Here is a 288,358-nt window from a genome sequence, read left to right as displayed (position 1 = left end):
ACATTAACAGACATTCAGTGGAAGAGGATATACACTTGGCCTTGATGGTATCTGCCACGGGCTTGGGAGGAGGGAGTGGTAGCCACGCCCCAGATGCTTGCCACCCAGGCCCTAGGGGGCAAAGGAGACTTGCAGTGCTTAATTCTATGGTGGGCAACACATTGTGTTTAGCGTGCCAGTAAAGCAGGGTTTCTAAAAACAGGACAACTGGGGGAAAAGCATTTGATTTTGGTTTTTGATTTTTTTATAAAGCATCAACATAGTCATCATAGAAGAAAACCAAACCATTGTATGCTTACTTATACCTTTTAAAATGAGTTAGTGGGTTTTTTTGTTTTGGGGGTTTTTTTGGTTTGTTTTCAGAATGAAAATATGGGGGTGATGTGGGAAGGTCATAACAATATTTTTAGTGTTTTGGACTTCTAACAATCTGAACATTGACTTACGGCTGATATAGAAAGGGGAGAGGTTCTGAGTGTAGCATGGTCCCTTCATGCTTCCTGGCCTAGTTCCTTTAAATTCTTGTCCTTCAGAGGATTAGAATGTGCACACTGGCCTGTGATGAGAGACTAGAAGATAAAATTTAAACTAAAACCAACCCAAACCAGTAAAGTTACCCCCTGCTCAGCAGATCCAGACCAACAACCTGAATCCTGAATGACTGTTTATGGTATGAGGAGTTATCTAGGCAAAGGAGAAAGTGGGTGGGGACACAGTGGATGGACAATTCAACAATAATAGAAGCTTCAAAACCCACTTTCAGCAAGGGAGTGAACAAATAGCTGGAAGATCAAAAGCAAACAGAAGACTCCAACACACTATAAGCCAACCAGACAAACAAACGTCTATAGAACTTTCCATCAAACAACCGCAGAATATACATTTTTCTCAAATTGTTCTATAAGTGACCCCTGTATATTGGCCCTCACATTGTTTACTTTTTCACAAGAAGTTGGCACCATCAACCCAAAGCCAAACTCAAACTCTTACATATCCAATTGCTTTAAAATATATCCAAAGTAAACATATTTTTAGCATTTAGAGCCTGCCTGCTTTGTATACCCTGCAAAACTGCACCCAATATCTGCAAGCCATAGAGAAGACAAACCCTGTAGGCGTAAAGGACCCGGAACCACTGCTGCCCCTCAGAGCACTCTGACTCAGAAACCCCCCTACCTTGCTGCTGAGTGACATCACCTTGACACACAAGCTCCCTCTCCATTTCCCTCTTCTCTGGGAGTTCACTTACCCTCTTCTCCCTTTGGATGGTGGTCCCTGTCTCTGGAAGATCTTCTGCTGTGAGGCTCTTCCCCTCTCATGCAACCCTGTCCAAATACTGCCCAATAAGCTCACTGTGCACCACAACCATCTCATGCTCCAGTCTTTCCTTGATCAGCCCCAAAATCCTCAAACTCAACACACAAGTGAATGCACACGGGACATTCTCCAGGATGGACCATATGTTAGGCCATATAAGAAGCCTCAATATATTTAAAAGTGCCAAAACCATGTCAAGAATGTTCTCCAATCACAAAAGAATGAAATTAGAAATAAATAACAGAAGGAAATTTGGGAAATTCACAAATATGTGAAAATTAAACACCACATTTCTAAATGTGTTTGAAATTTAGTTGAATGAAAATGAAAACTCAATATACCAAAACATGTAAGATGCAGTTAAAGCAACACTGAGAGAGAAATAGATGTAAAAGCCTATATTAAAAAAGAAGAAAGATTTCAAACCAACAACCTAATCTTCCACCTTAAAAAACAAAAAGAGCAAACTAAGCCCAAAGTGAGCAGAAGAAAGTAAGTTACACAGATTAGAGAAAAAATTGATAAAATTGAGAATAGAAAAACAATAGAAAAAAAAATGAAAATAAAGTTGATTGTTTAAAGAACTCTACAAAACTGACAAAGTTTTAGCTAGACTGACCAAAATAAAAAGAGATAAGACCCACATTACTAAAATCAGGAATGAAAGAGGGACATTACCGCCAACCTCACAGAAGTTATGAGGGAATACTATGAACAATTTTAACCCAATAAATTAGATAATGTTAACACACATTAAAGAAGAACTAACATCAGTCATTCACAAATTCATCCCAAAAAATAGAAAAGGAAGGAACACTTCTCAACTCATACTATGAGGCCAATATTACCCTGATACCACAATGAAACAAAGAAATCCCAAGAAAATAGACTTCCAGCCAATATTCCTTATGAATATAGATGCAAAAAGCCTCAACAATCTAGCAACATATTGAAAGGATTATGCACCATGACCAAGTGGGGCTCATCCCAGGAATGCTAGCTTGGTTTAACGTACAAAGATCAATCAATGTAATACACTATATTAATATAATGAAGGACAAAAACCACATGATCATATCAATAGATGCAGAAAAACACTTGACAAAATTCAGCACCCTTCTGGATAAAAACACTTAACTAGGAATAAAAGGGAACTTCTTCAACCTGATAAAGCCATCTACATAGCCACAATTAACATTATACTTAATAGTGAAAAAAATAAATGCTTTCTCTTTAGGATCGGGGGAAAAAAGAGTAATATCCACCCTAAGCACTCTTACTCAACATATTACTGAAAATTCTAGCCAGCATGATAAGGAAAAAAGGAAAAAAAAAAGAAGAAGAGAGGAAGGAGGACAGAAAGAAGGAAGGTGAAAGGTGGAAGGGAGGGAAGGGAAAAAAAGAGTGAAAGAGCACAAAAATCTAGATCAGAAAGGAAGAAGTAAAACAACTACCTCTATTAGCAGATAACAAGACCCTGTATACAGAAAATCCTAAGAAATCCACTAAAAAACTATCAGAACTAACAAGTGAGTGCAACAAGGCTATAAAATACAAGATCGACATCCAAAAATCTATTGTAATTCTATACTCTAGCATTGAACAATCCAAAAATGAAATTAAGACAACAATTCCATTTACCATAGAATTAAAAAAGAAGAAAATATTTAGGAATAAATTTAACAAATGAAGTGCAAGATTTCTATAGTGAATATGATAAAACATCATTGAAACAAATGAAAGAACTAAATACATGAAAAGACATCCATGTTCATGAATTGGAAGACTTAATATTGCTAATATGGCAATACTCCCCCAAATGGGTCTACAGATTCAATACAATCCTTACCAATATTCCAGTTACTTTTTTGCAGAAATTGACAAGCTGATTCTAAAATTCTCATGAAAATGCAAGAGACCAAAAATAGCTAAGGCAATCTTGGAAAAAAAGAAGAAAGTTTGAGGCCTCACACTTCCCAATTTAAAAACCTAATACAAAACTACAGTAAGCAAGAGAGTGTGGTACTGGCATAAGGACAGAAGAATAGAACTGTAGGTCAAAAGAATAGAACTGAGAGTCCAGAAATAAACCATTATATTTATGATCAATTTATTTTTGACAAGGGTGCCAAGACAATGATTCAATGGGGAAAGAATAGTCTCCAACAAATGGTACCCGGAACACTGCACATCTGCATGCAAAAAAATAATGTTGGACCACTGCCTCACACTATGCACAAAAATTAACTTTAAATGAATCAAAGACTTAAATATAAGAACTAAAATTATGAAACTCTTAGAAGAAAACACAGGAGTAAACTTTTACAATCTGAGATTAGGCAATGATTTCTTAGATATGATACCAAAAACATGGTACAAAAGAAAAAATGGTAAATTTTAAAACTTTTGTACTTCACAGCATACCATCAAAATAATTAAAAGGCAACTCACAGAATGGGAGAAAATATTTGTAAACCATATGTCTACTAAAGGACTGATATCCAGAATATATAAAGAACTCTTAAAACTCAACAATAAAAAGACTAATGACCCAATTTTAAAATGGGCAAAGAAAGATATTTCTCCAAAGAAGATATACAAATGGCCAATGATCACATGAAAATATATTTGACATTATTAGTCATTAGGGAAATACAAATCAAAATCACAGTGAGATACCACTTCACACCCACCAGAATGGCTAGAAACAAAAAGTCAGTGGATGTAGAGAAATCAGAACCCTCATGCTTTGCTGGTGGGATTGTAAAATGGTACTGCTAACTTGAAAAGCAGTTTGCCGGTTTCTTAAAATCTTAAACATAGAGTTACCATATGACAGAGCAATTGTACTACTAGATGTTATAATCAAGAGAATTGAGAACATATATCCACAAAAACACTTGTATCTGAATTTTTATAGCAGCATCAGTCATAAGAGCCAAAAAGTGGAAACAACCCAAAAGTCCATCAGTTGCTGAGTGGATAGCAAAATGTGGTATAACTGTATAATGGAATATTATTTGGCCATGAAAAGAAATGAAGTACTGTTACATGTTACAACCTGAAACATTATGCTAAATGAAAACATTATACACAAAAGGCCACATATTGTATGATTTCATTTATATGAAACGTCCAGAACAGGCTAAGCTGTATGGACAGAAAGTAGATTAGTGGCTGCTAGTGGGTGAAAGAAGGGGGAAATGGGCAGTGACATCTAATGAATATGGGTTTTCTTTTGGGGGTGATGAAAATATACTGAAATTATATAGTGGTGATAGTGGCACTGCTGAATCATATACTTTAAAAGGGTGAATTGTATAGTATGTGAATTATATCTCAAGTCTATTATTAAAAAAAAATGTCAGGTATCCCAAGGCTTAAAGTGACACAGTGTGTATGTTATAAGTGACAATTGAAGCTTGTTTGATTCTGAAACTCATTGTCTTAACTATCAACTGTAGTCCTGGGCTGCCTTCTTTTTTCACATTACAGACTTTCAAGACAATGCCATTCATTCTATAGAGTGAATTTGGCCAACACTAGATCTCTATCTCTATCCCTTATTTTTCTCCTGAGTGGACTTGTCTCTCACTGTGGACTACTCTGCCTGCGTGGCCTAGAGAGGCCTCAAAATCAACATGTGTTAAATTAACTAAAGTCTGTATGAAGGGCAGACACTCAATCCATAAGACCTTAAATAAAGTGCCTAAAATATATCCTCAATTTATGCATCTGTAAAATTAGAACAAGCATTTCTTAATCCATTTCACAGAATTGCTACTATAAATATGCAAAGATACAAATGACTATAAATAATTAATTATCTGAAATTCCTAACTCAATGTATAACATATCAATGCAATCAGTGACTGTTGATTTTTATTATTGTTATCATTATCATTTTATTCAATGTATGTCTTATCATGATCTGCCTTCAACATCTTTTTCCAGTTATTTCAACCTATGTATTCAGATGTCAATAAAATGATACTGAACATACTTGAAAAAAAAAAATCAACATGTGTTAAACCAAATTTAACTTCACCTTCCGCAACCTTATCTTCCTTTTATGAATAGCTCTCACTGGGAGTTATTCCTAGTTGGCTGCTGTCCTTTCCATTCCTCAGGCTATTTGGAAAGCAAAGATAATTAACTTCCCCCAAGTCCAGTAAATGATCAAGTTTTTCAGGCTCATGTTACCAGCTCTGACCATTCTCTTTGCTGACTCTTCACCCAGACGACATATTCCCAAGAGATTTTTCATCCTTATTTCACATTAATAATGCCTTAGGATATGAACACAATAGCAACTAAGGGGAAATGATAAAGACCCTGTCTCCAAAAACTTCTAGGGAGCCAGCAGTGGAAGTAGGACCTGGACTCAAGTCTTGCTGTGCACTGGGATCACACACGTTTGTTTCCACATGAAACTTCCTTTGAGTTGTTCTCTTAAAGTCATCCCCAAGACTACGGTCATTCTGGTGGATATCTTCAGGAAAATCTTAAACTGGTAAAGTCGAACTATTCCCTAAGTTATACACTAACTATTGTATCTAGGATAGCTTCTAAAATTTTCCTTCTTTTGAGACCTAGCAAAATATGTTTGCTATAAAAATTAAACATACATAAGTAATTTTATGCCAAGATACTAAAATTTAAAAATAGCCATAATTAGACAACATGCCCAGCCCCAAAGTTTTGTTTATAACCATTTAGTTACTTGGAATAATTGAAATCCTTCATCCTCCCCCGCAAAAAAAGGTGAAATCAACAACAACCAACCAAAGACACTAATATTCCATTTCTCTCATACTCTAAAATAATATAAATATGTGTTTTATTTCCATCCATGCACTATTCCAACTATTATATGGTGTGCTAGGATTACTGCATTTATGGAATAAATTAGAAAAGCAACTATATCATCAACACTCATGTGCCACATATTTTCAGCAGTTATGTGGCTAAACACCAAAACTTACGTTCCTTTGACACAAGGATAAAATAACAAGAAGAATGGAACAGACTCAAGCCTTAACCAGGCATGGCTTCCTTCTCCCAATCCCATGTCAGCATCTCTAAGTGATGGCAAAAGTATGTCCCTGCCCTGGTGAACAATGCCACATCATAAAGCAAGTAGTATACGCACATTCTGAACTGGATGGATTTATGTTCAGGGCACAGTTTAGGCCTCTTATTTTAAGTCCGTATCGCTGTACAGAATTCTCGATGGTCCTGTAATGGGTAGATGGCGAAAGTCTGTGGCCACAGTGACAGCAGCTCCGTCCCCTTCCTGAAGGAAGTTCTGCAGGCGATGGACTAAGGGAAAACATCCATCCTATATATACACTATCAAATGTAAAATAGATAGCTAGTGGGAAGCAGCCACATAGCACAGGGAGATCAGCTCCGTGCTTTGTGACCACCTAGAGCGGTGGGATAGGGAGGGTGGGAGGGAGGGAGATGCAAGAGGGAGGAGATATGGGGATATATGTATATGTATAGTTGATTCACTTTGTTATAAAGCAGAAACTAACACACCATTTTAAAGCAATTATACTCCAATAAAGATGTTTAAAAAAAAAAGAAAAAATGAAAACATCCGTCCTGGGAATGTGACCACACCACCAATTCCATTTGGCTCCAGGCCAGGCATCGTGCCAGATGCAGAGGTGGAATAAAGATGAGAATGGGTCTCTGCTCTCCAAGCCTTTGCAGTTGGTGACTGACAGAGACATATGTGCCAGCACCTTGAACACAAAGCAGTCTGGAATAGAGAGGCAAATGCAAAAAGCTGTGGGAGCACAGGGTTGAGAGAGATGTGTTCCCACCTGGGATCTGGGAAAGCCTGGTGAGAGAACAAAGTTGTCCAGGCCCTTGGCTGAGGGATGGGACTTGGGCAGATCCAAATGAGGAAAGGAAAGGGCATTATAAGCAGAGGGGATGGCCCAGAAGCCCTTATTTGTCCTTAATTGTAAGTAACGGTAAGAATAGTACACCTACCCCATAGGGTGGTTTTGAGGATTAAGTATATGTAAAGTACCTGGCACTGGTACGCACTAGAAAAAGTCTTAGCTATTATGGCAGGTAGGGAGCAAAGTAAGTAAGGCCAGCAAGGCACACTGGACGGCTTTTTACTCCAGAAAATAATAACTGTGTCCTCTTGACGTTGCTTCTATAACTGATCTTGTTCCAAGCCCCCAAGTAGGACAAATATCTAAAGTCAAGAGAAAATAGGAATGTTAGTACTTCTCTTTCACGAGAATGTGACTTTTGTGGAACAAAGGTGCAACGTGATCTTGGCAATTAACCTGAGGTAGAGGAATTATGACGGCAAGTCCTCGGTCTTAACTAGAAATGACAAATACAACTTCCACACCAGGACGGGGTTTCCTGGGGGCACCCCCATGAAGCAGGGGACCTCCCACCCCACCCAGGCATTAGGGCACTAGTGGGGCAGTGTCGCAGCTCAGCATTCTTAGATGAAACAATTACCCTCTTCTAACACATATGGCTTCATCTGCAAAACGGAGATGCTGATGCCTGTCACTCGGGGTCATTTTGAGGATTAAATGATATTAGACACGTAGCCTGCTTAGCCCAGAGCATGGCATGCTGTAGGTGTTTGATAAATATTAACTCTTTTGATAGGACAGGGGAGAGGCTGGCTTGCCTGGGACAGGATGTCTGGCTTCTAACTTAGTAAAGATGAGACTTCTTAGAGGAGGCACCGGGAAAGGAAAACAAGGAGAGGGGAGAGGGAAGAACCCCCATCAAGGATTTTAATGTGGTTTTTCCTCCTGCTGAGAGGGCCCCTGCACTCAATAAACCGAAATGACCCAGGTTGAACTTTCAGGCTTCAAAGTATAGTTGGTTTTTAAAAGGAGGTCTTCTTTTTCAAGATCAGTTATTCAGCAGAACTGGAAAGCTTGCCCTCAGAAGAGGCTTAGTCCTAAAACCTGCAGGGAAAACCATGAAGAGTGAGGATGTGCGATCTCTCTATAGGGAGCGGGAGTCCCATACATGCTATTGTTTGATCACTGCGACTCTGCTGCCACCTCGATTTTAAATTAACCAGAAACCTGAGAACCTGAAAGCTGAGCTCCAGCTAACATTATTTAAATGAACCAGCTGTTACATGGACTTTAAACCACATGTCATTTGGTAGTGGGGCTGCCCTGGGCCAAGAGACATCAGTACAGAGAGTTCCCAGCTCACAAGTGGATTGTGTTCCAAATGTGCATTTGGAAGGCTGTGGTTTGAAAGGCAGAATACACTCTCCCAAAGCAGCGATGTTATAAATGGTGATTAGGGCCACACGCCAGCTCACAAAACTCCACGTAACCATAATATAGCTAAATACTATACATTTTAGCCAAAAAAGTAGAAGTCAATAATGTTACAATACTAATAATTAAAGAATGAGATAATAAAGTTGAGCATCTTTCATTTGTCTTGAGTACTAGTGATTAAGCAAAAGCAGATTTAATTAAAGGAAAACGTAAAGGTCTACCCCGTGAGGCTGAGGGGCCTGGGAACACTGCTACTGTAGTCAGGAGCCCAGGCAGTCGGCAATCAGACGAGCTTGCGTGATTTCTGCCAGTGTCTACACCTGAAGACTAACCTATCATCCAGAGGGGGAAGAGGGGATGGGGGTTGAAGTGCCGGGATGGAAAGTCAGACTAATTATCTCTATGCAGCCACTCCATCTTCCAAGGTAGAACCTGGCTTTGGGGTCACTTTCCTTTAAGGGATGATTGCCCCCATCAATGACCCAGGCTGCCCCTGGCCCCAAGAATCACTGAAGTGCAGAACTTTTGGCGCCTCTTTTAATACTGATTTTTGAGACCAGGCAAGCTGTTGATTACTCACATTGCCTGGATGGTTTTGAACTTAACCCCCCTGCCCCATTTAGACTGAATCTGCCATTGCCAGCCCTTCACAGAGGAGAGGCCCCACCAGGCTCTTAGACTCCCTCCCTCCAGCTCCCTACTCCACGTGACTGGCACTGCACCTGGCTGAAGACATCCTGAATCACCCATTTTAGCTGTAATGATGAGGATGAAATACAAATTTTATCTATCAGTATGAAAAGGGTTTGAGAAAGAGGAAAGGAGCACAGGGAAAAAGAAAGTTACTTGAAAAAGATCATTTATAAAGCAATATAGTGGTCTTTTGCAAGATCAGACCATTAGGGGGCACCATCAGCCATTAGCAGTTTGGTTGTTCTCAGCAGAGAAAGGGGAAATTAATAGGTGGTCAGAATGGGTGGGAAGGTGGAAGGGACCTACTTTGCATTCAGTAATTTAACATATACAAGGCATTTCTGTGAAGCATGCACTTTAGATTAACTCTTATATACATAAATGCAGTAATTAGTTCTCTTTAAATTGCAAAAACAGTACTATTTCTTCCAATTTGTTTACATCCCTTGACCATTTCCTAATGATTTAGATTTTTTTAAAAAAATTATTTCTAACAGTTCTGTTTATTCTGAGCACTGATCCTTTGACAGCTAGATAAATGCAAATATATTCTCTTGGTCCAAGGCTTGCTTCTTTTTATTTTTATTTTTTTATTTGTGTGTGTGTGTGTGTGTGTGTGTATACCACATATTTTTTTTGAATTTTTGAATTTTATTTTTATGTAGAGCAGGTTCTTATTAGTCATCAATTTTATACACATCAGTGTATACATGTCAATCCCAATCGTCCAATTCAGCACACAACCACCCGCAACCCCCACAGCTTTTCCCGCTTGGTGTCCATACATTTATTCTCTATACCTGTGGCTCAATTTCTGCCCTGCAAACCAGTTCATCTGTACCATTTTTCTAGGTTCCACATATATGTGTTAACACACAATATTTGTTTTTCTCTTTCTAACTTACTTCACTCTGTATGACAGTCTCTAGATCCATCCACGTCTCAACAAATGACTCAATTTCGTTCCTTTTTATGGCTGAGTAATATTCCATTGTATATATTTACCATACCTTCTTTATCCATTCATCTGTCGATGGGCATTTAGGTTGCTTCCATGACCTGGCTATTGTAAATAGTGCTGCAAGGAATATTGGGGTGCATGTGTCTTTTTGAATTATGGCTTTCTCTGGGTATATGCCCAGTAGTGGGACTGCTGGGTCATATGGTAATTCTATTTCTAGTTTTTTAAGGAACCTCCATACTGTTCTCCATAGTGGCTGTATCAATTTACATTCCCACCAACAGCGCAAGAGGGTTCCCTTTTCTCCACACCCTCTCCAGCATTTGTTGTTTGTAGATTTTCTGATGATGCCCATTCTAACTGCTGTGAGGTGATACCTCATTGTAGTTTTGATTTGCATTTCTCTAATAATTAGTGATGTTGAACAGCTTTTCATGTGCTTCTTGGCCATCTGTTTGTCTCCTTTGGAGAAGTGTCTATTTAGGCCTTCTGCCCATTTTTGGATTGGGTTGTTTGTTTCTTTAATATTGAGCTGCATGAGCTGTTTATATATTTTAGAGATTAATCCTTTGTCCATTGATTCATTTGCAAATATTTTCTCCCATTCTGAGGGTTGTCTTTTCGTCTTGTTTATGGTTTCCTTTGCTGTGCAAAAGCTTTGAAGTTTCATTAGGTCCCATTTGTTTATTTTTGTTTTTATTTCCACTACTCTAGGAGGTGGATCAAAAAAGATCTTGCTGTGATTTATGTCAAAGAGTGTTCTTCCTATGTTTTCCTCTAAGAGTTTTATAGTGTCCAGTCTTACATTTAGGTCTCGGATCCATTTTGAGTTTATTTTTGTGTATGGTGTTAGGGAGTGTTCTAATTTCATTCTTTTACATGTAGCTGTCCAGTTTTCCCAGCACCACTTATTGAAAAGACTATCTTTTCTCCATTGTATATCTTTGCCTCCTTTGTCATAGATTAGTTGACCATAGGTGCGTGGGTTTATCTCTAGGCTTTCTATCTTGTTCCACTGATCTATGTTTCTGTTTTTCTGCAGTACCATATTGTCTTGATTACTGTAGCTTTGTAGTGTAGTCTGAAGTCAGGGAGTCTGATACCTCCAGCTCCTCTTGTTTCCCTCAAGACTGCTTTGGCTATTCGGGGTCTTTTGTGTCTCCATACAAATTTTAAGACGATTTGTTCTAGTTCCATAAAAAATGCCATTGGTAACTTGATAGGGATTGCATTGATTCTGTAGATTGCTTTGGGTAGTATAGTCATTTTCACAATATTGATTCTTCCAATCCAAGAACATGGTATATCTCTCCATCTGTTGGTATCATCTTTAATTTCTTTCATCAGTGCCTTATAGTTTTCTGCATACAGGTCTTTTGTCTACCTAGGTAGGTTTATTCCTAGGTATTTATTCTTTTTGTTGCAATGGTAAATGGGAGTGTTTCCATAATTTCTCTTTCAGATTTTTCATCATTAGTGTATAGGAATGCAAGAGATTTCTGTGCATTAGTTTTGTATCCTGCAACTTTACCAAATTCATTGATTAGCTCTAGTGGTTTTCTGGTGGCATCTTTAGGATTCTCTATGTACACTATCATGTCATCTGCAACCAGTGACACTTTTACTTCTTCTTTTCCAATTTGTATTCCTTTTATTTCTTTTTCTTCTCTGATTGCTGTGGCTAGGGCTTCCAAAACTATGTTGAATAATAGTGGTGAGAGTGGACATCCTTGTCTTGCTCCTGATCCTAGAGGAAATGCTTTCAGTTTTTCACCATTGAGAATGATGTTTGCTGTGGGTTTGTCATATATGTCATTTATTATGTTGAGGTAGGTTCCCTCTATGGCCACTTTCTGGAGAGTTTTTATGATAAATGGGTGTTGAATTTTGTCAAAAGTTTTTTCCTGCATCTACTGAAATGATCATATGGTTTTTATTCTTCAGTTTATTAATATGGTGTATCACAATAATTGATTTGCATATATTGAAGAATCCTTGCATCCCTGGGATAAATCCCACTTGATCATGGTGTATGATCCTTTTAATGTGTTGTTGGATTCTGTTTGCTAGTATTTTGTTGAGGATTTTTGCATCTATATTCATCAGTGATATTGATCTGTAATTTTTTTTTTTTTTGTAGTGTCTTTGTCTGGTTTTGGTATCAGGGTGATGGTGGCTTCATAGAATGAGTTTGGGAGTGTTCCTTCTTCTGCAATTTTTTGGAAGAGTTTGAGAAGGATGGGTGTTAGCTCTTCTCTAAATGTTTGATAGAATTCACCTGTGAAGCCATCTGGTCCTGGGCTTTTGTTTGTTGGAAGATTTTTATTCACAGTTTCAATTTCATTACTTGTGATTGATCTGTTCATATTTTCTGTTTCTTCCTGGTTCAGTCTTGGAAGGTTATACCTTTCTAAGAATTTGTCCATTTCTTCCAGGTTGTCCATTTTATTGGCATACAGTTGCTTGTAGTAGTCTCTTAGGATGCTTTGTATTTCTACGGTGTTTGTTGTAACTTCTCCTTTTTCATTTCTAATTTTATTGATTTGTCATCTCCCTCTTTTTCTTGATGAGTCTGCCTAATGGTTCATCAATTTTGTTTATCGTCTCAAAGAACCAGCTTTTAGTTTTATTGATCTTTGCTATTGTTTTCTTTGTTTCTATTTCATTTATTTCTGATCTGATCTTTATGATTTCTTTCCTTCTGCTAACTTTGGGTTTTGTTTGTTCTTCTTTCTCTAGTTCCCTCAGGTGTAAGGTTAGATTGTTTATTTGAGATTTTTCTTGTTTTTTGAGGTAGGTTTGTGTAGCTATAAACTTCCCTCTTAGAACTTCTTTTGCTGCCTCGCATAGGTTTTGGATCGTCGTGTTTTCATTGTCATTTGTCTCTAGGTATTTTTTGATTTCCTCTTTGATTTCTTCAGTGATCTCTTGGTTATTTAGTAACATATTGTTTAGCCTCCATGTGTTTGTGTTTTTCACGTTTTTTTCCCTGTAATTCATTTCTAATCTCATAGAATTGTGGTCAGAAAATGTGCTTGATATGATTTCAATTTTCTTAAATTTACTGAGGCTTGATTTGTGACCCAAGAGGTGATCTATCCTGGAGAATGTTCTGTGTGCACTTAAGAAGAAAGTGTCATCTGCTGTTTTGGGATGGAATGTCCTATAAATATCAATTAAATCTATCTGGTCTACTGTGTCATTTAAAGCTTCTGTTTCCTTATTTATTTTCATTTTGGATGATCTCTCCATTGGTGTAAGTGAGGTGTTAAAGTCCCCCACTATTATTGTGTTACTGTTGATTTCCTCTTTTATAGCTGTTAGCAATTGCCTTATGTATTGAGGTGCTCCTATGTTGGGTGCGTATATATTTGTAATTGTTATATCTTCTTCTTGGATTGATCCCCTGATCATTATGTAGTGTCCTTCCTTGTCTCTTGTAACTTTCTTTATTTCCAAGTCTATTTTATCTGATATGAGTATTGCTACTCCAGCTTTCTTTTGATTTCCATTTGCATGGAATATCTTTTTCCATCTCCTCACTTTCAGTCTGAATGTGTCCCTAGGTCTGAAGTGGGTCTCTTGTAGACAACATATATATGAGTCTTGTTTTTGTATCCATTCAGTGAGCCTGTGTCTTTTGGTTGGAGCATTTAATCCATTCACGTTTAAGGTCATTATCGATATGTATGTTTCTATTACCATTTTCTTAATTGTTTTGGGGGTTTTTTGTAGATCCTTTTCTTCTCTTGTGTTTCCCACTTAGAGAAGTTCCTTTAGAATTTGTTGTAGAGCTGGTTTGGTGGTGCTGAATTCTCTTAGCTTTTGCTTGTCTCTAAAGCTTTTGATTTCTCCATCGAATCTGAATGAGATCTTTGCCGGGTAGAGTAATCTTGGTTGTAGGTTCTTCCCTTTCATCACTTTAAATATATCGTGCCACTCCCTTCTGGCTTGTAGAGTTTCTGCTGAGAAATCAGCTGTTAACCTTATGGGAGTTCCCTTGTATGTTATTTGTTGTTTTTCCCTTGTTGCTTTCAATAATTTTTCTTTGTCTTTCATTTTTGTCAATTTGATTACTATGTGTCTTGGCATGTTTCTCCTTGGGTTTATCCTGCCTGGGACTCTCTGTGCTTCCTGGACTTGGGTGGCTATTTCCTTCCCCATGTTAGGGAAATTTTCAACTATAATCTCTTCAAATATTTTCTCTGGTCCTTTCTCTCTCTCTTCTCCTCTGGGACCCCTATAATGTGAATGTTGTTGCATTTAATGTTGTCCCAGAGGTCTCTTAGGCTGTCTTCATTTCTTTTCATTCTTTTTTCTTTATTCTGTTCTGCAGCAGTGAATTCCACCATTCTGTCTTCCAGGTCACTTATCCGTTCTTCTGCCTCAGTCATTCTTCTTTTGATTCCTCCTAGTGTAGTTTTCATTTCAGTTATTGTATTGTTCATCTCTGTTTGTTTGTTCTTTAATTCTTCTAGATCTTTGTTAAACATTTCTTGCATCTTCTCGATCTTTGCCTCCATTCTTTTTCCGAGGTCCTGGATCATCTTCCCTATCACTCTTCTGAATTCTTTCTCTGGAAGGTTGCCTATCTCCACTTCATTTAGTTGTTTTTCTGGGGTTTTATCTTGTTCCTTCATCTGGTACATAGCCTTCTGCCTTTTCATCTTGTCTATCTTTCTGTGAATGTGGTTTTTGTTCCACAGGCTGCAGGATTGTAGTTCTTCTTGCTTCCGCTGTCTGCTCTCTCGGCTTGCTTCTTTTTAATGGCAACTTTCCATTGTACAGAAATTTTACATTTTAACATAGACTAACTTATGAATCTTTTCCTCCATGGTTTGTTCTTCTTGACTCTTGTTTAATATATCTTTACTCTATTGAGATGACAAAGATATTCTTTTAAATTGTCTTCTTAAAGTTTTGCTTTTTAAACCATCTGTTTGTCTTGTTATGCTGTAACTTTTTTCACATGGATAAGCTAATTACTACCCAGTCAATCCTTTCCCTGCTGATTTGCCATTCTTCTCATAAAACTAGTTCCTGTCAATGCATGTGTCCATTTGGAGTCTTTCTGCTGTGTCCCATGGGTCTATTTCTCTCTTCCTGTACAATATACCATATTTGTCTATCTAGTCTTGACTCCACCTTGTTTTTCAGGCACCTTTATGACATTATCTCATTTCTCCTCTTACATCATTACAATCACCTCGGGGGTCTAGACCAGGAGAGGATGGGGGCAGCAGACTGGGGCTAACATGCTGAAGAAATTACAGCTAAACAACAGGAATAAAGTTCATCTTTTCCACACTGATGATGGAGTCAGCTGCCAACCATTCTATCTGGGAAACAAAGTTGCAAATTACATGGGCTGGACCCAGAAGACAAGGGTTCAGGTGATCTCCCAGGGGAAGGCCCAGGTCCTGGAGGAGCACAGGGGTGAAGGGGCTCTGCATTCTCCCACAGTGGAGTTTCCCTCCTTTGTCATCTGTGGAGGGGCCGATGGGACTCTACCAGGGAGCTCTCCCACCTGACTGAGGCTGCAGATAACTGAGGAGGAAGCGGCAGGGGGCTGGGCAGGCAGCAGAGGGTCAGTCTCTGGGCATGTGGACCATCACCTGAACTCTTGTCTTCTGATAAACACTTCTGAGGGAGAGAACTGAGGAGAAAACGACCTCGCTCGTCCTTGCTCCTCTCTCATCTCCACTGCTCACTCTTAGACTCCCTACATCTTATCCTTCCTGTAGCCTGGTAACAGAGCCGCTGGGTCCAGCCCAGAGCACGGGAAGCGGGGTGGGGGTGGGGTGCGCAGGATGTTTCACTAGCGATGGCGGCTGACGGAACGGCTACACCACAGAGGGCCCCAAGACCCAGAGGGTCTCTTCAGCGGTGATGGTGACCATCATGAGCGTCCCTGCTCTGCAGGAGGCTCCCCGTGCTGGTACCGGGACTGCACTGCCCGGGGCTGGGCGTCCGGGCAGCCCCCACCTGCGTACTCAGAGAGCCTCAGCAGCGGCTGTGCACGTCGAAGGTAAGGCCACGGGGGTGACGCCCGGACTGGAGGCGCCCCCCCAGCATGAGCAAGTACCGGTTGCGGGGCACGGGTGTGGGGGGACACCGGGCTGGGGTCCCGAGACCCGCACAGGGGCTGGGAGGCCGCACAGATAGGTCTCCAGGGTCCACCACCAGCACCCGGTGTGAACTGGCTGGGGATGGAGGGAGGGATGACCTTCTGGAAAATGTTATCTCTTCGCCCCGCCCCACCCCACCCCAGGAGGCCGAGCTCCTCTCCATTTCCCTCTCTGCCTCTTTCCTTTTCTTCTCCCCTTCCTTCTCCCCTTCCCCTCTCTTCCTCCCCACTCCTTCCGTCCATGGCTCCCCACCCACTCTGTCTCTTCCAGCATGAGCCTTCTGCTCAGCCTTCTCTGCTGGCTGCCCTCCGTGCTGGCTGCACCCCTCTCTCCTCCTTGCTCCCTGGCGGAACCGGGTGAAGGCCGAAGCACTGGAGGAGGACAGCTGAGGAATGATGGATGTACATCAGGCTCAACTCTATGGTTCTCACTCTGGAGCAAGCGTCAGAGCCACTTGGAGGGCTGGTTAAAAAGTAGATGTAGGTCGATTGCTGGGCTCTGCCCCCAGGGTTTCCAAGCGTCACCTCTGGGGTAGGGCCTGACCATTTGCAATCTAACCAGTTCCCAGGGGGTGCTACTGCTTGAGCTTTGAGAATCACTGGGCTAGCACGTTCTTCCTCCTGCTGGTGGTGATCTCAAACCCAATCGTTCATTTATTTTTCATTCATAGGACAATTCTTAGGTCATGACCAAGTACTGGGAACTGGGGTAGGGAGAGGGGGAAGAATACAATTAGAGGTGGACCTTTCCTCTGGGAGCTCACATCCTGGAAGGAAAGTAAAACTAGGACACAAATAACTCATCGAGGGGAGGAAGAAATTACTGAACCAAAAACAGGTTCAAGTGAAGCTTTGTAGGATTTCTAAGAAGCAAGGGATCGCTCCTGGTAGGGGGGATGGGCAAGGCTGGTGGGGGGCATGGCATTTGAGCTGGGCCTTGGAGGATGGGTGAGATATGACCTTGTGGCCATGAGGGGAATGGAAATTCTAAACGGAGGGAACAGCAGTACCAAATTGCTTGGAGGTGAAGAACATTGTTGGGGGATGGAGACCCTGGGGAAAGGGAGAGGGAGCAGTACTTATTGTGACCCTGGTAGAAATCCAGGGTTCATGAGGCTTGTAGTGAAAGATAAGGGAGAGAGCTAGGCTGCTGCAGGCCTCATGTCCCGCACTATGCATTTGGGAGTTCGTCTCCAAAATGGAGAAGCTCTAAGGAAGCTCCATGGCTTCCTTGCTGGTTTCAAACCCGGATCATCCAGAGAGAGTTATGGATGAAGACCTCTGCACACCAGGAGGGGCAGAAGACTGGCAAGGGTCACTTTTGCTGCTGCTGTTTGCTCTCCCTTAAGACTGACATCACTGTCTTGCCATCACCCTCAGGAGGCATGGTCCCTCTGTTAACTGGGAGGGACTCACAGCTTTCCCCTTAGCCCCAAAAGCAGAGCTGTGTGGTCCAGGGCCAGAAGCCAAGGTGTCACCTGAGAGTTATTTAGAAGTGAGAGTCTGAGTCCCCACCCCAGACATACTGAATTAAAATCTGCATTTTAACCAGACCCCTGGGTGACTGCACATCAAAGTTTGAGAAGTGCTGGTTTAAACCAGACTTTACAAGAGCCGGGGATAACAAAAGAAAAATAGATAGGGTTACTGAGCACCCAGTAAAAATTTACTAATCCCCTTATATATTATATCACCCTCTCACTCTAAACCTCACCCTGTTTTATTTTCTTTCATCTCCATTGCCACCTGAAGTAGTCTATTTGTGTATTTGTTCCTCTAAGAGCCTCCATCACCTCCCAAGATCCAAGAGAGCAGGCACTTCATCTGCTTTACTAGCTACTATGTTTCCAGCACTGAAAATAGTCTGGCAAATGGCAGGATGTCAAGAAATATTCACTGAAAGAATGAATGAGTGGACGAATGAGCAGACAACCCCATGACCTGGGACACAGTCTGCGCAGCTCCCAGCGAACCTCTCTGTGGCAGAGGTCCGCCCCATTCCCCACCATCCTCCTCCCACCAGCTCAGCGGCACCCCTGGGGTCTGCTGAGCCAGCTAGCCTCGTGTGCTTTTGATATGTCTCAAAGTTGGAGTGCAAGAGAGCAGAGAGTGTGGATTCATGTGTTCCCTCCTCTGCTTCACTGAGGTCTGCTTTGCAGGCTCTATCATCCCCCGAGAAGACCCACCTCTGCCCCAAAACTGCTCTCTGCCTCACAGCCCTCCCCTCCCCTCTATGCATGGGAATTTTGTCCTCTTCTTGTAACATGAATTCCTTATCGCTGGACACAGCACTCCAAACCTAACACCCTTTCCTCCCGCTCACGTGTGCCCTAGGGACACCAGTAGTTTTGCCACTCGTTTTAGCAAGATTCTTCTATCAGATGGATTGTCATGAGGGAAGAGTTGAAAGGGAAAGGTAGCAGCTGGGGTGAGAAAGGATGAGAACTGGCACCAGTGGGGGTTCAGTGGTGGGGGGTGGCCCAGCCCTGCCCTCCTGCAGATTCAGACACGGAAATAGTCAACAGTGACGGTGCAGTGTGGCAACAGTGTTCACGGGCCAAACCTGAAGGGCTTCCTGGAGAAAGTGGGTCCAGGGCAACCCACAGGGAGGCTGGGGGTGCAGAAAAAGCATTCAGGAGACAGAAGGTTCTGCTTAGTTGGAGCAGAGGGTGTGCAGGGACAGTGGACGGAGGTGAGGCCAGAAAGAGACACGAGGCCTCATGAGGGACATTAACAAGGGTGGCCAGGGGGATGCTAATGTGATCAGTTGGCTTTTGATAAGATCACCTCACTGTTTGAAGAGGGGAAAGGTGAAGGCAAGGGCCCTGGGAGCAGGGGCGCGCCCTGGTGCCTGGCTCCATCTCCATGTCTCCTGGCTCAGAGCGCCTTCCCCGCCCACCATCTAGAGTCAGGACCCCTCCCCCGCCGCCAGTTATGCTTTATCACACATTGTGTTCATTTTCTTCTAGGATTTACTCCATTAGGTAATTGTTTTGTTTATTTGTTTATTGTCCACGCTTTCTGTCGCACACAAGGCTCCATTCATGAGAACAGAACGTCTGTCTTATTCTCCACTGTATGCCAGCCCCACCCCCCAGTGCCTGGCACACAGGAGGTGGTCAATAAATATTTGTTGAATGAATGAAAACATGGATGGTATAGAGGCCATAGAGGTGGAAAGAAGTGGTTTGCGAGGTCTTTAGAGGTAGTGTCAACGGGAGGGTGACAGGCTGGAGGCGGAGGGTTAGATCAACAATGGTGCCCCAGGTTTCTGCTTTGAGCGATTGGGTAGATGGGATGTGGGGCTATTGGGGGAGGTGGGGGGCGCTGAAATGGGAGCATTTTGGGTGAAATTAATGTACTCAGTTTGGGGCAGGTTGAGTTCGTGTGCCTGAGGGACATCCAGGTGGATTTGTGTAGGAGGCACTTCAGTAGAAGAATCCGGAGCTCAAAAGTGAGATTTGGCTTAAAAGGAGAGGAGAGGTCGACTGGAATGGTGATGCAAGGATAGGAAGAAAAGGGCTTGGCAACTGACAGACAAGGAGAAGGGGCAAGGAGAGGGCCAAGTAAACACGACTGCTTGATTTCTTTTAAGTGACGTATTCATGTAGAATATATTCAATATAGACGAATATAAAAAAAGAAGTAAATATCCCAAGATCCAGCACCACCCATGGGTCATGGTTACATTTTGGTAACTGTTCTGGATCTCTCTCTCTTCTGGATGTCTCTGTTCTTCATTCTATGTAACTGCACGTTTACACTGTTAGGCTCATATTATACACAACTGTTTTTGGAGCATGCATTTTTTCTTAACCATACGTCATGGAAATATTTCTGCGTTGATAGATATGGTTCTGCACCATCATTTTAAAGAGCTACATGGATTTCCTTTGTAGAGAGATACCATAACTCATTAACTGATCCCCCGCAGACTGACACATAGATTGTTGCCAGTTTCTCAATATTATAAATAAAATTACGTGAACACCTGTGTCATCCTTCCTTGTCTCTTCATTTCCTGAGACAATATTCCTAGAACATTCTACACTAGAATAGACAAACACTTACAATTTTGATATGCATTGCCAAATTTCTCTCCAGAGAAACTGTCTTAATGTACACCCACACGTGACAGGCGCGAGAGGGCTGTTTTCCCCCTTGTCACTCTTTTCGGTGAAAATTATACCTTGTTATGGGAATTTTTTCTTTTTATTGTTAATTTTTATTAAAGTTTTGTACATCCCAAATTTAAAGACTCATACATAATTCTGTAAGACTTAAAACAAACAAAAAAAGCATCCCCACTTTCACTCACCTTTCCCCATTCCTGATTTCCACTCCCCAGAGGCAACAATTTTCAACGCTTTCACCCATTTTTTCTGGTATGTGTTCCATATTTTCAATAACACGATCATGCAGCATTTCTTGATTTTTAGTCACTGGTGTTATCTGATTGATCCCCTACTGTGGATGATGAGAACTACACTCTCTCCCACCAGCCTGTCCACCCCACCCCCACTGCTTTCCTTCTTCCATCCTCTCAATTTAGTTACATCACACATTTTGGCTAAGTCTTCACTCACTGCCTACGTTAGCGACTCAAGTGAGTACTAGTCACTCCCAGACGGGTCGCTACACATCCACTCTGTACTAGTCTGCTTTCCCTTGAGTTTCATGTTCTGGTTTCCTTAGTTTTCGGTGTACCAGTCACCCATTCATCCCCAAACCCACTGCCGGAATTGTATGGATCTTCTCAACATGCCAGAACACACTGGCTGATCTCTCAGCTTCATCTTTTTCTTGGAGATGCACTTGGTGAAACCCCCCATGCCTGGTCCAGTCTAGGCTGGCCACATCCCCAGTCTGAGGCCCAGACACCAGTCCTGGATGTCCCTCCACCGACCTCCTGGAGCGTCCCTTCACCTGGAGGGGACTCTCCTGGTTGCACCCCTCTTTCCTGGAAATCCAGTTTTTCTCTTTCTCAGTTTACTCTGTTGTTTTAGTCAAGCCTCCTGAGACAGGACACATGGGAGATGAATGTTTTTGAAATGTTGCATGTCCATAAATATCTTCATTCTGCTTCCAGACTTGATTGGTAGTTTGTCTATAGAAGTAATTTTCCCTTGGAAGTTTGAACACTTTGTTCTGCTCTCTTTGTAACTTGTGGAGATGGTGTTCAGGAGTCTGTGCCATCCTGAGTTTTGATCCTTTACATTTGACCTGTATTTTCTCTCTGGATAGGCTCTTCCCTCTGAACCACAATTTTCAAATTTCCAACTGGTGTGATTTGACGTGGCTCTTTTTTCATTTATTGTGCTGGGCACCTGGTGAGTCCTTTCATTTGAAAACAGGTGTCTTTCAATCCTTGGGAATTTTCTTGTAGAATTTCTTTTAAATTTCTTACTCTCAGCTATCTTGTTCTCTTATTCTGGAACTACTCTATTTTGGATTTGAGATTTCCTGGCCAGATTCTCTCATTTTCATATATTTTCTTTCTTCTTTTCCATCTCCTTTGGGGGTTTTTGGTTATTCTTTCTGAGGGAGTTTCAAAATTTATCTTCAACTTTTCCATTAGATTTTTAATTTCTGTTCTCAAATTTTTCATTTCTAAGAGCTTTTGTTTGTTTCCATTTTTAAAGCCTGGGATCCTTGTCATCATTGCAGAACCCTTTCCTGACTCAAGGACTTGGTGATCTTTGGCCATCTGTTTATATTTAAGGGGAGACACTAAAACACTGTTCAGAAGCTCCCGTAAGCAGAGGGAGCTTGTTGACAGGCAGGTTGTGCTGGAAGGGGACCTACCTGGGCCTTTTCACGGGAAGAATGATGACGGTCCATATCTGTAAGTCTTTTCTCTTGTCTTGGATGGTTTTACAAAAAGTCCTCTGGTCCTCCATGTGCTGCCTGGCAGCCAGCATCCCCAGCCAAGTGGCAGACCCGCATCTGATAGGCCCAGGGCAAGAGTACAAATAAAGTCCCACATGCCACACGTCTAAAGATTATAAGCCAAGCTGCTCTGCCAGGCCTGCCTGCAAGGTCCACCGGGACCTGTGCAGCCTGCTTGACCCAGAGCTTACAGGGGTCACGCCCTCCCCACCTGCCCCGCTGCTTGCAAACCGGAGTGTATAACGACCTGCTGGGGCTGGACACGCGTGTATCCGTTTCCCGGAGCTGCCATACCAATAGGAATTTACTGGAGGGATAAATTGGGAGATTGGGATGACATACAGACACTACTATATATAAAATAGATAACTGATAAGGACCTAGTGTATAGCACAGGGAACTCTACTCAGTACTCTGTAATGGCCTATATGGGAAAAGAATAGATACATGTATACGTATGACTGAATCACCGTGCTGTACACCTGAAACTAACACAACATTGTAAATCAACTGTACTCTGATAAAAATTATTTTAAAAATACAGAAAGTAAAAGAAATATTGATAGAAAGGGGGGGAAAAAAACATTAGAAATTTACTCTTTCACAGTTCTGGAGGCCAGAAGTCCAAAACCTGAGTATAGGCAGGGCCATGATCCCTCCAAAGGCTCTAGGGTGAATCCTTCTTTGCCTCTTCCAGCCTCAGGGGACTCCAGGTGTCTTTGGCTTATAGCTGCTTATCTCCAGTCTCTGCCTCTGTCTTCACGTGGCCTCCTCCTGCATGTTTCTCCTCTGTGCTTATGTGTCTCTGCTTATGTGCAAATCTCCCTCTGACTTTCTCTTGTAAGGACACCAGCCGTTGGCTTTAGGGCCCACTGTAAATCCTGGATGATCCCATCCCAAGATCCTTAACTTGATCACATCTGCAAAGACTCTATTTCCAAATAAGATCACAGTCATGGGTACCAGAGGTTAGGAATTGGCCATATCTTTGGGGGTAGGGGGGGACGTGGAGGGACATAGTTCAACCCACTGCAGCACGGAAACCAGGGAGGAGGACTGGTCCCATCAGACGCACCAAGGACCCGGGGTAGGAAGGGCCCCCCTGCACACCTTACCTCCTCACTTCTCAGACTCAGGATTTCCAGGCTGTTCCTAGCTCCTTCCAAACTACCCCACCGCAGTGGAGGGAGAGAGGCAGTGCGGTTACAAGGGGGACCCCATCTGCTTAGACACCAGCTTCAAATGGCCTGGGGGGCGTGGGCAAATTAAAAACTCTATCTCTGATTTTCTAGGGCTGGGGCTGTTCTTTATTTCCGCCCTTCTCCCTCAACCCACCTGAGGGCCTACACCCTACACCAGCCCTCTTCTGTCAATTTCTACTCAACCAGCGACAAAACTTTCAAAATATTTTCTTAAGAGTTAGAAAAGACAAAAAAAAAAGTTTTTGTGTTTCCAGGTTTGAGATGCACAGGGGCTTGTAGAGCAGGGCAATGCCCGTGGGGCCTGATAGAGGACGGGGCTGGGATCCCTCCTCCAGACACGGGCTTTCAATGCCTCCGCCCTCCCTCCCAGCTCCTGGGCCTCTGAGCCCTGTCCAATCACCCTAGGGGTGGGGTGCAGGGGAGAACGACACAAAGCCTCCCACCACTCTTAACTGAACCTTCTGTTTTCACCCAGCTGCACCCACACTTCCAGAAGTGCTAGGACCCCTCCACCCCTCATCCCTCCCAAGGGTCTTCAGCACAATCAGTCTTCTTTCACAAAGGCTTTTCCAAAGTTTTTACTAGTGCGTTGATACATCTTTTCATAAATGAGCCATTTATATTTCCTCTTTTATGAATTTCTTGTTCATGTGCCTTGCCCTTTGGAAATGTTTTGTCTCTTTTGGATTAAATTGTAAGAGCTCTTTTTCTATACAGGTTATTCACTTCTTGCCTTCACATATGTTGTATCTTCTCCAGTTTAATTTGTCTTTCAAATATAGGTGATTTTAACGTATTTGATTTTTATATCCTCAAAATTCATCAATTTTTTTACTTTACAATTTCTGGGCTCCACATCATACTTAGAAATGCCTTCTTCACTGTGTGATTATTAAAATATTTACCCATATTTACTTCTAGCCCTTTTAAGATTTTCCTTTTTACATTTAAATATTTGATCCTTCTGAAGCCGGGTATGGATCCGGCTTTATATTTTTCCCAAATGACTAGCTAATGGTCTCAGCACCATTTATTGAACAATCATTTCTTTCTCACTGATTTCTCACTGCTTATCATATGTAGTTGGATCTGTTCCTGGCCTCTGTGTTCTGTTCACTCCTCTGTCTTCTTGTTCCTGGGCCAGTAATGCTTTCAATTAATTTCTGTGGCTGTATTGTAGATTTCAGTGGCTGATAGGCCAAGTCTTTACTCTCTTCTTCTGAATTTTCCTGGCTATCCTTATGCTTATCCTTCAGATAAGCATAAGTCTTAGTGTCATTTCAATTTCCAAAATAAATCCTCTTAAGATCCCAGATGGGCTTACATACCAGAAAAAAATTGTCAAAAAGTAGATTCCACCCTAGAAAAAAAATATTGTACTATAGGGAACTATTACTAGGAAAAAATCATTTCCATCATCATCATAGTTTGCTTTTTCCCTAGGAAATAAGAATATTGTTTCAATATCACTTGATCTAAGGAAGTTCTTAACTGTATCCAATATTTAGCAGAAATCTTTTCAGCTATAATTTCTACTCCCTAAGCTTTCCTGGTCTTCTGTAGAATAATTTATCATACTTCTTTTAAAATGACTTGAGAAACAGACTAACAGATATAGAAAACAAACTAGTGGTTACCCAAGTGGAAAGGGAGGTGGGAGGGCGAATTAGGGGTGTGGGATTAAGAGATACAAACTACTATGTATAAAATAGATAAGCAACAAGGTTATACTGTATAGCACAGGGAATTATAGCACTATCTTGTAATAACTTTTAATGGAGTATAATCTATAAAATACTGAATCACTATGCTGTACACCTGAAACTAATATAATATGGTAAATCAACTATACTTCAATAAAAAAAAAAGGCTTAGAATCTGATAGATAGTTACACATTTATGCCCAGGGCTATATTGCTTGTAAAAGTCAAAGGGAATTTATCTTCTCAACAAAAAACCCAGTTCCCTGTTTTAAGGTTATCTGAACAAAAAGCACTGTGAACCCGAAGATCTTGAATAGCAAAAAGAAAAGGACCCAGGGAGTCTATGGTTACAACTTTTACTGAGATAATTGGCCCTTGGATTGAAGCACCTTCTTACAAAACTCTCATCTATTGTCTTATTTATACTCACAGTACTCCAGTGAAGCAGACAAGAGCAGCTTTTATGTCAATCTCCAGTCTCTAAGAAGTAAATGGAGACAAACACAGGTTGGTGATGTGCCCTGGGTCACCCAAAGCCCCAATCAGCTCGATATTTAGTGCTGGGTGTTGCTGGGTGGCTGCACGGCTCTTGGCTCCAAGCCCGTCCAGTGTTTTCTCCCCCAAAGCAGATGTCAGCCGAGTGAGCCCCATCAGACAAAGGAGGGGACTCGGGTACCGCTCTTCCCTGAGGGTTGCCACTAAGGTTTTGCTCCTGGAAAGCAGCCTTGAGCCCAGGTGCCATGACCTCCATTTGCATCTCAGGGACCACCTGGTGGGACCACCAGTGGGCAGAGAGCCCGGGAGAAGCTGCCAGCATCCCCTGCTGCCTCACCCACTTCCTCTCCTGGCATCATCCAGCCAGCCCTCGCGTTGTGCAGATACTGCCCAAGCCTCTGCTTAGCTGTATCACCTGAAGCTTTCGTCTCTCTTATAAGGGAACCCCTCCAGCCTCTGACCAAGGCATAGGTGTTTTATGGAACCGGTTGACCTCAAGTCAGAGAAAGCCTAGCCTGAAATATGGATGGCGCTGTTTCTTTCCCTGTCAGAATTGCTTATGCCATTTGAAGAAAACAAAGGGAAAAAAGCTGGTTAATGTCAGATTTGTGTAACAAATGCTTTATTTGCCTTCTCTTCTTTGCCATCATTAGGGATTTTTAGCTTTTGATGTTACTGGGCTAGAGATTAAGCAGCCTGTGTTCTCCATGAAGGTTATACGATGACGTATTTTCGAAGATTGGCCTTAAAGGCTTCAAATGACCCAATGTAGTGGATTAGCAGTGACCAACGGAAGGCAGGCAGCACGTGGGAACACTCTGTAGATCAGCCTAAAGCACTTCCTGGGGATGGTCTCTATGCTCTCCCGCTCAGTGTGCAAGGGCAAGGCCACATTACCCCACTTCCCTGGGGTCAGGGTTTAAATTAAATTAACAGGAGGACACAAAAATGCTGCAAACAAGTAGCTGGTCAGCTCTGACTCTAAAACCTTGAACTTGGAGATGATACTTACTCATTGGCATCATTTAAGACACCAGCAAAACAGATGTTTTTTAGAGGTTCTCCAATTCACAGATCATATACCAGAAGCCAGGGTGACATTGCCCATTAGGAGGCCACTCCCTACAACCTTGACTGAATTGCCAAACAAAACCACAGGAATGGGGCCTCATCTGGTTCTCTGACCTTAGACAGAAGAATCAAGTATTTATTAATAGTGACCTGATTACTGTTTTGTTTAGGGTGTGTATGTGTATGTGTGTTTTATTTCCATAAGCAAATATTTTATTAGCGCTTTCATCCTAAATTATTCCAGTACTAAGAAACATCACTCTTTTTCATGGTTTGGATTTCTCATGTAATGCTGTAAAATGCAAGCTAAGAAAACAAGAAAAACTTGAGAAGTGCTCTTTTTATGTTTTTCAGGTCTCTCACACAAAGCTTTCTGCAGATGATGAGTGGAAGTAAGTGATTTGTATTTTTTTACAGCTGGTATACTAAAAATTAGACTTCCATCTTAACAGTTTGAGAAATTAAATGACGCCATCATTTTATTTATAAATTTCCCAGGATAGAAGGTGGGTTAGCATGGCCATGTGTGCACAGTGATTGTATAGACCAAAACCACAGGGATTTCATCTGTTTTCTGCAGTAGGCTCCATGCAGTCCCACAAATGTGTATGTCCCTCAATATATGTCCTTATATGTCCTTGTCCTCTGAGGCACAAGACACATCTGGTTTTCTTTATAGGCTGTTTCCCCTGTGCTATGGTACCTACTGTGGGACCATTGGACCCCTATGGGCACCAAATGAAATAACAGTGAAATGTTCCTCCTTTTTTGCATTGTGGTTATCAGTTATGAATGTATTCCTAATCAAAGTAGAAATATTTATTGCATTTGTACACTACTTTATACTTTCCAAAGTACTTCCACATAGGTTAACCATCTGAGATGCATTTTACTGTATATGCACAAAATAGATTAATGTCATAAAGTATATTTTGTTTGATATCTATGCAAGTCCTATTTTAGACTGATGATAAATTCACTCTTCTATCTACGTGGCCTAAGTTGAAGTCCACTCATTACAGAGAATATTAAATAGTTATTTGGGATTTGGGGCTGTCAAAACTATAACTAAGTGCTTGTACCCTTTTATTTTTTTTGCACTTCCCATTTCTTCAGAAGAATGAATATATTTTTTAAAGAGCTTCTAGAAATCATTCTCAGCTCCTAAGCTCAGCTTCCAACACAGAAACAAATAGCCATGTAATTTTATTCAGGTTGCTTACCTGATGTGGATTTCAGCTTCTTCATTTGATAAATGAAGGGGTCTCAGTACATCTATGGTACCTCCCAGCACTAACATTTTCAGATTCCATCTCAGAAAAGTTGAACTCAAGCAGGAATATTTATGAGGGTCTGTGGGCTCATTTCTATGCATTCTCCAGCAGGGGGCACCCCTGGGATTTGGATGGGGCTCTTACTGAGGCAGCTCTGTAGAAATGCTGGTAAAGACAAAGACCCAGCCCAGGTACCCAACAAGTGCCTTTAAAAGGTCACAGAATGTTACCGTGGAGTGCTTTCTGATCAGTGCTCTAACTAAATACATATTGTGACCAGTCATAAGTGGACACTGAGAGATTTTGTGACTGATGGTTCCCCACTTGGGGTGAAAGATAATGCTAATCAATATTTATAAAGTAATTGATTGGCAAGATTCATACTTTTCCCCCTTTTCCCTAATCTTGATCCCGGACTGCTCTCTCCTCTAGGCCAGTGAATCCCAATCTTGGCTGCACCTTAAAACCACACAGGGAACTTTAAAAATTACTGATGCCTGGATCCCATCCTGGAAATCTCTATCGGTTTGCTCAGACTGCCATATCAAAGCACCACAGACTGGGTGCTATAACAACAGAAATCTATTTTCTCACAGACTGGAGGCTAGAAGTCTAAGATCCAGAGGTCGGCAGGCTTTGGTTCCTTCTAAGGCCTCTCTCCTTGGCTTGCAGGTGGCCACCTTCTCCCTGTGTCTTCACATGGTCTTCCCTGTGGGAGTCTGTGTCCTCACGTATAAGGACACCAGTCATGTTGGATTAGGACCTGTCCTAACGACCTCATTTATCTTAATTGCCTCCTTAAAGACCCCCTCTCCAAACACAGTCACATTCTGAGGTCCTAGGGGTTAAGACTTCAACATATGAATTTTGAGGGGACCCAGTTCAGCCCAGAACACCCAGCAATGCTCATTTCATTGATCTGGGGTCCAGCCTGGGCACTGTGATTTTTAAAAGCTCCCTAGTGATTTCCAACTCACAGACCAGGTCAAGAGCCTCTGCTCTAGACTCTCTTAGAGACCACTTCTGCTGTAGGAAGTTAAACCAGATGACATAATATTTTATTGGTTTTCTCTACCACTGTATAAAATTAAGAGTCCAACTAAACACTGAAGCATTTAGCCATCCTCTGAATGTTTGTGCCTAAGATAATACTTAGGTCTCTTCTTTCTCCTTATAATGAAAATGATTTATACAACTCAGGAGTTTTCTGTAGCCCTGCGGATAACATTCTCTTCACAGGCACCATCTGCAGGATATCTTTGTACTTGAGAATGTTAGCAATTACTTGAAATTACCAGTATTTGACTGGGGTTTTTTTTTACTTTCAAAAATGGCAATTTTATATGATTCAACCTAATAGCAATTATTATTCCTCATATAGGTACAAATAAAATATTTATGTGCTTTGCAGTTTTAGACCAATCCTGCGAGGTACAGAGGGATCATTATTTGAGATCTGCAAATGAGGAAACTGAGGCTCAGATAGAATAAGTGACTTTCCCAAGGCGATCCACGTGGCAGATCAGGGACTAGAACCCAGGTCTTCCCAGGGCCCATCAGTGAGCTTTTGGCCCCATCACTTTCCTTGAAAGGACAAGGCTGAGGCCAAAAGCACGTGGGAAAGCTAAGGGCTGAGAGGAATTGGTTTTGCTGACAAACTCAGGCTCCTCCTCTCAGCTGTCCCTTCCCCAAGCCCAGGAGAAAGGGAGGAACCAAGAAGGACTTTGGAAAACTTTGTAATCAAAGCTTCAAAAACCCTACATTTGAAATTCCCAGTTGTTTCTTATGAGTCCCACCTATTTTTCTTGTTCTGCTAAATGTGCAAGAGTTGAGGGCTTTTTCAGCTGACTTCCTTTGCTGGTTCCAGCCTGCAGCAGGAGAGGATGTACAGGATGCACCGGGACCATGAGTCCATGCACATGGAGATGATCTTGACCTTCCTCTGTGCCCTGGTCATCGCCCAGATAGTGCTGGTGCAGTGGAGACAGAAGCATGGTCATTCCTACCATGTGAGTCAACCCGGGGGCCGCTGGAAGCCTGCTCCTCTTCCCATCACATCCCTCCTTTGTTACCACTTTGAAGGAAATGGTTTGGTTTAAGTTGGTGGCTCTCAACCCAGTACAGTTTTGCTCCCGGGAGCAACATCTGGAAACATTTGTGATGGTCACGTCTTAGCGGGAGGGGAGGGGGGATAGGAGCTGCTACTGGAATGTAGTGGGTAGAGGCCAGGGATGCCACTGAAACTGCACAGGACAGTTCCTCATGACAAAAAATGTCAATAGTGTCAAGGCTGAGAAACCCTGGTTTAAGTAACCCAATTTTCCTTTTGGGCATGAACTACTTCTGCCAGTGGCCCAGGACAGGAAGATTAGACATGGCAGAAACAAAAGACTGAGTCTGTCTAACTTTGCTTCATTAGCAATAAACTGTCTTGGCATTGATGGTTTCCATATCCAAGGAAGCGTGATAAGGCAGACACTGCGTTGACCTTGGCCACACAGAGCGGGATCTTGTTGTCACAGACCAATCCCACCCAAGCACGCCCACTGGAGCCTTCCCATCTCATGGCCTCAGAGTCATACCCTGGGCTTGTTGGACCTGAGACCAGGCCACTGCAATGTGCAGAGCAGTGGTGCTCACATCTCAGGGTGCATCAGAATCACCTGGCGGGCTCCTTAAATCAGATTCCCAGGTCCTACCCCCAGGGTTTTTGATTCAATAGGGGCCAAATAATTTGCACATCGAACAAGTTCCCAGGTGGAACTGATGTTACTGGTCCTGGGACCGCATGCTGAGAACCAATGGTTTAGACCTGAGTATGGCCTGAGTGGAGAAACGTTGCAGAGGTGATAGGTCCTCAATTAATGCTCTCCATGGTTCGGGTCTTGGACTGGTCGTTGTATAAGAAGGCTTGCCTGTGACATATGAAGGGCTGGCTTAGACCAGTATTTTATTTTCTTTTTACCCATCATAAATATTACTTCCTACCTAGCATGGGATCTAAAGGAATTCTTTTGAGTTCCCTATAATATGTAAATTTAGGTAATTTTGAACATTTATTTAGAAAGGGGAATCTTGGGGGGAGGGGGTTTGTTTGTTTTTTAAGCAAATGCATCCATGTGCTGCCATGTCACCACTGCCTTGTCAATTAAAATGAACATCCTCTATATTCCACTTGGACAAATTTTCTTCAATGAAGGAGACAAGAATCAAACCTCATTAGTTACTTTATATCAAAGAAAAGCCCCTTAAATATACGGTTTCCTTATCTTCAAAATGGAAATACCTAACATAGAATTTCTAGAGTCCTTAAGAAGAAACCTGGATTCTTAATGAAAAGGTTCATAGCCCTGTTCCATCCTTCCTTTATAACTGTTAATTACCTCTGGATTAGATTTTTTTTGAAGTTCCATTTCCATGATGACACAGGTGTGGATTTTACATAGAAAGAAATCCCCCTTGAAAGGAAACACCACATGAGCCAACTGACTTGCACTGTGTCCCACCACTCCTCTGCTATTTTTATTTGATGATTTTTGAGGTACTTACGCCAAAAAGAATCTGTCCTTGTCTTGTATTTGACGAAGTTGCTCATGTGGCAACTCTTTGAAGCAAATGCATCCATGTGCTGCCATGTCACCATTGCCTTGTCAATTAAAATGAACACCCTCTATATTCCACTTGGACAAATTTTCTTCACTGCATCCGTCAATGTGGAGTTCACACACTGGCTATACCACAGATACACCTGCCCATGAGTCAGAGGCCCCTTGAAGGGCTTGTTGCCATTGGAGGTTCTGACCCTTGGTGGCTCAGGCTACAACTGTTGGTTAGCTGGAGTGGTCTGCCCAAGTTGTTTCCTGTTGCTCACTACACAAGTTGTACTGCCTAGAATGCCTCTCCAGGGACGTTGCTTTTGACTATGCTCCACTCCCCCCACCAAACTAGACTCCCTTAGTCACCCCACTTCTCCCTGCAGTTCCTGTTTCTGTGTCCTTCTGTCACACAGCTGTGCTATTTTATGGCTACCCAGAGGGCCTCTGTGGTCCTAAGGATACCTTGGAGGTAACCAGGTGACTGTGATCGTGGCATCTCTTAAGATGGCCCAGTCTGGCACTTTGACAAAGCCAGGAGTCTAAAGATGCCCTCAGGGGTCAAGGACAGATTTGGGTCTCATTGGAACTGTGGTGCCATTGGAACAGTTCTGGGTTGGCTCATAGATACAGCTGAAAACACAGTGGAGTATTTTCTACTTCTTTGCCCATCTGTCCATCTATTACTGTATTGCCCCAAAGGAAAAGGTGGAGTAGCCCCCTTCCCCTGCATGTCTCTGATGACAATCTTTGGCTCAAGGTGAGATCCAGCACGTGAGGCTGCGCTTTCCCCATGCTGCGGCCTTGACGTTGCCCCATGCTGTGCATCCCTACTTGGATGTTCACTACAAGAGCCAACATCAGAACTCAGCCATTTCAGTAACTCTTGGTGACAACTGCAAACATTGGGCCTGGAAATGGTTCCCAGAGCACCAGTAGCTGATTCCAGCACTGGTTTCCAGCTTTTTTATTGTGCTCTGCATGAACTGTATCCAAAAACCTGAACCTAATACACTGCTCAGTTTAATATCTTTGGGGTGGAATTTGCTGAACATGCTTCCACAAAAGCTGACCTAAATAGCCTTATCATCCAAAAATAACCTAGCTTTTAACTTGTTTCTCTTGTCATTTAAGATTATGTAGGACCTACCAGAGCTAGAGCTTTGAACATGTTCATGAGGTTCCTGGCTATTTTCTTTTTTTTTCTTTTTATTTTTTTTAATTTTTACATCTTTTTTTTAAACATCTTTATTGGATATAAACGCTTGACAATGTTGTGTTAGTTTCTGCTGTATAACAAAGTGAATCAGCTATATGTATACATATATCCCCATATTCCCTCCCTCTTGTGTCTCCCTCCCACCCTCCCTATCCCACCCCTCTAGGTGGTCACAAAGCACTGAGCTGATCTCCCTGTGCTATGTAGCTGCTTCCCACTAGCTACATATTTTACATTTGGTAGTGTATATAGGTCCATGCCACTCTCTCACTCCATCCCAGCTTACCCCCTCCCTGTGTCCTCAAGTCCATTCTCTATGTCTATATCTTTATTCCTGTCCTGCCCCTAGGTTCTTCAGAACCTTTTTTTTTTTTAGATTCCATATATATGTGTTAGCATACAGTATTTGTTTTTCTCTTTCTGACTTACTTCACACTGTATGACAGACCGTAGGTCCATCCACCTCACTACAAATAACTCAGTTTTGTTTCTTTTTATGGCTGAGTAATATTCCATTTTATATATGTGCCACATCTTCTTTATGTTGCTTCCATGTCCTGGCTATTGTAAATAGTGCTGCAATGAACATTATGGTACATGACTCTTTTTGAATTATAGTTTTCTCAGGGTATATGCCCAGTAGTGGGATTGCTGGGTCGTATGGTAGTTCTATTTTCAGTTTTCTAAGGAACCTCCATACTGTTCTCCATAGTGGCTGTATCAATTTACATTCCCACCAACAGTGCAAGAGGGCTCCCTTTTCTCCACACCCTCTCCAGCATTTATTGTTTGTAGATTTTTTGATGATGGCCATTCTGGCTGTTGTGAGGTGATACCTCATTGTAGTTTTGATTTGCATTTCTCTAATGACTACTGATGTTGAGCATCGTTTCATGTGTTTGTTGGCAATCTGAATATCTTCTTTGGAGAAATGTCTCTTTACGTCTTCTGCCCATTTTTGGATTGAGTTTTTTGTTTATTTGATATTGAGCTACATGAGCTGCTTGTATATTTTGGAGATTAATCTTTTGTCAGTTGCTTCATTTGCAAATATTTTCTCCCATTCTGAGGGTTGTCTTTTCGTCTTGTTTATGGTTTCCTTTACTGTGCAAAAGCTTTTAAGTTACATTAGGTCCCATTTGTTTATTTTTGTTTTTATTTCCATTTCTCTAGGAGGTGGGTCAAAAAGGATCTTGCTGTGATTTATATTATAGAGTGTTCTGCCTATGTTTTCCTCTACTAGTTTTATAGTGTCTGGCATTACATTTAGGTCGTTAATCCATTTTGAGTTTATTTTTCTGTATGGTGTTAGGGAGTGTTCTAATTTCATTCTTTCACATGTAGCTGTCCAGTTTTCCCAGCACCACTTATTGAAGAGGCTGTCTTTTCTCCATTGTATATTCTTGCCTCCTTTATCAAAGATAAGTTGACCATATGTGCGTGGGTTTATCTCTGGGCTTTCTATCCTGTTCCATTGATCTATATTTCTGTTTTTGTGCCAGTACCATACTGTCTTGACTACTGTAGCTTTGTAGTATAGCCTGAAGTCAGGGAGCCTGATTCCTCCAGCTCCATTTTTCTTTCTCAAGATTGCTTTGGCTATTCAGGGTCTTTTGTGTTTCCATACAAATTGTCATATTTTTTGTTCTAGTTCTGTGAAAAATGCCATTAGTAGTTTGAAAGGGATTTCATTGAATCTGTAGATTGCTTTGGGTAGTAGAGTCATTTTCACAATGTTGATTCTTCCAATCCAAGAACATGGAATATCTCTCCATCTGTTTGTACCATCTTTAATTTCTTTCATCAGTGTCTTATAGTTTTCTGCATACAGGTCTTTTGTCTCCTTAGGTAGGTTTATTCCTAGGTATTTTATTTTTTTTGTTGCAGTGGTAAATGGGAGTGTTTCCGTAAATTCTCTTTCAGATTTCTTATCATTAGTATATAGGAATGCAAGAGATTTCTGTGCATTAATTTTGTAAACTGCTACTTTACCAAATTCATTGTTTAGCGCTAGTAGTTTTCTGGTACCATCTTTAGGATTCTCTATGTATAGTATTACATCATCAGCAAACAGTGACAGTTTTACCTCTTTTCCGATTTGGATTCCTTTTATTTCTTTTTCTTCTCTCAGTGCTCTGGCTAAAACTTCCAAAAGATGTTGAATAATAGTGAGTGTGGGCAACATTGTCTTATTCCTGATCTTAGTGGAAATGGTTTCAGTTTTTCACCATTGAGAACGATGTTGGTTGTGAGTTTCTCATATATGGCCTTTATTATGTTGAGGTAGGTTCCCTCTATGCCTACTTTCTGGAGGCTTTTTTATCATATATCAGTGTTGAATTTTGTCAAAAGCTTTTTCTGCATCTATTGAGATGATCATATGGTTTTTATCCTTCAGTTTGTTAACTTGGTGTATCACATTGATTGATTTGCCTATACTGAAGAATCCTTGCATTCCTGGGATAAACCCCACTTGATCATGGTGTATGATCCTTTTAATGTGCTGTTGGATTCTGTTTGCTAGTATTTTGTTGAGGATTTTTGCACCTATTTTCATCAGTGATATTGGCCTGCAGTTTTCTTTTTTTGCGACATCCTTGTCTGGCTTTGGTATCAGTGTGATGGTGGCCTCGTAGAATGAGTTGGGGAGTATTCCTCCCTCTGCTATATTTTGGAAGAGTTTGAGAAGGACAGGTGTTAGCTCTTCTCTAAATGTTTGATAGAATTCGCCTGTGAAGCCATCTGGTCCTGGACTTTTGTTTGTTGGAAGATTTTTAATCACAGTTTCAACTTCAGTGCTTGTGATTGGTCTGTTTATAGTTTCTATTTCTTCCTGGTTCAGTCTCAGAAGGTTGTGCTTTTCTGAGAATTTGTCCATTTCTTCCAGGTTGTCCATTTTATTGGCATATAGTTGCTTTTAGTAATCTCTCATGATCCTCTGTATTTCTGCAGTGTCAGTTGTTACTCCTCCTTTTTCATTTCTAATTCTGTTGATTTGAGTCCTTTCCCTTTTTTTCTTGATGAGTCTGGCTAATGGTTTATCAATTTTGTTTATCTTCTCAAAGAACCAGCTTTTAGTTTTATTGATCTTTGCTATTGTTTCATTTCTTTTTCCTTTATTTCTCATCTGATTTTTATGATTTCTTTCCTTCTGCTAATTTTGGTGGGGTTTTTTTGTTCTTCTTTCTCTGATTTCTTTAGGTGTAAGGTTAGGTTGTTTATTTGATATTTTTCTTGTTTCTTGAGGTAGGATTGTATTGCTATAAACTTACCTCTTAGAACTGCTTTTGCTGCATCCCATAGGTTTTGGGTCATCATGTTTTTATTGTCATTTTTTTCTAGATATATTTTTATTTCCCTTTCATTTCTTCAGTGATCTCTTGGTTATTTAGTAGTGTATTGTTCAGCCTCCATGTGTTTGTATTTTTTACAGTTATTTTTCCTGTAATTGATATCTAGTCTCACAGTGCTGTGGTCAGAAAAGATACTTGATATGATTTCAATTTTCTTAAATTTACCAAGGCTTGATTTGTGACCTAAGAAATGATCTATCATGGAGAATGTTCCAAGAGCACTTGAGAAAAAAGTGTATTCTGTTGTTTTTGGATGGAATGTCCTATAAATATCAATTAAGTCCATCTTGTTTAATGTATCATTTAAAGCTTGTGTTTCCTTATTTATTTTCATTGTGGATGATCGGTCCATTGGTGAAAGTGGGGTGTTCAAGTCCCCTACTATGATTGTGTTACTATCGATTTCCCCTTTAATGGCTGTTAGTATTTACCTTATGTATTGAGGTGCTCCTATGTTGGTTGCATAAATATTTACCATTGTTATATCTTCTTCTTGGATTGATCCCTTGATCATTATGTAGTATCCTTCTTTGTCTCTTGTAATATCTTTATTTTAAAGTCTATTTTGTTTGATATGAGGATTGCTACTCCAGCTTTCTTTTGCTTTCCATTTGCATGGAATAACATTTTCCATCCCCTCACTTTCAGTCTGTATGTGTCCTTAGGTCTGAAGTGGGTCTCTTATGGACAGCATATATACAGGTCCTGTTTTTGTATCCATTCAGCCAATCTGTGTCTATTGGTTGGAGCATTTAATCCATTTACATTTAAGGTAATTATGATATTTATGTTCCTATTACCATTTTCTTAATTGTTTTGGGTTTGTTATTGTAGGTCTTTTCCCTCTCTTGTGTTTCCTGCCTAGAGAAGTTCCTTTAGCGTTTGTTGTAAAGCCGTTTTGGTGATGATGAATTCTCTTAGCTTTTGCTTGTCTGTAAAGGTTTTAATTTCTCTGTCGAATCTGAATAAGATCCTTGCTGGGTAGAGTAATCTTGGTTGTAGGTTCTTCCCTTTCATCACTTTAAATATGTCCTGCCACTCCCTTCTGGCTTGCAGTTTCTGCTGAAAGATCAGCTGTTAACGTTATGGGGATTCCCTTGTATGTTATTTGTTGCTTTTCCCTTACTGCTTTTAATATTTTTTCTTTGTATTTAATTTTTGATAGTTTGATTAATATGTGTCTTGGCATGTTTCTCCTTGGATTTATCCTGTATGGGACTCTCTGTGCTTCCTGGACTTGACTATTTCTTTTCCCATGTCAGGGAAGTTTTCAACTGTAATCTCTTCAAATATTTTCTCAGTTCCTTTCTTTTTCTCTTCTTCTTTAGGGACCCCGATAATTCAAATGTTGGTGCATTTAATGTTGTCCCAGAGGCATCTGAAACTGTCCTCAATTCTTTTCATTCTTTTTCCTTTATTCTGCTCTGCAGTAGTTATTTCCACTATTTTATCTTCCAGGTCACTTATCCATTCTTCTGCCTCAGTTATTCTGCTATTGATTCATTCTAGAGAATTTGTAATTTCATTTATTGTGTAGTTCATCATTGTTTGTTTGCTCTTTAGTTCTTCTAGGTCCTTGTTAAACGTTTCTTGTATTTTCTCCATTCTATTTCCAAGATTTTGGATATCTTTACTATCATTACTCTGAATTCTTTTTCACGTAGACTGCCTATTTCCTCTTCATTTGTTTGGTCTGGTGGGTTTTTACTTTGCTCCTTCGTTTGCTGCGTATTTCTCTGTCTTCTCATTTTGCTTAACTTACTGTGTTTGGGGTCTCCTTTTCACAGGCTGCAGGTTCATAGTTCCCATTGTTTTTCGTGTCTGCCCCCAGTGGCTAAGGTTGGTTCGGTGGGTTGTGTAGGCTTCCTGGTGGAGGGGACTAGTGCCTGTGTTCTGGTGGATGAGGCTGGATCTTGTCTTTCTGGTGGGCAGGACCACGTCCGGTGGTGTGTTTTGGGGTGTCTGTGAACTTATTATGATTTTAGGTAGCCTCTCTGCTAATGGGTGTGGTTGTGTTCCTGTCTTGCTAGTTGTTTGGCATGAGGTGTCCAGCACTGGAGCTTGCTGGGCGTTGAGTGGAGCTGGGTCTTAACTTTGAGATGGAGATATCTGGGGAGGGTGGTCACCAACTGGTATTACATGGGGCCAGGAGGTCTCTGGTGGTCCAATGTCCTGGACTTGGCCATCCCACCTCAGAGGCTCAGACCTGACACCCGGCTGGAGCACCAAGACCGTCAGCCACACGACCAGGTACATGGGGAGTTTCTTGCTTTTGGGGAAGTCTGAGGTCTTCTGCCAGCATTCAGTAGGTGTTCTGTAGGAGTTGTTCCACATGTAGATGTATTTTTGATGTATTTCTGGGGAAGAGGGTGATCTCCACGTCTTACTCCTTTGCCATCTTGAAGGTCCTCTCCCTGCCTCTTTTCTATAAGGGGCCATATAGTGAAGTTTATTTCCACGAATTGATATTGTAACTCCCACCAGTATATTAGTTGTATATTATTATATATAACTTAATTATAATTACTATAATAATAGTTACTCCAAAATAATAATAACTATTATATCACTATAATAATATACTTATATATGAAATACTATATATAAATTTATATATAACTATTACATTTTATTATAGTTGTAATAAGTGCTTTTTGTACGTTATCTAAGTTACCCTGGGAGACAATAATTTTTTTCTTCCCTTTGTGAAATATAGTTCAAAGAGATTAAATAACTTGGTCAAGGTCATATCACTAATTAGTTGCAGAGAGGAGACAAGAATCCAACCTCACTAGTTATTTGCTCTCATATCAAGGATCAACTCCTTCAATATCTCTGAATCATGGTTTCCTTATCTGCAAAATGCAAACAACACTGCAGATAAGAGCCCATCTCCCAGACTTGTGATTCAGAATATTTCCCTGTGAGAATTTCTAGATACACAGTGAGTGTTCAGTACCATTAGTTGACTCTGAATACATTCAAGGGATATGACTTGTATATAATATTTGTGCAAATTTAATCATACACTGTAAAAGCAGTTTATTAATAAAAGAATCCTTTTCTGAATGCTTCTGTAAAGCTAAAATGAATACACCCCCCCATTAATTTACATTCTCTGTTAGGATATTTTGATATACTGTTTTTTCAAACATCACACCTGTTTACCCTGCCTTAGCACACCCTCCTACTCTGCCATCTGCTTTGTCTGGGAGTATTCCCCGGGCTGGTTTGGTGAGATGTATTACCAAGAACCAGGGGCAGGCTGTGAAGAGAAGAGCACTGGCTTAGGAGTTAGATGACTCTAGCTACTCATCTTACCACAGTGAGCCTCAGTTTCCTGATCTTTAAAATGATGGAATTTTTAAAAATAGGAAGGCCTTCTAGTTTCAGCTCTAATATGTAAGAAGCTTGAAAGTCATCACTCCCATATAACAACAACAAGAAAAAAAGCTGAACCAACTGAATGTCAGTGACTTTTCCTGGACCTATCAGAGAATTGAGGTCACAGGGAAAGCCATCACCCCCAAAACCGGAAAGACAGATGAATACAGGAACTCAAAACTAAGATCTGCTTATTGGGAGCGGAAGCTGCAAGAGCCATAAACTGGAGGAAACACTTAATGGGTAACTTGGAAGAATTGCTGGGAGTAGAGTTTAGGCCAATGTGAGAGTGAGAAACTCCTGGGAGTAAGGACCGCCCATATTTTTGTAGGTTTTACCTCCAAGGATCCCACCAAGTCTTCTCATGGTAAAAAGCCAAGAAAAACTTTTGTCCTTCTGACAGGGTTAGGAGAAAAGTTAATTATTTTGAACTAGACCCAGAGTGTTCACCATGACAAAGACCTGCACCGCAAGGGAAAAGATTTTATCAGAGCCTTAGCCAATGTGGAGAAAGGGAAATTATCCAACTCCAGGACCCTCTAGCCTTCATGTCTCAGCTCAGGGGAAAACAAAAAGTTCAGAAACACTGTGAAGGTCATAGTATGGGGACTACTAAAAGACCAAGGCTTAATCACAGAATAATAGAACACTTCCACTGCCCATCACCTGACCCCCACATCATCAGGCATCCAGTATAACAGTGGATTACAGCTGAAAGAGCTGCAAGCTACACAAGAATGAGTTTCTAGGGGAACCAGTGACAAAAAGGGAGACACAAACACATATACTAATGGAAATTGAAGCCTCTAACACATAGCAAACATCAAACACAGCCCAACTCCTAGCCAAATTAACACAAAATCTCACACTAAAGGTTCTTACTACCCAAATAAGAACCTCAATAAGAGCTTCTCAACCAAAAATTACAAGTCATGCTAAGAGGAGAAGAGTTCAAAACTAGTTCAAAAGCTAGTTCTTTGAGAAGATCAATAAATTTAATAAACCTCTAGCCAGCTAACGAAGAAAAATAAGAGAGAGAACACAAATTACTAATATAAGAAAAGAATAAAGGGTCATTATTACTGATCTCATGTACATAAAAAGCAAATAAATGAATATCATGAACAACTGTATGCCTACAAGTTTAGATGAAATAGACTAATTCCTTGAAAGACTCAAACTATACCGGAACTCACATAAGGAGAAATAGTCTGAATAAGCCTTATATCTATCTTTTAAAATTGAATCAATAATTAATAACCTTCCAAAACATAAAGCACCAGGTCCAGATGGTTTCACTGGTGAATTCTACCAAACATTTAAGGAAGAAATGATACCAATTCTCTACAATCTCTCTAGAAAGTCGAAGCAGAAGAAATATATCAGAACACATTCTTTGAGGCCAGCATTATCCTAATATCTCAACCAGATGAAGACATTACAAGAAAGAGAAACTCTAGACCAGTATCTCTCATGAAAATAATTGTAAAAATCCTAAACAAAATAGAAGCAAATTGAATTAAACCATGCATTAAAAGAATTATACACCATGACCAAGTGGAATTTGTTCCAGGTAGGTAAGATTGGTTCAACAATTAAAAATCAGTTTATGCAATCAACCACATCAAGAGGGTAAAGAAGAAAACTTGCATGATTATATTAATGGATGTAGAAAAAGCATCTGACAAGGTCCAACACCCACTAATATAAAAACTCTCAGCAAACTAGAAATAGAGGGGAACTCTTCAACTTGATAAGAATATCTACAAAAAACCTACTCTAACATTATACTTAATGGAGCGAAACTGGATGCTTTCCCCTTAAGATAAGGAAGAAGACAAGAATGTCTCCTCTTATCACCTCAACTCGTCATTGTACTGGAAGTCCTAGCTAGTACAATAAGACAGAAAAAGGAAATAAAAGGTATACAGATTGGGAAGGAAGAAATAAAACCATCTTTGTTTGCAGATGACATGTTTGTCTCTATGGAAAACTCCAAAAAAATCAACAAAAAACTCCTGGAAATAATAAGTGATTATAGCAAGGTTGCAGGATACAAGGTCAATATACAAAAGTCAATTACTTTCTTATATACTAGCAATGAATAATTGGAATTTGAAATTAAAACACAATACCATTTGCAATACTTAGGAAGGAAATACTTAGGTACAAATCTAGCAAAATATGTACAAGAGCTATATGCAAAAACTGAGAAGATCTCAAATAAATGGAAAGATAATCAATGTTCATGGATTGGAAAGTTCAATATTGTCAAGATGTTGATTCTTTCCAACTTGATCTATAGGTTCTACAATCCCAATCAAAATCCCAGCAACCTATTTTGTGAACATTGACAAACTGATTCTACAATTTATAAGAAAAGGCAAATGACCTAGAATAGACAGCACAACAATGAAGAACAATGTTGGAGGAGTGATGCTCCCCAACTTCAAGATTTACTATAAAGCTGTAGTAATGACTACAGTGTGGTATTGGTGAAAGAATAGACACATAGATCAATGGAACTGAATAGAGAGCCCATAAATAGACCCCCACAAATATAGTCAACTGATCCATGACAAAGGAGCAAAAAGGCAATTCAATGGAGCAAGGATATCTTTCAACAAATGGTACTGAAACAATTGGCCATCGATAAGCAAAAAAATTAATAATAATCTAGACAATCTAGACATAGAACTTACATATTTCACAAAAATGAACTCAAAATGGATCATGGACCTAAATGTAAAATGCAAAACTATAAAACTTCTAGAAGATAACATAGGAAAAATATCTAGATGAATTTGCATTTGGTGACGAGTTTTTAGATACAACACCTAAAGCATGATCCAGGAAAGAAAATATTGGTAAGTTGGATTTTATTTGAAGTAAAAAGTGCTCTATGAAAGACACTGTTTGTTAAGGGAATGAAAAAACAAGCTACAAACTGGGAGAAAGTAACTATAAAACACATACTTAATAACGGACTGCTATCCAAAATATACTTAAAACTCAATCATAAGAAATCAACTCAGTTAAATGTCAAAATATCTAAGAAGACAGCTCCTCAAGGAAGATATACAGATGGCAAATAAGCATATGAAAAGAAGCTCATCATCATTTGTCATTAGGGAATTGCAAGTTAAAACAATAATGAGTTACAAATACATGCTTATTAGAATGGTTAAAATAAAAAATCTAACAATACCAAATGCTGATGAGGATGTGGAGCAGCAGGAACTCTTGCTGTGTGGGAATGCAAAATGGTAAAGCCATTTTGGAAGGCAGCTGGGCAGTCTCCCACAAAGCTAAACATAGCCTTATGATTCAGCGATCACTACTAGGTATTTACCCAATTGAATGGAAACCTACATTCACACAAAAACCTGCATGAAAATATTTATAGCACCTTTATTCATAATCACCCCAAACTGGAAGCAACCAAGATGTCCTTTAAAATATGAATAAATAAGCAAACTGTGGTACCTCCATACAATGAAACATTAGTCAGCAGTAAAAAGATATGGGCTATCAAGCCACAAAAAGACATGGAGGAACAAGCCAATATGAAAAGGCTATATACTGTATGATTCCAATTATATGACATTCTGGAAAATGCAAAAACAAAGACAATAAAATGATCAGTGGTTGCCAGTGGCTCAGGGAAGGAAAAGGATAAGGATAAGCAAGTGAAATGGGAATTTAAGGCAGTAAAACTGATCTGTGTGATACTGTAATTTTGCTTACAAGATATTATGCATTTGTCAAATCCCATTGAACTATACAGCACAAAAAGCAGATCTTAAGGTATGCAAATTTTAAAAAATCATTTTGGAAGGTTAGGGAATCCCAGGGAGAAATGCAGACCGTGAAGAGAAAATCTAAGTGCATTATAAGTGTGTGAAACAACCTCATTGAAGGGAATTAGGGGGAAAGGTGCTGCTCTGAGTACCTTTGGAAATGAGAGGAGTCTGTAAGATGAAGGCGATAGGAGCTGCATGTGATCACTAGTGGGTAAGGTTGTTTCCCGTGGGGTACAGGTTAACAATTCTGATACTCCTATATTTGTGTACTGGGATGGAACAATTCAGTCAATCAATGATAAATGGTGGGAGTGGGAGTTTACAGATAAAAAAGGGAGGAATTTAGAAAAAAAAAGTAGAAAGCACACACACAATAATGTGTGTGAACAGCTTTGTACATTGAAGGTATTATTATTATTTATACATAATATTTATGCCCTGAAGGTACTATTTATTATGCATAAAGTATTATTACTTTCACATTATTTCATGCATAATTTGGACCAGGTACTTCAGAGGCGAGAGACCAATCCAAAAGCTCAGTATTTTTTCAGATACAGCTTTTAACAAATTTGTCTTCTGAAGTGCTCATTTAATTTGTCTAGACTGATTCTGTTGTACGGTCTATAGGAGCTGTGTACATCAGAGCAGCTTATCATAAATACCTAAAGCAAAGGAAACAGGTTATTAAGAAAATAAAGTTGAAAAATATAACATTAACTGCTCCTAGGTGATGCCAAAAAGTATGGGTAGAAAGTAGAAAATTTTTAATATTTTGTTTGAGATACTACTAAATACCTGAATGTTTGCAAATACACGATCACATTTTTAGCACAACATAGACTGAACATCTGGATATTTGAATTTTTCTCTTTCCAGCTGCTAGTGTTGATACAGTATAGACATAGGCAAAGCCTCAAAGTTAAATTATTCCCAAATGCTTTTAACAGCATTTAATTAAAAATAAAATTTCATTCAACAACACCCTCGCCACCTTCTTTTATGTATCCTGGTTTTCGTATCTGCAGGAAATGGAGGAGAGTGCACCAGAAAAGAATCTTTCTACTGCTCCTCAAATCAATAGAAGGCTTGATGACTAAATACACAGAATTTCAGCTTCAGATACACTGTTAACTTGCCTCAATACACAGGCAAATAATTTGCCACAGATTGAAAATTTGCTCTATTTAAATCAAACTTCCTGCCTATTAATAGCTGTGAAACACTAGAACATATTATTGTACCAATAAAGTATCTATTCGAATCTTTTTAATACACAAATACATACATAGTTGCATACATACTTACATGCATACATATATGCCACTGCAGAATCTCTTTTAAGAATTTAAGTAGCAAAATCAACAGTCAATTGATTTGAAGATAGAAATATGGAGCAAGTGAATTTCTAAGAGCCCTTCATATGCCAGGATTCCGTACTTTTACTTGTTCGATTTGTCCACACTCTCCTTCATTGACTTTGAACTGATAGCAGCAGTATTTCCTGGAACCAGGAAATTATAATTTTCTGCTTACCTCTGAGCATCGCTCTGCTCTCCCTCCAGCCCCACCCATACAAATACACACAGACACACCACAAATGGTTGCAGATAGTTTGGGATTTGTAGTGCAAAGGGAATGAGCATAACACAACTTTCTTTCTCTTTTTCTTTCTTTCTCTTTTTCTTTCTTTCTCTTTTTCTTTCTTTCTTTCTTTCATTCTTTCTTTCTTTCTTTCTTTCATACTGTGTGACTCATTCATCATTCTGTACAATTAGACAAATGAAAAGATTCCTTTGTTTTGACTTGATTAGCAGCTCTTTTCAGATTCATTATGTGCATGGCTGCAAGAACAAACATGGTACCTTTCGGCAGCATCTTATTTGTCAGGAAATTCCTTCTGCCATGATGCGTGGGTGGGGAGGACGGGGTGATGTGATCCAGATGCACAGGCTGCCCTTTGCCAGGAATGCAGATGTGTTTTATCCGCACATGCCCAAATGGTGACCCCTCTGGCATTATTAATGTGTCCCAGCTGCCAGGCTTCCTCCTTTGCATGCATGTGCCTCAATTTCACATATTTCATGCGTTTATTTATGAGGCACAACATTCCTACATTTCATATGTGGCAGTTACTATTAAAAATGAGAAGTTCTAACTGCTCTGGAAATTGATAAAGAATCTTTTAAATTGCTCTGAAATGTGGCCCTCATTTTAAAATGAGTTCTCATACAATTATTGAATTCATCATGCAAACTTCTGACCTTTCCCCTTGCATGTTGAGAAAACATGGCACTGGGTATCCACTTTAAAGATAGTTAAGAAATTAAATATTTGCATACACAATACATTATAATGATTTTTTGCTTTCCTTTTATTTCTGATCTCCAAGGCCTATTTTTTTTTAAGTAGCATGTGTATACATTTGAACGTTGTTATTTACTGTTAATTAAATCCAGGCATCAAGTAAGAGAAATTTGGCATCTTCTAGAAATAGGTTGTACTTATAGACCTACAGGGAAAGAACTAGTTTTATAAGAATATAGTCCAGTCATCACTTCAAACTGTAAAAGAGTGTAGCTCCACTGATTAGAGGAAATGGATTAGTCTTGTAAATTTTGGCTTATAATCTAAAGTATAAAACATAGGAGCATGGTAGTTTCACTAAATTAAACTGAACTGAATCTTAACTTTTTATTTTAAAAAAATTCAGCATTTTATGGGGTAGATATAAAAGTGAATCAAATTCTTAAAACAAAAAGATGAAAAATGCAAATGAGAGATGATCAGATTTTGAAAGATGGAGTTTATGTCCATTTCCTCTTTTAATATCAGAAGTAATAAACTAAGAAAAATGCCAAAATCTATCATTCATCATAGCTAACAAGCTCCATGATCAGCTATGGGAAATGAATGATCTAGATACAGAGGAGATTTTTTGAGGGACTGCACACTTTCATTATCACTAGTAGAGTCAAAGTTGCTGACGCTGAGTGCTGAAGGAAACATATCTTGAGTCCTGGTTACCTAGAATGTGGTTTGTGGCCCTCATGAAAACTATTCTACTTTCTTAAGTAAAGCCTGTTTTTCCTGTTTAGATATATACATCTTTATCTCAATTTCTGAAAGAAAGGTGCAAACTCATTCATTAGCTTTGACTGTACCCACAAAGTAGAGTGGAAAATTAAAGCAATGATCTGACTAATTTGGACAGAAGTAAAGAGTATTTACTCTTCCCTGAAAGTATTGCCTGGAATTTAAAAACAAAAAAAGTAAGTTATAAGATATTTTTTCCTGAACTCTCCAAATAGTTACTTCAGATTTGTTCTGTGTGTATTTTTGTTCAAATGCATATATATAATAACAATTGTAGTGTTCTCTGAAAGAAGATTTAGAGCCACTCTAAGAAGACTTCAGATCCAGGCCATTTATGCCATGAAGAAATAAAAAGAATAAAAAGCCTGGAAGATTTCTTCTTATTTGACATGTAAAGAAGAATGGCTGTGGCCTTGGACCTTTTTGGTTTAAATCTTGAAGTTCTATCAAATAATTTTGGTTATTGACCTTGAGACTATTATAACCAAGTTCCTATTAAAGGACCCAAAAATATACTCACAAACTTTTTTTTCTAAGCCACCTCTTTTTATCACGAAGATGAAGAAAGTAAACAAACAAATGACATCAGTCTTTTTTATACTCAGATGACAAACATGTGACATGCGTGCTCTGGCAAATTTTTCCACATCACTGTCAGACATAATTAACTGATCATGATACTCTTTACTGCTAAACTAAGACCCGAGCTCAGAATCTTCCTCAACAGAGTATTGCCAGGTGCCACTACCTATTAAAGTCTACACCTGAGACAAAACCTCTTTGCCAGCCTCCTCGTATATTGGTGCTGAGCATATATAGGTGGTTAGTCTGAATGTGATAAAACATAAAAGATCAAAGGTTATTGCTATTGTGCTTTTTATAAGGAGGTGAGTAGCTGGCATTAGGCCTGATCTATAGAATAAGAGTGTCACTATGGTAACCATAACAAGTCATTGACCCACAGCCCATCAGCACAGTCTATCCTGCTTCCTGCCAAGTGGGATTGAGGCCAGCCAACTTAAAGGACCCTCTGAAGGCTACTTGGACTCAGGTCAGAGGTATAGGCCACAAAGGGGTTACACACAGAGGGACACGAAAGAGTCTGATCCACATCTGGGGCTGCCTGGACAGGGCACCAATAATTGAAGAGAAAAGACAAGAAGAAATATGGTGGGTTGCAGATCCGATCATCAGGGACAAGGTAACCCCACAGTAGGGATACGAGAGTAGCCCTGCAGAGCGCAGTGGGACAGCAGGCAGAAGAGCCCCAGACGCTGCTGCATTGACACCACTCCCTCCTTTTGCCATCGCAGTGCATTTGCGTATGTGCTGTCACAGTAACAGCCGCTGGGCTCCCTGTAGCCCAGTACGGCTTCCAGAGCACTTTCCCAGCTGTGATCTCGTTTGTTCCCCACCTCAGTCAACACGGGAAGCAGACATTGTGGCCCCCGATTTTACAACTAAAGTGCAGCTCATTTGTCCAAAATCACATAGCTGTTGCACCCTAAAGTTCCTTTCATCTGAAATATCTGGAGAAGGAGGTGACAGAAGATGGATATTTTGGATTATTTCCCATCCGAATGTTCAAATAACTGTTCCCTCCATAGCTGTGCATGTACAGAGCAGCTTGCAGGTGGGTGGTGAGCCAGGCGCATGTTCCAGACAGGATGGTGAAGGTGGCTTCCCCCCACCCCAGAGTAGCTTCTGAATCGTGTAATAGTAGACGTGCCATCTGGCCCTCAGTCACTGAAGGAGTCTTTCTGTTTATCTCTCTGACAGCTGGTGACCCTGTTGCAGATGTGAGTTGTCCCTTAGTATTTCATGATAAAACTTTACTGGTGGCGATTTCTGTCTATGTGGGGAATGTTCTCAGTTATTACCAGCTGCATCCTCTTCAGTGCTACCCGAAAACCCCTCTCAAGGAGAACACCACAGTATGTATTCCACTCATTCTTTCCCCACCACACCCTTAATTTTAACCATTAGAAAGTATATTTAATTTCCATTTTCCTGATGGGGAGGAGGGTATTACACCTCTTTGACCTTTGTAGCAAAACTGGAGATTCGCTCTATTGTTGGGCATTCACATTCCTATTTAATGGTGATTCCAACATGTCTGTGAAATTTATTATTTTAGACATCAGCTAGTGAAGGCCTGGAGAAAGAGAAGTGAAACTCTTGTTTAAATTTTTTAGAGCATTATTTGCATGTTGACTTTTAGGTCAGCATTTTATTGGATCCCATGCTAAGTCACGTCACATACATTTTATCATAAAGCAAGAGTTAGAAGTGTGTACTTCTAACAACTATGTATGTATTTTATGTCTGATAAATCATGAGTAATGGACAAGCTATTACTCTCATAACAAATGAGGCTTTAATATTCCAATGCTCACTTTAATTACCATTGCCAACCTCTTGAAATGTACATAATTCCATCAGAGCATTCACAAATCTTTCCAAAGGGCTTATAATCTCATAACGTGTCCACAAGTTTGTTCTTGCTCTCTGTGTTCTGTAGACAAGATCTGAATCCAATCCAGATAAAACTGATGAGATGAAGAGAAAATGTGTAGTGTTCAATGATAATAAGGCAATGTCAAATTTTGATCTGTGTAGGAGAATAAATCATAAGCTTCTATGAAATATTTTTATGATTTTTTAGCCATTCAGGTATTCTTTTTTAATCCTCTAGAAAAGTGGGAGAGACAAATATCAATTTTTTCTTCTACTTTGGAGAAGGAAAATATATTCAGTGAGAGAAATCAGATAAATAAATGTAAAGATAAAGATTGAAATTCAAATAAATGAATTCTGGTTTATGAGTATCTTAATTTAATCCCATTTGGGGAAGAGCTTTAGGGTGGTATTAAGAGACCTTCTAAATTGGCCAGTTTGGAGTTTTACACAGCCTTTGTAGGGCCTGGTTTATCCATGAGTAAATGGACATATGGTACCCTTTCTCCTTCTTACAAAATGTAAGTTTTTAAAACTTGTGAAGGGGATCTAAGTTTTGGATGAATTGAAATTTACTTGTTTTCATCCCCTGAACATAATCCATATTCTGTTTCATTGAGAGTGGTTCACTTTTCTACTGTATAATGAATTACCTGAGCTAAATGCTGTATTTCTGTGCACATGAAGAGGAACTCCAATACCAAAAATACCCAAATGCCGCCTCATGGCACTTCACGGCTCCTATATCTCAGATGGCCAGGGCCCATGCTGTCTGCTGCTCACGCTCACCGTGCTGCCATTCCAGCTTCTTCGGGCTGCTCAGCTCCGAGCCCTGGCACAGTCTGAGAGCCAAGATGCTCAACTGACATCTTAAGAGACAACAATGGGAGAGGCTCATTAGGGCCCCATTTCTTCCAGAAAAGCAGCCTGGATAAAGAAGCTCCAGTTCATGATAGGTAGTACACCCTAAGGATCTTTATGGATCGTTGCTTATTCATCATACTATAGGTAAGTCTCATATTAGCTATGTTCCATTTGGAAGTGGAGGATTTCATGACAAACAAGGAAAGCTGGTCGGAGCAAATTGGCATGGTGCAGAAGGCAAACCCAAGAAGAGTCTCCAGTACCAACGCCATTTAAAAACTGGCTGTTCCTCTCCCAGAGTATACCAGGGCTCCTCTGTGGAAAAGAGAGCAGAGAAAGGGAAGTGGGTTTCCTCTCTACTATAGTTGGGTTATCTGTCAAGCAATATTCAGGCTCAAAAACAGGCCACAGGCCAGCCACAAAGAGCTGGGCTCGATCACATCAACTCCAACTTAAGGCCAAGCTTCTCTTTGTGGAGGCTGCTCTGACACCAACACAGTTTCTAATCTAACATATCTGCGTCCAGTGTAATCTGAGTAGCAAGGAAGTTCTGGGCTTTACAAACTCATACCGCCAATAAGCAGGAAGATTTGGGTGGGGGGAGGGAGGGGTACATTTGGAAAACATAACACAACCATAACAACGATATGACATATTGAGTTACTACATTTTCTCACATAATCTTCGGGACTGCTTTAGGATCTGGTGTTACCCTTCTCACTTCATAAATGAGGCAATCACAGTTCAGAAATGCTAAATAGGGTGGCCAAGGTCCCACAGGTAGTAAGCCAGGGAGCCCAGAATCAAACCACGGACTACTGGAATGCAAAGCCTCTGCCCCAAGAGCATGCTGTGGCTTAATTACATCAATCAGCTGCTTTGCACAGAGAAATCCTGCAGTTTAAACAGTTATCAGACACACCTCTAATGCTGGTACAACCTTGAGATGGGCAGAAAGTACATGTGGAGTTCAAGGAAGCCCACTCTGGTGCTGCCAATGTTGTGAGGGTTGGAGGGGATATCCTCTCAGAGCTGCCACTTTTCCCACTTTTCCCATCATCACCCTTTTTGGCAACATTAACTTCTGCCTGTATCTCGATGCACTGAACGATGCTCCACAGTGCTCAGCACTGGCAAGTCATAAGGACCGATGGCCCAAGGAGTCACTGTGGCAGAAAGACCCCAAAAGCCCTTTCTGGCTCCCTTTGGAGATGACACAGCCTCATAGTGATTTAAGACACCTTGTGCAGCCCATGTGAGTTTCCTGCTCCAAGTAACGCTACATTGTTGACCCCTCTGATGAGGCAGGATTACACCTATAGGAGAATGTGCTGTCTAGATAACTCTTGTATGTCACTTGCTTGAAGTGGAGAAAGCATTTCATCATAGAAATAATGTAAATGACAAATCATTTCTCAGGCAAGTCCACAAACCCCCATTTAAATCATGTTTCATAAGGTCCCTTCTAACCAGAACTCAGTGAAGCACAGTATCTTTTAAAACAACACTGGCCCCAGCCCACACCCACTCCAGCCATCCTGCCAAGGCAGCCCAGCCCCAGCATGCCCTAGGAAATCCCCAGCCTATGCCCACTCCAGCCCTAGCCAGCCTGCCAAAGCTGCCCAGCACACACAGTCCACACAGGGGTGCTGCTGCACAAGGCCACCTCCTTCAAGACTGGGAGGTAGCTATTACACCTAATTCATAGAAACAAACACAAAAGGCCAAACAAAATGAGGAGACAAAGGAATTTGAAAGAACAAAACAAGATAAAACTCCAGAAAAAAAAAAACTAATGAAACAGATATAAGTAATTTACCTGATAAAGAGTTCAGTTAATGGTCATAAAGATGCTCACAGATCTTGGGAGAAGATTGGAGGAACACAGTGAGAACTTCAACATATAGTTAGGAAGAGAACCAATCAGAGCTGAAGAATACAAAAACTGAAATGGAAAATACACTAGAGGGAATCAACAGCAGATTAGATGATACAGAAGAACAGATCAGTGACCTGGAAGACAGAATAGTGGAAATCACCCAATCAGAACAACAAAAAGAAAAAAGAATTTTAAAAAATGAGGATACATTAAGGGACCTCTGGGACAACATCAAGTATACTAACATTCACATTACAGGGGTCCGAGAAGGAGAAGAGAGGGAGAAAGGGACAGAATATTTTTTTGAAGAAATAATGACTGAAAAATTCCCTAACCTGGAAAATGAAACAGATATCCAGATCCAGGAAGCACAGAGAATTCTAAACATGATGAACCCAAAGTGATCCACATCAACACATGTCATAATTGAAATAGCAAAAGTTAAAGATAAAGAGAATATTTTAAAGGCAGCAAGAAAAAATAAGTGACATACAAGGAAACCCCCAATTTTTCAGCAGAAACTTTACAAGCCAAAAGAGAGGGGCAGGATATATTTAAAGTGCTAAAAGGAAAAAAACTTACAACCAAGAATACTCTTCCCAGAAAGGTTATCATTCAGAATTGAAGGAGAAATAGAGGTTCCCAGGTAAGCAAAAACTAAGAGTTCATCACCACTAAACCAGCCTTACAAGAAATATTGATGGGTTTCCTTTAAGTGGAAAACAAATAGCCATAACTAGACATAAGAAAATATGTGAAAGAAAAAAAATTCACTGGTAAAGGCAAATAGATAGTGAAGGCAGTGGATCAACCACCAGTAGTATGAAGGTTAAAGGAAAAATTTGTAAAATAAACCATAACTACAATAAGTAGTTAAGGGATACACAAAGTGAAAAGATATAAAATTTGATGCCAAAACCATAAAACATGGGCTGGAGGGGAGTAAAAATGTAGTACTTCTAGAATGTATTCAAATAAGTGACCATCAGCTTAAAATAAACACACACACACACACACACACACACACACACACATATATATATATATATATATATATATATATATGGTTACATGTATATGAACCTCATGAACCACAAACCAAAAACCCACAATAGAAATACCAAAAAATAAAGTGAAAAGAACTCTAACCTAACACTAAAGAAAATCATCAAACCACAGGGGAAGAGACTAAAAGAAGGAGAAAGGAACAGAGAACTACAAAAACGACCAAAAAACAATTAACAAAATGGCAATAAGTACATACTTATCATAAGAACTTTGAATGTAAATGGACTAAATGCTCCAATCAAAGGACATAGGGTGGCTGAATGGATAAAAAAAAACCAAACCCATTTATATGCTGGCTTCACATCAGATCTAAAAACACACACTGACTGAAAGTGAAAGGACGGAAAAAGAGATTCCATGCAAATGGAAACTAAAAGAAATCTAGGGAGGCAATACTCATATCAGACAAAATAGACTTTAAAACAAAGACTAAAACAAAAGACAAAGAAAGGCATTACAAAATTATAAAGGGGTCAGTCCAAGAAAAGGATATAACATCTGTGAATATTTATACACCCAACATTAGGAGGACCTAAATACAATATAACAAATATTAGCAGACATAAAGGGAGAAACCGACAGCAGTACAGTAAGAGCAAGAGACTTTACTATTCCACTTATATCAATGGATAGATCAGCCAGATAGAAAATCAGTAAGGAAACATTGGTCTTAAATGATTAGATCTGATGAACTTAATAGATATGTATAGAACACTGCATCCAAAAACTGCAGAATACACATTCTTTTCAAGTGCACATGGAACATTCTCCAGGGTAGATAACATGCTAGGCAATGTGTCAAACGTGTCAATAAATTTAAGAAGATCAAAATCATATCAAGTGTTTTTCCTGATCACAACAGTATAAAAGTAGAAATCAATTACAGGAAGAAAACTGGAAAAAATATAAACACATGGATACTAAACAACTTGCTACTAAACGACCAATGGGTGAACAAAGAAATAAAAAGAAAATCAAAAAACACCTCAAGACAAATGAAAATGGAAACACAAAGATCCAAAATCTATGGGATGCAGCAAATCAGTTTTAAGAGGGAAGTTCATAGCAATACAGGCCAACCTCAAGAAACAAGAAAAATCTCAAATAAACAACCTAAATTTACACCTAAAAAGAACTAGAAAAAAAAGAAGAGACAAAGCCTAGAGTTAGTACAAGAATGGAAATAATAAAGATCAAAGTGGAATTAAATGAAATAGAGACTTAAAAAAAATTAAAAAGATCAATGAAACTATGAGCTGTTTCTTTGAAAAGATAAACAAAACTGATGAACCTTTAGCCAGTCTCATTAAGAAAAAAAGAGAGGGTCCAAATAAATAAAATCAGAAGTGAAATAGGAGAAATTACAACCAATACCACAAACATAAAAACAATCATAAGAGACTATTATGAACAATTATATGCCAACAAATTACACAACCTAGAAGAAATGGATAAATTGCTAGAAAAATACAATCTGCCAAGACTGAATCAGGATGAAATAGAAAATCTGAAAAGACCCATTACTAGTAATGAAATTGAATCAGTAATCAAAAAACTTCCAACAAACAAAAGTCCAGGACCAGATGCTTCACAGGGAGTTCTACCAAACATTTAAAGAAGAGTTAGTACTAATCCTTCTCAAACTATTCCAAAAAATTAAAGGGGAAGGAACACTCTCAAGCTCAATCTACAAGGCTAGTAATACCCTGATACCAAAACCAGACAAAAACACTACCAAAAAAGAAAATTACAGGCCGATATCCTTGATGATCATAGATGCAAATATCTTCAAAATATATTAGGAAACCAAATTCAACAATACATTAAAAGGATCATACACCATGATCAAGTGGGATTTATTCCAGGGATGCAAGGATAGTTCAGCATCCACAAATCAATCAACATGATACACCACATTAACAAAACAAAGGATAAAAATCACATGATCATCTCAATGGGTTCAGAAAAGGCACTTGACAAAATTCAACATCCATTTATGATAAAAACTCTCAACAAAGTGGGTATAGAGGGAACATACCTCAACATAATAAAGTCCATTTATGACAAACCCACAGCTAACATCATACTCAACAGTGAAAAGCTGGACACTTCTCCTCTAAGATCAGGAACAAGACAAGGATGCCCACTCTCATCACTTTTATTCAACATATTGATAGTTTTGGAAGTCCTAGCCACAGCAATCAGAGGATTAAAAGAAATAAAAGGAATCTAAATTTGAAAGGAAGAGGTAAAACTGTCACTGTTTGCAGATGACATGATACTATACATAGAAAATCCTAAAGATGGCACCAGAAAACTACTAGAGCTCATTACTGAATTTGGTAAAGTTGCAGGATATAAAATTAATACAAAGAAATCTGTTGCATTTTTATACACTAACAATGAACTATCAGATATAGAAATTAAGGAAATAATCCCATTTATCATAGCATCAAAAAGAATAAAATACCTAGGAATAACCTACCTAAGGAGGCAAAAGACCTGTAGTCAGAAAATTGTAAGACACTGATAAGAAAAATTGAAGATGACACAAATAGAGAGATATACTGGGCTTATGGATTGGAAGAATTAATATTGTTAAAATATCCATACTACCCAAGGCAATCTACAGATTCAATGCAATCCCTATTAAAATACCAATGGCATTTTTCACAAATAGTCCTAGAATTTGTATGGAATCACAAAAGACCCCAAATGGCCAAAACAATCTTGAGAAAGAAGAACAGAGCTGGGGGTAGCACACTCCCTGATTTCAAACCATACCACAAAGCTATAGTAATCAAAACAGTATGGTACTGGCACAGAAGCAGACACTTAGATCAGTGGAACAGAATAGAGATTCCAGAAATAAACCCATGCTAATATGGTCAATTCATCTACAATAAAGGATGCAAGAATATAAAATGGAGAAAAGACATTCTCTTCAGTAAATGGCATTGGGAAAACTGAACAGCTACATGTAAAAGAATGAAATTAGACCATTTTCTTACACTATATACAAAAATAAACTCAAAATGGATTGAAGGTTTAAATGTAAGACCTGAAACCATAAAAATCCTAGAAGAAAACATAGGCAGTATGCTCTTTGACATCAGTTTTTGCAATATTTTTTTGACATGTCTCCTCAGGCAAGGACAACAAAAGCAAAAATAAACAAATGGGACCACATCAAACTAAAAAGCTTTTGCATGGCAATGGAAACTATCAACAAAAATGAAAAGGTAACCTACTGAATGGGAGAAGATATTTGCAAATGGTATGTTCAATAAGGGGTTAATCTCCAAATATATAAAGAACTCATACAACTCTATCAAAAACCAACAATCCATTTTAAAAGTGGGCTGAGGACCTGAATAGACATTTTTCCAAAGAAGACATACAGATGGCCAACAGGCACATGAAAAGATGCTCAACATCAATCATCAGGGAAATGCAAATCAAAACCATAGTGAGATATTATCTCACACCTGTCAAATGGCCATTATCAAAAAGACAAGAAATAATAAGTGTTGGCAAGAATGTGAAGAAAAGGGAACCCTTGTGCACTGTGGGTGGGACTGTAAAGTGGTGGAGCCACTATGGAAAACAGTATGGAGGTTCTTTTAAAAAAATGTTTAAATACAATTACCTTACCATCCAGCAATTCCTCTTTTGGGTATTTAACCAAAGAAAACAAAAACACTAATTTAAAAACATGTGTGCTCCCCCACGTTCATGGCAGCATTATTTACAATAGCCAAGATATGGAAGCAGCCTAGGTGTCCATCAATAGCTGAATGGATAAAGAAGATGGGGTATAAACCCACAATGGAATATTACTCAGCCATTAAAAGTATCGAATTTTGCATTTTGATTGGACAACATGGATGGACCTAGAGGATGTTATACTAAGTTTAAAGGTCAGACAAAGACAAATACCATATATTACTTATATGTGGGATGTAAAAACAAACAAACAAATGAACAAACATAACAAAACAGAAACAGAGTCATAGATACAGAGAACAAACTAGTGGTTGCCACAGGGGAAGGGAGTAGAGGAATGGGTGAAATAGGTAAAAGGAATTAAGAAGTACAAACTTTGGGACTTCCCTGGTGGTCCAGTGGTAAAGACTCCGTCTTACAATGCAGGGGATGCGGGTTTGATCCCTGATCGGGGAACTAAGATCCCACATGCCTCGAGGCAACTAAGCCTGCACACCACAACTACAGATCCCACACACCCTGGAGCCTGCGCGCCACAACTAGAGAAGAGGAAAACCTGCTCGTCACTAGAGAGAAGCCCACGCACCACAATGAAGAGGGCTCGCACTGCAACAAAAGATCCCGCGTGCCTCAATGAAGATCCCGCATGCCACAGCTAAGTCCTGAGGCAGCCAAAAATAAATTAAATAAATAAATAAATAAAATAATTTTTAAAAAAAGAAGTACGAACTTCAAGTTATAAAGTAAGTAAGTTACAGGAATGCAATGTACAGGCATACCTTTTGCATCAGGTTCCAGACCACTGCAATAAAGTGAATTTCACAATAGAGTGAGTCACACAAGTTTTCTGGTTCCCCAGTGCACATAAAAGTTTACACTATATATGCTTACACTATACTGTAGCCTATTAAGTGTGCGATAGAAATATATTCAGAAAAACGATGTACATACCTTAATTTTTAAATATGTATTGCTAAAATGTGCTCACCATCATCTGAGCCTTCAGCAAGTTGTAATCTTGTTGCTGTCGGAGGGTCTTGCCTCCATGTTGGTGGCTGCTGACTGATCAGGGTGGTGGTCACTGAAGGCTGGGGCTGCTGTGGCCATTTCTTAAAATAAGACAGCGAAGTCTGACACATCGATTGACTCTTTCTTTCATGGACGATTTCTCTGCAGCATGTGGTGCTGTTTGATAGCATTTTACCCACAAAGAACTTCTCTCAAAATTGGAGTCAGTCCTCTCACACCCTGCTGCTGCTTTATCAACTGAGTTTACGTAATATTCCAAATCCTTTGTTGTCCTTTGAACAGTCTTCACAGCATCTTCACCAGGAGAAGATTCCATCTCAAGAAACCACCTTCTTTGCTCATCCAGAAGAAGCAACTCCTCATTTGTTCAAATTTTATCATGAGATTGCAGCAATTTGGTCGCAACTTCAGGTTCCACATCGAATTCTAGTTCACTTGCCATTTCCACCACATCTGCAGTTCCTTCTTCCACTGAAGTCTTGAGTTCCTCAAAGTCATCCATGAGGGTTGGAATCAGCTTCTTCCAAACTCCTGTCAATGCTGATATTTTTACCTGTTCCCATGAATCACAAGTATTCTTAATGGCATTTAGAATGGTGAATCCTTTCCAGAAGGTTTTTTATTTACTTTGCCCAGATCCATCAGCGGAATCACTATTTATGACAGCTATAGCCTTATGAAATGTACTTCTTAAATAATAAGAATTGAAAATTGAAATTGGTCCTTGATTCATGGGCTGCAGAATGGATGTTGTGTTAGCAAGCATAAAAGCATTAATCTCATTGTCCATCTCCATCAGAGCTCTAGAGTGACCAGGTGCATTGTCAATGAGCAGTAATATTTTGAATCTTTTTTTCTGAGGAGTACTAAGTATTCAGTAAACCGTGTTGCAATCAGATGTGCTGCCAGGTAGGCTTTGTTGTTCCATTTATAGAGCAGATGCAGAATAGACTGAGCATAATTCTTCAGGGCCCTAGGATTTTCAGAATGGTAGATGAGCATTGGCTTCGACTTAAAAGTCACCAGCTACATTAAACCCTAACAAGAGTGTCAGCCTGTCCTTTGAAGCTTTGAAGCCAGGCATTGACTTCTCTTCTCTAGCTGTGAAAGTCCTAGAAGGCATCTTCCAATAGAAAGCTGTTTTGTCTGCGTTGAAAATCTGTTGTTTAGTACAGCCACCGTCATTAATTATCTTAGCTAGATCTTATGGGTAACTTGCTGCAGCTTCTTGTTGCAGCAGCTCTTACTGCTTCACCTTGCACTTTTGTGTTACAGAGATAGCGTCTTTCTCTAAATCTTATGAACCAACCTCTGTTAGCTTAAAACTTTTCTTCTGCAGCTTCCTCACCTCTCTCAGCCTTCAGGGAATTGAAGGGAGTTAGGGCCTTGCTCTGGATTAGGCTTTGGCTTAAGAGAATGTAGTGGCTGGTTTGATCCTCTATCCAGACCACTAAAACTTTCTCTACATCAGCAATAAGGCTGTTTCACTTTCATTTCTGTGTTCACTGGAGCAGCACTTTTAAATTCCTTCAAGTACTTTTCCTTTGCATCCACAACTTGGCTCACTGTTTGGTGCAAGATGCCTAGCTTTCAGCCTATTTCTGCTTTTGACATGCCTTCCTCACTATGCTTAATCATTTCTAGCTTCTGATTTAAAGTGAGAGACACGCAACTCTTCCTTTCACTTGAACACTGGGACCACTGTAGGATTATTAATTGGTCTGATTTCAATATTGTTGTGTCTCAGGGAATAGAGAGGGCTGAGGAGAGGGAGAGAGATGGGGGAATGGCCAGTGGATGGAGCAGTCAGAACACACACAATATTTATCAATTAAGTTTGCCATCATACATGGGTGTGGTTTGTGGTACCCCAAAATAATGAAAATAGTAACATCAAAGATCACTGATCACAGGTCATCATAACAAATATAATAATAATGAAGTTTGAAATCTTGCAAGAATTACCAAAATGGGACACAGAGACAAAAAGTGAGCAAATGCTGTTGGAAAAACTGGCGTCTATAGACTTGCTCGACAAAGGGTTGACACAAGCCTTCAATTTGTAAAAACAAACAAACAAACAAAAAACCCCCCACAGTATCTGCAAAGTGCAATAAAGCGAGGTCTGCCTGTATAGTTGATAATATAGTAATAACTTTGTATTGTGATAGATGGTAACCAGACTCATAGTGGTGATCATTTCGTAATGCATAAAAATGTCAGCTCACTATGTTGTACACCTGAAACTAATATAATATCATAAGTCAACTATACTTCAATAAAAATTTTTAATAAATAAATTAAATAACGCTGAAACATTGCATCAGTAATACCATAGAACATAGCATTTGGTGCAATGTCTCCAACAGGGAGGAAGTCGGGGAAGGTGAGAGTTGGGGACAGGGCTCCAGGGGTCAGAGGTAAAAGGGGGGGCCAAGGTTTTCGAGGGCAACTCTGAATGAAGTTTGGGGTGAAATGCAGGAGAAGGGCTTGAAGAGGATGAGGAGGGAAAGGGCTGAGGGCGAACAGGGCCCCCTGCCATTGTTCACCTTTGTGTGCAACGTGCCAGCACCCCCTATCTTCTCTGGGCACCAAACCTGGGCCCCCCAGCCCTCCGCCTTCCACCCTCTCTTCTTGTTCCAGTGGGCAGGGCCCTGGTACCACGGTGTCCCAGGAATGGAGCTGTGCCCCCATCCTCTTCCCACATTCTCTCGGGCACGAAGCAGCCATGTGGCCTTTCTGTAGTTTTTCTAAGGGCCTTTTACTGCCTGGAATGAGGGAAATGAACAGGGTACATGGCTCCTTCTAGATCATCTCCACTCTTGCCCTCCATCTCCATACTCTCCCTTCTCCACTTGGACCCTGTGGGAAGAGGGAAAGGCCTTAGGAGTCATCATGGTGAGTGTGGGACACACAAAGGACCCGTCCACATAGCAGAAAAAACAATTCTGAGGCACTCTTGTTCCAGGACTGCAGGGTAGGGTGCTGTTTGAGTGGAGAGGCGATGGGGTGAGGGCTGGTGTTGCCTGCCCTGGGGCTGGGGCAGCAGGAGCAGGAGGGAAGAGAAACTCCTGGGGGTCTCTCCTCTAGACTTCTCTTCCCATCTTTTGCTTGCCTCCAAGGTACTCTTGCCAAAACCACTCTAAGCTAACCTAGGGCCAAATGAGAAAAGGAGGAGAGGAAGGTAGGCAGGGTCCCATATAGAATAACCAGTCCTGAAGGCCATTTTTACATGAGGAACATAAATAAGTCACAATGAATTTACATATGCATATACACAGAAATACATGTGCATGATAGTACTGTTTATATACTGCTTGTTGATAGTGTATTAAAACTCGAGATTATTATGGGGTTTAGCTGATATAATATATTCATGTTCTGTATATTGCATAATGAATAGAATTTTAGAAACTAAAAATTGACTTATAACAATGTTCTAAAAAGGTAAAATATTTTATAGTATAGTGTTTTATAGTATGTGTTTTGTGCTTCTCCCCATTTTTTACTCCACAGATTGGTCTACAAATGGTTTCTTCTCATCTACAAAGTCAGCTGTGCATTTGGTGCTATGGGTTATTTGGCTATCATGTTTACAATGTGTGGATTCAATTTATTTTTCAAGTAAGTATCTCCAATTAAGACATTCATATCTCCAAGCACTTGCTTATAACATTCACCTGGTCAAGTTCTCTGTCTCTGCAAGCCACGTTTGGCCCTATACTTTTCCACACACATGTTGTTTATAGGCCTATCATTGGTATCATAGATATCACTGGGGAAAACCAGGAGAAAAGGAAGAGAAAACCCACAGATTTAAAAGTTTTCCAAAAATTATAAGCTTTAAAGAGAATCTATATGTGGTCTATAAGTTTAAAAGATCACCATTAAAAGCAGGCTGACAGGGCTTCCCTGGTGGCGCAGTGGTTAAGAATCCGCCTGCCAATGCAGGGGACATGGGTCCGAGCCCTGGTCCGGGAAGATCCCACATGCCGCGGAGCAACTAAGCCCGTGAGCCACAACTACTGAGTCCGAGTGTCATAACTACTGAAGCCTGCGCTCCTAGAGCCCCTGCTCTGCAGCAAGAGAAGCCACCCAATGAGAAGCCCGTACACTGCAACGAAGAGTAGCCCCCACTCGCCGCAACTAGAGAAAAGACTGCGCGCAGCAAGAAAGACCCAATGCAGCCAAAAAGTAAATAAATTTAAACAAACACAAAAAAAGTAGGCTGACATTTATGGTAGAGTAATTCTTACTGAACTACAAATTTCCCTTCCACAAAATTCTGAAGTGTCATTTCCTTCTATAGATCTTCTTCCTTAAAACCTCTAGAAGTATGCTGTCCAATACAGTAGCCACTAGCCTATGTAACTACAGAGCACTTAAATTATGACATAAGAGGTGCTGTAAGTCTAAAATACACATCGGATTTCAAAGACAGCAAAAGAAAATAATTTTTCTATCGATTACATGCTGAGATGATAGTACTCTGGATGTATTCGTGAAATTATTTCATGTGTTTCTTTTTACCTTTTTAGTGTGGCTACAGGAAAACTTTTAATTTTGTCCAATCTATATTTCCACTGGACAGCACTGCTCTAGAATTTTGTTTCTGGTATCCATGAAATCTCTTTTGCTGGGAGCAGTTAGGAAAAGAGGAAACTGAGTACTGAAACTTTCACTGAAAAAGAGGTGAAGAGATAAAAAAAACAAGAAAGTCTAGGGAGAAATAAAGGAAATTGGGATAATAATATCTATGACTCAGAACCATGCTCCCATTGTGAAGATGGTTGCTGAGATGTGTTATGGGTGAGGGCAGAGCTGAGGCTGTGTAATCAACCTATGTCCTGGAAAGGGAATGTAAGACATACTGCACAGCCATGGAAAACATCTCAAATGAAAAATTCCCTGGAAGATCTGTCACATCAAAGTTACTCTAAATCTCTAGGACCTTAACAGAAATTCAGAGGCAGAGGTCAGCAACCCTTAACTCATAAAATAAGGAAGACAGGGCTTCCCTGGTTGTGCAGTGGTTAAGAATCCGCCTGCCAATGCAGGGGACACAGATTCGAGCCCTGGTCCGGGAAGATCCCACATGCCGTGGAGCAACTAAGCCCGTGCGCCACAACTACTGAGCCTGTGCTCTAGAGCCCGTGAGCCACAACTACTGAGCCCACATGCCACAACTACTGAAGTCTGCATACCTAAAGCCTATGTTCTGCAACAAGAGAAGCCACCTCAATGAGAAGCCCATGCACCGCAACGAAGAGTAGCCCCAGCTCGCTGCAACTAGAGAAAGCCCGCGTGCAGCAATGAAGACCCAACACAGCCAAAAATAAAATAAATTTTAAAAAATATTTTGAAAAAAATAATAATAAATAAATAAAATAAGGAAGACAATCAGATGGAGAGCCAGCCCTGGGAGGAAGGGCTCTTCCTATGGCAACATAGCAATCTGATTTTATAAGTATTTCATGAAACTTTCAGAGTGGGAACTCCTACCATTCTCTAGCAGGAAAGGGATAGAAAATAACTGTACAGATCTATTATTATTAGTTTAAGTTATAGAAAGACACTGATTTATTTTTTCAGCATACTGTCTGTATTACTTTAATGAATGTAAAAGTATTCATAAGGACTTTTATGAAGTTACTTGGGAATAGAGTTGCCCCAAGATTATTATCCATACAATTTTAAGATCCTTAACCAGGAATTCTCCTATAGTGAGGCATTCAAAGAATCTAACCCTTCCGATGGGAAGGAACTATTTTTTTCACTTCTAATTTTTGTTGAGCATTATGGTATTAAGATTCTTTTCTGTGGAACCACGAGTTCATTGCTACACTTTTTATCAATTAGATTATAAATACGTGCTCCCCTGGGCATGGAGGGAAGGTCATCTTCATTCTTCCTCACTGCCCCAATTCTCAAATATTGAAAGGATGAAACCACCCGCTGTGTTGGAATTCCCGGTTCGCATTACCAAAAGATGGCTGCCCTCTAGGTCTACACAGCTCTCTGCCTTTACCATTTCCTCCTCAAATTAAGAGTACAAAAACCACCAGAAGAAGGTTCCAGAGACAGACTACCCAACGTCTCTCCTCTCTCCGCTTCCTTCCCAACTCAGTCAGACCCACTTACATCCATTGCTAGTATTTGAGACTGTTTACAGAGGTAGCACATCAAAAGTGCAATGATTAAGATCCAGATATTACATTAGAAGCTAATCATTTACTTTCTTTTTGAATTTTTTTTAATACAGCAGGTTCTTATTAGTTATCTATTTTATATGTATTAGTATATATAGGTCAATCCCAATCTCCCAATTCATCCCACCACCACCAATCCTGTCCCCACCCCCGCTTTCCCCCCTCGGTGTCCATAAGTTTGTTCTCTACATCTGTGTCTCTATTTCTGCCTTGCAAAACTGTTCATCTGCACCATTTTTCTAGATTCCACATATATGCATTAATGTACAATATTTATTTTTCTCTTTCTGACTTACTTCACTCTGTATGACAGTCTCTATATCCATCCACATCTCTACAAATGACCCAATTTCATTCCTTTTTATGGCTGAGTAATATTCCATTGTATATATGTACCACATCTTCTTTATCCATTCGTCTGTCAATGGGCATTTAGGTTGCTTCCATGACCTGGCTATTGTAAATAGTGTTGCAATGAACATTGGGGTGCATGTGTCTTTTTGAATTATGGTTTTCTCTGGGTATATGCCCAGTAGAGGGATTTCTGGGTCAAATGGTAATTCTATTTTTAGTTTTTTAAGGACTATGTTCTTAAACTATGTTATCCATAGTGGCTGTATCAATTCACATTCCCACCAACAGTGCGTGAGGATTCCCTTTCCTCCACACCCTCTCCAGCATTTGCTGTTTGTAGATTTTCTGATGATGCCCATTCTAACTGGTGTGAGGTGATACTAATTTACTTTTTAAAGAAACCTTTACCTTTGAAAAAGAAATAGGGGTTGTCGTAGAGAATCCTAGTGCATTTGAAATATGATCCAACTAGCAAAAAGATTTTTTTTATTAACACACGGCAACCACGGCATAGCAGCAAAGGGCCTCAAAATTTGCGCTTGATTCCTGGTTTTGTTTTGTACCAATTGTCATGTTAAGCAAATCATTATTTCTAAGTCTCCATTTTTTCAAAGGTAAATTGGGGATAATAATATCCATCTCAAATATTTTTAGGAAAGATAAAGTATTTGAAAGCATTCTGTAGAATCTAAGTTTGATAGCAGGGATTCTCAACCCTAGCTGCTGTCCCTATCTCAGCCCAGGCCACTTAAATTAGAGCCCCTGAAAGTGGGCTCGTGTATCAGTATATGTTTAAATCTCCCCCAGGTGATTCCAATCTACAGTTAGGGCTGAGAACCATTGGACTATTAAAGAGGTTCCTAATGTTAGCGGACCACTGCAATCACCTGGTGTCTGGAGAGCCTCCAAAAATATTGCTGCACAGGCCCCACCCCCAGAGAGCCTGATGTAATTGGCCCAGGGTGCAGCCTGGGGATGGAGGTTTTTACAAGCTGCCCAGGTTTTTCTACACGCAGCCAAGCTTGAGAACTGCTGGTTAGAGTTGGCTTGTCTCAGCACTGCAGTCCTAAGAAGCCTTTAAACACTCTCAATAATGACTTTGTCCACTTAGCCCTGAGTAGTAAAATTTGAATGGAATTGAGAGAATTTTAAATTCTTTCATTAAAAAAAAAAAAAGAAACATTAAACAAATAAATGGGGGGCCCAAGGCTCTATTAGATACCATGGCAGGACTAGTGGGTTGGCCAAAAAGTTCGTTCGGGGTTTTGGGCAAACCGAATGAACTTTTTGGTCAACCCCATACTTTCCAAGCTGCAGCCCTCACCCATCCCCGCAAATGCCACGTCCTTATTTCCCTTCACTGTTGTTTTCAATAGAATCAAGGCTAGAGATTCCATGGATTTTGGCATCGTGCCCTTGTTCTATGGCCTCTACTATGGAGTAATGGGGAGAGACTTTGCAGAGATCTGCTCAGATTACATGGCTTCTACTATAGGGGAAGCATTGCTTTCATTCTTTGAAATCATTTATGGTACATGGAAAAATGGTCTCATCTTACACATTTGCATCCATTTTCAAAAACAGATAAGTCTTTTTTGGTTCTGTCATCCCAACTGCTCCCTGGATTCTCCTGGCATCAGATTATCTGGAAGTAACTATGTCTAGCATATTCCAATTGTCAACATATAAAGGATTAGTAAAAATTAATCTAAAAAAATAAAAATAAAGGATTAGTAAAAATTCAGCAATAACAAAAACCTTGATCTCTGCTAATGCAAATAAAAGTCATATTTGATGCGCATAAAACACTTTAGAATCAACCAATGCCTCAGAGTAATGCTCATCATAAAGATATGATGTTATCATTATCATTATACAGCAGTTATCATTATACAGCATTTGAAGAAGTAGAAAACAAAAGAAGTGTGCTAAATGTATTCTAACTGTAATATTCTTCCCTGGAATTTAAAAAAATCCCTAATAGTTTTTTTTTAACTCTCTTAAAATTAAAACTCAGAATGGATATACTTTCTGGTTAGATGGATTCCAGATTCAGATATTAGGAGTATCCATCTGTGTCTAACACATGCACATCTCTTAAAAACTTGCATACCAAGGGCTCCAGGGAAGACCCAGTGGTTTCAGAAATTCCACATCTCTGCCCTCTACCAGTCTTTTGGTACACAGCCAGATGTAAAATGGAAAAACCAATGTGAGTGGCAAGAGAAGAGTGAACTTCTGGACTGTTGTTCTCCCTCTCTTTATGGGACAGGACTGAGTAAACAAGACCTTGACTTCATCTCCCATCTCTGTAGGCTCCATCTTACTCTTTTCCTAGAGCCTGGAATCCAACTTCTGTAGTGAAATTCTGGAATCGCCCTGGCATGTGTAATCTCTGAGACAACTGCCTTTCTTATAAGGTTTAAGGTGAGCACAGGAGGGAGCATTTTCACTCCTAGTTCCTCCAACAAAAACCAGAGCCATCCCCCCTTTAAAAAATTCCCAAAGTCTCTTGTGCTTGTTTATGGACAGGAGAGGAAGAGAAGAGTTGTATGTCCTCTGTTCTCCAGTGGACCAGGAAGAAGAGATTTAACCTGGCAAGACAACCAAGTCTTTAAGCACCAACATCCTGGAGATTTCTCACCTGACCCCACCCCGCCAGTCTTCAACATCTTGTCATCTCCTGTCATCCTCTTTCCAACCACCAGATACATAAAAACCCCTGCCTCGAGCCATTGGCACAGCCATCTGTGATTTAAACTGATGGTGTGTGTGTGTGTGTGTGTGTGTGTGTGTGTGTGTGTGTGTGTGTGCGCATGCACACTTGTGACAGAGGTAAAGAGGAAGCAAAGGATGAGCACTCTCCATTCTCACCCCAGTGCTTAAGCCCCACACTAATTAAGTCAGACTCTGGGAGTGGAGCCAATGCATCTGCTTTGTTTTAAAAGCTCCCTAGGAAAAGGAATGAGCTATTAAGCCATGCCAAACTTGGATGAATTGTAAATATATATTGCTAAGTGAAAGAAGCCAGCCTGAAAAGGCTACATACTATACGATTCCACTTCTATGACAATTTGAAAAAGGTACAGCTATGGAGACGCTAAAGAGATCTGTGGTTGCCAGGGGGTTAGGGAGGGAGCAGGGTTGAATGTGTGAAGCACAGGTAATTTGTTAGGGTGGTGAAGTTATTCTGTATGATACTCTAATGGTGAATACATGACACTATGCATTTGTCAAAATCAACAGTATTTTATAGCAGAAGGGGTAAACCTTAATGTATGCAAATCTTAAAAAATCATTTAGGATGTCAGGGAATGCCAGGATAGAATGTAGACTGTGACAAAAGAGTTTAACTGTATTACAAATGTATGAAATAACCTCACTGAAGGGGGTGGGGGGAAAGTGCTGACCTAAGTCACTTTGAAATGAGTGGAGATCTAATATTAAAAGCAAAAGGAACTATACATAAACACTGTATGCTAGTTCATAAAGTAGTTTCCCTCAGGGCTATGGGTTAACAATTTTGATACCACTATACATGTATTCTGGAATTGGACTACCAAGTAAATGGAAGACCGATTGTGGGAGCTACATTTCTTACTCTCAGAAGCTTACATACAAGCAAGGAGAAAAGGGTAGAATGATCTATGTAGTAATGGATGAGTCAAAGACACCAGGCTGAACTCATGTTTAGCTTAATGTATCTTAATGTAGATGATACATATAGAAATATTTATAGATATGTGTATACACATGGGTTAGTATATACAGACATATTTCCTTGCTCTGTCAGCTACGAAGCCCTAGAAGCAATGACACCTCAGTAGCAGTGAGCACACCGAGTACCCAGATCTTGGTTTGTAATACCATTCTATAATAAGAGGAAGCAGTGCTTCTTGGAAAAATGGCTGATTCTGATCTTGGCAGGGAATATACAATATGAGCCTGGAGTATCTTGTAGTGTCAGAAAGTAAGGAAGTGCTCAAAAAAAAAACCCCACACAAGAAAACACCCACAATGATGGAGATATGTCAAAGAGACATAGAAGCCAACTGAAAGAGATCCCAATGGCCAAATCTGAAACAATTTGAGCAACACAATAGTAGGTAGTAGTAGTAGTAATAGTATTGGGTTATAACTAAAAGTATAGAATAAATATCCATGAGTCCATAGTGACATAAATAAATGATTGGATAGATAAATAAATTAAATAAATAAATAAATAGAGGAGAATAGACAAATCTCCTATGCAGAAGAATTCCACATAATTTATGTAGATACTCCACCCTTAAGAAGGTTGTGTGGTTAAATGTTATGTGTCAACTTGACTAGCCTCTGGTGTCCAGTTGTTTGATCAAACACCAGTCTACATGTTGCTTTGAATGTATTTTGTAGATATGATTAACTTTAAGGGAAAGAAAATACCCTTGAAAATATGGATGGGTCTTAGCTAATCAGTCGAAGGCCTTAAGGGCAAAAACTGAAGTTTCCCAGAGAAGAAGTAATTCTGCCTTAAGTCTGAAATAACTCTTTGCAGAGTTTACAGCCTGCTAGCCTGCCCTCCAGGTTTCAGACTTCCCAGCCCCAAGTCTTTAAAATGAGTCTCTCTCTCCCTCCCTCCCTCTCCTCCCTCCCTCCGTCTCTCCCTCCCTCTCTCTCTCTTTCTCTCTCTCTCCACACACACACACTCATGCATATCCTATCAGTTCCATTTCTCTGGAGAATGCTGACTAATGCAGAGGTGGAGCATAACTTATAACTTCCCACTCCTTAAGTGTGGGCTGCTCATGGTGATGATGATTTCCTTCCAAAGAGTACAGTATAAAAAGAAGTAAAAGGACGAGTAGCTTTATAGTGGAGAAATTTGACAACCACTACCTCAAGCTAGGTGATCAAGGTCAACATCAACAGTGACGTCATGTTGACTGCATGTACCCTTGCTACGGTGTGGTAAGAATGGCACTTCACCTCTGTTATCTTCCTCCCTAAAACCATAACCCCAGCGTAATCAAGAGAATAAACATCAGCTAAATTCCAATTGAAGGACATTCTACAAAATACCTGCCTCCAAAACTGTCAAAGTCAGAAAAAAACCAAAGTCTGAGAAACTGCCAAAGCCAAGAGGAGCCTAAGGAGACACGATAATTAATGGTATCCTAGGTGGGGTTTTGAAACAAAATAAGGACATTAGGGGAAAACCAAGTAATCTGAATAAAGCATAAACTTTATTTCATAATAATGTATCAATGTTGGCTCATTAATTGTGACAAATGTACCATACTAATATAAGATGTTACTCGTAGGGGAAACTTGGTATGGGAACTCTGTACTATCTTCGTATCTTTAAGTTTAAAGCTATTATAAAATAAATATTTTATTTTTAAAAAAGCTTCTGAGACATTCTAATGTGCTGCCAATGTTGAGAATCACTCCTCATCTGCAGCCCTGGGGAGACGCAGTGCCTTAAATTAGGGTTCTGGATGCATTGCCTTCTAATGGGATTAGTCTGTGTGCTCCGTATAATCACTTGGGATTATATTAAAATTTTAATTATATTAAAATTAATTAAAAGATACATAGATGCCTGGGTTTACTCCAGATCTATGAATCAGAGTCTCCAGGAAAATAAAGGGAAGGATCAGGCTCTGGGTGAGCTTAAAAAGCTTCCCGTGTGAGTCTGAACTTACAGCTCTGGATAAAAACTGTTCCTCTCAAAGGATTCCTTGGTGGGGAGGTTAGGTAGTTATAATTAGCGATGTGCTTTGGGTCCATTTGGGGTTCAGTGGGGTTTTGCCTAGAAATATTTACCCCACAGTAGCATTGTCCCTATGGGAAAAAGTGTTTCAAGTTCTAAACCAACAGAGAAACAGTAAAGACTATGTTCCCAAGCCTGGCAGTGGCTTCCCTGTGTTCCGAGAATGGTGGTGCTCTGTGCCTTTCCCCCAACAGTTCTACAGAGTCAGTGGGATGCCCACCAGGAGCTTGTCAGACAACATCTGTGCCATCTGTGGGCAGAAGATCATCGTGGTGCTCGATGAAGAAGGACCCATTGAAAACACCTACCAGCTTTCGTGCAAGCATGTGTATCCTTTTCATGGGAGACCCTTTGGTCTTCATCAAGCCAGTGCCAGGAGGCAATTTTCAGATAATCTGTGTCGGGCATGGGACATAGCCAGTCAGGGAAGACTGTCTCATCACTTCCCTCCTCCTTCCCCTCCTCCCCTTACCCCCACCCTCTGCCTTGCTTAATGCTCATCCCCAAACCCCAAGCCTTTATCCTCCCACCCATCTTCTTTTTGAGACTTTCTGGCAATCCCTGCTGAATAATGAACTGTTCTTAATTAGCAGGAGGTGAACCTCCTCCTCCTCCAGTAATTTCTTTTTTAAAAAGGAATCTTCATGCCACACAGACAGGAGGGCTGCAGCATCTGTGCAGAGGCTGGCTGGGAAAGCTGGCGAAGCTATAAGCGAACAGGTAGCCAAGAAGGACAAGAGAGAGAAAGGGTTGGGGAGTGAAAAACAGAGTGAAGTTTCAGGTGCAGGGAGGAACTCAGGACTCTCCAGGTGGAGCCCGTGTCTGAGTCTCACAGGAACAAGAACGACAAAGTGGTGTTCTTTGCCTGGAAATAATCCTTAGGAACCTGCTTGTGTCAACAGTGGTGATGGGGGAAGCCAAGTATCAGCTTTGGTCTTGAAAAGAGGATAACGTCACAGGCAGCAGGACACCTTAAGTTACACAAGGAGGGACCAAAACGTGAGCACCCAATTCTTGGACTATTTGGTTCCTCTGCCTATGGGCTGTACCCCAAATCGCTATCTCCTGGCTGAGGGATCTTTAGGTATTAGGGACCAGACCAGCCTGGGCCTGGAAACCAGCATCCTCTGGGACTCCAGTAACCGTGAGGAAGATCTCCATGTGCTGAAAGATGCTGAGGTCAAGAGCCCAGTAGCCTGCCCTGCCTGAGCAAGTAACTCTGGATACCAGAGTTGTGTTTGCGTTGGCCAACAATCAGTATTTTAATTCTTTTCTTAAGAGAGGGAAAAAAAGGCATCATTTATCTTTATTTTATAGTACAATATCAATTTTATAATATTGTTATGCACTCAGTCAGTTCAAAGCTCTGGCATTATGAGGTGGTTAAACCATCTGTCTTTTGCCTCTGAAGCCCACCTAACTCAATCAGTAATACCCTAGATGTGCAGCACTCATGATTTGATTCTGTTTAATCTGGACAGATTCCATTTATTCAATCCTGAGAGTCAAAAACTGGACCAAATTCATCTGAAATGTATTATTCCAACTTTTAAGTCTTAACATTTTAAGGTGAGAAACATAAAGATACCCCATGTGGAAGTCTATGTGGTTTCTCAGTGTGATACCTTTCCCAAAAAACTATCATTCTTAGTAGAAATTTTCCAAGTCTGGTCCTAGTTTTAAATATGATTTACTTTTCAAATTTTGGAACAGAGCCCCTTCTGCCATTTGCAAGTGGAAGTATTTTCTCTCTCTTCACCTTTAAAAGCCCTTAGGGATTGTTGTACATGTGTGCATATGTGATCGAAAATGTAGTCACCTTTAAATTTGCTTTTCAAGGAGTATTATTAATGGCCCATTTTAGCATGAGTCATATTAACAAGGAGTGGGCAAACCGGAATCATATTAACAAGGGGGCGGGGATCTGAGTCTTGCTCTGCGGCAATTCTACCAGTGTGGAAGCTTTGCAGACGAGATTTTGAAGATGAAAGAGAATATTAAAGAGGAGATGGACATTTCGATGCTGGCTCGATGACCCCTGAATGCCATACCTATCTGGAAGAAGGGGCTGTACTCCAGCCCTTTTGAATGAAGAGCTGTATGGGCTGTGATTCAGAATCTTTGTTATAATACACTGTATGTTAACCCAAGCACGTTGCAAACGTGACCCCAACGCCAAGAACATAAAAGAGTGGGAACTCTTAGTTGCACACAGATCTAATATTGAGGAATCATCTACATGGCCTTGACTTGCCTCCACCTTCATACCCTCCGTCTGTTAGAGAAGGAACATGATTGTCGTTCACACAGGTGTGTAGCAGGCCAGGCAGCACATTGTGTGATCTTGATCCAGAAAGCCACACTGGGGTCAACAACTGTAGACATAAATCAACATGATGGATCTCATTATAGTTAATCATTTTACCCAAATCTATAAGCTGTGGAACCTGGGGGAAATACATTTGCAAAAGTAATAAGTTTTCAATGATTCATTCAAATATTTGTTCAATAAGTAGGCATTTAGGTACTGCTTAAGGTGCTGAGCACAGAGATGGATGAGTCATGGTCCCACAGGTAACATATTGCCCAGAGAGAAATGTAAATACACAGAAAGTCATGACACAGAGTGACTTGTGCTCTGTAAGACTCCGTCCCTGGTGCTGCAGGAAAACATACAGTTCACTGGCAACTTTGGGGCCAAAGGGTCAAACTTTCTGGACAAGGGGATGTGTACAACTGAATCTGTAAATGCCTAGAGTTTTAGATGTTCATTATAGGTTTATATTCTATTAAAAAATAACTGGCCCTTTATCAGTAATAAAAAGTTGAGAAAAAACTTATGAAGCTAACAGAAATATTTGTACAAATTCTTGACCACAAATAATTTAAACTTGTCTAGTGCCTAAGACAAGTCTGGTTACATACATAGTAGGTAGTGAGTAGGTGCACAAAAAGCCGAATGGAGAGATTCTACGGTAAACACAGAAAAATGCATGATAAGCGAGACAGAGAAATACAATGATATGTATATGTAAGACATTCCTGTAAAAAACCATGTCCACATTCTTTATCTAATTTAATCACAAGAATCGAGTGAGGTAAGAACACGTAAGGCCAAGAAGATCAGTAAATTCCTCAGGGTCATAAGCTATTGCAGCTCTGACTCCAGGCTCCTCTGGGACTTGGTGGTTCCCTTGTCCTGCAGAATCTCCCTAAGAGAGTGATGGACACAACTGAGTCATAACTGAGAGCCATTCCCACCTCCACCACTCCGCCCTACAGGTGGGATCACTTCCATTACATCATCATGAAGCAGACCTTGCCCTTTAATATCCAGAAGCTTCCCTAACAAGATCCCTAAGCTTTCATGAATTCTGCAACCGAGGTTGGTGTATTATTGGTAAAAAGCAGACGTGCCCTTACTGCAAAGAGAAGGTCGATTTGAAGAGGATGATCAATAACCTGTATCCTTTTTTATAAAGTTATGAAATATTATCTTAAATGTTTTTCTGGTGATGTATTCTTTAATCTAAACTTTCCTTATCTTCATTATAGGTACAGCAGAAAACATTCTGTTCTCCCTAACCACCTATTTCAAAACAACTTTCTGGTTTCTTTTCTCCCCTGTGCTTACGTTACTATTCTAGTTAGGAAATTAAATGCCAAAAAAGATACATTCTACTCTTCATATTCCACATATTCCACTATTAGGGCTTTAGTGGAAATGTGATGGGACATTGCGAAAGATAGGTGAATATATGGAAGGATAAGATAGGTAGGTAGGTAAGTAGGTAGACAGATAGATAGATAGGTAGATAGATAGATGATAGATAGATAGATAGATAGATAGATAGATAGATAGATAGATAGATAGATATAGACAGATAGATAATAGATAGATAGGCAAACAGATAGATGATAGGTAACAGGTGGATGGGATGAGTGGGTGGGGAGACAAATAGATTAGAATTGAAATTTTAAAGGCCCCAAATGTGAGCTAGAATAGAAAAGTATTTTTAAGGTGTACCAAATTGTATTATTTCCAGACACGAGTAGGGGTTTTTCCCCTGAATTTTGGCTTTTTTAATTCCTTGCTACAGCTCATCTTTTCTTAGGCTAACCTAAGTAATAATAATATTGAAAGGAGTGAAGACCTACTACAGATTTGCTCAGCAAATGGCAGCAAAAGGATTTTTATAGACAGCAGGGATCCCTAACTGAATAAACCCAAATCTCCTTAAGGTCACAGGAAGGGAATGTCCCCATCCAGAGCTGACTACAAAGACTTAGCCCTCAACCCCCCACTGGCGCAAGACCAGAGTGTATATCTTCCAGGGGTGTAAATGGAACTAAAACATATCCCCCCTTAAGCAGAAGAGCACTGATGGGATGGTTTCTGCCTGCCAAGTACTCGCTCTTCTCCTAAGTGACAGCCTTACTGTTCCTTCTGAGTTCCAGTCACCTGCATTCACAGTGCTAAAGGAGACCCCCACCCTGCTCCCTGCCCTGCCGACCTTTCAAACCCTGTTTAGTTTGAACTGGCAGCTGTTGGCAGCAATGCCCCCATATCTGGGGGCTGCAAACCAAGGAAGGACTTGCAAGCAGGGCAGTGGAGGAGGCAGCGTGCGTGGGCCCCTGGATCTCGGAGCCGCACGCCAACAACAGAGAGCACCCTCTGCGGCCACCAGCTCCCTTCCCAGGCCTGGCCTTCCTCGCAGAGTCCCTGCGAGGCAGGCACAGGCAAGGCTGAAGGCCTGTCATGAGCCTTCCTCTCCTCCACTCATCCTAACACGAGTCCAGAACAGCTTTTGGTTAATAACTTACTTGTGAAACTGCAGTAAATAAATCTTTGTTATAAAATTGGTGATATGATCATAAATGTCACCTTAACAATCATTTAAATAACAAAGGACAATTGGTTTCTCTGAGAGAAAGAAATGGTCTTGAGAGAAGAAACTTTTGAATACTACATGTATTCTTTTTTTTCCCCTATGAGATACAGAACTTTATTTCTGAATGTAACATCCTAACAACAATCGTCATTCTTCTAAGGCAGCTAAAGAAATACATGTACTCTTTATTGAGACTCAGTGTAAGATAAAAGCTACATGTGAAAACTCTGCCTTTCTGTGTAGAACATTGCTAACAGAGATACCGGGTATTAATTAAGTTCCCTTAGTACAATTTATCAAAGATACCAGGATAACGTATGTAGTATCTATGAACTAATGTTTTTCTTTGTAATATGCAATGAGTTCCCTCTGATGAGCTGACAGTTCTCCTGCCAGAGCTGTTTTTGCTCACTACGGTAGTTCCCATTATTCTTGGTTTTCCACTGTAACCATTCCCCTCTTTCCTCTTTTTTTTAGTATGTGACCATGGCCTTTAATTCTTGTTTGGGATTATGATATTTGGGGATTTTAAAGTGGATGGATTCGATTTATTTTTGGAAACTAGGTGTAGTGTAAATAACAATGACTATTTCTGCTACGTGGCTGTAGGTAGAGGAACCTCCTTAACTGAGATTCAGCTCAGAGCGCATACACTTTTTTCTTTTTTTTTTTTAACATCTTTATTGGAGTATAACTGTTTTACAATGGTGTGTTACTTTCTGCTTTATAACAAAGTGAATCAGTTATACCTATACATATATCCCCATATCTCCTCCCTCTTGCATCTCCCTCCCTCCCACCCTCCCTATCCCACCCCTCTAGGTGGTCACAAAGCACCGAGCTGATCTCCCTGTGCTATGCGGCTGCTTCCCACTAGCTATCAGTTTTACATTTGGTAGGGTATATATGTCCATGCCACTCTCTCACTTTCTCCCAGCTTACCTTTCCCCCTCCCCGCATCCTCAATTCCATTCTCTAGTAGGTCTGCGTCTTTATTCCCATCTTGCCCCTAGGTTCTTCATGACCATTTTTTGGTTTGTTTTTTAGATTCCATATATATGTGTTACCATATGGTATTTGTTTCCCTCTTTCAAACTTACTTCACTCTGTATGACAGACGCTAGGTCCATCCACCTCACTACAGATAACTCAATTTCGTTTCTTTTTATGGCTCAGTAACATTCCATTGTATATATGTGCCACATCTTCTTTATCCATTCATCTGATGATGGACACTTAGGTTGCTTCCATGTCCTGGCTATTGTAAATAGAGCTGCAAGGAACATTTTGGTACATGACTCTTTTTGAATTATGGTTTTCTCAGGGTATATGCCCAGTAGTGGGATTGCTGGGTCGTATGGTAGTTCTATTTGTAGTTTTTTAAGGATCTTCCATACTGTTCTCCATAGTGGCTGTATCAATTTACATTCCCACCAACAGTGCAAGAGGGTTCCCCTTTCTCCACACCCTCTCCAGCATTTATTGTTTCTAGATTTTTTGATGATGGCCATTCTGACTGGTGTGAGATGATATCTCATTGTAGTTTTGATTTGCATTTCTCTAATGATTAATGATGTTGAGCATTCTTTCATGTGTCTGTTGCCCATCTGTATATCTTCTTTGGAGAAATGTCTATTTAGGTCTTCTGCCCATTTTTGGATTGGGTTGTTTGTTTTTTTGTTATTGAGCTGCATGAGCTGCTTGTAAATCTTGGAGATTAATCCTTTGTCAGTTGCTTCATTTGCAAATATTTTCTCCCATTCTGAGGGTTGTCTTTTGGTCTTGTTTATGGTTTCCTTTGCTGTGCAAAAGCTTTGAAGTTTCATTAGGTCCCATTTGTTTATTTGTGTTTTTATTTCCATTTCTCTAGGAGGTGGATCAAAAAGGATCTTGCTGTGATTTATGTCATAGAGTGTTCTGCCTATGTTTTCCTCTCAGAGTTTGATAATGTCTGGCCTTACACTTAGGTCTTTAATCCATATTGAGTTTATTTTTGTGTATGGTGTCAGGGAGTGTTCTAATTTCATACTTTTACATGTAGCTGTCCAGTTTTCCCAGCACCACTTATTGAAGAGGCTGTCTTTTCTCCACTGTATATGTTTGCCTCCTTTATCAAAGATAAGGTGACCATATGTGTGTGGGTTTATCTCTGGGCTTTCTATCCTGTTCCATTGCTCTATATTTCTGTTTTTGTGCCAGTACCAAACTGTCTTGATTACTGTAGCTTTGTAATATAGTCTGAAGTCAGGGAGCCTGATTCCTCCAGCTCCATTTTTCATTCTCAAGATTGCTTTGGCTATTCGGGGTCTTTTGTGTTTCCATGCGAATTGTGAAATTTTTTGTTCTAGTTCTGTGAAAAATGCCAGTGGTAGTTTGATAGGGATTGCATTGAATCTGTAGATTGCTTTGGGTAGTAGAGTCATTTTCACAATGTTGATTCTTCCAATCCAAGAACATGGTATATCTCTCCATCTATTTGTATCATCTTTAATTTCTTTCCTCAGTGTCTTATAATTTTCTGCATACAGGTCTTTTGTCTCCTTAGGTAGGTTTATTCCTAGATATTTTATTCTTTTTGTTGCAATGGTAAACAGGAGTGTTTTCTTAATTTCACTTTCAGATTTTTCATCATTAGTGTATAGGAATGCAAGAGATTTCTGTGCATTAATTTTGTATCCTGCTACTTTACCAAATTCATTGATTAGCTCTAGCAGTTTTCTGGTAGCATCTTTAGGATTCTCTATGTATAGTATCATGTCATCTGCAAACAGTGACAGCTTTACTTCTTCTTTTCCGATTTGGATTCCTTTTATTTCTTTTTCTTCTCTGATTGCTGTGGCTAACACTTCCAAAACTATGTTGAATAATAGTGGTGAGAGTGGGCAAACTTGTCTTCTTCCTGATCTTAGTGGAAATGGTTTCAGTTTCTCACCATTGAGGACAATGTTGGCTGTGGGTTTGTCATATATGACCTTTAGTATGTTGAGGAAAGTTCCCTCTATGCCTACTTTCTGCAGGGCTTTTATCATAAATGGGTGTTGAATTTTGTCGAAAGCTTTCTCTGCATCTATTGAGATGATCATATGGTTTTTCTCGTTCAATTTGTTAATATGATGTATCACTTTGGTTGATTTGCGTATATTGAAGAATCCTTGCATTCCTGGGATAAACCCCACTTGATCATGGTGTATGATCCTTTTAATGTGCTGTTGGATTCTGTTTGCTAGTATTTTGTTGAGGATTTTTGCATCTATGTTCATCAGTGATATTCACCTGTAGTTTTCTTTCTTTGTGACATCTTTGTCTGGTTTTGGTATCAGGGTGATGGTGGCCTCATAGAATGAGTTTGGGAGTGTTCCTCCCTCTGCTATATTTTGCAAGAGTTTGAGAAGGATAGGTGTTAGCTCTTCTCTAAATGTTTGATAGAATTCACCTGTGAAGCCATCTGGTCCTGGGCTTTTATTTGTTGGAAGATTTTTAATCACAGTTTCAATTTCAGTGCTTGTGATTGGTCTGTTCATATTTTCTATTTCTTCCTGGTTCAGTCTCAGAAGGGTGTGCATTTCTAAGAATTTGTCAATTTCTTCCAGGTTGTCCATTTTATTGGCAGTGTTGCTTGTAGTAATCTCTCATGATCCTTTGTATTTCTGCAGTGTCAGTTGTTACTTCTCCTTTTTCATTTCTATTTCTATTGAATTGAGTCTTCTCCCTTTTTTACTGATAAGTGTGTCTAATGGTTTATCAATTTTGTTTATCTTCTCAAGGAACCAGCTTTTAGTTTTAGTGATCTTTGCTATCATTTCCTTCAATTCTTTTTCATTTATTTCTGATCTGATCTCTATGATTTCTTTCCTTCTGCTAACTTTGGGGGTTTTTTATTCTTCTTTCTCTAAGTGCTTTAGGTGTAAGATTGGGTTTTTTATTTGAGATGTTTCTTGTTCCTTAAGGTAGGGTTGTATTGCTATAAACTTCCGTCTTAGAACTGCTTTTCTGCATCCCATAGATTTGGGGTTGTTGTGTTTCCATTGTCATTTGTTTCTAGGTAATTTTTCATTTCCTCTTTGATTTGCAAGACAAAGTTCCAGTGGTATCAACACCTGCTTCTTCCAATGTGTACCTAGTAGTAAATCTTGTTTTGTAATTTGAAGGCATGTGTTAAGGCCAACAGGCAACCAAATTTCGCCTCGTCTGCCGGCCACGGTGGGGGACGGGGGGCAGAGGGCTAGAGAATTTTTAATTTCATTTATTGTGTTGTTCATCACTGTTTGTTTGCTCTTAGTTCTTCTAGGTCTTTGTTAAACGTTTCTTGTATTTTCTCTGTTCTATTTCCAAGATTTTGGATCATCTTTACTATCATTACTCTGAATTCTTTTTCAGGCAGACTGCCTATTTCCTCTTCATTTGGTAGGTCTGGTGAGTTTTTACCTTGGTCCTTCATCTGCTGTGGGTTTCTCTGTCCTCTCATTTTGCTTAACTTACTGTGTTTGGGGTCTCCTTCTCACAGGCTGCAGGTTTGTAGTTCCCGTTGTTTTTGGTGTCTGCCCCCAGTGGCTAAGGTTGGTTCAGTGGGTTGTGTAGGCTTCCTGCTGGAGGGGACTAGTGCCTTCGTTCTGGTGGATGAGGCTGGATCTTGTCTTTCTGGTTGGCAGGTCCATGTCTGGTGGTGTGTTTTGGGACATCTATGGCCTTATTATGATTTTAGGCAGCCTCTCTGCTAATGGGTGTCATTGTGTTCCTGTCTTGCTAGCTGTTTGACATAGGGTGTCCAGCACGGTAGCTTGCTGGTTGTTGAGTGGAGCTGGGTCTTGGTGTTGAGATGGAGATCTCTGGTAGATATTCTCCGTTTGTTATTACGTGAAGCTGGGAGGTCTCTTGTGGACAAATGTCCTGAACTTGGCTCTCGCACCTGAGAGGCACAGCCCTGATGCCTGGCTGGAGCACCAAGAGCCTGTCATCTACACAGCTCAGAATTAAAGGGAGAAAAAGAAAGAAAGAAAGAAGATAAAATTAAATTAAATTAAATTAAATTTAAGTTATTAAAATAAAAAATAATTATTAAAAAAAATTTTTAAGTAATAAAAAAAGAAAGAAAGAAAGAAGAGAGCAACCAAACCAAAAAACAAATCCACCAATGATAACAAGTGCTAAAAACTATACTAAAACAAAAACAAAAACAAAAAACGACGGACAGACCGTACCCTGGGACAAATGGTAAAAGCAAAGCTATAGAGACAAAATCACACACAGAAGCATACACATACACACTCACAAAAAGAGCAAAAGGGAAAAATATGTATATATCGTTGCTCCCAAAGTCCACCCCCTCAATTTGGGATGATTCGTTGTCTATTCAGGTATTCCACAGATGCAGGGTACCTCAAGTTGATTGTGGAGATTTAATCCACTGCTCCTGAGGCTGCTGGGAGAAATTTCCCTTTCTCTTCTTTGTTCGCACAGCTCCCGGGGTTCAGCTTTGGATTTGGCCCTGCCTCTGTGTGTAGTTCGCCTGAGGGCGTCTGTTCTTCACTCAGACAGGACGGGGTTAAAGGAGCAGCTGCTTCGGGGGCTCTTGCTCACTCTGGCTGGGTGGAGGGATGGGTAAGGAATGTGGGGCGAGCCTGCAGCGGCGGAGCCCAGCATGACGTTGCAGCAGCCTGAGGCGCGCCGTGCGTTCTCCTGGGGAAGTTGTCCCTGGATCACGGGACCCTGCAGTGGCGGGCTGCACAGGCTCCCGTGAGGGGTGGTGTGGAGAGTGACCTGTGCTTGCACACAGGCTTCTTTGTGGCAGCAGCAGCAGCCTTAGCGTCCCATGCCCGTCTCTGGGGTCAACACTGATAGCCGCGACTCGCGCCCCTCTCTGGAGCCCCTTTAAGCAGCACTCTTAATCCCCTCTCCTCGCGCACCAGGAAACAAAGAGGCAAGAAAAAGTCTCTTGCCTCTTCCGCACCTCCAGACTTTTTCCCGGACTCCCTCCCGGCTAGCTGTGGCGCACTAGCCCCTTCAGGCTGTGTTCACGCCGCCAACCCCAGCCCTCTCCCTGCGATCCGACCGAAGCCCGAGCCTCAGCTCCCAGCCCCCGCCCACCCCGGCGGGTAAGCAGACAAGCCTCTCGGGCTGGTGAGTGCTGGTCGGCACCCGTCCTCTGTGCGGGAATCTCTCTGCTTTGCCCTCCCCACCCCTGTGGCTGCGCTCTCCTCCGTGGCTCCGAAGCTTCCTCCCTCCGCCACCTGCCATCTCCGCCTGTGAAGGGGCTTCCTAGTGTGTGGAGACCTTTCCTTCTTCACAGCTCCCTCCCACTGGTGCAGGTCCCGTCCCTATTCTTTTGTCTCAGTTTTTTCTTTTTTCTTTTACCCTACCCAGGTACGTGGGGAGTTTCTTGCCTTTTGGGAGGTCTGAGGTCTTCTGCCAGCATTCAGTAGGTGTTCTGTAGGAGTTGTTCCACATGTAGATGTATTTTTCATGTATTTGTGGGGAAGAAGGTGATCTCCATGTCTTATTCTTCCGCCATTTTGAAGCTCCTCCACACACACTTTTTATATGGGCAAATCCTGGACTGGCTTCGTTTTCTGGTGGCCTGGCAACCCGTGGTGATAGGAATCGTCCAAGGCATTAATTATTCACTAGGGCTGGAATAGCATGGCACACCTACCCAAGAAGCAATGTATTGCATGTTGAAATATTTTCTAATCCTTAATCCTACATTTAATATTGATATTCTTTTCTAATTTTAGAGATGACCCCAAGAATTTAGAGAACTGAGTAACAACTGGCACTTTGTGTGGAAAGAATTTAAAGAGAAGCTGAGCAATGGAATAAACAAATAAAGCATGTTTTGCATCCTTCCGATTACAATCATTTTGTAATCATCGCATCTGACACATTTGGTACTGTGGACATCCCACCTCTACTTTGGCTTACAGTGATCTCATCTGAGGCGTGTTTCAGAGGTTTGCGAAGTACTCCTCATGTACAACGTTGAGTTACAACAAATACCTTCTTATCAGTTCAACATCTTCAAAGAAGTAGGCAGAGTTGTTAAATCTATGGTTTAAGGACAAAGTCTTTTCTGTTCTTTGTGCTTGTTACCACGTGGCAGCTTTGGCACCACAGAGCCCTTCTGTGTAGAGATCACTCCTGTAGCCTCTAGCACCAGTGTGTTGCAGCCCACTCAATGGGCCAGAGCTACGCTGGGTTTCCTGGGGCTTCCCCATGTACTCAGCCCACCCAAGGGCTGCACTAAAGGGAAGAGAAGCACTCTCTTCTTCTGTGACACTCTGTTCACACACACACACACACACACACACACACACACACACAGTCAATCCATGGCCATACTCTGCTTTTATTTTCTTCACAGCACTTTCCAATACCTGAAATCATATCATAGACTCATTTGTTTACTGTTTGTCTTCACCTCCGTGATGACTGGGAATTTTATCTGTTTTGTTCCCTACTATCTTTCCAGCACTTGGAGCAGCACCTGGCACATAATAGGCACTCAATAAATATTTGCTGAACAAATGAATTAGTCAAGCAAGAAAGAAAAAATTAACAGAATTGGGAAGACCAGTCAGAACAAGTTAACCCAAGAATATGTTGAACTCCCCAAAATTAATTCATTTTAAGTTACTGGTCATTTGTTAAACAGCCAACACTGTCTACATCACACCAGACATCTATTCTGCAATACCTGAAGACATTACATTTGTATGAAGTAGAAAAGAAACAAATCTATTGTCAGAAACATTGGCAATGCATTGCAGCAACTTGGATGGACCTAGAAATTATCATACTGAGTGAAGTAAGTCAGAAACAGAAAGACAAATACCATATGATACCACTTATATGTGGAATCTAAAATATGACACAAATGAACTTATCTATGAAACAGAAACAGACTCACAGACATAGAGAACTGACTTGTGGTTGCCAGCGGGGAGGGGGAGTGGGGACAGGTTGGATTGGAAGTTTGGGTGAGCAGATACAAACTATTATATACAGAATGGATAAACAAGGTCCTACTGTATAGCACAGGGAACTATATTCATTATCCTGTGATAAACCATAATGGAAAAGAATATGAAAAAGAATGTATATATGTATAACTGAATCACTTTGCTGTACAGCAGAAATTAACTCAACATTGTAAATCAACTATACTTCAATAAATTTTTTAAAAAATATCAGCAACATACTTAATGCTATACAAAAGTCCATTGTAGCTGTAATGACAATAACTCACAGTAAGATTTCTACCAGTTGGTAATTTTCCTTCTTGAAACTGCTCAGTGCTTAAGTATTACAACTGGCTCATCATCCAGATTATTAGAAGATTTAACTCTGCTTTATTTCTCTACTCAGCAAACATTTCAACAATTCAATATTTATTATGTACCAGGCATGTGCAAGGATTAAAGAGATAAATCAAGATTCTTGAACTTACAGGCTACAGACAAATAAAAGACCTCACAGCTGGATAAAGCACCAACTAAAAATTAGTTTCTCTTTTGTAGCAGAACCCTTAAATTCACCTCTGATGTATTTGCCATCCGCCTTTTATGGAGAGCTGAATGAAGACCCTTTAGGACTCTGGGCAAATAAACCAGCATGTGTCTTCATGGAATTCTGAATGACCCTCAGAGTTCAGAAATGTTAGATAATTACTAAACAATATCAGAAAAAAATAAAGATGCTATTTCCTTTACACAGTTTAGGCATTTAAAATCTAACCTCAGGGGCTTCCCTGGTGGCGCAGTGGTTAAGAATCCGCTTGCCAACGCGGGGACACAGGTTTGAGCCCTGGTCTGGGAAGATCCCACATGCCGTGGAGCAACTAAACCCGTGTGCCACAACTACTGAGCCTGTGCTCTAGAGCCTGCGAACCACAACTACTGAGCTCACACAACACGACTACTGAAGCCCATGTGCCTAGAGCCCGTGCTCCACAAAAAGAAGCCACTGCAATGAGAAGCCCACGCACCACAGTGAAGAGTAGCCCCCGCTTGCTGCAACGAGAGAAAGCCCGCACACAGCAATGAAGACCCAACGCAGCCAAAAAATAAATTAATTAATTTTAAATAAATTAATAAATTAAATCTAGTCTCAGTTTTGTGAAGTAATATGTATATACTACCCAGTTACCAGTGGTTATCTCAAGGTAAAGGGATAAGAGCTGATTCTTAATTTCTTTTATATGCTCGTTTCTTGTCCAAATTTTCTACAATTAAACATTTGCAATGAGAAAAATAGATTATTTTTAAAATATTATTTTAAATCTATCAATTAACTATCAAGCTTTTCTATTGCTGTTTAAATTATTGAAATTAAATCTACAGGTCAAGTCCACGTTAAATTTGTCTGGTTCTCGTGACAATTAACATTGTGCTTAATGTAGGAAGGAAATAGAGGACTAAAGCAAAAAGTCTGTTTTGTGTTTGGTTTCTGTGGCATCTCAAGTCTCCTTCTCCTGAACTTGTCTATTTTTTTCTTAGGCTGGGTACTCCATTACACTCTCCCAGGAGTTTGTGTGAGACAGAAGAACCCACTGTTTGGGTTTCCCAAGGACTAAAGCCTGTCTTGCACTTAATGAACTTATTTCTTTGGGATAACTTTCTGCAAACTACAGAAAATATACCCTAGATCCCTGCTAGTACCCATAAGACAAAAACATTCATTTACAAACCATAATATATAAGAGGAATTCCTTCTTGGAAAATAATAATAATAGCTAACACCTACCACAGGCACCTGTCACCCTGTGCGAGTACCCCATGGTACCCATTCTCATAGGGTTGGTCCTCATCCAGGGGTGCATGCCAGTGCTTTACTGATATTACTGCACATTGACATCTACATCAGACCCTAAGATGTATTTACTATTATCCCTATCTTAAGGACAGGAAAACATTTGGGGTCAGATTGAGTTGCCCAAAGATACATGAGTACTAACCCAGGTCCTTCTGATTCCAGACCCCAACTAACCACACAGACCCAGTTCTGGCTGAGGACTGAGCAAGGTCACTTCCTTTCACATGTGGTTCCCAGCTTAAGAAGTGAGTTGCATGAAGTCCATAAATAGCTCCTCACTTTTAAATTTAATGCATTCATTTAATGTCTTATTATCTAGATTCTAAAAATTAACATATGGAAGTAGTATCTATCTTTTAAATTATTGTGTAACAAATATTTCTGAGTCATTGTGAAGAACCTCTATGTCTATACTTGCTTAAAAATCTATTTAGCTCATACGTACTTTTATAATGTTTCAGAAAAGAGAAAAAATCAGAAACAAGACTTTTCGAAGAAGGAAAAATCAACATGATGCAGGGGAAGCAGACTAGAAGATGGGGCTGAAAGCAGAGTAACCAGACACTAATTAGAACTTCACACATAGTTAAAGGCTGAAGATCTGAGTCAGGGATATAGGGGGCTTCTTTCAAATTCTTCAAAACTGAGTATTTATTTCATTAGTTTCATTTTCATAGAAATACATAATTTACTGCATCTTGGGTTATATACCCTCTCTCAAGTAACTATGGCTGGAGAAACTTATCAAATACCGAGAAAGACAGATCCAGTTCATATGAAAATATACCCTCTAGGTTTTTTTGTATCCTGTGAAGCTTAATGGGGACACACAGCACTTCTTTTTTAAGAACAGCAATAACATTTTGCCTTGCTGCTCTTGAGAGCAGTCAGGCACAGAAGGGACAGCTGGGGGGATGGAGAACGACCTCTACAGACATGGATGAGTCTCCTGGCAGAAAGCTGACGGACACAGTCATTTGAAATCTTCTGCTCATTTCTGCTGTTTCCTAATGAACTAAGCCAATTGGTACAGATAATTCAGATATCAATAATGCAGTGAGATCATGATTATCTCATGGGATAAAGAAAAGCCCAGAACCATGTTTTTCCAATCTGGTAGCAGTTTTTGAACAGTTTTAGTTGTTTTAATAAGCAAGTCCTCATTCATGTAGTTTACATATAATTGGGTCAGAATGGACTTAGTTATAACTAGTGATAGAAAGACCACCACCAGACCAAGACTGACCCTTAATGAAGGATCCTAGGACTTTATCGCAGCTCTCAAATTTAACCAAAACCCTTCCTGCTGCATCTCATCAGTGGGCCACTCCAAGTAGGTCTTGGTGTTCATAATCTTCCGCAGCTTACAGAAACGCTGGGGGATGGCCTTTTTCTCAATGGGCTCCAGCAGAATGAGAATGGCAGCATCGTTGTTCTCATCAAAGAGACGAAAATGGGAGAAGTCCAGCTCGTACTTGCACCACTCACTCTTCACAAAGTTCTCAGAAAGCACAAAGATGGTTTTGTGGCTCTTTTCAATGGAGTCAATGATATTGTCGATAATCCACTTGCCAGGAATGAAGTCCCGCTTGTGAAGACACAACTTAAAGGGAGGGTTGAAGTGCTCCAGCTCCTGGACCATGAGGTTCTCCACCCAGTAGGAATCCCGTTCACTGTAGGACACAAAGGCGTCATAGCAGATGTCCCTGCAGGGAGCCTTCCTGGGCTTCCTCTTGGCCTGGAGCCAGGCCCACATCATCTTCATGTACCACAGTCCGTGGAAACGGTGGCACAGAATCCCCATGAGCAGGAGCAGCAGGAAAAGGGCACAGCACACGGCAGACACCACGGCTGCCCTGTGGCATTCAGAAGGTGAGAGCCAGGTGTCCTGAACGCGCTGGCCCCGCACGGGGGATGGAGAGTCACACAGGTAGTCTTCTGGCCAGTCGATCAGGACCTGGGCCAGGGCCTGCTGCCCCTGCATGAAAGACAGGAAGTCACAGGAGCAAATGAAGCTGTTGCCACCAGCTTCCAAAGTCTTCAGTTTTTGAAAAGAATCAAGTTGCTCCTTAGAGAAAGTATTTATTATATTTCTGCTGATTCTCATAACTAATAACACAGGTAAGAAGGAGGCATCTGGTAGAGTCTTCAACTTATTTCTGGAAATATAAAGTTCTTTGAGTTCTGGCAAAATCAAAGAAAATGAATCGAGATTGTTATTGCTAATATCTAAAACTTCCAGTGTCTGGGGAATGCAACGGGTTAAACTTTGTATTCTTGTGCTGGATAAGTTCAAATATTTCATTTTTCCTGGCCACTGACAAGTTTCAGGCATTGAATGAAAATTATTCTTACTGATATCAAGGTTAGTCAGGTTTTGCAGAGTAAGCAAAATTTCTCCAGTTTTTTCTAATGATTTCAAACGATTCTGCCTTAAAACTAAGGTTTTTAGGAAGGGCCAAGCATGCTCACAGGCTGAGTTTTTCAAGGTTTCTTCAGACATTAAGTTTTCACTGAGATCCAAATATTCTAATGATTTTAAATGTTGTGAAAGTAAACAAGGAACCAGAAAAACCTTACTGTTTTCTATTGTGATTCTTTTAACTTTTCCTGTGAGTGAATATATATTACTCAGATCATGATATAAGAAAAACTGTGGAATATGCAACTTCCGTATTGTTAATGTCTCCACATCACCTAGGTATTTAATTGTGTCCAGAGTCAATGTCCTAAAATCACCAACTCCATCATGGGTACAGTCATCAAACTCTACTTCTAAGACTCCAGAAACATAATTAAACAGTTTCACAACTTCAGTAAAACTTTCGTCAGTGATTTGCACATTTCTAAATGTAAACTTTTTAATCGATGTATTCGTTTCATTGATGGATACTTCTGAAAAATGAAAAGTGTTCAAATTAGTATCTCTCAGTTCTAAACATTCTAAGGAACTTAAAATATCTACAAAAATCTCCAGCAGTAAAATAGGCTGCTTCAGATGAAGAATCAGATGGCTGATGTTCTGGATTGACTTTAAACTCTTTGGCGCATATGTCTGCAGATTTGGAGCATTAATCTCAAGTTTCTCAAGAAGAGTTAGCCCAGCGAAATCCTTTTCCTGAATCTCAGTGAAGCTGTTACTATTTCCTACTTTCAGGATTCGCAGATTTGGAAGATGAGAAAAAAGAGATCTTTCCCCGAGTGTTTTGTATAAATTTCCCAGTAAGTTTAAGAATTTCAAGGCAGAAAGGGATCTGAACCAGGAGGATGAGAAGTTAGATAAACGATTATAGGATAAGTCCAAATATTCAAGACTCCTCAGGGAAAAAAAAGAATCTTCCTCCACTGTGTGAATTTCATTGGCCCCCAGCCTCAGAGTCCTGAGGTTCACACACCTCCGCAGGTCACTGTTGCTGACATAGGTGATCTCATTGCTGGACAGGTCAAGGCTTTTCACAGCTGCCGTGAGACCTGAGGGGATGGAGTTGAAAGATCTGGAGCGGCCATCGCAGACACCAGTGGGGTCACAAGACAGAGAAGAAGCCTGATCAGAGGCTCCTTCCTTGGGGAGGCTGATTACAGACCCCAAGACCCACACTGTCCACAATGCAGGTGGCATTGTCCAGTGATCTCACCTACAAAGAAAAGAGGTTCAAATGAGTGATTGTGTTTGACAGCATAGCTTAATTCCAGTTCTTGAGAAACGTTTTGTAAGATGTAGCACGCGCGTACACACACAAACACACACACACACACACACACACACACACACACCAAGAAATAACTGACAGGGAAATGGAATGTATGAATAAGGATAAAAAATGAATTCCCTGACACATCCAGCAACAGACCACCACTGAGCAATGACTTAAAGGCACAGTACCATCTAGGAATATGGAGCAGGACCAAACGTGGGTTGAAAGATGAAAGTAAATGAATGATGGAGGATGAAAAAGCAAGCAGTTTAAGAAAAGGGCTAGGCTTAACCATATGGATTTACAACCTCCTATTTGTATACTTCAGATCTTATATTGCAGCATGCCCCTTGCCTGTCCTGATGCCCCTGTGAGTTAGAGATCTCACAGTGCCAAACCACAGCTCTCCTTGAACAACCTTCACTGAATACAGCTCCAGGAGGAGCATGCTCTTTAACCAAAAGAAAAAGGTCCCATGCTTGTCAACCTGTCTTGCACTTGGCACTAGTAGGTGGAAGCGGTGCTGAGAACCCCAGGCAGAGCAAGGTGGTTTGTGGGACGGAGGGACAATCAGACCATCAGAACCTTCTCATCTGCAGTGAACCAAGTGCAGCAAGCAGTGTTTGACTCAGCACATTTTTCAAAAGATCATTTTGGGGAAACAATCAACAGTATTACCTTTGCCAATACTCACGTGTCCATCTAAGGGTCAGTCTGTTTCAGGGCTCTCTAATCTGATCCAATGTCTATTTGTCTATCCTTGTACCGGTAACACACTATATTAAATATATGACATATCTTCATATCCAGGAGAGCAAGGCCTTCCTCCCTGTTCTTCTTTAAGTGAGTCTTACTCTTGGTGTTTTGCATATTCTTATAAATTACAGAATCAGCTTATCAGTTTCAAAAACAAAACCCACTGATTTTTTTAAAATAAATTTATTTTATTTCTGGCTGCGTTGGGTCTTCGTTGCCGCACGTGGGCTTTCTCTAGTTGTGGTGAACGGGGGCTACGTTTCACTGCAGTGTGCAGGCTTCTCATTGCAGTGGCTTCTCTTGTTGCGGAGCACGGGCTCTAGGCGTGCGGGCTTCAGTAGTTGTGGCACTCGGGCTCAGTAATTGTGGCTCACGGGCCTAGTTGCTCCGCGGCATGTGGGATCTTCCCGGACCAGGGCTCGAACCCGTGTCCCCTGCATTAGCAGGCAGATTCTCAACCACTGCGCCACCAGGGAAGCCCAAACCCATTGATTTTAATTGGCAATGCCATGAATCTATAGATATTTTGGAATTATTGACATCACTACAATATTGGATCTTTCAATCCACGAGCATGATATATCTTTCCATTGATTTGGGTCTTCATTATCACAATAATGTCTTATGATTTTCTACACAGACGTCTTGAGCATATTTTGTGAGATTTATTTCTAGGCATCTGATGCTTTTGAAGTTTTGAAAATAGTATGACTTACTTATATGTGGCATATACCTATATATACAGAGAGAGAAATTCAATTAAGTTTTTCATATTTACCATGCATTGAGCAACCTTGCAAAACTAATTCAGCAATTTCACAGTTTGTAGATTCCTTTTAATTTTCTACATACACAATCATATCATCCAGGTATAATGATGGTTTTATTTACTTTTTCCAATCCTTATACCTTTACTTCATTGTCTTGATTAGTGAATGCTGAATTTTATCAAATTTTTTTTTCTTCCTGTAACGATTGAGATAAGAACATTTCCTCCTTCACTTTGTTAATAAATATTGGTGACTACATGGATAAATGTCTGTGTTAAAGCAACCTTGCATTTTTAGAATAAACCCACATTCGTCTGGATGTATTATCCTTTTTATATATTGGTGGATTTTCTTTATAATATTTTGTTTAGAATTTTTGAATCTATACTCAGAAGTAAAATTGCCCTACAAATTTCTTTCTCCTAATGTCCTCATACAGTTTTTGTTGTTGTTTGTTTTTGTTAAATACTTTAATTTAACAGCTACGGAATGATTCAGATTTTCTTTTTATTCTTTTGTCAGTTGTGTTTTTCAAAGAATTTATCATTTTCTTCCAAATTTTCAAATTTACTGACATAGTTGCTTACACCCTCTTATTGTTTTAATGTCTGCAGGACCTCTTTCTATTCCTTAGATGATATTTGTGCCTGCTTTCTTTCTCAATTGTCTTGCCAGAGGTTTATCGTTTTTATTAGCATTTTTTTAAATTTATTTATTTTATCCATTTAATTTTGGCTGTATTGGGTCCTTGTTGCTATGCACGGGCTTTCTCTAGTTGCAGCGAGCAGGGGCTACTCCTCGTTGTGGTGCACGGGCTTCTCATTGCAGTGGATTCTCTTGTTGTGGAGCATGGGCTCTAGGCACGTGGGCTTCAGTAGTTGTGGCGAACGGGCTTCAGTAGTTGCGGCACACGGGCTTCAGTAGTTGCGGCGCACAGGCTTAGTTGCTCCATGGCATGTGGGAGGGATCTTCCCGGACCAGGGATCAAACCCATGTCCCCTGCATTGGCAGCCAGATTCTCAACCACTGCACCACCAGGGAAGTCCTATCAGCATTTTTGAATAACCAACTTCTCACTCTATAGAGCCTCTATTTATTTTCTATTTCATTAATTTCTACTCATATTACTATTTACTTCCTTCTGCTTTCTCTAGATTTATTTTACTGTTCTCACTCTAATTTCCCGAGATAGATGCTTCCTCATTAATTTTCAGCCATTCTTCATTTCTAATATATCCATTTCAGGTCATGAATTTTCATCTAAACACTAGTTTAGCTGTATTGTCCATGTCTCTTTCTTTTCTGTTCTTTCCATACTTTTGTCTCTTCAAGTTTCAATCTAGGTATTTTCTTCTGATCTATTTTCTAGCTTATTTTCCTTTCCTCAGCTATGTTTAATTTACTGTTAAATCCATCCACTGTTTTTAAATTTTTTTGATTATTACAGTTTTCATCTATATAATTTCTATTTGGTTCCTTTCCACTTCTGCTATGTCATTTTTTTTTTTTTAAGTCACAGCTATAGGTTTATAAATTTATTTATTTATTTTTTTTTTAGCTGTGTTGGGTCTTCATTTCTGTGCGAGGGCTTTCTCTAGTTACGGCGAGCGGGGGCCACTCTTCATTGCAGTGCGCGGGCCTCTCACTATCGCGGCCTCTCTTGTTGCGGAGCACAGCCTCCAGACACGCAGGCTCAGTAGTTGTGGCTCACGGGCCCAGTTGCTCCGCTGCATGTAGGATCTTCCCAGACCAGGGCTCGAACCCGTGTCCCCTGCATTGGCAGGAAGATTCTCAACCACTGCGCCACCAGGGAAGCCCCTGCTATGTCATTTTTATAGTTTCAAATTCTCTGCCAAAATTTTCAGTTTTGTCTTTTATTGCGTTGAACACAGTAAGCACAGTCTGACAGGCTGCAGAGCACTTTTGACATCCTTAGAAAGCAGGGAGTTAAATGTTAAGGTCTGGGGCAGTCATGGATGGGATAGATAAGGCTGAACTAGAGGAAAATAAGTCCTCACAGAGGTTGCATCACAGCTTTGATTTATCTGGATGGCTCAGGCAGCCTCGATCTCTGAATATGGATTAAGATTATTTCTGGAACGCTAGTGCTCATGGGTGCCTACAGAAGCAAAGGAAAATTTTCTCCAGAAGAAGAAAACATCATCCTAGCCCTTAGATTTCTTTCTACAAACAATTTTTCAAATAGAATGTCCAGTAAAAAATGAAAAACAACTGGGCACTAACTAAAGCAAGGTGATAAGCATGAGAAAAGCAGAAACAGCAGACAACAGAAACTAACCCATAGAGGCTGTAGATCTAGCATTGTCCCCACCTCTAAAACTGACAGGGTTAAGATGAAATGGCTATTACTATTTGGTACTATGTCTATCCCATTGTCTTTCTGCTTAATCGGTTGTTGAAAAAAAAATCCTCTTAGTATAATTGTACTGGAGAACCAAAATTTACTTGATTTTTTCCACTTTGTAACATATTGCACAAATCTTAAGAAATCTATACCAATTTTTGGCTAAGATTTAAGGTCAAATACGTTCATTTTTTATTTTTCCTGGCTTTTTCTCTTTAAAAGGTAAAATTTATAAGAGCAGAGATCTTGGGCTATTTCATATACATATTATATGATACCTATTACATGGTCAGTTTTCAACAAATAATAATTATTGATGATGCTAAAACTACAGTTAACAACTTGACACTTTAGGTCAGAATTACTTGTCTCTCCTCCCATTTCCCCAATACATTACAGGAGGGGGCAGAGAACTCCTCAATGTAAGACACTGAGAAAGGGAAGGGCGATGGCTCAAGTTAGACGGAGTGGAGTCAGATCTAATAAAAGTTGTGGATCTGCACAAAGTATAAAAATCATCCTCTTAAAGAATTCAGAAAGTTGCCAGAGTGGTGAGGAATTATTAGTCCAAGACTCGGGATAGGATGGAAGTCTGAGGAGTAAGCCTGGTGTTAGAGGTGACTTAGCTGAGAGGAAGTTGAAGCCCTGTGGCCCAGAGTGAAACCAGGACCAGACGCCCACTTTAGGGCAAGGGCTGAGATGCCTGGGTGAAGCCAGACTGGAGAAGGACTCAGGGCCCAGCGCATGGCAGAGAAGTGAAAGTGGGCTCTCCATAAAGCCAAGCGCAGGGAAAAGGCTATGCCATATGTGAACAGAGGCCTCAAAAATCTCTGCCCTCTGACCCAGGGTCTCCACCTGGCTAGAAGCTAGCCTCCTAGAAATCTCCCATAAGAAATCAAAACCCAGGCCTGTCACATACGCTGGTGTGGATCCAAATATTAAAAGATATAATAATTAAGAATTTTTCAGAACTGAAGAAAAACATAAATTTACAAATTATAAATGCATATTGAATCCCAAAGAATAGAAATTCCTCATCTAGCCCCAAAACAATGGAATAATAGCCTCAAAGGGCTGAGAAAACATACCTGTTAGTCTAGGCACCTATACCCATTTAAATAATCATCCAAGAGTAAGGACAAGACATTTTCAGACATTTGTAGACCTTCATTGAAAGAAGTACCCAAAAACATATGTTCTTCAACACATGGAAAATAAACCAGGTAAGAGTAGGCAACAAGAAGCAACAATTGGATTTTTTTAGTGTAACAATAGATAAGAAAGCACTCAGAAACTCAGACATGGGTTTCCTGCATGAGGAAAAAGTAATGTAAATTTTAAATGACATTGTGGAGATAAAAAAAATTTTTTTTTGACAAGCAAACCTATCTGGGAGGAGTAAATACAACTTAGATTTACTAAAATATCTTTATGAGGTCACACCCAAGGTGCCACATACAATAAATTATGCTCAATCACTGAAATCAAAACAAGATATTTAACCAACCAAGTCAAATTCTTAAGTAAAGCAATGAAAAAAAATAACTGATGGCTTAGAAACTTCCAAAACATGTTGTCAACTTCAGGCAATTTTCATAAAATTGATACATTATAAAAAGTTTAAAGAAGACATAAAGCTTCTCTGCTTAGAACAGGAAGAAGAAGAAACTTAAAATATTGGTGAATAAGTCATTTTCAAATAATCAGGTCAGGATATTTGCCTTTTTCTTTTCTTTTCTTTGTTTTTGGTGTCTACTTTCAAGTCAGCCATCCTATCTCCCAGTTGCTTTTTGGTAAAGATCTGAGTTAGTAACAGTGCAGATAAGACCTTCTGCAAGATTACAAGCATCTCACCCGGCTGAATTGTTTACACCCGGAACAATTTCTCTGTCTCTCTCTCCCAGCCCTTTTTTTTTTTTCCCCCGAAAAGGAAAAACACTATCCTGGCTGACATCCAAGTTCCAAACACAAGTTGTCATTTATAGACGTTGACGAAGTTTTAATGGCGTGAAGCCCACCCCGGAGCAGAGGCCAGGCTCGGGGTTGGGGAGCGAGAGTCCTAGGCAGATCCGAGTCCTGACCCTGTCCCACTTCTGAGCCCTGGTGGCCGAAATCCCACCTTTGCAAGTTGGGTCCCAGCGGTAAGCAGTGAGCCGCAGACGCACCGCCAGCAGGACGCACCTATGCAACCTTGAAAGCCTCTACCTGACCCTCGTCACCGCCGCTCCGAGTGAAGGGGGCGGGGGCGACCGGGGCGTATTGAGCCGCTGGCGAGAGGGCGGCCCTTCGGGAACCGGAGCCACCGGCCACCCCGCCTCCCGGAACGCGGCCGCCCGTAGCGCGGAGCCCGCGGAAGCTCCCCGCGGCGCCCCCTCGGAGGCTGGATGGCCCCGCCACGGCCCGCGGGCACCGTGACGCCAAGGGCTAGGCGAACCTCGACCGCACCCCCGTCCCTTTCCGTGAGGCCCCCGCTTCTCTCACCTCGGCGGGGCGGGTGTGCACATTCTCGTGCGGAGCCTCGCAAACGGGGCTGCGGGAGCGTCGACGGCCTCGGGGCCGGGGACTCCCCCCTTCCCCGGGCCCGAGCCGCACGACTGGGGTCCCGGGTGCCGCCAACTGGGAAGCGGGGATGCCCGGCGCCCCCGTCCGCGCTTCGGCCACCCTGGGACCCTGCCCGCCCGGTCCGGGGAAGGCTGCGGAACGAGGAAGCCTGCCGAGCGTATTTTCGGCCCGATGTACCCGGAGACTGCGCAGCCGCCGCCAGGCCGCGCCTTCTGCCGCCTCCGGCCGGGACCTGCCCGCGCTCCGGAAGAGTGCACGGGGACGCTGCGTGTGGCCGGCGCCCCCTCCTCCAGGGTGCGGGGACTACCCGTACAGCGGAGCGCGCCTGGCACCTGTGGCCTGGGGCCCGGGGCCCGCCGCCGCCTCCCTTTCCGCGGGCTCCGTCGGGTGACCGTGACCCAGGTGCTTCCCCACCGCCGCCTGGTGCCCGGCCTGGGTCGGAGGCAGGCGCTGGGGCCAGGGTGTGGGGAGATGCTTAAGGCCTCCGCGTGGGATTCCCCTAGCACAGTTAGATTTCGAAACCAATGAGAAGGCTTATTACCCAACCAGTATTTTCTTGAAGCCTCGGGCACCCAAAACATCTTATTGCCCTGAAACACGCCGTCTCCATTCTTCTGCGTCCTTGGACGCCCAAATTCAGGCACTCGAATCATGCCTTTCATCCACCTCCCACCCCCACCACGACCTTTTGAACACAATTTCCCGGTCACTGTATCTCCAGGGTCCACTTCCACCCGCAAGTCTATGCTCTCCTGCATTAACATAACACCAATCACTATCCAAACCAACGCAGCAAGATTTTGCCTGAAGAGCAGATAAGGACAGCCCAGATTTTTAAAAAATTTTAGTCTTGTGGCGGACCCCTGGTGGTGCGCTGACTTTCCCTAGCACCCACCTCCCATCCCTGCTCTTACCATGAAAAGATGTAGGCTCCCCTTTATGTCTAAGATTTTGAACCTAAGTCCTTCCCTTGCGCATTTCCATCCCTGTTTCTCAAAGTGGGTAATTCCCAAAACGAACAGTCTTAGATTGGCTTTCTTCATTGCCACAGAGACCAGTGAGACATGTTTGTAAGGGAAACTAGATACCTTTTCAAAATTAAGCTGCCTTAATATTCATTAACTACATTTTATTTTCTTAATTACATTTGACCTTCCCAAATTGAGATTGGAGGCTGAAGAAGCATTCTAGTTCCTCTTTGACACAGGAGGAAATGCCATGCAAATTCTAAGTGGCCGAATTGAGATTTGAAACCAGAATTTTACCCTAAACCCAGGGTTCTTTGTGTTACCCTATTCCACATGCCTAGTCCTCATCAAAGGCTCCAGCCTCAGGCAAACTCAATCTATAGGCATGAATGTGAACTTGAGGGGGTGGAGTCTGTTTTCCTATACAGTTTACTGATTACCGTGGGGACATTTCTCTGCATCCCTGACCATTCAGGCTCTCCAGCTGTCTGAAACACTTTCTTCTTATTACTTCAAAATCTCCCCCTCTCTTCCTCATGATTTCTCAAGTGTGTCCTTCAGAAAACTTCTTTCCAATTTTTTGCCCAGAAACTGAAAACCTCTGTTCTTTCTCTATATATCTTTTCTAGTTGAGCTGCCTAGATTGACTGATGTTATTGCTTTGTAATCCCAAAGTTGATTAGAATATTCTGACAAAGTTAAGTAGAAATTATGTATTTACCCACAACTTACTACCAGTGTCATCTACATGCAGTGAATTTTTCTCTACACTCTCAGCAAAGCTATTAGCACCTTCTACTCAGGCACATCCTTATACGTGTTCAGTTCTTCACGTTTTCGAAGCACTTTCACATAAATCTTTTCACCTGAGTCTCATAATAACACGTGAAATAAATAGTTCTGATATTATTACGCCTTCAGTTCAAGTGATTAAAGAACTTGCCTCAAGTCATATGGCTCAGAGCCATGTGGCAAATCCCAGGTTAGACTCCAAAACGCCTTAGTTTCTTTTCAGTATAAGACCTCCTCTAACTGCCTACAAAACTTATTCTTTTTTTTAAAAGTTAGAAAATGAACACAGTATGAAAAGATAATTCGGTAAAAAGTAATTCTCATGGTTTCTATATTTTTGAGAATCTGACTGAAATTCTAAAATGAAGTTATCAAAAAACACAGTCTATCTTGTTCACATAAAATATTTTGTAATAGAGAAAATAATAAATATATCCATCAAAAATCACTTAATGAAAATCTGCTCTAATCCTTGCACAAATACACAGATCGTTGTACGCAAATGCTCATTCTTCAAAATTTTTCTACTTTGAAGAGATTTCAATAACATCTGTAACTTTTGAAGAATACTATTTAATAGTGCCTATGCAAAATGATAATAGTAAAACTCTGAATCAACATAGAGCTGAGTTTTGAAACCTGAGAATATTTCATTTTATAAATATTTTTCTTTTAAAAACTAGAATTATTCTTCAACTGAAACCCTTCCTGCTGGGGATGGCCTTTTTCTCAATGGGCTCCAGCAGAATGAGAATGGCAGCAGAATCGTTCTCATCAAGGAGACGAAAATGGGAGAAGTCCAGCTCGTACTTGCACCACTCACTCTTCACAAAGTTCTCAGAAAGCACAAAGATGGTTTTGTGGCTCTTTTCAATGGAGTCAATGATATTGTCAATAATCCACTTGCCAGGAATGAAGTCCCGCTTGTGAAGACACAACTTAAAGGGAGAGTTGAAGTGCTCCAGCTCCTGGACCATGAGGTTCTCCACCCAGTAGGAATCCCGTTCACTGTAGGACACAAAGGCGTCATAGCAGATGTCCCTGCGGGGAGCCTTCCTGGGCTTCCTCTTGGCCTGGAGCCAGGTCCACATCGTCTTCACGTACCACAGTCCATGGAAACGGTGGCACAGAACCCCCGCAAGCAGGAGCAGCAGGAAAAGGGCACAGCACACGGCAGACACCACGACTGCCCTGTGGCATTCAGAAGGTGAGAGCCGGGTGTCCCGAACGCGCTGGCCCCGCACGGGGGATGGAGAGTCACACAGGTAGTCTTCTGGCCAGTCCGATCAGGACCTGGGCCAGGGCCTGCTGCCCCTGCATGAAAGACAGGAAGTCACAGGAGCAAATGAAGCTGTTGCCACCAGCTTCCAAAGTCTTCAGTTTTTGAAAAGAATCAAGTTGCTCCTTAGAGAAAGTTTTATTTTCTTGTTTACTTTCCAAGGAAAGGAAGTACCTGGGAGCATCTTCGACATGTACCTGAAAATGTAAAGTTCTTTAAGATGTGACAAAATAAAAGACTATATGGCTAACATCTAATATGCCTAGTGTCTGGGAAACATTGAGTGTTAGATTGTATATTTTGACACTGGATAAATTCAAGTATGTTACCTTTTCTGGCCTCTGATAAGAGTTAAGTAAAGAACCAAGTGTACACTGACAAAGATCAATGTTAGTCAGGTTTTTCTAGAGAAAGCAACATTGTCCAGAGTTTATAGATTATTTTGTCTTAAAATCAAAGTATGTAGGGAGAACCTTTGAACTGACTGTTTCAGTTCTTCTCCAACCATCAAATGTTCACTGAGATCCAAGTATCCTGTGGATTTTAAATATTGAGAAGGGCGATATGTTATTAAGCAAGCTTTGGCAGTTTCAACTGTGAATATCTTTAGTTAATATAAAAGCATGTTTTTAAAGTTCTATCATTGTGGAAAATTCTCATAGCTAAGCTCTGTTGTTATTACAGTTTCTATTGGGCCTGGTCTGATCATGGGATCGCAGCCATCCCATTTTCCATTTTCCTGAAGTACAGTCTTCCAGTTCTACATTCAATAACTGATTTTCAAATCTTATTGTTTAATTACTTCAACTTGTTTTACTATTAGTTTTTTCGCTGTGGGCCTGAGTGTAAGAGTGTCTTCTGTTACTTGTGATCTCATATGAAGAGCAGTATTTCTGAGTTCTAAATATTTTGGAAACTTGAAAGATTGACAAAACCTTTCCGAGTGAAATTGACCTCTTTATATGTGGTCAAAAGGTACAAATTTCCAGTTATAAGATATATAATTCTGGGAATGTAATGTACAGCATGGTGACTATAGTTAGTACTACTGTTTTAGTAATACTGTTATTATACCTTTGAAACTTGCTAAGAGTAGATCTTAAAATTTCTCATCATAAGAAAAAATAGTAACTATGTGAAATGATGGATTTTAACTAAACTTATTGTGATAATTATGTCACACTATATATACATATATCAAATCATTATGTTATACATCTTAAACTAATACAATACTACATGTCAATCATATCTCAATAAAACTCGGGCAGGGGGGACACATTGAGATACCACTACATGCCCACTAGAAAGGCTAAAATGAAAGACTGACAATACCGAGTGTCGGTTAGGATGTAGAACAACTGAAACTCTCATACATTGCTGCTGGCAATGCAAAACGATACACCCACTTTGGGAAAGTTTGACAGTTTCTTATCAAATTAAATATGCACTTAATGATGCAACAATCTCAATCCTAGGTAATTACCCACGAGAAATGAAAAAATAAGTCCAACAAAAGCATGTACTTTATTCAGAGCTAGAAATGACCCAAATATCTATCATCTCATGAACAGATAAAGAAATCGTTGTATATGTATACAATAGAATACCACTCAACAATAAAAAGGCAGAGCTGCTGAAATATGCAAGAATATGGATGATCTGAAAAGAATTATATGAAGTGAAAGAAGTCAGACACAAACAAATACATACTATAGAATTCATTTAAGTGAATTCTACACAATTCATTTAGATTTAAATTCTACACAAAGCAAAACTATGACAGAAAGCAGAGGTATCAGGGAGCCAGGTGGGAGAGGGGATTGATTGCAGAGAGGCATATGGGGACTTTTGGGGGTGATAGAAATGTTCTGTATCATGATTGTGATGGTGGTTACATGACTGTATGTCTTTATCAAGCTCATCAAACTACTTTTTATATTGATAAATTTTATTATATATAAATTATCTCAATAAACCCGACTTTAAAACATCCTCTTCTCTCCAAGAGCAAAGGATGGATATATCAGGCCTCCAAAATAGAGGAGCTAACCTTTTGCTCGCCTTTTAGAGAAAGAAGGAGAAAACACCTAATTTCTCTAGCAGGTCATCCTGCCTTGCTTATAAAATGTCTCCTTGTACTTTAATTAGTTTACATTAATTTCTCTCACTTGCAACCAAAAGAGACCTGGCTAAGATATTTCTTGATGGAAAGAAAATTGTTTCTTAAGTAACTCAGGAAGTCCAAACTACCTAGAAATATAAAATCATAAAATCTTCTAATATCATATTTGGATGGCTTTATCCCTTCTGGAATGCTCATTTTCAGCTTTCTGCCTTGCCAATACCACTCCATGTGTAATCAGAGCGATTCAGCACCCAAATTTTACAAAGTCCATTCCAGGACTAAACTCATCAGACTACAATGATTCCAGAAATTAAGATATTCCTAGTAAGAATGGTCTAAATGTTCATTTTTTAAAAAAAGAAAGGAAGAAAGAAAGAAAGAAGAAACAAAGACCAACAAAATCTCTTACAGTAAAATTGACTGCTTCATCTGTCAGCCCAAGTGACTGATCTTCTACATTGATTTCAGACTTCTTGGTACCTAACTCCAAGGATTGGAAGCATCAAACTTAAGTTAATTCAGAACAGAAAGTCCATAAAAGTCTTGTTTTTTTTTTTTTAATTTAGAGAATCTGTGAATATTTCAGGAATCTAAAACTTGGGAAAATGAAAAAAGAGAGGGAAAGAGACTTTTCTTCAAGTTCTCTGATGCATTATCCCAGATGCAAAGGGCCAAACCATGAAGATGATACATGAGGTAAGTTTGTATAGGTTAGGTCCAAATATACAAAACTCTCAAGGACAATGCAAATAATCTTCATCTGTTGCAGGACTGGTAGTAGATGATAGAAAAGGAGATTTCAAATTCACACACAGCTGCTGAATGTGGCTGGATGTAAACTTCATGAGGGCATGGACTTTGTTCTCCTTTTTTCAGTGAAGTATTCCCAGCCCTGAGAACACAGTAGGCACTAATCAACTATTACTTGCTTTTTTTTTTTTAATATTTATTTATTTATTTATTTGGCCAATTCGGGTCTTAGTTGCGGCACGCGGATCTTCGTTGTGGCACGGGGGATCTTTCGTTGCGGCATGAGGGCTCTCTAGTTGCGTCACGGGAGCTCTAGAGCGCGTGGGCTCTAGTTGTGGTGCGCAGGCTTAGTTGCCCTGTGGCATGTGGGATCTTAGCTCCGTGACCAGGGATCAAACCCGCGTCTCCTGTGTTGGAAGGCAGACTCTTAACCACTAGACCACCAGGGAAGTCCCAACTATTACTTGTTGAGTGGTGGATTGACATGCCTTTTCAGAACATCAGTTGGGTCTGGAGGAATGGAGTATGGACATTGCAGACACAGGTGGGACTGCAAGGGAGAGAAGTCTGACCAGCGGCTTCTAGCCCCAACTTCCTACACTTGCCGCACAATAGCTGACCTTGTTTAAAGACGACAATGAAGAAATATAGTGTATTCTTTCCAACCACAGAGTCAGACAAAACCATGAGCGAGCAGCTGGTATCATTTTAATATCTGTATGGCCTCATCAGTCAGGAAGAATATGAAAAGAAGGCAGAATTTTATCAATTTCTAAGTTCTTTGGAGTGCCTTGGGAAATATATTGAAATATCTTAAGAATCAAATAACTGCTAAATCCAACCATGTGATGTGGCAGTCTGGGTAGAAGTTGCTGCCTTCCATGTGGATGGAAAAAAATGAGCTCATGATAATGACTCAGACCCAGGGACATGAGCTGTGTGACCACTGCCTTCTCTAGGTTCAGTCCTGTTACAAAGCATAACTAGGGTTCAGGGTGTACCAGTCACGGTCACAGACCATGCATTATATTGCCAGCTTCCTAGGCCATATCATTGGCCACCTCTCTATGAATGAATTCCCAAATTATGTATGATGATGTAATGGTTTCCTACGTGTGTGTAAGTATCTTTCAAAGCCTGGAGGTTGCTGTCTTCTTGGCCATTGTATGGACAGTCATACTTGACCCAAAAAGTTTCTGGATGCAATCTCTGGAAGACTTATAATTAGTATTTATATTAATATTTTGTGCTAAGGAATCTATGAATATTTGGTTTTTAAAGACTTGTCACATTTTTTTAAAATTTGGTCTATTAGAGTCAAGGTCAAGCTTGTAATTCCAACTTAAAATGTATACTTCATTTATATTTGTGATTTTAAGTTGAAATTTTTCATTGTTTGTAGAAACACAGATTGAAACATTTGTCATACATTGAAACATTTAAGAGAGCTTAAATTTTACCATATTTATAAGTGTATTAGTTAGAATTGTCTAAGAACTCAGGAAAGTTTTACTAAGTCAAACAATTGACACTTAAAGAGAACATCAAATATATCACATTTATAAATGCCACTAAAATTAATTAAAAGTTTAGTTAGCTAAGTTTGTAAATGGGACCAAACAAAAGCCAAAGTCCCTTTTAAACTGATGTTTAAATTTGGTAGATTTACGAATAGTTAGTCAAACCTAAAAGCTTAAGGAAGGACAAGATTTTTAACCTGGCAAATTTAGTTATTTAGATATTAAATCATAAAGCCAAAGCAAACTCCTGAATTATCTCTTCTGCAGACAAAAAATAATGAGGACTTTTTTTTAAAAAAGCCAACATTGACAAAATTAAATTTGAGTCACCAAAGAAAAAATTTGCCATGTCCTTCCTTCCTCTTCTGCTGCCTATGGCCACGGTTTCCTCTGGCTTGAGTCAGTTACGGCCTCATCTTCTGGTCTGATCCTGTGTGTCCCGCCAGTGTCCTTCTGCTCTTCCCTCAGCTATGGCTTCCTTGAGCTGTCAATCACTGGAACAGATTTGACTGTGTATACATTATTTACCACGTGCCAGCTCCAGCCCTTTTAGATTACTAAGAGATGATTTGTACTAAATGTTGGTTTATATGATGGGATTAAATCTATGGGATTAAATCCATGGTTAGGGTTAGGGTTAGGGTAGGGTAGGGTAAGGCATCATCAGATCCAGGAACTCCACTCCCTGATCAAATGTGAGAGTCACTGACTTATCTCCCCAACCTTTTGTAAGAAAACCAGTCCCTTTGAGGCTCCCAGCTCACATACGCCATTTGCCCTCATGCCCTCCTCTGTCTCTCACTGTCTGCTGACCTCCTGCTCCCTTCCTCTCACTTGTCGAAGACTTTGGCATCTGCTCACAGACTTCTTCTTAAGATCTTCCAGAAGCCCAGCTGCTTCACTGTTCACAAAGATGACCCACCTGTCACCTCTCGGTTCCTATACCCCCTCGTCCCCCGAGCTCCTCCCCTGCACTACCTCGGTCACTCCCGGGACCCGGGGATTACCAACAGTTGTCCAAGTTCAAAATGACTAACTCAGCCTCCTGCATCTTGCTCAGAGTCCACTGGTCCCTCCTCTTCCCCCAACCCATTGGTCATCTCCTGCCTTGTCTTTCTTCCTTATTTAGTGTAGATTCAAGCCAGTGCCTGGTGCAAGCTGGAGCTCACAGGTGGAAGGGTCAGCAGAATCCGGGGTTCCCATCCTCTAAGCATTCTGTGGAGAGTCATACTTGGCCCCAAATTTCTGGTTCGCTGGGTTCTTCCGCCTTTTTTACAGGGAAAATACCAGCCTGGGTGTGGCCACCGGATGGTCTGAATATGCATGCCCATTGCACAGGGGTGCTGGGGGTGCCAGCAGGAGGTCTTGGGAAGTTGGGATGACGCAGCCTTTCTTACTTCAGAATCTCCAAGACACCCTTACCACCCCCGCAAACCCTCTTGCCAGTGGTGTCACCAAACATGGAGAGGGCTTTCCCCTCCCCCCAATCTCCAGAAGCCTTCCCTGCCCTTCCGTATGAACAGTTGGTGTTTTCTCACTATCATGTAATGGAAAATAGTATACAAAAAGATTTCAAGCCCTCTCACCCCTGAGTCAGATCACCACTTCTAAATAGGAGTTCTAGAGCCACCACTCTCTTTTCCTTATGTTCCTATTCCTCCTATGTGACAAAATCCTAAACCTGAAAGTTCCCTATGGACTTAGAGGAGACCAGACACTGTTTTTACACTTTTCTAGCCAACCCACCTCACCCTCCACCCTCCTCCAGCCACTGGCAGTCTCTGCCTCCCCACATGCTCTCGGGGATGACTTTGCCTCTTATTTCGCAGAGGAAGTTAAAGCCATCCACAGAGATCCCCTCAACTTCTCACTGCTGAGCTCCTACCCACACCCACCCTCCCCTCCTGCTGCAGTATGAGAGGGCTCCCTCCTAGAATGGCCGCCAGCCCCACCTGGTTCAATCGAGACGCTCCCTCCCTGCCGTCTCAGGAACCACGTGCTGCTTAGTATCCTTTCTCTCTCCTGTATTTTCCACCGCTCCATCTCAACCAGATCATTCCTACCAGTGTTTACACATCCTCAAGTCTCTTCCATATTTATTTCAAATAAACAAACAAAAACAAATTCTCATCTCCCTCAAGCTTCTCTCTCTCTCCTCCTTCATAGAGTAACTTCTGGAAAGAGCTCTTTATACTTCCTGTCTCTGTTTCCTCACCTCTTGCCCAGTCTTTAGTCTACTCCAACCTGGCTTCCACACCTATCACTCCAACCAGCACTTGCAAAGGTCATCAATGACCGCCATACTGCTGACTCCCAAATACATTGTATTCTTCCTGTTGTCTAATCTGTCAGAACAAATCTCCTTGCTGACACTCCTTCCTTCTTTGCTTCTCCCTTGGCTTCCATGACCCCACATACTTAGGCTTCCTTTTCGATGCTCCTTTTCAGACTTGTCCTCCCTTACCCTGTTTCCCAAGTCTAGGTCCTAGGCCAGTCCTCATTGGCTGCTTTCTTCCTAAGGAGTCTCATTTATGTTCATCTCTATGCCAATACCTCTCAAATTTAAGTCTCCCATGCAGACATCTCATCCGAGCTGCAGACCTAGATGGTCAACTGCCTTCTGGAGACATGCGTCCACGTGGATGTCTCAGAGCATGTCCATTCAGCATGTCCAAGTCTGAGCTCATGATACTTCTTGCCAAGGCTGGTCCTCTCTTAGTGTTTTTTATTTCAACATGTGGCACCACCATCTATCCAGAAGCATCTGCTAAAGACTTAGTTCTGCTGATTTTACCTCGAATCCATCCAACTCCTTTTACTTCCACTTCCATCAGCCTAGTTAGAGCTACCTTCACCTCTTGCCTGGACTATGAAAACAACCTCCTGATGGTCTCACCTGCTTCGCCTTCTCCGTAGCTCCTTCTTCACGCTGCATCTAGAGCAGCCCCCTCTAATAAAAATATCATGGGAGCTGCTTATGTAATTTTAAATGTCCTAGTAGTTACATTTTAAAAGGTAAGCAAGAAACAGGTAAAACTGATTTTAATTACATTTTATTTAACCCCAAATATTACCATTCCAATATGTAAAGATTATGAAAAAAGTAACAAGATATTTTACATTCCTTTTTTACACTGTCATTGAAATCCAGTGTGTATTTTACATTCACAGCACATCCCAACTAAGACCAGCAACATTTCAAGTGTTCAATACCCATGTGTAGCTAGTAGCTACCATTACTGGACAGTAGAGATCTAGAATGATCTTTTAACAATGCAAATCTGATCATTTCACCCCACCTCAAGTTTAATATTCTTCTGTGGCTTCCAAATTGTTCTTAAGATTAGGATCCAAGTATTTAACATAGGCTACAAGTTCCTGCAGGGTCTGTGATGTGGCTTGTGCTTCAACTTCTGGTCTCTGCCTCTTCTCACCCTCACCGTCTGTGTGCTGCCACATCAGCCACATCAGACTTTCAGGTTTCCAGACCCACGAAGTTTCCACCTACCACAGATCCTTTGCATATGCTGTTCCCTGTGCTGTGGATACCATCCTCTACTACCATCCCTTCCACCATCACCAGCACCTCCACCACCAACATCGTCTCCACCACTAGCACCAGCATCCCCACTGCACCATCACCACCATCTCCACCTGCACCATCACCTCCATCATTACAGTATCACCAACACCATCACCACCACCTCCACCTGCACCATCACCTTCATCATTACAGTATCACCAACACCATCACCACCACCTCCACCTGCACCATCACCACCTGCCATAGAGACTCTCACTTCTCCTTCAGGTCTCCACTCACCTTCACTTCCCTTACTCTTCAGCCTAGATATGTGTTCCTTTCCTTCATAACATTTAGCTTAGTTTGTAACTATATCCTCCCACATGTGTGATTAGTGCCTGTCTCTCTCATGAGGCCATAAAAAGAATTGTTTATCTCACTATTGTATTCTCAGTGCTTACCCAGTGACTTGTATATAGTATGTGTTCAATAAAAACTTTTGAATAAATAAATGAATAAATCAAGATAATCAGGAAATAAAGAACCATAAAATGGGGCACAGAATAGAGCTTGAAGAATGGAGGAGAAGTCAGGGAACACTGTCAAGTTTGGCAGGTAGACTCCAAAGCGGGATGGGGGAGTGGGAGGTAGATGCTTATACTAAGACTGATCTTGTGTTAGTATCTCCACTTGAAGTTTTATGTATGTTTGTTTAATGCCTTAACAAGTCTATGAGGCAGGTATTATCTGCATTTTAAATTTAAAGAGGCTCAGAAGGGTTCAGGACTTGTCAAGTGACATAGGTAGGATTGGAACATCACTCTGTCTGATTTCAAAGCCCATGCACCATGCGTTTCACTAGATCTCCATAGACAAATGCCTATGCTTTTACTCAATGAGAATAATACTATTCAATGAGAATGTGACTGAACCCTCAAATAATAGAAAAGGCTAGATTTTTTTATAGCGTGTATGTACGTGCCCCTATTTTGTTGCAAGATTTCTTCATACAAATGTTGCCCAAATGCATTGCACAATTCAAGTGTGATTGCCTCATATGAGACACTTAAGCAAAATAAACCTTGTCTGAAACGATAGCATTTACTATTTTGAGAAGGAAGTTAAATGATGATTGTATTGGACCTTCTCAATACCAGTTGACTTTCCCAACTGTTTAAGTGAGTTTATGCATATAATGTGCTTAACAGAAACTTGGCATACAAAGAGATCAATAACTGTTGGCTGGTATTATCATGATCATGATCGTTATCCTTCCTGGCTCATAACAGCTTTTCCCTCATTTCCTGCATACATACTAAAATATAGGTTCATAAAAATATGCTATTCCGGCTCTGAAGGACTCACATGAATCGCTGCCATAAATCAGCTTCTGGACTGAATCAGTTCAGCCGCCAAACATGGCCCATGCACCACAGAGCACAGATCCAAAGCCGAACCCGACTGGTTTCCAGGGCTCAGCATAACAGAGTCCCACCCCTCATCCACAGCGTTATGGGGACAATGGAGCAAAAGCGCCAGAGCTTTGTCATCAGAGAGACTCGGGTTCAAACCTTACCTCTTCCACATGCTAGCGTTATGACTGAGCAGATCACAAGACTCAGTTTTTACATCTGTTAAAGGGGAATGATAACTCTTAGCCAGGGTATAATGCCCAGAAGCTGGTACATGCTCAGTGTTAGCTATTATTTTTTAAGAGGCATTTAAACTGTGGGAACTTAGTTCCTGCTCTAGTTTGCTGTAGGTCAGCCAGTCTAATCCAATTGTTGATGGATCAGGAGAAAAATAATGAGAACATTTGTCCTGGGGGAAGGAATCTCACACAGTCACTTGCTCTGCCCACAGCCACCTTTCTATTTCCTGATTCAAGCGGCCACTGCCCCCAACCCCCCAGAATCTGGGGGGACAGCAGGAATATCACCTCGACAACCATGAACCTGCCATGGCTACAGTGGGGTCTGGTCCTCCCTCAACTGTCCATCTGTCCAACAGTCCAGATTGACTTTTAGAAAGTTAGGATACTATGACTCTTGCTTGTTGTGAGAAATAATATTTCAAAGTGTTTTTAAAACAGGTCTGCCATGAAAGTACAGTAGGGAGGCAGTGTGTGCTGTGGTTACAGATAGAGGTTGTGGGCCCTCTTGCTAACTGCATGATCCTCCCCAGTTATCATCTCTGTAAAATGAACTTAATAGGGTTGTTATGACGATTAGGCAAAGTGCCTTCTGCAAAGTACAAGCAGTGCCTGGCCTTTGGGAGTGCTATGAGTTGTTTGTCAGTAGAGCTAAAAGAATAATAGTATTTATTTTGTGGAAAATCAACTGGAGAAATGAAGCTGCCTGTCCATATCTGTGCACAAACATGTAGCATATGAATAATAATAATAGGTGACAAAAGTACACAGTGATGGGGTGAATGAGAAGAGAAAGCGGATTGTAGCTCTGTTGACTGAGGCACTCTTAGACCCGTGAAATTGCAGAACTCAAAGCTGTGTTGGCAGATAATAAAAATTCCAAGAGAAAATTAAACTATATGAATGGGTGTGGATATCTGGGTAGATTTTTTTTCCCCACTCTTTCCTAAAAAAGCATTTGTTTCTAATCTTAAGCTGACTGCCCTGCCAGGAAAATTACCAGATAACTGTTGCCACTCAAATAATCAGATCCTAAACCTATCTTTCTGGTCCAATGGGGGCAGAAGACCCAACAGGTGAGGAAAGACCTTATCCAATGTCAACCAAATATAAAGTCACCGACCCTCCCCCTGTGTCACTCTCAAAGAAGCAGGCATTATCAAGAAAGAATTATTCCTTGAGGGACCTGGAATGGACTAACTGGCCAGAAACTCTGTATGAAAATGATGCCATAGAAAGCGTTCACTTGGACGAATAAGTCCCTTTGACAAAAGGTAAATACACTAAGGAATGTAAATATTATGGGGCTTCCGACTTTAAGATGAATATTGTTTCCCTCTTACCAACTAGACAAGCTCAGTTTCTCTCAGAAAATGAGGGTTTGATGACACAGGTGGAGGTGCAATTTGGGAGCAGAGGGTGTGGCCTCAGGCAGATTCAACTGGGACAATGAAGGCAAAGTATTAGGGAAGAGGGGGGGACCCCCTCAGGAGCAGAGAATAGAGTCCAGGAAAGGGGAGGGGACAGAGGAAGGAGGAGGGGAGAAACCCACTCCAGGAAAACCTCATCTGAGAACACGTTTTGTCTCTTTGTCAAGGGATGGCTCCAGGCCACACCCACAGGCCCAACAGTAGCGTATTGTTCCTTTCGGAGGAGAGACCTGGGACTGCTCTGGGAGGGGAAGGACGCTGCTCTCCTTTCCAAGACCGCGGGCCAGCTCTGCTGAGGAAGATTCCCTGCATCGCGAAGAACACACAGGAAGACTTGTTCTGCTTGAAATCTCAGAAACTTGCACAACTGGACCAACCCCAGCTCTGCCAGGAAGCGGGCAGGACAACCCTGTCTTGCTGCAGGCTGTCCAGGGAGTGACTGCAGTCACATTCCACTCTTGCATCACATGTTTCCAGAAATTTCAGTTTTAGGAAATGAAAGTGACTGCTCTGGAGGACCTGAACTTCCCGTTGGAACCACGCCATGCCCAGCACAAGCCATCGTGCAGGAAGCCAAACCAGACAGGGGTGGCCTGCAAAGGGAGGGTGGCAAGAGAGCAGGACTGTCAGGCACCTACGAGGGGCCAGACATTGGCTTTCTGTTGACAACGTTTACTCAGCGTGTCCTTCTGTCAGGCGTGGAATTAGTTGCTGGGGTGAACGGCACAGAGTCATGGCCCCTGCCCTTGAGAAGCTCACAGTTTTAAAAAGGAACAAATCTAACAAAACAGAAACAGACTTACAGATACAGACACCAGACTGGTGGTTGCCAGAGGGGAGAGGTGTGGGTGAGAGGCAAAATGAGTGAGGGAGATTAAGGGGTACACACTCGTAGGAATAAAATAGATAAGATACAAGGATGTACTGTACAGCACAGGGAATATAGCCAATATTTTATAAGAACTTTACATGGAGTATAATCTATAAAAATATCAAATCACTGTGTCTTACACCTGAAACTAATATAATATTGTAAGTCATACTTCGATTGAGAACAAAAACTCACAGTCTTAAAGGGAAGACATAAGTTGTGCAAGTAATTCCAAGAGGGACAACATGAACACTACACATGAGGCGAAAGTCTCTCAGCATCCCTGTGAAAGATTTATGAACCCCGTTTTGCAGATGGGCAAACTGAGGCTAGTAGAGGTCAGAGAAGCTAGTAAGAAGCACAGCCAGGATCTGAAGTCCAGTCACCTAATTCCATAACCCATGTTCTTTCTATCAACTGCCTTTCAGTCTCTACCATGTGCATGTCACCAGGGTGAGAGCTTGAAAAACTATTTACTCTGAGCTTCATACCTTCCAAGGGTGAAGAGCTACACAAATAGGTGGATTTGCCAAGAGTAGTGGAATGGAAAATGGCGACAGGAAATGGTGGCCCACCCTTACTGGGTCGGTGGTCTTCTGCGTGTCAGTCAGTGTTTCTGGGCCTCAATTTCTTGGGAGTGTTACCTTTTTACAGGGTTGTTAAGATTAAATTAGATGGTGGATGTGAAAAGTAGTTTGTAAGTTAAAACCACTGTTCTCATGCTTATTACTCTTACTACTACTTTTCAGCTTTGGAAGATACAGTAGTACCTGCCTTGGGAGCAAAGAGCAGGCGTGCTTACTGCCCAATTGGAAAGATTTGAGTTCCCCAAGCTCAGGGATCCTCTGCTGTCATACACCCCACTGTGTGTGCAGGTGTCACGGGGCCCTCCTCACCCTGCCCCATGGGAATCTGGGCTCAGTGAACCATGCAAAATGCTGATACTCTAGCTGCTGCCATTGCTGTAAGAAATAATCCTTTGGGGCTTCCCTGGTGGCACAGTGGTTGAGAATCTGACTGCCAACGCAGGGGACACGGGTTCGAGCCCTGGTCTGGGAAGATCCCACATGCCATGGAGCAACTAGGCCCGTGAGCCACAACTACTGAACCTGAGCGTCTGGAGCCTGTGCTCTGCAACAAGAGAGGCCGCGACAGTGAGAGGCCCCCGCACCGCGATGAAGAGTGGCCCCTGCTCGCCGCAACTAGAGAAAGCCGTCGCACAGAAACGAAGACCCAACACAGCCAAAAATAAAAATAAATAACTAAATTAATTAATTAATTTAAAAAAAAAAAAAAAAGAAATAATCCTTTGTCACTGGTCTCCTGTGTTCTGCCAGCATCCATGGGACCGTGACAAGCCAACTGGTTAGCTTGCCTTTGGAAGGTGGAAAAGGCAAGGAAATGGACTTTTCTCCAGAAAGGATTTTAGCCCAGTGTCCGACCTCCAAAACTATAAGATTAAAAATTTTTTCTTGTCTTAAAGACACTAAATTTGCAGTAATTTGTTAAAGCAGCAATAGGAAACTAATACAGCACTGTCCAGAAGTGATCGTATCTGAGGTTTTACCCCAATTGCAAGCTAACCAGTCAAGGAATGACCTTGACTCTGACACTCTGGTCTCCTTCTTTCACTTATTAACACACTTATGATTACATTGGGCCCGACCAGAGAATCTAGAATAATCTCCCCATTTCAAAACCAGCTGATTAGCCTCCTTAATTCCATCTGCAGCCTTAATTCCTCCTTGCCATGTAACATAACATATTCACAGGGTGTGGGGATTAAAATGTGGACGTCTTTGGGAGACGATTATTGTGCCTATCACAAGTAGTAGGAAAGGAATCCACAAGTGTGACAGTTGACAAAGGGAAGCCACTTTGCAATATAACATTGTCACAAAATATCCACATGTTCGAGTCTGGCTGTCCCAATTTCCTGCATTTCTCAGGACAATTATAACCATCACTATGTAATAAATCCTTATAGTATGTTTATGAGAAATGGCTTTACTGTAAATCGAGGCCTGTCGCATGGCTTTCATTTTGAGGCTCTTATTTGACAACCAGATTCCACTATGTGACTTCCTGTTCGTTGTAAACCAGACTATTCCAGACATACTCTCCAAGTTTGACAAAAATGCTAACAGCCAATTTCTCATGACACGGTTAAGACCAATGAAAGTTTTGTTTTATTTATCTGGATTAAGAAACACTCATTTTATATTATCCTATTTTTTGTTTTAGCATAAATTTAGTTCCTACCATGGATCAAATCATATCATCCTTGTGCATAATGAGAATTGGAACTCAGTAGTAAACTTATGACAGAGTTTTAGTTGCTTTAGACTTTTCAAAACATATTATATTTAACATGTTATATTTAATGAATAATTTATTATAGGCAAGTATCTCTTAAGTTAAACAAAACAAAGTTCTTTTCCATTTATTCGTTCATCCAATAAATATTTATTGAGTGTCCACTATATGCCAAGCAATGCTGGGGAATTAGAAGTGAACAAAACAAATCTCTGCCCTCATGGAGCTTAATTCTTGTCAGGTGGGTAGGGAGGCCAACATGGCGGCATCACTGGGTCCTCTGCTCAGGGTCTCATCAAGCTGAAATTCAGATACTGACTGGGGCTCTCACCACAGCCTAAACCAGGAAAAGAGTCACTTCCAATATTTCTCAGGGTTTTGGCTGAATTCATTTCCTGAAGCCATGGGTTGAGGATTTGTTTCTAGCTCAGGGTCACTGTTGGCTCCTAGGGGCCACGTGAGTGTCTCCAATACAACCGTTTACTTTATGACAGCTGATTCTTCAAAGCCGGCGGCATAGACAAAGTCTGCTAGCAAGACGGGGGTCTTATACAACGCGACATGATTATAGGACCGACACCCCATCACGTTCACCACATTCTATTGGTGAGAAGTAAGTCACAGCTCTTGCCCATACTCAAGAGGAGAATATTATACAAGGGCATGGACACCAAGATTTAAGGATTGTGGGGACCAGCCTAGGGTCTGTCTGCCACATTGAGACCCAGGATGAGTCCAAAGGGGCCAGTTATTGTGCACAAGGGAAACTCTGGAACACAGCCCCATCCTACATGTCCAGAGGGCGGAGAGATGGAAATATTTGGTAAGCAACATTAATGACCTCCACAAACAAACATGTAAATATACATGTCAAGTGATAATAAATACTATGGAGAAAATAAAGTAGTGTAAGGGGAGAGGGATTGATGGCATGTGGGAATGGGTATCAATCAGGATAGCTTAGGTTATGCTGCTGTAACAAATATACAGAGACCACTGAGGGTCCAGACAAGTCTCCAGGGAAATTTTGCTCTAGGTAGTGACTCAGCAATTCAGGCTAATGTAAGCTGCACCAACCTGTGGTCAAATCATCTGGAACATGTGGTCTGCCCTCTCACTGCAGAAGAAAGCAAACATCAATATTATACATTGACTCTGAAGTGCTTCAAACCAGGAGTGACGTGACTTGTGCTCAAATTCATTATCCAAAGCTTCAAAAGTTCATAAAAAACAGAAGTAAAACCAATGCAAAACTTAAGTAGGAATTAGTAACCTCACTTGTCTTGCAAAACTAAGTTAAACTAAGCTTTGCTTAGTTTAAGCTTTGCTTGTAGGAAATTCTCAAGTCTAGTCTCCATCTGTGTTTGATTTTAACAAAAGCGATAAAGGGCAAGGAAGTACAGTCTCCACGTGGGTGATAAGGTGAGCCCAGGATAGAAGCCTAAAGGGAGAGAGGGAGTGTCACGGGGACATGTAGGGAGTGAGTGTTTTGGGTGGTGAGAACAGCAGGTGCAAGGCCTTGGAGGCAGAAGCTTTCTTGGTGTCTTTGAGAGATGGTAAGGAGGCCAGCGCTTGGAGTAAAGTGAGAAAGAAGGGCAGTGTGGGAGATGGGGTGGTGGGAATCATGTCATGCAGGCTCTTGGGGGTCATGGCTCTCACGGGTCATGGAAAGCCACGGGTGGGTATGGAGTGCAAGTGTGACACGGGCTGACAAATTGAAAGTTCCGGCTCCGGTTGCTCTGTTAAGAATAGACTATCTCAACACCTTGTCTTTCAAACCAAAAGCCCACACACTCCATAATCCAACCTTTGTAGGTGGGGCAGACAGAGCTCTCTTAAAGCTTGGTTCTCTCAGAAGTCACTTGTAATAGGTCTCTGAGTATTGGATCTTGGCATTATTTTAGGTACTCTTTCAGAATGTATCAATTCTCCATTTCACCTTGAATAATTACTGGGCAGAAGCTTCCTATCCAGTCATTCTTAGAGATCTGATCCCATTTGCAAATAGTCACCTTTCAATGATGTGCTTTTTATGATACCATCAGCTTCGGAGGTTCTGTAGAAAACAGAGAGAGTAGGTATTTGGTTGTCTTTTTCTGAATCCCAGGCTGAAAGACAAGCCTCTATTTGAGCATGCCCTTCGGTGGCAGAAGGGAAGAGTATGAGACAAATGGCCATGCGGCACCTGTTAAATCTTCCCCTGGAAATTAGCACACTGTCACTCTGCCCACATTTCACAGCCAAAGCAAGAAATCAGGCCAAGCCTGACGATGGGGCATGGAGTATATCCCACCCACAGGGGGTGCTGTTCAGAGAGAGAGTGGATATGATCTACCTCGGTCACTAGATCAAGTCAGTCTGGTCTGAGATCCCTTAGGAGGTCTTCAGCTTAGAAGCGCAAGTTCCAGCTGAGCGTGGGGCTCTTTGGGGAGGAGGAGAAGGCGTCCGAGGGCCCAGTCACGGTGTCACTCACTCTCCGAGGAAGAGTGAGGCCAGGAAGAGGAGCGGTTGTGAGGAGCAGAGGAGAAGCTCCGGGTCACAGCGTCTGCGGTGGGAGAGGTTCACAAAGAGAGGTGGTCTGCAGGAAGTGAAGGATCAGTTTTCTCCACGAGAGACGGCCAATCCCACTGGGGCTATCTTCGAGCCACTGACCTCCTGCTTCAGGTCACCAGGATATGGTAAAGGCAGCAAAGCCAAGTAACGTCTGCAGCTCAGTCTCCAGCTTTCGCTGGTGTGAGCTTTTCAGTCCCATCACACTTTGCTGTGCACAGGTCACTGTCATTTGTTGGACTGCCGTGTAGCACCTCCCAGGGGCCAGGTACCTCCCTGAGGTTGGGGGGGGGGAGTGGGGGGGGGAGGTGTGATTCAGGAAGGGGCACGAGGCACTTGTATCAGTACATATGCCGAAAGCAGGATGCCCAGTAGGAAGACGTCTGAGGAACAGGAAGCCCTGCCCTGTGCCCTATGTCCTGCTCAGTGGCTGAGGTTGGGCGTGGACCAGCCTTGGTCTCTCCCAGTCCTAAGTTTCCATGACCACACCTCTGTGTTAGGCCAGCTTTTCTCACAGAAATGACCTGAGAAAAACAAAAGGCAACAAAACTTCAGTATTTAAAACATCGTGTTTTAGCAACAAGGTGGGGCTATTCCACAGTTCATTCTTTTGGCAACAAAACACACAGCTGAGTCTTCCCCTGGCTGACTCATGGCTGCTGGCTCGGCCTGGGTTTAATATCACATCAAAGACCCCAGTGGTCATGTTCTCACCTAGGGTGATCAACTATCCTGGTTTCCTCCGGACTGCCCTGGTTTTAGCCATGAAAGTCTCACGTCCTAGGCAACTCCTCCATCCTGGGCCCCCGGGGTGGCTGATCACCCAACTCATCCTTTTTTTTCTTTAATTTTTATTTATTTTTAAATTTTTATTGGCGTATAGTTGATTTACAATGTAGTGTTAGTTTCAGGGGTACAGCAAAGTGAATCAGTCATACATATACATATATACATTCTTTTTTAGATTATTTTCCCATATAGGTCATTATGGAGTATTGTGTAGAGTTCCCTGGGCTATGTAGGTCCTTATTAGTTATCTATTTTATATATAGTAGTGTGTATATGTCAATCCTAATCTCCCAATTTATCCCTTCTCCCCCTTCCCCCCCAGTAACCATAAGCTTGTTTTCTAAGTCTGTGAGTCTGTTTCTGTTTTGTAAATAAGTTCATTTGTATCATTTTTTAAGATTCCACATATAAGCAATATATGATATTTGTCTTTCTTTGTCTGACTTACTTCACTCAGTATGACAATCTCTAAGTCCATCCATGTTGCTGCAAATGGCATTAATTCATTCTTTTTTATGGCTGAGTAATATTCCATTGTGTATATGTACCATATCTTCCTTATCCATTCATCTGTCGATGGACACTCAGGCTGCTTCCATGTTCTGGCTATTGTAAATAGTGCTGTAATGAACATTGGGGTGCCTGTATCTTTTTGAATTATGGTTTTCTCCAGATATATGCCCAGGGGTGGGATTGCTGGATCATATGGTAGCTCTATTTTTAGTTTTTTAAGGAACCTCCATACTGTTCTCCATAGTGGCTGCACCAATTTACATTCCCACCAACAGTGCAAGAGGGTTCCCTTCACTCCCCACTCTCTCCAGCATTTATTGTTTTTAGATTTTTTGATGATGGCCATTCTGACTGGTGTGAGCAGATACCTCACTGTACTTTTGATTTGCATTTCTCTAATAATTAGTGACGTTGAGCATCTTTTCATGTGCTTTTTGGCCAACTGTATGTCTTCTTTGGAGAAATGTCTATTTAGATCTTCTGCCCATTTTTTTTTTTTTTTTTTTTTTTTTAATTTATGGCTGTGTTGGGTCTTTGTTTCTGTGTGAGGGCTTTCTCCAGTTGCGGCAAGTGGGGGCCACTCTTCATCGCGGTGCGCGGGCCTCTCGCTATCGCGGCCTCTCTTGTTGCGGAGCACAGGCTCCAGACGCGCAGGCTCAGTAATTGTGGCTCACGGGACCAGTCGCTCCACGCATGTGGGATCTTCCCAGACCAGGGCGCGAACCCGTGTCCCCTGCATTGGCAGGCAGACTCCCAACCACTGCGCCACCAGGGAAGCCCTGCCCATTTTTTGATTGGGTTGTTTGTGTTTTTAATATTGAGCTGCATGTGCTGTTTGTATATTTTGGAGATTAATCCCTTGTCAGTCGCTTGGTTTTCAAATATTTTCTCCCATTCTAAAGGTTGTCTTTTTGTCTTGTTTATGGTTTCCTTTGCAACTCATCCCTTCTAGTGGATTCTGCAATGAACTGCAGGCTGCTGCTGTGGCAAATACGTGGATTCTAGCATCAGGTAGACCCAAGTTCAAATCTTTGTGTGTGCTATGTCACTTCCAAGCTGTGCGATCTTAGGGAAGTTACTTGTTATTCCAAAACAGAGACAGTATTTACCTTGTGTGATTTGTTATAAGGTCTGTTATAAGGTTCTCACCTCACCAGTCACCGCGTCCCCATCACTCACTTTCTTCCATGTTACTGGCCTCTGTTCTCTTCCTCAAACACGCAAAGCTCTCTGTCCCCCTGTGCACTTCCTGCTCCCCTGTCAGGGAGACCTGGGTATTCCCAGACAGGATCCTTCTTGTCATTCAGGTCCCTGCTTACCTGTTCCCTCCTCACGAGGTCTCCCCTGCCCACTCACTCAGGAGTCCCTTTCCCAACACTCCCAGGCACTCTGTCTTCTCCCTGTTTCATTTCCTTCCAAGTGCTAAACATGAGCTGGAACTGTCTTGTCTATTTGCGATGGGGGCAGGCAACCTTCTAAAATGGCTCCCGAAGGCCCCCACTTCCTGCTACTCATTTCCTCCCCTTGAGTGGGGGGCAGGACCTAGGGACTTGCTCCTAACAAAGAGAATATGGCAAAATGATGGCAGGTCACTTCTGAGATTATGTCCTAAAGGCATGACTTCTGTCTTCCCTTTCTCTTCCGATCTCTCTCTCTCTCTCCCCCACCCCTGCCCTGCTTGCTTGTTCTGCTGAAGCGAGCTGCCCTAATGGGGAGGTGCATGTGGCCAGAAACTGAGGCCAGCCTGCAGCCAACAACAAGCAACACACTGAATCCTGCCAACAACTACATGAATGAACTTGGAAACAAATTCTCCCCCAGCTGAGCCTTGAGGTAACTGCAGCCCTGACTGACACCCCAAATGCAGCTGTGAGAGAAACTCTGAGACAGAAGGCCCCAAGCTGAGTCGTGCCGATTCCTGACCCGCAGAAACTGTGACATAATAACTGTTGTTATTTTAAGTCACTAAGTTGGGGGTCATTTGTCATGCAGTAATCAAGAACTAACGCAGTGATGTATTGTTTTTTTCCCCCTCTAGATTATTAGCACCCTGGTAGAAGGGAGCATGCCTGTCTTGTTTACTGTGGTATGTCCAGAGCACAAAACAAAGTGTGGCACATAATAGCTGCTCAATTTTATTGAATGAGCAAATCATGAGGACACGGGCTGCCTACAGGGCACGTCAGGAGAGATGAAACAAATATTTGTTGAATGAATGAGTGATTTAGTGGCCAATTAAACGTGAGGAGGGTTGGGAAGAGAGAGTGTCTGGGCTGACTTATCTGTAACTATCAAGCGCCTAGGCCCCTACTGTGGACTCAGAAGGTGATAAATGAATAAGTTAGTAAATGAACAAATTCAGGCATAGATTTAAGTTAGGGATAGATTAGAAGTGATAAGTTTCATGTTGACACATTGAGAAATATTGGTAAAATGTCTAATAGGCATTCAGAAGTAAATCTAGCTTTTCATAGAATGTTAAATGAGAAAAGCAATTCACGGAATAGTGTGTATATCCTATTTTTGTAAAAACACATATACACAAGTCTGGAAGGAAACATACCGAAATGCTGACTGCTGCTTTGTGGGTGGTAGGATTACAGTGGTTTTCTTTTTTTTTTTTTTTTTCTTTTGCTTATCCATATTTTCTACAACAGACCGAACAAACAATAAAGGTATTTCCACGTATTCTTAAAAAGTTGAGAAAGAGCCACGATGGATTTAAGTCAGTACCATGTAAGAGGTCATTCCTGGGGTGGAGAAGTAACCCAGTGAGAGGGAGAGGAGAGGATTATGGTTGCTGTGGGCAAAACCCCCAGCATTTGTAAAGCAAGGTTTCTGGTCGGGTCAGAGAAAGAGCATTTGGTGTTGACTGTCAGCAGCATGGCCACCTCCTCTGCGGCCAAGCTCCCTCTGCCTGGCCTGACAGCCCCCGTCTCTGAAACATGTCTCAGGCCTGCCTTTCAAATCCATTTCTGGCCACACCCCAGCCTAGCCTGTCTTTTTCTCACACTTGCACGTCTACTGCTTCCTGCTGGCATCCAGCTTTTCCCAGCCCTGGAGGCTGTCTCGCATTTGACACCTAGAATAATATCCCATAATTGTTTTGATCATCCTTCTCATTGTAGCCTGGGCATGAAATCGTGAGCTTAAGACTGCTTCAGCCTTCATCTCGTCCCCAGTTGAACTTGACCAGACTTTCACTTACCATCAGGAAGTGAAACATAGGAAACCAACATGTTACCTCCAGTATAACCACTATCCATTTCTCCAAGTTCTGTTTCAGATTTACTCCAGCAATGATCCCTTTCTTGGCTACCTGGGTTTCAGGCCTACTAGTCACTCTGGTAAACTGTTTTTGAATAGCTATTCAGTAATTGACATATATTTGTGCCTGTGACCTTAAACCTTATTTTTCTGAAGTAGAAGCAACACAGGGAGCACACACTGTGTTTGAGGAGCCAGCTTGGGCTCCTAGGGCAGACACAGACCGCAGGGACTGTGGGCTGCATCTAGTTCCCCAGGATGTGGAAGCCTGTCGGCGTGGGTGCCGGCCGGCTACCACACGGAACCAGCACTCAACTTTGAGGAACTCCCGGAATGGCGGGGCCGCAAGTCACACTTCCGCTGGCACTTGCAGGGCCTTCTCCCCACAAGGAGGCCCAGGCCTTGTTGGCTGTGTGGGGTTTAGACTCCATAAACCTCTCCAACTAGGGAGGAAATAAAGAAATCTTCTCCAAGACTGTACAGCGTGGTGACATACTAGAACTGCTCAGAAACATCTGCTCCGCGCTGCTCGGACAAGGGAAAGCCTCTCTTTCCCAGAGTGGGACCACGTGACTGGTTCCTGCCAACCAGCTGTAGGCGGAAGTGACGTATGGACGTACTGTACGTCACCGCCGGGGCCAAGCCCGGAAGAGCAGGCTGAGTCTTGTCAGCCCTTCCTGTGGATTTAAGCGGGGAAACTGCTTGCGGAGATGGTCGAGTCACAAGAGCACAGTGGCCTCGATACTGAGTCCCACCAGAGGACAGTTACCCTGGAGTGTCATTAGGGCCTGTTTGGGGATCCGTTTGTTTCTGCAGCGTAACCTAGCCTTTCCCAACTAATACACAATCAGCTCTGGATTTTGACACATTATTCTGATTTAATGAAGTTTTTTAATTAAAGAAGGAAGGCAAACAAGTGGTTGGTTTCTTTTCAGCAGCACTGTGGTTCAGGAATACGTGATGGATTGGGGGACGTGGCCTAACCCAGCACTGCTTGCTCCTTTTGTGGCAGGAATTGCTTTTCATATTGAAATAGACTCAGTGGTCATGTTTCGCGCCAGTGTTGCAGCCCTCCCAGTCCTGAGGTCACGGCGCTTGGTCTATTCCTTCCATTTTTGTTGTTGTTGTTGTTCCTTCCATTTTTTAAACATGGTCAATAAGTTCTACATCTACAGCGAATGAATAAACATCCAATTGGAATAAACATCCATCCAGATGAAATGACACTGGGTAAAGTTTTTGTTTGTTTTCAGTTTCTAAAGTAAGGGTTTTCCTTTATAAATACTACATACATTCTAGGTACACAAACACGTTTTATTTTACTGACATCTTCTCCGTACTCCAGCGGGAGTATTAAGTTGTTCAAATGTCTGGGTCACACAGAAATAATTATTTTGAAATGTTAATTAGAGTTTGCATAAATATTATATGTATCTTTTTAAAGTTGTATTTAAAAGGTGTTTTTATATTACTTGTCCTGTATTTTAACTAATTATAATTAGACTGCGTTGCATTTTGTATGTTGCCTATACGAGTGTTTAAAGACATTCTTATATGCCTTTAATCCTAGCCCAAGTAATTACTACATACCTCATTTTATAGGATTTTTATTAGGGAATGCTTAGTGAAAGTTTCACTTTGCCTTTGCCTTTAAATTATGTCCTTTTATAGCGTAATGTAAATTTTATTAGGACTTTAGCATTTGTTTTTAACATACTTGCTTTCACCATTGTTAAATAAAATATATTTTCCCTTAAGACTTAATTAAAAGTTTTGGGAGGAGGTGGAGTGATAGTAATTACATGCTTATACTAGACAATACCCAAAAAAAATATCAATACAAAAAAGGAAATGAAAATCACTCACAATCCCACCCACCAGATGGTGCATCCTCCCCCCGCCCCTGCCCCAAATTCAGTATGGGCTCATACTGCGTATAAACTGTATCCTACCTCTTTCTTTGCCTATGTCATTCTCTTACAATGATTTTTAGAGGCTTCCTCGTATTCCAACATCTGTATGTACTGTAATTTAAACCTATTCCTATCGTGGAACATTTATTTGCAATTTATCAGTGTTCTAAACACTGTAATGAATCTGCTCATACATCATAGGCAGAATAACAACCCTGCCCCAAAGATGTCCACATCCTAAACCCTGGAACCTGTGAATATGTGACTGCATAGCAAAAATATGTGACTTTGAAGGTATGATTAAGTTAAGAACCTCGAGATGGGGAGTTAATCTGGGTGGAGCCAGTCGAATCAATCACATGAGTCCTTAAAAGAAGAGAAACTTTCCCAGCTGTGGTCAGAGACAAAGATGTGACAATGGAAGCATGGTCAGAGGGGTTCCATGTTGCTGGCTTTGAGGATGGAGGAAGGGGGCCGTGATCCAAGGAACGTAAGCAGCCTCTAGAAGCTGGGGCAGTCGAGAAAGGAGCAGATTCTCCCCTAGAGCCCCTGCAAAGGAACACAGCCTTGCCAACACCTTGATTTTAGCCCAGCAAGACTTGTTTTGGATTTCTGACCTACAAAACTGTAAGATAATACATTTCTGTTGTTTGAAGCCCCCAAGTTTGCGGGAACTTTTTACAGCAGCAATAGAAAACTGATTTTTGTGCACAATTTTTTTACTGTTTTCCTTGGGAGTCAATTCCTAGAAGAGTTTTCAAGGTACCTAATACACATTGCCCACCAGTTTACCATCTCATCAGCAATGTACAAATGCCTGCTTCACTTGCCCCTTCCCACCCTGAGACTTAAGTTCCTATGTATCCTGTTCCTATGTATCATGTTCTTTCATTTAAATTGATGATAGTAATTATATGGAATACTGAAAGTAGCCAATTGAGGGTTTACTATGTGCCAAGCACTATCTAAAAACTCATTCATTAAATCTTCCCAGCAACTCTATGAGGTTTGTTACCATTATTATCCCCATTTTACAGAAAGAGGAAACTGAGGCATGGGACATTTAAGAATGTGCTAAAGCTGGAGTTAGACCCCATGAAGTCTGGCCCCAAAGGGGATGTTCGTCAGTGAGTCTCCCATTAAAATCAAAGCTCCTGGAAGTCAGAGTCAGCCTCTACCACCTTACTCACTCTAGTGATCCTCAGGTTTTCCCCAGTGGTAACATAATCCAATGTAGTAACAGTTGTCATGAAGAGCTCTGGACATGGAGATTGGTATGTAAGAGCATGTATGTATGTATGTATGTGTGTTTAGTATGTAAGGAACTGTGGTAATTCTCCTGCCTTTGCTTGTGGTTGGCCACAGAATAATCGAAGTATTCCCTAATTATTAAGACTCACTTCTTTACTGCCAGATACTTGTGCTCACGCACACCCCTCCCACTCATTCCTTTCCACACACTCCTGTGTATCAGACACTATACCAGGCACCAGAGACAATACTGAACCAGACAAGAGAGGAGGGCTGTATTAGTGCTGATGCTGTAACACAGACCCCACACAGCAGTAGCCAAACAAGAGAGAACTTATGTGTCCCTTCCCAGGGCAGTCGGAGCCCAGGGCTGTGAGGGCAGGTGCCTCTGCGGTGTCGGAGACCCAGGTTCCTGCTCTCTTGTTGCTCTTCCGTCGCTTAGAGCAAAGATCAGCAAACTTTTTCTGTAAAGGACTGGAGTAAACATTTTAGGCTGTGCCCTGTTTGGTAGAGGAATGAGGAGTGGCTGTGTTCCAGTACAACTTTATCCACAAAAGCAGGCCAGAGGCCATGATGTGCAACCCAAACCTGGGCGTCTTCTCTCATAAACAGACCTATTCTGCTCAGGTCTCTGCCGTCCCTCCCACCATGGGGGATGAAGTGCCCCTGTCCATCCAGGCTCAGGTGCCTGCAAGTGACACCCAGGGCCCCACCTGCCCCCTCTCTGCCCGGGCCTCGCCCTCAGCACGCAGCAGGCCCAGCGCTCTCCCGCCTTGGCCTCGTGTCCCTGCGTCCAGCTCCCCACAGCTGGCCTTCTCCACTGCCACCTCCGTCTCCTGTGTCAACTGGCTGCGGCTGGAACAGCTGAGGACACCACAAGGGTCATGGGCTGGATGCAGCCCTCAGGGCTCCCTCATCTGACGGGTCCCCCAGCCTTTGACCCAGTCTGGGCCACTGCCTCCCCTCTGGGCCTATGACCTCCTCAGCGATTCCTCCTCAGTCTTCTCTGCTGCCGCCTCCTCTTCTAAACACGGGGGCCCCTGGCTAAGTGCTCAGGACCCTTTTCCTCCCGGAGAGGCCCCAGGCACTCCAATTGCTCTAGAACCATCCGGAGGCCGAGGATGGACGCCCCCCCTAGTCTCCAGTCCTGAACTCCACCGACCTTCAGATTTGTCGGGGCCACAGCCTCCATGCCGTCTGCACTTTGATACAAGGCCTCCCACACTGAATAGTCCAGCGTGGACCTCTAGGCCCCCTGCCCCCAACCAGACCCTCCCCCCGCCCCGGGGCTCTTCCTCTCGGTCAAGGGCATCAGCAGGACCCAGCTCTCGAGGTCCAGCAGGGGTGCTGGCCACCCTACGCCCCTCCACCCCAGCCTGCTGGCACCATCCTGTCTGTCACCCGCTGCTGCAGGCGACTGACTGCCAGGACTGTCCCTCCCGCCCCTCCCCGCCCTGCCCCGCCCAGGACCGATCTCCATCCAGCCATCAATGTCTCTGACACTCAAATCATATGACGGTCCCTCTCCCTTAAGACACCCCAGTGGGGCCCACTGCTCTTCCCATCCTCTCCTCGGAGGCCTACGAGGCCTTAGGGAGGTGGCCTCTGACCCGCGGCCTCTACAGCTCCTCTGTGCCTGTGGCCCTGACTCGCGGGGCCCCAGCCGCCCTGGCCTCCCGCCGCAGAGGCTTTGCCCTCGCTCTTTCCTCTGCTGGAGGCTCTGGCCCGCTGATCTGGGCGCAGCCGGCTTTCTCGTCACCCAGGTTGTACCTCAGATGTACCTCTGCAGGGAGATTTCCCCTGAGACCCCAGGTACCCCTGCTACCTCCCCCGTTGGTCACGTCACCCCTTGGCTGCCCTCACCGCTCGCCAGGACCCGAAATACTCATTGAACCTTTTGATTGCTTCTTCCCTGACCCTGCTCCTGGAATGTACCAGCAGGACCTTGTCTGTCCTGGCCTCTGCTGCACCCACAGCCCCTGGACAGGTCCCAGCTCCTGGGAGGTGCTTGGCAAATATTTTTAAATGAATAAAAACTTCCAGTTCCCCCATCACTGATTTTAGTCTTATGGCTGAAGATAATATTCCAGCTAAAGCGCAGATTTTTACTTTCTTTTGTATAGAGTGGAATAAAAACTTGTTTTGGTCTTTCCTGATGGGGAATTGAAGGATCAGTGAAAGGAGGAAAATAAATTAGATCAACGATCTGAGCAGAGAGAAGAACGTGTATCTAAATGTCTCAGACTCTCTCTGGTGGGGACGTTTTGAATTTGATATTGAAAATGCTTTGGGGCTTTTTTCATCAACCTAAATTATTTTATTTTGGTAAAATACACATAACACAATACTTACCATTTTAACCGTTTTTATGTGTACAGTCTAGTGGCATGAAGTACATTCACAGTTATGTAACCATCACCACCATCCATCTCCAGAACATTTTCTCCTCCTCAAACTGAAACTCTGATCTTATTAAACATTGACTCCCCATTCCCCTCCCCTTCAAGCCCCTGGTAACCTCTATTCTACTTTGACGCTGAATTTGACCGCACTAGGTACCTCATATAAGTGGAATCATACAATACTTGTACTTTTGTGACGGGCTTATTTCACTCAGCATGTTTTCAAGGTTCATCCATGATGTAGCATGTGTCAGAATTTCCTTCCCTTCTAAGGCTGAATATCCCATTGTCTGTATATACCACATTTTGCTTATCTATTCTTCCATCAATGGACATTTAGGTTGTTTCCACCTTCTGGCTACTGTGACTAGTCCTTCAGTGAACATGGTGCACAAGCATTTGTTTCAATTCTTTTGGGTATATACCTAGAACCTAAACTACTTTTCAGCATTATTCAGTACTGGGGATGGGGGATTCCAAGTCGGTAGCCTGAGAGGTTTCCAGTAGCCGTGCATGCTCGGAGGTGCTCCTTGCAGGAGGGCAGTACCAGGTTACAGTGCACTCACCCTTCGTCCAGGGTCCCACACGGCCAAGGCAAAGAGAAAGAAACAGCAAGCGAACCCAGCATTCAACTCAAAAATCTCTCCCACTCCATTTCCAATAAGGACAAAACAAAATGTAAAAATAAGACATTTTTATTAAAAGCTGAAATGTTTTCAAAGTTTATACATGCAAACAGATAATTCCATCACATGGATTTCCAGATCACTGACAAGCAGATACAAACCAGCCTAGCAAACACGCACGAACACCCTAACCCGCTCAGTACTTGTATTTGGACTCAGCCTGTTCACTCGGAGGGAAACCGGACACTTACCAGCATGTCCCTACTGCTGTCGTGCCCCTGGTGACTGGCCTGATGGAGGGGAGGGAACATCCCTGTCACACGGTCGAGCAGAACAGTGCCGGGCTCTCTGCTCCACCCCAGCAGCCCTGCCCACCAGGACTGGTCCCTCCAGGCAAGTGACTGGCAGCTGGCTTCCCAACACTGGAGGCTCGTTTCAATCAACGGAGCACTTGAAACAAAATCCTGGCTGCCTGAACCACAGGTCCATTACAGCAGCATCCCTCGGAAGGCCACCTGATCAAAGTCACTTTCTGTAAGCTCCCGGGGAGTCCGATGCCCACGGAGGGGGCAATCACTGCAGTGCTTTCTTTCTCAACTCTTACCTTCTTAGAAGCCGCCCTGGTTCTGATTTAAACATTTGGCATGTCTGACACGCTTCTTGAGTTATGAAGTTAGGACACATGGATGCTTCGTTTCTATCACGGATTTGTGAAGGATTAAAAAAAATAGAGCACCCAGATTTCATTAAAAAATTTATTTTCATATAAAAGTGCCAAAATATCCACCAACGTCAATCTATGTCAACAACCAGTTTACGCTAGTAATCAAAACACAAGCCTCTTTATTCACACTGTTGAAAACGCGAACCTTTTTCACACGTTCCCACAGTAGCTGGAGTCTCTCGACAGCGGGAAGTTTGCACTCCTGTTCGCGGTGCTAGTCCATATGTCCAGGTCCATATAGGCACGGAATGGGTTAAACCCTGGGTAGTATTCCTTGCACATGACCGCCTGGTTTTCCATGTGAGTCGAGTGTTCCGTGGTGGGGTTGACGGGGCAGCAATTTTCATACACGTCGCTTTGCGGGGCCCAGATGGAACCAAAAAGTCCAGACATCGGAGACAAGCTTCGGGTGCTTGTGAGGTAGGGCTGAAGGATACATGAGGAGAAGGAAAAAAAAAAAAAAAAGAAATGTTTAAAAAAATAAAGGAGCCTTAGAAAGGCAATGGCAAGGTTGACTATGTACCCGTGGCTACCACAGTGGAATCAATCCAAGCTACCTGGACATTATTACACTATTCTCAACCACCTGGGTGGCTTTAATTCCATTTTTCTCAAACAGAAGGTCATGAAATTCCCCTCAAACTATTGATAGATAAAACTTTTTTCAACCCAAGGACGGACCCACAGGTCAAATGCCCTCTATTTGTAAAAAAGCGGCAGAGTGGGTGTCAGAGAAGCACAGAGGGTGTCCCCAGGCAGGAAGCCCTCCAGCCCTGTCGCTGACACTGCCTGACCTTCCTGGAAGGTTCATCTCATCTCCTCCCACAGATGAAAGGTCAGTGGGGCCACAGGAACACAGCTGCATCCCAGAGGGCTTCCTGGCCCAAGTTCAATGCCATCGACAACCATTTCTCCTCAGTGTGGTTTGGGGCGTCTTGGCTGCTAGTGTCTGCAAGCCCCCGCCCATCTGACCACGTGTGAGGCCCCTGCAGAGGGCGGCTGGTGACCTAAGGGGAACAAGCCGGGCTCTGGCTGATCTGAACCCAACCCTAAAGCTACAGAGAGACCAGGATGAGGCAGGCACTAGAAAGAACCCGGGCACAGCAGGACAGGGCGGCACTGACCGGAGAGCTGATGAGGCCGGCGTGTCCCCAGGCGGTCGGCACGTTTGGGGGGCTGTTCCAGGCAGACTGGGAGCTGTGGTCAATGAAGTCTGTCTGAACTTCGGCAGGACAGGGGAAGCCATTGGGGTAGTTAATGTTTTCTACAAAGAATGGGAGACATCGACAGAGGTGAACATTTTTCTGGAGAGAATGGAATTCTCACTCTCAGAAAAAGCTCTCAAGGCCTTACTATATTGACAAGTTAAAGATGAACATAAAATAATTACTCCATGAGACATATCACCTGGGAGGCCCTCAGGAAGTTCTTCCTCTGGGCTTAATTTTTTGTATTTGATAATTTGATGCGACTCTTTCTAATACACAGAATACACTAAAATACTGCTATACTTTCATAGTAGTAAATACTACCATAGATTTGAATAGTGTCAAGGTTCTTACCAGTCCTTAAAATTTTCTTTTATTGCCTGTCATGCCAATGTCGGCCATCTCCACATACACCATATGCATTGATAAAGCAATAGGAAACCAAGCACTTCTCCGACAGCAGTAAGAAGGTATAAACACAGTCTCACAGGCAGGAAGAAAGTTACCACAGCACCCCCTTGTGATTATCATAGAGCACTGCATATATCAAAACCCAGATAAGTACAAGCATCTTGTACTTATATTTGGGCCCAGAATCTGCAATTTTTCACAATTTCCCCTTCAAACTCCTTCCCTTCCTTCTGCAGCACCATCCAGGGGCATAAGTGTCAGGACATGTGAGGAACAAGCAGGTAAATGATTCTACCTCACCTGGGACTTGTTTCCCTAAAAAGAGTAACTAACCCCAGCCTCCCAATGGATAATCCAATGGATAATCCACAGTTTAGGTCCACATAGATCCAAATGACCCCGTTCTACCTAATTTGAAGGACTAAATAGATTAGGGTTATTTGTACAAGTCCCCAGACACCCGGGTTTAGAGGGCTTTTTGAGGCCATATAAAATTACATATGGCAGGCATGCTGGACCCACATGAAGGACTGACTCAGCAGCCTCCTGGAAGATCATTCTCAAAGGCACATTCTTTGCAGTAAGTGCCTTGAGTCCACACACCCTTCCTGCTTTGACTTTCTGAGAATAAAAGAATGGCACTGGGGGACTTCCCTGGTGGTCCAGTGGTAAAGAATCCACCTTCCAATGCAGGGGATGCATGCTCGATCCCTGGTCAGGGAACTAAGATCCCACATGCCGCGGGGCAACTAAGCCCGCGTGCCACAACTACTGAACTCTTGTGCCTCAACAAGAGAGCCTGTGTGCCGCAAACTACAGAGCTCACGCACCCTGGAGCCCGCGCCACAACCAGAGAGAGAAAATCCGCATGCCACAACTAGAGAGAAGCCCGTGCGCTGCAATGAAAGATCCCGCGGGCTGCAACTAAGACCCAACACAACCAAAAAAAAAAAAAGAATGGCATTAGGATTGTCCAAACAGCTTTACCTTCTGGAAAGGCATTGTAGTCGTTCAGTTCCAGGGGGCAGTACACACTGGGAAACTGGCCTTCACACGCTGCATTCCAATCAATGAAACTGCTACAAAAAACAAGGGGTCTAGTTTCAGAAACAGGATGTCAACAGATCAAGGAAAGAAAGAGGAGTACGACGTTATTGCCCAGCATCCTCATCGCTGCTAATTCCTCAACTCTGGAAAATAAAAGAAGTGCTTTATTGTCACAGAATCAAAGACTTACTAACTCAACGCTCATCACCAATGACACAGCACTGCAGGATGGATGGCTTGGACTGGATGCCCACTTCCTTTCGATGGGGATGTAATTAATGTACAGCATAGGAAACATAAGTTAATCACACTGTAATACTCTGTGTGGTGAGAGTTGGTGACTAGACTTACATGGTGATCATTTTGTAATGTATAAAAATAATGAATCACTATGTTATACACCTGAAATATAATACTGTATGTCAGTTATAATTCCAAAGAAAGTCAGAGATGGAGTTTGATCTGTTGAGTACAGAGAGCCAAGGACTCAGGGAAAAGTGGGGGCAGGGGAGCTTTTCTTTAAATGAGACAAGAAAAAGCAAATAAATTATGCCTAGATAAGGGGAATGGATCAAAACCCGGCTTTCAGTTTGCCAGAGAAGTACTTTCACTTAGACTGTAAAAAACTTACCCATGGTTAGGTGTAAACCATGTAAGCAGGATCAAGATTTGAAAGAGAAAATTGCTCTCACTTTTAACTAAAAGGTATTACATTAAAAACAACAACAACAACAAACTAAAACCCACCCACGTTTGTGAAGTCTAACCAGAGGCAGAACCCGTGCCGTGGCTGTGGCTTTGTCAGCACGTGGAGGATGGGACACCGCCGAGGGTCCCAGCACCCACCCAGGGGGCTCAAACACATCCGCTACTAACTGCCACCTTCCACTCGGGGCAAGGCCAGACTATGACTCATGGTAGATGCTTTGATCCCAATTGCAATCTGGATTTTCATTATAGAAATAAGAAAGTAACTACCTCTTTAATAAGCTGAACTCCCCAAAAAAACTTCAACTGGATTCTGATTAAACACAGATATTAAAATTTTCTCAAGTTTTCATAATCGAATGATAAATCTAATGCCAAGTCTAAAAAGCTGCCACTGTGGAACTATTTTTCGATACTCAAATTATTCGATCTTTAAAAATTTTAAATGTGTTCAAGATTAATGCCAAGGAAAAATGGAAATTTTTGTTCTGTTAGCGGGCAGGAATTATGAGGGACTGTTTTTGTTTTTTCAGTTTTGCCTCTAATATATGAATAGCTCATCTTTTCATTTTAAAAAGGAAAACAGTGACGTGGTCACCGGCTGTGTTACTTTTTTCCTTCCCCGTTTCTCTCAATTCCTGGCTTGTAATTGTTCAGACATCACAGCTCGACTCCAAAAGGCAGCTGGCAACACCCAGCTCAGGAGCTGGGGAGGAAGCCCGGACCTGGCCGCCGCTGCCGTCGTCGGGATGGAGCGCATACCTGCTGTGCACCGGGGCGGGCGCGGGCAGCACGGCCGGCCCGCTGCTCTCCAGGGCGCAGCCGAAGCCGCTGGTCACACACACGGGCTGTGCGGGCCACAGGTCCCCCGGGGGGTAGAGACCTGCGGAAGAGAACAGGCCTCTCAGCCCCCCTCCTTCTCATGCAGCCCTCGGCCACCCTTCCTGCAGGACCAGCTCGACTTCTCCTCCCTCCAGGAAGCCCCGCCCCCAGCCCGTATCACCCGCGCGACTTCCCCACCGCAAGAGCCCTGCGGTCTGTAAAGTGCAAGGGCCGCGCGCTGCTTTGACCTGCACTTCAGACGGGACACAACCATCTCCTGGCCCGGATTACGAGATCATGGTAGTGACTCAACAAGCACTACAGGGCCTGCCTGCTTCCTGCAAAGCCCCGTCAGGATTCCCAGGACACAGTAGTGAACACGTTGACATTCAAGTGAGCGGAGACAAACAACAAACAAAAGAAGTAAGAAGCTGGGAAAACGGTGCTGTTACAGCCCCAGGGATGAGACACAAGGATTCTGTGGCAGTGGAGGGGGCCAACCTCAGCACCAGGGGAGGGAACACCCTGCAGGTACGGGGCGTGGAGTGACGTGAGTGAGCCCTGTTTTCCACAACTGCCCCCGAGCCTTCCTCGGGAGGGACCCTGTCCTGGCTCGGCGCTCCCAAGCCGTGGAAGCGCCTGCCTGCTGGGTGTGCCAACACGGCCATATGGTCCTGACCTCAGTTTGAACACCGTCCCCCTAAACCTTTCCAGGGGACGCCCGGCTCCTGCTCCTCCCAGCAAACACCTGCAGCACCTCTGCTTGTCTCCACCTTCACTGCCACAGCCGTCGCTCATTCGTGGGATGCACGGATGGACGCCATTGGTTGATGGCATGGATTAAAGGGACTGGCCATCTGCACACGGGCAGGAACTCCACAAAGAAAGAACAGACTCAACTATTCGAAATGCACTGGGAACCCGAAGGTCTACCAGCCAACCAGGCCACATGGGGATGGGGGGAATACATGGACAGGAATACGTGGACACAACTCTCGCTTTCCAGGCAGCGTGTGCGCCCCCAGGGCTGCACCCCCGTGTGGGGGCTGGCGGCAATCACCCGCCTGGAGACCCGGAGACCTGTAGCTCACAGTGGTCAGAGAGACCCTCAAGCGTTTAAAGAAACACCACCAGAGACCACGTAGCTGTCATAGCTGTGGGGGTCTCTCAAGGACAAGGTCCACCTCCTAAGGCCGCCCTGGTGTTTGGGACCTCGCTCAGCGGCTGGGCAGGGACCCTACGGTCAGTCCTGCAGGGCAGGGCATCCTGCTGCGAAAGTCCTGTTGAGAATCGCTGGAACCAGAGGCTGCATGAGCCAATTAAGATCAGATCAACCAAGAACCGCCTCTGCATTCAGGTGCTCACGAACAAATGGACCAGAAGCCAAGACCGCACAGAAACGAGGGGCGTGTATGCTGCTTCGAGACAATCTCTGTGGTTCTCACGTTTCTTTGCTTCCTGGAATGGATGCTCTGACTGCCCACGTTCTGACCTATCTTTCCAAGGATATTTGCTAAACAAAGCCTCAGAGATGGAGACAGGGTCTCCCCCTAGAGCAACGGGCAAGTTTGCTTCGTCCAACATAATAAAGATAATGTCTCCTGCCTATTATTAAAACAACCAAACAGAACAAAAACCTTAGGTTCCCTAAGCTCAGGGCTCCTTTCCTGTAACGGAAAGGAGCCTTTCCAACCACTGACCACTGCAGGTGCAGACGACCACCTGGGCGCCCCTGCATCGCCCCCAAGAGACTGGGGGCCTGAAGGAGGTGTGCTTACAAGATGCTCAGGCTGCTTGCTGTGCTAAGCGTCCTATTCTCTGACCCAGGAGTCTCTTGTCCTCTGGCAGCAGCTACAAAATCATGGCAGGCTAACTTGTTAGCTCGTAATAAGTAGGGTAAACGCCTCAGACCCTTCCCCGGTCTCGACAGTGATGTGATCTGACTCACGCTCAATATCATCCCTCTGGCTGCTGTGCTGAAAAGAGACGGTAAGGTGGTGGCGGACGTTCACCAGACTTACTGTGGTGATCGTTTTGCAACATGTACATATGATGCATCATTACATTAGTTATACCCCTGAAACTAATATAATGTTATATATCGATTATATCCCAAAAATAAAGAAAATAAAAGTCAATGAGATAGTGAGGTGAGGTGAGAAGTAGAGAGACCTGTTGGGAGGCTGCAGTGAGAAAGAACGGTGGCCATGGGGAGAAGTGATCAGATTCTGGGTCTGTTTGGAAGGCAGAGGCAGAGAGTGAGACAACAGATCCCGTGTGGGGATGAGGAAAAGAGTCCGGGATGACGCCCAGACTTCTGGCCTGAGCAACAAGAAAGCCCGAGTGGGAGGCGGTGTGAGGAGTAGGGCTGGGGAGGTGAGCGTTCGGGGCGGGACACCGGTGCAGACCCGAGGACAGATGGCAATGGCAGCTGGCTGTGCAGAAGTGGGAGCTGTCGGGGGGCTGGAGGTGGACGGACCACCAGGAGAGCGTGAGCCAGATGAGCATGAGAGCTGGGGGAGCCGAGGGGAACTGCACCGGGACCCCCGAGGTCACAGCCCGAGCAGAAGGTCTCAGGAGGCCGGAGTATGGGGCCCCGGCCACGGAGATCACTGGGGCCCCGCAGACACTGCTCAGGTGTCACGGCACAGCCCCAGCGGTTTCAGGGAGAACAGGAGGAAAGGAATCTAAGCAGCAGGCAGACGGCTCCCCCAAGCAGCTCTCCCAGAGAAGTGGGCACAGAAGCAGCCAGACAAGGGGGGGTCAAGGGAGAGAGTCTGGCTGCTTCTGTGTTAAGGACGGGATGGGAGGTCTCACGGTATGTACGTATCCTGCTGTGGACGACCCGTTAGAGAAAACCTGGCGCCGGCGCCGAGCCGGAGCGGGACCCCGCAGAGGAGGGCAGCCTGACAACCCACGGGCCGCAGCAGGAGGGCAGCGGGGGTGGCGGGTGGAGGACGGGGCAGGCGGAGCCTCTCTCCTCCCCGGGAAACAAGAAGCATCAGCTAAGAGAACCAGGCAGAGGACTGACAGGTGGGCACGGGGGCGCCGCAGCTGCCGGGAGGCTGGCAGCCGGCCGGCTGTGTGTGCTGCTCTCCGGTCTCGCTCATCTGCACGGCACGGGGCAGAGAAGCTGGAGAGCTGGGCAAAACCACGCCCGTGGCTCTGCAAGGAGGGCGCAGCGCAGGGGGAGGGGGCCCAGAGGTGACGTAACAGCAGGTGGGAGGACTGAGGCTGGGCGCGTGAGGGAGGTGCGGGCAGAGGAAGGGGACGCACAGGCCCTGCGGACAGTGACCGTGAACAAGGGCTGTTTCTGCAGTGACTTTAGGGCCTCAGCGGGGATTGTAACGGGTCATCAAAAAGTAACTGCAGATTATTAACAAAGACGAGGTAAAAAGGCACCTGAAACACATACACACAACATGGATAAGACACTAGATGACACACAGTTCTCCAACTGACGACAAAAACAGACAGGAGAACATGTCAGGCGTACCTGTTTTGACACAGGTTTTCTTCTTCCTCACCGATAATTAAATCCTCTTTCCCCTCTATCACCTCAAAGAGAAAAGGCGGTGCCTTCTAAACCTCCCTAAATCTTGCCTAAGCAAATTACTGAATTTAAGAGTATTTTTTCATCAAAAACATTTTTATTGGACCAGTAAGAAGATCCAACTCACGAATAGTTTATTTCTGTTGATAATCTGACAGCAGATAATCTCTCTGTAACCACAGAGCTGGAAGCCTCCTGCCTTCAAAGTAAAAGTGCTCCACTGTGCTTGGCAGCCTTTAGTCCAGCACGGTTCACATGAGCAAAAGCAAGATCTCGACGGTGCCGCAGAGGGTGACAACCAGGCTTATCCTGCCACCATCCCTGAGCCTGGTTAGGCATGAAGGAGGCGCGAGGAGAAAGGAGGAGACACGAGGGCAAGAGAGGTGAAGGGAAGGAGAAGGAAAGAGAGGGGGCCTGGAGTTAACCTCCGGGACAGACCCTGGGCGGAGCGGCTTCCCTCCCTGGGCCCCGTGTCCAGGCTCCTGGGCCACTGTCCCTGCCTGGCTGAGGCCGCAGAAGCTCAGCGCTTGGCCTCAGCACTGGTGCAGGAGGGAGGCTGGATCAGTGGACAGGCTTCTGAGACAAGGCGGAGGGGTGGGGACGGGGGACAGGCAGAGACACAGGAGGTAGAAGTCGGCTAATCGGGGCCCCGGACCCTCCTTCTGCTCCCCGCTTTTCTGCCATCTTAGATGGGAAAGGGAACTAAAGGCGGAGGCAATCCCTGTAAAGGGGCCCAACCTTGCTCCGGGGCCACAGGCCACCTGTGCCTTGTGTCCCAGGAGGGAGCTCAGGGTCCGTGCAGAAGGGGCAGCCGAGGCCAGGGGCCCCGAGGACACCAGGGCAGAGGGCAGGGGCCTTCCCGATGCTCGAGAGCCGGGGCACAGACAAGCCAGCTCTGTCTGTCCTCAAGCTCCCCAGCCAGCAGCGCGACATGGACACCTGGCCGGTGTCCGGAGCAAGAGCAACGCGCCTCACCTTTATCTTCTTCAACAGCCGCAGGCCCGGCAGGAAGGCTGGGACAGGGGGCGTCCGCGTGTCGGGGGAAGCTACTCACGTCTCTGCGGGGAGAGCAAGAAGATGAGGAGCCACTGACCCTCTCTCTACAAGGAAATGCTGAATTTCTGTAACTCAGTCTGACTGCGTTTTTACATGAATTCTTCCCCTCAAAAGCCATAAAGATACTAGAGACATAAAGGTATACACCCAAAAAAGGGCTGAGGAATATTAAATTCCCAAGATCCAGGGAAGTCTTTTTTTTTTTTTTAAATAACATCTACCTTCAATCTTCTATTTTGGTGTAAGAGTATGTATGTATGTATGTATTCATTCATTTATTTATTTATGGCTGCATTGGGTCTTTGTTGTTCTGCGCAGGTTTTCTCTAGTCGTGGCGAGCGGGGGCTACTCTTTGCTGTGGTGCACGTGCTTCTCATTGCGGTAGCTTCTCTTGTTGTGGAGCATGGGCTCTAGGTGCACAGGCTTCAGTAGTTGCAGCACACAGGCTCAGTAGTTGTGGCACGTGGGCCCCAGAGTGCGCGGGCTTCAGTAGTTGCGGCACATGGGCTTCAGTAGTTGTGGCTCGTGGGCTCTAGACTGCAGGCTCAGTAGTTGTGGCACACGGGCTTAGTTGCTCCACGGCATGTGGGATCTTCCTGGACCAGGGCTCGAACCGTGTCCCCTGCACTGGCAGATGGATTCTTAACCACTGCGCCACCAGGGAAGCCCCCAGGGAAGTCTTGTTTTAACAAACACCAACAGCACAATGCTAACTAAGGTAGTCTGCAGTTTCCAATCTGCCTTCCAGCAGCTGGCAGCAACCTCCCACTCCTGGTTTACTCTCTACCCCTAACAGAAAGAGCTCGCATAGAGCTTTCCTCATCCATTCCATTTTTATGACACCACCCCCTGTCCTCTCATGGTGCCTAAAACCTAACCACACTCCTCACTCTGAAACCTTCTCCTTCTAACATACCCTCCTCTTCTCCCTCTCAGTAAACGGTGCTTGTTTATTTTGTCCGATGCTGCAGAAATCATCACACGGTGAAACTGTAAGCATGTGAGTGTCTTCTAGGTTCTTGCAGACTTCTGTGAATCATCAGTGCTCAGTTTTATTTCAAGTCCTAGAAAAGAGTAGCTGGTTCCCATCCTTACTGTTACTACTGTTCTTGCTACTTTCAGGAGTGACATCTTTTCTAACGCGGCCGTATCACTGAAAGGACCAGCGATACCAGAGACGCTCCCACACAAGCGTGTTGTCTTGGAAAGACTGTACGCCCTGAATTATTAATAAAATCAGATTTTACTTTCTCACATCCTTAAAAAGGTTTTCCTATTTTAGCCTGCAGAACCAAGTACAAAGAAGAAACACACGGAATGAAAGAAAAAAGCAGTACCTAAAACATACTGTAAAAGCTGGAAAACCAAACACTTACGTGGGATTGCAGATGTTATGAGAAAGATTCAAGGAGATGGGAGCTTCAGAGGGAAAGTCATTTTGTGAAACACTGTCTCCTGCATAAAAACAAAAAGGTGATCACAAGTTTTTATAAGCGTAATTCAACTGTGTATATCCTGTGTTAAGATGCAGATCGCTAACATCGTTAACCCCTATGAGTGATTTATTTTTTCACTTTTAACTGATATTCACATATTCAGTCAATTTTTTTTTTTTTTTTTTTTAAAGAAAGAAGGGAAGGGACAGGAGTCAGCATAGGTGAATTTTTTTATTTTTTTATTTTTTTTATTTATGGCTGTGTTGGGTCTTTGTTTCTGTGCGAGGTCTTTCTCTAGCTATGGCAAGCGGGGGCCACTCTTCATCACGGTGCGCGGGCCCCTCACTATTGCGGCCTCTCCCGTTGCGGAGCACAGGCTCCAGACACGCAGGCTCAGCAGTTGTGGCTCACGGGCCCAGCCGCTCCGCGGCATGTGGGAACCTCCCAGACCAGGGCTCGAACCCGTGTCCCCTGCATTGGCAGGCAGATTCTCAACCACTGCGCCACCAGGGAAGCCCCAATTTTTTAATTAAAAAAACTTCTACGTATGAATACGTATAAAACTGGGATGATACTTCAAAAATACTTTGTGTTTTTGATCTTTTACACAATTAACTATATTGGGGGGGACTTCCCTGGTGGTCCAGTGGTAAAGAATCCACCTTACAACGCAGGGGAAAACGGGTTCCATCCCTGGTCAGGGAACTAAGATCCCACATGCCGTGGGGCAACTAAGCCCGCACGCCACAACTACTGAGCTCATGAGCCTCAACTAGAGCCCTCGTGCTACAAACTACAGAGCCCACGTGCTGGGGAACCCGCGTGCCACAACTAGAGAGAGAAAACCTGCAAGCCACAACTAGAGAGAAGCCCACACGCCACAACAAAAGATGCCGCATACTACAACTAAGACCTGACGCAGCGAAAAATAAATAAAATAAATATGTACATAATAACTAAATCTTTAAAAAAATTATATTGGGGACATTTTCCTGATATTTATTATACAACCTCTGAACATAACTAGACTGAGTCTTATGCCCTGTGTTACAAGCAAGGCCATCAATCACCTTTCTCATTCACCTGCTGTTGGCCTTATCCCCCAAGCGAGAGCTGCGCTTCTATTTTTTATTGATGTTAAGCACCAATTTTAAAAACTCTCACATTAGCACCATCAGGCATACTGCCTTCAGTGGCCAAGAAGACCATCCCCGCCACCAAGCAAAACACCGCAAGCCACCCTGCATCCGAGCCCTCATGCGTTCTCCAGCACACAGCAATAAACAGATGTACATGTATGTCAGAGTGGGGTCATTAGCCAAACAGTGTCTAAAAAGGCACCTGCAGGAGGGGCCAACAATGCGAAAAAGGCTGAGAAACGGACTGAAATCACAAGTGGGCATTTGTCTAGGTTTTTATGGTGCCAGGGCCCAGGTCTCCCAGACAGGAGCTTCTATATAGGTAATCACTGCTGGCAGGAGACACAGCAGAGGCCGCTGTAAGGAGCTGGAGGCAGTGGGAAGTGGGCTGGGCTCGGGGGGAGTTAGGGTCCCAGGGCGTCCAACAAGCCACGCGACCCCTCTGAGCCCAGGTCCTTGGAGGCACGGGGAGCGCCCCCCATGGCCCTGCATACAGAGTGAGCGTCCCATGGACGCCACGGTGACGCCAATGGAACCCCTGTCTCCCCCCTGTCCTGATAACAAAGCTTATCCTGTACTATGTTGACCATGACGGTGAAAAGGAGTGAATTAAATCTTTATGTAGACACGGAGGTATAAAAAACAACGCTGAGTGAAACAGCAAGACACAGCATGCTTACTGAAGCATGATCTCCGTTATGTAAGTTAAAAACAATGCTCTGTTTTGTTGATGGATATATGAATGTAAAATAAAGTATGGATTAAAAGAAGACACAGCAAGCCCATGACAGCGGACAGTGAGTCTCTCAAGCAGGAGGAAGCGGAACAGACTATAAAATATTACCCCTTAAAAAAAAGGAGGGCGAATATGACAAAATTAAGAGTTATTAGTTCTAGGTGACAGAAATATAGATGCTTCTTCGACCTTTCCTGTATCTTTAAGTTTTTCAAAAACAAGGGAGGACCACTGTTCATAGCAACATTATTCATAAGACGCAAAAGGTGGAAAAACCCAAGTGTCCATCAACAGACGAATAGAGAGATAAAATGCAGTCTATCCACACACAACAGAATATTTATTATTCAGCCTTTAAGAAGGAAGGAAATCCTGACATGTCACAACATGAATGAACCTTGAAGACATCATGCTAAGTGAAATAAGCCAGTCACCAAAGGACAAGTATTGTATGACTTCACTTACCAGATACGAGAGTATTCAAATTCATAGACAGAAAGCAGAATAGAGGTTCACAGGGCTGTAGGGGGTGGGGAAGGGAGAGCTACGTTTTAACGGGTACCGAGTTTCTGTTTGGGATGGGGAAAAAGGCCCAAAGATGGACGGTGGTGATGACTGCACAACGATGTGAACGTATTTAATGCCACTGAACTGTACACTTAAAAATGGTTAAAATAGTAGATTTTGTGTTATGTATACTTTACCACAACAAAAAAATGTACAAGTGAAAAAAGAAACGTGGAAGTTCTTCGAACTGTTTCCAAGATACAGACTTAAAAGAATAATAATAATAATGGAGGGAGGAAGGAAGGAAGAAAGAAAAAGAAAGTGGATAAAATGCAAAGCAAAGCAAGCACAGGAATGCAGAGCCCACGGCGGGCGGGCAGGCGGCACTGGAAGGCAGATCAGGCCCCTGTTCTGGGCGCCGGGGCAGGAGGGCCAGGAGGCCTCAGTCCCAGACTCACCAGGCGGCAGGAAGTGCTGAGGGCCCAGCGTGGGCTTCTTGTCCCCGTCAGAGCTGCTGGCACTGCTCCAGCTGCCCCAGCTGCCCCGGCTGGCACGCACACTGCCCGAGGAGCTGCCACAGTCCGAGCTGGAGTCTGAGCAGGATTTCTCCCCACACTTCTTCCCCGGCTTCTGGAAGTAACCCTCTGTGGGAAGTGAGAGAGGAGTCGTGTTTCGCTTACAGAGTTTTCAACCTGATGCCACTTCCAGTAAAAGGAGAGAGGCCAAGTTATGAAGAAGGCAAGGCTCAGCTTCAGGATCTGCTCCCTCTGCCCATCCAGCGAGAAGGAAGACGCTCCCCGAAACTGACGATGGGCGCTGAGGAAGCTGCGGGGGTGAGCCACGGGCCCCACAGGCTCTGCCGTGGGCCGGACAGTGAACGTGGTCTGGCCTGAGAGAGTCAACACCAACGATAATCTCGACCTCAAAGTGGTTCTGGAAATAACAAGTACTTCTCTCAAGAAAATCAAGGCTACTCTCTCGGACTGGAGACACGTAGGTAATTTCTCTCTCTTGTATTAAAATGTCCACCAAGATAGATGTATGACTGATTCACCTTGCTGTACACCTGAAACTAACACAACACTGTAAATCAACTAGACTCTAATAAAAAGTGTTTTTAAATGTCCACCGAGAGTTTCAGAGTATTATTTATGTGTGGGTGGGAAGAACCTCCAGAAAGACCAAGAAACAACGCACACGTGTCTGGGAACGTGCATGTCAGTGCCCCACACACCCCGCCTAGTACTTTCCTCTCCTGCCACCCTCCCCCCAACCCTGCACCCAGCGCTGGTGCCCCCAGGTCACTGGCCGGCAGCCCTTGGCGGAGCAGCAGCCTGGCTCTGCAGGAAGCACCTGGCGCAGGGGTGTGAGAACGGCCACTGTTCTCCCCTGGCTTTCCCCTACCCCCCCCTTTCACCAAGGGAGTCCTGTCTTGAGCAAGCACCCACTGTTGCTCAGCCGTCTGCATGACACAGTCAAGAATGGCCAGATTTTAGAGGAGTGGGAGGTAGGAGGGGCAACACTAGGGGCCTGGCCGGGCTCAGAAGAATCGCAGCCTACTGTCTCATCTGGACAGCTTTCCATTCAGGCTTGAGTGAAGTGACAATCTCTCACTCTGGGCACTTCCCCGAGGAAACAACAATCAACAACAATCCCGACAGAAGCACTGTTTTGTAGCTCCATGCGGTTCCATACCTGCCTCTCCCTGCGAGGCAGGTAAGCTGCTTCCAATGCCAGCATCTGTTTTACACGCTTCCCCAGGGTTTTCCTGGATACACCAGCTCCTTAAGTCGATGTCACTGCTCAGTTCAGACCTTTCAAATTCACTGCACACCAGCTTTAATTCACTCTGTTCCGAAGGCCTGGAAGAGCCACAAAAAAATCATGTCTGCATTTTATCGTGCATACACACATACCTGCTTTCCTTGAGACTTAGCAGAGGTGAAAATGTGAATCTGGGACAACTTGAGCCCTCTTCTCTCTGGGTCTGCTGGGAGAAGACGATAAGTAAGGGAGAGAGATTAGGAAGAACAAGATTTTGCTGTTTTAGAACGAGAATTAAGTTGGAGCTCATTTAATCTCTTCATATTTTACAGTGAGAGGAGTAAAACTCCACAGGTTAAATGAGTCCCCCAAGGTCAACTGATAAGTGGCAGATGCAGGACCAGAACCCATGACTCTCTGTATGTGTCTTCCTTGGTTTTCGTGTAAAACATGACTCTCACTAGATGAATCTGCTCCTTGGCGTCTGGGGGAAGGTCTGAGCGTTAACTGAAATCTATTCTCACTCATTCATTTAGCAAACATTTGTGGAGTGACGACCATGAGCCACGTACTGTTAGGAAAGGTGTGGCGTCTACAAAGAAGAATGAAGCTCCTCCCCCAAGGAGTTCACAGTCCAACACTTATATCTCTCTAACAAGACCATGAACTTGAGGGAAAACCTGTAATACAGCTTTGTAAATGGGGACACGGAAATGTGTCAGAGAACGCTACGTGAAGACCTAGGTGATTATTTCACACAGTCCAACTTCCGTACCTCATGTCACATCTGTAGGAGGACAGGTGTGAAATGAAGCCGATGGTCTCAGTGGTTTGTGACCACTCAGGGTAAAGAGTATAGAGACAGAGTATAGAGACAGATTGGCAACAGACAATCCAACAACCACCACCTACGTAAGCATCATGTTCTCAAAACATCCTGATTACCTACAAGCTACTTGGAAGTTATTCCTTAACAACGTAATTTGTTTCTTTAGCATGTCAGAAATCTGCTTTCAAAAATATATTGTAACATTTAATTGGCGAAATTCCACCCTAATTTTATATCTTTCTATATGTCCACATCAGAAAAACATGCCACTTTAAAGTGACCACATAAGTCCATCAAATTTTTATGAAGATACAAGGTGTGACTTTCCTTTCTATAGGAGACCACATTGCAGCTTTCAAATAATTTAGCCTAAATAAGAATAATTACCCATTAGTAAGTAGTATTTAATAATTTAATAATTACCCATCAATAATCTAATAATGCATATCTTTCTTTTTTTCCTATTTGCATTTTGCTGATTGCAGGACACAGAACTAGAGCTTGAAGACCCCCTGGGGTCGCCTGGCCCTCCTCCTGCAGAACAGGACATTTGGGGAAGGGGGGTGGGGCGCGTGTTACAGGGCTGAATCCCAGGGTCCGAGCTCCTGATCGCAAAGGGGGCAGACGCTGTAAGCAGTGTGTTACGTGCCCCCATGCGGGGGTCCTGGCTACCACGTGGGCGGTTCTGCCACAGTTCCCTCCCAACCACAAGAGCAACCACTACAGCAGGGTGGAGTCCCTTCCCCATGCAAATCTGGAACTGCTAGAGAACAAAGCTGACAGCAACACATTTAAGTACCTAGCTGAGCTCACAAGAAAGAGAAATCCCCAGATGCCAGCGCTCAAAGGAAGAAAAGCCGGAGCGGTGGGGACGGAGGGGCAAGGTGGGAGGAAACAGGCTCCGAAGCCCACTCGAGACAGGAATCAGGGAGCTCGTCAGCGCGAGAGCCACCTGACAGGCTCCCCAGGGACCAGGGAGGAGGGCGCGGGGGCACGAGTCTGCCAGAGGCGCTCCGTATGTGGCGTCAGAATGGATGCGCTACTGACCTGGTGGGAAAAAATTCTCGAGCTGCAGAATTTATGTAAAATTAGGCTTGGAGAGCTACTTCTGGGAACCTAGACATATGGGATCCGCACGAACACGTCAGCACCTTCATTTTACAGGTTAGAAAAGAAGCAACGTTTCCCAAGGAGGCTGCCTGACTGCCTGGGGTCACGTCCGGCTCTGCCCCTGACCAGCTCCGGGGCTTCAGGCAAACCTCACAGTATCTGCAGCTCACTTCCCACAGCGGAAGAACCTACCTTCTGCTGGACGATCGATCGGGGCAAAGATTCTATGTGTGGGGACTATTCTCTTGCGTTATCGGGACCCCAGACGGTCAGGGTCAAGCTGGGACCGCGGGCCTGCCTGTGCCCGGGGGTCCTCTACCACCTGCTCCTCCAACGCCCCTGGTGTGGATGGATGGCTCTGCTTTTCCCCTAAAACCTGCTATAGCTTTTTGCATTTTATTAAGTAAAATTTTAAAATTTTGCTCATCTTAAGGGGTTTTCAACAAAATAAATAAAAACATAACCAGAAGATATGTTACTTTTAAGACTATATCTTTATCTCAAAACACAAACATCTACACTCTCATATTATCTGTATCCAATGTAACAAAAATAAGATGGAAACATAATAGCTAAATGTAAAATTATAGAGTAAATAATAGATGAAAAATTTAAAGGGACTGTAAAAATCACACACCTCAAGACCTGGGCAGCACCCCTTTTCTTGTTTTTTCTACATGCTCGATTTTTACTCCAATTTAAATTTTGTAAGTTTCCGTCTTTTTTCTCCTGAAGCTTCTTCTTCCTATAAGGATCTTCCTGCTAAAGAGGAAAAAGAAAATTTTAGTAAGGGTTTCAACTTACTAACACAAATAAAACCTGTGTATGCTTTTTTCTTTTAACTTTTGAAGACCAACTCCATCTGAATTCAGAACATTCCAGCACTAGTGAAAACAGACATACATTTCTCAATCTCTAGTCTGTTTTCATTTCCCTTCTTTCTCTACCTCCCCTCAGCCTCTGCAAAAAGAAAAAAAAATTGTCGCCTATAAAATTTCTAAGGGGCTAAAAAGGAAAAACATCTGTTAGTAATTTATGGTCAGCTTGCCATTAACCTCAGCAGCAATAAATCCTCCGACCTTCACCTGTTTATTTGGTATGTGCAATTCACATGAATTACTACTGAAGAAAAATCGTGTAAAAACTCAACTGAGGAGTAATTTGTGTATTTATGTTTTTATTTGTTTATAGATGAACTTTAGGAGAACAGGCAAAACTCCAGAGACTGCTCCAAACTAGTTTAAGCTTTTCAAGTAAATAATGCCAAGAATATGCTTGATGTTTTTTTAATGTGGTTCTGAAAAACTTAATTTAGCATGAGACATAAATATATTATATATAATATGTATGCATATATATATATATGTACATATAAATAAAAATTTTTTTAATTTGGGTTTTTTCCTCTTTTAAATGTTAGGCATGGTCTACTAGCAGGCCCAAGGGGAGGCGGACTCCCTTTTTAAGTAGCTCATATCTCTAATGTCTACTAATACTTTCTCCTTTTCTTCCTTCCACCATGCTGCCCCTTTAAAGCAGAAGAAAAATAAAAGGTTTTAGATGCCTGCACATTACATGTCTGGGGTACTGAAAGCCTCATGTTTCCATCAAAGCAATATGCTCACTACAATAAACGAACACTAGAAATAAAATGATATTTTAAGTGTACATGTGGTGGGATTATGGTATTTTTGCTTTCTTCTTTACACTCCTTTATTTTTGCTCCCAATATGTATTACCTTTTTTCTCATTCTGAAGGCATTTTTAAAACATGGTAAGTTAAACATACAAAGTCCTATCCTACAGGACCGTATGCTAATCGTTTAAGTTTGATGCCAAATAGACACATTAAAGACGTATGATCAGATGCGATCCAATGTTAAACATTAAATACAAACCACATTTATTCAAGTATTGCTCTCTGTGAGTTTCCAACTTTTGCTGGGGGGGAGCAGGGGGAGAGTCTGCCCCTCCCCTGCCTCACTCTGGCCCCTTAAGGGCCAAGAAAGGCTTTTCAACACAGCCAGTACCTGAACCTTTCTGTCCCTCCAGGGTCACCCACAAATAAAGGACCAGCCCCAAGTGGAGCCAGGAAGGGTGATCTGGGCAGGAGTCACTCTGGACGTGGTTGCCTTCTCAGCACAACCTGGTTAGAATGGCATAACAGGCCACAAGAAGGCAGGCACTGGAGGGCTACACCCAGCGGGGACTTGGTGGTCAGAAGCATCGCCACCTACTGTGAGTATCGGAGAGTGAGTTTCAGGAGCACGGGGGACATGCTGGACGAGGAGGTGTGGATGGAGTGCTGGAGAAGCAGGGTCCACAGCACACACAGGAGGGCTGGGGAAGAGGGGTGTGCGTGTGTGTGTGTGTGTGTGTGTGAGTGACACAAAGAGAGACCGAGAGAGAAGCACCGGGCAGTGCAGAGGCATGGGGCCGGGGTCAGTTGGGGGAGGACAGGCCCGCAGCGGATGCCGCAGGTGGGGCAGAGGGGAAAGCAACCTGAGAGCCAAAGCAACAGACTTCTCAGGAAATGGGAGGAAGAAGACAGGGGCAATCGGCTCTTTGTTTTCTGGTGGGGAGGTGCCACATGCGAGGAAGCAGGACTAGCCGGGATCGGAAAGGGTCCACGCAGACCTGAAATTAAGACCAGTCTCTGAGGCCAAACTGCCTGGTCTAAACCTCACTCCATGTGACAAGCTGACTCATCTTGGGCAAGTGACTTAGCCTCTCTGCCTCGGTTTCCCAGGTCTTCCAAAAGGCTGTTGTGAGGATTAAAGTACCTGACGGCAGTAAGCAGTTTACATAAGACTTAGCTATTATCATCATCATTGTTGAATTATTTGAACTAAGTTCTCCGATCTCCCTGAATGAGGGACAATTTAACTGGCCGCAGGGTGGGGAAATAAGATTTCCTAAGCTTTAGTAAAAGAAAAGGAAGAAATCAAAGAGAAATCACAGATTGACTGCACAAAGGCATTCTTAAAGCCACTGTACATAAGTCAAAGCGAATAAAAATAAGAGGGAAAGGGCAAACTAAGAAAAAAATCTGTGATAGTATTTAATAGACAAAGAGCTAATACCTTCACCTATGTTCTCATAGAAAACAAGAAAAAAACACTAACACTCAATAGAAAAGTGGGTAAAGGACATGAAATGAAAATTCACAAGAGAAATAGAGAAGGCCAAAAACATGAAGAGTTCCTCCAAAATAGTTAATAATAAAGTATGTTTTTAGGAAAGACCAATTACTTCATCTTTCCATTTTGGCTTTAAAAACACAAGTGTGTTGACACTGCGTGTTTATGCCTGCAAACACGAGGACAGGCTAGGGAAGCCGCGTGTGGTACCACGTGTGTCTCTCAGCAGGGCAAGAGAAACTAGGTTAGACATTCACTTCTTAACTTAGAAAAAATATATATTTTTTAAAATGTCAGTGGTAGGATCTTAGATGAATGACTTTTTGCTTGTGTTTTTCAGAATTTTACAAAAAATGAAGGAAAATGCTTACTTTTCCCTAGTAAGGGAGGCAAACTGAGATGAGAAACAAAACACAATCACTTACCTATCCCACTGACCAAGATTTTGCCAAAAAACGGTGCTGCTGAGACCAGAGTAACACAGTGGCTGTTGTGCACCGTGCATGAGGGGAAAGAGGGACCCTGCTTCCGGAGAGCGAGCCGGCGGCACACACCAGGGGCCCTGACAGTTGACACTCTAATTCTATTTCTAGAAACCTATAGCAAGGATGCACCAGATATACAGGCCAGACTTAGTTCATCATGCTATTATGAAAATAAAAAGCTGCAAACAACTTTAATGTCCAACTGCAGGGGAATGGTTTGGATTACAGCACAGTTAAATGATGGAATGTTATGTAACCACTGAAAACAAAGTTTCCCATTAATTTCTAACTTGAGAAAATTCAGAATTACGACATTATAACAAAGCTCCATATACACAATAATAATTATCCCAAGTTTTTAAACACTTGCATAGAGAAGGAAGAGAATACAGAAAAATGCAAAAAGTGGTCCATTTTGGACAGATCTTGTCCTCCCTTCTTTATGCTTCTGTAATAATCATGAATTCCTTTTCTAAGGGGGATAAAAAAAGATCTGCTTACAAGAAAATAAACAGCCAGGGCTGGGATTAAAATTTAGTTTGTGGCTCCCAAATCTGGGCTTCAACCTCCTTTGCCAATAAATCTGGAGGAATGTTCCCCATGTGCTATAGACAGATCTGTACAATTTTCTAAGCTGCAAAGTCAGGCTCCAAGAACGTACAAGAAAAACAAACACTGAGCACTGCACTTGGGAATGTGTTGACTGAGAATGATTTTCTCCAAATGAACAATGAAATGGAAAGTACACTCAAGGGGGTTTAAAGAAGAGCCTACAAACCTGAGAGTGGCCCCCAGAGCCAGCAGAGAGGACCGCCCACAGCTCCGCCCCCATCCTGCCCAGGTGACTACAAGGAGCCTCGGAGCCCCAAGCGCAGCCCAAGCCCCCAGACCCTCGGCCCCGCTGCAGCCTCCCTGCAGCCAAGCCCGCTGCCTGCACCCAGAGCAGACGTCTGTCCCACCAGGATCACAGACCAGGAAGGGAAGGAGGAACCTACGCAAGCCCTGGGACCAAGGCCAAGAAGTGTCTGAGCGCCACGGACAGGATTCAAGACACGGCCCGTGCCCTCCTCAACCTGGTGTGAAGACACGGCCGAGGGCACCGGCACAGGGGGCAAGTCTGGACGGGAGCCAGGGGAGACTTAGGGGCTGGGGGGCATGTGAGGTGGGGGCACGGCACCCACACACACTGAAGACGGTGCAGCATCCCCAGCCTGACCTCAGGGTCCCCTCCAGACAGCCCTGCACCGAGGGCCCTGCGGTGATCAGTTCCCACCTCTCCTCCCAGGACACATCTGGGAGGGGTTGGCATTGCTCAGCTTCGTCTTCCACTTCATTGCAGGGCAGCACAGACTTCCCCGTTCCCAATGAGTCCAGTCTCTCCTCCCCCAGATCCAATGACTTGACTTCTGCTCCTGATTGCGTGTCCTGTCTCCATGGCCCGGCCGGCGTGCCTGCCCTCCGTCACTATACCTGCTCCATCAAGCAGACTCAGGCCGCCGGTCTCCATGCACACTTCAGAGAACTCACGTCACCCTTCAATTCTAAACTCCACGGGGACAACTCCCAAGTCCCAGGCATGGGCCGGCCTCGCCATGGCAGCTCTGGCTCGGTATCTCCCATCTACCAGGCTCTGCCACGTCCAAGTCCAGCCAACCCCCTCTGTCGGCAATGACCACAGTCACACCTGTCACCTCTTTGATTCTTACTACTGGGCAGTGCTTCACAAGTGCTGCTATTCGAAGCACTTGTTACATTCACTCCTCCAGTCCTCACGAACCTATGAGGCAGAGATACTATTATTACTCTCATTTTTCACATGAGGAAACTGCGATGTTGAGTAACTCGCCCGATGTTACAGAGTAAGTGTCGAGCTGGGTTCACACCAGCTGCAAAGTCCATGCTGCTAACCATGAGGCAACACGGCCCTGACAGACATAAAAATGAAGCTCCAACTCCCCATCTTCTAGTTACCCAGACTTAAAACCTTGGAGCTGTTTTTTGCAAATGGCTCTGCAAGCAAAGCCAGCTCCTCCCCTTTATGCAATCAGGTGCTAAGAAGTCCAGCTGGTCTTTCTTCTACACTGTCTCCTACCTCCTCTTCCCATCCTTCACCCCTGCTCCTGCCCAAACAGAATCTTGATTACATCACACCTCCCAGCAGAGGAGTAGCCTCCTGGTGAGAAGAGAGCTGGTATCCATTTCTGCCCTCCCCAACCCAGCCTCCAAAACACTAGGACTGATCCTTCAGAAATGCATTATTCACACATTCATTCAAGCACTCGCTAAACCACCACACTGGCTCTTTATAACAGGTACCCTGCCCATCTCCATGAAACTGAATTGAAAGATACTCAATTACGACCTTCAAGAAGATCGCAGCCCACAGGTTGTTTTCCATTTCTTGTCCACCATCCTCTGCCCCCCACCCCCTGCCCGATTCAGAACCCTTCGACAGCATTCCATGATTTGCAGCAGGGTCCCCAAACTGGCCACCCTCAGGCCAAATCCTCCAAAAAGACTTTTCTGTTTGGACCAATGTGCTTTTAAAAATTTGATCCTGAAATTCCTGAGCAGGCAACCTTCCCTTCCTAGTGCTTGTCCTCACTTACTTCATTGTGTCTCCAACTGAGATCCACGGACTAAAGTCTAAACTCTGAGTTGGCATGCGAGGGCCTTGGCAAGCTGGCAGGACTCTGCCTCTGCCCTCTCCTTCCTTCCCCCTCCTGACTGAGCTCCTTCTCGGTCAGATGACTCGCTCACTGCTCCCAACCATGCCACGAGACCCGGTGGTGCCGGCTGCCCCCCTCCCCTCCTCTGCTTCTCTACACTCCCCCTGCACAAGTTCCTTCCTCCTCGGGGCTTCCCATGGCCCCTGCAAGCTAAGCTGACGTTCCCATCTCTGCAATCCCCTCTACTATGCACTGACTTTAGCACTTGACTACATGGAAATGTCTTTCTTGACAGACCACAAATTCCTGGTTTGGAATGTCTGCGATTTTCTTATTTGGTATCACTCTCATTCCATTTACTTAAATGAAAAATGCATGCTTTTTGTAGAGTTTAAGCAAAAATTGAGTAGCATAAAGAAGGAGAAAAGAAATCATGCAAAATCCCATCACTCAGAAATAAGCAGGTTCTCCCACTGATTATTTGGCAAACCTTATTCTTTAATGTGTCTTTTTAAGAACCTATATATACATAAGGATGGGAGGACAGCTGACGGGAGAAATTTAGAACACTAGGACCATGCATTATTTTTAAATACAAATTTAAGGCTCAATTTTATTTGAACTTAGAAGAAAATGAAGTAGAACCAAAGGAACGCCAACATTCAATAATTACTTCTTCTCCACATGATACATTAATTGCCTAAGGATCTCTCTAAGGTTAAGGAAAAGATGGTGAAAGATATTTTCGTAGGTTTTCACCCTTTTAAACTACATGTTTCAGTTTTGCACAGGATTGGCTCGCTACCAAGAAAGATAAAATTAAAACTTACTTTCACTTACCTTTCAGTCCCAGCCCATTTTTGCAGATTTTATTACTATTTTTGTTTTGTTAAAGTTTTAATATCTGCAATCTGTTTTGCAACCATAACTTCCCACTGTTTAACCAAAGTTCTGAATATAAAATGGACAGAAACCTCAAAAGACATTTAACACAGCTTCCTCAAACTTCTATCCTGGTTGGCTAAATTTCACTAACTTCATTTTTCAAGGAAGTCTCCCAAGTTCATTTGAGTTTACAGATGAACGTCTGTTGCTTTCGTGCCTGAGTGCCAGCTTCGCTGGACGTAATGTTCGTGTTCACATTTTCATTCTCTCGAAGATACTGTTCCACTGTTCTCAGACATTAGATGTTTCTACAAAGTCTGAGGCAAGCCTAGGTGTGTCTTTCTTGATTTTCCTGCCTTTTCCGCACAATTCTTTAAGCTTTAAGTTCAACACCTTAACCAGGATGTGCCTATGTCCAATATCACACACACATCAGCTTTTCCTGGTGTACACAGTGTGCCTTTGGATCTTTAAATTCAGTTTTTCACTCACATTGGGAAATTTTTCTTCTATTACGTCTCTGAATACTTTTCTGATCCGTTGTTGGGCCATTTACTGAGACAATCATTATTCTGATGTTGCACTGTTTTTGTCTTTGTTCCCTTATCTATCATCATCTTTTCTCCAATATCTAAAATCTCTTAAAATTTTTCCTCCACATTCACTCTGATTATCTCAAAGCCTTTCCTTCAGGTCAATAAGTCAATTTTCAGCCACTGAATAGGTAATGTACTGTCTACATTTATTGACTTAGCTTTACAATATCTCTTCCAACCTCATCGTAGTATATTAATTTGCCTTTAAAAGCTAGAATTTTATTGAATTCATAGTCTATAGTGTGAAGTATTTTCAGAGTTCCCTTCAGGTCTCTGGATATGTTTTCATCTAGATTGGGATCTTGGTCTGTCTTCTGTATGTTCTACTCCTTTCCTTCATTTTTTACTATGGTATATTTGAACAGTTGCAATGTTATTTTTTTCACTGTGCTTGTGCTAATACACAGATAGCTCTGTCCTGTTGTGAAGTAGATAAATTCTCCAAAATCCCTTTCCCACCTTTATCTGGGAACTTTAGTTCCTATGAGATACAGGGCTGGGTTCTGCTTTCTAGACACTTTGCAGTGGCCTACACAGTGGGAAGGGAAAGAGCTGGCTGAGACAGTGCACAAGCTTTGCCCTCTCTTCTGGGATTCTGTCACACCAGGGCCCATGCACTGAAGCTAGAAAGGCATCCTTCTCCTGTGGATTCTGGATAATGCTTCTAACTCAGCAAGATTTTGCCCTAAAAATGGATGTTGGGTAACAACTGGAGAGGCAAGATATGTGATCTGGTTCTACTCCACCATCTTTACCCAGGAGTTAACCCATTTGCTTAAGAACAGCTTCTCTTGAGAATAAAAGCTATCTGGTATCACCAAAAATTGTTTTAGTATCTCCTGTATAATTAGAAGATAAATAAACTTTCTGAATACATGAACCTCACCAATTATCAATGTGGATTCAAATACATAACTATCCTCTTTGAAAAGTATGAAATACAGATGTACAGTTATTACATAGATATTTGCACTCTAAGTCCTAAACTTGGGTTTTGTTCTAATAGGCAAGAAAGAAAGGAATACAGACCTCTACTGAAGGTACATCCTGCTTCTCAGAACATACGTCTTCTTTAGACGCTTTGTGAATCTTCTTTTCTGAAGAAGACTTTGTGTCAACCTTTTTCAAAGTTTCACAATTGTCTACTTCATTCTTGACAGGCACTTGCTGGTTATTCCCTTGAATAAATAAAAATGATTCAATTTCTAGCTAATAATTTCCATTCACATTCCCCATAGTTAAATCTTCTTCCTACACCAAACAATCTCATTTGATTTAATGAGATTTAGACTTAAGGACTATTTTGAAATCCACAATGCTCTAGAAATTTATTTTGTTTATAGGTGAAAATGTACTTATATTAAGAGTTTTACAAGCAGTCGTTAAAAGAGGTCATGGGAAGAAAGTGCAGGGGCACACCATTATTCATAGTGGCATTATTCATGAAAGTCAAAAGGCAGAAACAACCCAAATGTGCATGGACGAATGGATGGATAAACAAAATGTGGTAAATACCATGGAACACCATTAGCCTTAAAAAGGAATGATTCACTGCACTACAATGTGAATATAATTAGCATTACTGAACTGTACACACAAAAATGGTTAAGATGAGGAAAAAAAGGAATGAAGTTCCGAAACATGACACAACATGGATGAACCTTGAAGACATTATACTGAGTGAAATAAGCCAGTCACAAGATAAATATCGTGTGATCCTATTTGTTTGAGGGACCTAGAGTCATCAAATTCATTGAGATAAAAAGTAGAATGGTGGCTACCAGGGGGTGGAGGGACAGAGTACGGGTAATTATTGCTTAATGGGTATGGAGTTTCTGTTTGGGATGATGAAAAAAGTTCTGGAAATGGATGACAGCGATGGCTGTAAAATGATGTGAATGTACTTAATGCCACTGAGCTTTACAATTTAAAATGGTAACTTTTAGGTTATATATACTTTACCACAATTTTTTTTAAGTTAGGGGAGGGAGAGAGGGAGGTAAGATCTTGGGTTCTGGTCATGACTCAGACACTAATTAGTTTTACTGATCAGAAGTAAGTCTCTTAAGCTCCCTGAGCTACAGTTTCCTTATTTATGAAATGACAATACCACTTCCTCTGCCTACCCTGCCTGACTGTTATGAAGATGCAACCAGAACAGACAGAAATATAAAGGGTCACCACCAATAGACACATGAACAGCTGGAGGGCAGGGCCATCTCCTGCAGGAAACGCCCACCTGCCCTGAGAACAGCACCTGCGGGGTGAGAACCAAGCGCGAGACAATCACGTTGGCAAGGTCTGCACCGGCAGGAACCACATCTGAAATGTGACCTTTCCTTTGTTTTTTCAAGTGACTTCACTAAGTGTATTTCTTCTTCTATCCTTGACTTTGACATATGGTCAAACAGACCTCAACCCCACCATAACTGGGCTCAGTGTTCTAATATGAATCAGAAAGGATTTCAATACCTTCCCCTTTTTTCTTTAACTGAAAATCCCTCACGACACCTTGGCCATCTGAGAAAGGGTAGATGCCCACAGTGCAAATACATCACAGCAGAGCAGGCTGCCCACTCCCATCCGGCCCTGCTGAGGGGCCTGGGGCTGCACGAGGCTCTCAACCCAAAAGACAGGAGGGGGTCAAACGCCCTCCAGACTCTGCAATCCTGAAGCTACAAATCAAGCTCACTCAAAGCAAGATGCATACATTTCAACAATAACACTTAAAAGGTAAGCGTTCTTTTATTTTGTTAACGGAGAATTAAGTAAATATTACGTAGCTATAAAAATGCTGGGGAAGCATAAATTCCTCTGCAACACAGATTGGGTGTGAGACACCCACAGAGGAAACAATCCAGGACCACGAATGAGCCGGGAAAGAGCCAAGAGCAAGGGAGACAGGGTCCAAACAGAAAAAGATATCATAAACAAAGACATCACTTCGGATTCCGGAAGCCATCGGTATGAACAGAATATAGATATTCTCCTCCAAAAATGTGCTGTGACTTTCCTAGGGTCTTAATTCATGAGAAAATGGTTTTCCTCAAGCTTTCTTCAGGCCAAGAATAGCACTAAAAGTATTAGTCATCAAAGTTTCTTAGGAAGGATCCAAATTTAATATCCAACACTAAACTACCCCCTAAAAAGGGATAAAGCACAGACTCTCCGAAAATTACTAATGCCTATTGTGGGGGCCAAGAATTAGGACCAACAATAAAATGAATTCAAATTCAGCCTTTGAGAAATTCTATCACGACAATATTCAAGAATTCAGAAATACCGTGAGCATATACTTCATTTAAAAAATGGAGCCATCCCATGGCATCCTACTAAGCGTGCTTACTCACAGCATTATACGTTTTTCTGCCATTTATCTCACGGAGTAGGAGTATTTGAGCCACAAAGATAACAAAACAAATACAAGAACAGGAACAAGTTAACGGGCCAGAATCCGATTTGCATTTCTACTGAATCAAATCTAATTGTATGATATATTTTGAGTAAACCACTAGATCTTCATTTCCAGTTATCAGTATCTGTAAGCAAATGAGACTATTTTTTGAATTTCTGCAAATATTGGTATTTCAGAAATTTTGGAGGTATCTATCTAATTCAGTGAAAACTTTCATGTGCTATTAATTTCAAGGTTTTAGGGTATTATTAAATTTAAAAGTCCATTATCCTTTACATTATTATAAGCAGAAACAATGACAAATTTCCTAACTATTCCTGAGGCCAGAAGCAATTTGCCTCTAGCTCTAATTCTAAGTCTGTATTATTTTGATCATATAATGAAAAAATAACAGTTATAAACATTTTGAAAAGAGACAAATTTCAAAAGATCACTTACATGACACATAAAGCCCTGCTGTTGTCAGAGCATCAAGAGACTCTGGACCGTGTAACACATGCTTGGAAGGCGTCGCTGTTTCACGGTTGTTTGACAGGCTGATGCCAAAAAACAAGTGTGTGAAACAGAGCCCTGAAGAATCTGTCAAGAGACTGCATTTCTAACGGGAATTTTAATTTATGATTTACTACCGGACTCTCAGGAGGAGGCAGGAGAAAGAGGAGGAAGGGGGTGACACATTTTCTGTTATTCAGAAAACACTGTTTCTCCACAACAACAACGGTGAGCACGTAGCCAGAGCCATTAATACACAGCCTGGAAGATTTCGTTCTCACACAAGAAGTTACCCTCCGAAAAAAAAACTGTCTCAGAATAAGAGAAGGCACAGTGCTTCAGGCACCTCCAGGAGTTCTGGCAGGTTCGGGATGCCATTTCAGGCACTCTCGGGAGAAAGGCCACCTCCCCAGTCCCCGTTCCCAAAGGCAGTCTTGTCACTAGACCTGGTTCTAAGAACGTCTGTGTACTTCGGGAAAAATGGCTAGCATGTGGCACAGACACTGACTGGTTTCAACTGAGTGAGTGGAAGTTCCCGAGAGGCCATCAGTTCAGCTCGCAAGACTGAAGCTGTTTTCTTCAGATTCTAGAAAGGATCTTAAGATGGAAACACAAAGTGAAATCCTTTTCAAAGTAAGAAAAGGACTGATGCTCAAAGTTGGAAGTGGAAACTTGGAAGGTTCTTACATTTTTGGTTTTCTCATTCTTGAGTGTTCTTTACACACTGTGAGCCCCTGCCTGTCACCATCTGCCAGCTTATTACAATGCTTTCCTTCAAAATCTGACAAAGGAACCCCGAACCCTCAATATGACCAAAAGACTCCATATCTTACCTTCAAACTACAATTTGCTTCCCCTAAATTTCTCAGTCCTTTCTTATTTTTAAAATTCTCAATTCTTTAAAATGTTTAAATTGTAAATTGATGGCAGGCCACTTGTTTACTTTTTAACCTCTTTGATATTTTCCTAGAATAGTGATGTAAACAGAAAACAGTCAGAACCAAATACATGTCAGTGAATGGATTTCCCTGTGAGGAACCTCCTGCTGACAGATTAATTCTGGAGAGAAATACAGGGCTGCAAATTAGCACCTTTGAATTTGCTGGTATGAACATGGTGGAAAGCCAAAGTTCTTTCATCAACTCTTATGTGATCTGACCAGCAATCACCCTGATACTGCTTAACAGGCTGACAAGTCAGCTAAAGAGCAGTTTTAAAAATATTCTTGAAGTGAGAGATTGGTTTTCATTTAAAGCATTATAAGCATACCAGTCATCTGTACAGGGAGGAAAGGTTCGGGGCAGGTTTGCCATCTACAATGATACCAGCAAACCCTATGTTTGTGGGCTCCCTTATTAAATTTACTCACACTTGCTGAAGTGTTATTAGATATTATATGGTCATCTAGGCTCAACTACAGGCATTAAACAGCATGTACTGCACAAGAGGATCCAGGAGCACCAAGCCGAATCCTCTGACCCACCCTGGCACTACATGGCTGGTCCACGCCCTTCAAAGAGCTCTGATGCAGCAGAAGGCCTTCCCATCCATCCGCCCACAAGGCCACAGCCCTTGCATTCTGCAGGCACATCTACCCAGATGTCTGATGGATGCAATGGACCACAGAAGACGCACTTCTGGAGGAACAAGTCCCTCAAATCAGTCTGATTTTAAGTTTGTGTAAAGTCAGCCTATGTCAAATACTGTCCTCAGGCCTAAATGACACATGAAACAAGAGAAAAACCCAGCTAGACTCACTCCATAATTTCACCCTTTCATGAGAGTTTTGTAGTCTGGGCCCTAGACAGTGTCCGGACAGAAATGGATGAACAGACACCCCACTGCCCCACCATCAACACCCTCAGACAAGGAATGCTGTGACTTCATTGAGATCTGGTAGAGGCTTCTTCCAGGGGGCGCACTCACACGCTGGGGGAGAGGCCGTGGGGATAGCTGGCCCTGCAAACAGGAGTCCTCTTCAAGCGTGCGCACCGCTGCCAGGGAAACGGCACCAACAGGGTGGAACAAGGGGCACCGGGAGTGATGCACAAATTGCCCAAACCATGTTCTACTCAGAGGACCCTGCCTTCCTTTTGAATTAGAAATGTCCTTTGATGGAACATTTAAAATTCAGGTTGGTATTTTCCCTACTAGATGCATCAAGCTCATTAGAATCAGCCAATCTATTAATATAATCTTCTCTACAATATCAAGGAGTGAAAAATATGATGTTATTTATATTTAGATGTTTCAAATAAGATCAAAGGTAAGTGATTCTTCCAGATTAAAAAGTGTCAAAAATTTGACTCTTAATGGGAGTAGAAATGTGCTTATCGAAATGGTCAGGATAGACACACAAAAATAAGCACAGGCTCTTATGCCAGAAGCCAGAGGGATCAGTTAAAGATTTAATGACAAATGTATGTGTAGGTAGGCTTCCCAGTCTAGTTTTGCTTGCATTTTTATTAACTGCATTTGCTACGAGAGAACATCTACCTTCTTTTCACCAAGAAACACGACCAGAGAAGAACCAGGGACAAGGAGCATGCAATGGTGGCAGCTGTTACATACAGAGAGTTGGTAAGTTTTGTTCCGTCAGAAACATGTCATAGGCTGATTGATTTTTGCAAATAGTCTGAAAAGCCAAGATAAAAGATACTTCGGAAGAGGTGTCCATAAATTCCAACAATACAATATGACATTCGCATCATTATAATGAATGTACTGAAAAAAGTAAACTTCTTAACCACAATGCTCTAAAAACTTGGTGTCCCGTCCTAAACTTTCCTTCTTAGAAATGGTATTTCAACATCTATACCTTTGCTAATAAAACTTTGTGTGTGAAATAAAAATTCAGCAGCCACAGTTCAAACTAAAGTCATAGATGGGAACAAATTCCACTAAGAACAGACTGGAGACAAACAGGAGAGAAGAATCACCAAGGAAGATGGAAAAATTACCATTATTTTTCCTGGAAATTTCTGGCAAGTCTGACTGGCACTGAGGTGAATTTCTCGGCAAGTGATTTTCAGGTAGTTTCTTAGGGGTCTTCAGAGGACAGACCTCTCGCTCCTTGAGCTCAGCTATGTTTTCTGAAATCTGAAGGTCCGTTTCCTTAGGAAACATACATGTCTGTACTCCCTCCTTCACGTGACATTCGGAAGAAGTATTACTGACAGCAATTGCGTTTTTCAGTGTGTTTTCTTCTTTACTCAGTAAGATTTTGGGAAGAGTTAGATTCTTCTGCAGGTTGACGTTTAGGCCACCTGTGTACTTGAGGCCCACCCAGGCCTCGCCCACCCCGGCAGGGCATGCGTCCTCTTTAGCAGCTGCCAGGGAGCCACCTGGGCCCGAGGCCTGCTTGTCCTCTGCAGGGGCGCTGGCACTGCCAGCGACGGCTGCGCTGGCTTTGTGTTTCCCGTAATAGACCGAGCACTTGTGCTTTTTCTGCGAATGGCTGTAGGTGGCCGGGCTCCTCTTCGTCGCGTTCTGGATCCTGCTCTGCGGGGCGTTTACCGGAAGGCAGCTTTTCCCTCGACCTTTATCGGAGGGGCTGTAGGTATCGAGAAAGTTCTTGCAATTGCTTCTGGATTTAAGAAGAAAGACATTCAACATAAAGGCAAACCAAGTAAACCTCTCCCTCTCTGTTTCTAACTCCATGAGAAAGAGGGAGCAGTCTGGGGTACACCAAGGAGTTCTCACCTTTCCTTCTTCTAAAGCTCTGGGAGTTTAATAAACTAAGTCCTTACGTGAAGTCTATCTTATAATGAAAGAAATGGTGTAGCTGTCACACAGTGACTTAAAGAAAATTGTGCTGAAACAAATTTGGAACCAAAATGTATATGACCTTAAAATAAAATCAGAAATGAGTCATACCAAAGGTGAGAACCCTCTCCCCACACTACAAGAATTCTTACTTGTGAGAATGGGAGCTGATTACATCCATCGGACTATTGCTTTGCTGTGAAGAGGAGCTGGCATTTTGCCTCTGTCTCGTTTTCATGAACTCCATCAGAATGTACTGTGCTTGTTGGAAGGCTATTAAAATCACACCCAACAGGGACAAACTGAGGACGAAAGCAACGGGGTTCATTACTGCCCGGTTGTGACTGGCATTAAAAAGACTAGCTCACTAACACAACACTGTAAATCAACTATACGCCAATAAAAATTAAAATAAAAAAAAAGACTAGCTCTACAGAAGAGCAGTGAATCAACTGATGGGAAAAGTCTAAAGAAATGCTATTAAGATTCCATATCTTATGGATATGGAATGACTCCATAATTTCTAACAACTCTTAAAGATTCAAAAAAACTGTTCCTGAAAATGTGAATATTTATAATTCTGACATACCAGTTCAAGTTTTAAAGACATTTCCAGGATAAAATCACATTTTAAAGGGTCCTTCTAGTCTTCTAATCTCAAACTGCCGTTGCACTGAGCTAATAACACATCCTATGTCACAGATGATGTTTGTATATCTTAAATGTTACATATAACATTCACATCTTCCACCGGGACTGCCAATGAACATATATGGAACACAACTGTCCATTACACTCCTAGGTCCTATGACTCTCCTACCATTAGTTTAGAGAATAGTAAATTCTCTTCAAGCGTACCAGGAACTACTTTGTCTACTTCACGAATGTCAAAATTCCACTCAATTCATATGCTTTGATCCCACTGGGCAATATACATTTCCATGCAACTTGGCTGGATGGCATCTCCACTCAGTGAGGGAGGAACAGTGGAGAAGGTGGCAACTTACCTGACAAAGAAGACGGTGAGCCTCCAAAACGACTCCTCCCAGCTGGGTCCCGGAACCACGTCCGCACACAGAGGCAGCAGGTGATGAGGGAGGGTCACGTTGAGAGTGAAGCGAAACTCCAGGTCTGCCGCCGTGACCAGAGTCAGCTCGCGGATGACCCAGGAAGAGGTGAAGTCTGGAGTAAACCTGACAGCAAGAGGCATCTTTATGAACTCTGATGGTTTTAATTTTAGGCACAAAACAAAATAATCATAATGGCAGCAGAATTTCTTACTTCTGCAAGATAAATACTAACATGAAAACAACTCAAGACATCTTACCAATGAAAAAAAGTTTTTCCCCACAATATAGTAAATGCGACCCCAAACTGAAATGAGGTTAAAGTCCAATGCTCACACAATGCTGATGTCCCGGGACGTGTTGGGGTCCAAGGAAAACTGCTGACAGTCTAGAACTTCAAATCCATAACCTTGGCAATTATACCCATTAATTTTCAGAGATGTCACAGTTATAGGAAGTGGTCCGATATTCTCAACCTTAAAGTTCTTTGTAATTGATAAAATTTGCTTGCTGTCTTTCAGTTCTAGTGAGGATGAAAAGTGATATTTAGTACAGATGAACTGCAAAATTTATTTAAAATAATTTACTGAATCAACATTTACTGAATCCACAAACCATTATCTACATGATTAAAATGTAAAAAAATTCAATACAAGCTCAAAGCATGATTCCTAGCTGAATTCTAGAATGGTTCTAGATTCTACTACCAGGATATGATAAAAATACTTAACTAGTCAAGGCTTTTCTTAAGTTAAATGATCTGCCTAGGTACCAAAATCTCTTCTTTGTTCTTTTACTTATTAAAGGTTAAGGTGAAAAGTTTATTCTTCTCAGAAGCCTAACAGTTTGGATTTACCACGAGCCACCATGCACCCTGTGCCCCGGGAGCCTCATTCACACCCAACAGGACCAGTTAGGAGGGTGTGTGTGCTTCTGTGTAAACCCATCACGGACACTAGAAACACAGTTCAAACTCCCATTACATTAAGAGGTAGTAAATAGTTAAATCCTTGCAAATAATGAGAGCACATTTCATGTTGGGAGTTTAAAAAAGGAAGAGGTATCAATTTTTTAAATATTCCTATAAATTTATAACCCACAATTTATTCCATATTAGGACTAATATTTTATCTGGTTCTATGGTTTATACTCCTCCATAATTCTAACTTTCAAGGCAACTCTAAACTATTGAATGAGTGAATGAATGAATGAAAAAAAATGAACACTGATGAAGATTTTGAATGCAAAATGGCCAGTCTTTTCAAACTCAGTGCTCATTTAGCATAGTTTTCTAAAACAAAAAAAATTTACAATCAGGCGTTAAAATAGCTCTACAAATTATTCAATGGTTTCACCAATCAGTTTCTCCATAGGAAACATACTGTTACACTAAAATGCTTTCAGTGTGATCCTGAAATTAAAAATGATAACAGGAAAACAAGACAGAATTTACCAAAAACATTTTACATCTATTGGTTTATTTTTGGCTTAGTTCTTAAGGAAGCTCTTGGAACTAATATAAATAGTTTAAACGCATTTAATTTAAATACATGCAAAACTTAGAATTTTCTAATGGAACACTTAAACAAATTTCTAAATCTGCATTGTCTGATACAGTAGCCACTAGACACATATGGCTACTTAAATTTAAATTAAATTTAAATTAAATAAATTTAAAAATTGAGTTTTTCAGTCACACAAGCTATATTTTAAGCACTCATTAGCCACATGTAGCGAGTGGCTGCCGTACTGGACAACACAGATGTAGAACATTTCCATTACTGCAAAAGGGTGGTGAGCTCACCTTCAGCCTTCTCTCTACTTATCATCCTGGTGTGATTTTTTATGATTAGGTAACTGATAACCAAATTAACAGTTTCACACTATTTATCTTAAATATTTGACACTCTACTGGTAACTTAACATTATACTTTTCCCCCCATATCGATTACTTAAGTTGGGTTAAATATCTAAGGCTATTGTTTCTAATCAAGTGGTACCAGCCTACATATTCTCAAATGTTTGCCTGATTTAATTATTAGCATCAATACAATGAATTTACTGTAAATTTTTAAAAGAATCTTCTCATATCTCCTTTTGCTCTTGGCTTTGGCTCCAAGCCTGTCCTGTCCAAGTGCCACACATACAGACCACACACACGGACCACACGCAGGGACTCACGTCTCCGGCAGCCCATCAGTGTGGACTCGGGCACCTTAAAGCGCAGTGAACCTCCAGTGCCAGGAAGTCTCCCTCCCACTTTCAGTAGCTCTCTTGCTCCAAATCCTTCCACGCCAATCATGTCGATAACAGTCAAGTTATTCCTACAGAGAAAGGAGATGCAAATAAAAATGCACTGCAATAGAGTTGTCACAAGATACAATGCACTTGAATTTAAATATTCCTAATTAGCAAAACAAAATTTTTTAAGTTTTGAGAAAAAACTCAGTTTAAATAGTGTGGCATCTCCCGCCATCTCAGAGCACGGAAGCTGCCAAGCCCGGCAGAGTCAAAGCAAGCTGAGTGGGCAAGAACGAGCAAATGATCATGATCGCTCTCCAGTTTCCACCCAAGAATGGAAACCTATATTTTTCTAACCAGGCACAAGGGTGGTGATCATACCTCCAAGAGACAAAACGTGAAGGAATAAACTGGGGGGCCACAAAGAAACATTAACAAATTTAGACAAAATGATAAAAATTGTTTATAGGGTGAATTAAGTAGTTTTCATAGTAATTGTGACTGTAAGAAATTCTTCCTTAGGTTTAATTCTAGAAATGAAATCCTACCATATCTTTTGAAGCAAAGATTTAAAATAGCATCCTACAAATAGCATGTATCTACTCAAGTTCTTATTAGTCAAATAGTAATTCAGACTAGCTTTTGCCTTTTCATTAACTGAAATCAGGATTCCTAGGATGGAAAGTTCAGTGGAAATGATGTTTAAATGATGCAGACTGCACTGAAAGTCAGTTGCCATTAAGGTAAACCCTAGAAGCAAAATACACTGAGATATCTTTACATCTTCATCTAAAGGATTAAAACCTTTATTGAACCACTTAAAAGCCTTTAAAGTGATGTTAGATGAGTGACATTGTTTACAGAAAAATGTGGTGTCTCTCAATACAGAAACCACCAAAAATAAATTAACTACTATAAAAAACTGAGAGTTTCTTTTCAAGCCTGGCACAGTTGAAGCTGGGATGAAGTAAAGCTTCTCTCTACACTTCCCATGACCTTAGTTCTTCAGCAGAGAATGTGTTTAAAAGGACAGCAGAACATTGTCAGCAGAGCACTAAAATGCTTACTAGAACATTAGTTATTAGTTTGCTCTAGTCAGCATTACTTAAAATGCTTAACAAAACAGTCTCTTTTTTTAATTTAATTAATTTTTTATTGGAGTATAGATGATTTACAATCTTGTGTTAGTTTCTGCTGTACAACAAAGTGAATCACTTACACATATACATATACATATATCCACTCTTTTTTAGATTCTATTCCCATATAGGTCATTACAGAGTACTGAATAGAGTTCCCTGTGCTTAGTTATCTGTGTGGCAAATCTTTGATACAACACCAATATTCAACAAGTGAAGTCTCTTGAAGGTTCTTTATGATGTGAAATCTGAAACTATATTAATGAATTTTCATAGTTTGTTACATTAAAATCCAGTGGTCTATCTTGCACATTTTACCAGGGATGATTTTTGGATTATCATAAGTAGTTATTTGGAAAATACTGTTCACTGTGATATGCAGATCTTCCAAATGTTGACACATTTCATTATACTTATAAAAATCACATTTATTAATATCCTCACTGATGTTAACAGAAAAGTACTTTAAGTACTGAGAAGCTGTGAAGCTCACAGTGGCAGATACAAGTTTTCCAAAACTCTACTTTTCATGCAAATGCTCAAATTTTATCATTGGCAACAGACACTACCCTTGAAGTGACAGGCTCACTTTGTTCATTTTCAAGAAAACATTTGCCAAGTACCTGAATCTGAAACAACCATAGTTTGTCTGCTAATCATCCTTTCAAGTAAAAATGGTGTTCCATGAAAAAAAGTGGCTAATTCAGCTTATAATTCAAACAGTCGCCAACGTACTTTTCTTGGAGACAACCATGGATGCAGTATGAGTGCTTTATGGGTACTTCTTTTCTTTGGCAGGGGGCGTGTATAGTTGTTTTACAATGAGCAAGCAAACTCTTTTAAGAACTTTATCTTAGTGCATTTTCTTTTTAGCAGCATTCACTTGCAGAAGAACAAACTCATATATTAAAGGAAGTCCAGAATAAGAAAGTCTTTGCCAACTGATATGATACTGGAAAAGCTTAAAAAATATATATAACTAAAACGTCATTAATGAAAAAATTAAATTTGTGTTAGAAGTCTCACCAATGCAGGGAGAGCTTCAACATAGATCTGTATTTACTGTAAATTTTTGAAAGAAGACTCTCAATAAAGAGTAAAGAGGAAAAAAAATTCAGAATGAAAAACATTTAACTGCTTAAATCAGCTGGCAATAATTGTTCATTTAAAAGGAAGGAAAAGAAGTAAAACAAGCCAGTGGGCTCAACTAAGGACTTTTTCCATTGTCCTTTGGGGCTACAGAGAATTCCAGAAGCAAGACAGACATGAGAACAGTGTAAATCCAAACACCGCGGAATGAAAACGTATATGGCAGTGTTTCAATTATTCTTCTGAGCTGAGGACAGAAAAGTTAAGTGTGGATGTGTGTGTGTGTGTGTGTGTGTGTGTGTGTGTTCACGTGTGTGCTCTGCCCTCTGTGACGGCGGATGAGATGCTGCGGGAAGGGTACCGCCGCCCTTGGAGAGGTGGGCTCACGCTCCCCACGGTACAAGGCAGGAACCTGACACACAGGAGGCCTAAGTGTGGAGCCTCAGGGAGCCGCTCTCCTCAGCCACTGCCGCTCCTGCCCTTGGACACAGATCATCACTGAGGGCCTGAGTGAGTCAGCGTCACCTCTCAGCTAAAGAGATTCTTGAGAGAAAGAGAGTTAGCCAGCCAATGAGAAAGGGACACACCTACCGGATTAGGATGAGGGAGGTGACTTTTCCATAGTCAGCTGGCGTGAAAACTACACCAACCCTCTTCCTTTCCAAAGGCTGCAAATGTAGGTGGAGGATGCCAAACCTGGATTCCTCAGAATGCACACCCTGCAAGTTATTAATAAATGCAATTAACTCCTAGAGAACAAGATTCCATCTTCATTAAAATGCATAAACATGACTGCTGTTTCTTTAACGTCTGGATCTGACCACCCAAATCAACCTGTGGAACTTGTTTACCGGGAGAGTTCACACCCATCAAAAGTTCCCGAGCCCTGCTGAGAAGCAGAGGCAGAGGCTGCAGGACAACCTGACACGGATGCTGGAAAGGGGACTTGCCGCCTGGACCAGATGGGAGCTGGGGCTACAGGCCTTTGATGCAAAGGTGCTTTGGATGTAAAACATGACCGAGAAAACAGAGCAAGAGCCTCTGCCTGAATGCTACAGGGATCTGACCAAACCACCTGTCCACTGCTGGACAACCCTAAATTCTATTTAATATTAAGTTTATAAAGAAACCATCTTTATTTAGTTTCTCCATTTAGGAGAAAGATCTTTATTTATTCATATCCTCCTTTATTCTCCCCAAGATTTCTCACTTTCTCTGAATAAATTTTGTGTTCTAAATTTAATATTCAAGATTTAGTTCTTCATCATTGTGGTAGACTTTCCCTCTTTCCAATGTTTTTTCTAGCTCCTTCTCACTAAAAATAATGTATTAATTCTTTAGAACTGTAACCATGTAGTCTGCATAATGTTTCTCTTTTCTATATTTTTAGTTTTTAAATTTGTTTTATCCCCCAGTTATTGCTCACATTTCCCATACTATCTGAAAGAAGAAATAGTGATGGTATTTGATTCATTTTCATTAAAATTATAAACTTCATGAAGGGAGGACTTCTGCTTTATACACATATGAATATTGAAAAAAAGCTGCCGATTTAGGGTATTAAAAGCATAATAACAGCAGCACCAATTATTAAATAAAATAGTTCTTATATGCCAGGCTCTGGAATATAATTAGGTATATAAAATGCTAAGCATTCTATAAACCTATGGAATCTTCAAACATTATTATGAGTGAAAAAGAGGAGACCTGGAGAGGTTAAATAATTTACCCAGGACTACATGGAGGAGCCTGGATTTGGAACTTTGAATGTCCAATTCCACATGCTCTTAACCAAAGGAACTGCATTTCTAAAAATAAACCAACAAAACAAAAATGTAGGCCTTTCTTATATGACAACGAATTCTAATAAGAATTTTAAGTTCAATTTGTAGTGTCTCAGAGACATTGATACTGACTATTCTTTTTGTCAATGTAATAAATTAACAATGGTTTGATATTTCCTTTGTCACAAAAGGTATAACATTCTCGGGGAAAATCGTCAATCACAGATTAAAAACTTTTTGCGAGTTGCACTATTTGTTTAAATCTGAATAGAACACTGACATGTAAAAGAAACTGGCATTATTTTTGGAATTTCAAATTATATGTGATTAAATAGTCGTGGGACAAAATACCTGTTAGCATTTTGGACTCATTTACCTCCCAACAGTCCTGGAAGACTGCCTGGTGAAGAGAAGAATGAGAGGGACAGAGCAGGACAGGTTTGCTAACACAAGACCCTGCTGCCTAGACCACTGACAAAGGGAAAGGAACGTTATTGCTTGCGTGTTTCTTCCTATAAATAACTCTGTTAAAAATCCACTTAAAAGCTTGCTTTGATTCGTTCTAACTCACAGTTGGAGGTTATCTGTGGCCCCCTTTTTCAAGTTAATCTAGAGCCAACAGTGTATCTTTGGAGGGTTATGGGTAGAGAAAGAAGAAAATACCCAAGGCATTTGAATACGTGTGTGTATTAGAACCACAGTGACATGCATATGTGTGTCTATGTGTGTGTATTTTTTTAAGAGATGCTTCATTTTTAATTGATCTCAAGCACAGAATACCAGTGACCCACAGAACGACTGCGTGAAAACTAAGAAAGCAGGCTGCCAGTTCCCAGTCAAGCAATGTCCTCGCCACGTGACATGTTTACTCCCTCCCTGGGTATTTATGCAAGACCTCATGACAGCCCAGAGGCTCAAGACTCCCAGAAATCCTTTTTTATAGAGCAAATGACTATCACAGAAACTGGGTGATCTGCTAGAAACATGAAGCCAGTTTAGTAAGAGAAGATTTCTTTTTAACGTATTTGTTTTTACCTTATCTTGCCCTTAAAAGAATTTGATGGGGCCAAGGAATCTTAAGAGAATTATAAATTCTGGGATCTCGAGTTTTATGGTTTTCTACATAGCTCTGATTCAATTGTTATTTCTTCACTCACATGAATCTAAATAATCAAATTAAAATGATTTACAGGCTCACATGAACCATGGGCTCCTGCTGCATTAGTTAATTGGAAAAAGCTGCTATGTATACTTAACTCCTAGAATATAAAAATAGAGAGCCACATATATTACATAAAGACACTCAAAACACAAATCAGTGAGGCCCATATGCTATGTGTCTAGTTTGTCAGCATTCTTTTTTCTGTTTAAAGATGACATCCTACCCGGTAAGGGCAAGCTTTGGTGAGCTGGAATTCACTAGTTGTGAAATTAATCGTCTGCACATCGGTGCCAAACCTATAAAGAAAAAAATGTTTAAAATAGCATTCAGATCACCAAGAAAGAAAGAAAAACATACGTGTGCATATAGATACATATGCATTTATTTGCACACAGACCCAATTCACCCCGACCTGTCACTCCTGTGTCCCAGCCCCCCACACTGTACCAGGCATGTTGTAAGAGCTCAATAAATATTGTTGAATGAATGTTGGCAGCACAGCATGTAAAGAATCATATGGTGACAAAAGCTCCCAATATGAAGCAATTTTTTTTTCCCCAAATGGTTCACAGCTATGGAACCTGATAGGAAGTGACTCTCAGTCATGGACAGTTCTAGCTCCCAGTGGACATTTGGCCACGTCTAGAGACACTTTTGGTTGCTGCAGCTGGGGAGGTCCCACTGGCATCTACTGGGTGGAAGCCAGGAATGCTGCTAAACATCCTTCAAAGCACAGAATGCCCCTACCCCCACCCCAAACAGAGACTCATGTGGTCCAAAACATCAGGAGTCCTGAAGCTGAGACCCAGGGATGAGGGCAGGTGTCACTGAGCCAGAAGAGGAAACATTCTAAGTGAAACTGTGACTACTGTGCAAAAATAAGATGTAACAGACATGAACTATGATCATATTTTGTATAACAACCCTAGGTTAAAATACACTGAACCACTAAACTCATTTCTTGTGTTGCCCAGAGGTCATTGTGATTTCAATTCTAAATTTTAGAGGAGTACATGTGAAAAATCATGATTGTAAAGGTTCTCTGACAAGAAAAGAATATTCTGCTGGGCCCTGGACTTGACATGGTAACATTCAAGACCCACACAGTACCCAGAACTGGGAATTGCCATCAGGGGTCTGCACTGAGGAGATGGGGGCTGTGGTCATGGGCTGATCCCATGCACATCCACACACAGGTCCCAGGGAAAACGCAAAGGACATTAAATAATTCCGGGTCTTAACAGGACCTCCCAACACCCCATGAGAGATCTTCACCAGCTGGGCGTTACCATTTGTGCAGCAGGCGTGCGGCAGCCTCGGGCTTCGGGTACAAGGAAACAGGCAGGAGCTGCAGGGAGACTGGCGATGAGGAAGGGTTCTTCACCACAAAGTACTTCACCTAGATGTGCAGAGAGGAGAGTCAGACCCCAGGAAAGGCAGAACCACTCCTGAAATGCCCCTGCAAAAGTGCATCACCTGCATCTAACCACGAACCATCACCCAGTCAATTCCTCTCCCCTATGAACTTCAAACTCACTCACTCCTACTGAAGCCCGTGTTAGTCAGAATCTTCTCTGTTGTTGCAGTTGAATACTTTCTTAGCTGATAGATTCTGAACTGGATACAGACTTCATAAAACATGTTTGTTTTAAGCATTTTCAGTCTGTTCACGAGTTTTACTCCTTACTTTGTTCTTCTGACACCTCCCTCCTAAAAGTGCTGAATGGCATATGTGTGTCACTTAATTTCAACTAATTTTGGTTCTGAAACAGTATCACAAGGTGGCGATACTCTGATAACATAAAAACCCAAGAGCTGGGGTGAAATGAAGAGATGAAAAGACGCAGGACCCTCACCACGCTGTTCCTCAGGGCGGTGGCACTGAAGTTTAACACGAGGCCAGTCTCCGGGATCAAACGAGGCAGGAAGAGAGCAAAGGGTTCTGACTCCTTGGATTTCTTTGAGTGGGCAAACCGAGTCATTCCTAAAACGTTCCTCCTGCGTAATTTGGAAACAAAGAAATTATGAAAAATAATTTTGACAGAAAAAAAGGAAATCACTTCCACTAAAAGGAACAAGGGGATCTTGGAAAAAAATGACTTATTTGGGGTCTGGGTGACACAAACTACAAGATGATCCTGGAAGAGCCTGTTTTACTAGAAAGCAAGGAAGTGCTCAAAGAATGATGAGCACACAGGGCTCCCATCAGGCAAATCTGGGACAAGTCAGCATCAAAAATAATAATGGTGGTAAGGCCCAAAGAATCCATAGTGATGCTCAAAAAGAGTGTAGAATGAACAAAATAATTAGAAACATCACCATTTTTGCAGCCATCAATTCAACAACTGATCCCAGGCAAGGATTATCAATGGATGCCAAAAGCATGGGGTGAAACATTCTTAGGGGACAGGAAATATACATGGTCTCGAATTATCATAGCACATATTACATATTAATTGCAAAAGGAAAACTATCTACAATGGAGAGAGTCAAATGATTCAACTGAGCAATGTCAATAATGGGACAAATTGACATTTATGTCCCTCCCTCAGGTGATGAGATGATAAGGACACAAGACCGACCAAGTAATTAGTACTCTTCCCCGAAATGCTTAACAGGAATGTAAACTTGAAAAAGCAACCCCCAAAAATCCAAAGTGTTGAATGTTCTATAAGACAACTGGCTAGGATGCTTTGAAACACTGACACTATGAAAGACGAAAAAAGGTGGGGACACTAGTCTGAAAAAAATTAAGGAAACATGACAACCAAATGCAATGCATGGTCCTTGACTGGACCCTGAATTTTAAAAAAGGAAAAAGAGAGGAGGGACCTTCAAGATGGCAGAGGAGGAGGACGTGGAGATTACCTTCCTCCCCACAAATACATCAAAACTACATCTACACGTGGAACAACTCCTACAGAACACCTACTGAAGAAGGCAGAAGACCTCAGACTTCCCAAAAGGCAAAAAGATCCCCACGTACCTGGGTAGGGCAAAAGAAAAAAGAAAAAACAGAGAGAAAACGATAGGGATGGGACCCGCACCTCTGGGAGGTAGCTGTGAAAGAGGAAAAGTTTCCACACCCCTTCACTGGCGGAGACAGGGTGTGGGCAAGGGGGAAGTTTCAGAGCCATGGAGGAGAGTGCAGCAACAGGGGTGCAGAGGGCAAAGTGGAGAGATTCCCACACAGAGGATCGGTACCAACCAGCACTCACCAGCCTGAGAGGCTTGTCTGCTCACCCACCGGGGCAGATGGGGGCTGGGAGCTGAGGCTCGGGCTTCGGCGGTCAGATCCCAGGGAGAGGACTGGGGTTGGCTGCGTGAACACAGCCTGAAGGGGGCTAATGCGCCACAGGTAGCCAGGAGGGAGTCCAGGAAAAAGTCTGGACCTGCCTCAGAGGCAAGAGACCATTGTTTCAGGGTGTGTGAGGAGAGGAGATTCAGGTAACCGCCTAAACGAGCTCCAGAGAAGGGCGAGAGCCACGGCTATCAGCTCGGACCCCAGAGATAGGCATGAACCGCTAACACTGCTGATGCTGCCACAAAAAATCCTGTGTGCAAGTGCAGGTGACTATCCACACCCTGCCAGGAGCCTGTGCAGCCCGCCACTGCCAGGGTCCCATAATCCAGGGACAAGTTCCCCAGAAGAACACACGGTACGCCTCAGGCTGTTGCAACGTCACGTCAGCCTCTACCGCCGCAGGCTCGTCCCGTGTTCCAATTATAACTACTATACCCCTCCCTCCCCCCCCGCCTGAATGAGCAAGAGCCCCCTAATCAGCCGCTGCTTTATCCCCATCCTGTCTGGGCGAAGAACAGATGCCTGAGGATGACCTACAAGCAGAGGCGGGGCCAAAACCAAAGCTGAACCCCAGGAGCTGTGCGAACAAAGAAGAGAAAGGGAAATTTCTCCCAGCAGCCTCAGGAGCAGCGGATTAAATCCCTCCAATCAACCTGATGTACCTGCATCTGTGGAATACCTGAATAGACAATGAATCATCCCAAAGTTGAGGCAGTGGAGCCTACAGTTGGGAGCAACTGTAGACTTGAGGTTGGCAGTCTGCGACTGATTTGTTTCTGATTTTTATGCTTATCTTACTATAGTTTTTAGCACTTGTTAACACTGGTGGATTTGTTTATTGGTTTCGTTATTCTCTACTTTTCTTTTTATTATTATTATTTTTTATTTTTTATTGTAATAATTTTTTTTTAATTATTTATTTATTCTTTTCTTTCTTTTTTCTCCCTTTTCCTCTGAGCCATGTGGCTGACAGGGTCTTGGTGCTCCGGCCTGGTGTCAGGTTTGAGCCTCTGAGGTGGGAGAGCCAAGTTCAGGACACTGGACCAACAGAGACCTCCTGAACCCACGTAATATCAATTGGCGAGAGCTCTCCCAGAGATCTCCGTCTCCACGCTAAGACCCAGCTCCACCTAATGGCCAGCAAGCTCCAGTGCTGGATGCCCCATGCCAAACAACTAGTAAGACAGGAACACAACCACACCCATTAGCAGAGAGGCTGTCTAAAATCATACTAAGTACACAGACACCCCAAAACACACCACCAGACGTGGCCCTGCCCACCAGAAAGACAAGATCTAGCCTCACCCACCAGGACACAGGCACCAGTCGCCTCCACCAGGAAGTCTACACAACCCACTGAACCAACCTCACTCACTGGGGGCAGACACCAAAAACAATGGGAACTACAAACCTGCAGCCTGGAAAAAGAAGACCCCAAACACAGTAAGTTAACCAAAATGAGAAGACAGAGAAATATGCAGCAGATGAAGGAGCAAGGTTAAAAACCCACCAGACCAAACACTTGAAGAGGAAATAGGCAGTCTACCTGAAAAAGAATTCAGAGAAATGATAGTGAAGATGATCCAAAATCTTGGAAATAGAATGGAGAAAATACAAGAAACATTTAACAAGGACATAGAAGAACTAAAGAGCAAACAAATAATGATGAACAACACAATAAATGAAATTAAAAATTCTCTAGAAGGAATCGACAGCAGAATAATTGAGGCAGAAGAATGGATAAGTGACCTGGAAGATAAAAGAGTGGAAATAACTACCACAGAGCAGAATAAAGAAAAAAGAATGAAAAGATTTGAGGACAGTCTCAGAGACCTCTGGGACAACATTAAATGCACCAACATTCCAATTACAGGAATCCCAGAAGAAAAAAAGAAAAAGAAAGGGTCTAAGAAAATATTTGAAGAGATTACAGTTGAAAACTTCCCTAACACGGGGAAGGAAATAGTCAATCAAGGCCAGGAAGCGCAGAGAGTCCCATACAGGATAAATCCAAGGAGAAACATGCCAAGACACATATTAATCAAACTATCAAAAATTAAATACAAAGAAAAAATATTAAAAACAGCAAGGGAAAAGCAACAAATAACATACAAGGGAATCCCCATAAGGTTAACAGCGGATCTTTCAGCAGAAATTCTGCAAGCCAGAAGGGAGTGGCAGGACATACCTAAAGTGATGAAAGGAAAAAACCTACAACCAAGATTACTCTACCCAGCAAGGATCTCATTCAGATTGGACGGAGAAATTAAAACCTTTACAGACAAGCAAAAGCTAAGAGAATTCAGCACCACCAAACCAGCTCTACAACAAATGCTAAAGGAACTTCTCTAGGCAGGAAACACAAGAAAAGGAAAGGACCTACAATAACAAACAATTAAGAAAATGGTAATAGGAACATACATATCGATAACTACCTTAAATGTAAATGGATTAAATCCTCCCACCAAAAGACACAGACTGGCTGAATGGATACAAAAACAAGACCTGTATATATGCTGTCTACAAGAGACCCACTTCAGATCTAGGGACACATACAGACTGAAAGTGAGGGGATGGAAAAAGATATTCCATGCAAATGGAAAGCAAAAGAAAGCTGGAGTAGCAATTCTCATATCAGACAAAATAGACTTTAAAATAAAGACTGTTACAAGAGACAAAGAAGGACACTACATAGTGATCAAGGGATCAATCCAAGAAAAAGATATAACAATTGTAAATATTTATGCACCCAACATAGGAGCACCTCAATACATAGGGCAAATGCTAACAGCCATAAAAGGGGAAATCAACAGTAACACAATCATAGTAGGGGACTTGAACACTCCACTTTCACCAATGGACAGATCATCCACAATGAAAATAAATAAGGAAACACAAGCTTTAAATGACACATTAAACAAGATGGACTTAATTGATATTTATAGGACATTCCACCGAAAAAAAAATAGACTACACTTTCTTCTCAAGTGCTCATGGAACATTCTCCAGGATAGATTATATCTTGGGTCACAAATCAAGCCTTGGGAAATTTAAGAAAATTTAAAGTGTATCAAGTATCTTTTCTGACAACAACACTATGAAACTAGATATCAATTACAGGAAAAAAAACTGTAAAAAATACAAACACATGGAGGCTAAACAATACACTAATAAATAACCAAGAGATCACTGAGGAAATCAAAGAGAAATAGAAAAATACCTAGAAACAAATGACAATGAAAACACAACGACCCAAAACCTATGGGATGCAGCAAAAGCAGGTCTAAGAGGGAAGTTTATAGCAATACAATCCTACCTCAAGAAATAAGAAAAATCTCAAACAACCTAAACTTACACCTAAAGCAATTAGAGAAAGAACCAAAAAAACCCAAAGTTAGCAGAAGGAAAGAAATCATAACAATCAGACCAGAAATAAATGAAAAAGCAATGAAGGAAATGATAGCAAAGATCAATAAAACTAAAAGCTGGTTCTTTGAGAAGATAAACAAAATTGATAAACCATTATTAGCCAGACTCATGAAGAAAAAAGGGGAGAAGATTCAATTCAACAGAATTAGAAATGAAAGAGGAGAAGGAACAACTGATTCTGCAGAAATACAAAGGATCATGAGAGATTACTACAAGCAACTATATGCCAATAAAATGGGCAACCTGGAAGAAATGGACAAATTCTTAGAAAAGCACAACCTTCTGAGACTGAACCAGGAAGAAATAGAAAATATAAACAGACGAATCACAGGCACTGAAATTGAAACTGTGATTAAAAATCTTCCAACAAACAAAAGCCCAAGACCAGATGACTTCACAGGCGAATTCTAGCAAACATTTAGAGAAGAGCTAATAACACCTATCCTCTCAAACTCTTCCAAAACATAGCAGAGGGAGGAACACCCCAAACTCATTCTACGAGGCCATCATCACCCTGATACCAAAACCAGACAAAGATGTCACGAAAAAAGAAAACTACAGGCCAATATCACTGATGAACACAGATGCAAAAATCCTCAACAAAATACTAGCAAACAGAATCCAACACCACATGAAAAGGATCATACATGATGATCAAGTGGGGTTTATGCCAGGAATGCAAGGATTCTTCAATATATGCAAATCAATCAATGAGATACACCACATTAAGAAACTGAAGGATAAAAACTATATGATAATCTCAATAGATGCAGAAAAAGCTTTTGACAAAATTCAACACCGATTTATGATAAAAACTCTACAGAAAGTAGGCATAGAGGGAACCTGCTTCAACATAATAAAGGCCATAGTTGACAAACCCACAGCCAACATTGTTCTCAGTGGTGAAAAACTGAAACCATTTCCTCTAAGATCAGGAACAAGACAAGTTTGCCTACTCTCACCGCTATTATTCAAGATAGTAAAAGGAATCCAAATCTGAAAAGAAGAAGTAAAACTGTCACTGTCTACAGATGACATGATACTATACTACAGAATCCTGAAGATGCTACCAGAAAACTACTAGAGCTACTCAATGAATTTGGTAAAGTAGCAGGATACAAAATTAATGCACAGAAATTTCTTGCATTCCTATAGAGTAATGATGAAAAATCTGAAAAAGAAATTAAGGAAACACTCCCATTTACCTCTGCAACAAAAAGAATAAAATACCTAGGAATAAACCTACCTAAGGAGACAAAAGACCTGTATGCAGAAAACTATAAGACACTGATGAAAGAAATTAAAGATGGTACAAACAGATGGAGAGATATACCATGTTCCCGGACTGGAAGAATCAACACTGTGAAAATGACTATACTACCCAAAGCAATCTACAGATTCAGTGCAATCCTTATCAAACTACCAATGGCATTTTTCACAGAACTAGAACAAAAAATTTCACAGTTCGTATGGAAACACAAAAGACCCCCAAGAGCCAAAGCAATCTTGAGAAAGAAAAACGGAGGTGGAGGAATCAGGCTCCCTGACTTCAGACTATATTACAAAGCTACAGTAATTAAGACAGTATAGAACTGGCACAAAAATAGAATTATAGATCAATGGAACAGGATAGAAAGCCCAGAGATAAACCCACACACATATGGTCATCTTATCTTTGATAAAGGAGGCAAGAATATACAATGGAGGAAAGACAGCCTGTTCAGTAAGTGGTGCTGGGAAAACATGTAAAAGAATGAAATTAGAACACTCCCTAACACCATACACAAAAATAAACTCAATATGGATTAAAGACCTAAATGTAAGGCCAGACAGTATAAAACCCTTAGAGGAAAACATAGGCAGAACACTCTATGACATAAATCACAGCAAGATCCTTTTTGACCCACCTCCTAGAGAAATGGAAATAAAAACAAAAGTAAACAAATGCGACCTAATGAAACTTAAAAGCTTTTTGCACAGCAAAGGAAACCATAAACAAGACGAAAAGACAACCCTCAGAATGGGAGAAAATATTTGCAAATGAAGCAACTGACAAAGGATTAATTTCCAAAATATACAAGGAGCTCATGCAGCTCTATATCAAAAAAACAAACAACCCAATCCAAAAATGGGCAGAACACCTAAATAGACATTTCTCCAAAGAAGATATACAGATTGCCAACAAACACATGAAAGGATGCTCAACATCACTAATCATTAGAGAAATGCAAATCAAAACTACAATGAGGTATCACCTCACACCAGTCAGAATGGCCATCATCAAAAAAATCTAGAAACAATAAATGCTGGAGAGGGTGTGGAGAAAAGGGAACCCTCCTGCACTGTTGGTGGGAATGTAAATTGATACAGCCACTATGGAGAACAGTATGAAGGTTCCTTCAAAAACTAAAAATAGAACTACCCTATGACCCAGCAATCCCACTACTGGGCATATACCCTGAGAAAACCATAATTCAAAAAGACACATGCACCCCAATGTTCATTGCAGCACTATTTACAATAGCCAGGTCATGGAAGCAACCTGAGTATCCATTGACAGATGAATGGATAAAGAAGATGTTGCACATATATACAATGGAATATTACACAGCCATAAAAAGAAACGAAATTGAGTTATTTGTAGTGAGGTGGATGGACCTAGAGTCTGTCATACAGAGTGAAGTAAGTTTGAAAGAGAAAAACAAATACCATATGGTAACACATATATATGGAATCTAAAAAAAAAAAAAAAAGATTCTGAAGAACCTAGGGGTAGGACAGAAATAAAGACACAGACAGAGAATGGATTTGAGGACACGGGGAGGGGAAGGGTAAGCTGGGACGAAGTGAGAGAGTGGCAATGACATATACATACCACCAAAGGTAAAACAGATATCTAGTAGGAAGCAGCCGCATAGCACAGGGAGATCAGCTTGGTGCTTTGTGACCACTTAGAGGGGTGGGAGGGAGATGCAAGAGGGAGGGGATATGGGGATATATGTATACATATAGCTGATTCATTTTGTTATATGGCAGAAACTAACACAACACTGTAAAGCAATTATACTCCAATAAAGATGTTTTAAAAAAAAAAAAAGGAAAAAGAAAAAGACAGCTATAATGGATATTTTGGGGTCAACTAGGGAAATGTGAATCTGGACTGTATATCAGCTCATATAATTGCATCAGTGTTAAGTTTGTTGGGTATGTAATGGCAGTGTAGTTATATGTAGGAGAATGTTCTCCTTCGAAAAGAAAGTCTTTCCTAATATAGTACTGAGGGTTGAAGTATCATGATGTCTACAGCTTACTTTCAAGTGACTCGGCAAAAAGAAAATGTGTGTATGTGCACAGATACAGACGTAGAGAGAGAGAAAAAAGCAAAAGTGGTAAAATGTAAACAACTAGTGAGTCTAGATTGGGAATATTTGAATATTTACCATACTATACTTTTCAAATCTTCTGAGGTTTGAAATTTGTCAAAATAAAAGCCTAGATATTAAAAATTCAGTGTTGAAATTTCAATAAAGTATTATGTCACAGTGTCTCCCCAGTGCTGAACAAAGAGAGGTGAAAACATACTTGCAGACGTCACCATTTTTTAATTTCTTCCATCTTTCATAGAGTGTATTTGCAAGTTCGGAATCCACATCCCAGGTAGACCAATCCAGAGAAAGGCTCCCTTCCCAGTTAGGATTTTCTACAAGTTAGATCAGATGTACTATTTAGATGTATGGAAAACACAATTCACTTAGTAAATAATGCCAAGGGCTGAGGGTTAAAACTTCTCAAACTGAGAGGACGGTAAAGTGATCAATGACCCCCTGTCCTCGGATTGCTTTACTAAAAGTCCCTCTAACTCAATGGCAAATGATATATCAAATCAAAGAAACATGTATAAAACAAAACTAAATCGAATTATGTGAAGGTAATAACATAAAAGACACATGGCTCATGAATACAGTCTGAAACAAGTTAAAAATCATACTCGGACCATGTTTAACAGCTTTACACCTAAAAGGCTAAACTGCTTCCACATAAGTGCTAGTCATCATCTAAGCCGGGTTACTAGGCAGAATGCTGATGGGCAAACAGCAAGCCTCAGAAGAGAGCCCAGAGCAGGGCTCAATCTAGAGAAGGTGCATGTTTACATTTGCAAGCTGGTCTCCGGCTCACCTTGCCCTCTCTACTTATCTGTTCTGTCTTGTCTGTGCTAAAGATCATTATCAGGGTGGAAAAGTGGGAATCTCCCAAAGGAAATCTCTGTGCTATAACACTGTCCTTAGATTACATATTTTAATAAGTCAAAAAGCAGGAAGAAAACCAGGAACAGCTTTCTCTATCAACACCCTGGCCTTCAGCCTCAGGCAACAACTAGCGCTCCCTATACGATGTTTATGCTCCTGTACTAGAGTCTTCAAACACAATTCCAAATTATTTTTTTACTAACTTCTAGTCAGCCCTTTTATAAAAGAACCAGAATCTTCCAATTGTTCCTGGCAACAAGGTTGCTATGATGATCAAATAACGTGTCTGAAGAAAATCCCTTACAAAAAGTACAGGCTAAGACTTAAGGGGGCTTTAATTACACAAGCACTCGGATGTTTCTGGAGGATTCTTAACAATTTCAAGTCGTTCTGTTAATGATCATGCTCTTAAAGAACAGAATATGATGCAATGACGTTAATAGGACTAATTATTCCATCTACAAATACGAATTTTTCTCACTACTTCCCACCCCACCCCAAACTAGAGTTCTACAGAAAGCCTAAGGGCAAAATACTTACCCGCTTTTGATTTTCCCATGAAATAATGCATGCCACAATGTGCTATCACTTCAAAACCCAGACTCCCTTCCTAGATTGAAAAGTAATATATGAATAACTTACAACACAACACTAAACACAAAAATCCTAATGCACTCAAATGCGTAGCAGACGTTGGCCTCCACCTCAGCGAACTTCCCTTTGACCAGAAGCCAAACTGCTAGAAAGAGGTTTCTTGGCTTCCTTTCTCCTTGAATGAGAGCTCTAACTGTCTATCACAGGCAGGGTCACTACAGTGGATTCTGTGCAATAATCAATGCCCACAGTGACACCCCTTGGGCCTGACAGACACCAAGCTGCCTTCTGAATTCAAGATTAAATTAGTCTCAGGACATTCTTAGTAGGGTTTTTAACAAACTGTACTCTAATCCATAGTAACTCCTAAGCTACTCAGGACATTTAAATGAATGTCGCACTTCCTAGGCTCAGCAAGCACAGACCTGCTGCTTCCACACATTCCTGCAGCCTGCCTGCTCCTTCCCAGTCACGCTTCCGGTATGCATCCCTTGGTGGGAAAAGGAAATTTCTAAGAAACCTCCCCTGCTCAAAATATGGATGAATGAAATTAACCTTACATTTTGTTTAGTGTAAGTTTAGAAGCCCTATCTTTAAGCTTTTAGCTAAACATGAGGCACTTCCATCTATGAAACACCAACGCTAATAAGTGAGAAAAATCATAAAGATGGTTGCATGAATGTCTCATAGTGAAAAATTAGAACCCAGCATTATACAGAAGAGCTTGGATCAAAAAGAAGCAATAACAGTAACTAAATGAAAAGAAAGAAACATTAAGAAAAAATGAGACATGTTTAAGATAAGACCTAAATTAAATACAATATACCCAGATTTTAGAAAGCATTTTCTTAATTGTGAACCCTTTCAGGCTTTAGATTTGGCCCGCTAAGGAAATTCAAGGATTATGAGCAGCTGAGAGTCAGTTACCAGAGGTCTAAATAAAACATTTAACGATTTAGTTTATTTGAAGTCATTGCAAGTATGTACTAAAAGCTCAACTGTGTTTGCTACAGCAAGCACATATTCCTTGCTCCATACATTTTGGAAATAAGTGAAAATGAGATCTATCGACCTGTAATGCCTTATTTCATTTGAAAATTACCTCATATCACTTTATGAGAAATAGAAACTCTCTTCAAATAAAGATTTCTGTATCTGAACAATTTATCATCTAAGATTGGCCTGGTAATATCCTTCAATTTCTTAGGCAGCCTTAAAAAACATGAGCTCAACTCAGTCAATAAAGTCCAAGCACCGTAAGATAAGTTAATAAAAAGAAATAATTATTACAAAAATTATAACACGTATGTACTGTGTAAACAATACCTTGGTCGGTGCCAAGTAAATCTGTAGAGGTACTGCAAAAACAGCACCTATGTTTGTAGTCAAAAATACACGGGTGAATAGATTTATGGCAAAGTCTTTAACGGCAAGTTTCAAAGAAAATATTTTCCAACAGCCTGGAGGTAGAAATAAAGGGCCAGTGAAATTCAGAATCTAAAAAGAAAAGAAGTAAGAGAAATTACTTTCCTAACTAACGCTAATTATGATTAAAATCACTATAATGTGTGATACTAAAGTTTTTCTATACTTTGAGAAATACAATTTTACTCAGTTATTTCCAGGTCAAATATTGAAATATTTTTATGTAAATGATAGGTTTCACTTAATATTTAGCATACAACTGTTTTTAAATTTCACAAAAGTAATCTTGAAATGTTCATAGGCAGTATTTTACAAAAACCCAGTATTGTATCATGAACCAGGCTTCTTTTTACTAAATATAATCTTTTTAGAATAAATTATAATTTATAATATTTTTAAATAACGGTAACAGCAAATATCTCTAAAAGATGTACCCTGGTTCCTTTGAGCTCCTTGAACAATAGTTTGAAAAAAATAAAGAGAGCCTAAATGTAATTCTGAAAACGTTAAAAGAAACACACTTGCTTTAAAATTCATAAGTGAAAGATTTTGTAAATATCAGTTTCATAGTATTTGACTTTAAACAAAGCGTAAAATAGGATAAACTTGGATAAAAATACCATGTGTACCTTTAAAACACGCTTGGTCTCCTTGGAAACAAACACATCATTCAATACAACACCACGGTCAAAACGGTTGAGGTACCACATTGACCAAAGCCCCGATGTGTTCTCATGAGTCTCTATGTGAAACTGGGTTGCAGAAGAGTCCATTCGAAAATACCTGTGAACACAGGACACGCATGCCATCAGCCCTGTGTGTACAACAGCTGTTAGCATGCGAATGAGCCTCTAACTGCAAAAATGGTAGCTGCATAAAATGTCAGAGAACAAATGTAAGTGCTGGCAAGGACCAGACAAACTGCCTTCTTCAACCTTCCTGCCCACAAGTGGAGCATATGAAGGCCAGAGGGTGCAATGGGGCCAGGACCAGGATGGCTCACAGAGGCCACCAGGCAAAACCAGGACCCGAATGTAACTCAGAAACTGTGCAGGAGTACTTCTCCCTTCTCCCACATGTGGCCGCCTGGCCTGGATCTGATCCACGAACTCCGTCATTCAGCTTCTTCCCTCCCATCCTGCAAACCACCCTTTCACTTCCTACTCGCAGTGCTAATGTAGGGAAGGCAAGTCCAGAGAGAGAATCATGCAAGTCTCAGTTATATTTTTAAATCATCTCTAGATGGAGGGGGTGAAGGGGAACCACTCAATACCAGAGAAAGCGGAATTCACCCACCCTTGAGCCACAGGAGAGGAGAGGCACGCTTTTAGTGTCGGAGTGTTATTTTTCTTCCTGTCTTCTCTCATCCCACTGTCACAGGATGGAGCTGTTTTGAGGTAGGAGGAAATAAATGTGAAGTATCAGTATCTTTTCTTTCATTATGCTCAAACGAAAACAAGATAAATGTTTTATTTGTAATGTTTTAGTTCCTTCACTCTTCTGCCTCCATTAAAATCCTTTCTTGAACACTATCTTTCCGTCTTCCTGGCTGGGTGCCCAGGAAGTTACCCAGAACGTGTTGTCTACCTACCCACCCCTCTTTCCTAAAGCAACCTCTCATTTCTTCGTTGGCGGGGGGGGGGGAAAGAGAGTCAACGCTTTGTGGCTCTCCTTTTACAAAGATCTTAAGTAAGAGGCAAGTCCTTAGGTCTGCAGAGAAGACAAAAGTGAACAGTGAAGAGGCGTGTGTGGACGTGTGAGTGAGAAAGGAGCAGCTCAACCTGAGAGCACGGAGGAGCTCACAGCCAAAGTGGGTCCGCGCTGCAAAACACTGCTGAGGTATCAAATCAGTTTCAAGCATTCCTTGAGCCATGGAAGAACATCAAAACACTGGTACTGAATTCTTGACTCTGATACTAATACCCAACTCTTTTTTTTCTTTTAGCTATATATATGGTTCCCCCCAAAATTCAAACAGTCACAAAAAGATGTGAAAATAGAAGTCTACCTTTCCCCCTGACTTCCCCATTACCTTAGACAAAGGAAACAACTGCCAGCAGACTCCCAAGCATCCTTCCAGGTGCTCTAACATATACAAATACACAGATACCCTTAGAAGAAGGACACTGCTGACACTGCACGCCCATGTACGCTTCGTATCACCTGCAGACGCTAGCCCCCCCACCCCCAGAGATCAACTACAGTTCTCTGTCAGCGGAGGCTTATACTGTTCTGCTGCCACAAACAATGCATATTCCTGTATTACAGTTTTGAACATCTAGGGTGTATCTCTAGATAACCTTCTAGAAGTAGAATTAAGGATCAGAGAGCACATAGGCACATCTTCAATTTTCACAGAGATTGCCAATTTTCCCTCCCAAAAAGGCTGCATCAATTTATACCCATGTCAAAAATAGGAGTGTTTTTTTTCTTCCTAATCATTACCAACACAGGATATTAACATTCTGTCTGATCTTCATAGATCTAAGTCATAAATTATATCTCACGTATTGCTTTAAGTTAACATTTCTTTCAATGTAAGTGAGGTGGGGCTTGTTTTCATATGTTTAAAATGCATTTCTTTACAGAAATCTTTTGAACTATAAGTAAGACCCTGAAGATAGGATTGGGTTTATACTCGCTAGACATTCTGCATCGATTTCTACACAAAGAAACAAACCTGGGGCAGCTCAATCTCTCTGTGAAAGCAGTATGTCCATCAGACTCATATACAACCTGGTCTTTCAAATCACCAACTGAATTACGATCTATAAACTCAAAATCCTGCACATGTGGCAGAATAAAAGCAGCATCACCATCACTTCTTCCATCATGCGACCTCTTATAACTGTTAAGTCTGTGGAATTGAAACTGAGCCCATTCACTTCCTAAAGCCTTGCCTACGCTGTAGTTGTAAGTCATTTCACAGAAAGAACTGCAGGCATAACAACTGGATAATGAAAATAAAAAGACAATCTCCAATATTTTTAAAATCTGTACCTTTGCAAGTAAAAGAGGCAATTTTTGTAAAGTTTGTTGTGGAAGTAGGTAGGAGTACTGGTTCAAACTGCAGAGACAGGGCATCTCTCTGTGAGAAATGATGTACATCCTGTAACAAAAAACAATCCACAGTACTGCTCTTAGCTGGAGAAGACTGATCCAGTTTGAATCAACCCTGTTAAAATGACTAAGTAGCTCAGACTGGCATACAGAACAACTGCTCAGCACACGTGTCTATAATGGTACGAAGGGGTGCTGACAACCTTCATCCAAATATGGGCTCGAGCAAGGGAGAATGGGTTTAAATGAAAGCAAAAGATAATAGAGACAAGTGTTTTCTCAAAAATCCTCATGTTCTGCAATTAAATACACACTTGTAAGTTTAAACTACACTTTACGAAAGTATTTACAATTACCTGTATCCATATAAGGCTGTTTCCTGAATGCAATATATACATATTCACTGCCGAATCATCTGTCCAAAAGAATCAGAGCAATGAGATTAAAAGAAAGGGCCATCTCATTCTCACACCTTAATATAGTAGTTAAAATATCACATTACATATTTCTATAAAAAAATGTAACTTACTTTTCAACACTAAAATTGAAGTGAGGAGCTATTTTCTGTTGATTAAGTCACAAGAAAAAGGACCTTGGCAAAAAGACTGACCTGTCAACACAGGCTCTCTAAATGATGAACTACCAGTAGAAAAAGTCTGAGTTTAGGGTCATAGTACTACTCCCCTGGATGAAACTAACCAACTGGACAGCTTCAAATAAAGTTAAGGTCTCCTATTGATTAGACAGCCCCTCATTTCCTTATTTGACAACCACACTGGGGAAAAATAAAACCCTGGATCTCAAAATGCAGGCTTCCCTTTAATCCTCACCAACAGAAGTGCTCCCCATGGGACAGGAGTCTTCTCTACACTGACGTCTACCTGACCATTCTGGGAATCACCAGAAACTATGAACCCAAGGACAGGAAAGCTCTCCTGCTGACCCATGTCTACTACAGTCAATTCTGAGGACTGGAAAGTAAACAATGTTTGACCAACAATTAAGACTGCCAATTTAAAACTATATTTTGGTACCATTTCTTTCTCTGAATGTGTATATGTGTGTACATACACACACACCCTCACTTACCAGAACTGTCTTGATAACAACCAATGGATAAGAGCAAACCCCACATGATAAATCACATGGATCATATGTGTCTCCTACAAAATCTCTTAGAAACTTAAACTGATAAACTAGGTTATTTTTGGTAAGTAGGACACACAATTTCAAAGATAAAGTTCATAGAAATGAACACTGAAACTCACACTACTCTTACTGATCAGGCATCCAGGAATAAGCAGCAGACAACCAACTATTAAAAATATAAACAGCATGATTTGGTCAACTGAGCTTCTGCAAATCAGTAAAACAGAAACAAGAGACACAAGACTTCAAATACTGCGTGAATATTTATATTAGATTGTCGTGCCCATTTAATTAGTTTACTATCTTCAGAACGCCAAGAAAAATTCTTCCCAGGGAAACACAGAATGGTTTGCCGTTGCCACTTAATTTATTTTTTATTTATTTATTTATTTGTTTATTTATTTTGTTGCTGCACGCAGGCTTTCTCTTGTTGCGGTAAGTGGGGGGTACTCTTCGTTGTGGTGCACGGGCTTCTCATTGCAGTGGCTTCTTTTGTTGCCAAGCATGGGCTCTAGGTGCGCAGGCTTCAGTAGGTGTGGCACGCAGACTCAGGAGTTGTGGCACACAGGCTTAGTTGCTCCGCGGCATGTGGGATCTTCCTGGACCAGGGCTCAAACCCGTGTCCCCTGCACTGGCAGGCAGATCCTTAACCACTGTGCCACCAGGGAAGTCCGTTGCCACTTAATTTACCCCAAAATAATACAGCCTTACTAGCAGATGCAGATCGAGAACCAGTTACTACTGCACTGTGTTAATAATGAAAGCAAAGGCTCTCTGTCTTGGATTGCAATGATACGATCTATAAGTAAATGATATAGAATGATGATGCAGGTTAATCAAAATATGTTGTAACAGAAAAGTTTAAAGATTCCACCTTACCTGAGGTCTCAGATTTATCTGTAGCTACATAAATAATAGAGAGATGATCTAACAAATCTTGTGTGTTTTCTTCAAATTCTTTCGAGGCGTTTTCCATTGTTACAATTATGCTCATTTGTAGCCGTAAAACATCATCTGATTCCACATAGCAACTCTGAGATCGGAGGGATGGAAAAAAAGGAAAAACTCAAAAATATCATCTGAATTTTTTTGTTTTGAACTTCACGGGGAAAAAGCACTTAAGGTAAGGGTATGTGCATTTCTGAGAACAGAACATGCTGTTTTATTTTTTATTTCTAAGCAAAGAGGCAGGAAGGAAGGCAGGAAGAAAACACTAAATTTTTTATTTTACCTTTAGTTGCTGACACACTTTATTATGTAAACTGCATTCCAGTTGCACTTGCAAGAGGCTAGTGTTAGTGGTTTCTGCCTAAAAGAAGAAAAAAGGGGAGAAAGAAATTAAAAGGAAGCAAAAGGCACAATCTACTGCCAATAATAAACAATCTATCATTTATTCAGAAAGGACATTTCTTCATTCATTCACCATATATTTGAACGTCTGCTAAATGCTAGGTAGAATTCAATTTACTGGAAATACAATAGTGAATAAAACAGAGAAAAATCTTTTCTGTCACTGAGCTTACATCTAATGGAAATCATAAGCTCTCCCTTGGGCAACATGAAAATTCCTATTATGGCAATAAGCAGATAAATATGTTCTAAATATACACAGGAACACTGTAGTTTGGCATTTCTTATAATTTTCAAACATTTTGTTCCAACGTAGGAGTCTGCTCTTATTTTAAAGTAGGTTCACCCAGTAAGAGCCAATCAACGGTTCTGAGGTCTGTTTCCCATCTGTAGAGTGAGCTTAGACGCTATGAGAAAACCATAGGAAACGCCCAAAATTCAACCGGCTATCATTTTTCATGTGTGGAAGAGACGTGGATGGAAGAGACAAAAGTATATGAAAAGACTGCAGAATTTCATAAAGTTCAAAGATCTTAACAGCCACATGGGATGATATCAACATACTGTGAAGACAAAGAAATGCAAAGTCAATCCAGGGATACAGCCATTTGGGTGGGAGGGTGGGGGCAGCAGACGGCGAATACACAGAAAAGTCAGGTAGTGCAGCACGTGAATCTAAAGGATCTCCGCTGTGAGATTTCCTCTTCTGTTCAGTGTGACGTGTCTCGCATAGTGGTTATAAACAAGGCACTTGGCTTGGCAGTCACAGTCGGAACACCCGAAAATCTCAGCAAGGTGAGAAGGCATTCCCCAAATCCTCGGCTGACTTTCGTTTTACGTGGAATCACCACAATTACGTTTAATTTGTTAGATTTATAAGACCTACCTAAGTACATTATATAAAAACACATTTTTAACCACTTCAATTGTCATTCAGCAATTAATGTATAAAACAAGAATAAAAACAGTTGATCCTCTGTTCCGTGGATGCAGACTGGAAGGAACTTGAGCTTCCTTGGAGTGTGGTATCCGAGGGGGGTCCTGGATCCATTCTCCCACAGATGCCAAGGAACCACAGCACGTTACTTTTTTTTTTTTTTCACATTACATTTTAAAGTGTAGTAAAAAATAGTTAGGGGGTTTAACCAAGCTTGTAAATAGGACCAAACATTAACCAAAGGCTCTTTTAAAAAGTAATTGCTAGTATCAGCTAGACTTAGGGTAATACCACCTGTAAACTGAACCTCAAATCTTAAGGAAGAGCTAGATTTTCGAATATGTTTTTCTGTGAGCAAGTCCCACATCAAAGACATACACAAAGAAAGACCACTACTCCCCGAAGCTGCGTTAATCAAAGTTATAAGTGACCCCCTCGTATCCAAATCTGATAGAAAGCTCTTTGGCCCGACCCTTCTCCGCCACGTCGCCTCCTCTCGGTGTTCCTCTGTCCTCTTAGGCTCCTGCTTTGCTGGCTCTTCCTCCTCGGGCACCAGCTGTTAGTCACTCCAGATTCCACCTCGGCCCCCTTCCCTCTCTCCCGCGGGGGGTCTGCGACACGCTGAAGCCGCCCACGTTCATCTCAGCAGCGCAGGCCTCTCCGCACACCCACGCAGGCAACCAGCGGCTGGGCGCCCCTCTGAATCCTCACCCACGCCCAGAGAGCGAGGCCCTTGCTGTAGGTCTCGTTACTCATAAAGTGGTTTGAGCCAGAAACCTGGAAACCAGCTTCACTTCGCCTCCTCACTCAGCTCCAGCAAACAGACCCAGACCCCAGGTTTGCTGACTGGACCTCCTCAGCAGCCCCTGGATCCGTTCACTTCCCTTTATTCCTAACAAACACCTGAAGGATCAGGGGTCAACTCGCTATGCCGGCAGGCCAAATCCAGCCCGCGGCCTGTGTTTGTATATGAAGTCTTGCTGGAACCACAGACACGCTCCTTCTCTCACAGAGTGCCTATGGCCGCCTTCGTGCTGCGACAGCAGAGCTGAGTATGGCCTGCAAAACCAAAACTATCTACTCTCTGGGCCTTTACAGAAAAAGCTGATGGACCCCTGCCCTCGTGGGAGGGAGGGGGAGGCGGGCAGGCAGGCTGGTACAGCAACTTCCTCCTAGTCTCCCCGCGTCCACCTCTGCCCTCTCCTCTCCACTGTCCACACTGCACCAGGAATGAGTTTACGAATAAGCAAATCCGCTCACGCCACTACCTGCTTAGAACCCTTCACAAACTTCCTGCTCGGCCAAAGCCCCACGTCCTTTACTGTAGCTACAAAACCCGGGCACCTGCCTTGTTTCTACATCCTTGTTTACGCTGCAGCCTCGCCGGTCTACTTTCTGCTCCATTTGGCCTTCAACCTCTGAATGTGCTGTTCCTTCGCCTTGAACTCGCATCCCCAAGCCACCCTCCCCTCCATCTACCTAAACCTGATTCATCCTTCATGTCCCAGCTTAAATACCATCCTCAGGGAGGTCGTCCTTGACACCACCAGGGGGTAAGTGCCATCACTCACATCCACACCGCCTTTTACCTGACCTTCCATAACGCCCCTCATTACACTGCAGCAACCTGTTCAAGGTCTGCCTGTCCCAGCAGACAGTAAGCCCCCATCTGCGCTTTTACCACAATGCCTGCCACTTAACTGGCACTCAACAGACAGCTGATGACGGAAGAGAAGTGGCTGCACAGTCACAGATGTTTGCTTGAAAGGTGCAAGCCTGAAAGGGGCCAGAAACTAAAAATAAACAATGGCTCTAAAATAAGAGCACGAAGCAAAACCTGATATCTGGCATGTGCTTCTGATCTGAAACTTTCCCCAAAAAAAGTTTAAAGAAACACCCATATCAACACACTTTCAACATATACGTTTATAATTAAGTTGGGTTTTGTTTCATCTACAACAATTTAACTATAGGTCTTAACCTGACAAGGCAATTTTCTTGCCTAAAATACTTCTTCACATGTTGAAATTATGTTAAAGTTCAAAATTATGACTTTGAACATGATTTAAAATCCTATCTGCACAGTGATTTGATGCGATTTAAAGCCCAATATTTTGTCATTCTTGATGACAAATTTATAATCTACCATGAATGAATTTATAATTTACCAAGAATGAATTTATAATTTACCATGTTAAGTAAGATTCTTCTGTTAGCTGAAAACATAACAAAAATAAACTACAATATTGTTTCATTTGCTGTACAACATATTTCAGACTCCCACCAGGGGGAGTTCCTACACCTCCAAACTGCCCTTGAAGCATGCTGATTTTTCCCAAAGAGAAATTTAAATGTTCATGTCTTTCTCTCCCAAAAGAACAAAAGTATTGCAATCTTGACTTAAAATCAGAAACTATAACCAAAACATGAGCCACCTGGAGCAAGCACAGGCACACTGGGATTACAAATTATCTCTGAAAGGACCCCAGCTGTTTTGACATTTGTTTTGACCCCTTATGCAGAAGTGTGCCTGGGCAGATTATAAAAGAAAAACAAACAAAAACATACTTCTCTACTTTTGAAACCTCCCACATTATTTTAATAAATTAGTTCCTAAATTTGACAGCTAAAAGAAGTAACACTTCCTTAGTAGTATTTTTTAAGATTTTTTTTTTTTTTAATGTGGACCATTTTTAAAGTCTTTATTGAATTTGTTACAATATTGCTTCTGTTCCCTGAGGCATGTGGGATCCCAGCTCCTTGATCAGGGATCAAACCTGTACCCCCTGCATTGGGAAGCAAAGTCTCAACCACTGGACCGCCAGGGAAGTCCCCTAAGTAGTTTTCACATAAGTGTATGATATTATTTTAGAAGATGGGAAAAGATGTGGTTTGGAGGGGTTAAATGACTTATCAAAGGTTAGTTAGTAGAAAAACAGGAAAAAAAAAAATAGCAGGTCTTTTAACATAAGTCATAAGTATTTTTTCCAAGTAAATTGGAACAGGCCAAGTCCATTTCTCCTAGGTACTTAAAAGCCTAAAAATTCTTCAGCATGAAAATATGTCTTAGAAAACCATACCAGGAGATAATGTAACAGTCAAGAAAATATCCCTGTTAAGACTTCTTTTGTATGGCATGTATTTTGTGGAGAAGACGTATGAATTTAGGGAATGGGATGAAAGAGAAAAAAAATCACCTTCCTCTACTTGCTAAAAAATTGGTCTTTGTGTACCAGGCCAGGGGCAGAGTGTGATTCTGGGGGGCTGTGTGCAATTAAACAGGAAAGAAAATGATAGACAAAGTTCTAAGTCATCTGAGATGACTTTCACTAGCAAGAGTAAACCATATCCTGACAAGAGTATATGAGAGTCTATAATGCATTAATCCAGACAGAATGAACAACAGATTTGAAATTATGATGTTCCCAGTATTGACCACATATGAAAACCGTTCATTTCAGGAACATAATGTATGAAATATAAAAAAATTACTTAGATATATCCCAACCTGAGATTTCTCCTTCTCAGTTTTCTTCCCTTTCAGAATTCTGAATGCTAAATTGTAGAGGCCCTTACAAAGGTAAGTCTCTTATACCCACGTGTGTCTCAGTTAGGAACACAGAGCCCACATAAGCCATGTGACCATTCCAGCCAGCGGCCCACACATATGGTGCTACGTACAATACATTCTATACAGCAAATCATTTTGTATAAAATGAGTGCTTTCCTGGGTCCCTTCTACACGACACTCACACTCTTTAACTGAACTCCTAATTTAGTGTCTCCTGCATAACAGACAGGCTCAGCTGAGTTCGGTTGCTTCACCCTAATATTAACCAGCAGTTGTGCTTCAGCCCTCACCACTACCACTAACCTTCTGGTTCTCAGATCTGTAACCACTGAAACAATATCTACCTATGTTGTCAGACCCACTCACGAAAATATTTGTAAAACCCTAAGAACCGGACGAAATGAGTTGTTTTTATTTGTTTTAAGGGAAAAAGGGTTGAATATTAGCCATGAAAAGGAACGAAATTGGGTCACTTGTAGACATATGGATGGACCTATAGTCTGTCATACAGAGTGAGGTGAGCCAGAAAGAGAAAAACAAGTATCGTATATTAACGCATGTATGTGGAATCTAGAAAAATGGTACAGATGAACCTATTTCCAGGGCAGGAATAGAGATGTAGACATAGGGAACGGACATGTGGACACAGTAGAGGAAGAGGAGGGTGGGATGAATTGGGAGATTAGGACAGACATATATACACTACCATGCATAAAATAGATAGCTAGTGGGAACAAGCTATAAAGCACAGGAAGCTCAGCTCAGTGCTCTGTGACGACCTAGATAGGTGGGATGCGGGGTGGGGTGGGAGGGAGGTCCAAGAGGGAGGGGATATATGTACAATGAAGCTGATTTACTTCATTGTACAGCAGAAACTAACAAAACATTGTAAAGCAATTAGACTCCAATTAAAAAAGAAAGTGAATAGTACTTGGTCAGAGCAACAGATTTCTTCCCAATATATAATTTAATATTAGACATAAATAAAAATCAATTTTATCATTAAAAAAAAGCACATGTATCACATTTTTCCTTATCCACATCTTTTTAGAAAAGGCAGTGTGGCCAAGTGGCTTTGCAGTCAACACGGACTGAAGATGAAACCTTGGGGATAATCCCTACCTTTTCCAAGACTCAGCTTTCTCTTGTATAAAACAGTTAATGGACTCACAGCCATGCTACCAGCATTAAATGCGATACACATGCCAATCACAGTGCATGAAGCAGGCCCTCAAAAGGGAGCATTTGCTTTTTCATTCACAATTCATGCATTCATTTAGTAAAATTCCACAACAAATCATTTAAATGCTTCTAGGAAGCATTTTCCCCACATCAAAGTTGTTAGAAGGGAAACTCCTCTTCCCCAATCCTTTGGTTTCCAAGAGAAGGGATTTTTTTGTCTTAAATGTTTCAAATTCTTCTTGTCTTATTTCATAAATGGTTCAGAACCCAAGAAAAGATAGAAGGGTCATTTACTGCACACCATCTCCCACCCCCCTGAAATGTGCCAAAAACCATTAAAGACAAAACACAATGTGAAGAACAAGTTAACAGTGAAATATTAATACTTTTGGTCGGACCAAGTGGCAGTGGCCTGCGTTGTGCAATACCCTGGACTTTTACACTTGGGCAGCTGGCCCTTAACGACCACAACCTGGGCTGGCAGTTCCAGGACAGCCATGTGGGATTTCCACCTTGGTAGGTCATGCAGCGTACAGAAGCGCGATCCAAAGACAAGCAGCTATTTTTATACAGTTGGCTGCCGCTGGGCCTTAAGCAAATGGCAAGTGAGCCCTGAAGGCCTGGCTCAGCCCTTGAGCTTGGACCCAGGCTCGGCACAAGTTCAGGCTCTGTGATGCAGGCTGCTGTGGCTTGCCCTTGAGCAATACAGCATGGCTTTGACCTAAGTAGGCACAGAGAAGGCTGTGAAAGAAAGGGTGTTGCAGTGGAAAACAGTACAGTGGTTCCTCAAAAATTTAAACACAGAATTACAATATCCAGCAGTTCCACTTCTGGGTTTACACCCAAAAGTGACAAGAGGGGTTTGAACAGGTATTTGTACACCTATATTCACAGCAGCATTACACACAGTAGCCAAATGGAAACATTCCGAAATCCACTGATGGATGAATGAATAAACAAAACACGGGATATATACACAGTGGAATATTATTCAGCCTTAAAAGGGAAGGGAGGACTTCCCTGGTGGCACAGTGGTTAAGAATCTGCCTGCCAATGCAGGGGACAGGGGTTTGAGCCCTGGTCTGGGAAGATTCCACATGCCGCAGAGCAACTAAGCCTGTGCACCACAACTACTGAGCCTGCGCTCTAGAGCCCACGAGCCACAACTACTGAGCCCGCATGCCACAACTCCTGAAGCCCGTGCACCTAGAGCCCGTGCTGCACAACAAGAGAAGCCACCACAATGAGAAGCCTGCACACCACAACAAAGAGTAGCCCACACTCTCCGCAACTAGAGAAAAGCCCACGCACAGCAATGAAAACCCAATGCAGCCAAAAATTAATTAATTAATTTTTTTAAAAAAAGGGAAGGGAATTCTGACACCTGCTACAACATGGAGGAACCTTGAAGACACTGAGCTAAGTGAAATACGTCGGTCACAAAAGGACAAATACTGTATGAGTCCATGTATGAGGGGACCTAGAATATTCAAATTCATAGAGACAGAAAGTAGAATAATGTTTACTAGGGGCTGAGAGGAGGGGGTAATGAGGAATCACTGCCTAATGGGGGACAGAGTTTCAGTTTGGGCAGACGAAAAAGTTCTGGAAGTGGACGGGGGTCATGGCGGCGTGGCACTGTGAGTATAATTAATGCCACTGAACTGTACACTTTAAAACGGTTAAAATGGTAAATTCTGTGTTATGCATATTTTACCACAAGAAAAGAAAAGGGAAAGGGCGGGGGAAGGAAAAACAAAACCAAAACAAAATGGTGTCCCAGTCAGGGCTCTCCTCAAAATAGAGAGAGCTTCCAGAATACTATCTGGTGCTTCTATAGCCCGATCTTGAAGAAACTGTGTTGGGTCCAACTCCAGGCAGGCAATATAGACAGGCTGCTCCAAATTCTGTTCCTTTTTATGCCTTACCTTTATGGATACGAGTCGGAACTGTGAGAAGGTTTATTTTAAATTCATGTGGTTGGTCCACAGACTCAAGAGTTCCCCTCCAACTCCCTGGCCCTACAGCTATTAATCACCTAAATGCTAACTGCTGCTTCAGATTTTCAAGATCCAAAGTGGAAGATACATAGATGGGGGCAGATTTTATAAATAAAGAAGCAATAAGGATAACCTTATTAAAGAGATATGCTGTCATCTTGGGTTGAGTCAGAAAAGCAATTTGACAAAATTATTGTATGCACGAAGAAGGCAACCACTAAGGGCTGTCCTTGGAACGATTAGGCTCATTCTGGAAATCAGAAAGGTGCTAGAAGCTTAGAGAAATGCTCTCTCATCTTCCTATCAGGACAAGAGGAACAAAAACAAAACAAAAAAAAAAAGCAAGGCAGGTTGATGAAACACGAGGGAGAGAGGGCCACCCTTTGGAGAAAGGTTGACATCTTGGGGAATAACTGGACAGAGCTGCAACAGAAAAGGAGACCTTGACACCCGGTTCAACAGACAGAGACAGGGACAGCCTGGAGTCTAACTCAAGGGAGGGAGCAATATCTTTGTGCTTGTTTGAGCCTTAAAAAAAAAAAAACCTCTAATAAAGGAAGACAAGCAAGATCTCAGAGGACTGGAATTGCTCCTCCTAGAGGAACCAAGATTCAGTTCTAGGAACTGTGGAGAAACACACTTCTAAAGCCAGGTACAAAACCCATAGTGAGAGCAACTGAGGACCTACCTTCATCTCCAAAGACTGACACAGCTCTACCAAGGGTTACACAAACTCTGGACAGGCTGTGAGGGGTGGGGGTAGCAGCGGAGATCGGAGATCAGACGAAGATGCTGGAGCACAGCAGGTGGAGGGACTGTCACTGCCTGTGCCCTGAGGGAACACACTTGCAAAGTTTATGGAATTAGGACTCAGTCTAAAAGAAGGCACAGCATCGAGGAAACCTATTAAAGGGGAACCAGGGAGAACAAGACAGACTGATGCCAGCCCTAAATTAGATGCTGGTCTATTGGGAGAATGTCTCCAATGTAAGAGCACCCAATGCAGGGAAGAGAAGAAGATTCGGCAGACCCAAAACTTAGCAACTGTATCTCTCTTGCTTTGGGAGAACTCACAAGAAAATATCTAGAGGAACACCTAGAGGAAAAAGTAGATTTAGACCAAAAAGGAAAGAAAAAGGTCTAAAAAAAAAAGGAATGCATCAATTCCAGCAAACAGCAGTAGCTTACAAGCATTAGGGAAAAAGAGACCAGCAAAAGCAGCTGGTTAAACAGCAAGAAACTCATCTAAGCCTCCCTGACAGGAAAAGGGGACAGGAAGAGACCAGCACATCCTGCAGGCAGAACACAGCCTACAGACAAAGAAGGGCACACGCACAAGCTGGAGGAGACAGCGCGGGGCTCGGGGGCCAGGAGCTACCCACACTGGGCCCCAAGCTCCCTGAGTGTCAACAGCAGTTCCCCGCCAGGAATCTGCTGCGAACAAGCTCCACTTGAAACAAGCAGGACGAAAAGGGAAAAACCTTCCCAAAGAAGCAGGTTCCAGAAGCCTCTATGAGCTCCTGGTAACAGTTAACGGAAACCACATCACAAACAGGTCTCAAAGTCCCCACCCACAGATGCTCCATCCCTTAACAGAGCGGGGACACCACTCAGCACAGGAGTGCCAGAAACAAGGGCTCCCTGCAAAAAGGAGAGGACAGACACACCTGGTGACTGGACTGCACCACCACAAGGCTCTGACTGTGAGCACAGACCCGAGAATCTGAGCATCTCGGTGTCACTTCCGAAGAGAGGAGGTGGCTCCTCCCCAAATTCGCCTCCAGACAGGCAATCTCTGCCCATCGAGTTTAAGGGCGCAGGTCTTGGCCTCAGAACTGGCATGAGCTGAGGCTGAAACCAAGGTGATGGTTTCAGCCCTCCATCCCTCTCTTTGGCAAAGATGAAGTACTGGGAACAATTCTGCTCAAAATTAGCGCCTTGAGGGCTGGGGGGCATGTTCTCCAAACTTGGTGGATGTAAGGTTGATAATCTAATATTCCTGTGTGTCTTGTTAAGATTCTAGATTCGGGCTTCCCTGGTGGCACAGTGGTTAAGAATCTGCCTGCCAATGCAGGGGACACGGGTTCGAGCCCTGGTCCAGGAAGATTCCACATGCCGTGGAGCAACTAAGCCCGTGCGCCACAACTACTGAGCCCGCGTGCCACAACTACTGAAGCCCACGTGCCTAGAGCCCATGCTCCACAAGAGAAGCCACCACAATGAGAAGCCCACACACCACCATGAAGAGTAGCCCTCGCTCGCCATGACTAGAGAAAATCCGCATGCAGCAAAGAAGACCCAACACAGCCAGAAATAAAATAAATGAAATAAATAAATTTATTAAAAAAAAAAAAAAGATTCTAGACTCAAGCTCCACTTGAAACAAGCAGAGACAAGAGAGACTTAGTGTTGAACTACTGTAATTTCTGAGAAGCCCTGGGGAAGCCACGCACATCCTGGCGGGGGGCTTTCTGAGAAGCCCTGGGCAGGGGGCAGGGGGAGTTACCCCAGCTGCACACAGGCATGGAGAAGCTCTCTGGCTAAGACCAAAAAAAAAGGAATTAGGGAGGACTTCAAATTCTCTGCATGTTAACTCACAGGCCAACATAATTTGATATGGGGCTAGAACCTTGAACTTTCATGTCTTGCCAAGGATTGCTTCTCTGAATTTTAAATTTCTCCCTGAGAGTTTCATAATAGGAGAGGGTTTATATACAAAAATTTTTTAAGTGATAAATGCATTTTAGCTATGTGCCAGATACTAGGTTCTAAGCTTTTTACATGTATTCATTTATTCAATAACTATAGCACTCCTATGAGGTAGTGCTATTATCTGTTTTATAGATAAACTGAGACATAAAAGGGTTAGGTAACCTGGCTAAGACCTCTCAGGACCAAGACTTTTACCCAGGTGGCCTGGTTTTAGAATTCACTTTCTTATTCACTTCACTATACAGTTCTGTGATGGGGCATCCTTATAAGGCTGGGTTGGTTTTTTTTTTTTGGAATATCTTAATTCTGTTATTTGATCCCCTTTCAAAGCTCTGGTAAGCTTTATTGGATACTTGAAAAGAATTTGGGATGGGAAACAGATGAGGATATGAACTTCAGACCTGGGGCATAGTGTGGCTTTGGAGCAGATTATTGATGAATTATTATAATGTATCTCAGAGCTTTCCAGGGGAAAACTCAACTGTGCATCCCAGCGGTCCACAGAGGATCGAAAAAGCAGGGCTGGTACCAGTGGGAGAAGGAACAGGCTCAGGAAGGCAGGAGCACGGCCACGGGAAGTCTGCTCACCTCCGTGCAGAGAGGGAGGGCCATGGGCTTAACAACGGGTAAGCCCAAAGGGTCAAAAGTCCAAAACTGAGGAGCGGTATTAGCAAAGTAAACACTAAACACTAAATATTCCTGATACTGCTGTTCCTTTGCCCCAAGCCTTCCTCTCCCCTCAAGGTAGAGGCAGTTGCCTATTAGTGAGCCACAGACAATGACCTTGTACTGCAGGCAGGGTGACAGGGCAGGGGCTATTGGACGAGTTGGTTTCTTTTCTCCTTCTCTCTACATCCTGGGTAAGGGTGTTTGTCCTTGATTCAAACATCCCTTCCATAAGAGGAAATGCAGATGGTCAACAGGCACGTGAAAAGATGAATGCTAATCATCAGGGAAATGGAAGTCAAAACCACAATGAGATTTCACCTCACACCTGACAGAATGGCTATCCTCAAAAAGAGCACAAATAACAAATGCTGGTGACCATGTGGAGAAAAGGGAACCCTGGTACACTGGTGGTGGGAATGTAAATTGGTGCAGCCACTGTGGAAAATAGTATGGAGGTTTCTCAAAAAACTAAAAAAAGAACTACCACATGACCCAGCAATTCCACTCCTGGGTATATATCCGAAAAATACAGAAACACTAATTTGAAAAGATACATGCACCCCAATGTTCATAGCAGTTTTATTTACAATTGTCAAAATACGGAAGCAACCTAACTGTCCAACAACAGATGAATGGAAATGGATAAAGAAGATGTGGTATATATATACAATGGAATACTACTCAGTCATGAAGAAGAATGAAATTTTGCTGTTTGCAACAATATGGATGGACTTGGGGGGTATTACGCTAAGTGAAGTAAGTCAGACAGAGAAAGACAAATACTGTAATGATTTCACTTATCTGAAACACAAAACAAACTAGTAAATGAAACAAAAAAAGAAGCAGACTCACAGATATAGAGAACAAACTAGTGGTTACCAGTGGGGAGAGGAAAGAGGGGAGGGGCAAGACAGAGGTAGGGGATTAAGAGGCATAAACTATCATGTGTAAAATAAGCTACAAGGGTACATTGTGCAACACAGGGAATACAGCCAATATTTTATAATAAGTATAAATGGAGTATAACCTTTAAAAATTGTGAGTCACTATATTGTACACCTGTAACTTATGTAATGTTGCACATCAACTATACTTCAACTAAAAAAAAAAGTCCCTTCCAATGGGCCACACCATGGTCTACCTGGGGGCCGGGAGTTAGCAACTCTGACCCTCTTACGTCAGCTGACACAGGAGAATGTGGCTTCTCAGTAATATAAATTTAGTTTTCTAGCTTCTGATTCTTATATATCCACCAGTTCAGAACCTGAGGAAGAGAGGTGCTATTTATTTACTGGGCATGTTCAAGTCTTCTAACAAAAGTTTCTAGAATATCCTAATATAGTGAATGTTGGCAGAATTAAAATTCCTTGCTTTTTAAGGTCATTTATTCAATTCTCAATCATTTATTTACTATGTGTTCCGTGGCGAGGCTCTGTGCTAGGTGATAAGAAAACAAATACTGGTTAGGACATGATTCCTGCTCTTTAAGGAGCTTATAATCTTAGTAAAGGAAAACACATACACAGAAACAAAAGCTTTTGCATACTATCCTTGCTAAGACAGGGGTCTCTCAGGGCTTTCAGTAAGGAACTAGTCAATTCTCCAGGAGGCAAAAAAGGGACTAAGCAAGTGCTGAGTTAAAAAGAGGGGCCGAGGGCTTCCCTGGTGGCACAGTGGTTAAGAATCTGCCTGCCAATGCAGGGGACACGGGTTCGAGCCCTGGTGCAGGAAGATCCCACATGTCGCGGAGCGACTAAGCCCGTGCACCACAACTACTGAGCCTGAGCTCTAGAGCCCATGAGCCACAACTCTTGAGCCCACGCACCTAGAGCCCATGCTCCACAACAAGAGAAGCCACAGCGATGAGAACCCCATGCACCCCAACAAAGAGTAGCCCCCGCTCGCAGCAACTAGAGAAAGCCCGTGCGCAGTAATGAAGACCCAACGCAGCCAAAAATAAATAAATAAACAAAATTTTTTTTAAAAAAATGGAGGGGCCAAGAAACTGTTCTCTCCTGGAACACTGTTCTGTCCTGCCAAGAGAGGAGAGATTTGAGAGAAGCAAACGGGGCTGATGGGGGGAGGAGACTTTGCGGGCTGGGGGGTTTGGGGGGCAGGGGGAAGCCGAGGAAAGGGGAACAGCCCCACCCCTGGGTACCTCTTGCGGCTTCACCAAGCTTCCTTCCTGTCTCCCATTCACCGGCCCTCTATCTCTTCCCAAACTCCCACGCCACTGAATCATTCTCACTGGAGGCTCCAGTGCAAAAAAAGAAAAAATTTTAAATTTAAGCAATTTCCTTGTTTTAAAAGCTGCATTCAGAGGCAGGTAGGTAACGGCATATATTTTCCTAACATACAGTAATAACTCTCCAGAGTCTGACAGACTAACATTTTTATGTTAAAAAAGGTAACTTTTATCAGGCAAATAAATGTTATTAAATACGTTATGTTCCCACCCAGATTTGTAGGAATTCTTAGCTATCTCACCCAGAAAATCTGTGTATTTCATTTAACTTATCCTGTAAGACATCAGGAAAACAGGGCAGCCAGCCACAGCGGCCTTTAACCTTTCCCTGTTTTTATTTTCCATTTCCAGATCCTCGTTCAGACTTCTGCAACTCATTTGTTACTGAGAAACCTGCCCCTTTCCATTTCTCCTCTGTCGAACTGTGATTGGAAACGTTCCTTGTCCTCCTCCCCACACTGACTTTATAGCTTCCCTTCCAGACCACCGCACTTACTCGACAGGGATCAGCACCTAGGAGGCGAATCCCCGGACAGCAACGTGGGGCACGTTCCCCGAGCCTGGCCGGCACCAGGCTCCACGCAGGCTGGCACCACAGGCCTCACCAACACCTGTCCCGGGCGGGCAGGCACAGGGCCTGACAGCAGCGTGCCAAAGCCAGGCTGTGCCAGTCTTAAAAGGGTAGCAACTCCTGGTCTGAAGTGTATCAGACATCACACACAATCCCCAGAAATAAGCTCTCCTTTACACAATCAGGTAACAGGATACTGTAGACACTCTGAAAAGTTCAGAAAGGAGGTGACAGAATATTCTTCCTGGTCACCTATGTTGAGTGTGACTGTGGTCTTGGGGGTTATTTCTAATTTTTTACTTCTCTGGTTTCCTGTGTTTTCTTATAATTACACTGTAATTTTTTATCGTCACAATCTCCTTTTGAGAGAATTCAATACTATGATACTATGTTAGGACACACAGATCCACTGTTACTTCATGGGAACTGTGTGTCATCGGCTTTCCTCTAATTTAAAGCCTCTCTGTGTTTCCCATATTGCCTTATAATTCCACCTTTAACAATAAATATTATTTTACAGTGATTCCAATAATAATAATTTAAGTTCTTTTAACTCTCTGAGACAAGGTTATTGCTATAGTGACCCTATATGCCAGATTCTGAAAGAATGACAATTTCCAATATTCTGTTTTGCCCAAATAAACCACTGAAACATTCCTCAAATCTCAATGGCTTGGATCCAAAACAACACTAAAGAAAACGTTAAAAAATAAAACTTCTTACTTTTTCATGAGCCTAACACAACTCTATTTACATATTACATCCCACCATATACTTTACAATTACAATCACAGAGTACAGTCTAGCTTATAATCTACTATTCGCTTGTCAGACATTTCTACATAAGTATCATAATTGTAACTTGCAAGAACTACTTAATATTCTACTATGCTGATATACTTAAATTTATCAAATCCTTTTTCCACTGTTGAGCCTTTAGGCTGTTTCTACTGTTTTTGCCATTATAAAAATGCTGCCAAAAAATTTTTTTTTGCATATATCTTTCCTGGAACATGAATTACAAAGTCAACAATATGAAAATCATTACCTGGGGAAAAATTTAAAGCATACTGAGCCGGGACTGCCAATCCCAGCTCTGTCCTCAACCTCCACCAAGTAACCTAAACTCTAAGACCATTCTACAATTTCTAAAATAAGAATTATACCACCTGCCCTGGTAGTAAATCTGTTGAAGGTCATCTGGTTGATGTGGTGAAAAGGTGAAGTTAGACAAATCTTAGATATTACGACTGGAGATATGCTATTTGGGGCTCTTAACTTGGGTGCCCACTGACTCATCTACCTATGAAAAGCTCTGGGGCTGCCCTCAATGTACCAAACACTAAGGTGATACTGAGATTATGAAAATGAAAAAGAAACAGGCCTGGGCCTAGAGAGCCTCATGGAAGAGCAGCAGAGGGAGACAGCCCGGGACACTAAATGTTAAAGCAGCTTTGAACCAAGCGTCGTGGGACCAGAGCAGAGACTGGCCTGGGAACCTGGAGAGGAGGTGATATCCGAACTGGGTCTCAGAGGACAGAATTAGAAGTAATTCTGGAGTCAGAACAGGGGAAAAGCCTATGAAGGGGAGACAGTCTGTACAAAGGGATGGCACGGTCTGGCAGTGATGGGAGGTTTGTGAGCCCAGAGATGAGAAGAGCAGGGTGGTACCCCGAGGCTGGAGAAGAAGCTGGACCCAGGAGACGAAGGACCTTGTAGGCCAAGCTAGGGTGCTTGGGCTGGATCCTGCAAACAACAGGGACCCAGCAGTGTAGTGACCAGGGAAATAACGAATAGTTTTGTTTAAGAAGACATCACCAGCATGCGCAGCAGGTGCACTGGAGGGGAGAAAGCCTGACTGGGGGATAATCCAGGTGCCAAATGATGACAGGACTGCAACAAAAGCAGAGGGTCCTCAGATTCTCACTTAAACCCACTGTCATAGTGACGTCTTGTCTGCTAGGAATGCTCACTCCATAAACGTCAAAACAAATGAAAAAGAAGGACTAAGTGAAAAGGCAACTTAATTCCTCATGTCTGCCCCCTTCTTCCCCAGAGCAGACACGCATGTGCAGCAGAGAGGCCGCAATGCACACCCTCCTCTCACTGAACTCAGCCCCTGCTAGAGAACTCCCAGCCAGCACGAATTTAGACAGAAGACGAATCACACAAACACTCTTGGCTTCAGCAGAAGAGAGTGAGCCATTTAATCCAGTTCGACTGAGCAGGAAAAATGCAAAAGTAAGATATGAGTGGACACACACAAAAAGGACTGGAATGAGCTCATACTACAAAAAAACTGAGATAACCTAACAATTTTTTCACGGGCACCCTAGTTTATTTCATAAGAGGGACACTTTTTTTTTTGTTATTCCAAAAAACAAACTGAGATCTTGAACCAATTACAATCTACATGACATTATAAATGTTCACATTGCTTTCCCCCCTATTCATAGAAATAAGATCAAATAAAATGGACATATTTCATCTGACCATTTTCCCTAAAAGTATGCTCTTTCAGAAAAGGAGGATGAAATATCAAACAATGCCCTTTTCAGGGCGCTTTAGTAAAGTTATACTCTGTGACCTGGGGTTGGGCTCTGTCCTGGGGCTTTACAGGTGTTCATTTAACGATCCAACGAGAGACAAGTGAGCTCAGTGGAAGGAGCACAGGCTTGGAAAAAGACAGACAGAGGGAGGAAATTGGCTTTTGACCCTCATGGAAGTACTTAATTTTTCCTCCAGTTTGTATACCTAAAGTAAATCCATGGTTTTTTTCTTACTAGCATTATTTAAATTTGATTTTGTCATAGTTAACTGAATCTTTTAGCAGCTCAGGAGACAAAACCAAGTGCTGCCACAGTCCCTCTGTGTGAGGTATCATGTGGTAAGCTGCAAGGGTAAGTGAGCAAAAGTGTTCTGATTACATAAATTTCTAGTTGCTACCTTAGGAAGCAATTTTAAGTATGTGTGAGCAAAGGCCAGTGGCAATCCCTGTATCTGAAAGACTCAGGACATATTCATTTCTGCCTAAACCTTCTCACTCTTTAGCTTTCTACCAGATGCACTTTCCAGCTCTGTCCTGGAGAAGATTCAGTCATGAGCACTCCTTCCCCCACCCTCCTTCCCCGTTGAGAGAAGGGACCTCTTGAACTCAGCACCCACCCCAGATTATGGGTTCTGGACCACAGGCAAAAGGTAGACAAAAACACGGGACAGAAAGAATATCAAAATAAAGATACTCCTTTCTGGAAAAGGACAGCCGGCAACCTTACAGCCACTTAAAACACAACTTGAACGCATTTTATGTGTGCAGTTTAAATGCAAAAATATTATAGTCAGGATTTTTTCTGAGGAATGCCATAATTATTTCTTAAGTCTAAATTTTGTAGGTTTTTGTTTTTCTTTCTAGGTGTAGTAAGCCTTGAAAAAAAGACTTTGAAGTTTCTTTTTCTAAATCACTGTAAAAATGAAAGAAATTTAAATAATTGCCTTTTAAGAAATATTTTTTGATATTTAGACCTCTCAATACTGGGTTCCAACAAAAGATCAGTCAAAAAAATTGAGTTTTACCTTCAAACTCTGAAATGTATTCTACATTGTCACGTCATAAGAGCAGGACACTGTGCTGTGTTCACTGCCCTATCATTTCCTGGAACATTCAAGAAATGATATCTAATAACTAACTGTTGACTGACTGATGGGGGGAGCTATGCTCAACAGGGGCAGCCTTAGACAGTGACTTGACTAAACTCATAGATCCCAGTATAAATGAAAATGGAGAGAATCTACCATTGGGAACAGAGCTGAAGCTGAGACAGTCCAGGAGGACGCCGAGACACTCCAATGGGGGAAGAACTGTCTTTTCAACAAATGGTACTGGGACTACTGGAAATGCATATGAAAAGAATGAACTTGGATCCCGAGCTCACACTATACACTAAAGTGAAGTAAAAATGGGTCACAGACCTCACTACAAGAGATGAACTATAAAACTCTTAGAAAAAAACACAGGAGTAAATCTTTACAACCTTAGGCCTTGTTAGATTTGACACTAAAAAAGCATAAGTGACCAAATAAAAAATAGGTGAACTGGACTTCATCAAAATTAAAAATAAAAAGACAACCTAAAGAATGGGAGAAAAATACATATAAATCATGTACCTGATGAAAGTCTACTATCTAGAATATATAAAGAACGCTTATATCTCAACAATAAAAAGACAAATAACCCAATTAAAAAATGGGCAAAGGATCTGAATAGACATTTCTCCAAAGAAGATATAAAAATTATCAAAAAGCACATGAAAAGATGCTCAACATCATTAGTGATTAAGGAAATGCAAATAAAAACCACATGAGGTATCACTTCACACCCACTAGGATGGCTATAAAAAACAAAACAACAACAAAAAAACAGAAAATAACAAGCCTTGGCAAAGTTGCAGAGAAACTGGAATCCTCACATATTGCTGGTGAGATTTAAAATGATACAACCACTTTAGAAAACAGTTTGACAATTCCTCAAAATGTGAGACACAGAATTACCATATGACCCAGCAAAATTCCACCCTTACATATACACCCAAGAGAATAGAAGACATACGTCCACACAAACTTGTCCATGAATGTTCACAGCGACATTATTCATAATAGCCAAAAAAACTAAAACAAATCAAAAAAATGAAACCAATTGATAAATGTTTAAACAAAATGTGGTATATGCCTATACAATATATCATTTGGCAATAAAAAGGAAGGAAAGACTGATAACATGGATGAAACTTGAAAACACTACGCTAAGTGAAAGAAGCCAATCACAAAAGACCACACAATTCATTTACATGAAATGTCCAAAATAGACAAATCTGTAGAGACAGAAAATAGAGTAATAGTTGCCAGGGACTAAGGCAAAGAAAATGTTCTAAAATTAGGCTGTGAGAGAGTGGTGAATGCTGCACAGCTCTGTGAGTATACTAACAACCAGTGGGGGGCACTTTAAGTGGGTGAATTTTGTTGTATGTGAATCATATCTCGATAAAGCTGTTAAATATAGATAAAAATGCAAAAAAGGAAAAAAGAAACAAAACAGAGTTTTGTACCAGCTAAAGCAGAAACAAGAAAAGCCAAGTCACCGCCGTGGGAGGGGGAGCTGGCCAAAACTCCCCTCAGCCCAAGTTCATGGGCCCCTCCAACGGCAGGCCCCGGGCTGGGCCGGGAAGATATGGAAAGCCAAGTCAGGTGGCCCCCGCTTGCTTTCGTGGGGCTTAAACTCCACGAGTGAAAGAGAGAGTGGCTAAGTAACCACACTATGTGGGCGTGGGATTATTTCACCGGATACGAGTCCTAAGGGGGAAGGAAGTCAGTTGTACTGCAGGCCAACCGAGGTCTGGAACTGAATGGGAGAGACAGCAAGATCCTTGGAGAACTCAGGATGAGAAAGGAAGGATGAAGTGAGGGTTAACTGTGAGAAAAGCTGGGGGAGGGGCGTCTGGGGAAATGGCAGGCACAGAGGTCCAGGGGCAGGAGGGGAAGAGGCAGTGTGAGCAGCGGAGGGAGGGAGGCGGGGGAGGGACAGCGCCAGACCGCACAAGGTCTTCCAGCCACGCGAAGGGTTCCGTTTAAGTCCTAAATCCTACAGGAATGCACGGAAAGCAGGTGACTGACGAGGTCCAACTTGCATTTTGGGGAAGAGGACTTGAAAGGGCCAAAGCAGACGCTGGCAGACCGGTTAAGGGGCTGCTAGAGTGGCCCAGATGAGGATGGCCTGGATGTGGGACAGGGCAGAGGGCACCACGGCAAGGACGGGATCTGCCAGGCAGAGTGGATGGCAGGCACGCTCTCATCACACCAAGGCCTCTGAGGCCCTTAATTCCACGTATCCTTAAATTAACAGCATTAACTAGGGTAATCTGAACACCCGCCTCGGTTTCAATGCTTTTATCACCACTAACATGGCACCAGGCACTCAAAGCTCTCAGTCACCAGAGAAACCTGGCCATTCCCAGTTGCCCCCCTCCCCCTGCTGAAGGACAGCCCCAAGATAAGGCTAAAAGTGCTCATAGGAAAAGCCCTCGCTGTCAGCACATGCAAATTAAACTTTCACTAGGCCTTCCAAGCCCTTACAAAATGCAGGTCAGATCACAGCAGTCTCCAGCCTAAAACCTTTCAATACAGTCCCACTGGTTTTAGAACTTAAACCAAATCCAAATTTGCAAATAAAAAGAAATCTTCCTTAAAATCCTGAGGAAGGGCTATTCCATTTTATAAAAAAATGGAAATAGTATGTTAAATCCCTAAGAATGACCTATTGGGTGGCAAAGCACCCAGACATTACATTACAGGTAAATTAATTTTGCTCCTCTCCCCACTGGAATGACAGCTCCATGGAGACAGAGGTGCCAGACTCATGCCTGGCCCAGAGCAGAGGCGCAGTGAGACTGATGGTGAAGGAAAGCCTGGGTACCATGACCTACAAGAAGTCTGAGCGGTGGGCTTTAGTTATTCATTAGAAAGAAAGGGTAGGTAAGGTGGTAAGCTTCATATGTTGGGTCAAGTGCTTTTGGAATTTCAAGTTATCCACAGTTGCAAGGAAATATAAATAATCGAAGGGAAAAAACGGCCAACCCTATAAGCGATTAATGAAATACGCATTAAAAGAATTTTAAGGTTCCATTATATACCTACTAAGACATTGAAAACATTTCTTTCCCCTGAGCCACACCCAGGCAGGACTCATGGCAGGAGGGTGGGGAGAGGGAAAGACGCTTGCAGGAATGTCATTACCAGTGACCAGGGAGGGTCTGGCTCCCTGAAAAGCACCCTGGCAAGATTAACAAGCCCTATAAAATGGTTCGTAGTCTTTAACTACAGAATCCTCTTTACAAAATACACCCCAAGGAAACAGGTAGTCCAAAAGAGAAATAAAGAAACCTGTAAAATATGTACACGGCCTAATGGTAAAAATAATGAAAAACTGGACACACTGCAAATGACCAACAACAGGACTAAGCAAACTATGTAATATCAACACCGTGGACTATACAGCAGTCAAAAAGAAGTATACGGATTCCACTGACACTTTACATACATACGTTTTTTCCATATGTACCAGGATTTTTTCCAAAAGTGGAACATGTTAAAATCCCACTTCTGACTAGGTAAAAAGGTCTGTCTGTGCTCTGTGTAAGACACATAAATGTGGAGGCTACAAAGTTTGGTATTTATCAGCATTCAAAATAAACGTCCTACTAAAATCACCTGTGTTTGTGAAAGCTGAACGCTCTGGACCTGTGGAAGCAGAAAGTAAGCATTTGGTAGCTGTTTTACAGACCCTTCTGCAGAGATTCTGCGAGTGCCAATGCCAGATACCTGCAGGAAAAAAAAAAAATCTATTACTTTTGAAACACATTTGACATAGTGCTGAAATACCTTCCCAAAGGAAATCTGTGTTCGTCAACTTGGCCGTCAAGACTATTAATCCAATTATTATATTTATCTTTGTCCTCCAAAAACAAAAATGCAACAAAAGTTGCTGTACTTAAGCTGAATGTTCCTCAATGCAGCAAATCTCTTCAGAAATAGACAACTTTTCTGATATGGGACCACAAGTTACATGAAATCCTGTAAGAATTAGCCACAAAAGTGATAGATCTTGGCACTTAAATGAAAGATGTCACAGATACTGCTTAAGATAAAGATTCCTGACTATTTCTGTGAACAACAACAGACTCCTCTCACTCCCTCCCCAGTGCTTTGCTAGAATAGGAAGCTCCCTGGGGACGGGCCCCCAAGCATGCAGTCCGTGTCCCCAGAGCAGAAACAGTCCTGAGCCCGGGAGAGGAGGAAGCAAAACCTCCAGGGGCTGCCCTCACAAGCTTCCTATTCCTGGACTGCTGGAGGTGAGCGTCGTGAGTTTTGAAACCCCATTATATTTTATACTAGAAAACCGTTCGATAGATTTCTCTGTTTTGTTCTGATACCCTTTCGAGATCCAAGGTGCATTCCAGCCACGCACTTTGCACGAAAGATGGCCACCTGGCCCGTGAGGCAGAGGAAGGAGGAGAGCTGGTGAGCTGGACATCAACTAAGCAGCCTTATATTTGAATGACATAAACTAGGTGGCAACATTTCCAAAAGGCTTTTCTTTAACATCCAAACTCCTTCATTACGTCAACAGCCAAATTATATGACCAACAGAAAAAGCTACTTACATGATAAGAAAGAACTCCATGTGAGGAGGTATTAATAAATAAAGAACTTTCAATGCTTCCTTCTTCAGTAGGTAAGAAAATAATTCTGAAGGACGTTTTCCCCATTGCTGGAATTACCTGAAAGAAAGCTACCTCATTAGCCACTTGGAATGGCCCCTCTTTGACAAACTGTCTTTCACAGACTTTCTTCTTGACAATTCCTGTTAACAGATATTTGCGTACTCTTGCACCCTTGATTTATGCATATCATGAATCCCCGAGAATGTCCAAACAGATCAACATCCAACAATCTAAGAGAAAATATCAAAGAACACACCGTGGACTTAGGGCAAGACAGATTTCACCCTGAGTGGACCCATGTGCCTCATACCTTTCCTTTACCCTCCTCTTCCTCCCGCATGTGTTCAAGGGCCTGTGTCTAACACACTTCCACCTCCACTTAAGTAAAGAGAACCACCGGTGTACTGACATGTTGCTACTTAGTAAAAGTCAGGGACAGCGTTTATCTGGACAGACTGTCATGATCAAAATACTGGGCTCCCCCTTACTCCACTTCTTGAGTCCCAGTATTAAAAAAAAATGGGGAGAGTAAGGAAAATAAACTCTAGTAGTAACCTGGATCTTCATTAAAAGTTAAAGACCTTTTAAAAGTTTAAAAATTAAAGTTAAATTGAATTACTAAAATTAAAACTTTTAGGGACTTCCCTGATGGTCCGGTGGTAAAGAATCCGCCTTCCAATGCAGGGGACGCGGGTTCAATCCCTGGTCGGGGAACTAAGATCCCACATGCCGCGGGGCAACTAAACCCGCACACCACAACTACTGAGCCCACGCACCACAACTACTGAGCCCACACACTACAATCAGAGGGAAGCCCGCGCACCGCAACGAACAGCTCCCGTACCACGACGAAGAGCCCGCTTGCCACAATGAAGACCCGACGCAGCCAAAAAAATAAATAAATTTTTTAAAAAATTAAATTAAATTAAAACTATTAGAAGATCATGCTTTTGAGCTCTGTGTTATGGTGCAAATTAGCTTCACAAGGAACCACTCACCCCCCTTAGGCCTGTATTTAGAAAAGAGTCCTAACCATCCTAGCACACTCGCCAGGTGAAGAGGTCACCACTGTAAACTTGTACTAGTTACTAAATGCTTCCGCACTGGTAGTCACTACGAGACAAGTAATATTAAGGTTCTTTAACTATGAAAAAGTCGTATTGAATACACATGCATTACTACCTAGTTTTAATTCATTAAACATTTTTCTTCCACATAGATAATCAAGAGCCACCAAAATTATGAATCTGAACAACTGAAAAAATAAATGCTAAAGCAAACACATAGAAAGAAAGAGTCTGGGTAGCAGAAAAAGGGGAGACAGGCAGCAGAAAGTGAAAAAACTACAGGCAAAGAAAGCAAGAAAAGCTGGCAGCCCACCACAGCACAGCTTCCAAGACGCGTCCACACTCACCCTGCAGTGAACGGGAGGCACATGGAAATGTCCCGCAGCTGTAAACACGGAATTCACCACGACCTCGCTCTCCCTGCTAGGGTTATACGCATAGAGAATCTTTGCTGCAGGGTGTCCCAGGAACCTAGGAGGGGAACAAGGAAATATCGCAAGGGATTGTATGGTTATAAACAAAATCATCCATCCATCCATATATACACTCTAAACCCAGAAAGCTGTTGATCTTTATTACAAAGTTAAAAGCAACAATCCTATTGTTAATAAAGCATTCTATCCACAACAGTCAAAAAAATTTTTTAATCCTTTCTTTTACAAGACACTCACGTCAACCCACAGTAGCACCCCACTGATTTTTGTATTAGAAGAATTCAACCCATCTAGGCCATTGAACGCTTGCAAAAAAACACCTAGGGGGAACTAGGTATCTGTCTGACATGGGTCTCTAATTCAAATGAGAATATGTTTAGATAAGAAACTGTACTCATAGAAAAAGCCAATCTTCTTAGGGTTCATTTTCTGAGTAATAAATTTAAAGATACTTTTGGGGGGAATGGATTTCAACTGGCAAAGAGACTGTATTAAGTCTTATAAAAGAAAACTTAATTGTTAAACACCATTCTTCCGAGAAAAATGAAAGCTCTGCAGCACTTTCTAGCTTTGGCTGTTATCCATTTAAATCATGAGTCTTTCCGAAAACTCTAATGAAAGCTTTGGCTCCTCCATCCACAAATATGCACACAAATGTGTTATACATACTTTCAAAACTTTCCATGACCCTCAGAGTTACGAATCTCTGCTCTTCAGCAAATACCCTAACTAATGGAAATCTTGATGTTGAATCTTTTCCGCAGAGCTCTCCATCTACAAGGTGGGCTCTGACAAAGGAACTGCAAGAGGAAAGGGGCCAGTTTCTAGCCCAGCTGCCTGGAACTACCTGCAATGTTCCCTCAAATCGTTTACTGTGATTGCTACTACCCAATATCAAATTCACTCTAGTTAAACCGTGTTGTGATAAATAGAGAGCCAGCAAAAATTTCACTGAAGTCATCTCTCCAGTTTTAACACCCTCAGTGGCAGAGACCCAAATAAACGGTTCTCTTTAGTATGGCCTAGAAATGAAACTATATTCTCAATACAGGGGAAAAAATCATCTACATTATGTTTGTGTTTCTCTGATTTTGTTCCAATTTCTCTTATATTAAAAACTAGGGGTTCACAGTTGAATATTAAAAAAAAGTGTGCTTTAGGAAAAATTAAGTGCATGCTGTTTCTCTTATATACAATAGGATTTCCAAAATACTGTATTAGTGCCATCAAATCCTTGGAATTTTTCTTTCAGCTCTTCCTTCTATTTTTAATCACAAGTCTTAGTTGAAGGCTTAGTATGTCCAATATGTATTTTAAAAGTCCTTAACAGCCAGTTACAAATAAAATATAATAAGTGTGATTAAAACTTTGATTTTTTTAGAGTGTTCTTAAATAAAACAACTAAAAATTTTTTATACTATCATAGCACCTCAGAAAGCCCTGTGTCAGGAGTACTAGGCTCACATCTGCCTTTTCCCTCAATTAAATTAAATAAATAAGAACTTCCACGATTTTAGGTTTTACGTGAAAAATATGAATCAATCAGCAAAGTTACTAATACTTATCCTCAAAGCTTTTGTTTCATTCACATAATTGGAATACAAGATTTTTAGTTTCAAAGGATACAAATGTCTCCCCGAGAAACACCTTAAAAAATAAGACCACAAAACTGCAATGTAACAGAGCCCAGTGGCTGTGTCCACCAGAAACCTCACCAGACCTAACAGAGAATGCTGGCTGAAACCTAGTCGCCACAGTACTATTTTTATCCTATTTTTTTTAAATTCTATTTTTAAAAGTATTATGAGGATAAGAATTTCCTTCACTAGTGACAACTGGAAGATACTCTATTAATTTAATACTACAAAAGAATGATTAAAATTTCTTATGAATGATTAGCACTTTTAATCTCAGGACCAGCAGAATATTAACCCTTAACATAAACCCTAAGAAGTAGGCAGAGGGCAACTGAATAACATGATCCTGATTCTGCATCCTAGAGGGAAACCAGAACTATGAGAAGGAATGAGGTTTGCTCAAGGTCAACGCCAAAATAAACAATAGCAAAACCTGACCTAGGGCAGTGAAGAAATGAGAACTCTCTGGTTAAAATGTGTATCTAATGCCTATGGATTAGACCATTTGTTAGATGCAAGGTAAAACTTGACTAATTTTTAAAAAGTGTTCTGATTTAGGCTATATTTTGTTATTATTGAGATTTTTTTTAACTTCAGCAAAAATAATTTATTCCCATAACCATATCCTGGACCTCAATTATGAGAAAAATAGCATGGTACATGCTGGCTTAGAAATGAAAAGATTTACTCTGTCACTTCCAGTAAAATGACCTTGGGAAAACTGCATTACTTCTCAGCAACAAATATATGAGCATTTGTAGTACATGCTCCAATACAGAGATATTTGGAAATGATTCTCTCTCTTAGACAACACCTACCTCCAATATCCTTCCAGGATTGCTGTAAGACTCAACTCACAAGAGACAAGATTGTACTTTAAGAACTATAAACTACTACATAAACAAAACTGAATTATCCAAAGGTGATTCAAGTCTAAAACTCAGTAACCTTTTCAAATCAAGAACTTTAAACGTTTCTTTTCAACATGCTTCCAGCTATTAGAACCAGAAATTGATGTGCAGAGCTAATTAACATACATAGATAATACATACATACATCCAATCATGTGCACTGACGACTGTAGGATTTTTTTATATTACTGAAGAGTAAATATACTATGGACAGCCAGTGTCCCATGAACTGGAATTGTTATCCTAATCTAAGTCTATTTACTACTATCCATCTTGTTATATCTACCAATATGTAACATACACTTTAAAGTAGGTCCTACACTGAAATTTCTTTTTACAATACTTTTGACAAAAGCAAAGTGATCTCAGAATTTGAAATCAATGAGGTTTGATTATAAAACCTCATTCTTTACCAAAGAATAAAAATATTAAAATTCAAAAACAAAAAAGTAGACGCCTAGAATCTTGTAAAATCAGCAAGCTCCCTTCACACTTTTATCACTTCTTCCTTTTACAGACTCTCCTTAAAAAGCTCAACAATGTGCTTTTAAATTTAAAATTCATTATTCTTCATGGCAGCTCTGATATTTTGATGATCAGAAGGAAATGGAAGGAAGGAAACCAGATGAATAAAGGAGAGCACACCAGGAGACCACCACTAACTCACCCCAGATGCTCTCCTAGCACCATGGTTATTCCACTCACATAACTTTTCTTGTAACTCAAAAAAGTTCTTCATAAAATTGAAGTGATGGTCCAGGCTGCTAAAACAAGCAGAGTTTTTAATCCTGAAACACTCTTTTACTTCCACCTAGAAACTCTACTAATGTGAAATTACATCTACTCAGTGCAGCAAAATTCTGCATCCAGGGAGTCTAACACTTCATTACAACCAACACGAGTCCTGAAGTTCCCTCCTGAGCACAGCTTCACCCTTCTCGTCCTTAATTTCTCTGAGTTCCCAGATCAGTCCCTCAGCCGACACTCAGATCACATCCCCTTCATCTCATGCTTCTCAGCAAGATGTACTACAAGGAATTACAGCTTCCACGCTGTCTTCCCCACTTAACTTGTTTCCAAAGCCTCAATCATAGTAACTAATGTATGTACAATTTTGAATCCCAAAGCATAAGGAGCAGTAAAAACTGAGTGAATAAGCGAATCTAATTTTAAAAATTCAGAAACCATCAATATGTAGAGTTTTTCATTATAAAATAGCCTGCTTTGTTTCAGAAAAACAAGGACTTACTATCGACTTAAATTATAAGGTACATTCATTAAAAACTGAAGAAAGGGCTAAAACAACTCTTACACCCTCCTTTTCACAAAAATGTTCCTTTTAACAAGTTCTAGGATCAATCTCTCTTGATATTACCTATATATTTAAAATATATTTAACATCATACATATACATAGAGATATCCTGAAAGCAAATAGTGTAAATAATAAATTATTAAAAATTATAAAGAGAAGATACTTACTGAACTCCAAAATCTAGAACTGATGGCTGAAAATGTAAAGCTTTTCCACTAAATAGCTTGTCTGAGAAGCTAAAAAAGAAAAGACAAGACAGATTAATTTTTGTTGTACTTTTAAAATTTGAAAGCTGAGTTAAGAGGATATGCTTAGGCCGATAGCTCTCATGAGATACAATTTTACTCCCTTATAAAGGAGTCTGAACTAGATTTTAAATGTTAAAGTTGAATTATTCGAAGTCTAATATAATTCTACAGCTGCAAAAATTTAAGATACTCTTAGATTATGGTTAGTATAACTTCATATCAAATATATAGATTCTATAAGCATTCAGATAAAAAAATGGAGATAGATTTAATTTTTAATAGGCTTCATTTCTGGGTGAATTCAGGAAACATATCTATTTTCACAAACCCCAAATCAAGAAAAGACACACACGGACGGGGGTTGAGGGTAAGGGGTTGCAGAGGGAGGGAGCTTCGGCCGCTACATTCGTTAGACAAGTTGTAACAGGGAAAGGACCGGGAGCATAGCCAGGGTTGCTCCCAAAGGTTGAAACCATCACCAGGTCTGTATTTTTAAGATTAACAATCAAATAAAATCTCATACGGCAGGTCATATTTTCAGCAGTTGTTAATCATTACTATGATTTCATTTTCCTTCAGAACCAAAAGCCAGAAATTAAAATACTAAAAAACATATAAAGACATTAAAAAATAAGCTATAACATTATATGTACATACTTAAAGACATAAAATACAAAATACATGGAAAAATATATATAAATATAAAATATATACACGTGTGTGTATCAAGAAAGTATTAACTGTCATACGACATTTCTTTTAAGAAATTCTTTTTAAAAAAAAAAAAAAAACAGTAGGTCCTTGTTGGTTATCTATTTTAAATATAGTAGTGTATATTTGTCAATCCCAAACTCCCAGTCTATCCCTCCTCCCCCACCCCTCTCCCCTGGTAACCATAAATTCATTCTCTAAGTCTGTGAGTCTGTTTCCGTTTTGTAAATCAGTTCATTTGTATCATTTTTTTTTTTAGATGCCCCATATAAGCGATATAAGATATTTGTCTTTCTCTGTCTTACTTCACTTAGTGTCACAGGACATTTTAAAAGCCATGTACTCCAAAAATACTTAACTGGAGAAGTTCCTAAATGTAGCATGCATAACTGTTTTCAGAGACTCAAGTAAGTTTTCCAAAATACAATCTTTCCATGTTCTCCTCCCGCAAAGTAGCCCTCCACCGAGCACAGTCCAGAGGCTGGTCCAGGAATAGACATTTGAGTTTGAAACTTGCCGGCCCATAGAAGCGCTATGACCTTCAGCAAGCCCCTCTCCCATTTTTCTTGAAGGTTCAAACAATACAGAGATCCCCTTCCAAAATCCTCATCTCATAGGAAGAATCCTGGCTGCAATCTCTTCTTCCTCTCTCCACTTTTCTGCCTCTGTGTAAGCTTCCCTTCCTCCATGCCCTCTCCTAAGAATCCTTTCTCTGTTATCTCTTATCTGTATCTCCTTTATTCTACCTTAGCATCAACTGTATTAATAATAAAGGTGACCTCAGTCTCCATCTGCCAACCTCCTCCCTCGTGTCCAGCTCGGGCAGGTGAGAGGTATGCTATTTACTGGGCTCTCTCAAGCCCCAAAAGGCCAGTACTACCTCCATGACTTGCTTGCAAAAAAGGCCACAAACACCCACCCAGTTGCCTCCAGAAATGTTTTAAAGAGGCACAGGAGGCGACATAAAGAGTTGCCAACATCAGACACACCGCAGTCACCCCCACTCCAGACCAAGCTGGTCAGGGCTCAGCATTCCAGAAGGAAAAGAAAACAGGCAACTTCACATGCCAAGAATGATCTTAGAAAAGTCAGGCCACTGTATTAGTAAAAAGTAAAATAACTAATGATAGTCTTCTTCCTGCCTTGGGTATTGAAAGTGGATTTAACATCAGACTTCACACACAACTTCTGAATGAAGATGAGGTTTTGGAGGATTTAAGTAATTCACCCAAGATCACATAGTTACTAAGAGGCACAGCCAAAATTCCAAAGTAGATCTGTCTATCCAGGTCAGAAACCTGAACCCTGCATGGAGTTCAAGTCCATCCAAGTTCACATGACCTATCCAAGGAACCAAGGCAGTCTCACCTGCCAGGAGAGGGGCAGGGCTTCAGAGCTGAGACCCAAAGACGTCACTTAACTTCTCAAAAGTCCCAGCCTTAGTATCTGTAACATGAAAATGACAACGGTATCCACCTTATAGTTATCATGAGGTTAAAATGAAATAATAATGCCTTTGCTTCACGCCTGGCACATAGTTAAGTGCAATAAATATTAGATCATGTTACTAAGAGGATGACTGTCATCTAACAGGAAAAGCAATGAGAACAGATGGAGAGGCCAACTGAGCGTGGAGTCAGAGCTGACCTCAGGATTTAGAAGTCCCAAATGGGGTAGTAGTAATTATCTCTGAATAGAACAAGTGAAATATAAACCTGGGCTGTCTCACACCATAACAGAGTTTTCTAAATCCCACAATCAGGAAGTTTTTCATACCCAGTGAAAATCAGACATTTAAGGTTCAACCTAAAGCAGTATGGTAGAAACTTCAAAGAAACTATTTTTTGACCTCACAATGGAGAAATAAAACCATGTCAGTATTTTTTCCTAGAAGTCACAGAACAGATTTATCTTTCTCATTTGGTCAGTTTCAGCTCACTTGACTTTACAATCTGGAAACTAGATCAAGTTGTACAAGGAGATTTAACATCACTATATGAGCTAAAAAGTTAGTTCCCATAGATAAAACCATTTTAGACACAGGTACTGACCTGGAGAGATCTCACGCACATACATATGACCTCGAGTATTAAAGACTGAAGGGGGGAAAAAAGCAGCAAACTGCCAAAATTTAGTCAACTATGGACATCAACAATTGTCCTCAAATATCAGTGCTAGCTAGGAAATTATACTGTGTTTAAAGATGCCAAAGTTTTCATTTCTAAATCGACAACATCAAAGAAATAACTTAAGCCTCAAGAGCTTCAGAAATAAAAGATACACTGTCTTCCCTTTCCTTTTTCTCTCAAAAGTCAGCATTACCCTCTTCACATCTGTACCCTTAACAATACGGATGATTCTTTTATGTGGAAGTCCACCTGGCCTCTTGTACTCTTAGGAGTCCACACATCTGCCATAAAATAAAGGCATGCATCTTGTAAAACTAAATTATAAATTCATGCCACGTATTTCTAACTTTCACCCTTTCCCCATCTGCAAGATGATTACAAGGAAAAGCCCTTTATTAAAACAGAAAAATAAGAGCGAGCCCCTTCTGCTTCTATAGCAGGAACGAGGCACAGAAATAAGACATAAAAGCGACAGCAAAGTGAGGCGAGGAGCTCCTGTTATATGGACCCCGTCCCATGCCCACTTATTCCGAAGATGCCCTCCTCCTGCAAAGAGTCACGCCTTCCCTCAGCTTCAGGACATGTGGACAAGGAATTCCACACATGCTTTTTTGAAAGAATATCTTTGCCTAAGATTACCTGACTTTTTTATCTTCTTTCTCTCTCTTTTTTTTTTAACTTTGGCCATCTTTTTTCTCTGTATATAAAACAAAGAAACACAGTTCGAAAAAGTGGCTAGTAAGAGGAAAGAAATTTCACTGGAAATGAGAAGACCTTGGTTCAGGTCTCAGCCAGGAGCTCCCACGTGACACAAGGCTTGGTATCCTCTTCAGCAAATCGAGGGGGCTGGGCTGGATGATGCCAAGATCCTTAGAAAAGCGCTCGGATGCCCAGTCCTCCTTCCTAGGAAAACTAAATCGATCTGCGAATATCAGACACACCCTTTAAAAAAATTCAATCCAATAACTTAGATATAAAAATGAATTAACTATAACCAACTGTTCTGGCCATTCACAAATGTTATCCAACCAAAACACATCATTTCAGACGCAATGCTCCTCCTCTTGGGAACGAGCGTCAGGGCCCAGGGGCTCGGGCCCCTGCCTCACAGCCCTCGGCTGAATTCGGTGTGGCCCAGCTGCACGGGGGGCGGGCGGCCAGCTCAGAAGAGACTCCCCTGAAGATCGTGATCCAGGAGGCTGGGCCAGGCTTGTGTGCCAACAGGCAAAACTCAAAAGATCAAGAGAGTTCAAAGAGCCGGGGGAGGAGAAACTTACTGAAAGAGTCAGGAAAGGTGTCGAGGGCTGGCGCTCCACGGACAGCAGCCCTCCATGGAAACTGAACCAAGGCACCTCCAGCCAAGCTAACAGCTTGAGGAAGCACAGGTCACTTTGGAGAACACCCTCTGAGCATCTGGTGGCTCCAGCCAGATGCAGAGTGGGGAGCACAAAGCCGGGCGGGGCGGTGTGAGCAGGGACGAAGGAGAGCGCAGACGGGAGGGCAGCCCTGAGACTGAGAAGGCACTGCCGCTGACAAGGCCACTGCATTGTTAATTCCCCTTGGACCCTGAGCAGGAAACAGGGACTTCTAGGACTCAGCTGCTATTCCCAGGGACCTTGAAGGAATTCAGTACTTCTCCCTTATGCAGTGGAACTGGAACCCACCCCTGTACAGATATAAGAAGCCCCAGCCTGCCCTTAGGAATCTTGCCCACAGTCAGACTGGTCACCGCAGGGCAAGGCCTGCACAGCCCCACCAATGGCACTGACGCTGCCCTGAGTACCCCTCGGATCCATCGGTACCAGCTCTAGGGCATCTTCAGTTGAAGAACAAACGGCCCAGGCTGCATGATTTATGAAATGAGTTCTGTAACTACACGAGTTATAAAATTCTACATCATAATTTTGGTAGTACAAGTTGTGTCCTGCTTTACTTTTAATTTAAAAAATACTTCTCCCCAGAAGTTTACTGAAAGGAAAAAAATATGAAATACACAGGCATGTCTACTTAAGTTAGAAATGTCATTCTTCCTGGTAAATTAACTACTCGCAAAGAACCGCTTAAAAATGGGGGCAGAGGGACTCCCCGGAGGTCCAGTGGTTAGGACTCCGTGCTCTCCCTGATGAGGGCGCAGGTTCAATCCCTGGTTGGGGAGCTAAGACCCCGCAAGCCGCAAGCCAAGAGGCGGGGGGAGGGGGGGAATGGAGGCAGAAACCCGTATTCTTCCCCATTAAATTCCCAGAGGGGGAAAAAGTCATTTGGTAGTAGACGATTTTCCTAGTTTCTTCTACTATAGAAGCCCTGGGCTTCAAAGTCAAAGTCAAGGAAAGTCCTTGGAGCAATACCAACAGTGGTCTGTTGGAGGTGGCGTCACTGACAAAAGAGCTGGGATTTTAAGCTACCTGGCGCGGTGATGGCCAACCCCTCCAAGGCCAGGACAAAAGTCCTCCACAGCAGTCTGTCCCCTGAGTTGCTGATGCCCTTCTCCATCCACAGAGGAGGTGTTCCTTCTTTCAAAGACGACCCCTACCTCGCCTTTCTGCGTGGGTCCTGGGCTGATTCCAGGGCCTCCCAGCCCCATCCTGCCCTCCCCAGGGTGTTCACCATCTCCTTACCTGCGCCGTCTTTCTTGTCCACTTACACACGTGAAACTCACGCCCCTTCACTTGAGAAGAGGCCCTGATGCTCCTCACCCGCTCCAAGCCCTCTCTGCCCTTCGCAGCAAGCTGCCAGTGAGAGTACCAATGGCCGCAAGCACGTCTAGTGAGCACTTACAGTGCACGGATGCTGTGCCAAGTGCTTGATTACCCCGTGTAACCCCATACATCCTGTGGGTGCTGTTAGTACCCCACTTCCACACACAGGGACACAGACGCGCTGAGCGCTTAAATGACTTGCCGAAGCCCATGCAGCCCACTTAGCGGCCGGTGGCTGAAGGGGACCGTGAACCCGGCTCAGAGCCCCTCCCCACGCTGCCTCCGGCCCCCTTCTCTCCCACATCGTGCCCCTCCCCTCCCACATCGTGCCCCTCCCTCACCGAGACTGCTCTTGCTGAGGTCTCCAGGGATAACAAGCTGTGACCTCGAGGGCTGCGCTGACTTACTCTCGGGGCTCCTCTCTCCCGAAGTGCCCTCCCTTGGTGTCTAGGCTGTCTCGCCCAGTCTTCCTCCCACCCCTGGGGCTCCTCCTGCTCAGCTCCCCTCCAGGTCCTCTCCCCCTGCTCACCTCTCCCAGGTCACCCTTTCCTCCGCCCTTCCTCAATTCTCACTCTTTCTGGACCATCACACTCACCCCTTAGGCTCACCCATCACCAACAGGGTGATGCTTCCCATACAGACATCTGGATTTTTCTGGCTGTCCAGCATCTAAGACTTCCTTACCACATTCACAGATTTCCCATTGTCACCCCTGCTGAGCTGTGAAAGGGCCAATTACAGGTGACCTTGAACAACACTGGGGCTCAGGGGCTCCGGCCCCACCCAGTCAAAAGTCTGCATTAATTTTACAGTCAGCCCTCAGGATCCACCCCCTACTCGCGGTTCTGCGCCCACAGGTTCAATCAACTGCGGATCGTGTAGTCCGTATTGATAGAAAGAGAGCACATTTAAGTTCACCTGCACAGCTCAAACCCGAGTTGTTCGAGGGTCAACCGCCCTAGTTTTAGTGGCCCAGCTTGCTGCCGGGCGCCAGCACACGACCTAGACTTGGCCAGGCTCATCGGCCCGGGGCAGGGCAGCGGCTAATGATGCCACAAGGGAGGAAGGAGGTGGGGTGGTTCTGGGGTAGTAACCACCACAGACGAGGAGCGGCAGGGGCCGGGGCGTCCTCAGCAGTCTCCTTCCAGGACACGCTCTGCCTGTGGTTCTCGCTGCAAAGTCCCCTTCTTGCTTGCTTGTTTTCTGAGCCTGGTTCTTAAGTCTTCCTCGAGATGCTGTACGCTGCCCAATATCTTTTCAATGAATTCCTTTTCTGCTTAAATCAGCCAGAGTCGGTTTCTGTGGTCTGACTGATTCATTTCCCAAGCCTGTGTATCTGTGGCCTGGACTCCTCTGCTGAGCTTCTGACTTGTGCTTCCATCTGAAGCAGACGCCATCCCGCAGACGGCCCCCCGGAACCCCCAAACACAATCCAAGATGGAGCTCAGCATCTTCCTTGCTCTCCCCAGTGGTTCACAGCACTATCTGCCCCTCCTGGTGAGCGACAGCCAACCCGCCCAGCCGGGAGCCCTGCTGACACCCTGACTTCTCTACCTTTCTTAACTCCACACGCGGCCGACACTGAGGGCCGTCCTGGGATCCGACACGCTGATACCACACAAAGCCACCCCCTCCTTCTAGTCTCACTAGCAGGACCTCACATTCAAAAGACGTTACATTTGCACGTTGAAGAATTTTAAAATGTATTACTGCGTTTACACATTTAATCATACCACAGGCCACATGCTATAAAGAACGCCTTTAGTTAAGTGGTTAAATAACCATGCAAAAACCTATAACAGAAAAGGCCAGTAATTAAGCTTATGTTTCCTTCTCCCAGCCCAACTTTCTCTTTATTGTAAAACATGGCTTCTCATCTATGGTTTAAAGACTTAACATCTTTTCCTGGACTCTACTATATGTTAAAATAATTTAAAATGATTTTTAAACCTGCAAAATACAAAATACATTTTGCACTACCTTTCAGCTCTAAGACAAGTTAGCATGAAAAAGTAAATCAGTACTAGATGTCTCCAGCAGTAACAGTCTTGGCCAGATGCTACACATGGTGAAGAGGAAGCCAAACAGAAATTCACACAAACGATAAGTGAATGGGGAGACTGGGAATGAAGGCCTTTTCCTCCTCAATCATAAGTGGACAATGCCAGTTTGTGCAATACTGTAGCTATATTTAGAAAACCAACCAACGTGCCCATATAAATTTAGATATTAGTTCTCGGAACGTGAACAAGCTGTTTTTTTTTTTTTTTAACTGAACAATTGTTGACTTACACTATTGTTAGCGTTAGGTGTACAGCAAAGTGATTCTCATATATACACATTCTTTTTCAGATTCTTTTCTATTATAGGTTATTACAAGATACTGAATATAGTTCCCTATGCCATACAGTAAATCCCTGTTGTTTATCTTATATATAGTAATGTGTATCTGTTAATCCCATATTCCTAATTTATCCCCTGCCCTTTCCCCTTTGGTAACAGAAAGATACTCACTGACACAGAGAACAAGCTATTTTTTAAAGTTCAACTCTGACCCTTTAAGCAACTTGGTATATAAACATCACTTTTTCTTCAACAAAATAATTTTTATTTCCTAACACATGGCAAACATATATATCCAATGTGTACTCATCTTGCACATTTATTCACAGATGACTTCCAAACTACAACCGCCTTGATATTTAAGCAGGAACTAAACATTACCTTAGTTGATATGAAAAATGCTTTTAGATGGATAACAGTATGAATATACTGGATTGGTCATAGCAGAATTTGATTAATTAGATTAGTTCTATAAATTTAAAGCTTGGGAAAGCCACTACTTTTGCATCTGACGCTTTCAGACAAATAGGATGCAGCAATATCGGCTTGTATTCGAGAGAAATTCCTCTAGTTTTTCTGGTGATGGAACCACCATCACCAGAAAAAAAGCGGCAATGTCAAATCCCACCAACACTAATTCTTTCACTCTACCTGCATTAGACATTACCGCAGCCAAGGCAGTTTGACCTAAGAATCCAAAGAAGAATAAGAGGCTGCCTAACTTCCATGGGCCTACGGTCTCACGTATCACTCAAGGTGGAGCACAGAACATAAGAGGGAAAGATGCTGTGAAGCAGGTTCGGAAAAGCTTTCTGGACGAGACGGCGTTGAGCAGGGCCAGAAGGCTGGATATGCCGTGTTCATGTGAACGTGGAGGAAGGGGTTCCCGACAAGGGAAACACAAGTGAAGGCGCATGGACTTCAGGAAGGTTGGTAACACAAAAACGGAAGAACCTAAGGGGATTTCTTATAGTTTCTTGGGAGGATGAAAGAGTAATCCTATATAACTTCAAGGTCCAGAACAACATTTTAATTCAAACACAATGCACTGATTGACTTTTTTTTTTAATCCCAATGTGAGCAAATATATCAAAACAATTTCAGGCAATTACAAAGAATATTAGCAATATTGTCCGAAAAAATCTAATGAAAAATGCCTAAGCGTTTTAACTGTCCCTTGAAGGGACACGGCATCAGCGTGCTGCAAAGAGCAAGGATTCGCGTGCTCTGAACATGCCCCTATTCAACAAGCTCAAGTCCTCTCCCTTTAAAAGAGAAAAACAAAATCTACCCTCTGAATGCAAATTGTTTTTGAAAACAGGAATGTAGAAGAAGCTCTTTTGACTGGCCTATCAGGCTGTCCACTTAACATACTAACACAGAGCCCACACTTGCCCACAGAGCATAACTCACTACTGCCAAGCTCACAGCTTACATGATAGAATCCCACCGTCAGCATGGCTTAAACCCTGATTTTTCTCATGTGAAGCCCAAGGCTTACTGACACTGGAGAAACCATCCCGAGTGTGCCCGGAAATACAAGGACTCCTTAACACAAGCCAGAGAGACTGGGGTTTTCTCCTAGGGATGGAGGGGCTGGTAACTTAAAAATGTGTTATGTCAAAACCAATTTGCCCTTGAGAAATAATGGTCACGGTGTCATGGTTTCTCCCACAGGGTTCTGTGGCAGAGACTGACCCTCAACATCCCTTCTCTCCTTCTTCCACTTCATTTTTGGCTGGGCACACTTCCCAAGCTCCCTTGCACCTAGGTACACCCATGGGACCAGGCTCCAGCAAATGGGATGTAGGGTCCTGTGGCGGGTGCCAGGAACCCTCTGGCCCTCCCTCCACCCTTCCTCCCATCCGCTGCCGTGAACACAATGCCGCCACCTCGTACCATGAGGACCAGGCTGGTGCCCTAGGAGAAGGAATGCGGGGATCCTGGGGGAGCGGGGATCCCTGAAGACTGCCTGGAGCCAGAGGCAGTGTAAAGCATGTTTTAAACCTCTGGTACTTTGTAGCTCTGTTACCTCAAAAGTTAAGTCTAATTGAAACAGCTCTCACCCTCTTCAAACATAAGAACTGCCAGGGGCCACTGCTCAACAGAACTAACACTATCCAAGAGCCCCATCCTCCCAGCCTCTGCATCCTCCCAGCCTCTGCTTGCCCTGGGGAGGTGGGTCCAGCAGTGCCAGCCTTTCATGTGGTCCAGAACCAGAGCTTCCCAATAAATCAGCAGACAAAGTGGCTACAGCAATAAAAGTAACCCAAACCTGACAGCAGAACAAAAATTCTAAGCAAAGAAAGGACGGTTCCTGCTGCCCCACACTGGGAAAAGCCAACGACTATGGTGGTGGCCTACGGTGGCTTTGGTCACACACTGGTGCCAACTGAGAAACGCCTGTATAGGAACTGCCCTCAGGACCGGTAATACAGAAACTACCTTCTAGTTTAGAACCTATCATTCTGCCTCATAACTGCACATGTAGGGACAAGTCTCAGGCAGGGACCTATCAGGACCTCTGCCAGACACTTCAGGGAACCCAGACCCATGTGACCACAGCATAAATAAAAGGGGTGCTGGAAGGAACACACAGGTAATGTCCCCACCTGGCCTTCTGGGAATAAAGTCCGGGAAGGGGCCTTGCCAATCAGAGCCCAACACCAAATACACTGCAGGGAGGGCAAGGAGTAAAAATTATTCTACTCTTGAAAGACTGCTTGGAACTTCCTCAGTCATTGATACACATGACTTTCTTCCCCAGGGTGCCTGCAGGAACCCTACAATGGGGAAAGGCTATCTTCCTGCCCTACCTAAAGTCCTTCAACACCGTGACAAAGTGCAGAGCTCTTGCAAAACCAGAAGAGGAAAATCGGGGCCAGACTGTGTCCTGTTTCGTAGTCAGGCTTGGGAGAAAGGAGTCCAAAAAAGGTTACGGCAGTGAAAGAAGAAATTTGCTGAATTCCCAGGGCCTACAGTCACTGGGTGCCCAGCAGAGACCAACTCACAAAGGTGGAATCAATGAGCTAGATGAGTACAAGAGATCATTTGTGTGACCAGAATTTCAGTTTCCAGTACTATAAAGTTAAGATATCACCCCTAGATCCACTGTGAAGATTAAATGATATCTGTGTGTAGAGAGCTTTGCAAAGTGCCTGGGGTGTGGTGGAGGGGGTGGTGTCTGTTCTAAGGGCATCAGAAAAGCAAAATGGTAAAGATTCATGTTCCGATTTCCCTGGACTCTCCAGAAGCAAATCAGGACAAGACCAAAAAATGTTTCAGAATTTCACATACTGAGGAGGGCGTAGCTTGAGTTGGGGGGGTGGGCTGAAACGCCTCCAACAGTTCCCGAGAGCTGACAGCGGCAAAGTCGCAGGAGCCACCCTTACAGTTCAGCCCAGGGAACTTAATTGTTCTTAATTATACAGACGCCACTCATATGCAAATAGTGCATGAAGGGTTTTCCTTTTAAATTGTAATTTTTCTTTCAAACCCTTGAAGCACTGAAGTGTTACTGCTGAAGAAAGAATGGCCCTGAGGTCACGGGGCCCAGGAGAGAGGCCCCTGGGCACAACCTGCCCTCCCTTTGTGCAGCCCTGTCGGCTGGTTACCCTCCCACTGGCCGGGCCTGCCCGGGTCTTGCTCCCAGGTCTCTAAGACCCTCCCCTCTCCTTCCAGCATTCTCCAGCCCAGACGAGCACAGTGTGAATCCCGCACGGGTTCCAGAGCCCAGCAGAGTAGGGAGGAACAAGGATCAGCCAGCGGCAATGTAGCTTCAGCCCTTCAATCCTTCTGTCAATGAACACCAATTGCAAAAGAAGTCCAGCGCTCCAGTAAAAACTGTGTTTCTAAGATAATAATAGCAACTTGGGGGAAAAAAAAAAAAGCTGCCAACAAGTAAATAAACGGAAACAAAACTGTCCTGTGCAACATGATTACAACTAAAAACATACAGAGGCAAATGAAAAGGCAATAACCAAAATATTAACAGGCCACGTTAGGATGGAGGAATACTAGTAACATTTCCCTTTCGCCCGATTTTCCAAATTTGTTACAGGGTTCAATGTCTTTGAGAATATTACCAGTTTTCAGTTATGTGCTTTTAGAAAACTCAAGAGCGATGGGAAGGTACATTCTTCTTAAATACAACCTGTATTTCTTTTTATCATTCAAGTAACACATTTTCACATTTACAAGTTATTTGAAAGCTAACGGAAGTTTCAACTCTCAAACACTTCTTGTTACTGTGCTCCATTCCCCTGACTCTTTGGGCTCTGCCTCCTCCACCTCTTTCAACAGAGACCACCAGGCTCCAGCCCCAGGCCTTTTTCTTCCCCACCTACATCCACTCACTGGCTGATGTGACCCAGTCTCCAGGCTTGTCACCTGAAATTTACATCTCGGGCCCAGCCCTCTCAGCAATCCCAGTACTCTGGCTGCCCACCCACAGGTCTACTGGGATGTCTAAAAGACATTAAAAAACCTCTTCACCCCTGCATCAACAGCCATCTTGGCTCAGCTGTTCCAGCCAATAATCTTGGAATCATCATTGACTGCTCTCTGCCTTACGCCCCACATCCATCTATTGGAAGTCCTGTGAGCTCTGCTTGCAAAACAGATCCAGAACCACACCGCTTTCCCCACCTCCATCCAGGCCTGGGCACCACCCTCTCTTGATCTTTTGACCACTGACTGCAATCAACTGGGCTCAAGTGGCCTCCCCACAGTCTACGTCAACACCGGCCAGGACAGCCTTTTTGAACCGAATTCAGCTGGTCTCACCACTCTGCTCAAAGCCCCCAAAGACTCCCCATCTCACGGGTCTCACAGGAACTAACTCCACAGCACGGTCTCCCCATGACTCACCTTCAATTCCCTCCCTCCTTGGGATACTCTGCTGTAGCCCAAGGTCTTCTGGCTGCTCTGTGAACACTCCAGGCACAAATTCCCACCTTATAGGCCTCTGCACTGACCATTCTGTCTGAAACATTCTTTTCCCACGTAGCCTCATGGCAAGCTCCCTCACCTCCTCCAAATCTTTGTAAAATCTCACCCAAACACCCTGCTTATAATGACAGCCCCACCCCACGATCTTCATCCTCTCTTTTTTGCCCTATCTTTCAACTTTCTCCACACTACATATCACCTTCGAACATCCATACAATTCAGTTGTTTACTATACTCAGATTTGCTGTCTCTTTCCCACACTCTATTAGACTGCAAGCGCCACCAGGACAGGGATTTTGGTCTGTTTTGTGCAGAATGTGTCCCAAGCATTTAGACAACAGTTGCTCAATAGCATTTGTTGCATAGGAGAAAAACTCTTCAACTGGTGTCACGGATTTTTAAAATCACAATCCAGGCCTCAGACTATCTTTTTAATTATCCAGCATAAAGTCAGCCTCACCAAAATATATCAGAGACCACAGGAAATGTCATGAAAAAAGGTTTCCTAAATTTCAATATAAACCTTGACCAAATCTAACTGTTTAAAAAAGGAGAAACAAACTATGTATAGAAAAATTTTTAAAACCAACGTCAGATGCCACGGAGCAACTAAGGCCGTGCGCCACAACTACTGAGCCCGTGTGCCACAACTACTGAAGCCCGTGCACCTAGAGCCCATGCTCTGCAACAAGAGAAGCCGCAACGAGAAGCCTGCACACCGCAAAGAAGAGTAGCCCCCGCTCGTCACAACTAGAGAAAGCCCGCGCGCAGCAACGAACACCCAACGCAGCCAAAAATAAAAAGAAATTAATTTTTTTTTAAAAGTTACCTTTTAAAAAAACAAAACAAAACAAAACAAAAACCAATGTCAGGCAAGTTATATTTTTTATTCACCTTAAAAAGAAAAAAAGTCAGGTCTAGTCATGCCAAGGGTATACAAATTAGAGTGACTTACTAAATTACAAATGCCACAATTTTTAATAAAATGCCGAGACAACTAAGAAATTAAGAAACAGAGATGATATTGAGTCTACTGAGAAAAATACGGCCTTGAATCAGGCACTGAACCATGCAGAGATTAGGCTAGGACCTAGGACCGTAAGAAGAGACCCTGTCTGTTAACCCCTGGCTTGGGGAGGATCTTCGTGAAGCAGCATCCCAGGCCTGGGCCTATTCAAACCTAACTAACATCGAAGCAGCAATATGCCTGAGATGGCCATTCTGGCTCCATTGCTTGAATGAGTGGATTCATAATCCCAGAGGGAAGAAATAAATCTAAGCTTATATAAATAAACAGCAGGCACACAAAAATAGAGGCAAGCTGAGGTGACACCCGGCACCTGATCCTAAACCTCACTTCTGCTACCTCAGTTGCACCCCGGGTTCAAGCCCCAGTGGGGAGATGTGTCCCCCACGCCCACATCCAGTCCCCCAGCTACCGTGGTGGCGAATGTGGCCAATGTGGGGATAAAAGATCTGAGGAATGGAGAGAAAGTCCCCGACTCTGCTTATTCCCAAAGCCAACAGCCCTCCTTCCAGGTTGTGAGAACTAAATAATAAATTCCTTTTAACTGGAATCTGTCACTTGAGGCTGAAAAGGTCCCAACTAACAGTTAGATGAACCCAGTAACTAAAACCTAATTCGTGAGATTGGGTCCAAAAGTCAGGAACACAGGTAACCTCTGGAACATTAAAATACATTTTATGACTATTTATGGAAAAAAAAAATGCTTTCTGAGAAATAGGGTGATTCTGCAAAAGCCCTAATAATCTGCATCCCCATCAAAAAACTGTCCCTTAAAAAGTACAAACTATATTTTCTTTATAAAAGAACCACAGCTTCTTTTGAGGGACAGAAACATTCTAAAATTAGATTGTGGTGACAGCAATCCAACCCTGCAGATACACTAAAAAAACACTGACCTGCACACTTTAGATGAGTGAATTGTATGGTATGTGTATTATATTTCAATAAAGCTGCTTCCAAAAAAAAAAAAAAAAAAAAGCAAGTACACATGCCAGCCTCCTAACTCAATCATCCTGTCAGGATTCAACGTAGGAAAGGAATGAGGAGGTCATTTCTACAGATGCATCTTCTCAAACACGTACCCATGGAAGCCCCACAAGCTCATTTCCTTTCTGTGCACACAGATGCCTCTTATGCATAATGAAAATGCCATATGCAGATACGTTTGATTAGCGTGTCCAGGTTTCCCATTATTATGCAGCACTTTGTAACAAGCTGCAGTTAATGCCTATTATCCAAGTGCAAAATCATCCTGCCTAATTTCAAGCAGCCTGGCAGCTGCAGGGGAAGAACAGCCTTGCCCCCCAGTGGAGGCCCATTTGACATATAACCCCTGTTGCCACAAGGACCCCAGTCATCTAGAGCTAATCAATTCCAATCAAGCAGGCACATCTGTTAGCATGTACCTTCCAAATGCCAGCATGAGAAGATGAAGAGAAGGGCAGAAATCAGGACTAGTGTTTTGGGGTTTTGGGTTTTTTTGTTTTTGGTAGGTTTTTTTGTTTGTTTGTTTTTTTGTTTGTTTGTTTTTTGGCAGGGGGAGGGGAGGCGATGAAGAAATCAAATAAGAGCAGAACAGGTGCTTACACCAAGAAATGTTCTCCCCTCGCTGTGTCCATCCCCATACTCATCTTCATGGACATGTGAGCCCTGATCCTTAAACCACCTGGCCTGCAGAGCTCAATGAACTCCAGTGCTACTCAATAACTCTGAATTTGCCAGTTCTCCAAATAATCCTTTGACCTCTCTTCTGAGGAGGCATTTCCGTATTTCAAATAGCCTCCATTGTGGTTTTCCTTTAACTATAAACAGAGATAAGAAAATACACTAACAGTACTTCATACAATGAATCAGGGAATTATACTGTGACATTCCATAGTTAGTACAATAACTATGCTGCATATAAAGTATTCAGTTAAATTTTTAACTCTCATCACAAACAACTCAATTTTTATTCTGCATTCAGTAACACTTTTCAAAATATATTTCTTTCCTCTCTTAATAACAAAAGAAGGAAATCCTGTATACTCCACACTAGAAATACTGCCACATTCTGGCAGTAGTTACAGAATTAATCCCTTTAAATCCAAGAAAAGGTAAATCCCCTGCAGCGGAATTTTAAAATATGTAGCTCCTAAATATTTCCTTCTTTTTAAAAAGAATCATCATAAACACCAGCTTGTAGAGTCAAGAAATTATTTAGTCCGCTGGAATTCAATCTGGCCACCTCTCAGGATAACCAGAAGCAGCGTTTTTAAAATATGGATTCCAGGAATCCACCAGTTCCTCCTGAATCAGAATCTCTGGGGATAGAGCCTGGCAATCTGTTTTGGGAATAACGTCCCCACGCAATCCCACCGCCCTTGCACCCACTAGAAGAACAGGAGTAGGTGTGTTTGGGAACCACAGATCCATTCATGCATCTATCTGCAGCTCATTCTGAGATCCGTCCAGTGATACTTCTGTTTCCAATGCAGCTCATTCCCATTATAAAACGTTTCAGTCTCCAGAAGAGTCAGGTGGCAGGAAACACACTAGCTGTTTTAAGCAGAAAGGGATTTTAATTTAGGGAATTAAGTGCTTGTGAGATCACTGAAAGGTTCTAGGGAGCCGGCTCTAGGCTGCACCTCCAGGAAGTAGCTCCAGAGCAACAGGGAACTGCCCCACCATGGGCGCTGGCCTCTGTCACATGGGGAAGGTGGAGCACCTTGGGAGGCTGCCCTGGAACCACTGAGCCAGGAGTGTCCCCGGACCTGAAAACACTGCCTCTGCCACCACCAGATGCCCTACAGCAGATATCCACTGAGTCGGAGGGTGGGAAGAATCACTCACTCTATTGCTCCAGAGGTTGAACTTACATGAGCTGCAAGTGCTTTGATGCTACTGCACTGAACGGTGGTCACCAGAACGCAGTCCAGCGGGCCAGCCTACTCTGAGCAGAGGCCCTCACCTCTAACACACACCAGTGCAGCACTTGCCTCCAAGCAGTCTCTGACCCCTCAAGTCTCCCTCCCCTACGTGATCTCCTCACCTCCTCAGGCCTCTCTCCTCTCCGTTTCGCCTTCCTGTGGGGACAATGCTCATTCAGATCCCACGACTGTACCTAATGACATCTTTTGAATTTCTTCTTCTTTAATTCAGCTCATAATGCAGCCAGTCTAGATCTTTTAGGGTCCTGATTTTTATCATCCAATAAGATGACTCTTTGCCCCCAAATCCTGTCATTCACCAAATTAATGATTCTTGAACTGAACAGATAGGATTAATTTTTAAAATATACTAATACCACCTTCACTGGAAAATTCTAATATCGCATTATCAAGATCTGACCAAATTCAACCAGCATTTTTTACATGGTATTTTCTGGGCTACATGTCCAACACAGCATGAGATGCTACAAATGCCCCTGACCACAAACAAGGAGTTGCTATTCTCAGAGGAATAGCAGAAACTTAAGAAAAAAGAACAGTAGAAACAGCGAGAACTTTACGTGCTTCGAATAGAACATCTGACACCAATATGAACCATGAACTGCTCAGACTTGACATAGTGATGGTGGTTCTTAAAGCATGGTCTCACGAAATGAACATATGGAAACATCTTGTGTAACAGCCCACAGAGTCCACTTTTGCAATCAGATCTTAGTTAATTCAATGCACTGTGTGACTATAAAACATGGGCATATGTCAAATCTGAAAAGTCTCCCACAGTTACCTGGATGGGGTGGGGAGGGAAGGCAGGTCTTTCGAGCAAACGAAATCATTCCTAACCCAGGCAGCAGGCCAGAGAACACGTGTGCTCTCTTATGAGTAAAATTAATTTGGTATTGTATTTTTACCCACATTAAGATATCCCCCCCAAGGATTCAGTCTTCTCTGCTCATTGGTTTTCCACCTCTTTCAACCCACTCCCTTCCAAAGCAGCAGCGTCTGTTTCTGAGTAAGGAGTCCACACCGATCTCTTACTTTACATGCTTACTTCCGGTAAGTGGAAACATATACACCGAGTGAGCTCTCTTCAAGGTATGGTTGAAGAGGTGGAAGATGCACACCCACAAATGCTTGCTGATTTGTTTTAAGTGGAAATTTTACTTTCATTTCTTTTGTAAAAGGATTCCAGCCCATCTACCACACTTTAGAAGCACGCTGTATGCAATTTCCTTAAATAGAAAATTCAAAGTAATCCATCATTTCTTTTACTACTGCACGTACAACCAATTCTATGTGGGATGGAACATTTCCATTTTGTACAGATGAAAGTCAAAGTTCATGGACACTAAATTCAGTGTAATTTCTCATAAGCACCAAGATAAAATTAATCACAAAATATCCCGGAAATCACCAATGATCTCGTAACAGACAACAGTGGTGTCCCGAGCCCTCTGGACAGTGGGGGTAAAAGCAATGGAAGGTTCTTCCTCACCTCCCAGAACCCTTCCTCCTTAATCCAGAGGATGCCAGCCTCCCAAGACCACTAAACACAAAGTTTCCCCACAAAAAGGGAGCAAAACTGCAGGGCCTCATGTGACCCACAACATACATGTCAGATGAGAAACCACGCTGCACAGCCGCATAGCACAGGGAGATCAGCTCGGTGCTTTGTGACCACCTAGAGGGGTGGGATAGGGAGGGTGGGAGGGAGATGCAAGAGGAAGGAGATATGGGGATATATGTATGCATATAGCTCATTCACTTTGTTATACAGCAGAAACTAACACACCATTGTAAAGCAATTATACTCCAATAATGATGTTAAAAAAAAAAAAAAGATACTGGAAAAAAACCCCACATTAATTTAAAAAAAAAAAAAGAAAGAAAGAAAGAAGCCACGCTGCTGCTTTTCCAGGGTCTAGCCTGTCTCAAGCCCACCCTCTCCCAGGGAGGGAACGGCTCCCTTAGCCTCCCCCAACCTGCCCGCAGCAAGCCCTTTTTTTCTCCCTGTGCTCTTTCTATTAGTCTCAGAAATTCTAAAACTGAGGCATATGTTGTAACCGCCTTGCTGATTGTACAGCAACTTTAATACAAACACTTTACAAGACAGGCCGAGGAAGGGAGCCTCCAAGAGACAACAAGACCAATATTTTCAAGGAAGTAAGAGGAGAAACATAGGAGAAAATGGACACGAGGAAGGTATTTCCTCACGTTCAAGTTGGTCTTTTCCTCCTCTACCTGCTTTTAAACTGACACTTGTTCTCACTGTTTTTAATTGTTTTATTGTTTTTAAACCTAGAGGTTTCCCCCTACATTTTCCCAGGTGGATGTTTTATCTGCATTACTGCAACCAGTCTGTACACTCTATTTTTAAAACCAATCCTCTTTTTTCAATATTTTAAAACATGCCACGTGGTTTTCTCCAGTCACTGGAAAAGGATACACTAAATATAAAACTCGGGTTTTTCAACCCACACAAATCTACCGACGCCAAGTGCTAGAAGCTCAAGTATGGCCTTACTCTCTGTTCTGTTTTCATAGCCTAGGTTCTCCCTATCAATAAATTTCCATTTTTACAACTAAATAACCCGCTCTTTGAAGAGGCAAGCTGTAACCTGTTTTATATTATCTAGTGCCAAAATCTGAAAGTAAGCAGAGGCTACACTATTTCACCCCCAGTTCTAAAAGTCCAAACGTATCCACACTGCTGTCCACGTCACAGAGACGGAACTCGTGGTGAGGGCCTGTCTGGGCCGCAGCAGGCCAAGGAAACTCAGAACAGACCACAGGACAGAGCAGCTGCTCACACGACTGGTACAGCCGACACTCAAAACACACAGGACCAGAAATCAAAGAATCCTCTCAAATTGCAAAAATATGGAACCAAAGAGATGAAGCTAAAGAGAAACAAATGCAAGACGGTTCACTAAGGCAGGAAAGGCTAACACATGGACAGTGGCCCATCAATGCCTAGACCGCGTGCCGGTCACACACGCAGCACTGTGGAGGGCGAGGCACCTTGCAGACAGCTGGTCTTAAAAGGGGCCATCCTCACACAGAGACAGTCCCCACCTCACTGCCACAGCACATCCCTAGAAACCAGAAGGAACGTAAAGCCGATCACATGTTCCCATAGGAACTACAACATTACAACTGTACAATCAACGGGTTACATCCCGGTCAAAGGCACCAAATAAACACCAACGACAATGTTGCACAAAATCTATGACACAGCTACAAACCCTCCAAATAATTAACATAAAGTGATAAAAATCAAGCCCAAACACTGAAATTTTGTGTTAGAAGTGACCTTACAGACCACAGGGTCTGAATCTCTCCTTCGCCAGGTCAGGAAATGGAAATCCAGAGGACCACTTGCCCAGCGCCAGGGATCTAGTTAGAAGCCAACTGAGAAACAAACCCAGGCCTTCTACCAGCCAATCATGTGCTTCTAGACAAGCTTACTTCTTTACAAAAGTCCCTGGAAACAGGCAAAAAACACACACCGTTATATATATGCTGTCTCCAAAACAAGACATACGTAAAAAACATAACTCCCATATAACACATTTCACCTGCCAACAACATCAGTCATTAAAAATTATATATCTGTGTGCTTGTTATTAGCTACCATTTTTCTTTTTTGTGTTTTTTAAAGTGACAAAGTACTGGGAGAAGGCCTGGACTGCCCATCCTGAGTAGCCCTGGCTTTTGGCCATCCTCTCCTTCCAGTTAGAGGCTTGGCCTCTCTGGCCACCAGGACCTGCATGTGACCCAAGGCAGGTCCATCGGAGCCCTTCCCCAGACCACATGCACCAGAAGGGAATTCTTGGGATGGGAAGCTTTGAGAAGGGCCACCTAGCATAGCCAGTGGCCAAACTCCACACTAGACTTTGAGAGGCCGAAAAGTCAAACAGAAGTGAAACACAGGAGAAAAAGACAGCCTCCCCACACCTAAAGTGAGGTGTGCTGGTCAAACAGTCCTAGTGAGGAGAGTGGGATAAGGACGATTTCTATCCTCGTGGTTCTTTTCTGAACTACCTAATCTTGCTACAACAAACATGACTTTTGTAATGAGAAATGTAATAAGAAAACTCTGTCATGAAGGGTAGGGCTGGACTAGGATGGACTCCCTTTCCTGACTGCCTAAGCCTCTTCTGATTGGCTGAAACCCTGGGTATCCCCCAGAACACATGGTAAAAAAACAAATAAAACTTTCTGCATAATCTATGAGGCTGACTGCAGGGTGAGGGTGATAGCTTCTTTTCTGGGTGTGGCCCCCATTCGGACATAAATTTTATTGTATTTTTTTTTTTGATATGATTTCTCATCCCTAATTTATTTATTTCTTTCTTTTAATTTTTGGCTGCATTGGGTCTTCGTTGCTGCGCACGGGCTTTCGCTAGTTGAGGCGAGCAGGGGCTACTCTTGGTTGCGGTGCACGGGTTTCTCATTGCGGTGGCTTCTCTTGTTGCAGAGCACGGGCTCTAGGCATGCGGGCTTCAGTAGTTGTGGCACATGGGCTCAGCAGTTGTGGCTTGCGGGCTCATCAGTTGTGGCTCACAGGCTCTAGAGCGTGGGCTCAGTAGTTGTGGTGTATGGGCTTAGTTGCTCCGTGGCATATGGGATCTTCCCGGACCAGGGATGGAACCTGTGTCTCCTGCATTGGCAGGCGGATTCTTAACCACTGCGCTACCAGAGGAGTCCCAGACATAAATTTTAATTTTAACACTAGCTAACTGCAGACCTTTTCCCACAATCCTATTGATAATAATATGTTAACTAATGATCACATGAAAATTCAACTCTAAAACTTAAGGGTAATTAGAAGCATGCAACCTCCTTTCTGACTGCTCTCCTCAGAGCATCCTTCAAAATAGCTAGCCAACAAACTGTGCAAAGGTCAGCCTTTGCATTTCTAAACCTTAGTTCCTCTTCCTCAAAGACTTCCCCTTCTTTTTACCCCAAGTCTTACCTTTGGAATTGCATCAGATCTGGTTTCCTCCTACACAATGCAGTGATGTTTTCCTTCAAATTTTTAATTTTTTGCTTACTATTATGTCTCTCTTCCCTCTCCATCTCATTCTTGAGACAACTGTGCCCTTCTCCAGCCTTAGGCAAACTGCCTAAACTCACATCGTATAGAAGGAATCCCATTCGACAGACAGCAACGGAGACAAACTAGGAAATCCCTAAATTTCACAAATACTTCTACTTAAACAGCAACATAATTCTGGCAGTTTTAATTAACGTGGTTTGCCAATGCCTGACATAATATTTGGGAATTATATTCACAGGAAACTCTATTTCAGGTCTTTTCCTTTTTTTTTTTTTTTATATTTATTTATTTGACTGTGCCGGGTCTCAGTTGCGGCACACGGTATCTTCATTGCGGCACGCAAATTCTTAATTGCAGCATGTGGGATCCAGTTCCCTGACCAGGGATCAAACCCGGGCCCCCTGCACTGGGAGAGCAAAGTCTTAGCCACTGGACCACCAGGGAAGCCCCACCAGGTCTTATTTTGACAGGAAATACCAAAGGCACGACAAATGACCATGGCAAAAAAATATAGGTAATTGTACAGTCACATGGTCTTCAATTTTTTTTTTTTAGACCAAAGAGAAAACAGTACCATAGAAATATTACACAATAGTTAAGTGAACAGACAAAGCCACAAAAACCTACTCAATCCTTAAGTCCTATAAAGTCTAACCATCAACTATCAAAGTGGGCTAAGGGAAAACCCAGCAGCCCGCAGAGGCCGTGGGGATTTCCTCTGACTTTTCTAACTCACCAAAGGCAACTGAAGGTAGGGCCTCAGGCAAACCCAGAGCAGAAAGTGGTCCGTGGGAGGTGGGAGTGGGAGGATGGGGAGGCCCTGGGGTGGGGAGCGATTGAGGAACAGAGTGAGAGTGAAGGATGGAGGGACAGCAGCAGGCGTGGCGTTAACAAGGAGACCTGGGAGTGCCCACCTTCTGGGCAGGCTCTCCAGTCATTCGAAGAAGCACGCTGGGGACACAGAAATTTAACAACAGCAGAAGGATCTTGCTCTTAAGAACTTCATCTCACTTCATCTAGTGCAGACAAGCCAGAGACTAGAGAGATACAGGTGGAAGGCAGAATGTTCTAGCAGAGGGAGCGGCGGCTGGGGGAGGGGTCAGTCTTCCTGAAAGCGACACCCTGGGGACCCAGATGGGAACGCTCTTGGCACTGAATCCACCTCTGCTTCCTGCATCCCGTCCCTTCCTTGCCCTGGGGTCCAGCACACGGCCTCCCTCCCAGCCCGCCTCAACCCCACCCCGGAAGGAAAGAGACTACCTTTCTGAGGCCTCCTCATACTTGCACATAGTGAAAGCCAGCACACCTATTTGCTACCAACTTATGAACTTAGAAAGTTGAAATTAAAGGGCACAAAACAGGAACTCAAAACCCACAAGCTGAAGCTTCAAAGGTGAGAATGTCCCATTTCATACACGGCGGTTAAGGGCTCCCACTCCTCTGCTCCACGTTCTCCCCCAGCGCCTTCCCCGCCGCCGACACACAGTCGCACTTGATTCCTCACTGTCTTCACGACTTACATTCCACGTTCCCTCACGTCCCTCACATCCGAAGAGGAGGCCAGAGGCCCCGGTACGTGTACGATTCAACTCTAAGCCACTCTGCCCTGAGACGTAGCCTCAGTAGAAGCACAGACACCAAAATAGCAAGAGTCATGCTGGGTAGGAGAGTTACAGAATGTTTTTCTTCTTCTCTGTATTGTTGAAAGACTGTGAAATAAACGTTCATTTCTTCTGTAATAAGAGTAAGAAATGAAGAACAAAAGAAGACCAACAGCAAAACAAAGCGCACAGGCTACAACACAGACATGACGCTCAGTGAAATAAGCCAGTTCCAGAAGGACAAACACTGATGATTCCACCTACATGAGGTGCTTAGCGTGGTCACACTCATAGTGACAGACAGTAGAAGGGTGGTGGTCAGGGGCTGGGGGATGGGGAATGGGGAGCTAGTGTGTAAAAAGCACGGAGTCGCAGTTCTGCAAGAAGAAAAGAGTCCTGCTAGTGCGTAAAAAGCACAGAGTTGCAGTTCTGCAAGAAGAAAAGAGTCCTGTGGATGGACGGTGGTGGCTGCTCAGCAGTGTGAAAGGACCCCAGGCCACTGAACGATTAAACCGGTAAACTTTATATTATATATATTGTATCACAATTAAAATAAATTTGTTTAAAGAGTTGTTTGATGTGTGTACACTATTGCTTCTGTTTTATGTTTTGGTTTTTTGGCCGCAAGGGCATGTGGGATCTTAGTTCCCCGACCAGGAATTGAACCCGCACCCCCTGCACCGGAAGGCGAAGTCTTAACCACTGGACCACCAGGGAAGTCCCAATAAATAAATTTTTAAAAGGAACAATCTTCAAGAATTCATTGTATCTAAACTAGGGTCCATCTGTATTGAACACATACTTTTCTCGAGTAATGCACAATGGTCCCAGCAATTATAACAGAGACTATCTAATTCCTAACCAGAACAGTGAGGGTGGACACGTGTACTGAGAGAATCCTGCCTGGAAGGCCAGGGCCCAGAATTTTCCCTGGGGAAGCAGCCAGCCCCTTCCCTCCCAAGGATACCAGCACCATTACCCACGACACAGCCGCCGCCACCATTAGCTGAATCCCCAACACATATTCACCTGATACACGTTCTCTCCATGCCCACAACCACCCTAGGAGAGTAGGTATGGTCCCCAGTCTACACATAAAGAAACGAGGCCCAAGATGACATAGCTGAAAGCGGCTGAAGCCTGGGCATCACACACCTGGGGCCGGGCTGCTTCCCAGCGTGGACCCACCATAAACCCACTGCCCCTGAGTCACACACACACACACACACACACACACACAACTGGCTTCCCAGGGTGGACTGCAAGTCTCTCCACCCACTCACTACATACACGCTGGACCCCTGCTCTACAACTTCACGCCACCATGGAAACACTGGACCCAAAGACTTCAACAGAAAAAGCAGAAGCTACAACCACCCCCTGGAAGGTTCCGCAGGGCTTCCCATTAACTAACTCGAAAGAGAAGGGAAAGGAGAGGTCTGTGTGGGGCTGGCCTTTCCTGAGCTCACATCAAGGCTAGTTGTCTATCGTTAAGATGGATGCAAATTGAGCACTCTATCTTTGGGGTTCATTTTAAGATTTAAAAAAAATCACCCTTCTAAATCTTAAGTAAAACTGGCACCAAGAAAGATGGATCATGGATGTGCTTGAAGCCTCCAGAGACCCCCACCACCACAGTCCGCTCAGAGGAGGAAGCGGGTCTGGCTGTCCGGCACAGGGAGGGCCCCCTTCCCGGCCCCCTTCCCGGCCCCAACAGGAACCCCTGGGCCGGTGCTGCTGCCTTCATCATTCACGTGGCCTTTATGCACCGGGCTTTACCCTGGCGGTTCCGTTTTCACATGCATCAATGTAAACTCCCTGTGGTCAAGGGCTGTCAAACTTCCCTATTCATCCACGGCATCTAATCCTGTTTCCTACGCATAACAGACACTTGGTAGAGCAGGTTCTTCAAAGAAGCCTTGTGTAAAAGGAGAGTGTGATCAGAGCCAACAGGCCACCTTCCTAAAGACTCAGTGAATTTCTGTCTCAAAGCCTGATCAGCCGCTCGGCTCTGATGGGGACCAACGGGGATGGCGTCAACGCATCTGACGGCTGGGGGGCCATTTCCCTTTGTCCCTGCTGCTAAAACTGGCCAAATCATATAGGCACTAAATTCACGTATCTGCTTTAAAATTACATTTGCCTGTTGTTTCCCTCCTATGCAAATCAAAGAAAATTAAAGTTTCAAATTGCTCATTCCCCATATTCTAAATGTATTGGCCAATATACAGGTAAAGATGGCCAAACTCCTTCCATAGCAATTTAAAGTGTCTCCCTGCTTTCATCCCAGCTTTTCCCCTTCTATGGTGTTAATGTCACCTTAAGTTTAAGTAAAACTTCACAATCTCTGTGGCAAGAGTAAAAAGTGATTGGATTTGGGTACAAAGTCTTCAAGTTCAAAAATAAGTATGCTGGGCCACCACATAATTTTCTATCACAGCTTTTGTCGCTTCAGCAACTTTCACTGAAAGCGTGGCCGCAAGCAAGCAATTCAAAAAAGACAGTATTTACACATGACATCAGAACAAGTGCTGTCAAAATCCCAGAGAATTTTCTCTATTAAATCTCTAAGCAAAGAACAAAAAGTATTGCGTACTACTGCCCCATCTCTCCAGCTGACCAGCACACTCAGGATGCCCCCAGCTACTTCTCACCTCTCTAAGGGTGCTGGGTCACACCACCCATGTAACAAGGTCCTCACACACAGAATTTCTCCCCCCACAGGATGGCAAGGAGAAAAGTATTGTACATACAGACTAAAAACTGATCACAGCATGGGTAAGAAAGGTGGTCAAAAGTTTAAAATACAGCAAATAAACCACAGGCTCAAGTCTCCCAATGTCCGTATGGCCCCAACAGCTAGGATGCCCAGGTGCCTGCCCTGACATGGGACAAAGAGAAAAGAGGAGGTGCCATCGGCAAACAGATCGGCACGTGTGTCCCCCGGAGTCACAGATTCCATCCAAAAGCTGAAAAATGGTCCTGATACATCCCGGGGATACTGCAAATAGAATCCGGGCACCAAGTCAGCCTATTGGGTTTTATAGTAAACATATACTAACATATACCAAAGCCTGTCATTACTTTTTGAAACTGTCACACATGATTTTAATCAACAGGAAATTTCTCACCTTACCCAATTCTCCCTTTGCACGCATCATGCTAGAGTCTCACCAGTCTATCCCCTTCCCCTGCAATGTCACACACACGTACATAGACCTTCTCTCCAGGGTGAGCTAATGCTGAGACAAAAACTAAGTTATTCACTATGTTTCCAAGCTTTTCTATTCCATTAACAGTTTCTCTGCTAATTATACCTGCTTCTTATTTTCAGAGACCTTGACACTGGGCTCAGCCCCTTCTGATTCTATTTTCTCTTTGGATCTGCTCTGGGATGTCCTGCCTCGGCCCTGTCCTGCCTTGGCTATTCTCTTATACCAAAACACCGCCTTTCGAAATACTCAGCAGCATCCAGCAGTGCTCTCCAAAGGTGCTCAGGAGATGAGGAGACATTTTTACGTTAAGTTCTCAATCTGACGATCACAGCACAGAGCACGTCCAGGGGAACTGGGGAGAAGCCAAACACCTGCTGACCAGCCTCAGTTCTAAACCCAGACAGGGCTGGGGTCAAATTACCGCCCTGCGTGCGCACCCCGTTCTCCAGGCAGGTCTCAGCGCTCACTGAAAGCCAGTCAGAAAAGTTCTGCTCAACAAAAAGCTTAGTGGGTTCTTTTTGCCCCGTTAAGAAACACACACTCATATTAAGTTTGGGAAATGTGGAAAATCAGTGATAAATCACCCTGAAACCCCAACACTCAAGTTGGGCAAATTCTCAAGCCATAAAAATAGGGTTCCAGGGGCTTCCCTGGTGGCGCAGTGGTTGGGAGTCTGCCTGCCAATGCGGGGGGCACGGGTTCGAGCCCTGCTCTGGGAAGATCCCACATGCCGCAGAGCCCGTGAGCCACAACTGGGCCCGTGAGCCACAACTACTGAGCCTGCGCGTCTGGAGCCTGTTCTCCGCAGCAACAGAGGCCGCGATAGTGAGAGGCCCGCGCACCGCGATGAAGAGTGGCCCCCGCTTGCCACAACTAGAGAAAGCCCTCGCACAGAAACGAAGACCCAACACAGCAAAAATAAATAAATAAATAAATTTAAAAAAAAAAAAAAAATAGGGTTCCAAAAGACTCCTACTCCATGCAAAGGCTTTATAAAGTGACTTTTAAAGTGGTGGATCACAGAGTGAGTTAAAAAAGAGGCTATAAGGGCACTGAGTAATTTGACTGGGTTATCACAGGAAATCAGCAATGTACCAAAATAGATTTTCAACTTCTGGCTAGCAAAGTTTGGGAATACACGATGGCATAAACACACAAACTGCACAAAGAATTATCTTAACTGTTAAAAACCTTCGTAGAGTGTTTCTTTCAATGCTACCATATTTTTCATGAGCCTACTAGGACCCAAGCCTCAGATGAACAAAAGGTGCCTCACCTAAATGCCAGAAAAGCTAGTGAATAGATTCCATTCAATTTAGCTTTGAACTGAATACCTAACATGTGCCAGGCAGGGACAGATCCACTTTTGTGGGGTTTGATACTTATTGCTTGCAGGGTGGGGAAGGGTATTCTTTAAGGGAAAAAAAATACACAATATACTTTACTTTTGAAAATTTAATAAAAAGCATAACCGTGTGAGCACATTCCTGGGCTCCCTCCCATTGAGAATGAGTGTGTTTGTGCAGGTGGGAGGAGGCGCAGGAAACGCTTCCTAGAGGAGGGATGTCAGACAGGAATCGACCTGGAGGAGGTACAGGAGGAAACCTCCAGGCTCAGGAAACAAGTCCAATGGTGAGAAATGAAAAGTATATAAAACCAACTGGGGCCTCTTAGATTAAAATTACAAAGATTAAGAAAATACTGATTGGACTTCCCTGGTGGTCCAGTGGTTAAAGACTCCATGCTCCCAATGCAGGGTGCACGGGTTCGTTCCCTGGTCGGGGAAGATCCCACATGCCACGTGGTAAGGCTAAAAAAAAAAACAACAAAATACTGGTACTCAGGGCTGGGAAGTTTGTGGGCAAACCAGCAATCCTAAAACACTGATGTGAGAAGATAAACCAGAACCACCTTTCAGGAGGGCAATCTGGGAAAAAGGCTTCAAAACATGCCCACTTTTTGACCCAGCAATTCCAGTTCTAGTAATGCATCCTAAAGAAATGATTGTTCAAAGATGCAGATGCAGTGTGGTTGGGTTTTTTTCCTTTTAAATAAATCCCATATATAAAGTATTAGATTTGAAATTACAGAAAATTCATATAATGTACTACAAAGCAGTCATTAGAAGTGATGGTCAGAATATATTAAGTTTAAAAATCAAGCGAAACTAACTCGAAAAGATATCTGCACCCCCATGTTCACAGCAGCATTATTGTAATAGCCAAGAAATGGAAACAACCTAAGTGTCCACCGATGGATGAATGGATAAAGAAGTTGTGATGTGTGTGTATACACACACACACACACACACACACACTGGAATATTACTCAGCCATAAACAACGAGGAAACCTTGCCATTTGCAACAGCATGGATGGACCTTGAGGGCATCATGCTAAGTGAAATAAGTCAGGCAGAGAAAGACAATACTGTATTATCTCGCTTATATGTGGAATCTTAAAAAAAAAAAAAAACACCAAACTCACAGAAAAAAAGATCAGGTATGTGGTTACCAGAGGTGGGGGATGAGGGAAGGGGGAACTGGAGGAAGGTGGTGAAAAGATCCAAGCTTCCAGTTTTGAGATAACGAAGTACTAGGAGTGTCACGTACAACATGATGACTACAGTTAACACAGCCGTATGGTATCTAGGAAAGCTGTTAAGAAAGTAAATCCTGGAAGTTCTCATCACAAGGGAAACAAGTTTTTTCATTTTTTTGCTTTTTCTCTTTACTGTAGCCATATGAAATGATGGATGTTAACTAAATGTGCTGCAGTAATCATTTCACAATACATGTAAGTCAAATCACTATGCTGCACACCTTACACTTACACAGGGATGTATATCAATGATATCTCAATAAAACTAGAAAAAGGGGGAAAAATCAAGTTACAAAATTATACGTGTCAAATAATCCCATTGAAAAATATATAGTAAAAATAATATACTTTATTAATAGAAAAAAAGTCCTGGCAGGATACATTAAAACCTTACAGTACACAACTCAACAACAGAGATACAATGAATCCAATTAAAAAATGGGCAGAGGATTTGAACTGGCATCTCTCCAAAGAATATAAACAAATGGCCAATAAGCACACGAAAAGATGCTCAGCATGACTAGGCATTAAAGAAACGCAAATCCGGGCTTCCCTGGTGGCGCAGTGGTTGAGAGTCTGCCTGCCAATGCAGGGGACACGGGTTTGAGCCCTGGTCTGGGAAGATCCCACATGCCGCACAGCGGCTAGGCCCGTGAGCCACAATTACTGAGCCTGCGCGTCTGGAGCCTGTGTTCCACAACAGGGGAGGCCACGGTAGTAAGGGGCCCGCGCACCGCGATGAAGAGTGGCCCCCACTTGCCACAACTGGAGAAAGCCCTCGCACAGAAACGAAGACCCAACACAGCCCAAAATAAATTAATTAATTAATTTAAAAAACCATTATGGTGACCCATCTTTAAAAAAAAAAAAAAAAAAAAGCAGCTCACTCATGAGAATTACCCGTGTAGGATCACCAGCTTAAAATACAAGATTCCCAGTTAAATTGAGATTCAGATAAACAATGACCAACTTTAAAAAAAAAAAAAAAAAAAAAGAAACACAAATCCAAACCACAATGAGATGCCACTTCATACCCACTAGCACAGCTATAATCAACAAGTTACCTTATAAGCGCTGGTGAGGATGTAGAGAAATCAAAACCCTTGTTCACTGCTGGAAGGAATGTAAGATGGTACAGACACTTTGGAAAACAGCTTAGCAGTTCCTCAAAATGTTACACATAGAGTTACCATAGGAACCAGCAAATCCACTCTTAGATAAATACTTAAAAAAATTAAAAACATATGTTCACACAAAAACCTGTTCAGCAAAGTTCACAGCAGCATTATTCATAACAGCCAAAAGCTGGAAATATCCCAAATGTACATCAATTGATGAATGAATAGACAAAAGGTGGTACAGCCACACAACAGCATATTATTTGGTAATACAAAGGAAAGAAGTACTGACATATGCTACAATGTGGTAAAGCTAAATAAAAGAAGCCAGTCACAAAAGGCTGACCACGTATGACATGATTCCATTTATACGAAATACTCAGAATAGACAAGTCTATAGAGACAGAAAGTAGATTAGTGGTTGTCAGGGACTGGAGTGGAGGGATGGGAAGTGACGGCAAATGGGTATGAGGTTTCTTTTTGGGGTGATGAAAATGTTCTAAAATTAGACAGTGGTGATGACTGCACAACTGCTAATATTCTAAAAACCACTGAACTGAACACCTTAACAGGGTGCATTTATGTGGGACTGTGTGAATTACATCTCCATAAGGCTGCTATTTTTTAATGTTTTTTATGTTTTTTTAATTTATTTTTTATTGAAGTATAGCTGAATTACAATGTTGTGTTAATTCCTGCTGTACAGCAAAGTGACTCAGTTATACATACATATACGTTCTTTTTCATATTCTTTTCCATTATGGTTTATCACAGGATATTGAATATAGTTCCCTGTGCTATCCGGTAGGACCTTGTTGTTTATCCATTCTATACCTACCAGTTTGCATCTGCTAATCCCAAACTCCCAATCCAACCCTCTCCCACCCGCTTCCCCCTTATAGTTGATTTACAATGTTGTGCTAGTTTCTGGTGTACAGCAAAATGATTCATATACATACAAACACACACACACACACACACACAATGTTTACAGCTGCTTTTTAAAATACAGTCGTTATTTCCATATTTTACGGTGGCTTTAATTTTCTTTATATTTTATAGTATTTTCTAAGAAAACATTAACAGGCATTACACTTACCAGCTGGGCAAGCCTGAGTGAGTACTAACTTTAACTTTGGTTTCCTATTATTAAATGGGGATAGTAGTGATACCCATTTTAACAGCATCTAGCTCATGAGATGGAATAAATGAGATTCCAACTGTAAAAGGCTTTAAACAGTATCTAACATAAAGCAAACACTTAAAAATTAGCTATTATGATTATAACCTTTAAAATTAAAAAATGATTTCCATTTTGAAAATGGAAACATGTCCTCCTACTGATGTCACTACACATTCTTGACTCGTTTCTCATCGTTTAAGAAGCAGATCCCTCGTTAGCTGACACAAATGCCAAGTACAAAGTAACTGAGGTACAAGAGTAACACAGCACTTACTTAATGACAGGCTCTGGCCCTATCAGGGAGCATCTGCTATTGAGCAGACCCCACACTACGAGCTTTGTATGGGCACTATATGCATTACACTTTCTCAGCACGCTCTGGGAAAGGTACCATTAGTCCGTTTTTACGGAGGAGGAAATCAAAGCTTGCAGGGATTTATCTGATCAAGGTTGTCCAGGGCAAAGGGCTGAACCAGGATTCAAACCCAGGTTTATGCTTTCAAAGCCTATGCTTTGCCATATCCAAGGGAGAACTGGTACCTGAAAAAAAGCTGTTCAAAGGAATCCACTTAACGTCCACAATAGTGAGAGAAGGAAAAAGAAAAAAAGAGAGAGAGAGAGAGGGAGGGAGGGAGAGAGACTTATCTGGGACTTTACGCCTTAAAAATATAAAACTAAGTTATGAAAATAAGTGTTTTATAGTCAATAAATTTTGTTATAATCCCAACCATGCCCTAAATCTCAGTAGAAACAAAAAATGAGTCAGAAGTTGAGAATTTTTAGCATAATTCTTGACAAATACTAGCATGATATGACAGAAATAATTTCTGCTAAAATATTTAAGGGCTATATTAATTTTCACAAGAGCATGCCTTAATGTTTTGACATTTAAACCACCCTCTTTTGAAGCATCAAATACATCACCTGTGTCAATTTTCTCTTCTTCCATTGCCAACACAAAGACACTGGCTACCAACCAGATGGGAAATGGGTGGAACAGAAGCTAGTATTAAGCAGGAAGGCATGTTTGAATGGAGACCATGTTTACAAGTGTTTCATTTATTGTTAAATATTTTTATATTATGACAGTGTCTGCAATACTACGAAACCTCAGTAGTGAAAGAGAATAAGCACGAAAACAAGAATACCTATACTGTTCTCCCAATACTTAATCTGCTCACAAAATGTAACCAAACTGAACGCATTCTGCCCTTTTTCGATTTTCAGTTTACTCATTTGATAAGCATATTTTGGTTATTATATCTTTTCAAAATTATCAAAAATGACAGAGTAGAGGTCCTATCCTACCTACTCGAGACTGAGAACAGAAATAAGCTTTTAACGGTCAAATCTCACAATTTTCTCTAGTGAATACACAGGTAAAGGCATCAGGAAAGGCATATACCAATTCCCCCCTCAGGCTACCATGACACAAAGTATCTGTAAATGCAAACAGCTTGAAGTAGGAGACCACAGAGTATCCTGACTTTCTCCATGGCTCCATCTACTTCTTCAGGCATTCCCAATCTCTCTAGACTCCTTGATAACTAAAACCAGCAGAAAAAATGAAAATTACCTAAAGATAAAGGCATACCTGAGTGTGACAAACTGGTGAGTTAAAACCCCACCAACATCTACTGATAAATGCAAAGGGTCTGCATATCTAAACTGGAAAACATTCTTTGAGCAGGAGGAAGGCAGAAGACAAGGAGATGTCAGGAATGTTATCGACAAAGGCTCAGAGAAGAATGGGCCTAGAAAAGTTAAGTGATCTTAGGAAAAAAAGAGCGTGCATTTTTGGACACCATATTAAAATTTGGCAATTATCCTTTTTGTTAAAATATTGCTAAGAGGCTTAAAAATATTGAATTATGTCATCTTTCCAGGTATTTTAACTAAGGAAAAATAAAGAAATAAATGACACCTGTCTTCCTCCTCATGCTTGCGTCCATAACAGGCCTTCCTTCACATTTTTGTTTGCAAAATCCCAAAAAGGATTTGGAAAAACTATGTACTCCACACATTTTGAACGTAACATTCAAAATCTCACAAATGGTTGCAAAGAAGATGATTTCTGGCATACTGTAAATATTGAGTTTTAAATAAAACTATTACATCACTTTTAAATGTATCTCTTCTGGCCTAAATTCCATCACCATCTCCCACATACCAACATACATTTAAAAAAATAAATGAATTGACTCTTTAAGAGTTGGAGGGACTTCCCTCGTGGCGCAGGGGATAAGACTCAGCACTCCCAATGCAGGGGGTCCGGGTTAGAACCCTGGTCAGGGAACTAGATCCCACACGCATGTTGCAACTAAGAGTTCACATGCCACAACTAAGGAGCCCACATGCAGCAACTAAGACCGGGTGCAGCCAAATAAATAAATAAAGATATATTTTTTTTAAAAAGAGTTGGAAATTGTACATCATTTCCCTTTCTCCTTGATCTCATCTGTCCTTTCCACTCTCCCCAGAGTATTCCATTCTAATATACTTTTATGCTTGAAAGTCCATCACACCTCAAATATCTGTAAACAAATTGAGATTTATGTATTTAACCATACAAATCAGTGTTAACAGTTTCTTCTAAATTGAGGTAAATACAATTAGCATTGTAAGGACAAAATTGACCAAAGAAATATTACAAATTATTCTAAGTAAAATTTTACTGGAAATGTGCATCTTAATGATATGGATGGTACTCTCCCTCCCATTAGTTTATTCTTTGTAGGAGATTATTACTTATTACTGGAATAAGACAAGGTGCCACATGCAATGTAGGATTGCATTTAGTTCTTATAGATGCAGGCACTGAGCAAATGAGCTCACATAAACAGGTAGATGGAAATGGAAAAAGATTTTTCTAGCAAAGAAAAATAATATGCATCCATGGCTGTGATATTTAATAATCTCTCAGCTGGCCACTCAATTAAGTCTTCTTTCAATTTTATTGGAAGAATGGGAAATTTATTTGCAGAGGATCGTTTACCCGGTGCTTAGAGTCATTCCCTCCCGCAGCAGCCACACCAGTTTCTTTTGTTGTTTTTTTTTTTAAATTAATTAATTAATTAATTTATTTATTTATTTATTTATTTATTTTTGGCTGTGTTGGGTCTTCGTTTCTATGCGAGGGCTTTCTCTAGTTGTGGCGAGCAGGGGCCACTCTTCATCGCGGTGCGCGGGCCTCTCACTGTCGCAACCTCTCTTGTGGAGCACAAGCTCCAGACGCGCAGGCTCAGTAGTTGTGGCTCACGGGCCTAGTTGCTCTGCGGCATGTGGGATCTTCCCAGACCAGGGCTCAAACCCGTGTCCCCTGCATTGGCAGGCAGATTCTCAACCACTGCGCCACCAGGGAAGCCCACACACCAGTTTTTTGATCATCCCTTTGCTTGGCACCCTGAGGATGAGGTGAGAGGTGGGTGAGAGGTGTGCCTTCCCTTTAAAGAGTGGTAATTCTGAAAGGAGAAGTGTGAAAGGGGAACCAGCAGGCTACCTGGGCCACAGGCATTTCCTCAGGCAGGTCCATTTTAAGGCTGATTATACTCAAGATCGAAGAATCTGAAACTGATTCCCTTTAAATGATCGGTGCCAGCATATCCCTCAAAAAGGCTTCAAAGTACTCCCAGATGCGCATCCTCTTGGCTCTGAAGGCCGTTGCTCTAAGACTCCTGCATGGATAGACCTCAAATTCAAAAGCCGGGGATGACAAGACGGGGATGACAAGGAAGCACAGGACAGAGATTAAGAAAAAATTATCCAAAATCTGATTCTAATTTGGGCTGTTTCATACACATATTCTTCGACAAAGGAGAGTCAGGTATCAAAATTATAATGTAAGGATGAGTGTTTTCGTACCCTCTCACATCATCAGACATGCCTTCACGTTAAAATGAAAACTTAGCCTTCTAACAAAATAAACACTGTCATCCCTTTCCTGACAGATCATATTCCAGTTAGCAAGATCAAAACAAGGGCACCATGAAAGCAGCCGCCAGTCTATTACAAAAGAAACCCTGATGCAGCAATTTCAACTTTGGCTGCCCATATTCTGATTCAATTACTTTAGGGTGGAGCCAGTAGCATCAGTATTTTTTTTTTAACTCCCCAGGTGATTCTAAAGTGTGGCCAGGATTGAGAACCGCTGAACTAATTAATAAGTAAATATTAAAATTTGTTGTTAATTGTGGAGGGGTGATGTACATTCCTGATTTGTAAATTAACCCAAGGTTAAACTATTTTAATTTTCATGATGTACTATTAATAATTTTAAAAGCATTATAGTGATAGAGTTCTATACAGATAAAAATGTACCAACTCTTTAAGTCACTTAAAAGAGGACATTTAAAGCAAACATTAAATCAAATCCCTCAATTGAAGGAAACCTATGAGATACATCTTCAATCAACGTGTGCTGGGAATTTATTTAGTGGATGACATTACCGACAATACAGAGGTGAGAAGAAAATATTAAATGAGAAAACGATTACAGAACCTAGCAAATCTTTTGGTACATAGAGGAAACTCAGTAACTGTGCTTTATGAGTTCTGAACTTAGGATTCAAATGGAACATCTGTATAATTTTCTACAATTCCAGTCTTCATTGCCTTCTTTCATTTGACTTATTGTGACTTCTCAGATTAAAAAAAAATAACATGTTCAAACACAGGTATAATACACATACCAAAATTTGACACTTGGACCCTCCAATTTTTCTAATCCTCCTGGCTCAAACCTCAGAGCTATCTTTGTTAAACTCATGAAAATACTATAAGCATATAGTCAACACAACACACAGCAGGGTAAAAACTGAAAACTATGTCTGCCTCACTGTCATTCACATACACCCAAACATCCCTGTCACACCCAAATCCATTCCCCAGAGGTAGTGCTGAATGCTGTCTGATTTTGCCCATCAATTCCTTATTCTAACCATCATTAAATGTGATTCATTGCTTCTTTCATACTCTGCTTAAATCCACTCAGGTTCTACTAACTCCATCCTAGGTCAGGCCTTTACCAGTGCCCCCCTGGACTGTCTCAGTGTCTTTTAGCTGATCTCCCTGCCCCCAAGCTGGTTTCCCCACAATCCATTCTATGCACGTGTCAGGTTCTTAGTTGCCAGTCACAGAACCCTTTCTACATGTTTTACAGGCATTCACTGCGGCAGGGGACTAGGCTGTCTCCTAGGCCTGGGGTCCAGGCTGAATCACATTACAGGACTGGTCTTGTAAGGGAGCAGCTACCAGCACCAGAACCACCCAGCTCCGCCGTGATCAGAAAGCCGCCTCTGAAGCCACACCAGCATCAAAATGGGTATTTCCAGCCTTGCCTCTTTTTTTCACCTTTCAGTGGCAAATCCAAGTCTTGCTAGGGGCTCACACTCAAACTGGCAGCACTTAAGTCAAACGTCTGCGCCCTGACAGCAAGAGAGGCAGGTTATACAGTGTGAGGGCTTCTTATGTTTGGGGGTTTTGCTGTGTATTCTCTGTGGAAAGTCAGGATTCACAATACAGAGAGCTACCCAAATATGGAGAGGATGTTCAAAAGGTCCTGGGAAACCACAAAACAACAGAGGTCTATGGCAGTGAGAAGAAATTATCTTTCTAAATTATCACTTTGACCACAGTCTTCTACGAAAGAAAAAGTATTAAGTGGGCATGGAGATGTGCTGTGGGTAGACAGCCTCCAGCTCCTTCGGGGTCTGCCTCGGCCACCCACCCAAAAACAGACCCTTCAAAGGGCAGCCCACACCCAGTGACTGATGGAGATGGGGTGCAAGAGCCCAAGACTGGGCAGCTCTGCTGGGCGCGAACACTCCGAAGCTCCCTGCGGTGCGGCCAGGCTCTGCAGACCCACGGGCAGCTGACTCTCCTCCCTCCGCTCCATCCTGCTTCTGCCCCTCCCTTCCACAGGCGTTCATCCTTCACAAACATCCTGTACACCAAACTCCATCTCAGCAGCGGCTTTGAAGGGACCCACACGGAGACAGAAAACCACCTCCCAGAGCTTCCAATTACGGTTATGGGGATGGTTTTTACTCTCCCACCCTTGTCTCTTCCTCCATTTCAGTCTTAGACCTGCAAACAAAATACGAAATGCTCACCCTCAGTCATCTTCCTGAAGCTTCCCCAGTCACTTCTCGGTTAAATAAAGTACATTCTCTCACAAACTCCTCCATAAGGGCTCAAAGGTGCAGAACTCCCTGAGGCTGTGTATGCTTAAAACTGTTTTTCTAGCTTCGATACTTGAAGGACAGCTTGTCTGGATATAAATCCATGGTTGGCACTTAAAGATCTTTTGCAAATGCTGCTCCACTGTGGCCTTGATTTATATGTCATTTTGAGTAACGTGATAATGAGCAAATCCTTGTTGCCCCTGTACATTATTCAATCTTTTTGCGAGGAGCCCTTGAGAATTTTTTTTGTTTTCTTTGAAGTCGAGTGCTTTTTCTAGAATATATCTCCACGTTGATCTTTTTGGGTTAATTACCCCCAAGTACTTGACAGTCTCTTCCAATTTATAGATTCAAGTCTTCTTTTATTTTTGGAAAGTTTTCCTGGATTTTAAATATTAGTACCACTACACAACTTTGTTTTTCTTCTTCACAGTCTAATTATACATAAGTTGTTTCTTTGCTATCATCTTCTACTTCACTTTCTCTCTGATCCTTCTTGCTTCATGGAAAAGTTTTCATTCCTCACAGAAGAATTCAAGCTATCAAAACCTGGTATAACACATCCATGAGATTTATGTTTGTCACACCAAAAAAAAACCCCTCTGCTCTGGCCAGCAGTGCTCTGGCAGAACCCTGGGTCTCACTTCCAATTTGATGCCCCTCATTCCTCTCAGGTCCTCTCCTGCTTATTTCAACAGTCTCTATCTTACCATTCAGACTCCAAGTTACCTCCATTTTTCTGAATCCTTATTATTTTATTGCCCACCTCATTTTAGTGGCATGAGACATATTAGCCGGGCAATAAAATTATAGTACTCTCTCATACACATATTGATGTGTCATGGGCTTTACAACTCGTTTTCCAAACAGAATGAGAGCCTGAATCCTGACAACTTAACATTTTCTTTTCCTCTTCAGTACATAATGTGCTTTCAACTTCTAATTCAAGTGATACACAAACACGTGTACACTCACATTATAATTAAAGAATGAGTTTACAGTTTTGGAATTCATTACAGACAGGTATTACACTGCAACTACTTATGGACAAAAATACATATAAGTTGTCTTCATCCTCCCTCCAAGGTCCCCTGACACTTGCTCTACACCCTACAGTATGTGCCTAGCCAGCCCTAACCTCCCCTCCCACAGGCCCCCTAGAACTGCAGGCACTCTCACTGCTCAGCAAGGCTGCTCACTCTGGAAAACAAGCTGAGATTCAACTGAGCCCATCCATCCTTGACAAAGGCGTACCGTCGGGGTAAAGTGAGGAAGAGGCACAGAGTCAAGGGTTCTGCTTTTCATATACCCTAAATGTCACTAGTTTGTAGAAAAAGCCTTTTGGTAGAAGAAAATCTGGTAACCTCATTAAAAGAATCATAACATTTTGCTAGTTCTATGGAATAAATGAAAAAAAGACATCACTTATAAGAAAATCTATATTACAACTCAGACTAACCAAGCCACAAAATAGTTATCATTCTAACAAGCCAATTTTTCTCTTGCTTAAGATAAAACACAAAGAACCAACACATTTAGCTTTCACTATTCATTTAAAAGCAAAGACTTCAATATATTTGAAAACAATATTTATTGAAAAGCAGAGAGTTTTCTGTTTTTTCTTTCCTTATTAAAGATTTGCTTCTAGTCTCAGCTGTGATTCTTCCATAACATAACCTTACACTCATGACCCTCAGTCATTTTCAAAGCACTTCCATAACCATCATAGTATTAAATTCTTGCAATGAGGCTGGCAAGGCAGACATTAGCCTTATTTTGTCTGTGGTGAAATAAACTCCGCAGTCAAATGACTTGCCCCAAATCGCATCACTAGCAAGCTGTAGGACCCAGGTTCCCTGAATCCTTGTCCTAGCTCTGGCCACGAAACTGAATTAAGGCATGAATTTAATATACACCTAACATTTTTTTCTTAACTATTTAATATTTTGGTTTATATCCTAGTACTTGCTTTAAATAGAATTTAGTATAAATAATGACTGAATTTGAAAACGACAGTCACTGAGACAGAATCTACTCATTTTGCTATATTTTAAATAGCTGGCCATTTGTGCCACTTAGCCTACTCCATTCTATCCTACCTAATATGGTTAACCCTGTGCCGGTTTATGTTTAAAAGCTATGTTATGCTCCAAGGGCAAGAAGGAATAATAACCAAATCCCTAAAATGTGAAAATTCCTTTGCATTCTAAAAAGGGATAAGGGAAAAAATGAACTGAACAAGAAAGTTACAGCAATGGAGAATATCACACGGACATTTGCTAAGTGTTAAGGTTCTTGAGAAATTTCCTAAGTGAGAAAGTACTCTCCGAGTTAAGTGTGAGAAACTGAAATTATGTCTTTGCTTTAATATACAGTTTATACAGTTCATACAGTTTAAGATTAACCTTTAGGCATCTCTGAGTTTTGCCAACTAAAAATAAATCTCAAGTATTTGGGTCAAGAGAAATAAACATAGTCAGGAAGACTTAAAAAAAAGATCGTCCTGCAAGATGAGACTTTGCAGTAACTGGCTTTCTAGAAATTTCATCTCTAGGAACAGGGTCATGGACCCCGTGGTTATCCTCCTAACGAACGGACGGGAATAATGTGAAAAATCTAAGATGCAGATTTCCCAGGAGTGACAGTAGAGAGTTAGAGCACTCCCAGGGCAGAGAGATCAAATAACAAGAAGTTATAAACACTGAATGCTGCAAGTGTCCCCTAACAGTCAAAGGAATCTGCGCAAATTGTCTCCATACCAAAAGGGTACTGTATGACTAATACCAGCCTCACAAGACAGTCTCAGTAATTTCCAATTTTCTCCGTATCGGCAGATCTTTTCAAAAGTAAGGTTAAACTGAACTTTTTCAGTGGAGCTCATTTAAATGAATTTCAGCCATATTAAAAGCTTCTGTGGTTTAACGCCTAGTTTAACACATAATGCTTAAGTCGACCAACGTATAAGTTAATATATCAATGGACCTTTGTGTTAAGTCCCAAAGCGCTGAAACAAATCTTATACTCCAGAAGTCTGGGATCTGGTGTACTGATAATTAAAGCCTACTGCGACAAAGAGGATGCTAGCTACCAACCACAACAGCTGTTTTTCCCTTCCTCCTTAAAAGAAATGCTTAAGTAGGCACATGGCTGCAGAAAAGACTCCTTTCCCCAGCCTACCTTTTGACTGAGATGCAATCACATGACTAAGTTCTGGAAATAAGATGTATATTGAAGTTTGGGGACTACCTCCAGGAAGTGGCCTTAAGTTGGGGAGGGGGGTTAGCCAAATGCTACTGCCGCTCCTTCTTCCTCCCTGGAGAGGATACGAATGTGACCCTGCAGGGTAAGCAGTCACTTTAGACCAAGAGACAGAGGAGCCACAACCTTGGTGAGCATGGAACCATCACATCAGCCCTGGCCTGCCCACTGCACTCTCAGATAAGCAGTCTAAAGGTAAACATCTATCTTATTTAACCCACTTCTATCTTGTTTATGCCACTGAGTTGTCTGTCTCATGAAGCTGATCCTGGTCCTGATACACTGCTTCCCCGGCACAGTAGGTGCAGTGATAGTAACAATAGCAGTAACACCTGCACACACACCCAGACAGCTCTTACCACGTGCCAGGAAATACAGTGGATGCTTTGCACACATTATCTAATACTGGCGACAACCTTGTGAGGTGGGCATGCTAAGTCCCACATCCTCATTAGGCATCCTGCACGGTCAAACAGAAGACCCCTGTGGTGTCTTCATTAGCGACCTGACCTGTTCTCCACCAATCCCCACCCGCCTCCCAAGAAGAACCTTCAAGAACCATCCCCTTCTCCTTGCTGTTCTGAAAGTCCACAGCAGGCTTGGTGGACCCCCTTCATTGTCATGTTTTAAGCCTTTCTCTGTCTCCTCATCAGTTACCATCTTCATCCATTTTCAATCTTCCAGGATTTTTTGGAAATTTCTTATCAACTGGTAACTCCTCTCCCAAACACGTGTTTACTATGGGCTCTTTCTACCTTTTAAATTTCTATCCTGTCATTTTAAATGAGGTCTTGGGAGAGAGAGGAGACGAAGTCACTTGGGGCCCAATTTTCACAACTAGGAAAAAAAAGTGTGTGTGTTTTTCTTTGGGCTCAACAGGCTAACACAGGTCCAAATCAACAGGATGAAACCTTAACAAGACCAAATGTAAATACTTACACTTTAAGTTTTTTTTTTTTTAAAGAAGGTAATTAACTACCTAAGTATATATTGAGAAAGAGAACTGGTAAAAAGAAAAAGGATAAGAGAAAAAGAAAGGCTTAAGGGTTTTTTGTTTTGTTTTGTTTTGCATTTGCTCCAGTTTTCATTCAGCCATCATGTTCTAAGTGGGAAGAGACAGTGCAGCCGCACTAATGAAATCTTAGGCTTCATTAGATCAGGAGAGTCCAGACAAAAAAAGAAATAAATTCACTCCATATGGCACCACTGGGATCTCAACTGAACCCCTTTAGCCAGTACTGGCCGAAGTTAAACTAAAAAAAAGTTCTGACCAAGTTAACATTAGAGCTGGAAAAAATGAGGAATAAGTTAGCCTGGAGATGTTTTAAAAATAATTAGGTAAAATCAACCAAGAGATGAGATTTGACAACCGTCTCCAAATCTGTGAAGAACTATCTGTCCTCCGGCAGAGAGAACGGCCCTGCTCTGCACTGCTCCACAAGGCTGACTGGAAGCAGCTGGTGGAGGCCAAGACGGCAGACGGGAAACCCCATCGCAGGACAGCTCAGCGACGAGACGCTCAACGATGGGAAGTCAGCGTCAGAGGCGGCGAGCTCCCCATCACCCGACGCATTCAAGCCGAGGCTGAATAACCAATCAAGTGTAGAGGACGCCATAAAGGCACTGATTTCTTCATCGGCAGAGACTTAGATGACTCCCACCGGGCCTGAGACTCCAGGGGACACGCCGTGGCCTGGCCATAGCAAGCTGCTGGGCGGGTGGGTGCTGGGCAGCTTCCACACCCCCCAGGGGCCTATGGGGGCTCCAGCGCCTGAGATCTCAGCATCCCTGACCGTGGGAAAGGGACGGCCCAGGACCAGCGGTCACAAGCATAAGGCACAGTCTCAGAGCCATGAAACAGTGAGTTCAGGCCTGACCCAGCCTTCTATACTAACAGAAGAAAGAAAAAAATGTCTAGGATAAGCCAGGTAAAGGTTTAGGAAAATCAGAGGCAGCCCAAGTTCTCTACGTAAGACTGCATTCCAAGAGAAAGACAACAAAAACAGTGAGGCTTCCACACTACAAGGCAGAACTGGCCCTGCAGGACTGGGAGGTGTCTCTTAACTCCAGAGGGTTTTGGGGTTTTTTTTCAAGAAGGGCTGGCAAAAGCTCCAAGCTGACACAACTGTAAAGTTTGGAAAAGACTCTCCTGCATATGTTGTATAAACTTCTAAATGGCAACTTCTCAGTTTCCAGCTTCTAACCACTAGTTTCCAAACGGATTGAAAGGGAAAAAGATGAAGGCAAGCAGGAGGCCCAGCCTTGTCCAGAAGGGCCGAGTGAGAAGATCCTGGGGTCCCAGAGGATCATGGGATCTCAGCTCTTCCTTGTTCGCACTCTGCATAAATACTAAGGCAGGAAACGATTTGCATCCTGTGAAGACAGAGTTTAAAAGACCTGTATTCACCCTCCACCTCCCTACCCACCTCCAAAAATACACACTCTCTCTCTCTCTCACATAGTGCAATTATCCATGTATGTTGTACTAAAGAAGGTACAGCCTCTATTCCAGAATCCTGCAAAAAACATTTTCATGAACCAATTCACTAAAACACATGTTCCAGGATTTCAAATTAAGCAGCGAGCCGGAAATGAGTGGGAGAGCCGGGAGAGCTGGCCTCGGCTTCCTTGGCTCTGCGGCTGCAACCCTGCTTCTCTGCCCAGAGTGGACTTTGAGGTACAGTTCCTAGCCGGGGAAGGCCCCTCACGGTCTCCTCGTCCTCCTGGGGGGCAAAAGCACATAAAGGGCTGGAGGGAAAGGGCTCCCTGCACAGGCCTCCTGGGGACCCCCATCTCTGTCCAGGACCAACTGAGCAGTGTGTGTGTGGATAGAGTGAGATGCTCTCTCTCCAGCCTCTGCCCTCTTCTCCCACCCGCCTCCTCAAACTTACACAGACTCCGAGAACGGCAGGCGGACGGAAAAGGAGCCGTGCCTTAAATGTGGAAACATAAAAAGGCAGGGAAGGCAACACAGCCTTTTTCTTAATTTAGCCAGAAACTTCAAAATGCTTAAACACTGGCCTCTGCTACCAAAAGCTTTAAGGATGCCAAAAGAAGCTGAATCTATGAGATTTGGCTCTGGATGTTCATTCTACAGTTCTTTCAAGATTTCTTCATGTTTGAAATGTTTCACAAGAAAAAGAAAAAAATATTTAAGTATTTCTGCATTTTGAGAGGCATCTTTGTGAACACAGATGAAATGGTAAAAAGTGGAAAAGAGCACAGTCTTTGATAAAGAAAAGCCAGGCGCTAGTGTCTGTCATCACCTTCTAATTTCAAGGCTGTGAGTTCAGCGCCCAAATTAACTTTCTTTTCTACAGCAGCACCAGCAGACGTGACTCAACTGTGGCGTGGAAAATGCTTTATCTGAGATGCAGGCTTCAAAAATAGGTCTTTGAAAATATGAATAACATAAAATACAAGACCTAATTTAAACAAATTAACTCTCTAGGTAGATGATTCTATGGAGCAAAAAGTTTCAAACTGGGTGACGGAGTCACGGGTTTGTGACCAGTTTGTCTTGGAGGCCGGAGGAGAGGCGCCTGAAACACAGGTGTAACAGGATGTTTTCAGCTTCAAGCAGCACGAGGCCTGACTCGGAACAAGCTAAACAGGAGTATTTCTCTCACATGACTCATAGGACCCAATGTCCTGGAGCAGGCGGTCCTGGGCAGGCTGATTCCGCGGCTCAATGACGTCATCGAATTCCTGCCTTGCCATCCCTTCAGCATCACAGCCCCACCGCTGTTCTGGAGACGTGAGGAAAACCTTCCCAAAGTCCTCAAACAACAATCCCTTCAAAACTGTCCTCGTAACGTCCAATCCTAGATCGGTCAAGGGCAAAGGCGAGGGAACCACCATGAAACTGTCATGGTCACTCTACACACACATCTATGCGGAGGGCGCCGACTCAGGCTAACTGCGAGCAGCCCCTGGGGCTGAGGGAGGAGGTGGCCTTCCCCACAGTGGGGGCTTCTTGAAAGGCAAATATCCCTTTGTCTCGGTGGGCCTCTCCATCCCCAGTGTAACAGGGCAGCCTGCGTTTATCATTTGTATTCCAAGCTTCTACAGCAAATTCTGATTAAATACGGCATTCAGTGATTTTAAATGTTTTTTTTTTTTGAAACTGTAGTTTAGACCCAGCTTCTAGGCAAGTACTATTTGATACCTTTCTAGAGAATTCCTAACCATTAAATCCACAGCCCGATCTATGTTGACACCCTCACTCCAAACAGGATTCTCTTCAACCAACCACTTTCTGACTTCGGTTACCCCACCCCAGAGCGCGGCTGGCCTGGCATCACGAGCCTTGCTGGCCCTCGAGGAATTGTCTTCAGACTTCTTCTCCGGCCAGGGCTGGCCTCCACGCCCTAAGCTAAGGCACAGCCACATCCTTTGAACAGGCTGAAGCAGTTCACACTTGTTCGGTAAAGAGCTGCTACCCCTCCCCCAGGACCCCCTCACACCTCCGCAGGATGCAGCAAGTAAAGGGCAGACACCTGGCAAAGCAGGGCCCCCAATGCCACTGCCCCCGTCAGAGCATCACCTCACCCGCACCAGGGCGTCAACTCTCTCCCAGCCCCTAACCCACAGCTCCTGGTAACTAAATAGCTCTGCACGGTTTTCCCTTTCCCAAGGCCTCATAATCCTCCTTTGCAAGAAGACAAGTTCCCACTCTCCAGGTGAGACAGCCTCAAGCAAGGTCTACCACGGAATGCGAACCGCCTCAGCGAAGGGGCTCTCCCTGGCTGCCGTGCTCAGATGCCATCAGGGACCCTGCTTGTCTATTCTCAGTCTGTTTCCCCTCCTCATTGTGAGTTCCCCTAAGCCAAGATGTCTTATTTTTTAATGTACCTTATGGCATAATAGGCAAAAATAAAAATAACTCTTCACTACCAAATGAAAACACTGAACAACTTCAAGTGTATTCCTCCAGACTGCACAAGGGATTCTGTGAAGCATCACACAGGTAGTTCCATGTTTGGGATAGCATCCCTGGGAGGTGTCATAAGGACAAAACAAAGTAATATAGGGGGAAGCCTATCACAGAACCTGGCACAGACCCACTGAGTCGACAGCACTCTTTAAGATAAATGGTTCCATTATTAAAGTACAATTGACACATAACATTATATTAGTTTCAAGTGTACAACATACTGATTTGATATTTGTATACTGCAAAATGAGCACAATAAGTCTAGTTAACATCTGTCCGTAATTTTTTTCTATTAAAAATTCAGTATCATGAACCTCTTTCTCTCACAAACATTTCACTACGACATTATCTATACGGATGTACTGCTGGACACGTAGGCTGTTTCTAATTCTTTCCCAAAATAAATTAGGTTGTTTCTAATTTTTTCCCACCGTAGAAAGATGAACATCATTTTAAGTATGTCTTGGTAAACTTAGCCTACTGTTTCCTTAAGACACAGATTATTATTTCTTTAAAGCATACACACACTTTGATGTGTGCTGCATATTCCACTCTGAAGAGCTTCCTTTACACGTAACCTTTTTAATCCTCACGCAATCCTGTGACTGTGAAGTATGTAGTATTACTGTCCCAATTTTACAGATGAGAAAACTGAGTCTCAAGATCACATAGCTGATAAAGCCAGAGATAGGGTTCAAACTCTGAGCCTGAGGCCTTAGCCACACTAGTACTGGCTTCTCAAATGCAACAATTCCTAAAAAAAGGATTTTCCCTGGAGAAGGGACAGGTGCAGGCCAGAGCAGGGTCCCTTGATGTTATACAGCAGGTGCAACTAAAACGAGGACAACCTTCTCGATCTCGCAGCAGGTAATATTGGAGTGCTTACATCCGCGGCGCTGTTCTAAACACCTTACGTGTATTTACTTAATTCTTACAACAAACTGCAGTAGGTACTATTCATAATACCCACGTTTGAGGGAAGGGGAAACTGAGGCACAGAGTTTTGGCAACTTGTTAATAAGTAGGAAGTGAGATCCAAACCCAGAGGGTCTGGCACCAAGCACATCTTCCAGCCCCTGGGCTACTAACTACCTTGAGGATGGGAAAAATGCCCTGCCTCCCTCTGGTCATCCTTCCCATCTCCACCTGAGTCTCACATGTTACTTCACAGCTCTCACCGGGACAGCCCCCAAAAGCTATATAAGTTTAGAAAACTCACATACTGTAATAGCGTAAATAATTCTTAGATACTAAAAATCCTTATTTGGGAAACCAAAAGAAACCTTAAAAAAAAAAAAAGTACTCTACAAAAAAGCAGTACTCTACAAAAGTACAGATGTTCCTCAACTTACCATGGGGTTAACATCCAGACAAATCCATCCTAAGTTGAAAATATAAGTCGAAACGCAACACACCTAACTCAGCGACCGTCAGCTTAGCCCAGCCTACCTTAAATGTGATCAGAACACTTACAGTAGCCTACAGTTGAGCAAAATCATCTAACACAAAGTCTATTTTATAATAAAATACTCAGTATCTCACGTAATTGATGGAATACTGTGCTGAAAGCGGGGAGCAGAATGGCTGTCTGTATCGGCTGTTTCCCCTCGTGATGGGGGGTTGGTGGGGGCTCCGGCTGCCCTGCCCAGCATCACGAGAGGGAATCGTACCTCTTATCACTAGCCCAAGAAAAGATGCAAATTCAAAACTCCAAGTACGATTCCTACTGAATGCGTATCACTTTTTTTTTTTTTTTTTTTTTTAAATTTTTGGCTGCATTGGGTCTTCATTGTTGCACGCGGGCTTTCTCTAGCTGTGGCGAGCAGGGGCTACTCTTCGTTGCAGTGCGCGGGCTTCTCACTGCGGTGGCTTCTCTTGTTGCGGAGCACAGGCTCTAGGCGCGCGGGCTTCAGGAGTTGTGGCATGTGGGCTCAGGAGTTGTGGCTCGCAGGCTCTAGAGCGTAGGCTCAGTAGTTGTGGCGCACGGGCTTAGTTGCTCCACGGCATGTGGGATCTTCAGGGCTTGAACCCATGTCCCCTGCATTGGCAGGCGGATTCTCAACCACCGCGCCACCAGGGAAGTCCTGAATGCATATCACTTTGGCAACATTGTAAAGTTGAAAAATTGTAAACTGAACTACTGTTAAGTCAGAGACCACCTGTATTACTAAAAAGTAATACAGAGATTAACTATATTAAATATGCATGGAGGGCTTTTACTATGTTTAAAAAAAAATAAATGCACAGACCACACAAATTGGAATAAAATAACTAATGCAACAAAATATTTAAAGTTGTCCCTAAACAGACTTACAGGAATAAAAGTAATTTTTACCAACCTTCTGAAGGATTTTACTTACAGAGGGACAGAAAACTGACATGGATCACTGAGAAAACAATACAGAAGGCTGGAGATTTAACGCCATACTATTAAAACCTATAATCATATCTACCTGGTCAAAATCCCAAAGTTGAGGGGAGGGCATAGACAAAAAAAAAATGCATGCAATCCAGGCCCTCTAGCTGTTCTTCTTCTTGTTCCAGTTTCCTATTCCACTTACTTCTCCCCTTCTTTCCTTTTATTAGTCAATATTACAGGTGTGCAGGTCTCCTGAAGCATCTCCCTCCTTCTCCAGTTTCCCCTTTAGCCCCAATTGAAAAGCAGAAATAAAAAGAAAAGAAAATGTAGATAGTGTTGTGCATTTAAGTGAGAAATGGTCCTTAAACTCAGCAAGAGACCAGGTTACTTGATATCTGTGCGTCCATGAACCCTCCTCCATATGCCACAAATATACTTCTGAACTCACAAAAACAACGCCCAGGACGCACCTCTGAACTGGGTTTTGTTTTTGTCGTGCTTGTTCCCTTTAGCTGTCAGCTCACTTTTTCAACCTGGAATTTCAGTTTCCAACGGGGAGCAACACGCTTTTAATGGACCCTTACTGTACGCACGGTAACTTTAAGGAGTTTAGGCAATTAGGAATAACCTCCCTTAATTATGGTCTAAATGTGGTGAATTAATGAAACCCCTTCCCAACTACCTAAACACATTTCAAATTAAAACGAAGCCTGAATTTACAACCCAGGTTAAATGGATTAAAAGATTAAGGGCTAGAGCGCAAGGGCTTTCTCCACCTCACTCTCACATTTCAACCTCAAATTACCCCAGCCCTCTAATGACTGGAGGAGTCACTGTGAAAGCGCCTAATTACCCAAGAATTACGCCAACCATAACCAATTTCAAGATCACAGATCAGATGTTCCCAAAACATGAATCTGCTAATTAAAGTTACATGAAAGTCAAACCAACAGGCAATTTGGATGGGACATCCATCCACCTGAAAGTAGACTGATGGATAAGTATTAAAACCCACAGTAGGTCTTCCCTGGTGGCGCAGTGGTTAAGAATCCACGTGCCAATGCAGGGGACACGGGTTCAAGCCCTGGTCCGCGAAGGTCCCACAGGCAATGGAGCAACTAAGCCCGTAGGCCACGACTACTGAGCCTGTGCTCTAGAGCCCGCAAGCCACAACTACTGAGCCCGCACACCTAGAGCCCGTGCTCCGCAACAAGAGAAGCCACCGCAATGAGAAGCCCGCGCACCACAACGAAGAGTAGCCCCCACTCGCCGCAACTAGAGAAAGCCCACGCGCAGCAACGAAGACCCAACACAGCCAAAAATAAATAAATGAATTTATTTAAAAAAAAAAAAACCCACAGTAACAGCAGCTCTGCCTCACTGTTGGCACTATCAGACACCCGGATCACTGCAGTCCACACATACGGAGGCAGAAAGAGACTCATCTTGATTCAAGCATTTCCAGGGAAGAACGAAAGGATTCTCCCTCCAAACCGATGAATGGCTCACAGGGATGTGCTTCAGCATGTGCATCAACCCACACGGATTCACTTGCTGGGTTTAAACTGGGAATGAAACAAGTTTAAGATATTGATACTTCTGCATGCAGCCCCAACACAGCACACATGGCCTGGCAGCGTTTTCAGTAGTTGTATTTTTCTGAATTCTAATCAAAGGACTGTGGTTTGATTTCAAGGCTTTGCCTGTTTGCTAAACTTCAGTGTATACCGAAATATTCTTCAACCTTCCCACTTATATCCCACGAGTTAAAAAAAAAAAAATCATAAAAAATACTTGTCCCCGGCGCCCACAATTTTGTGTAAATAAAGAATTCCCATGGATATGCTCTTACAGATACACAAAGAAATAATTTAGAAATAAAACCCATTCGACCAAAAGGCCAGGTTCAATGAGGCGGTAAGAAAACCCATGGGGTCTATAGCTGCCCCTGGAGCCCTGGCAACCCAAAACTGTGTGACCCGTAAGTGCAGCTCTCAGAATGAAAATGCCCAGCCAGTCCAACACCCAAAGTTACTTCCTAGGAGCCCCAGAGTTCAGGGAGGGCAGGGGAAGCAGGTGAGGGGACCCTCAAAGGGCTCACAAATGAGTCTCTGTATGTAATAGGTTGAATTGTGTCCACCTAAGATGACATGCTGAAGTCCTAACCTCAGACCATAGAATGTGACCTGACTTGGAAACAGGGTTGCTGCAGACATAATTAGTTAAGATCAGGCCATACTGGGGTAGGGCGCGCCCCTGACACAATACGACTGGCGTCCTTTTAAGAAGACAGCCGTGTGAAGACATGGAGACACACAGGGAGAACGGCATGTGTGGCAAAGGCAGAGGTGGTGGCATGTGGCTGCAAGCCAAGGGACACGAAGGTCACCAGAGAAGCAGCAGAAGCTAAGAGGAGGCAAGGAGGGATTCCCTGCGGGTTTCAGAGGGAGAGCGGCCAACACCTTGCTTTCACACTCCTGGCCTCGAGAACTGAGAGAATAAATTTCTGTTGTTTTACGCCACCCCGTTTGTGGTACTGTGTTATGGCAGCCCTGGGAAACTAACACAGCACACTTGAACTTGGGCTTCTTCCTCCTGCCCTCCTCCGTCCTGCCCCCTCCACTGGCAGACACTCCCATTGCACCATGAAAGAGCCACAGGGAATCCCCGTCTGTGGTCTGGTTGGGGAGGCCTCCCTCCCCTGATGAGTCACATGACAGGCTCTGCCACCCCAGGCCCTGGTCCCAACTGTCTCCCTTCTCTCCAGCTCCCACCCACCCCTGCGCACCACCCCCGCTCCTGCGGCCAGGCCAGCACCCCTGACCCAGGGTGGAGGGGGTAAGGTCAGGCAGGATGTGCAAGTGCCCTTCAGTGTGGGTGGTGCCTGTGCTGCTCCCGCCCAGCCCAGCTCCTCACAGAACTTTTAGAACATTTCTTTCAGTTTTTACTGAAGTAATATCCTTCGTCCTGCCCCAACAAGCCCCCTACAGACTCACACACACACACACACACACACACACACACACAGCCACGTGCCCAGAGGGAGCTGGGCCAGGAGGCAGATCCGAGTACACACACACCCTGTACTGCCAGTGGCCACTCCCATCCCATAACTGAGAGTTTCTGTTCCTGGGCCAAGGTTTCCTGCCAGACTCACTTCCCTTATAATGAATGAATTATCCCTGAGAAAGTTCCTCAGTTCTCCCTGGAAGCCGACCTCGATGGCCTGCTGGGGCACAGTGGACCCTGACGGGGGGAACCCACCCCTGCCCCATAACCAGGACAGAACTCATTTAGGAAAATTGGATCGGCTGGCGGAAGGCTGGTCCCATGAAAGGAATACAGGAGTCCTAGGTTTGCTCAAACCCTGGGCCAGCGACCAGGAGCCGCACTGAGTCTCCCAACTGCCACCCACTGCTTCACCTCCAAGACCATTTCTGCATCTCATTATTCCACCTTCAGCCAAAAGTGGATTTTGAAATGTGCTCCCTTAGATGCCTCAGCCTGGACCAATGGCATCCAAGTCTGGACTTGAGCCGCATCGGAATCCCCTGAAGGGCCTGTGAAAGCAGCTCGCCGGCCCCTCCCCTGGAGCTCCTGATTAAGCTGGGCCTGGGGTGGGGTCTGGAAGCCGGCCTAACAGGTTCCCCGGCGGTGCTGATTCTGCTGGTTCCAGGACTGTGCTTTGAGAAACACCGCCCTAGCCCCCCCACTCCGCACTGGGCACAAGTGACAGCTGGTGGCACTACTGCAGCCAGCCAGCCCCTCCTTCCCCCTCTCCCCGGGCACAGCCTGCAGTGTGAGGGGAGCACCACTCCCCAGGGCTGAGGTAAACCCTGCCCATCCAGTGGCCCCACCAAGCCCTCGGCCGGGGAGGGGCTCAGGGTGAGCGTGGACCCATGTTGACGTGTGAGGCCTAAGCGGAAGTCGCTGAGGGGTGCTCCTGAGAAAGAGACGCAGGAGGAAGGTTCTTCTAGGCTGCCCATGGATGTTCAGGCAGGCGGCCGGAGGCCGTGAGGCCCGGGGGGAACTGGGCAGGACCGGCAGCCAGCAGCACAGACAGGTGGGAAGGACCCGGCTGCCCGGTGCTGACGCCCACCTGCTCAGCAAACCAAGCCAGCACCACCCTGCTCCCGGCTTCTTGTTAGGTGACATAATACATTCTTTATTGTTTGAGCTGGTTGGGTCAGGGTTTTCTGTTACTTGAAGCTGAAAATATCTAATCACAAAGCAAAGCAAGCTAACAGGATAGCACGTCCGTCCAGGACAGAGGGCAACCTCTCAGCACACATGACAGTGGCGTATGTTCCACAAATAATCCTAAAATTCCAGATTTGAACTTTGCAGACTATTCCAAAAGCTATGCAGCTGACAGTCAGTGGGTGAGCAACACCCAGAAATAGTGTAAACTGAAGAAGCCGTCTAGCACCCCGTAAAGGGTTACTGAAGACCCAGCTCGGGTCTGTCTTACAAGAGCCATGCTCATTTTTTTCAGGGGTTTCCCAGGAACCCCCCACTACTAAAGCTCACCAGAGAATTCAATTGTTTTCACCTATCAGTCTTCGACTTAGTCTCCTTCTGCAGAGAGCAGGTACCAGTATATCTAGTTGTGAAAATGGTCTTCTAACCTGTTCCACTTTAGAGACAAGGTAGACAAGCATATCTAGAAAGAGGACACCTCAACTTATGTGCCTGTCCTGCCACCACACAGCTCTGTGATCTTAAACTGTTTTGCCTTTATGAACTCATTCCTCATCTATAAAATGAGAATACCAGCACATATCCACCTGGTTTTCTAAGGACAATGCATGTGAAAGTACTCTGTAAACCATAAAGTATAAGGGCAATGACTTAAACCCAGTTTTGAATGGATTAATTGGATTAACATGGCCTGATTTTGAGAGATAAAGATTAATCATGTTCCCAGAAGAATTACTTCACCAAAAATTCACAGTACATACACACACCTGCTGTGACTATCAACTGGAACACTGTTGCATGTTATTCAAACTGGACTTCACCTATTATCAATAATTTAGTGGCAGCTAAAGGAACCAACATCCACAGGGCACCATAACCCTGAAAGTCACCACTGTACAAGGCATGACATCAACGTGGATTAGTCACTGTGCACATTTTCACAGAGGTCAACTCGGGAGGTTGTGCCTCTGCTTCTACAGAAGCTGCTCCCTGAGAACTACTTTCGACAGCGGCCGTGGGCTCCTCTGGACATCCCACAGGTGGCAAATCCTCTTTTCTACTGGAGAAGTTTAGTTTTAGCCCAACAGCCTCATGTCCTTCAGAGCTGTGTTTACTTGGACAAACTGGGTAGAAACAACAGGACTTGGAGTGAGGGAAAAAGCAGGTACGGCCCTAAACCCATGCTTCTCAGACTGGGATAAGTATCTGTGGAGCACAGAGAGAATGCCAGGAGGTAAACACGGCCATCTTCCTGAAACATGAATTTTATTAAAAGATTTCTGGAGGAAAAAAAAAAAAGGAATAACCAGTGAGTAATTTTTAAATGACCAAAAATTCTCAATAAATTTTTTTTTTTTTTTTTTAATTCAAAGAATTTTCATGCTCACAGCAGACGTTTCAGAAGTCCATTCCCACTACTTTGGGGGAAAGCATTGGGAAGGACTACACTTAGCAAATGAAACTTTTTCTTACATCATTTACAAAGTAGATGCAATGGCAAACCCTAAAGTAATGATTCCAAAAACATCTTTATTGAGCACATCTGAGAAATACTGTCCAGGCTACCACAGTAATCATTTGTAAAGTGCCAATGTTCTTTTGTTACTCTGGAGTCCTATTTCCTCTGTGGAAGACTCTAACAACAAACTCATAATTTGATGACAATTCATTTAAAATGAGAGTAACAAGCTCCCAGGAGACCCCATTATCTCATTATTGGTGTTCCTAGACAGAGAACACTGCCTTGGGAAATCATATTTCTCCTTTGAACCCTGAAATCCCAGGCTCTGCCCCCTTCTTAAGCAATAAGAAGCTTGGTGTCACGACACGTCTCGAACACCTTTACAGAGCTAATCAACACTGCTGCCAATACTCTGGGCTCCACCTAGGGTACCTTTATTTCTCATCAACCCAAAGCACAATAAAGAAGGGCCAGGGCTTCCCTGGTGGCGCAGTGGTTGAGAATCTGCCTGCCAATGCAGGGGACACGGGTTCGAGCCCTGGTCTGGGAAGATCCCACGTGCCGCGGAGCAACTGGGCCCGTGAGCCACAATTACTGAGCCTGCGCGTCTGGAGCCTGTGCTCCGCAACAAGAGACGCCGCGATAGTGAGAGGCCCACACACCGTGATGAAGAGTGGCCCCCGCTTGCCACAACTAGAGAAAGCCCTCGCACAGAAACGAAGACCCAACACAGCCATAAATAAATAAATAAATAAATTTAAAATAAAAGAAGGGCCAAACAGCCAAAACGCCAGCTTGTCTCTTAAGACCTAAGTTGGTTTTCCAGCGACAAAATACCCAAGTCTCTCTCTTGCTCACAGTACTACCTTCTCTCTTGTCTAAAATAAGCTTCTCCGAGTCTTTTATACACTTTTTAACCATGTGGTAATTTCCGTGGGCAAGTCTTCCTGAGCTGTTGAATCTGCCTCACTCTTTCTTCAGAGCACCCACCTGACTGCATGACCCCATGGTTACTTCCCTGTTAAATACTGTGACAAGTGTGGAAGTAATCAGCCAGGCCGCCGAGTGCCCTGTGGAAGGACGCCAGCTGAGAGTCGGACTTTCGGTGCTGAGTTTAGCCACTTCTCCTCAAGGCATCCCTAAGTCTAACATAATCAACACTGAGGTTCTGGCACTGGATGACCACATTTACAGAACACACCCAAGCTCTCCAGACTTCAATTCCCCATTTTTGTTTATGGAATATCAACATTAATGAAGTGGTCTGCCTGTTTTTGTTTTAAATTAACCTTCAAAATACACCTGGAATTATGAAAAGTTGGTTCAAATATATCTTTCCATATAAAGATACAAATTAGCACAAGCCTAATCACTCCAGAGTATGTAAAAAAATATATCCAGGAAAAGTAAAAATTTCAGTGAAAATCAGAATTAAGATTCTGATCCTATTATACTATTTTTCTAATTGATTTCAATTGAGGGCTAACTAATTATGTAAGTGTCAAAAGGTTTGCTAGAAATTTCACAACCTAAAAAAAATCTGAAAGGGGTTTTGTGGCTTAACCCTTTTAAACAGGGTTCTTGTTTAAAAGCTTGTATTCTAAGGCCAACACCTAAATTATGAGCCCTATTACAGTCAAAGGAAATTCACTTCACACTGTCAGGACCACGAAGACCATGACTGAACGCGTTCACTGCACCCCTCTCGGGGCCACATGACCCTGTAGAAGGTTCCACAGGGCACACAGAGATAGAGCTAATAACCCATTCTCATTAAAAACATGCCAACTGCAGTAACCCAGTTTAAAAACTACAACCCCTAATCCTAGTACCAGTACTGTGGTTTCAATGGCAAATATGGGTTGTGTGCCTGGATATGAAGAGCACGTGAAGCATGACAAGCAATCAATTTAAAAGACTTAAAAACAGAAGGGTGCATCCCTTCATTTAGCAGCTCCTCTCCTAGGTGTTAGGTAGTGGATTAGGTGCCGGGGGGTCAGTTGACTGAGACTCAGACAGGTGGGTGGGCATCCTGAGAAAGGCAATTTTAAACAGAGGAGTGAACGTCCAGGCCAGCAGAACTGCCATGGTGCGTGTGGAGCAGGACGGATGGAGTTAGTCGGGTGAGAGGTGTGCCAGGGAAGAGAAGAGTGTCTCGGCAAAGAGAGAGGGAGAGAGGCCGTGCATAAGGGGAAGCGAGGCTGGAGAGGTGGTCTCTGTGCCATGCTCAGAAGGTAAGGCTGCTTGCAAGAGGAATGACGGGCAAGGATGCACATGCTTTAGATACATCACTTGGGTAGGAACCTGGAGAGCCGACTGGGGTAGCTGTAAAACCAAGGCAGGAGACCATGTGAAGAAGATGCAGCCAGACCTGGTGCCCCGCTGGGGACGAGGCGTATGAGAGGAGGCGAGGGGCGTCCTGATTTCTGACTTATGCAAATGAATGCACGGGGCACCGGCCAGCAGAGGGGGCGGGGCTATGCCAGGGGAGCAGCCGAAGGGGAGGTCGGAGAGGGCCATGGGGGAGGCCGGGAACCTGAGGAGACTGAGCCCAGGAGCTCAGTTCAAGACACACTGACGGGGCGGCACTGGAAAGCAGAGGAGAGCTTGCTGGGCAACTGCACAGGTGCGACCCCTGGGCAGAAGGTACCACCGAGTTCAAGTTCCTTCTCTCTCTTTAAAATCCCAAGAGAGCAGGTGCCATCACCCAGGGGAACGACAGGTGGGAAGAGAGGAGCGCCCAGGACGGAGCCCTGGGGAGGCAAGTTCAGGTTAAAAATGCCTGATCCTATCAACACGTAAGGAACTTCAACGTTGTGCTAAAAACACAGCTTTCGATTTCTGAAGAAAAACAAAGAAAAGTGGAAAGTAGTTCCCTTCCCCATGGGGGCTCTGAGATAACTCACTGCCAGAAGGAAGCTCCCTGAAGATTAAGTCGCTTCTGTCTGCAATTACATCTTTCAGTATGTTGCTGAAAGGTTAACGAGATTTTCTTCATGTTCTGACGAAAACGGTTTCAGAACACATGTTGCTGCTGCTACCAATCAGATAAAAGTACATTAAAAGAAAAACAAAACAAAAAAAACCTTCCACAGACACCCCCTGGCTGGTCAGTATTTATGATTTTTACCTAATCATTTTAAAGGCAGAATTAATATACTATTCATACTTTGCCAACGCTTAAACTTTTCACATTCTAACAAATATACCCAAAAAGGCCTTTTGGAGATGCGTCCAGAGAGCCAGACCAGCTTCCCAGAGAGTGTCAGTTCTAGGAAGAGCTGAAGTCAGCTTGCTCTCCTTTGCTCCCGTCACTGAATCCCCAACAGCAATCTTTCTTTCTCAGCAGAGGAATAGATTACTGCTGATATTTGAGAACACCCAGGAGAAAAATGGGGATGGAGAGGAGAGAGGGGAGAACGTTTTTCAAATACTGCTTTTCTGGCTTTCAACCAAGTACAATTACATAGCATTCACAGAAGATGAAGTCAAGATAATATAAACAAAATCTTCAATGAGGCCAATTACCCTAAAAGCTTTCCCAAACTCTGTTTGAGATCACAGGCAAGCTGCTCTAGAACCCTGCGCCCCAGAATCTACAGTGGTCCAGCCAGGACCCCGCCTTGGCCAGTATGGGGGGAAACACAGAGCCCCCTTCACTGCCCAGACTCTCTCCAGTGACAGAGGTCAGTGCCACTGACACTTTTCCTAGGACTACACTTTTCCTAGGACGTACTGAGACTCTGTTTTATGGTCAAATCTATTTCCCAAGTTAGTAGCTGTCCCTCTACAGGGGTTCTCTCAGAGACAGAGCATTCATTTTGTGGAATTCATATGTGCTGCCTGTACTGACTTCAAGTTCACCTTAATATCATTAAGGTTAGTGCAGCAGGGTAGTAATTAAAATGAAAATCACAAAAATGTTTGAAAAATGTGTAAGAAGATACTAATGACTTCATAAATAAGGTTAAGAATAAATGGCATTTAGGGCAAACCTAGTATTGGCCTATAACCCAAAGTATAAAATAAATATCCATAATGTAAATAAATAACTGAATAAACCAGTAAATGAGAGAGAAGAGACAAATCTTCCATACAGAGGAATGCTAAATAATTTATGGAGGTAGAGCTTATTCCACTTAATGACTTCCCTCCAAAGAGTGTAGTATGGAAAAAGGTAAGAAAAGAAGAACTTTAGTGGAGAGAGCTAACAAACAGTACCTCAGCCAGGTGGTCAAGGTCAGCATCAAAGTGTTAAGTCACGCTGACAGTCGATACCCTTGATATATGAGGAGAATGGCAACTTATAACTGCGGTCTTCCTCCCCTAAACCCATAACCTCAACCTAACTATGAGGAAAAACCTCAGACAACCCCAAATTGAAGGATGAACTCCTCAAAACTGCCACGGTTTCGAAAACAAGGGAAGTCTGACAAACTGTCACAACCAAGAGGGTCCTGAGACATGACAACTAAATGTGGTCTCCTGGATAGGATCGTGGGACAGAGAACATTAGGGAAAAACCAGGGAAATCCGAATAAAGTGTGGAGTTTAGTTCACCGTAATGTACACATGTTGGTTTCCTAGTTGTGACCAATGTACCATAGTAACATAAGGCATTAACACTGGGATAAACTGTGTGAAGGGTAAATGGGAATTCTCTGTACCATCTTTACAGCTTTTCCGTAAATCTAAATCTATGCTAAAGCAAAAGGCCTAATTTAAAAGTAGCAAGAGATTCTATGAACTTTGAAGGTATTAAAATCTTCATTTTTTAAAAATCCCAACTGCACAGTAGAAGGTAAACGAACAGTAAGTACTTAGGTGACTGACTGACCCATCACAGGACATTAGACTCAGAGAGAATTCATTCATTAGACTCAGAGAGAACACCAGAAGCTACATTTTCAGAAAATGGACACAAAGGTTTTCTGGTTGCAGCATCCAATCTTCATCATCATCTTGCCTTTACACAAAAGGCAAAAAACCTCAACAACAACAACAACAAAAAACCCAAGAGGCTTGGAAGTCCAGCTAAAAGGAAAGCGACTAGGGATAAAATTACAGCAAAACACTGGAATATTTGATATTGAGAAGATTAAAACATATAAATCAGGGTGGACCAAACTGTGAGTTTTGAAATCAATTCAGTAGTGGCAACCAGCATTTTTTTAACAAAAGAAAATGAAATAGAAAATTTCCGTGGTTGTGAAGGCTACACAACAATGTGAATGTACTTAATGCCACAGAACTGCACACTTAAAAGTGGCTAAAATGGTAAATGTTATGTATATTTTGCCACAATTTTAAAAAAATGAAACAGAAAATACAGTACACCACAGGCAGCAAAGGTAAGCGCTATTTTATAAATAAATAAATAAACACACATGTACATATTCATACATCCACATACATTGCCTGTGGGTAATAAGAAATCATGATATAAAATGTGACTTTCATTTGAGTCACTGTCCAAAAGTTTGAAAGCCACTGACTCAATTCCCCCTCACCTCTACACCCTCACTCTGGTCGTCTGTGTCAAAAGAGCACGAAGGGGACTTCCCTGCTGGTGCAGTGGATAAGACTCCGTGCTCCCAATGCAGGGGGCCCAGGTTCGATTCCTGGTCAGGGAACCAGATCCCGCATGCATGCCGCAACTAAGGAGCCCACGAGCCACAACTAAGACCCGGTGCAACCAAATAAATAATATTAAAAAAAAAAAAAAGAGCGTGAAGGATAAAATCTACTTCACACCTTTAAGTGTGACAGGAAATGCGTGAAAAGAAACTAGTTCTAATTAATAAGAAAGAAGAGAAGGACACCTCTGAAAGAGGAAAACCAATGCAAAGGCACACAGGACAATGCCCCTGGAGATGCAGCCCGGCCTTCCTAGCGCCACACTCACCTCAACTGCCTACCTGCATCTTCCCGGGACAGGATGTGTCCCATCAAGTCTGAGATTCCTAGAACAACCAAGGAGAGCTCCTGACTGCCCTCTCGCTAGACCTTTCCCATCACCGTCATCATCACCCCAGATGCTCCAGCCAAATCCGAGCAGCCCTCCATGGTTCCTCTTTCTCTCACTCTCCACAACTGAGTCAAACCTAATTCATCTCAGAACTTTCCACGTGCCTCTGTCCGCACCACCTTCAACAGGAACCAGCGTCAGCATTCCTCAGCTCTTCTTGCTCCCAGACACTCAGATAGGATTGTGACAAACTTTGAACTCTGCCCCATATGTTTAAGTAATCCCAACATTTAAAATGCTGTACTACTGAATCACTTTGCTGTACAGCAGAAATTAACACACTGTAAGTCAACTATACTTCAATTAAAAAAATAAATTAAAAAAACATACATATAAGTCAAGGAAAAAAAAAATTTTTTATGTTATACTATGAATTTGAATGTTTGCCAAGAATGCAATTTCTGGCCTATTATAAATATTGGAATTTTTAATAAAACTCACTTTTTAAAATATATTCAAAGGAATCTAAATACCATATAACAATATCCAACATTATTCATTTTTAAAAATATACAGATAGGCTTTCCTATATTGCTGGATATTCCCTCAAAGAATTTTAACCTAATATAGCTTTATGTTCAAAGCCTTTTTCAACAAAACTCTGGGTATAAATTGAGATTTGGGGGTTTTTTAAATATCCTGTGACCACAGGGTCTAAGTGTCAAACTTTTTTCTTCTGAATTATCATAATTTTTATTAGCACACAACTGATCTAACAAATTTTACAAATTTTGATAGGTAATTAAACATAAGAGTTCAAATTTTATTGAAAATGCATCCTTTAATGAAATTTATGGAACTTTTTCCCCCCTAATTGGTTTATATGACTATTACTGCTAGAATGAGACAGGGTTAATTAGCATCAATTTAATCTTATTTTCCTTGTCCCTTTTTTTTTTTCATGTAAACACTGAAAAAACTTGTTCACATAAATAGATGTGAATGGAAGGAGCTTTGTTACAGCACTGACCCTATACGCTGTACACTCCCTCAGCATTTTATCCACAAATCACTTTTTGATGGTCTAACAACTGACAATTTGATTGGATTCTCCAACATTATAAAGATTTGAAAACCACCAAAGTTACTAATGAATTCGTCATCCAGAATTAAATCACTTTCTCCTAACCAATACCAATACTTCAAATTGTCCCTTTGCCCAAGATGAAGCACGAAGCAGGATCGGGGCCCGGAAAGAGGTCTGCCTTTGTTTGGCAAAGTGGAGAAGTGAGACTGTGAAAGAAGAGATGGAAAAGGAGAACTTGCGACCTCAGACAGATCAGTTTTAGGAGAATATATGGATGTTGAGGATCTAGAAGCTGATTCTCTGAAAGTTATCCCCACGCCCACGTACCACTTAGAGTCTTCAGGTACCTCCAAGGGACCAGATATCCCAGTCTGACAACAACTAACCAAGAGTGCCCCGTGACCAAAGCATTCCCTTAAAAAATGTAATTTACATCTTTTGATTTGCTGGCCCCTGCTTAAAATCTTTTAACAACTCATCCCACACTTAAAGAAATTAAAAACGAACCTCCTCACTATGGCCTCTAAGGTCCTACCTCATCTCACTATCCTACGAAACCACACTGGCCTTCTCCACGTCCCTGGATTGCCACCAGTGCTTCCCACCACAGGCCCCTTGCACCTGCCATTACCTCTGCTTGCCACCTGGCTGCTCCCACACAGCCTCCAGACTTGAGCTCAAACGTCACCTCCAACCACCTAAGCATGCTATCCATCTCATTATTCTCTACCACAGCAACTGAATTCTTGATAGTTCCTATTGTAAGCATAACTATTTTGTTTTGTTTACAGTAATGTCTGACTTCCCTACTACACGCAAACAGGTCTTGTTCAGTGTTTTACGTCCAGCACCCAGCACACTGCCTGATGCTCAACAGATGTCTGTACACAGGATGGTGTATGCACGCCATGGGAAAGTGAAGTTAGTGGGGGCGTGTTTTCACAGCTTTCTGTGCAACCTTATTTTAAAACAAAGCCATATTCATTATTAGAGAGTATAGATACCCCAAATGCCAAAGAGAAAGGTAAATCACAGATAATGTTAAATACATGAACACAGACATATCCCAAGACTTCAGACAGCATCCAAAGTGGGCAGAGAAACTTAGCATGGATTTGCTCCCATTTTTTTCCTTACCTCTGTTCTTGAGACTGCTCCTCCATATCTTCTTCAGAATCACCCTATTGAGAAAGAACACGCTTTAACAGTTGTTTCAAAGAAACACAAAATTTCCCAAAAAACAAAAACAGTTCTTCAAATCCCACAGGGGTGATGAACTTGTCTATAACAGTGTCTGGCACACAGCAGGCACTCAATAAATACTTACTGAAAAAAAGAATGACACTAGAATGGCACCACTGAAAGCCAGAAACTCCCAAGTGATCCCTTAGATGTTCACTGTAAGTAAACATTCTACCTGTTTAAAATCGCCACCAAAACACAGTCTCAAAATTGGTTTGACATCACTCCTCTCTCCAAGAGCCTTTTTTTGGTGTTTAAGTTTAATCGCACAAGGTAAAATTTAACGATAATTAAAATCCCCAAACATAAAGAATCCCCTAAATGAGCACCTGATAGATTTTGACTTATAAGTGGCATAAATATCTCACTCAAATGCGCTTCCAAAATCTTCTCTGAGACCTACCATGCCATACTGTGACCAGAAGTCACATACCAGGTGGGTAAAAAGAGAAGGTGCTTGCAACAGAAGCAAAAGGGCAGATCCAATTAAACGCCGCCTCGGCACTCGCCCGGCACCCGTGCTCGTGGCATGGCTCTGTCCTCTCCCGAAGCTGCACCGCTGGCTGCGGAAACACCCACCCTTCCTGCGCCTCCAGCTCCCCCAGCCCAAGGCTCTCCTGGTCGCCCTGCCCCCCATCCTCCTGGGCCCAGACCCCGCTTCACTAACGCCCTCTGACTGTTAACCCACTCTTGGAGCCACAGGGCCCCAATCCCTATCTGCAGCCCCAGGTTCTCACTCTATCACACATGGAGATAAACACCAACCTTCCCACAGGAGCCAAGGCTCGGGCAGGTTAGGTCAGACCCTGCAGTACGTGCAGGACCACTTAACCCACAGCTGCGGCCCAAACGCCAAACACCTCCAGGCTCTACGCACTGTCTCCCCAGAAACAACGACACCAGACTTCTCAACGCCAGGGGTCCCTGACAAGGGCCTCCTTGTGTCGAAGAGGCCGTCACACTCCCTGCCCCTGGGCAAACCTGAGAGTTGTCCTACACTGCTCTCCTGCCGTCACCTCCAAACATGAAGATCTATCCACTCATCAGAAATACAGCTCAGACCTGTCCTTCTCCATCCCTCCTGCCGGCAAATCGGCCCAAGCCATCAGCACCCCAGGCCTGCACTACCACTGCTGACGGGCTTTTCACTCTGTTTAAGACTGCTGCCTTTCCAGGAGGTGGAGAAAAGGGAGCCTTCATCCACTGCTGGCAGGAATGTAAACTGGTGCAGCCACGGTGGAAAACAGTATAGAGGTTTCTCAAAAAACTAAAAATAGAGCTACCATATGACCTAGCAATTCCACTCCTGGGTATATATCGGAAAAAAAAAAACCAAGAACACTAAATCGAAAAGATACATGCACCCCAATGGTCACAGCAGCACTATTCCCAATAGCCAAGATATGGACGCAGCCCAAGTGCCCATCAACAGATGAACGGATAAAGAAGATGTGATACACATACACACACACACACACACACACACACACACACACACACACACACACACACACACACACTGGAATACTACTCAGCCATAAAAAGAATGAAATTTTGCCATTTGCAGCAACATGGACAGACCTGGAGGGTATTATACTTAATGAAATAAATCAGAGAAACACAAATACTATATTATATCACTTACATGGGGAATCTAAAAAAATACACCAAGCTAGTGAATGAAACAAAAAAGAAACAGACTTACCGATACAGAGAACAAACTAGTAGTCACCAGGGGGAGAGGCAAGATAGGGGTAGGGGACTAAGAGACACAAACTACTGTGTATAAAATAAATAAACTACAAGGATATATTGCACAGTACAGGGAATATAGCCAATATTTTATAATAACTATAAATGGAGGATAACCTTTAAAAATTGTGAATCACTATGTTGTACACCCAAAATTTATCTAATATTGTACATCAATTACACCCCAATTACAAAAAAAATTTTTTAAAGATTGCTGCCTTCAACCCGGCCTGTGTGCCACTGTGAGACCAATCTTTTTCAACATCAGTCGTTACTTAGGGACCCAGCAGTCAAGGTCACCGTGTTAATCTCTGCTCAAAAGCCAACCTCCAAGCTCCTGAACCTGGAACTGAGCAACCGTCACTTGACCTTGACACACCCATCCCAATCTCTACAGCCACACTTCAGCAGGGCTCTGGCTCCCATTCAAAGCATAAAACACACCTCCCCTGTGAGGCTCTGGGCTAATCCAGGTCTCTAAGCAGCCCCTCCCTCCCCAAAGCCTTAACAGACCCTCCAATACACACTGCTCCTCTCTCCCTCCTCTCCGTTCCTACATTTCAGCACTTGGATCCAGCTTTATCTACCCAACAACACCGAGCTCCTCAAAGGGCGGGGACCAAACCCCGTAATTTCTCCCCACTCCCTCTTGGCAGTGCCTCGGGACCTTGCTAGCTATTCTAATTCTCTCACAGCTTTCAGAGGCTGGCTCAAATACCAAATACAGGCCTCCTCAAAGAGACCTACCTTGACCTCTTGAATTAAAACTGCAACTCCCATCACCCAAATCTTCCTCCAATCTGCCACCATATAGCATTGATGCCCTTCTAACAAACTGCATAACTTATAATTTATTCTATTTCTTACTTATTATCTATATGCCTCCATTAACTGCCAGCTCCACAAGGGCAGTGATTTTCTTTTTTTGTTCCCCATGACATCCCCAGTACCTAAAACAGTGCTCAGCCCACAGCACATGCTCCATAAATGTCTGCAGGGCTAAGCACAGTCTAGGTGTTTCTTAAATACTAGTGGGTATCGCCCCACACCTGTGAGATGGCTATCATCAAAAAGACAAAAGATAACAAAGGTCGGTGAGGATGTGGAGAAAAGGCAGCCCTCATGCACTGCTGGTGGGATTGTAATCTGGTGCAGCCACTATAGCAAACAGTACAGAGGTTCCTCAAAAAATTAAAAATAGAACTACCATATGACCCAGCAATTCCACCTCTGGGTATTTATCCAAAGAAACCTGAAACACTAACTTGAAAAGATATATATACACCTATGTTCACTGCAGCATTATTTATAATAGCCAACACACAGAAGCAACCTAAGTGTCCACTGATAGATGAATGGATAAAGAAGATGCGGTATATATATACACTGGAATATTACTCAGCTATAAAAAACAATGAAATCTTGCCATCTGTGACAACATGAATAGACTTGGAGGGCATTATGCTAAGTGAAATGAGTTACACAGAGAAAGACAAATACCATATGACCTCACTTACTTGTGGAATCTTAAACAAAAGAAAACAGAACAGAACACCAAGTTCATAGATACAGAGAACAGATTGGTAGTTCCCAGAGGCAGAGGTGGGGAGTGGGCAAAATGGATGAAGAGTGTCAGAATGTACCAACTTCCATTTATAAAATAAATAAGGCATGGGGGATGTAAAACACAGCATAGTGACTACAGTTAATAATAGTGTACTGCATTATTTGAAATTTGCTAAGAGTAGATCTTTTTTTTTTTTTTTTGAGAGTAAATCTTAAAAGTTCTCATCACAAGAAAAAAAAATTTTGTAACTATGTATGGTAATGGATCTTAACTAGACTTACTGTGGTGATTATTTTGCAAAGCTCCAAATATAGAATTATTATGCTGTGCACCTGAAATTAATATAACACTATATGTGAGTAATAGCTCAATAAAAATTTTTCCAATAAAAAAATTTTAAATACCAGTAGATATAACTATTTTTAAAACTTTATTTGGACTTCTCTGGTGGCGCAGTGGTTAAGAATCCCCCTGCCAATGCAGGGGACACGGGTTCGAGCCCTGGTCCGGGAAGACCCCTCATGACGCGGAGCAACTAAACCCATGTTCCACAACTACTGAAGCCCGTGCGTCTAGAGCCCGTGCTCTGCAACAAGAGAAGCCACCACAATGAGAAGCCCGTGCACTGCAATGAACAGTAGCCCCCTCTTGCCGGAACTAGAGAAAGCCCGCACAGAGCAACAAAGACCCAGTGCAGCCAAAAATAAATTAATTAATTAATTAAAAACAAAAATTTCATTAAGCAAACTTTCCTAATTCAAAACATAACATGAAATTACTTCTCTCAGACACAGGCACCTTATCACCTCCATACTACCTTCCTGGTCAGACTGTGCTAAAACTCATACAGTAGCAAAGTGCCCAAAAGCTTGGGCTCTGGAGCTAAACACCTCCTGGGTTCAAATCCCACCACTGCTGTGCATGTTCTTATCGCCTTGAGCAAGTTACTTACCCTCTGTGTGCCTCAATTTCCTCATCTGAAATCAGCTCACAATACTTCATAGCTTTTAGGATCTTAATATGAATTAAGACTCGTAGAGGGCTAAACAATGCTAGGAGTATTCAACCCATGTTGGTTATTCTTTTTCTATGTTAATAGTGGAATTTGATTCAACCAAAAAGAAACTTCTATGACAAAAAGACTTCCAAATGCTAGTCAATGCTTCCCAGCCTGGGGCGAGAGACTATTACCTCACACGGTACCTGAGATACTCATTGTGCCACTTCCTGTTTCACTTTCTACCAATTTCTGATATCTACACGCTCAGGCTTAAGTAGGCAAAATAAACAAGATGCAGGATTTTTCAAGGCAGAAACGTTCTTATTCATCACTGTACCACAGGGGCCTATCTGGGCCAGGCCCGGGCCAGCTGTTTGCTCGATGGACTAACAAGGCCAGGATCGCACAGCCTCCCCATCCCAGACCAGACCAACATGCTTCTGCATCAGGAAACAGCTCCTACTCAGCACCGCTGTCCACGTCCCAAACCCAACCACGGCCCTTAGGAGTGAGGCTTCTCACCCCAGTAAAGTCTGAATGGACTAAATGAACAAACTGTAGATTGCCCTTCTTGCTCCTAGAACTGATACAGAAATGTGATTATTAAACAGTAATAGGAACTCAACGCCTAAGGCATTCCACCTGCCATCTTCAGGAGTGGCTAACTTCATGAATAGGGGAACTGGACAAGACACTGAGCACTGCCTCTCCTCCACCAGGAATAACCCCTGAAGGCCTACCGCACGCACAACATCGTGGCCACAACGGGGCACCCGAGCGTAGACACCCAAACCCTCTTAAGGGGAGCCAGTTAGGGCAACAAGGCACACAAGACAAAGGAAAAAACCCAGACACTCGAGAAACTCAAAGGGGAGGAGAAATGGAGACAGTGCCACAGCCAAGCTAGGGGTCAGGAAGGACTGATCTTGGACAAACGGCAGGGCAATAGCATTTGTGCTTTCATTCAACAGATCCATGTTGGGCCTGCATGGTCAAGGGGCAGGTGAGTGTCCCAGAGGACTGAGCGGAGCTGCAGACAAGGTCACACTGCAAAAGGCCCCGAGGGCCACAGTGGCTCACAGGGAGTCATGGAAGTTTCTGACCTTGAAGGCGGAGTAAGAAGGTGCACAAAGCAGTACCTTGCACACAGGCAATCACTTCTTGACAATAAAACATTTGACGAAAACATTTGTTTGGCTTCTGTAACATCACCACTCTGGAGTCAGTGTGGTGAAGCATGAATGAAGTAGAGTCAGAGAAGAAAAATCCTGTAAATCTAAGAATAAAATTACATGTTTTTTTCTTCCTTCTCATTATCACCATGGATCAAGTTTTAATGTTCTTAGACCAAAACATTTTACAACATAAAAGAGTGTATAACAAAAAGATATGAATAATGTAACTTATCTATGCAACTGCTGGGCACATGATAGTACTGAGTTATCTGCACTGGTTCAGCCCCTTCAAAGCAGGAAAGCTGTTCCATGCTCTCCAGTGACCAAATCTAGGGGTCAGATGAGATACTGCCAAAAAAACATGTAACCTGTATTAAGCGCTTACTAAATTCAAGGCACTCAATCCTCACAAAATCCTCTGAGATTGGCACCACTATTAACCCCATTTTGCAGATGAAGAAACCAAGGATAGAGCGGTGAAAAGCGATGGGGCCCTGAGTCGAATCCTGGAAGCCCGGCCAGAGGGATTTATAAGGCTGGCAGTTTATAACAATTCAATTATTATATCTGGTTTTACTAATGATGCATTATTCAAGTTCTTGGTCACTTAAGAGACCCATTAAAAAAAGAAAAAGAAAAAAAAAGGCCCAATCTATAGAAAACATGTCCAAAATAGATAACTGTATAAATAATGAGTGTTGGCAAATGTTAGTATTCAATTTTTTAATGGCACATCTTCGGACGCTCCTGTTTCACTGATCATTGACAAATCTTAGCTTCTGAAGCCAGCTTTTAAGTCTTCCTGAAAGGAACCCAACTTACAAAGTAGGCAGAAAACCCTCAAATTTACATAACAGCTATAAATATTCTCTTTTCAACAGACTCCCTGACACACATGAGGGAACTTTTTCTGAAAAAATTCAAAATACTTTGAAAAGAATTCCCTAAAAATAACTCTCTTCAGAACTCTCTGCAGTTTACACACACACACACACACACACACACGTGCAGTTTAGATAGATATGCAGCTTAGATAAATATAGACAGACAGACCCATATCTATCCTCACCCCCACCGAGGTACATGTAGGGTAAAACAGTCTCTAAAAAATACACATATAGATGGAGTATTTAGAAAATGATTTTGAGTATCAGTTTCACTTTCATTATAGCTTTGATTAAAAGAGCTTAGGTATAAATGCTTCTACAGTGAGTATTCCAGAGAACAGCTTCTAAAATTCTAACATTTTTTACCAAAACAAACTGTATTATACATATAAACAAAACCAGAAATTAAGATTTACATAAAATTACTCTTGAGCCTACAAATAAAATCATTCATCATATCAGGGGCTTTGACATTTCCATCTCTGAGCACAGAGACTGAGCCTTCGACTAATGCTGTAACAAATGAAAGTCTATCATTTCCTTTCCTTTCAGTCTGGGTAGGCTTCCTACACTAACCAGGAAGAGGTAGAGGGTACGATTGAGTAAAAATGCAAAAATGTATAGATATACACCAGTGCTTCTCAACCGGGGCAATTCTGCTCCCCAGGGACATCTGGCAAGGTCTGGAGACATTTTTAGCTGTCACAACTTGCAGGGAGGGAGGAGTGACTGCCACTGGCATCTAGTGGGTAGAGGCAGAGATGCTCCCAGGACAGCCCCCCACAATAAAGAATTCTCCAGCCCAAAATGTCACTAACGCCTCTGCTGAAAACTCTTGATATACACAAATATGACTATACTGCATTTGTGAAAAGTCAATATGCCAAATGTTAAGCATGGTTCTCTCAGCAGGAGTTGAGTGATTTCTATTTCGTTCTTTTCATCTTTCTGCATTTTTTTAACACTACACATCTGCCCTTTACAATCAGGGGAAAAAATCTATTTAGGAATAAACTTTTAAGAGGACAGACTATTTGCTCCCCATCCTGATGGGGCTTTTTCTCCAAGGACTGGTCTCATTCAGCCTGCTGGCCTTCAGGGAAGGTCCACTACATTTTTCCTCTAAAAAAATCACCTCTCCACCTTGAAGCTGTTATTCATTAGCCCTGGTTAAAATGAATATTCCAAATATCTCAAAACCAGCCCTCTAAATGCTCCACATAGGAGGAAGAACACTGAAATGTAAAACTGCACAGCCTTGCCAGTGAAGTTATAGCTACACATCTTGTTTTCTAAACAGCCACAAGAGACAACATAGAATTAAGTGCTGCCACCAATGTGAGAAGTCATGAACATCTTAAAAATTACTGGCACACAAGCTGACTATTCCCTTACAATTCAAACCACTCCCCCACCCATCCAAAACATGCATTTGGGGTCACTACTGTCGCTGATGAAAACCAGTCAACAATATATTTAAATGTGTACGTCTGCAGTCAATGAGAAATTCTCCTAAAAGTTAAATCTTAAACACAAAGGCTTTGTAGTACTCTATCTATTGAAGCCGTAAATCTGATGATGCCAGATTCCCAACAAATCATTAGTAATGATTTTTCCACATGCAATCATTATATCACACGGGGGTGTGGGGGGGATCCGAAACCTGAAATTCAAGTTCTTAACAAGAGGGTGTATTCTAACACAAATTAAAGGCACTTGGACAAAACTCAAGATTACAATCCTTTAAAGTCACATCTTCATCCCAAAGCTACTTAACGCCAACGGCAAGGACCACTCACTAACATTTCTGAAATCAATATTCCATCCTCCCGTGGTCCTCAGGCACACAGCACGGCTCACGGAGAGATCGGGGCACGGGTCCCTCGCCCACCCCGGACCACTGGCGGCCAAGGGGCCCGCCCTTCCCCTCTGCACCGCCGCCGCCGGCCGCGGCCCTGCTGAGATGGCCTCGGCTCCCACCTCCTGAACTTGGGGACGGCGTGACTCACGCCCTGTCACATGGCGCGGGAGGAGGCCGGGCAGGCCACCGTGGCCAGGTGTTCAGGCTCGGCCCGACCGTTTATTTGCCTTGCAAAGTGGCCCGAGCGCCGGTGCTGCCGTGGGGGCCGGCGGCCTCCGGGCCTCTTCTCCCTTGCACCCCCGCAGCCGCCCTGTCACCTGGCCGTCCTCACCTGAGTGGGCAGCAGGAGTTCCCCTTCCTCCGCCTGCCACAGCTCCACCACGTTCGGCAAGGGCTCGATCGCTGCACCAACACCAAAAAACACACCGCGTTTTTAATGCACGGAAAAGAAACGCTTCCTGTTTCCCGATTGTCCCCCCGTGCACCCGCCTCACCAAAACAAGCCTCCCTTCCCTTCTAGAAGCCGAGGCCACCCGAGGAGCGAGCCGAAGATCGGAACACAATGGACTGGGTGCGAGCCGGTGGCCCCTCGGACGTGCGGGCTCGGGGGCTCTAGCGCTGGGGGGACGGAGAGGAGAAGCCACCCCGCGGGACCCTGCGCTCCGCATCCCGCAGCAGCTGGGACGGGCATGTGCGGGACGCGGCCCGGGCGGCCAGGCTAGGGGAACAAAGCTGCAGGAAGCCGGGCCGCGGCGGGGCCCCAGCGCGCGCCACACAAAGCGGGGACTGAGCCCGGGGCGCCCGGGGCCCGCGCACAAAGGTTCCGAGGCGCGCGCGGCTAGCGGTCCGCGCCGCGGTCCCCGAGCCCCGCGACTTCCCAGCTTTCGGTTGGCGGGGGGCGGAGGGTGCCGGAGGGGACGCCGCGGTAAGCAAAGGGTACCAGCCCGGAATTGCAACCGCTTTCCTTCCTCCTTTCCCGTTCCTCCCCTCGCCCTCTTATAGCTTTCAGCAGTTCCCCCAAAAGAAAGGGGGGGCGGGGTGGAGAGGGAAGCCAGCGGAGCGGCGCCAGGCTGACCTTGTCCCTGAGCCCCTCCCGGCCGACAGCAGGGCAGGAGGACCTGGAAGACGCCCAGCAGGAGGTTCACGGCCGCGGCGGTGAGGCAGTAGCAGCCCGGCTGCGGGCGTCGGAGCCCCGCCATGCTGCTGCTCGCGCTGCTCTGCGCTGCTCGCCGCGCTCGCCTCTCGCTAGCTGGCGCCCCGGCCTCCTCGCCCCGGGCCCGCCCCCGCGCCGCCTGCCCGGCCCCGCCCCGCGCCGCGTCGCCTCCGCCCCCGCCGCCGCCGCCGCCGCCGCCGCAGCTGCTGCAGGCCAGCCTCGGGCGAGCCGCTCGCTCCGCGCGTGTGCGCCACAGATAGGGAGGGATGGAGCGCGGCGGGGCGTGGGGAACGTGGACAATGCGAAGGCCGCGGCCGCCGCCCCGCCTGGCTCGGAGCACATGGCTGCGGGCCCCCCCCGCGGCGCCCTGTGGCTGCCCCCCCACGAGGCTGCGGGGCCCGGGCACGTTCCGCGGGCGTGACAGGGGCGCCGAGAGCCGGCGGGAGGGGCTCCCGGGCCACTCTCTCCAAGAACTTTGGGGTGGTTTCCGCTTTGTTTGGGCACGCGGGCCACGATCGGGTTATTACCCACAGGGGCAGGGGCGGCGATGGGAGTGAGGAGTCGCCCAGCGAGAGGCCCCAGACAGGGTATTAGTGGAAATAATGCAGTGGTTGTCAAGAAAGGCGAGTGCAGCCACATGGCTACTGCCAGTTCTGCAGCGAGGATATCCGGTGGCTGCAAAGTCTGTAATTTAGAATTAAAAAGAGCTCTCCCAAGACCCGAGAGGCTGACCTCAGCGCCGCGTGGCGGTGGTGGGCCCGGCACCCTCTGTGGAGACGGTCCAGTTTGTGACAGGTGGGGAAGCCTCTTCCTAGGGGGTTTAGAGCTTTAAAGACCCTGCACACACTCCTTTCGGACTCCTATTGCAAATTTAGTCAGCCTCTTCTGAAACCTAGTTGGGGTCAAGGACGTGGTGAGTTGCTGTCTCTGACATTCACGGGGTAATATAAGTGATACTTGGAAATACATTTTTTGATGCCTATAACTAAAAAGTACGTCTATGATCTGAGATCTCTTTTAAGTTAATATCATGCCTTTGCCAACAGTATCAGGAGCAAGGTTTTTTCGGGGATCTATTTGCGCGACCTGGAAGTACTGGCAATCTTAAGATATTTTTAGTTAATTTGCTGCTTCCAGAGTAGCTTGTATGAAATTCAGAGAATATGAGCCATGTAGAATGAAGAGGGGAAGTGACCGTGGCACACCTGTCTGCTTACATTGATCCTCTATTTAATTGCTTCTGGTGCCTTAGAGTCTAGACAATGGCAAAGCAGTGGTCGAATAGCAGGACAGATGTGGAGAAGGACTAAATCAATTATGGATCCTCTCTTTCCCAAGGATGTAATACAGTACTGTGAACCCAATCTCACACTGTCTGGGCGTAACTCTAAACAAGGTTAAATAGCCTAATTGCTTGGCCAGAACTAAACATTTAAGAAGATTAGCACAAATATAAAACCTCGATGTGAAAAAAAAGAAGGGCACTTTGCATTATCCACTCTACAGTATTCTCTCTGTCCCTTGCCTTTTTTTCTATGTTGTCTGCCAGCATCTACCTTTCCTTAGCAAGGATCTCCAGTCCCATCCCAACGCGTCCCTTCTTTTTTCTCTTAGTTTCAATTCTCTAGGTTTGCATTTGCCCCTTGGGCTCTGAAGGTCTTTCTTCTACTGTGTTAAGGGGGCCTTCTATGACAAGAATACTTGCCCAGCCCACTTCGTCAGTAACTGCACCTTCAAAGTTTGTTTCTACATGAAATTTGTCTCATTGGCCTATTTACTTACAATACGTATTTTTAAGTCCGCTTATGACCATACTACTTAGAAAGGAAAGCAAGCAAACGTCAACAGCCTAACAGGTTTTATTCAACAGGTTTAATAAACAGACACAACCCAAAACTTTACTAATTTTTAAATTATTTTACTTTTTAGGAAAAGTCTTTCTCACACCAACCCGTATCTCAGAATCAATGGAAATGGCTTAAAAGATAGAAGAAAATTGCTATGGACCATATATAAACACAGCTCTATTTTTTCTTCTACTGAAGCTTTTTAAAGGCCAACTTAATTTTTCAAGTTGTAGTCTTGTGGACTTTACAAAGTTGGTAATGCTATTTGACTGTTGTTCAAAAAGCCAGAAGCATGTATCTGCAGTGCCATGAGGTTGGAGAGGGATACAGGATTACACAGCTGTCTTCTTAGATAAATCTGACCTACTTAGCCTTCTCTGGAGGTATTTTTCATGCTGACTCATGAACAACAGGAAAGTTATGGCCCATTAAGTAGCATCCATGTTTTGAAGTAAATTTGTTCTCCAAAGAGTCTGTGTCATTTGTGCTATATTTCCATTATTCCCCTGTGGATAATAGGTATTCTATTAGAGCTGGAAAAACTTTGGCTATTACATAATAGCCTAACTGCCTCATTTTACAGAAGAAACTGAAGCCCAGAAAGGATGAGAAATATCCAAGTTATAGTGGCAGAGTTATGGAGAAGTATGTATGAAATAATGTTAACTGGAAGAAAATTAATGTAAACATGAATTAACTCAATATGCAAATTATGTACGGAAGATTAAAGGGTGGAAGAGACACAGGAGATAGTTTACTAGAGTACACCAATTTTAAATTAGATCCGTGTAATTTTGTTTTTTTTAAACCACTCCTAAAATCAACTAAATCTATACTGATTTTAAACATGCAAGATATTGACCATGCTTTTGACTTACTTTACCCTTCTTTTTTTCTTAATGAGTACAGATGAAAACCAAGCAAGTTTATAAATGTGAGTTATATCTCGACACATCCCACGTAAAGTTGACAGGGAAGGGTCAAGCCCAAATCACTTATCTCTAATCCAGAGAAGATTCAACACACCAGGTCACAAGGTGGTTGTAAAGATTAAATGAGATACTGTAGGGTAAGCATCCAGGATAGGGGCTCAATAAATGCTAGTAATGGTATTACCCTGTGTTCATGTTGTGGGGATGTGCCAGACTTTCATGAATATGGTAAATTTGATACTGATGTTCAGTTACTTGAATTACCTATTCATTGCCATTCACTGTCATCTCTTATCACTCAGACATGCTGGAAATGGGAATGATTAATGAAAATGTACAGGTAACAGCTGTTTTCTAGCTCATCTATTCATACATTTCAGGCCTCAACCCAGTAGAGACAACAAAACTAAGTCTTTTATCAAATCATCACCAGCATCATTGCCTCATCCTCGCCTGGGAGGAAATGCCCAGAAGGGATGGTTCTTGAGCTTGGCAGAAACCTAGGGATTATGGTCAGGTACTCTTAAGATGCAAACCTCCCCCTTGACTCAAGAGGACCCTTCTTAATCTTTCTTCCGTTTCATCTCATCTCAGGAAGCATCAATTAAGTATTCACACCTTTCTTAAACTACTCTGTTGTGCTTTTTTGTTTGGTTGGGTTTTTGTTTTTGTTTTTGGCTGAGCCATGTGGCATGGGAGATCTTAGATCTTAGTTCCCTGACCAGGGATGGAACCCTTCCCCCTTGCAGTGGAAGCACGGAGTCTAAACCACCGGACTGCCAGGGAAGTCCTATTCTGTTGTGTTAATCCACTGTCCTTTTCTGCTGTGGGAACATCAAGCAATTTGGGGGAGCAACAGTATTCACAGTTTAAAATAGTCATCTTTCTCCATGTTTTTTTAAACTCATAAAACTGTACGATAAAAAGGGTAAATTTTTACTGAATAAAAGTTAATTAAATTGATTAAATTTTTTATTAGATAGCTTTTTAAAAAATTAAAGACAAAATTTTTCAAGAGAGGCTAGAATGTGATTTACACAGGATGCCTCGAGTGTGGTCCTGCTACATGTTTAATTATGATTAAATGAATGATACATGAGTGAAAAAAAAAATAGTCACCTTCCCAGCCTCCTTTGCAACTTGGCATGGCTATTTGGCCGACTTCTGGTCATTGTGATGTAAGCAGACTTCCACTGGCATGGCTTCAAGGAAAGCTACTGTTTTTCTGATGAAGACGAATAGACTCAGCTAGTACAAGAGTTTTGCTCTGTGTTCCTCTTCCTGATGGAATATAGATGTGATGCTCAGAGGTTTGGCAGCCTTCAGACAAGCCTGAGGACACAAACTACCCGCTGAGGATGGTGCATTGGAAAGGCAGAAGTTTTGATCCTAGAGGAATTATAGAATTGCTAGATTGTC

The 288,358-nt window shown here is 42.6% G+C and overlaps 3 protein-coding genes and 1 pseudogene across 12 annotated transcripts; 1 reads left to right on the top strand and 3 right to left on the bottom strand.

The window, feature by feature from the left end:
• Nucleotides 1-22,486: 22,486 nt before the first annotated feature.
• On the top strand, nt 22,487-81,434 carry RNF175 (ring finger protein 175). The gene is given in 10 exon segments (XM_082391484.1): nt 22,487-30,036; nt 48,255-48,275; nt 48,279-48,287; nt 48,291-48,409; nt 61,015-61,122; nt 65,438-65,558; nt 70,011-70,144; nt 73,179-73,280; nt 81,224-81,225; nt 81,228-81,434. Coding segments are annotated over 10 exon segments (858 nt in total). The 5' UTR covers nt 22,487-29,910; the 3' UTR covers nt 81,344-81,434.
• Nucleotides 81,435-82,030: 596 nt separating this feature from the next.
• TLR2 (toll like receptor 2) lies at nt 82,031-94,873 on the bottom strand. 2 transcript variants are annotated; one of them, XM_082391483.1, is made up of 2 exons: nt 94,841-94,873; nt 82,031-88,150 (listed from the first exon to the last, which is right to left on the bottom strand). In XM_082391483.1, exon 2 carries the CDS (start codon nt 88,132-88,134, stop codon nt 85,777-85,779), a length of 2,358 nt encoding a protein of 785 aa, XP_082247609.1. In that variant the 5' UTR covers nt 88,135-88,150; nt 94,841-94,873; the 3' UTR covers nt 82,031-85,776. The 2 variants fall into 2 exon arrangements, with proteins under 2 accessions (XP_082247609.1, XP_082247608.1); XM_082391482.1 differs by lacking the exon at nt 94,841-94,873 and adding an exon at nt 94,583-94,713.
• A 2,242-nt stretch (nt 94,874-97,115) lies between these two features.
• Nucleotides 97,116-112,476, bottom strand: LOC309628522 (toll-like receptor 2 pseudogene; annotated as a pseudogene). The gene is made up of 2 exons: nt 112,376-112,476; nt 97,116-97,915 (listed from the first exon to the last, which is right to left on the bottom strand). The product of its transcript is annotated as a toll-like receptor 2 pseudogene (transcript).
• Nucleotides 112,477-125,255: 12,779 nt separating this feature from the next.
• TMEM131L (transmembrane 131 like) lies at nt 125,256-284,286 on the bottom strand. 8 transcript variants are annotated; one of them, XM_082391494.1, is made up of 35 exons: nt 284,083-284,286; nt 283,339-283,409; nt 274,661-274,704; nt 212,430-212,498; nt 208,314-208,437; nt 206,840-206,956; nt 205,887-205,997; nt 184,621-184,698; nt 184,269-184,422; nt 182,597-182,655; nt 182,181-182,289; nt 180,477-180,567; nt 179,810-179,963; nt 179,082-179,252; nt 177,702-177,771; nt 176,497-176,614; nt 168,038-168,179; nt 167,471-167,580; nt 166,405-166,477; nt 163,827-163,954; nt 160,948-161,090; nt 159,103-159,289; nt 158,707-158,892; nt 157,852-158,001; nt 156,895-157,520; nt 151,057-151,205; nt 142,890-143,014; nt 140,245-140,411; nt 139,008-139,193; nt 136,108-136,186; nt 134,651-134,733; nt 130,063-130,183; nt 128,533-128,624; nt 127,051-127,190; nt 125,256-126,352 (listed from the first exon to the last, which is right to left on the bottom strand). In XM_082391494.1, the coding sequence occupies exons 1-35, from the start codon at nt 284,204-284,206 to the stop codon at nt 126,077-126,079; spliced, it is 4,827 nt and encodes a 1,608-aa protein (XP_082247620.1). In that variant the 5' UTR covers nt 284,207-284,286; the 3' UTR covers nt 125,256-126,076. The 8 variants fall into 8 exon arrangements, with proteins under 8 accessions (XP_082247620.1, XP_082247622.1, XP_082247623.1 ...); XM_082391496.1 differs by having other exon boundaries at nt 128,533-128,621; XM_082391497.1 differs by having other exon boundaries at nt 136,108-136,183.
• Nucleotides 284,287-288,358: the final 4,072 nt, after the last annotated feature.

Source organism: Balaenoptera borealis (assembly GCF_965194805.1).
Source record: "Balaenoptera borealis genome assembly, chromosome: 4".
In the NCBI taxonomy this organism is placed as follows: Eukaryota; Metazoa; Chordata; class Mammalia; order Artiodactyla; family Balaenopteridae; genus Balaenoptera; species Balaenoptera borealis.
This window is presented reverse-complemented; position numbering and strand designations above follow the sequence as displayed.

Coding starts and splice junctions, on each gene's coding strand:
- TMEM131L (XM_082391494.1), bottom strand. CDS start 284,206: ATGGCGGGGCTCCGACGCCCGCAGCCGGGCTGCTACTGCCTCACCGCC. Junction 179,964..180,476: donor TCCTCTCCTGTGGCTCAAGG/GTGGGTGAATTC, acceptor CTGTGTTCACAG/GTATTTTCGAATGGACTCTT. Junction 157,521..157,851: donor ATCAGCTCCCATTCTCACAA/GTAAGAATTCTT, acceptor TCTTAAATCCAG/AAGCAATTGCAAGAACTTTC.
- TLR2 (XM_082391483.1), bottom strand. CDS start 88,134: ATGCCACCTGCATTGTGGACAGTGTGGGTCTTGGGGTCTGTAATCAGC.